We start from the raw sequence: 288,358 nt of genomic DNA, 5'->3' as shown, positions 1-288,358 counted from the left end.
ACATGTAACCCAAAAAGGAAGACTGAGTAACCATGAAAAATCTCTGCCTAGAAAAGATCTTACATAACTAAAAAATAAGATCTTATGATGGGAAATGCTGGACAATCTTAATTATATGTGAAGCTAACAACCTGCGCATAAAGATGAGACACTGTCAAGAACCGATGTGTCAAAAGAAAAAATGCTAGAATAAATGCATTACATTAAAGAGCTGTAAATCACAAGTCTCTGATGGCCCAAGTTAAAAAATTCTGAAGGCACCTAAGAAAGAAATTTTGAAGGAAAATACATATTCTCTCAATAAAATTAGTTACCTGGAAGATAGCAAACATCAAGTCTCACATTTTCAGAAACACTAGGGTCACTCATCCCAGGAAATACAAATCAATACATCTTACTCTGATAAAGAAGTTTTGTAATGAAAATTTAAAACAATAATTACAGCACCACTGATTGAGATATGCTAAAGTCTAAGAAGAAAATTTTCAACACAGGAAAATCATGTTTCATTGGTCTATTGGACTTATTTGGATAAAAAGGCAATGGAGAATTGGTTGCTACAGGCTATTGGATTCCTACAGAACTTTTGACAAAGTCTTTCTTAAGATGGAATTGCATAAATTAAGTAGCCAGAGGCAAAGCAACATCATAAACTAGAGCGAGGCTGCAAATAATGTGAGGAATAAATGGCCAATTTCATTATGGTGAAACACCATTAGTGAGATATAATAAAGCTTAGTACCAGGGGATCATATTATTTAACATAGTCATCAGTGATCTTGAAATGGGAACAAGCAGTATAGCAGCAAAATGAGCCGATGAGGTCCCTTTATTTAGCCAAGGCTGTGTAAGACTGTGGGGGCTGATCTGGGTGCCTGGGCTACTCAAACCTCCAGTGGGGCCACCACCACCACCAGGCCAGAACACAGGGCTATGAACCTCGCTTAAAGCTGTATTTGCTTACACTGCTTTCACAAGCCTGCAGCTGCTGTGTTGCATCTTTCCAACTTTAATTTGAAGTACAGCTGGTCTTCAAACAAATGCTCCCTTAAAAATCACTGATATTACATATGAAGCACAATCTTCCCTCCGGGGAAGCCATCAAGCACAACCCATGCTGCACTCACTCTGGACCATGAGGATCAGCACTTGTACCAACACTGGTCTTTTCGCAGAAAGCTTTCCTTCAAACTCTATAAAACTTCCACTACATTTTTAAATAGCATAGCATCATGTATATTTATAGCATTATAAAAATTAAAATAGTCTTTTTACTACCAACAGTCCACTCTAATCAAGGGTCAAGCTAACCAGGTCCTCTGTTCTGGCACATTTGGATTGGAGACTCCTTAAACTCCCTGTAGGGGCAGCCAGACTGAAGCCAGCTGCTCTGGAGGGTGGCTGCTTTAGTGTCTCATGTGTCTCTGCCTTTGAACTCTCTGCTTAAAGTTGCTGAGGACAAGACACCTCTAATCCCAGCAGGTGGGCATGCATCCATAGATCACAGCTCCCATTCTCTTGGGCCTGAACCCACTTTTTGCTGTGGCACAAACAAATCTCCCAGATTGTGCATATAGTAGGTAATAAACATGCCTTGTTCTCCCAGGTATGCATCACTGCTGAGTGTGGGGAGCCGATGAAGAGACGTTGTTCGTGGCCTCAGAAATGTTTCTCTGTTGGGATTTTCCTCTCTTCTCCAGTAGATAGGAATTGCAACCCCCAGGAGCTTTCAAAAGCTCTCCACCCACAGCAGCTCCCCAAGGCGCTGCAAAGGAGGATGTAGGGAAGGAGTGGAGGAGGAAGAAGAGGCAACATAAACTCATCAGGAAGCAGAGCCAGAAATGGGAAGTGTTTCTAAGCCCTCACCTGCAATGCAATATTCAAAATGGTCAGGCTGGTTTGGAGGCTGCAGTTCTGTGATAAGGTTTGGAGGGTGCTCTGGAAAGAGCTGGACAATCCCCAACTTGGTCTCTCTCCAGTATGACGTCAATATGCTCTATGGCTATTCATCTCTGGGCAGTGCCAGCCACTGGGACACACACTGCCCACACTCTTGGATGGGGCTGTGTGTTTCAGAGGTGCACCTTTCTCCTCTCTGGGCGGTCATTTTCTCTTTTGCACAGTGTCCTAAGGTGCTCAAGTGGAGATCATGAGGATCTTGGTGATCTGTCTGCTCATTAATCATTAACTGTACAACACAATGTGAGAAGGCATTCACATCCTTTCCCCCTCTCTAACTCTCTTCCTTGCCATCTTTCCACCAGTCTTTCCTCCTGTCTGTACAATCCGATGTTTGAGCTCAGATTCCCATATGGAAATTCACATTTTCCATGTTTGACTTCCACAAGGGCCCTCCCCCAGTACAACCTTTTTAAGAAGTGAACATCAAATCAAGATTTTTTCCTTTTCTCAGACAGTAGAAAAAAATAAATATTTACTGTTCCTCCAGCTATTTATAAAGGCAGGCAGACATTCCCCTGCCAGTGAGGGCATGATGTAGTGAAAACCATACTTCAGGGCTCCTAAATAAAAGCAGCTCTGCAGAGCAGCCAGCTGAGCTGAGCTCCAGCACCACTCCTCTGCCCCCACTTTCCCTTCTCACCCCTTTCTCCAAGTCCCCAGCTGCAAAGCAGAAAGGCAGCAAACCTTCAAAGATCAAACACTGGTGCTGGCTTGCTGGCGTGGGAGAGTTTGGTGTCTCACTTGCAATGAGGGGTTGTTTTCCCTAGTGCCCAAAGCAGCATGACAGGCTGTTTCGAGGATGACACCTCAGAAGTAAGATGGATATTTGGGGTCTGAGTTGGATGACAGCTGTCTACTAGATTGAAAAGAAATCTAAGAGGATGGTCATTTGCACCTGGCAGCAGGGGATCAGCCCCCTGATTAATATCTTCGCATGCAGGCTGGAAAGAAAGCCCTCCCCTTCTGTCCCCATATTTGACTGCCTCGGAGACTGGGGGAAGCATTTTCTGAAGCTCCTCTGGCAGAAGAGCATCCCTTGCAGCAAGGAAAAAATGCAGGGCAGCTCTGAGGCATGGTACACTCTGGTCTCCCTGGAGCGATGTGCAGAAGGTACCAGCCTGAATGTGCACAGTTTAAATAAATTCAGATGCCTGAGAGACAGTACAAAGAAAATAATGAAGCTTCTGTATTTGTGCCATGAGTTTCGTGCAAGAGAGTCTATATCTGGGATCACATGTTCCCATGACTCAGTACCTGCTGTAAACAGTTCAGGTTCAGGGGAGGAGAAAGAGGCCATCTTTCCCCAGGCACAACTGAAGATTTTGCTAGCTAGACTCCAGTGTAATTTGCAGACCAGGGGAGGTGGCAAGGACTGCTGCAGCTTTCCATGCCAACCCAGCATGGATGGATGTGGGTCATGCAGGTGGCAGAGCACATCAGGATATCTGCAGTCCTCTTACAGCCAAGGCTAGGAAGAGCATCTGCTCTCTCCTGCACTTAGATCCAGAATGGAATTGTGCCTGGCCATTGACACATGCCTGGGGGTCATTTGGTTCTGTGCATAAACCATTCCTGGGGAAAGGGAGGCATTTCAAACATGCCTTCTTCCCCCAGACGGGTTTAAATGAATGCTTCTGGTGACACAAGCAACTGAAACTGTTAGAAACTGAGGGCATTTCCCACCAATCTTTTTTCTAATTTGCATTGAAAAAAACAAGGACTAAGAATCATTTGGGGATATTTTTTGGATCTGATTTTCTGAGAGAAGTTCATAAGATTGTGGGGAAACCCAACAGCTACTGCAAAACTCCTCCGATGCTCTAATGGGGCAAATTCTGGGGCTTCACATGTGGTCAGGTAAAGATCACAAGCAGCAATTGTTTGACTTGACAGTGTCATGAGTCCCAACTAGCAACCTCACGTATCTTTGTAAAGCAGTGGTGCAGCTTTTCTTTTAGGGGTCAGGCTATCACCTCATCCTGCTCTAAGTAATACCCCAGGGGAACAAGTTCCAAGATAGGCTCTGTCAACCTGTCTTCCCTTCAGCTAAGCCATCAGAGACGGTCAGCCTCACAGCATTGCCACATACAACAGTTTTAGCTGGGCAAAATGCACTGAGTGGGAAGCTGGGAGAAGGGTTATGCTTTTTTACACCATTTTGTCAGCAGTTTTCTCTATTAGACTTTTTCTTCAATAGGAATTGTTTCAATTTAGACCCTTAGGGATAGTCTGTGCATAATTTTTCATACTGACTTACCTATATTAGCTTCAAAGCCAATGTAATTAAAGTAGTATTCCCTCCTCCTCCACAGTCACACTTTAACTGGTATAAAGGGACTTATAACGGTACCGCTTACATGAAAATTAACTGCATTACTTCTTCCTTCTCTGCACACCTGTATTACATCTGGACAGCTGCAACATCAGCAGGGGATGGATGGGGGATGAAATACCGAAACCCTTCTGACAAAGTTAAATGGGTCTAAGTGTAGACAGGTAATACTAACAAGGCAGACCATCCTGCACTCTGGTCTTACACTTAGTGGGACGGTCTGAGAATCAGCATCTATGGGTTTGAGGAAAAGGAATCTAGAAAGGTTTGATTTAGGGCACTGTGTCAAGAAAGCCCTGAAAGAAATTTGAAGTTTCAGCTTCTCGTCTCACACCAGCATTAGGATCTCCACTCCTGATGGCAGAGAACAATGTGGTGGTTTCAACTATTGCCTCTAACTATCTCCTTCTACACACAGCCCTGTCAGTTCTCACAAATCCTTGTTTGGGTGCTGAAGTTCGCAGCCATCATTCCACCCTCCCTGCTCTGCCTTTCCCTTGCCCCAAACTCCAGGTCTCCTACTGAAGGAACTAGCTGCACCCCACATCAAGCAAGCACCTGTAAGTCACCGGAGTCATCTTCCTTGCACAGACGCCAAACAAAGTGCAACATCATTTCACATTTGTCACTTCCCAGGCTCCTTCCAAGTCTCCCTGATTTGTGATTTCTATTTCAGGAGCTCTGCAAAGGACCTCCACTGATTAATCCTCCCTCTACAAACTAAAAGTAGCTGTAATCCCAGGGCATGGGGGAGGGACCCTTAAACTTCCCCAGTGGAAAGAGGCAGTATTAATTCTGGCATGGGAACAGCACTTAGCCTGCCTGCAGAATGACTTAATTTGTTTCTTAATGGACGTGATGGTTTGCTGATAAAAGCCCTAAAGTGTCTTTAAAAAAAAAAAAAATTAAGAAAGTGATTGTTCATTCTTTACCCATTGGAGATTTCATTTGTAATATTTATGCTCCAGCCTGGAAAGCAGAAACAGTTATGCTCTGGATGGGAAGTTAACACATGTGAAGGCTCAGGTACTTTGTTAACTTCAAAAGGGAAGGGAGGAGCCTACCAATGGAAGAAATGAGGAGAGCAGCTCACTGTAGGAATTACTGTCCAGCCAGAGCTTCAGGGCAGGGTGGGAGGGATGCCTAGAGATCCAGGGAGATTTTTTACCTACTAACTTGTGTGTTATAGGAAGAAGAGATGGGAGATTAAACCCTGCATCTAAATTTCCCTAAACTGGGTAGTAAGGAAAGTCAGCCCCACCATGAGTCAGGTAAAAACTGGCACCAAACACCGCTCCCTGGGCGAAGGTGTTACCAGCCGCTTGGCTCTTCCTTCTGATGCAGCCTTCAGGTGCTGATATTTCCTTATAATTGCTGATATCTCAGGGAAATGGAGGAGGAGGTGGTCCTAGAGATGGGAATAAGGAAGAGCCTTTTAGGTGATATATGACATTAGTATATCAACCAAATATTCAGAAACTGAAAATCAGATCACTGCCCAGCTCTGGATCCTAGCCCAGCACTTTGTATTGGCCATTTCTGCAGGCTGAATTTATGCTGCTGACCACTGCCAAGGAGTCTAGCTCTGAGCTAGACAAACCATTTGTCTAATCTAACATGACAGTTCCTGTGCTCCGTAATGCATGATGGCTATTACATTTCTAGGGACCCCAGGCTTCCATCTTAGGTCCAATATCCAGGTTTTGGTAGCCAGCCTCAAGCACTGGGGCTCCTGCTTGCACTCCTTGCCACATTTGCCTGGAGTTGCTGGGCAAGTGCCAGCCCCAGCACTGCCATTTCTGCACACCTCTATGGCAGGCAAAGTCTTTCTGGCATCCCCTATGTGCTGGGGATGGTCCTGCAGCAGTGTCGCTCATGTTTCCTGGCAAGGTTAGTGGGTCACCCCTTCCCACCTCCCCTGGTCTGGGATCCCTTGTTCAGTTATTCTCACACTGGACTTCTTGGAGATGCATGGCTGACAGGACACCATCTCCTCTTATGCCTGAAAGCCTCTTCTAATAGGATCAGGAAGGAGGGGAAAGGAACATCTCCTCAGAGGTTCATCCCTCTCTCTGGGGCGGGGACAGCAGACTGGGTCGGAAATGGAAAGCTTGGAAGTCAGAGTCCCCCCACAGCAGAGAGCTTCCTCCCTGTCCAGGAGATGAGGATGGAGCAGCAGAGCTTCCAGGGGCCGGGACTAAAGTAGATAAGAAACCAATGTAAAACATTTGAGCTCACGGAGAAAACTTGATGATCCAGGAGTATCAGGAGGATGAGGGAAGATCTTGCAGACAACAGAGCTATAAAGGACAATAAAGAAAAAGAACGTGACTAGCTACTAAAAATAAAGCTTCTTGAGTTGTACTGTATTAGCCCACTGACTTCAGCAGGAGAAAAATACACTAAGTAATGTACAGAGCAACTAGGTACAGAAATCCTGGGCCAAAGCTGAAAGGGGGGGAAAGTGCACACGAGTCTCTGTTTTAGTGTTGCCCTGTCATGAGCTCTCAGCAAGGTTCAAATACAGGTGAAAGCTGCATATCATCCTGCCCTGGTAAGCAGAAAGGGCACCCTTGTGTCTGCAGAGCGGAAAGGATAAGCACGAGAGAGATACAGGGACTTGGCACCAGGCATTGGGCAAATCCAGGTTGAAATCAGTGCAGGAAGCCCAGTGCTCTCTTGGGCTTCCCCTCCTCTCGCCTAGCAGGTCAATATGTTGTTACTTGCTCATACAGGAGAAAACAGGGAAATCCCATTCCTAAATGCATTGTTCTCTGGCACTGAGCATCCAGCCCAAATCCTGATCTCACTCTTACAGGCATCAAGGCAGCATTAACATAATCTGAGAAACTTCAGACTTAGAGTGGTGTCACCATGATCAGAATCAGGCCTTCAGTCATTCCTGGCATGACACTCTGTTTCCCTCCCCCTCTTCCTCCCTTTATTTTCTGCGGTCTATAAGATAATTTGCTAAAAATATGACAATGTGCTGTTTATTCTGGCAGCCTCTTCAAGACCTTCCTCTGCTGTCACCTCTTCCCCAGCCCACTCTGTGGGAATTTCACAAATCACTGCAGGTTACACTCACCTATTGTGGGGACATGCATCACCTAAATACCCTCTTCACAAACTGCCTTTCACCTCAAGTACAATAAGAAAAGATGATTCTGCTGGCTGGTCCGCTTCTTGCCTCACAAAGGATGTGTGAGGAAAACTCCAGACGCAGCAGTATATTGATCTAAATTAAACACACACACAGCCTAATTGAACTGACAGGAAACTGGTGTTTAAAGGCAGAAAATTAAAGCTGTTAATATAATAATGAACAGTTGTGCTTACTGTCTGTGCCTCTGACATTTCATATTGTCATCTCACCAGCTAATCACTGCCTCTCCCCCTTTTGTGGGAGTTAATATGTTTTCATCCATTCACCCAACAAGGTAGCTCTCTAATTGTTTGACAGTTACTAATATATCCTACCTGCTAATGAGCCACCGAGCTGGAGCCATGCAGGTGGTGGAATAATAACCGCCCACCGCTCAGCAATAACCCTGGTCAGGCCAGGCATGGTGCACTACATGCCCGCTTGCCACTCACTTCAGCCTCTTGGATGAGGGCACCCCCCCCCCAGTAGCCCCACTCACCCCCTCGGTGGTGATGGGGGGACAACAGGAGTGATTCTGTCCAAGCAGTGATGCTACGCTGCTGCAGGAGGAGGGGAGGGCCGTGGCCACTGCATTTAGCTGGGGAGGTCCCTTCCCAGCTCAGGGCTGGGATGTCAGACCCTGGCCATGGATGTGGACCCCAGCCCAAACTGCTGCACTGTCCGTGCTTTGCAGGGCACCTGGAAGGTCTGCCCATGCAGCTATTCCCAGGACAAGCCCTGGAGGTTTTGGAGGCACTGAGCTAGACCTTGGTCCTGGCTTTTACAGTAATTCGGCTCCTCTAATGTCCAGCCAAGAGCTGTGAAGACTTCAGCCTGCAGCCAGTCAGGCTTCTGGGCTGGGCCATTTCAAACAGTCTCTGCAAGTTTCCTGGCCAGCTGCCACCTGCCTGCTCACCCAAAATCAGGGGCATGAGCACTGTGGCTTGGTGGCTTTTTCTGCTTGGGGAACTGCACTCACTGGTAAGCAAACAGATGGGGAGCCTGAGGGGAGGACAGGAGAACAGGCTTGCTTGTGAGTCAGCGGCAGGACTGGGGTATGGACCCTTGCCCCAGCCCCCAGTGCTGCCAGTTTCCATTTCTGACAGTAGAAGAGGGAGAAGGGGAATGAGGCTTGTCCGCCTTTAAAGACAACCCATGAGCTGATTTCCTCCACTGATTTTCCAATAAACTTGACTACATCGCTTGAGTGGATTCTTGACAGCCTCAGCATAACAGGAAGGGCACCGCTCTCCCCTATGGTAGCTCCCACAAGGGCTGCACAAGCTCAAAACCTGTAGAATAAATGTTACATTACCCAGGCCAAATCCTGCTTTGCGGTGCCCATCAGTCATGTCCTGGGTGATGCGTAACTAGCTACCTTGTTAATGGTAGAGCGATGAGCTTGGAGTTGCCAAAGTGATTGCATCTATGGCTATTCATCATCATGACTGGGAGATACCTTCTTCCGCTTGTACAGCTGGTGTGTGCAGAGTCCCCTGTCCAGCTGGGAAAGAGGAAATCCAGAGGAAGGAAAGGAAGGGAGGAAGGAAGGAAGGAAGGAAGGGAGGAAGGAAGGAAGGAAGGAAGGAAGGAAGGAAGGAAGGAAGGAAGGAAGGAAGGAAAAGCCACCATTCTCTGGATCTGTCACCATGGGCTCTGGAGACTGTCACACTTGGGCCTCCAACTTGAAACATGGGGATGAGCAGGACCTTGAACTAGTGCTGTAGTCAAATCCTTACCGAGACTTCCAGAGAACAATGAAAAAAACTCTGCAACATAAATTTATAAAAGCATGTGTCCCTGGGGGAAACTTCCTCCACCACCCATCTCATAGAAACTGGCTTCTGCCATGAAACATGGGGATTGATAGTTCATCTTATAAAATTAAGAGTATTTCCACTATCCATATTCATGCCTAATTTTTTATTTTGGTCCCATTCTGTTTTTTGGACACATTAATTTCTGACAGCAAGGAGTTCCACAGACCTGGAACTATGTATTAGACAAAAATAATTTTCTAGCTTTTTATGTGCAGCTTTTCAATGTAATGACTCATCTCTGAGAAAGAAAGTGATCAGGAGCATCCAGTATACCTTCTCTAACCCATCTATTGTTTTACTCGTGTCTACCATGTCCCTTGTTACTTGAATAGTTTAAATTATCTCTCCCTGCTCCTTGCCCATGATGGCACCCACATCTTTAGGAAACAGATTATTGGCTTTGTTTGGGTTAGCAATTTCCCATCCTGTGCACCTCTGTCCACCTGTCACATTCTCTATTGCTCTCTCTCTGTTTATGGGTTGCATGAATTGCCCTCCCGTCCCTGAGTCAGCCCCATGTACAGCGCTGAGAGCAGCGCTGGGTGGAGATGGATGGAGACCTCTTCCCCTGCAGTTTGCCTGAGACCCTCCACTGAGGAGCTGCAGGAAATCAGTGTCCAAGCCCAGACTTCCCATTACCAGAGACAAGAAGAACAAAATAAAACTCCATCTTCCCAAGAGGGGAACAGTACTCATGGGTGACATTCAGGCTCCTGCAGGGAGCAACGAGGTCGTCAGATAGCCCCCACTGCTGTGCAGCTTTCCTGGGTTTGCTTCAGTGCTTGGGTTGATAAAATCCAGAGGACAGGCTGCAAAGGCCACTGAACAAGTAGGGAGAGCAGAAATCCCGTTTCAGAGGGAGAGAGAGGACAGCAAGACAAAGTGAAGGGGACCTGTCCTGTGGAGCAGAGCTGACTCCACAGCCTGCCACCACCACACCACAGAGCATCAGTGCACTAGTCCCTGGGCATCACTGCCAGTGAGGGGGATGTTCGGTGGACGCGCTTCACTTCTGGGCAGCCACGGCCACTGGCACCACATGTTGCATGGTAGTCAGCAGGGATGGGAAGTGGGGCTGGGGGTGATCAGAAAAGCCAAGATGTGATGAGTTGTGGCAGTGAATCAGCTCTTTCCCTGGCCTGTCCTATCCCTGCCCATGTGGAACAGTCAGCAGACATTGGGCGCAAATCACAGCTACTGCACCTGCCTTTCCCATCGAGACTGAGCCCACTAACATCCCCCTACACATGGATCCCATCCTCTGACAGGTAGGTAGCATCCAGGCTTGCCCTGCAATTCGCCACTCAGAGGTCTCTTTTGGGGCACTTTGCTCCTTACCTGGTCCACAGCACAACTAAGAGGAATGCAGGGAAGGATGTAATTTCCCATTGCCCAGGCAATAAAAGTATCTTTTCTGAGTTTTATAGACACCTGCTGACAGGCTTTAAAAATAGGGGACACAATTTCCATTTTCATGGTGTTCCCTTATATAATATAAAGGAGCTTTAAATTGGAGTGATCTATATTCATCTCATGGTTTCTTTCCACTGCCAAAGTGCTGCAAAATCTGTTGTAGTGTAAATGAGAATCAGGTCCAAAATGTTCCTCTACAGCATAGAACAGCACTGGCCCCTCCAAGGCTTTGAGCAAGGTACCTGGGAAGGGGGAGAGAAGGAGAAATCCCATGGTCGAAGAGGGAGGGAAGTAGGAGGGCAGGGAGGGAAACATGACCTTCAGAGGCACATTTGAGAAATAACCCTCTACCAGCTCATGGCTGTGGATAGCTCTCAGGGATGTGAATGCTCAAAGAGGTCATGCATGGGTGAATTAATGTGAGCCTAGGCTTGTGAGAGAAATAGGCACCATGCAGGTAGCACCTTCAGTGACACTGTATGGATGTATAAATCTATATGTATATACACATGGATATTCCTGAGTTTTGGCAAATCTTTTCAAATTTGTTTTGAGTATCACCAAAATCCAGTGGATTACTGATAATTTAGAGTTATCCTTTCTGTACAAGATAACCGGTTTCATACACAATGTAAGCAAATATGTTAAGCAATTTCTTGGTTCACCCATCTGTAGCTGCCAGTCACACTAGGATTTATGTATTAACTGCGTTGGATCAAATGTCGGCTCAAATGTTGGATAATTTGGGCATGGAGGCCAACTGAAAAGAGAACATGCTGGAAGATGAACAGGACTGTGAGCAACGGTATAGTTTTACTTTTTTAACCCCTCACAAATGCCACAGGCAGCAAGGCTGATCACCTCCCCTGTTAAAACTGGGAAGATGACTGTAGTTTTGGTGTATACCCAGCTTACATGGAGGTAGCCACCGCCACAGGCAGCACTCTCCTCTGATCTCCTCTGCTACGCCTATGGGTGCAAAGTGATAGTTGCAACTCCTGGGCTTGGAGGAGGAGGTAGTGCAGCTCCAAGAGTCAGAGAACAGCAACTGCTCAGCAACAGGCTTCCCTAAGAACTGTCAGTCTCCACAAAAAACATCTTTTTCTGTCAGGGTGTCTATACAGCCTCTCCTCTCGCTGCTGATAGATGGACCAGCACAGCTAGGAGGCATTTTGGTTTTATGACCAAGGTCCACAAAGGCTCCCAAGTTGTTCTATGCATTTACCCTCCAAAGAAATCAGTATGAAGAGAGGAGGGTAGCAGTGCCCCGTCCCTTGGACCCACACTGAGCTCCAGAGAAACTTTCTAGCTTGAAGAAATTGTGCCGAATGAAACCCCAGGACCTGCACCAGGCCAGTGGCTGAATGCTGGCATGTCCCAAGGGCCCCCCCAGAGGTGCTTTGAGGACTGGAGGAGGGACAACCCCTCTGACCCTTGTGCCTTTAGTCTGGTTGTGGTACCTCCTGCTCATCTAGTTCCCTGTGGGACTCAAACTGCTGGGAAAACCAGTAGGTGAGCAAAGGGGAAATCAGCTTTCACCTGATTGCCTCTCCCTTGGAGCATCATGAAAAAGTCAGGTACAGGTTGCTGGGATGTTGAAAGAGAAAGGAGGGAAGAAGGGAGTTTCCCAACCCAGTAAGGGTGGAAGGACATGAAGTTTGCAGGAGGCAGCCTGCAGCCAAAAAGGAAGCTTTGTCTGAAGTCTCTGTTGCATTAGAGATGTGCAAAGTGCAAACACACTGGCCAGTGCTTTGCACTAATGTCCTCTCAGCACGGAGTTACTGTCATTGGGTGACACAGCATTTGGGGTGAAAGACAGGATCACGTGAATGTCAGTGGTGTGGGTAACAGACCAGGAGACCCCATTAACTCTCTCCCATTAATTTCTGCTTCAAAAGAAATTGACAGTTGTCTTCAGGCTCCCCCTACAGAAAGCACCTTCCTGGTGTCCAACTGGTGGTCTCCTCCTGCAAACATTCATTGCTCCTCACCATCACACAATTCTCTTCAAAGAGGGAGGTTGGACACAGTTTAGCAGCTATTTGAGCCCTGTACATTTTTCTGCCAGAAGATGTGAAAACACCTAAATGAAGTGAGTGGGTTGGAATTGGTCCAGGACACTGGTACTCTTTGTCTTAGGGAAAAAATCTGTGGCATTTGCCAGGGATTAAAGATATCACTAGCTGTACAGTTCCTCCAGGTCTTGCTAACTATTTTGTTGAGCATGGATTCAAAGGGAAGAGAGTGGCTGTTCCCTGCAAACACAGACACACCAAAATACCAGTGCCATTTCCTGCAGCAGCTAAGTTTCCCATAGTTGAGTACCGATGAAGATTGGTGCTGCTTACTTTGTAGGACAGGCCAGAAGCAGAGCCCCGAGTGACGCCACGTGCTTGTCTTCTTCCTATAATTTTCTCTTGCTGAGACTGGTCACATCTCACTCCAGCCACCTTGGCCAACATATCCTGAGCAGAGACACTGCAGTTGACAGCTGAAGCAGACCTGACAAAAAAAATATCACAGCACTTCACTTTTGCAGAGCAAGACCTGCCCACAGCAAGCCAAGGGATGAACAGGAGTCAAGAGTAACTGACTTTTCCTGAGCTCCCAGGCAAGGAGCTGCTGATGCCAGGCTGTGCTTCCCAGAAGACGTCTCTGGTTGGGATCGTTCTTCCAAGGCTCGCTTTGTTTTTGCCATTTCCTAGCTCATATTTGACTAGTTAAAAGTTTTATCAGCCAGGGCCATAAATTACCATGACAGCTTCTAGGGAAACTTGGCCCTTTCGTCTCCTGCTCATTTCCTCTCTGTCCTCACCATTGATCAAACCTGAGGAGTTTTAGACTTTTCAAAAGCAGAAACAAAGAGAATTCCAACCCTGTCTAATTGAGACGTGGGTAAAGTTAAAAAGCAGCCGCCACGCATGTATTTGCCTCAATTAAATTGTCTCCTTGATATTCTGATAATTCCTTTTTCTTGTTTCCTTATTTATTTTTTTTTTATAGCAGCTTTATGATTAATGGCTGCTGTGATGTGCTGACATTTCAGCTTTTCACATATCCCACACTCCTGTTAAATGGTGGGGGCTCGAGCTCCTATTTGCAAGGAGCAAGAGGACTGCAAGTTGTACTACTAATCAATGGGGTAATTCAGCAGGGGTGCAGAGGCAGAGCTCAGTGCTTGGCTCCTGGCAAACACAATACCCCCCAGGAACCTCGAAAATGCTTGTATCCAATGCACTCTGCACCTGAGAGCAAAGTGGCTCAGCTGAGTAGAGGGCTCAAGGCAGCAGTATCACTGCACTGCTTGAAGGTCATTAATTTGTGTCCGATGAGGAAGAAAAAAAGCAGTGAAAGCCAATGCTTTTCCAATGTGTGGATTGAGGGCTCTAACAGGCCCCAAAGAGCTGATGCTGGAGAGCAGGAGTTGTGTTTCAACCCATTAAGCCCTGGCCTGACTTCCAATGTCAAAAAGGAGAAGGATGGTGGTGCTGAGAGCACAGTTTCCTTGCACAGGAGTTTGGAGGCCATACAGTAAACTTTGAACTGGAGGGAGTGTGAAGGATATCAGGCTTTGCTGGGGGCTGCCTCTGTAATAACAAGTTTCAGACATTGTAACAGTCTCTGACCCTAAGGGGACTTCAGCATAGCAAACCTGGGTACAGGAATCAGTCACTGTGCTGAAAAGTGAAGGGCAGCTGCTCCTGGAGGGAAACAGTCCCAGCGGTGTAAGACAGCACCGTATGCTAGGAAGGTGGACTGATCCTTCCACTTAAAGGAAGCATCGAGAGTCCAAAAGCAATGAACTCAGGTAATGTTTAAACATGCCCCTAAGAGTACATCCTAAGTTGCATGAGCACTGCGATTGCTTGCCAAAAAGCCTCAAATTTCCATAGGCAGGTTTCTTGGTCAGGCCTCTGCTATGTCAGTCATTCTGCAGCTGGGGAGATTGGATAAGGTCGTAGCCCAAGATGGGCGACGAGCTCTGTGCATGAGCAGGGGAAAGCACAGCTAAGGGATGGGCTATCAGGATTCTCCCTTTCTGCCCCTGGTGCAGCATATCTGAGCAGGGGTGCCAGCCCAGCGTTTAGCGTCTGAAGAAGCATCAAAGCACTGAACACCCTTTCACCTGAACAGGAGCAGAATCGACTCCCTTGCCATTGAAGAGCTAGTTGCACAGTATGGCGTGTTCAGCAACAAACAAAAAGACACAGGTTAAAAATAACCCTTCCAGAGAAGAGCTGGAGATGCTAACCTCGATCTTCTTATCAATGCCCAGCACAGCCCTACAATCAGTGGTATCAGGACAACTGAGGGTGCTGCAAAATGTGTACAAGAGCAGGAATTTCTTAAGTCAGCTTTGTGAGCAAAGGTAACTTATGATGCAATTAAACCCTGCCAGCAAGCACAGCAGTAGCAGGTCTCTGTTGTCTCTGGATTTCTGTTCCTCCCTAGATGGGTGTAGTTATGGTAAAAGTAATCCAGGCAATCCAAGCTACACCACGTAAAATAACAGCAGTGAAAACAACAGTTGAAAGCTTTGTCTCCTGTGGCCATACTGTGCTTGTAGATGATGGTCCCAGTCCTAGGAACAGGAAAGGCTTCTCTAGGAGATCAGGACACCTACAATCACTGTGTTGCCTAACTGGTGTGGAGATGGAAGAAGTCGTGCTTACTCTTTGGGAAGACTCATAGAGCAGCAGCCTTCAGAGAAAGCAGCAGTGCTGGTAATTAGCTATTGCAGAGAGCACTCTGGTTTGGCACCACAACAGTAATGATTCCACACTGACTGGGACGGGAGCAAAGAGCAGCAAAACAAAGAGGAGAAACCCCCACTCTGTTCCACATTGCCACCTCTCTTTCCGAAGCACCAGCAGAAACATACAAGAAGACATGAAAGAGCCCCTTCTTGGGCAAGTGGTGTCCAAACCCCCTGTCTTTCCTGCTGCCCTGCCAAACCCAACTCCAAGATGTACTGAACAAATAGTCTCCAACATAACTAAAACACGGGATTAGCAGCAAGTGTTCTCCCTGAACTAGAGGAGCTCCCAAAACAGGGTTTGGGAGGCCTGAAAGGTCCAACAGAAAAGGATTTAAGGAGGCCTTGACAGGGGGCTTAGGGCCATGAGCCTCAGAAGGGGAAACACCAGCGGGACACACTGGCACAGCTCACCTTGGCTGGGGAGTTTCTGGTGTGGGTACGTGTCTGCCAGGAGACACCCAGCTCTAACTAACCTGCTGGGGTAGGAGGATGGACCAGCAGATCTTGTGAGGTCCTTTTTACTCCCATTTTCTGCAGCTGCTATGAAAAGGGCCTCTTTGTAAATAAAATAAATCATTGTCTTAATTTTTCCACAACCAGAAAACAGGCTTAAGCAGAGCAAATAGATTTAGATATGAAACCCAAGGGACAGGCAGCTCCACTGGAGGCCATAGCTTTATTCAGTAACCCCAGCCACATCCTCCCTCCCTCGCTGAATAATTCAGAGCTTCATTTTCTTATCTGCTCTAATCTGGGTTTGTACAAACCAGCCCTGCTGTTAAGTAACATGAGCGAGATAAAGAACAACAAGGCATCTTCATGCAGGCGGACCCTCAGCAGGCAACATATACCTCCTCTTTGTGCTGCCATTCTCTGCGAGAGAGGAACTGGCATCTTTCCTCCCCTCTGGCACATTCAATTCCCTCTATTTTCTCTCCATGCTTCTTTCTCCACAAGGATTCTGTATGTACCTAGGCTGGCCTCTACCTCGAGTGGGGAAAGCCAAGCAGCACTCGGGGTGGGTGGAAGGAAAAAAAAAAAAAAGGCCCCAAGCTCTGTAATAGACTTTTCATGGCATTTACTAAATCTTTTAGAAGTTTTCCTTCTTTCTGCACTAAATATCAGTTGCTTAAGATAATCTGCAAACCTGTAGAACAGCCATTAGGAGCTCCCTGGTGACTAGGTTAATTCACAGTAAATTACAGTCACTGCCAAGGAGATTGCAGGGAGGTTAGGAGGAGATTGGAAGCGGCAGGCAGCAAAGCACTGTAGCATTTACAAAAAAAAGGAAATAGAACAATAATCAAAACTCTCCCTTGTAATGAATGAGGAGGCCAGGCATTGAATGCACGTTGGAATATGGTCATTTCCAAACTCTGACAGATGCTGGTAAATACTGGGATCAGCACTGGGAAGTTTTCTGAGTGACAGGCCAGAAGTAGCCAGTGTTACCATACCCAGGAAATGTGAGGAACAGCCACAGAGACACTACACTTTTCCCAACTCTTTTTTAATGTGGTAGAACCCAGGAGTGCCACGCAAGAACCAAAAACTTGGCTGCACCAGGCACTGTACACATGGGAGGTTGTTCTTCAGGCAGACAACAACCTTTTCCACCTTCCCTTCCACTTCCCTTTCTCCTCACCATCCTTCCATCCTGTCCCATTTTGCTGTTAATGTGGTGGCACTGACCTTGTCACCAGCCCCATCATTGGTGGTGTTGTGAGCACCTGGGCTCTTTAATAGCGCAAATGTTTGCTAGTGCACGGGTGCACCACAGCTCAGAGGCAGGCACTCTAGGTGCATGATCCTGGTCCTGGTGATGACCAAATAGTTTTAAGCATAAAATGTGGGACAAGTTCCCTGTGCAAGTCACATCTCACAGAGCAAACTTTACCTCCTTTCTTCTGGCTCAGTTCAGAGCCCACATCCCCCCCATCTGTTTGGCCACTCCAATGTTGAGAATAACTACATTTCCATAATCACACTTGAGAGAGGAAAAAGGGGAAAATGCCACAATCCAGGCAATCCCCAAATTACTGAACAGTAATTTGAGTCGCATGCAGTGTCTAAGCTCTGTGACAAAATTGTGCCTGGAGACCTTTTTGGAGAATGCCAGAGAGTAGTCTCCACTGTAGGACTGTCCCTAACTAACAGGGGACTGTGGCTGCTCCACTGCAAACCTTCACAGGCTCCCAGAACAACTGTGTGCATCAAAAAACTGCCAGGATTTTTTCACCACAGCTGCCAGACACAAAAGACTCCCTCAACACACTTGTACAGTGTCTGCATCGCTTCAAGAGACCAGTGCAGTGAGGACCAACCTGGCCCATAGCGGCAGTGTAGCCAAAAAGAGGACACGTGGCCAGTGTCACCATCCCACTGCGGCTTCTCTCCAGCCTCCCACCCAAGATCTGTTTCCCTTCTCTTGATATTTCCAAGGTCTCTTGCTCCAGCCACTGCTCTGGCTGCCAGCCAATATTCAGATCCCTCTGATACTGTGACTGTGGCTTCTTAGCGTACAAAAGCCCAGTATTCAACAGAGTCTCAGTAAGTTGGTAGTAGATCATCCTCCAAAGTGCTGGGGTTTCCTGCACAATTCAGCTCAATTCATTTTTGCACCTTTCTCTAAAATGGGCAACAGGCAGCAAGGTATAGAGGCCCCTGGAAATTCAGATATCATCTCATCCTCCCCTCCCTCCTTCCCTCCTTCCTCCCCTCCCTTCCTCCCTCCCTTCTTCCCTCCCTTCTTTTCTTCCTCCCTCCCTCCCTCCCCAGCAGCCTCTGGGCTGCTGGTTCTTTTCATATGAACTTTAATTTCTGCTGTTAGTAAAATTTAATTGTACAAAAAAAATAATTTCTGCCTTTTTGTTTTCTTCCTGAAAATATACATATTAACCTATCGGAAAGGCTTCCTTTCTTCTGCCAACAGGTATCAACAGTCAATCAGAATCTGTCAACATAGTAATTTTATCTTCTCCAACTCGGGTAGCTATGCAGTCGTCATGGGAACCAAAATAGTAACTATGGAATAGCTGCCTTAGTAACAACAACAACAACAAAATGTGTTGGTATAAAATTGCATTTGTAGTAAATTTCACTTAACACTTTAGAAATTAAACAGTTGTCGTGTGAATCCTGGAATTTGTAAATCCAAGGGCCCTCTCCAGGGAAACAGTGGCTTTTAAAGTTCCCCAAGATCTAATCTCGTTGCTGGCCCCTCATGCTACAAGTTGAAAGAGGAGGAACAGAGGGAAACACATCTTTATTTTGATATGGGCATCTGTGTAACATGAGATTAAGGATGCAGCAGCTTTATCCTGCTTGAAGAGGCAACCTGCATTCCTTATGTATAGAGCTAAATTTGTGATGTTGGGGAGAACTACTAACTACAGAGATTTTAAAGGCAGCTTGCTTTGGTCCGTGTGAAGATCCAAAAGAACATGACCATGGGCAAGCAGCAGGAAGGGAAACATCGAAATTGCTGTACAGGAACAGACCTGTGGTGCAGTACTCTGGGGCATATCCACATTTCAAAGGAAAATACGTATTCTCAAAATGCTTTTGGTCATATATGCACAGATACTCAGCTTTGCAGAATAGTGGGTCATTCCCTTAATCCATTTGATGCTCACACTATATTCCCAAAAGCAAGAGAACAGAAAGGCAGGGTATGTCTAAGAAGAGCACTTGCTCTTCTCTTTCTTTTCAGAGGACAGGTTTAATACATTTGGTGCTTTTATCCCCTCCAGACCTCTAGTTTCTGTCCTGTAACACCTTCAGAAATGGAAAAAGTCAATCCTAGCTTCACTTTGTACGTGACCTCTAAAGATTGTGCCAGATATCCTTGCATTGCATAGACAAACATGACTCTCTCAACAGCAAAGATGAATAGCTAATTTCCAGGACAGCTTTTTAAATTCTCTGTCAAGGAGGTGACCTACTCAGCTGAGCATCAACACTACCCACAGCAGCAGGTTCAAATCCCAGCACTGTCTTCTCTGCCCTGGATCTGCTTATGGAAGATAAATCGTGTTCTCTACCACTGAAGTCAACAAGACTGTGGACAGTTGAGAAGGGGGTTATAAAAGTCCCCCAAAGAGTAATGAAGTTCCTTATTTGTTCCTTAGTTGTTGCTAAGTAATGTTTAGTCTTAGGGCTCCTTTTGAAATGACAGCACTATTTATTGCCATTTGGCAACACTACCAAATATATAGAAAACACATCTGGTACTAGAAAGGTTGAGCCACAGGAGGCTGGAGAAGATGTGGGCAAGTATCACTAGCTGCTTACACTGATCTTATACTTTTCCTGCAAGGTCCAATTTTTGGCTCCTGACAGAGAAAAGATGCTGTGCTAAATGGATCTTTGACAGGCACATTTTGGGTATTTTAATACTCTTCCATAAACACATGCCCAGTTAGTTATTGGCCTATATCCAAGGAACAGTTTTATTTAATCAGTGCTGTATTAAAATTGTGAAACCATTCTGATAAAAAGGGGCTTGATAGGTGGTTAATGTTTGTCTTTCTAAAATAAGAGGTAGTTTAAAAATGTGTGTAATTGCTGTGTCACAGGATTATAATCCATTCACTTTAGCACCAAGACACCCTTTCTTGGGAACAAGGCCATTGAGACTGTCAATTTGCAACAAAGGCCAGTGACCCAGTATTCAACATCCTGCTCCAGCAGATGATGTCCCCAAGTAAAACACAATCACTTAGAATGGTATAAGTGATGTACACAATTTAAGTGACCTTTTATCCAGATGAGTTTGTCCTAGTGACTAGTTACTTAGAGAGAGCACACTCAGAGGAGAGCAATGGTCAGAAAGGTCAAGAAAGCTTTGCACTCTTCCACGGTCTGAAATCTTTTCGTAAGCCAGAGAAGTGAGGATGCCTGTGATGCTCCAGAGAAGTCAATAGGAAAATTCTGCTGGAGTGATAACAAAACCTGTGTCATTTAAAGTGAATTTAGACATAAGGTTTAATGTCATTATCTTAAAAGGGCATCTCTCTGCATTCTTCCCAGCACTGTGATAGTACAGTGGAGAATGGCGAGAAAAGGTGTTTCTCAAGAGGAGATGTAAGTGCTTGGAGAGTTTGGAGGATTAACCTTTCAGTTTTAGAGACCAGGGCTTGAACATAGACTTTGGCATTAGAGAAGTGGCTATGAGTAAGTGAGGGCTGCAACACTATCAGCATGGACAGAGCTGACAAGGTTACAAAACAGTTTGTGAGATTAGACACGAGCCACAGCAGAATCAGTGACAGAAGTAAAAAAACAATTAGGAATTCTGCAGCTTTGAAGACAGGAACCAGGACATTGGCTAGAGAATAAGGTTAGTTTGCTCAGAGGTGTTCCTGTGCTAATAAACAGGGGCCAGGGGTTGGGGCAGGGCCCGGGGGTGGTGTGTGTCCTGGTTTCAGCTGGGATAGAGTTAATTGTCTTCCCAGTAGCTGGTACAGTGCTATGTTTTCAAGTTAGGTATGAAAAGAATGTTGGTAACACTGATGTTTTCAGTTGTTGCTAAGTAATGTTTAGTCTAAAGTCAAGGATTTTTCAGCTTCTTGTGCCCAGCCGGCGAGAAAGCTGGAGGGGCACAAGAAGTTGGGACAGGACACAGCCAGGACAGCTGACTCAAAGTGGCCAACAGGGTATTCCATACCATGGGACATCATGCCCAGTATACAAACTGGGGGCAGTGGGGGAGGGGCGGTCACCGCTCGGGGACTAACTGGGTGTCGATTGGCGGGTGGTGAGCAATTACACTGTGCATAATTTGTATATTCCAATTCTTTTATTATTACTATTGTCATTTTATTAGTGTTATGATTATCATTATTAGTTTCTTCTTTTCTGTCCTATTCAACCATTCTTATCTCAACCCACGAGTTTTACTTCTTTTCCCAATTTTCTCCCCCATCCCACTGGGTGGGGAGGAAGTGAGTGAGTGGCTGCGTGGTGCTTAAGTTGCTGGCTGGGGTTAAACCACGACAGGGGGCTGTACAGCTGATCCAGAAAGCACAACTGCAGGTGGGAGAAGGACTGGCCTTGGAGGCATTCGCAGGTCTAGGGTATCCCCATGCAAAAGGTTGTAGTTATTATTTCCTTACTCCACACTTTTACCAGTCTCTCTCTATCACTTGCCCCTTCTCCCTTTCATCTTGACATGTGCAACCACTTTTCCAAGCAAAGATGGGAGCAAAGCGAGAAACCTTTGCAGCTGTACCACTCAGGAGAGCTGAGCACTAAGCAGGGTGTTTGCATGAAGCTGTAAAGGACTAAACTACTTCAGCGACTCTTTGCCAAACTTCTTGTGTTTTCCTGTGTCTATGAACCACACCCCTTCAGCACCTGAAAGATGATTGCTACTTTTCTGATTTCTAAAACATACAAGAGAATTAAGACTCCTTTCTGCATCGGGGAGTTATGGGTTGATCCCAGTGTTAATGGTGCCTGGCTACTGCCTATAATGTTCTCCTGTAATCCTCAGAAGGTTTCCATATCCCACATATACTATAATTAAAATGTTTCACAGACTTAACCCCAAGAACAAAGAAACAGGAATATTCCATAAATCCACTAAAATCTACTGGGATAAGGAAGGCTTCAGGAAGGGCAAAAGCAGAAAATAAAGCTATTTCAGAAGACAAATGGGGCATATCATAGCATGCGTATGAGAACCAGTTTGTCACTGTCCCTCACTGCCACCTCTGGCTCAGGAGGTCCCATAGCTGCAGACCACAGGCAGCCGAGGAGAGTGCACCAAGGAAGCACCATCGCCTAATGGCTTATTTCTGGTGCTCTCCTCTAGGCAACAGCTGCTGCCAGATTCTGGATCCTGAGCAAAGAGGCTCTTGGGTCTCACCCAGAGCAGCTGTTTGGATGGTCGCATCCTGCGTTCCTGGAAGGCAGCTCTGACTTCTGTGGCAGGTACACCCGCCCCAGCAGGAAACAAAACTTCTCCGGGCAGGGAGAAGAGGAAAAAAAAACCCAAACCCTAGAGGCCGCAGGTTGAAAATTGAACTGACCAATCGAGATGTGCCAGGTACACTGATGTGTTGGCCTTTTGGCCAATGGGGATTAGAATAACCACAGATCAGATTTGACAAGGGTATAAACAGGGCCCCATTGGAGGACATTTTGAGTCAGTCCTCCTCAGAGCAGCAGGTCTGCAGTCGGGGATTCTCCCCTTGGGTCAGGACGCTGCCCTAGGTAACTCCTTGAGATTGAGAGCCCTCATCTTTTAGGTTAGTGATATGCACATTTTGAGTCATCATTTTTAAATCTTAAGAATTCTTAAGTCGGCTGTGTAGTACTAATTCCCCTTACACCATTGAACCTGTGGTTCACAAATGTTATGGGACTTCTAACTAACTTTTTACTGAAGAATAAATCTGATTTTTAACATCTGTTGGATTTGATTGTGTGAGCCTCTGTAACAACTACATGAGCTGGAAAGGGAAGATCTCAGTCCAGGATGAAACACTATGAACAGTTCACAGCGGCTGTGCTGTAAAAGCCTGTGTTTACCTTTGAAACGTCCAAGAAAACATTGCTGAAATCAGGTCTGCAACTGCTGACCTATTTCCGCAGTTACAGAGCACATGATTTTTGAGGAAAAAGTGACCAATTGATGCCAATCTTCCCTTATCTCAAGATAAGGAGCTAAACGGGGAAGGCACCTCCTGCATGGCTATGAGCAATACTCCTTGCAATGCAGTAGCACTCAGGTGAGGGAGGGGGGAGTGAAGCCCTGTCTCAGCCACACACACATCCCAGCAAAGGCAAAGACCTCAGCTCCACTTGCATGAGAAGGTGTCTGAATGCCACAGCAAGAGGAAACCCAGGCCTGAAATGGTCTTGCTGCCCAGCTTCATGCAGCACCATACTTATCATTTGATGCAATTATGTCATTAACTAATTTGCAAATTTGCATAGAACCATTAATTTAATCTTTAAATAAATAGCATGGATTTAGCGCTGGTAAAAGCACTCCAGATTAACTGCTTGGTGAATGAAGCCCTCCACTTATCTGTGAGACAGCAGCAGGACAAGCTTTATCTAGACGCTGACCTGCCAGCACACTGCAACCTTGATTTGACAGATAAGTGCACAGCTTTATCTGAGGAGTTCAAGGAAGGAGCTCAGCTCCCTGGCTCAGGCACCGCGTAATCTCTCTTGGGACAATTAGTGCACATCAGAGCAGAAAGTTTTCATAGAGGGCAGCTGGCATTGAGACTCACCACAGTTGCTGCGCTTGAATCTCAGCATCCTTGGAATTGAAGTGACTATTGAGTTGTCATGGGGAGCCAGAAATGGCCCCTCTACAAAATGAATGCTATGCAGTTGTGAGCAGCCACAGCTGAATAACACTTTCAGACATTCTCCTGCTGTCTTATTGTCCTATGCCACCCACCTCACTTAAGCTATTTATACTGTGCTCTACACAACATGCTCACATCTTCTTAGAGACAGGGAAGACAGACAAGGCATCTGATGGTTGCATTATGACAGCTCAACCAATTGGATTATCTTGACTGCTTGGAAGCTGCCCCCACAACCACTGCTCTCTTGCAGAGAGAGGCGGCAGTTAGGTTGAGAAGGAGCAGAAGATCCTTACGTATATGCTTGGTGGTGGATGGAGCTGGATTCCCTCATCTACCTGTCATGGCTGGGCAGACTGACAGCTAGCAGACCTTCTCCCTTTGGCTGGAAAAACCACAGGGCCTACACCACTACAGGAGGAGGAGGAGGAGGAGGAGAACGATTCAGGCTCTTGCTCTGCTGCCTTTGCGAAATCCCAGGACTGCAACATAACCATGACAACTACCACTCTGCAATCAGGGGAGTGAATACTAAAAGACAGTTGTGGCCAGCCATGAGGAACAGGCAGACAAAAATCAGAGGTAGAAAATTAACAGGAAGGGGGTGACTTCGCAGTGTGTGATGTGAAAATAGACCCTGCTGCCTTGTGCCACTGTCAGGGAGGCACGCTCAGTGGCTGGGCACACCTGGACCAGACGGTTGGCTCTCGGCTGCTCTTGTTATTCTCTGCAACCCTTCAGCATGACTCTTGACAGAAAAATTACCAAATGTAATGCACTTGTGACTTAGTTGATTTGCACCTGTATCTAATTTCAGACTTGCTAGAATAACAGAGCAGTTCCGTAATCAAAACAGGAGAAAAAAAAAAAAAAAGCCAGATCTGCCAGTCACTGGCTGCTGCAGGGGAAATTGCCCCCAGTTCACACAGGGACTCTGTGTAAGAGCTTTTCACAAAGGTCACAGCAGGATGCAGAGGTTTCCCTGAGAAGGGACAAAGTGAGACCCTGCATGTGGGACTCGAACGAGCCCATGGCAGTTCAGAGCAGCAGCTGGCAGCACTATGCTCCTCCCTGCTTTCCCAGGCAGGAATTGCTTCAGTCTCATAAATGCATCTGCATTTTCATTTTGGGAGATTGTTCCTAGCAGTTTACAATTGCCTACTCATGGCTAATGGCCATAACTTTCTGGATGCCAGAGGGTGCCACGCTTCATCATCAGAGAAAGCACTAATGAGACAAAGTCCCTCTGGCCCATGGTTGTGGCTCATTAGGGTACTAGTCACAATGCCTCAGTTTCCCCTCCAGGTTCAGGGGAGCCACAGTAGTTAGAGTTCATGTGTCATTTTTAATCCTCTCCCTCAGTCTTTGCAAGAGTCTAGCTCTTCCAGGATATTCAAGTCCCAAAACAAGAGATTTAAGAAAGTTAAAAACACTGCTTTTGGCAGGTCTCCCAGGACCTTTACCCACCCTGGTGCTGGGGCACTCAGCCAGGCCTGCTCAGCACCTGGCCACCATGCCGTGTGGCCTACTGGCCCACAGACCTTGTCTGGGCTGTCCGTGGGACCTCAGGCTGGCCTCAGCCAGGGCCAGCGGCCGCCTCTCCTTCATTGCCTGGTGCAGAGCTGTGATGGCAAATACGTTCCTTCTGAGTGAAATCAACAGGGAAGAGCTTTGATTTTCTCCTTGGCCAACTTCTCTGTCCAGCCCTCCCCAAAGAGGTCCTATCTTCCTGCCTCGCTTTCTGCTGTCCCCTCCCTGCATGGATCCCATTGCAGCATCTCCAGATATCCCTTGCATCCTGATATCCCTTAACCTAGGTGCAACTCTACCCTATCACATGAACCACTGTTACACTAAACCCTTTCAACCCATACCCAACCTTCTTCCTACACCTTCCTTTGATGGTGTCTGCCGTTCCTGTAGCACAATCACCCAGCTCCTTCCCCGGCAAGAGTGGTGACTGACCCCAGCCATCTCCTCCCTGCAGGGAGCTGGAGGCAGTACAGACACATGTACAGCACAGAGCAGCCTGCACTTTTCCCCTTTGAAAGACCATCAGCCTCCGACAGCTGTATAGAGAAAGCAAATCAGGACATAAAACATTTTGAGATCTTCAGATGAAAGGGGTTAGTAAAAGTCATTAACATCAATTTCTTTGGCTGAGACACATGTTAAGCACAGGACTGGGAATATGGAAGTCTGATGTTTTAACCTTGGCTTTCTCACTGACTCCACATCTCTAACCCTGGTTATGCATTTTAATACCCTTGACTCAATTTCTTGTCTACAAGGACGCTCATCCTAACTGCCCTGCCTTGCCAGGCTGCTGTGGTTCTTTAATTAGGCACAGCCTGTGGATCACTGTAAATGTAAAGAGCAATATGTAAGCATTATCTATTTATAATAGCCTCAAAACTCAGAGTCCTACAATAGCGGGTGTACCACAGTAATGTGCTCACTGAGGAAATGGGTCCTTCCACCTCACAACTTTACTTCTCTCCTCATGGAAGCACTCCATTGGGCAGCCTGTGCAGGGGATATCTACTCATTACAGCAGAAGCTGAAGGCTGAACCAAGAGGAAGGAATTTCAGATGCTGTCTCGGGATGTCCTCACACCACAAAGGCATTTATCATGCTGTTATCCAAAAGGTCTTCTCTGCAGTAGAATACAATCCCAGGAGGCTGTTGTTCACTCACCAAAGGAGAACGGTGTGAAGCACAACCATTGATCCATGCTGATCATCCCATCACTGCTGAAATTTCCTCCCAGTGATGTCCTGCAGCCAAAGAACTTGGAGAAAAATCTGGGTGAAGGGTATGCACTTCTGTCTTCAAAGTGACAGTTGAAGCCACTGTTCTTGGCCTGCCACAGGAGTTCAAAGGCCTGGAGCAGAGCATGCCAGGATTCACACCAGAACCACAAGAGAGGAAGACTACAGCGAGCGAGGCAACCTCAGGGCACTGAGTGGTGTCGAGGACTTTCTTCGTATCACAACTGGCTCCAGCAAGCCCTCTTCTTTGGTCAGCTGAAGAACTGTCTCACATTCACAGTACCTGTGCAGAAATTCTTTCTTTTTGTCATTTCTATGCCAAATAGCTTTTATGTGATACACTTTTCATATGCTTAGAAAAAACAACTAGCACGGGGAGCCTGGAGTCCTCTCAAGCCACTGTGACTCAAGAGTAGGTAATTACCTACAGCCCTCCTCCTGTGAGACAAGCACCTACCTGTTGGCATTCATCAGTCCTAGCAGAGAGGCCAAGGCTCGAATACACCAGGGAAAAAGAACATCTAGTCCCTAAAGCTGGTGCCTCTAGGGCAAGGCTGAAGGCATATTAGCAATACAGTGTGGGAGAGCTTTAGTTTATCTCAGGATCCAGAGCTATCAATCCAGTGCTGCAGTGGGGAGATGCAAAATCTTTAATTAACTTTTGCACGCTTGCTTCCAGCACTGGTGGAGGTGGGTGGATGTGATTGTCGCTCAAGGGAGGATTCTCCCCTCCCCCTGCTTTTGAATTTCCAGGCAATTAGTGCTCTGTATAGAGCAACATAAATAGAGCTCCTCAGACCTGGTGGGTTTTAGTTTGGTTTCGTTTTGTTTGGGGTGGGTTTGCCCTCCTACCTGTTCTATCAAATACCAAGCAATTTATGGACCACTTTACATGTGTTTGCACACCCTGTTTGCACCTTAACTGACAACCTACGTGCCTTGTTAATTAAAATTTTATTGGCTTTTCCATAAGTGATATACCTACTGTAAGTGAGCACAGTTCAGTACAGATAACATGTGGTTTGTTTAGCTATCTTGCAGGAGATTATTTCTGTTATCATTGTAAGTTGATTATTGTAATTATTGAAAGAGAGAGGGCTCAGAGAGAGAGACCATGCAGAAGGAAAAGGGGGGGGAATTAAAAGATAATAATAAAAGATAATAACAGTCTCCTTTGTTCTTTTTTTCTTTCTCTTGACAACCTACTGTACATGCTAAATTCCAGTTTAATGTTAGAGTCAATCCCTCCTGTTGCTAACACAGCCCCATCAATAACACAAGGTCTTTAAACCCTAGATGCCTGCAATTAACTTCAGTACCAAAGCAAGCTAGGAATTGTCTCTCTTGTTAGTACTACCAGCCCTGTAGGTATCTCAGACTGCTTGTTTTCACCTCTTTATTCTGAATTCACTTGACATTTTTAACCCTCTTTAAAAAGTGTACGGCTTAAACATACAAAAAATTAAAGATAAGCATTATGTATGTGGGAGATGTGTGTGTGCATGCATAAAAAGACTGGGGGAGAGAGATTATACACTGCACCGACAACCATGCTGTTCTGCCATCACTTTGAGGCCAATGTGTGGGACAGGAAGGTGGAAACCCCTGAAGACCAGTCCCAATGTTGTTGGTGAAACACTGTGCTACCTTGCTCTGGTCAGGAGAGACATATGTTCCAGGGGCAGTGAACATTCCCCACTCGTGTGAAGTACAAAGCAGTCTGCAGACGCTGGGCATTTCTGCAAGGAAAGCGCTAACGGTCCCAGGTGAGGAGATTCTTTTCCACACTTCAGAGAGACACTGACCAATGCTTACAACAACTGGAGGAGGATATCAGAGAGCCACCTCTTCCCCATCTCACCTTTTGCTGCAGTGGGAAATGGCAAGACTCTCGTTTAATTCAGATGGTGCTGATAAGGTGACTTTTTTAGATACTTTGATCCAGGCTATTAAGGCTTTCAAGGACTGAGACTTTGAACTTAACTACATATTCTCTTAAAACTTGAGAGGAGTGGATGGCGCAAGCAGCTTGAGCTCCTGAAATGTTCTGGGCTGCAGCAATGTCTCCCACACCCTGCTGACTTTGTGCTCAATTGGGTTAGCAAAAAAAGGAAAAGCATAGGTCCTCGTGGGACAGCACCACATCCAGGCATTAGCAGTAGGGGTGTATGTTCATGTCTCTACTAACTGGGTATGTCCCACCGAACCATTCCCACCAGATTGCAATCTCCTTCCTCAGCAGAGGCCGGCAGGGTTTCATGGTTAACAGTCAAACGCTGCAGAGAGATATAGCGGGAAATCTGTCCTCTAGCCATCAAAAGCAGAAGTGCCACAAAAGCAGTTTCATCTAATGTCCTGGCCTGACTCCAGCCAGAGCCCCTGTGTCATTCCAGGAATACTGCGAGTGGCAAACCTCACTCGGGTTAGGGGGTCAGTGCTGAAGCTATCCAGCTATCAGCTATTCAGATGCTTCTCAGAAAATCCTCCCAGCAGACCAAGCCCTGCAAAACTGACCTGAAAAATAAAAACCAAGAAATCAATGCTGTGCTCTTTACAGTTTCTTTGTGGTAAATAAATACTGCATTACCTACATGGTGCTCACATTAAAGGATTTTCTTCACTATGGGTAGTTACTCACTTCAGCGTATTTGGCATTGGCTTCCCCTCTTTGCCAGAGGACCTGATCTGTGATGTTGCATGAAACTTCAAAATGAAGTGCAGCTCTCCGTTCCTTCACACGGAAAAGGAGGCTAACAAGCTGCATACCCTTGCCCACCTCTCCCAGGGAGGGAGAGCTACAGCCCATGTTATTGCTTTATAATGACATGACTATTTATGGTTGCAAAAGTTCTTGCCAGGGTTCTTCTAGTGAGGAGCAGAAAGGCAGGAGTTAAGACTTTGAAGGTCAAAACAAAATGGACAAACTGAGAGAATATTTTTTCCACTGAGGGAGGAGACAGGGAGAATAAGCCCCTTGAGATCATCTGTGAACATAAAAAAGCAGTAGGGATCAAACCAGATTATTTTGATTTGAGGGGAGATCAGACTGTTAATATATTAAAGAATAACCAATTTTACCATGCCTTCATTATATAGCAGTGCCCATCCTGACCTGCATGCAGGAAGCAAAGGAATAAAAGAAACCAGAAGGAAAATATTTTAAAATTAACCCAGCTTTCTCAAACCACCTCAAATAAGCAAACAAACAAATAAAAAAGCCTGAACCGTCACTCACTTCTTGGATGCAAGCTCATGTCAACTTTTATTTTTCAGAATTGATTTGCTTGTTTGTGTTGCTTGCCATTTTTATTTTTTTGTCCCTGAAAATATTGTAAAAAAACAACTAATAGGGGTACAAAATAGTAAGTTTTATGTACACTGCAGAAACTTGTATATGATGCAGTTTGTTAAGGTCTCTGCCATTCCCTCAGCAGTGTGTCAGGTTTGTCTAACAACTGGCCCTTGAGTTACAGTTTTACGGTGCCGATTTATAGCGTTATAAGTTTAATATAGTGCTGCATTGTAAAAGGGCTTTTTTTTTGCCCTTAATTAATATTTTAGACCCTAGGAAAACACCACAAGGGCAGATGGCAGGAGCAGGGGTATAATTTACAGCGTGCCTGGAGCACAGCCTGGCAAATCGGTTCCTAGTGGTGGGCCGGAAGAGCCCCAGGGCTGGGCTGGGCTGGGCTGGGCTGGGCTGGGCTGGGCTCGGCTCGGCTCGGCTCGGCTCGGCTCGGCTCGGCTCGGCTCGGCTCGGCTCGGCGGCGTGCGGGGCTGCCCGGGGCGGCGCTGCCCCCTGCCGGCCCGGCTCGGCGCCGCTCCTGCAGCAGCGGCCGCGGGCACCGCCTGCAGCGCCCTGCGCCCGCTGCGGGCCTCGTCCCCGCTGCGGGCCTCGTCCCCGCGGCGGCCCTCCCGGGGCAGCCGCCGGCGTCCCCGCGGCCGGGAATTGCCTGCCGAAACGCCCGGGACCCGCGGCGAGTACACGTGAGGTGGGGGCTGGACGGCCGGGGGGAGATGTTAACAACATCCATCTCCCCCGCACACCTTCGGGGTACTGAGTGAGCATCGTTAAAAAATAATAAAGATTTCAGAAAAAGGTAGCACTCTCTCACTAGTTAAACAAAGTAACCAACCACACCCAAGAATATGGCAACCAGAAAATAATAAAAAATGAACAGACACAAGCCCTTAATTCCCTTTCATTGCTAATGTTAGCGTCAAACTGCAGATAAGTGGGGCAAAAGTCAAAACGTGCAAGCCCTCATGCACTGGAAGTAAAACAACAGCTGTAGGCTTGTGAGTTCTTTCCCGCACTTGTCTGATCCTGCTGCAGCTGGGATCCTGCCACCCTCCTGGGCCACCTCTTCCAGGCCTTCACCTCCCTGGAGCTCACCCCCAGCCTGACAGGTCTCCTCCAAGACACTTGGGAACGTCTGGGCAACTCCAGGAAAAGGGGCAGCATTGCTGCTACTTTTTAAGCCTTTTAATTTGCCATTCTCCAGTGAGTCTTTTTCCCCGCCAACTAGTGGGATCTAACAACATTGCCTGCAAATACAACGGAGGTGCTGTGGCAGAAGTGAGCTGCAAAGTGAAGATACTTCAGGGATGGAGGGAAGAAGAGATGCTTTGGTTTTCGCTGCAGCCCCTCTTCCATGGAGACCCCTCTACTCCAAACAGCTGCTTGCCATCAGCTGTGCCCATCACTGGAGTCAGCTCCTGCTTTATTCCCTGCTCCTCTCTGTCACTCTTCTCTCCTTCCCTAGAACACCAATTTGTCTGATTGTTTGCAATTAACTGTTGATTATAGTGCACAAAAGTCCAAAGAGGATAATTAAAAACAGTTCAGCCAGCAGCAGTGAAAAGAGCCTGCTGCCGCAGAAGAGAGAATGATGCACAGCAAGCACGTCCCTGCTTACGGCGGACTGACGTGAGCTGGTGAGGACCAGCGAGGCTGGTGTGTGCCGGTAGGCTGCGGGCAGGGCAGGGCAGAGGCTTCTGGTGATCTTGGAGAACTCGGACAGAGCACTGCAGCTTGCTGCCCCGGCTCCCAGGGGCCCTCACACTGCAACGAGCACCCAGTATACCCTGAAAGAGGGCTCATTCCCCATCCCATTAACTAACAGGACCAGGAGCCCTGCAAGTACAATGTGCAGCCAGGTCCACGGCAGCAGCTGCGAAGCCTTGAGCAATTTCCTCAGTAACTTTGCTGAGTGGGTTGAAGAAACCCAGCTTTCTGCCTTCTCTAGCAGCATCTCTTTTTAGACGAATTGTCAGTGGAAAACCTTTCAAGAAACCACCTCGCTGTGAAATACGCTTTTGTTGCTTGAAATAAAGGACACGGGCAAATGCTGGAGCTGATAATACAAAGTGCCCACTCAGTCCTGTGTCAACACAGATCATTTTTACACACAGTAATAGACAACATGGAGTGTTGAGGAGAAGCCTGAGCAGAAGCAAAGTACACATGATAAATTTAAACCTTGGAGGACAAAATGCTGGAAGCAGAGTTTTACTGAGGTAGAGGGGTTTTGCCTCCCCAGTTATACAAAAAAGAATTTCAGGTCAATTAGAACGAAAAGTCTGTCCAGTTGTATGTGCTAAGCTGGCTCTAAACAGAGCTCAGAGCCTCTCTCAGATGCCACCTGTGAACAGTAACAGCCTGTGACTGTGCAAAGGGAAGGAGACTGAATGAGAGAAGAGGGGCTTGCAGGGAGGGCTGCTGTTTGTGTCTAATAGCCTGTCAGAAATGAAGAAAATGGCTTTTCCACTTCAAAAATGAACCATGGATCCAGAAGGGGCAACTGAACTTGCTCCACCATGGGTGAAATCAAGTCTTGGTAGATGGTCAGCTGAGGCAACACAGCTGTTCCTGCTGAAAGGAAGGGACCTTCCTCTTCCCCCCCTTATCTTTCTTTACCTCTCCCCTTCTCCTGGCCCTGTGGGCCTATCTTTTCCCTTAAGCCAATTCTTTTTGCTCACCAAATCCTCCAGTTAACTACATGAATCACTAGCGTGGCAGGATATCACCCTATTTTCTGGGGTGGTTTTCAGCTATATTAGTTAAAGCCACTCAGGGTATGACACACGCAAGGTAAGAAGAGGACAGATGCAGCTGGAAGAAATAATAAATCTTTCTTCAAAGGGAAATAGCAGGATGCCAAAGCCTGGTGAAATGGTTCAATATTTTCTAAGAAACAGACCTTGAGTAAATCCCAACCTTGACCTGAATGTGGGTGACCGTCTTGTACCCCAGATACAACTAGCAATGCAGAAATGGGTAAAAATTAAGAGTAAAAAGAATAATTGAACTGCTTTGATTTTCAAAGAGACGTTCAGGGCAGCCCAACTGTGAATATAATGAGCATCTTTTGTTTCCTCTGTAGGAGATCTGTAGGGATACAGTTCCTATAAAGATATGGGCTCAACCACTGATAAGACATGATTACAGGAACTGTGCCATGCTGCTACAACAAAGCATACTTCGAGATATAATATTTTCTCTGAAAAAGGTGAAGCTAATTGCAAATTCTCTTGGTTTCACTGAAATCTGCTTCTTGGCTTCATTTCATGAAGCCTGAGCCAAGGAAATGTGAACAGCTGGGATACCAGAGGCAGAGCAGAAAGGAGCAGGAATTCTGTGCAGGAGAAAATGCAAAAATCCAAACTGGAAGAGGCTTAATACATCAGGGATGAACTCTGCTTTGACTTTTTTTTTTAATAATATCCCACAGCCTGAAGCCACGATGCTAGATGGTATAAGAAAATAGCTCTCCTCTGAAGCCTGATGTTTCAAAAGAATCAAGGCTTAAAATCCCATTAGATGTTTGTTTAAGGACTAACACATTTAGCAGCTGTAAAACCTAACTGTAATGTCTTGCTGTTTGTCCACTAAATCACATTACACTTGAGCAGTGGGATGTATACTCTGCTTTGCTGTCCTGCCTGTCCCCAAAACTAAGGTTTTCTTGCTGAATGCGCTGCTAGCATTGTACAGTTCTTGTTCTAGACCTTGTATTTAGAGCTGGTCAAGAGGGATGTAAGAAACATATCTGAAAGACCCAACCTCCTGCCAGGCAGCTCAGGAGCAAAAAAGGCAAGACTTGAGCTAAGGTAAAAAAATAAACAGTTTTTCTTTTCTAAGAATTCAAGAAGCAAAGGGTAACTCCTGAAATACAGAGCTGTGGGACACCCATGGATTCCTGCGACGCAGCACCTTCCCTGCAGCTTACTGCTGTCTGCACCATGGGATGATGGACAGGTCTGAGGAATGAGGGTTCCTCTCATGGCAGGCACTGTCCTGAAACAAAGCAGGCTGCCCAGGTTTCATTTATAATTTCAGCAGGAGCTTTGCTCTCTTGAACCCAGTCTGCTTTGGTCCACGGATCCTTTCCAGGGAAGACTAATGCACGTTTCACCGATGCTCAGCTACTCACTGAATCTGTGCTTGGGCAGACTGGTAAGTCCTGACGTCTTGGCATTCAGGCTGCTAAAATGCAACACCTTGAAGCCTCAAATCTTCAGGTCAAGCTTCTCGTTTATCCCAGTCACTGACAGGCTTTCATCCCATTCAGAAAAGCTCCTCTCAGTGCTTAGAAAGTCATCCTTGCAGCCCAGTCTAGCTTCCCTGCTGAGCCTCATAGCCCATTGACAATTTTATAGCTCTCTCCCCTGCTGTGTATGTGCCAGACCCAGAACTGACAGTCCTGAGTACTCAAATCAACAAATGGTGCCCCAAAGTCATGAGTTTTGTCCAAAAGTTGTAAGCTCAAATAGATTACTTAGGGACAATTTCAATTTCCCTTAGTCTGTATTTCCCTATGAGTAGCTGGCTGGAGATTTGGGTTTTTTAGAAAGAAGGAAAGAACAAAGGCATTAATTTCTTGTAATCACCTAGCTCCAGGAGACAGACCTGCAAGATATCAGAGATCCAGTAAAATCCTGAGCTGGCAACACCCCAGCCCTGGGGCCTCTAAAGAACTGCTGGGTGAAACCAGGCTTCATAGCTCATCAGCATGAAGCAAATATAAACTTTATTGTGTAATCATTGTTGCTGGAAGAATTATCTATTCTTTATCTCTGTAAGAGTGCAAGAGATTAAGTTTGGAAGCCTATTAGCCACCACTGAAATGCCATTGTTATCATTCACTGTTAATCATCACGCCTGGCTCTAACGCACTTAATGAGAGCAGCTGACACTTGGGCTCTAAATGAAAGCCAGCCAAGTGGGAGAGAGGAGGTGAATGCCCAGGCCTGTTGTATGGGTCTGGCATCTTCCGCTCATGGCAACTTTTGAGTCAAATAAAGACCTGAGCAGCAGGGTGGGAACTCCTGGCAGATTCTTCCAGATCCCTAACTGATTACAGCTGGTCTTGGCACTACATTTGAATGGCATGGGGAAGTTAGCAGAAAGGCTCCCTGTCATGAAACATCCAACACAGGACTAACAGACAGGTTGAGGAAGCCAGCCCTTGGTCAGGGAAAATGCTTCTTGGGGTCTTTTTGGAAACTCCTGCCTGCCAGCTGTTAATGGATGGGGCTGAACTGCAGTCTGAATGTTAATGAGCCTATTATGAACAGCACTTTATCTTGTGACAAAGGTAGATTTAATGGAGTTGAAAGGTTTCCCAGAGTAAATTTCAAAATGTCCTAATAATGCAATGAAGACTCCATTAGTGTATTTATTAATTACAACGCAGCCACATTTCAGCAAGGCTGTTTCAGCAACCTGGGATGTGAATGTCCCAGGAGAGGAACCTCATACAAACGTGTCCTGCAACTTGAAGATGAGAACATGCGGGTCCATGTCACAGCCCAAAGGATCTCCTTGCGGTTCTGGGCCTTGCGGGTGGACCGATATAGCAAAATATCTTCACCAGATTTAGCTCGAAACATTTCATTGGAGCAGAGCAAACCAGAGCATGGAAAAGTCCGCTCTACCCTGCATAGACATGTGGCATCCAGGCCAGAAGAGACCACTAAACAGTGCAGTCTGACCTTGTAGAAGCCCTTAACATGATGTTCCTTATCCCATCTTGCACCTTTACTTCCACTCTGCTTTATTTTGCGATAATTCTAGCCCTGATGTCTGTCAGGAGCTCCGGGTGCTTATCATCCAAATACTTTAAAACACCTCCTCAGCTGATCTGTCACTGATACAGTTCTGGAGTGGGATGAGGCGCCGTCTCATGTAGGTTTGTAGGTTAGGGCCATATCTCACAGCTCCCTAGGCGTACCCCATAGCTTTTCTGGGCTATTTTGATGAGGCCTTTGCCTCTACCATGAATCCTCCAGCAAAAGTGACGGTCATGTCAGCTTCTACAGTGCCTGCTTTTTCAAGCTACTGTGACACATACCAATTCTTATTCTTTGCATGCGTGGGCTCAGATCGTTTAAAGTTCAGGTCAATCTTAAGGCTAAGATGAATCCCTTTGTCTCAGGACTGATGCTGTCCTTTTGACCCCGCTGGTCAGAGGCCTCTTCTATCTTAGATGCTCTTGCCAGGTTTCCATGAAGATTGTCCGGAGGAGATAGGGACCATGATCGTTGTTTTACAGCACTGTCAGATAGAGGATATCTTTCTTTGTCTTTCAGCTTATGGTTTGGGTTAATAGTTAAGTGTGAATGACTGCAGGCTTTCTGTGGGTTTGCCAGAGTCAAGCTTTTGAACTCTTTCCTCTCCTAGGAACTAGCACACTCAGAGGTGAGGAAAGCAAGGTGTGCAATTAACATAAAATTCTGGCACAATATCATGATTCACAGTATCACCTGGGTTTTCCTTTCTGTGCTCATCACCTCTGTCTCTTATTGAATGCCCTCTGTGCACAGAATACATATGTTGTCAAGTTGTATTCCACATCTCATTCAGTAACCATACACCTGTATAAAAAAACTGCAAAAACAACAGCTCACAACTTTTCACTGACAAGGAAAATGTGATCTTTCCTACCTCCACCAAAACCTCCAGTTGAAGAACTTGCTGTGAAAGTAGCTGCACAGATCTATAGGAGATGCTCTCCTTCATGACAATTGGCTCATTAGTCGTTTTAAAGTAAGGGTTGAAAAGTCTATTTCAGTTGGAAAAGGGGACTAAATAGTGTCCTTCAACCCCATTTCACTCCAAGCTCTCAGCTGCACTGTAATTACCTTTACTATCTGCAGCAATCGAAGAACATCTTCAGTCAAAATCAGAAATAATACTTCTATAGTACTTTCTATCCAAGACTGCTAATATCCCTGAATTATTTATCATATCATCCTACTGCCTATTTGTGGTGGTGCATTTCTTTCCCCCTCTCCAGGCTGATTTATGAACTCGGGAAGGCTCGCTAGGCTTTAGCATAAGTGTAATGAGTCGGGCAGTTAAGCGACCCTTGACTGTGCCAGGAACTCTTACACAACTAAGACAGGGAGATATGCTGTGCATCTCAAGGACTCCTGCTGCCTGGTGAAGGCGGGAGGACGGGAGCAGAGATAGCCGGTTCTCTTAACAACCTGCAACCAGTTCTTCCTCATAACAACCTTGAGACATTACAGTCCTCCCCTGACAATCTTGGAGCATCCCGTACCTATGTTTTGAGTTATTCTCCAACAGTCTCAGAATTTTCCAGCACAGCTGGGATTCTAGCAATTTGTTAATGACGAAAGCAAATCATCTCCTGAACCTATAAACAGCGGTACTGAGACCCTTTGAGCATTCCTGGACTGCAGCAGGCTGTGACCAGGATTTCCCTCTGAGTGGGATGCCTCTCAGAGCTCACAAACTTTCCTGTTTGTGAAATCGGAGGTCTGTTGCCAAAAGCTGACACAATCTGGGCTGATTCTCTTCGCTCCTTGAGGCTCGACCCTTTGCCCATTGAGACAAATGCTGAAGCATTCGACGTGAATATTTTCACTGATCTCGAGGGGAATTTTTAACAGGTATACCTCTTTTTCTCTCTCTTATACTCTCTTTTATTCTCTTACATGTATTTCTCTTGGTGTCTTTATGTATGCATGTGTGCTAATCTGAATAGTCTATAGTAAGTAAGTTATAGCAAGTATATTATAAGTTAAGTATGTTATAGCAAGTATATAATAAGATAATTTAAGTTAATACTTTCAAATTTATAATTAAATTACTGTCGTGATTTTTACTCAGCTGTGAATGAATTTTAGGCTGCTGTTATACTCATAACCCCTTTAGATATAAACTGTTGACCAAGTCTGGGACTAGGAGTCGATCCAGCCACACCTAGACTCCGACAGGAGTTTAGAAAGCAAGGGGGTCTTCTCTGAACTTCGTGACTGAATGGGAGGGTCTCCCTTACCCTTTCCCACATTTCCTTTTACGCTATTATGTTTTTGATCCCTATATACATACATTTAGTTTGATTCTGATTAATTTTCCTGTGTGCATTTTATCCATGTACTACGTAATAGAGTGGATATTGCCAATGAATTCCGTGAAGTCGCACTTTTATGCAAATTTCTATTAAATCATTTTTCTATTGCTAATACAATTGGAGGTGATTCTTTAAGCGATCTGAACCTCTCTCATTTTTAAATTCCCCCCGTGACACTATTGCCTTCCTTTTGCTGTTGAAAGAGCCAATGCAAGGCGCTGTGAAGCAGATGATTGTCTCCACTGACAATGAACAGTGGTGGGACAGACAGACACCATCTCGCTGGCCCTGACTCACTTTCTGTTCCTACACACTTATGCTGTCCCATTTGAAGACACCATGAAAGAGAGCCCTGTTTTGTGGCAAGCCTGTCTCATTAAGTAATTCCAGATCTCATCGGAGGTCTAGCAAGTATTAATGCTGTATCTAGAAGAAAAATGGCTGCATTTTGGTCTTCTAACAGGAATAAAGGTAGGGTCATTCCGTCCTTTCTTTACAGCAAAGAAGAAATTGCTCTGAACATGGAAGGGGCCCCAGTCAGATAATCTGGACGACCCCCTGACTCACATGCCATCATGCAGTCCCATAACCATAAACTTCAACATCATTACAGAAGAGTATCATTAGAGAAAGAGGTCCTGGTTAACAGAGGTATCCACACACCTCTGCAGAACAAAAGGACTATGTCAGATCTAGGAAATTTCTGTTTTACACACTGTTCCAGGGGTAAATTGCAGGAGTCTTGGCAGATATTATGAGGGAAACCATCAGCCTCCTGATATTTGTCATAAGTGACCAGAGAAGCACATAAAACCACAAATAAAGCCATTTGTATTGCTAGATCAGTCCTGAACATGGTGTTTTTTCTAGAAAATACAAATAATAGCAATTAATTTGTCAGCCCATGTTTAGGCCCCAGCCTGTTCCACAGCAAAAGATTGAGGAAAGCTCGTTGAAATAATTATTCTCAACTTATGCAATCATTCTTTTTATTTCTGAAGGCTAATGGAGTGAAAACATGCTTTCCAGACCTTTGCTAATGAGAGAGTCAGAAATAATGATCAGGCACCCTTATGTTCCTCTCATAATGAGGAAAGCAACACAAAATGATAGGGATGCGAGTCCTCAACAATCATTTGTTCTTTATTTAAAAGGCAAATGGAGCATTCAGACAAGTTCTTTAGGTTAATGGAGCCACAAATAAGGTTTTGGGGCAAGGATTTTTCACAGATAATGCAACACAGGTAATACCTTCTCTGGAGGACAGAAATATTTACAGACATTGAGATTTCACTGACATGGAGAGGCAACCTAAAAGCCAACACTGTGAGGGTGAGCCAAATCCGGCCTTTATTTCTCATCCCCCCTAAGTCTGCACACACAGTCCCCTGGGGTGCAGAGGCACCAGGTGCCCAGCCTGGGTTTCAGGTGCTGGAGCGGTGCAGGAAGGTCACAGGCAATGTAAGCCCCAAACCAGCTTCAGAGAAGGAGCCACAGCGAATTTGGAAATTACTCCTCACATGCCTGTCACCCCAACCTCACATCCCCCTGCCATGCACTTTCCTGCCCCTACTCCATACCCTTGCCTGAAGCACAGATGCTGGCACTAACCCAGCCCACACAAGAGCCCCAGCAAGATGAAATGACCCAGTGACTCCTGCTCCACTGCTGTTTGCTGGGGGTTGTGAGTTTGGACAGACCAAGCCCAGGAAGCCCCTCAGAGGAGCCCCAAGCAGCAGCTCAGGCAGTTTTACCCCAAGGCCAGGAGAAGACAGGGGGAGTCATCCACAAGATGTTCAGCTTCAGAGGGAAGGGGCAGAGTGTGGGAAGTCCCTCAGGCTCTTTGCTGATGGTCAGGTGAGATTTGTTTGACATCTGCTACAAAAAACTGGAAGGGGAAGTGAGAGCCTGCAAAGACTTCTGCCCTGCAAGGTCCTTCTTGCTAAAGGAGACTTGTACCTGTTGCTTTCTCACAGGCTGGTGAAGGCAGTGGCAGAGCAGAGCCCCCATAACCTTGGGACGGCAGTTCACGTCCAGGTCTCCAGAGGGATCTATTTTTTCACCACATCACCACTTGAAGCAGGTTCATGTTTCCCTCCTGGTTCTTGTCATACTCATCAGTTCTCCTGCAAATAGACCTGACACAACAACTGTAGGCTGAGGACTTTTAGAGAGAGGGACCTTAACTCCTTGGCCGCTAGCACCACGTAAACTAATTTTACACCACTGCTTTCAGTTCTATTGCAGCAAGAGGACAGCCAGGCTTAGGCACAATCTCTGCCATACAGTCCTGAGTCACTGCTCTCTCTGTAGAAACACAGGAGGGAACACAAAGCTCCTCCTTCACTCTTAGCAAAGCCTACCCCACAAAGGGAGGATCCTTTTAGTCCTTCTCAGGCTGCTGGTTCAGATGGTTAAAAAAAAATCCAAATGCAGGTATACCAATATTGCTGATTACTCAGAAATAGGAGGCAGTACATAATCCACTAAATAAGTTCTGAAAGATGCATAATTAGTACAATTAACAGTCTCCGATTCCTTTCTATATCAGACCATCACAGGGGAAAAAAATTTTCTAACAACCACTGTGATATTTATAACTCATTATGTATCATGAAGCAGTCTCCTGGAAAGACAGAGATAATAGTTCACAGATATGTTTGGTTTTTATCAAAGTCTGCTCAGCATTTATACAATAGAAAAATAAATTTAAACCCATTGATCTGTCAGGGTTAATGACAAGAGAAACAAATTTGAGAAATTGGTTCAATTTTCAAGTCCCTATTTTAATAAAGCTAACTGTTTTCCTAGGTTGTGATCTCATCAACTCTCACAAGCTTAGTGGCAAGAGCTTTGTCAACATGTTCAGTGGGAGCCCATGACCGTATAGAGATGCACCTTGAAGTGATGGAGGAAAGTTGCCTGGTCCTGCAAGCCAGGACTTGAGCCTAGCACCCTGGTTGACATTTGCCTGGTGTAGTCATCTGTGAAAAGAGACGTACTTTTCACACAACGTACTCAAAATCTGTGACCATAAAAGATTCCACAAAACTTTGTGGGTTTACATTAGGGTAAGTGATGTTTGGTTTTGAGGGGCAAAAAAGCTACTAAAATAGAGCCTCTATCTATCAATGGATCCATCTTCATATGTGCAACTTCTCCCTTAAGTTTTTTGACTTTCACTTCAGATCCTGGATGAAATCAAGATATTCCTAATATTTAACTGGAAATAAATTCCCTTTCTATTGTCTTTACATTGTTCCATAGAGGTATGAGTCTTTAATGCTGTAGAGTTAGCACAAGCTGGAGCAATTCTGCTACTATGACTTTCTCTCCTTACTCTGACCAAGACAGTATGAGATGCTAATCGCCCTTCAAACCTCGCAGCATGGACACTGACTCTTGAGAGTCTACTAATGAAGACCCAGCTGCAGTAAGCTGGGCTCGTGGTTTGGACAGATGGTACAAGGATGCCCAAATAATGAACTGGGAAGGGCAGTTGTCCAAGAAAGTACTTCAAGTAACTTTAAATGCACATTTGACTAGGTGTAATTTATCAGCCAATGCATGAATCTTTAGTCACAAGCATAGCACCAAGCTCAGGGAAGATATAAGCTGCTTTAATCAGCTTGCCCCTGGGCAGGGAAAGCACACAAGGAGAAGGTATCATCAGTAGCAGAGTGACACATGCTGAGCGTAGAGTAGGTCTCAACAGTCACCTACACCCCCACTGAGTCACTCATTGCTGGTACAACACGGTCACCCTCACCTGTAAGAGACTAACGCTAACATACGCAACCAGCTAAAAACAGCCTGTGCTGGCAAAAAAACATTGGCAAAACAGTCAGTGATAAGATCCTTATGTAACAGATATTTCAAGAGAAAAAAAAAAAAAAGAAAAAAAGAAAAAAATCCTGTGTTAGGGCTGCCATGCATAAAAGTTGACCGGATCAGAAGAGTCCCTTGTTCCTGCAATCCAGGTGAATGACTTGGCATTTGGCAACGTTAAAAAGCATTTTATTGAAATGGGCACTGCAGACTGCACCATCCTATTTCTCTGTGTAACCACTCTGTCCCGAGCATTATTGGCTACTCCTTCAGTTTGTGTGTCATCCTCAGATTTTATCAGCAGCAATTTTATATTTATTTCCAGATCACCGATGGAGAAATTGAAATAACACCAGACACAGACTATTTTATAAAAACCTCACTCCCATCAGTCAGCATTCCCTGCCTTTTTTGACTCAAGTCAAAATATTGCGCTGGGCCATGTTGAACACATTGCAAAAGCATATTACCTTTCTGCAGTCACTGTTAACAACTGAATTTGTAATCACATACAAAATGAAAGTAGTTCTGTTTAGCAGGCTCTACCTCCTTGAAAGCTATGTTGCCCAATACTAATTATATTTCTATTTAGCAATTGAATCTCATATTTCCTATGCACTATTTTGCCAGATATTGTCTTAGGTTGGTCAGTTTATAATTATCTTAACCACTCCTTACCCCTCTGAAGTACAGGCAAAACTTAAGACCCTTGCAGTCATCTGTAATATTGTCAGCACTCCCGGGTTCATTAAAACCAGATGTTTCCTAAGCCAACCCTCTCACGACTCTTAGGTATAAGTTATCCTAAGAGATCATGTTTAGCAGACTCTTCAGTTATTTCTTCTTGGAAGTAATCACCCTTATGTAAGCCTGTACGCTGCAACTTTTAAAATACAGAGTGGAAATCATGACATAATGCCTTTGACTCCCTGGCCTCATTATAATATCTTTCATTATCTCTGCCTGATAATGCTAGCATTCCTACTGTTCTCAAACCTACAGAAAGTCCTTGTTGCCTGTCCCTCCTCTCACTAAACCAGAGGGTTTACGTGGTGTGTTTAGCTGTCCCCTGCTCCAGCGACCCTTTTTTGCTGTCCTTTTTCCCCTCTCCAACACTGAAGGGGTGTCGTGGACAAGGAACAGCAAGCAAGTCCTGGAGGAGGATCAGGAAGGATTCCCAAGAACTGCCTAGGGATTCAGAGGCTTTCTGCAACTCACATACAGGTTAATAGGGCCAAAAGCCCTGCCTGCAATTAGGGGAAAATGCACGAGGAGAAAAATTTGCTCCCATCCTCAGGGTCTTCATGCTGTTGTACAGGGCTTCTCTCTATCCAAAAAAGGTCAGGAAAGGAAGGTAATAGTTGGCACAGAGTCCATAAGAAAGACAGGGGCAGAAGTCACTGCTCTAAACTATTAATTTTGTGTCTTTTTCCCATTCCACTCCATCTTTTTTCCAAATTACCTGCCCCATCTTGTCTTCACTGCCACATGCACAACTGAACTAAAAGCTTTGCACCCAGAATAAATATCTACTGCAAGGAGAAGCTTGTTATAGTAATAACACATTCACCGCACACACACTGCATTCTAATAACTATGGTTGTGTAGAGAAATCCTCTTAAATCAAAGAAATACCGCAACGAATAATGAGAATGTTCAACAAAACTCCCTGAAGCAAACAGGGAAATAGAAAGATTGTTTGACCTTTTAATACTGTAAATACATCTGCAGTGCCCAAGGAATGGCTGCATCCCACAGCCTCCTGAACAAATACCTGATGCCTCTAATAACACTGTTTTCCTGCATGTCTCTGTAACAGCTGCATGGCTCCTCTTAGCAGCAGGACAAGACAGTTGGACCAGCATTTCACAGGTGTGAAATTATATGGACCAGCATTTCTCAGGTGTTATGGGATTTGGTTTTTTTTTTCTTCCAGGAACTGTGTCCACTGAGTAGGCGAGGTCATCAAATGCAGCATCCATTTCTTCTCGACAGAGTTAGGCAGTAGCAGAATACAGGGGATCCCTGTGTGCAGCCAACCAAGGGCTACTTTATTAGTCATGACAGCCTGAAGAACCAGCTGCAATGAAACACATGTCCCACTGGACAAGCCACACTTCACCGGAAGAAGTAGGATGAACAGCCTGATCTTAGATGTTTCATAGCCATGAGGAAGCTGTGAGGGTCAGAGGGGGATTTTGATGAGTGTGTGAGGCAATGGCATCCACGCCTCCTCAGTATCTCCCTTGGCTGAGCAGGGAAGCAGCTTCCATAGGTTTTAGGTTCAGCCGATGCAGAATTGGTTGCAGGAAGAAGGCTTCTCATTGTCTGAGATTGGGGGTGAGCCTATACACTCCCCAAAGCACTTTCTATGAGCTTCCAAATGGCAGTGATGAGCACAAAGCATAAACTTGTCTGCTTCACACAACTGTGCACTGGGCAAAGACCATCAAGTTAATTCTACTCTAGTTATCTCCCAAACTGGAAGGAGAATAGCTGTGAAGCTGCTTTGCTCTACAGCAGGGCTAATTTGCTGGGCACTGAAAGGTCTACTGGATCTCTGGAAGCAGAGCTGTTATCTGCACAGAGCCACACTGTGCCATGAAGACTCACCAGCTTGTTAAGAGGTACCAAGGCACAGCCCTGGGTCAGGTTTCCAAAACAGTTCAGTTCCCACTGTGTTAAGTCTGTGAAACTCTAGTCCCAGGCATGAGTACTGATCTGTTTGGAAAATCAAGCCCTAAGCTCTTGAAATCTGCCCTTTCTCATGCTTTTCCAGTTTCTACTGATCTCCTCATTTAAAAGCCTGGTAGTGCTGAGGGGTGGTGTGATCAGCATGGTAATAGAAACAGGTTTTTGGAGTCTATAGAGCTACCTCTGGTTGGAATGTTTTAGTCATTCTTCCTTGAAAGTAGCATTAATAATAGGAAGAAAATAGTAGCAGGGTGTTTAAAATGATACCCAGAGAAAGCAGAACTCTTTCACTAATCTCTCACAATTCTCTGGCCATGTCAAAGGAAAGCCATGACTTACTCAGACTGCCAAAATGCTATTGAGCAAACATTACAAAAAAGAGAAGCTATAGAAATTAAGACAGCATAGGGGAGGGGGATAAAATATTATTTGGATGGAACTTCAACAAAGAGAAAAGAAATGAAGAATCAAATGGCCTATTTTCACCCTGGCAAACGCCATATGCCTCAAGGCTCCACCCTGGATCCCGCACTTTAATTTGCTTGTGTTTATGAATGATCTAGAAAGGGATGGAACTGAAATAGCAAAAATGCACCAGCCACAAATTTTTGGGTGGGTCAGTAGTAGGAACAATTACGATGACATTCAGGAAGACTTTAGGCAACCAGATGACTGGCCCAAATAATCAAATTCCAGTGCTGAAACACCAAAGGCATATAACATTGGAAAGGAGAAGAAAATTGCTTGCACAGGAATCTAAATGGAGGTGAGCAATTTTTTCTTTACTGAGAAAAAAAAGTTTTCTTTACACCCATCCCATGATCTGTTCCCCCAAACTGCTGAGGCCCCTCATTGCTGCACAGTGCATCACCCCTGTCCCACCAGGGGAGAGGCTGTGCCCCACAGCAGGGCAACATCTCCCCTGCCTGCCTCCCTCTGTCCCCCTGGCTCACGGCATGGGGCTCTGCCAGTTCATGCAGGCAGGTCCTCCTCTGCCTTCTCTTGCCCACCACACACAAATACACACATGGGTCCCTCATGTGCCCCTTGGCCTTTGTCTCAGTGAGAAGCAGCAAGCAGGAGAGCAGAGAAGGACAGAGGATGCAACAGGAAAGAGAAAAAGGCTGCAATGTTATAAGGAGGAGAAGAAAGGACAGAGACAGAGCAGGAATAGTCAAGAGATGGGGCTAGGGAGAGGATGCTGCGCTGCAGGTGGTGCAAAGGTATAATGCAGGTGACACAATGAAGTACTCCAAATCATCAGTGTACATATATTCACGTAGATTCCATATGCGCACAAATGATAGCAGAGAGCCAAAATTAATTAGAAATTAAGCACTCAAAAATGTTTGAGCAATTCTACGTAAGCACTACAGACCCAGCTGAAATCCCACACGTAACATCTCTTCATACTCTAAAAACTTCCTCAGAGATACTGCACAAGTTAAATGGGGTTATGAGATGCCACAGGGAGGAAAAACAATTCAAAAATTCCTGTTAAAGCAAGATATTAAGAAGACATCCTAGGGAAAGAGCAGAAGACAAGGCTAATAGCTAGGGTTAGGGTTAAAAATGACAACAATAAAAGAGCTACAGATGGAGCGGGGAGAAAAAGGGATGCCAAAGGAACAGGGAGGCTGCAAATGCATTCTGCACTGACAGGTCTTCCACCTCCAGGATCCTGAGGGTCTTGGGTAAGGGTGTGCTGACAAAAAGAGCAAGTGAAAGGGTTAGGGTTAGTGCTGGGAGAGAGACAAAAACTCCAGCTCCGGTTGGAGTAGGGCAGGAAAGGGGCTGCCAAGGGACAGATTGTCTGCAAAAATAGCTCTCATATGAGAGCTTGCTCATCCTAGCCATGACCAGGAAAGCTGGGACAAAAGTCAGCCAAGGTCAGCAATCTGGACTAAGGTGTGGATTAGGGTTTGTGTTGGGAGAGGTGCAAAGCCTATCTCTCCACTTTTGAGTGGGGCTGGAACAGGTTGCCAAATCGATGGTTAAGCTGCTGAAAGAATTCATCCCCTGAGACCTTTTGTACAATTATGTGATGAAGAAATGTGTAATCTTTAGAGTATACTCACTTTATCCTTACTTATTACTTCATAATGTCAGGAAAAGAGACATGCAGTGAAAAAAAAAATCACAAGGAAATCACCACAGATAAAAAGAAATATTGAATACTTTTTGCAAACACCTATTTAAGCCTATGTACTCATTGCTACAGTAGACCAAGGACACAGAATGATTCAAAATGAAAATGTATTTGTCTGTGGATAACATTAGTTTCCAGAGTCATGGGAGTTAATGATAACAACAATTTTTAGAGTATATTAAATGCCATTCTTCAAGGCTTAATCTAACCTCTAACTATTTAGGGATCAGGACGAGATCTAATGGAGCTTGAGAACAAGGTTGAAAGGATTGATTATCCTGCATCTGCCTGCTGTGAGGTTCCTACATGTTCCTCTGAAGCATGTATTGCTGGCCAGGGTCAGAGGCAGGATGCTGGACGGGAAGGCACCCTGGATTATTTTGTTTGTACTCCCTCTGCTCTGCCTTGGCTGCAAGCTATGCAAGGTTTTAGATCTATAATCCACAGCTCTCCTTGAGGGACACGGAGGGCCTCTGAAATGCTAAACAATCAAGGGAAAGAAGCTTACCTGAAGTCATGAGTAAATGCAGCAGTCAAACCTCTGGCATAGATTTTGGCTTCTTTCTCTTCTAAATGGCTCAAGGTTTGTGTGCCTTTGTTTTCAGCTCTGTATCTGAAAGATAAAGGAATTAGCAGGATTTCTTTAATCTTTGTGTTCTCCCAGATAAGTGTATTAGAGCAATATTGCAGGTTATGGAAATATTTATTTTGAATTAAAATTAAAGCTGCACCATGCTGTGTGTTATTGTATCTTAGTGTAGGGCACAGCTGAGCCGTGCAGTCTCCTATACCTGACTGCAGAAACATCATTCCTTTTGCCCAGTCCCAGATAAATGAAATAACGATGCTCTCTTTTCAGCACAACCCAGTTTATACCTGCTCTGACACAGAACACATGGGGTCCACAAAGTCTCCTTAAATATGTATTTTATTTTCAAAATTTCATAGGGAAATTGATTTTAGCTTTCAAGCAGCAAAGAACTAGAAGTGTAACCTAAGGCATTATGGAGTCAGTGTGCCCAGTTATTGACAGAGGAGACCAATAATTGTATTTCTGTGTAAACTTATTTTAGTGAATATAAGAATACCTCAGCTAGCTTTACCTGAGTTCTCTCCAGCCAGTTTCCTCTAATTTAACCAGAGGGAAAGTTGCTGCTACTGTCTAAGATAAAGAAGAAAATAGAAAAAGTGATAGACAATTAACAGGCAGACATACTTCCTCACTATGAGCAGAGTTGTTGCTGGTGTCTACAAAATTTCCTTCCCACCTCCAAAGGAAATACAGTTTTCAGAAAAGATCAAGCCCAGAACACACTGTAAACCCCACAGGCAAAGATTTGTGAACAAAGTGAATTCTTGGGTGCAGTGCTCCTCTACCCAGACAGAGATATAGGGGAAGATGGGAAGCATGGTATGAACCCTTCCCATCTCAGCAGCTATCAGCCTCTCTGATTGCTCCTCATGGCGGTGTGAAGCCCTCCCTGAACACAGCTGCCCATCAAGCAGCATAACTCCAGCACCAGCTGAATTACTTTCTTACCCACATCCTAGCAACCCTATCATAGCCTTCAGCAAATCTCCTGCACTCTTAGTCCTGGCCCAGTCAACGCTCAGGGAAATGCAGTTTCATTAACCCTTTCTCACAAGGACTGCATTCAAGTACACCATCCAGAGAAGGACTAATGCTGGCTCAGGTCCTGTTGCCTCAGTTTCTCCTGTCAGTCTTTTTTTTCCCCTTCTGCCTTCAGTAAGCTCTTTAGATTCAAGCACTAACCTCAGGCCAATTTTTTATTTCAGAGCTGGATTACTGCCTTAACTCCCTCTCCCCATTTTTCTACCACTTATCTCAATGCTCTCTGACTGTGAGGATGTAACACAGCAACAAAGGACCAGGAAAAAACCAAGGGATTAAAGTATAAATGGATCTAAATACTTAATAGCTGGAAGGAAGAAAAGTCTGACCTACATTAACAGGAGGCAAAATAGTAACAATAGGCTTCAGCTGGTTGTGTACCTAATTATTTATTTATTTATTTTTAAGACATCAGGTAGCAAGAAAACATGCTTGAAAAGGTTTCATTCAAATGTGGATTCAGACATGATTTGGAAGTTTTCTACACTTTGGAAATAATCAGACAGCATTTGAGGGAAAAAAATAGAATTCACCTTTATGAGGACTGGCACTCCAGACAAGAGACAGTTGAGAGTTGCAGATTAAACCCTTCTGTGTGTAAATTACCGAGAATTCTCTTTAATTTCACCATGAGGATCTTTGTTGCCAGTTCTTGAAACTTATGCACATGCCTTTCAAACAGCAGCTTGAAGCTCCAGGCCCTGAAGTCAAGAGATGATATGAGAGTCTCATCTTCCACCACAAATAAAATTGAGGCCTGCCTTATGATCATTAAGATAATGTTGAATGTCAACAAGGTTCAGATATAAAGAAAAAAACCCAACCTCTTCTATCTCTTTTTGACTTAGGAATTTTAAAGGTGTATTGGTTTTGTTGGCAAGGTTTTGGTAGCGGGGGGGGTTACAGGGGTGGCTTCTGTAAGAAGTTGCTGGAAGCTTCCCCTGTGTTCGAGAGAGAGAGAGCCAATACCAGCCGGCTCTAAGACGGACCCGCCGCTGGCCAAGGCCAAGCCAATCAGCGATAGTGGTAACGCCTCTGTGATAACATTTTTAAGAAGGAAAAAAGTTGGGACAGGCAGATTCGGCAGCCGGAGAGAGGAGTGAGAACATGTAAGAGAAACAACTCTGCGGACACCAAGGTCAGTGAAGAAGGAGGGGGAGGAGATGCTCCAGGCGCCGGAGCAGAGATTCCCCTGCGGCCCGTGGTGAAGACCATGGTGAGGCAGGCTGTCCCCCTGCAGTCCATGGAGGTCCACGGTGGAGCAGATATCCACCTGTAGCCCGTGGAGGACCCCACGCCGGAGCAGGTGGGTTTCCCGAAGGAGGCTGTGACCCCGTGGGAACCCTGCGCTGGAGCAGGTTCCTGGCAGGACCTGCGGATCTGTGGAGAGAGGAGCCCACGGAGCAGGTTTTCTGGCAGGACTTGTGACCCCGTGGGGGACGCACGCTGGAGCAGTGTGCTCCTGAAGGACTGCACACCGTGGAAAGGACCCATGCTGGAGCAGTTCGTGAAGAACTGCAGCCCGTGGGAAGGGCCCACGTTGGAGAAGTTCGTGGAGGACTGTCTCCCGTGGGTGGGACCCCACGTTGGAGCAGGGAAGAGTGTGATGAGTCCTCCCCCTGAGGAGGATGAAGCGGCAGAAAACAACGTGTGATGAACTGACCGTAAACCCCATCCCCGTTCCCCCTGTGCCGCTGGGGGGGTTGGTAGAGAAGCCGGGAGTGAAGTTGTGCCCGGGAAGAAGGGAGGGGTGGAGGGAAGGTGTTCTGAGATTCGGGTTTTTTTCTCATTACCCTACTCTGGTTGATTTGTAATAAAGTGAGTTAATTTCCCCAAGTTGAGTCTGTTTTGCCCGTGACGGTAAGTGATGAGTGATATCTCTCCTGTCCTTATCTCGACCCACAAGCTCTTTGTTATATTTTCTCTCCCCTGTCCAGCTGAGGAGGGGGAGTGATAGAACGGCTTTGGTGGGCACCTGGCAATCAGCCAGGGTCAACCCATCACAAAAGGCAAATTCATAAGGACGGTGTACCAACTTGTCTTCTGAACTGCTGGAAGGAGCAGTGCAGAAGACATGGGGCTGTTGTAAGTATGCAGATCCCTCAAGGCTGTTGGTTACATCCTTTATTTCTCACTTCAGCTGCTACTGGGAGAAAAGACAGAAGATGCAAATGGCCAGTGCAAACAGCTAGGCTTGTGCCATCTGCTGCCTTGTGGGAAGTCTGGGAAGAAGGCTTGCTCTGCTGAGAATTCTTGGCCTGCCCAAAACAGGGTGTGTCTTTGGGGTCCCCGAGCCTGAAGCAGTGAGCAGCTGAGAGTGATGCTTCAACCTATACCTTATCTGCTGCCCTCCTTTGAAACACTACAGCTTGGCTCATTGACTGTACTCTTGTCTCAGTAGCCTCTTGAGCTCTGAGCCGGATTGGGTTTCCTTTAACAAATCAGGCTCCTAGCCCCCATTTTAACATTAATTGATTGGAGATGCTTTTAACTGTTCCTTCTGGGTGTATTAATTTTTTACAGATTGAATTTGGTTTGATGAGGCAGGAAACCTGAAACTATTCCTGGCATCTCCTGCATACTCAGAATAACCACTCTAATGCATTCAGAGAAGCATGCAGCAGCAGGGTGGTAACAGACCGGAGCTGGGGAGGGGGAAGTCAGAAGAAGGGGGGTAGGGCGAACCTAGGTAGTCACCTATCCACTTGCAAAAGACATCAGTAAGTGATTGCTTACCTGTGTCATCTTTTATATTAAACGTTTTTCCCAGCAATGCAAGTGTTTCGATCAGGCTGGGGCTGCTGACATTAACAGATATTAAATATACTCAGGAGAAATATGATCAAATGTTTGAAGTGTCTAGTAAATGTGCCGTTAGCCACCCTCCCAGGGAGGCTTAGTGCAAGCTATTGTGTTTTGTTGAGCGAGAGAAAGGTTGGAATATTAGACAAGGAATCCAAAGGCAATTTTATCAGCAGTGTTATGCAGCTCTGGAACACATTGCTAAAGGATTGGAAGCTTTTCTATTACAGCCATCAAATTACTTGCTATTCTTAAACATTGAAATGCCATTTTGCATTTTAAAGCCTCCATGTTGGCACCTGTAAAGGATTGCTATGCTCAGCAACAACACCTCCTTATTCTGACACTGTGGCAAGGCTCTGGGCAGGGCCGGGCTTTGACGCCTTATTAGACCAGACAAAGGTTTCTTCCTTTCTGCTCACCCAGACAGGAGTGGGAGACAGACTTGGCCAAGCTCCTCTCTCACATAACCCTGCTCAGCTCAGCATGTTTAACCCATAGATGAGGTTGACTGATTCCATTCCTAGCAAGATCAAATAGGCCTTATGCATCTCAGAGAGTGTTTGTTTCTTCCTCCAACAAGAATTGCTGTCTTTTTACCTCCAGAGATGTAGTACCAGCAAACCCCATCATTACAGCTCAACTACTCTGCTCCTGGAGCAGAGGAAATAACAGATGGGAAGACAATTGGCAGAGGAAGAAGGGGGTTGGTCACACTGGAAGTTATGTGAAAAAACATCAGGAAAGAAGAATGGAAGAAGATCCTCCCTGAAAGCGTATCTCCACACAGTGGCTATTTCTCCTCTGTTTTTCAGCTTCTGGTTTCATGAGAAGGAGCTTGAGACTGCTCCTGCCTCTTGGCACATCAGGGATACCATGCCTGAGCCTGTGAGCCCTCTGTTAGGCTGCGCAATGTAAACATTCCCTCGCAGAGGTTTCCTCATCCTGAAAACAGCCTCTTAATCCTGCAGGACTCTTCCACAGGGTTATAAAAAAGAAACCAACTAAAAGTAAAAGGCCACTTTCTTTGGCAAAAGGCCAGGTCCCCCCTAGCGAAAAATGATTGTAGATTACAGAAGATATCCCATTTATTACTAATAAATAAGTTACATAGAATAGTGACATACATAGTGTTTTTCTATCCTGGAAAGCATCCTCATTCCTTTAAAACTTCCCAATATATCCAAATAATCCAAATACAGCTATGTCTGAACTAGATACAGCCCCTCAAAATACTCCTCTCCAGCCAAAAGGTCAATGAAGGACCAGCTTTTTTTTATTAAAAAAATCAAATCTCATGTTTCTGGTGTACATCCACACCTTACCTGAGGTAATCAGTCCCAGGAGCAGCCTGAAGCCCAGGGCACTCTGGAGATCCAGGGCTTCATATCCAAAGCATCCTTGCAGGTAATTTGAATTCAGCCTGAATTCAGTCCTGCCCACCTTTCCAACAGGCAATGTTAGTGCCCTGCTAGGAAGGACTTGGACCGTCTCATCTGTCCAGTCAATTATGGGATGTTGCTACAGGGCAAACAAGATATATGAGGACAGCAGGGCCATGCATTGTAGACTGAGGTCTCCAGGTACACTCACCTTTTATGACCTGTACAGTACCGTGTTCCCTTTCTCCCTCCTTCCTATAACCCTGGGCTGAACAGCTGGATTAGCCCCGAAGTACCCCAAGGCAGGGATTCAACAGGCTAGACAGTCGGTGTGGTTGGATTAATTCAAGGCTTTGAGACTAGTCATTAATAAGTCCTGATGGTCAAAAAGTAATTGGCCAATGCACTGTGGATTTTAACCCACTGTTGAAGCACTGGGTACCAGCAGGTGCTGGCTTCACTGAACCAGTGGTCTCATTTAGCAAAGCAAGCCCTAGGCCCTCTTGTTTGCTAGAGTAGCATGCTTATTTTAAATTCAAACCTGCTGTCTTTTTCTACTCTTCTTTTTCTATTGCTAAAAGTGGTTTTATGACAGATCTTGATGGATATGAATTGTCTGCCATATGTTGTTTCCTTTCCTCACTGTTATCTCCATATGTCAAATGTACTTGGATCTGATGATCTCCATACAAATGATAACAAAACAAACAGACAAGGAGAGGCCAGACTGCAGGGGAAACAGAATCCCAGTCAGAGAACTGAAATACCAGCAGGCAGCCTTTCTGCTGGAGACTGTATGGTTTACATGCTGTCACTCAAAACCAGTGACTAGCTACTCCTTCCAGGCACTCTCACACATTAGTTGCTCTCTGACTGCTAAGAAAGGATGTGGTCTAGGGGAAATTGCCTGGGGATCCACCACCCTGTTTAGGATATACAGAGTCTAGTGAGAGACCTTATGAGTAAGGGTTGTTTTGCCTCCGGCATGACCAGTGCCAAGCTTCTTATAACTTGTTTTTTCCTGGTAAATTGGGTAAATAATCAGAAGTGCCTCAAGTGACTTAAATTTACCAGACGTTTGCTCTCCTAAGTCCCTTAGACACTTATGAAAATTGGATCCCTTCTCTCTTACAGTCATTGCCTTTCTCTTTCATTTTCTCCTTATCACATTGCCATTTTTTTAATGTGTCTTTGAGGCTTCCCGTGTTCTCCAAGAGATCCAACAGCAAGGAGTATTTAGAAAACAGAGGATCATAAATACCTGATAATCCAAGATAGTGTAAGGTGGATGTTGTTCCTAATTACTTTTTCCCTATTGGTCCCAGTTTTGATTTTCCAAATCAGTTAGGGGAATTCCTGCTCATCCTTCAGGCTGCTTTCCCCTGCAGTGAGCATCTCTGAACCTGGGAGCGCTTGGCCTGGCCAAAGTCTCCTTTTCATGTCTGTTGCAAAGAGGATAGGCTATTCCCAGGGAGGCTGGTGACAGTGAGGACAGGTGAAGCCCTACTCCACAGCATTCTCATCTCTGTGGTGGGAGCTTTCTCTGAGGCAACACAGATTCAGAGTCACATTGTGCACCCCCTGTGACCATATTGCATCACTGCAAAGGAATCATCTTTCCAGTGAGAAGTATATCTGCAGCCCTGTCCCCTAACTTTCTGCACAAGAGCAAGGCACAGTGCTTTTCTTCCTCGCTGAATCCACCAGGAGTTATGTTCTTCCTTACAGGCCAAGGTAAATCTGTGCAATTTCTGAGAAAGGACCCACCAGCAAGGTAAAAGTTAAAAATCACATTTTAGGTGTGATAGTTTCTGACTTCCTCAAGTTCTACTTCTCTGAATCCTTCTTCTCTTTCTTCCCCTCACAGTTATTGCCCTGCTGAGCTGCTCAAGAAGGGAAGCGAAGTGTTGGAATAGAGATCTTTGCAAGGTTAAAAAAGACACCTTTCACTTTAACAAATTACGGTCTCCATCTGTTTAGCATCCCTTTCATGTCTGTAACAGATACAGGCAGAATTGATTACCTTTACTTCAGGCCTACTAATTAAAGCCCTCCCCTGATGTAATGGTACCACTAAAATTTCCACTTGGGTCATCTGTGTTTTTCTGTGGATCCTATCTTTTCTTCAGGACAGAGAAGATATTTAAGGGGCTACATTTTTTAAGGGAGACCAGACACAGAACAAATTAAAGGAGCTGATGAGTCAAAACAATCAACATGAAGGAGTTCTAAGATCTAGAATAATTCAGGTTGGAAGGGATTTTAGGAGTCCATCCAATCCAAGTGCAAGCTTAAAGTCAGCTTCAAAAGTAGATCAGGTTGCTGAGGACCGTGTCCAGAAGTTTTGAAAATCTCCAAGGATGGTGATGTTACAGCCTCTCTGGAGACTTGTTCCAGTGCTTGATTGCTCAACTTGCAGGCTAATACAGCAACCTAATAAAGGGCTTTACGGCTGGTATCTGTCTTGAGCTATCCTTTCAAGGCAAAACATGGAAAGCAGGGCTGGGTGTGGCCAGTATTTGCTTGGGGCTCAGCATCTACCCAAGAAAACTCTAAGGCCCACAAGAGGAGCTGGTGAATTGGTGTTTCAAGCCTTTGCTCAAGCACAAAACACATCAACAATGCTAGGTCCTAGGGAAGCGTAAGTCATCCTGTACAGCCATTTGGTGAGCAGTGCAGAGAGAAAAATGTCTTTAACACAATTAGCCTTGAAGAGCCACTGTTGTGAGTCCAGCACTTCCCAGAGCATCCCTCATCAGGGGACTGGCTACACTGCACTTCAATACCAAGAGGATTTAGGGAATCCTTTATTACCATCATCCTACCAATGTTTTTATTAGTCTTATAGTGTTACACACACTTGCTTTGCTAGATAACATGGCTGCAGCAGATTTCCAACCATCTCCCCCATTATCTTTTCAGGGCCTTACCAAGTGGCCCAGGTCCACAGTACAGCCAAGGGGGCAGCCAGCTTGGGAACAGAGGCAGAAATGAGCAGCAGTGAGCAAGCCAGGTCAGAGGACAACAGACCAGGTTACACCAGCTTCAGTGACAAAGTCAATGCATTAAAACTATGGCCTAAGTGCTGAGCCACTGCTGGAAGAGATCTCACTGGCATGAGTGCTGATGCTTATGTGAGCAGTCAGGCACAGGAAAGGGACTGAACCCTTCAAGAAACACCTCTTTCTAGAAGGCAGGTTACCACCTGCTAGTTTTAGTGTAGTTAACAGAGGTCAGAGGTTGCCCATAAATCCCAGGAAAGTCCCTCACTTCATAAACCTTGCCACCATTTTGCTGGCTCTTGTGACAATGGTGGTCCCTCGGACCTTTCCCATTGAAGGAAAGGAGAGAGGGACAGACTGCAGCAGACCTTTGAATGCCTGGGGAAAGCTGAGATGTTTCTAAGAAGTTGCAATGCAAGTATAGTTTATTTGTCAAATTAGTAATGCCTGAGATAACAAAAAGCTTGCTGCTTCTCTAATGAAATAAATTTTTAGCTGTTGGCTCAGGATAATACCATAGCAGACTGGTTGGGTTGCCTCTGTTCTACATGATGGTTGTTACTAAATGTGTATTTAGAATATTTAAAAAAATGAATGTGATTAATTCTCTTGAGCTAGCTGAAACAATGAGTTGATCCAGACAGAGTGAACAGACGTTACAACATGCTTGCACACACTGGAGTTTTTCTTTGTTTGAGTAATTCTATCGCCAACCAAGCCTAAGATTTCAGTATTTAGCAGTAAAGTTCACACTTGCTAAAATTCAAATCTTCTAGGTCACTTGCTTATTAGCCACAAAAGTGCTCTGCTTGGAAGTGCAATATAAATAAATAAAAGATAATGTATGTAATTCAATTTCAATTCAAGAAAAATGAACCTGAAGAGTTATTCTTAAAGTCATTCAGCTTTCCAGGACCCTGGTCTTCTGACTGTGCTTTAACAACTGCTGTTAAAGAAACAAACAGTTTAGTGAGAGGCACTGGGATATGGGAAGGGTTGAGGACCAGGAAGGTCCAGGAAGAACTATGACCATCCCAGCATTGGCACTGAAAGAAAGCAACAATTTCAGACCCTCCTTCACCACAGCTCCAGTTACCAGAAATCTGTCTGTAAGGATTTCCGTAGTAAATAACTCCTAGTTTTGTCTCTTGTACATCTCTGACCATGAAGTACCAGTGTTATTGCCCTTGGGGAACACTTAATGTCTCCATCTATTTTAATTTTGTATCATTTTGCACTGGTTCTTTAGAAATGCAATTGGATGCACTTCTTTGTTTCAGTCAATACCACCTAGACAGCCTGAAGTTGGTACACAAACTCCTTAAAGATAATAATGCTCTGAGATGAAAAGAAAATATTTGACTGCTTCATACACTTGAATAGGAAGGAATTGAAAGGACCACTACCAACATCAGACAAGCTCACCATTTAATTTTATATTTCAAGAGTCTGATATTATGTTGTCAAACTCTTGCAGTTCAGTTCAGTACAGTTTTTACCAACATACAGAGCACTTCACAGCTGCTAGTGCAATTGTTTCTATTTAGATGGTGCCCTTTAATCAACATAAGATCTAGCGTTGCAAACAGCATATAGAACTCATAGAAAGCCTTGCCAAATCAGTACTCGTGAAACTTCACAAGCTCTAAAAAACAGGCCTATCCGTGACTGGAAAATAATAGAAATCATAAAGCTTCCCCAATTAGTGCATTCAGTTTTGGTGCCATCTAAAGACTGAAGAATGTAAGTCTCCATGTTTAAAATTAATTCTACAAGACAGAGAGGAATCACCATAGTGCACAAGTTGAGCCAGGAAAGGTGAGAAAGGAGGAACTGGAACAGCAAAATTACTATGGCACTAATGACTATGGCTAATGACAAGATGTTGCAAGAGCTAATCATCCAGAGTGAGTAAGTGAGTGAGTGAGAGTGTGTGTGTATGTGAGTGCATGGGGCTAGAATCAAAAGGGTGAACTGCTAAACCTCAGTGGAGTTGCGCAAATTATTTAATATAAATAACTTGTTGAATTAAGTTTATCTTATAGTCTATTTACTCTTTACGCAGTCTGTGTTCACTGATTTGAGATTTTTTCTAAAATGAATTAATCATTTGAAATTGTAACTGGAAACGTGTTAATTAATTCAAATGATCTACAGTTCATTCACAAGCTGTGTGTTGCAAAAATTCAGTACCTGAAATTGCACTGGCTTTGTCTAGATTTCTAGATGAGTTAATATACTTTTCTATTCCTAACTGCTGTTCTTTATTAATTGCTAATACTGGTTTTCAAAGGCAGATTCTATTACAAATTCAAAATTCACTGTCTGAAAAAAAATCACACACCAGCTAAAATTCCCAGTAAACTGTAAGCAAGGAAATTCTTCCTTTTTACAAAATTTCTGTGTGCACATGTGCTCCTTGGAACTCTGGCTTCCAGCTCCCCCTGGGAGAACATGGCAGGGACAATGACAACCAAGTCCCATAATGAAGGAGGGCTTGCAAACGTCACAGCAAAGGGCTAGAGAAATCAAAATGAAGGATACACTTGTGGGGAGCGCAGCAGTTTGAGCTTACATCTCTTAACATGGGAGACGTTTTGTATAGATGTTTTGAATAAGCTGAAGAGACATCCTAAGTAAGGACAATCCCAGCAAAGTCATTTGAAACCACAATATTGCTGGCAAGTCAATTAAAGGAATCCCTTAAACCATTTATTTTGCTCTAGTGTTAATGACTGGAGGTATCTTGAGTTTAGATGGTACATTTCTTTGTACAAGAGAAGGATGGTCAGACCCCATCCTGCTAATGCAGTAAATCTCTAAATGCCACAATATTTGGTATAATGACAACAATGCAGATATTGCAGCAAGCAGCCGCAGCTCTGCTGATGTTGAATTTTGTTAAGTGACATCTTAAGGAGGACAAAATAACTTCCTGTGCATATTTGAAGATCATATATAGCAGAGTTGAAAAAGGCCAGTGTTAATGGTACCTAAATATAACAACATGTCTGTATTGTGCTAGGCTGAGTATGTCGGTGAATCCAGCTGCGACACAGTGAGGACTCCTGCATGCCATAAGTTTTAACTACATTACAGGTGAGTTCCCTGATTCAGCTGCTCAGATGGGCTGTAGAAATAAAGAACTAAAATCCTACAGAGGATATCTAATGTGAGGTATCATGAAAAAAAGAGCTTGTAACAATGGGATCTGCCAAGCCAACAGACAGAATTGCATAAGAAGGTGTAGGAACCACATTTTTGAGACACAGACATTCAGTTTGACAGCTGCTCTGCACAGAGGCAGCTAGAGGGATGCTGAGTTGGTCTTTTGTACATACAGCTAGCCAGTGCTGGAAAAAAAAGAAACTTCTGTTTTCCTGAGGGTAAAACAATCTACCATTTCAAATTCCCTTTCTATGGCAACATTTGTGACTCCCAGAGAATAGGGCAGCATGTTCCCTGCTCCTCTTAGTGCCCTTCCTCAGACAACCCTTCCCATGCTGGGCACCTTTTTTTGGTACTTATTGCTCCCTTGTCAGTGATAAACCTACATCTATCACTGCTGCTGTAGGTTATGGCATCAGGTTGGACTCCCAAACTCGTGGAGGCAGGACTGACAACAGGCAAAAATTTAAATTAATTGAGATTTCCGTCCTCATTTGGAGACAACTCAGGGAACACATAAACCTTGTCATATCTGAAGGACAGCTTAATACTACACTCCTAAATGAGACATGACTGAGTCTTAATCCCGCTGAGTGAAATTTTACTAGTTTGTATTAATAGTTTATTATTATTTCTGATTGTTCCCCCACTCCAAATCCTTTGTGCATCATTTACATGGGATTTTTAAACAGCAAAGCAAAATCCATTTGGAGAGACATTTTCCCATTTTAATAACATTTTCACACACATCGGCTAAGTCAGTCACTAGAGGTTGCAAGCTCAGCCTCCCTTTTCTGCAGTGATCAAAATTAAATGCCAGCTGATCTCCAGGGAGGCTACAGACTGAGCCAAGCACAGCAAGCTCCTGTGGTAGATACTGATGGTCTCAGTGAATCCCATCACTACTTATTCATGTGTTTAGCAGTAATTCAACACCATGTTTTTACACAAATCACAGGATCCCAGCCCAGCAATTTTTGCTGAGGGAGTTTCTCTATCCCCTGAGATTGGTCTTCAAGCCGCCTCACTCCAGCCTCTCCATTTCTCAGTGCCCAGGCAGAACCTGTCTCCACACTGGAATGAGTGAAGAAGTGGCCCTGAAGTTAACACAGGAGCTTAGGGCTAAAGATGGGGGCTCTTTCAGGTCAGGAACCTAAGAAGCAGATGTCAAATTCAGACTTTGCTCTTGTGTGGACAAACTCAATTATAAAGCTTCTGTTTTTCAAGAAGGAGCAGAATACAACTCCCTTTATTTCTCCTTCCTGCAGAACAGGTGTCTGTCTGTCTCTGCTGTGAGGAGCTGAAAGGAGAACTGCAAACACCAGTGTGCAACCTCCCTAATACTCATGTCCAGCACTGCCTGGGGTAACCACAGCTGGCCAGGGTTCATCCAAAAAAAGCACTGGGAACTCTTAGCACCAGCCATGGCTTTTTACAGGTAAGGTCCTTCTTCCTAAATGCCATGATCACATAGATCACACTCATTTTCCTAAGGATAATAGCCCACAACACCAAACAATTCAAGAACCTGTGCTATCAAGACCTCCAGATCTGGACTGGCAGACAGTATATACACATCCCTCTGAGGATACCAGTGGGAGATAACCTTACTTGCAGAAGTAGGAAATACACTCACTTCAGGGGTTCTTCCACAACTACTGCCTCCTCTCATCCCCCAAGAATATCTCTCTTCTTAATAACCTGAGCCCCAGTCCCTACACTGCTATAACAAAGAGCACTCGTTTTGAAAGTAATCCTTAAGGGAGGGTACACTGCTGTCAGCACTGCTACCACCCAGAACATTTTGCATGACTATAAATCATTTGGAAGAAAAACCCACAAATGTGCAGGACCACTGTGTAATAAAAAAACCTTTCATTCTATTTGTGGTATGAAATGGATCAGAGGTAGCAGGTGTTTTAATTGTGAGTGCACACAGAATCCTTTGCCATCCATTCTGTACTGCAGTTATAGGTGATCATAGGACACCTGAAAATTATTGAGGGTACAAACTTGCAATTTTATAATACCTATACGGGCTCAGATTTTGAAAAATTAAATTTTATTTGCAGGTTGCAAGTGAACAAGACCATAGGAAGTTGTGTTTTATACCTAGCAGCTTTCTAAATTTATACCAGTTTTGTAGGGTGAGGATTGTGCTCAGTCTCAGTGGTCTTGTTTTCAGACAAGAGGCAAAAGAACTAAGGAAATGTGCTACCATGTTTTAGCATTTGCTAGTAACATTCTGTGATTGGGACTATTGTAGCATCTGAGCTAGTCTTGCTTTGCACCTTGCACAGGCATTCATGCCTGAACAAGGAACATACCAAAATGCTACTCTTTGGATTTGGCAGTGTGTTATAAACTTTTGGCATAAGCACACATTTCAGTGTAAAGTGCAAGGCAACAAAGAATCCAATCCCATTCACTTCACAAAGCAAAGAGAAAAAAAAAAAGTATTTTGCACTTACCTAATGACAAAATCTGCCAGGTCTGAAGAGTCTTTTTTTTTAATGTTCCTATCAGCCTTTGCTTTTAAAACAGGAAGAATGGTAGCTGAGGGCAACTAATAGCTTACAGGGTCAATCTCAGCATTAGGGTTTGAATGAAGAGATGAAAGAGGTCTAAAGGGAATGAAATCCCTGGACACAGAACTATGATCCTTTTGGGAATCGTTCCCATGGGGCCACTTAGCAACAGGCCACCATCCAAGCACAACACCCCTGAGAGCAGAAGAAAAACTTTCTTCTTTGTATTTTGCCCTCTCTGTTGAAAATACTGTTTTCAGCTTATTCCCTGGGGAGTCAGTGCCTCATCAGGAAGAAATAAAGCTGGCCAGTCTGAGCATGATTGTGTCTCATGCTCTGCAAAGGCACACATTTCTCTTATCCCCAGGAAGAAAATTGCCTCATTTTATATTCACAATCAAATGTACTGAAATTATAAGCAGTGGAATAATTATGTTCAACATGACACACTAGATCTGACCTTAATAAGACAGCCTGGTGGCCTTAACTGTTATGGGACCGGCTCCTCCCACCGGCTCCAGACCTGGGGATCATTTCCACATTCTCCCCCCAGTAAAAATAAGTTATGTGCTTCTTGCATCATGTCCATGTGCTCCGTGTGACCCTTGGGGCTAAAGCAATAACTCATTGAGTTCTGCTGCATCTGAGTGCTGACTTGGCCAGTGCCACTAACATAGAAACAAAGAAAGTAAACATTTACTTAGAGAGAGGAATAGGCACAGCCATGGAGTTATTTTTAACCTTTAATTGTTTGATATAGAATTTTAGCGATTCTACAAGAAACTGTGGTATCTCTGACACAATGAATTTGCCCTGAGTGTTGATGGCTCCAATGGAGTAATGACATACCTCTTTGACAAAGGTATTTGGTATCAAAATCTGTCACACACCAAAATCTGCCAGCTTCTTCACTTCTGACTTCCAGGTCACATTCGTATTCCAGTGTCACCCCACCCCCATCTCTGCCAATGCTGCTCAGTCATGACCTATACCCCCTGCTATTATAATCACCGAGCACCCCACGCAATGCAGACAACACATTTTTCTGATGGGATAAGTATAACACAAAGCCATCACACAAGTTGGAACTGTTTGCCTTTGCTCTGAAACCTCCCTGCACTTAGAGGACGGAAAAACTGCAGGATGGGAGGGAGGGGGAGCAACAGACCTGTCCAGGACATATCCTTGGGAGCCTGCAGATGTGGTTTTTAATCCCTCTTTTCCTTGGGGATCAGTTACTCAAAAGCACGTAAGAGATTAAAATCAACATCCCACCCTTCTGCTGAGTAACAGCAGCAGCTGGAGAGAAATGTGTGGATATAACTGAGATCTAACAACTATGTGCAAATTCTACTCTCCAGAGAGGTGCAAACATGAAAGTTTGGTTGAGAGTTTGCCCCCCCTCATCCCCCGGCAGAGGAAGCATTAAGGTTTCTGCAACTAAATATCAAAAACCAGGTTATTACAGTGCTTTCTTCCGGAACTTGGGCAACCATTACTTATTACCAGTTCAGCTTTCTATATAATCTCAGATTTCTTCAAACCAAAGACATGAGACATACCTTAGACCCCCTGCATTGCTATTCTCTAGGTGTAAAAGAGGCACTCTAGTATTTCCTTCACAGGGATGCTGGAAGGGTAACACTGCAAATGCTTGGAAGGTGTTCAGAAGCTGCGGGTGTAGATGTTGTACACTATGAGAACATGCAAAAAGAACTGAGTTGAGTCTTTATCGAGAAATTGCATGTGTAGGGGTTAGACCAGGAGACTTGGAGAAAGGATATCTGTGTTATTTTCCCAAGTCTGTCCTTGGTCTTCTAGGTGACGCTGGAAAAAGCACTTTTCTTCACAGTACAACCATTTCCCCAGCCATACTATGGGAACAGTACTACTGACCTTACAGCTCAGGAGACTGGGAAAGCTGAATTCACTCACGTGCAGAATGCTTCATGATTTGCATCACAGATTGTGGATGAGAATTAACAGTGTCATTGTCCTGGTGCGACCTCAATGCAACTGATTTTGAGCCTCTCATATTCCAGTGCTAAAGCAAGGAAAGCAAAAGTAATTTTTGCTTTAACCAGCCTTGAGCAAAGCCTGCCTGCACTTTCTGATACACACCTTGGAAAATGATGACATGGCATGTTGTAGCCCATGCATCAAGGACAACCACACAACATGCCTCTGCAATTGTGACAAGCTATAGCACCTCTTGCATGAAGCCCCATCCCTGTTCAATGAGCTCTGCAAAACAAGCCATAAGCAAAAAAAAGGCTGTAAGAGAACCCAAAAACTCCATTGTACCTTTGCCCTCTAGAGCTTCCCTGGCTCACCTGACAGAAGTCCCTCAGTGCCTATGATCTGCCTCAGAGAGCCTGGCAGGACAGCAGACACTTCATGGCAGTTTGTCACTCAGCGTTGCAGGTCAGGGACTTGTGTTCCCTCCCCTGCAGAAAGCCTCTGGCAGGAATTTTGCAAGCTTTAGTGTATCCTTTGTCTGAGGAAGATCCATAATCTGAAGTCGGAGAGGGTCTCCTACACGGCAGGAACTTGTCAGTGCCCTGCTGCTTCCCAGTGACAGGGGTTTTGCTCTTTGTCTTATTTTGCATGGCCTCAGCATTTATGGTCTGTAGCCTTCTATACACCCTGCTCTTTGCAGTGCCACCATGGAAATGTCTGTATAAATGTGAATTTCAATAGCCATTATACTCCCAGCAGCAGCAATCCGTGTTTGGAACCTCAGAGCCTGTTAATCTGTAGTAGTCATAAGGCTACTTATCTCCTGCTCTTTTCAAATATCTTGGCAGTGGATACAAAAGGGAAATGGCAGGAGCTATTCTTCTCCAGAGTCTGAGAGGGGTTTTTTTCTTTTTCTTTTTTTTTTTTTTTATTTTATGCTCTACTGTTGCTACATTACCAAATGTCACATTCAAAACTGATGGCAAAATTTGCAAGAGAGATAAGAGATGAAAATCTCCCAAGTTCCTGCTAATGTAAGACTTTTGGCCCAGGAAAGCAGCTAGTTGCAGGGTGATGTTGCAAGTGCCCAGAGTGCTTAGCTGTCTGTTAGCTAATTAAAGAACCATGATCTGAAAGCTTTGAAAGATTTAGTTCGGATCTTCCTTGGGGTCATTTTTAGCTCTCCTACCTATTTGCTGATGAATCTTCAGCTCCAGCCTACAGGTGTTGAGCTACAAAAGGATGTTTGGAGAGGGGTGGTTGTATGCCATGGACATAGGCATTGTTAAAAGACAGAGATGTGGCTCCAGAGAGACTTCTAGTGAGATAAGGAGTGCTAAAAATGTGCAAAGGAAATAAATTATGAAAGAAAATTATCATTTGGATTGGATCTGGGCTGCTGCCTCTAGGGCTTTTACAGTGAAAATTTGGGATGCTGATTCATTTAAACTCTACTACTGCTGACATCCAAAGCTGAAGCTGTTTCAGCAGCCAAAATCTGGACAAGAGCTCTCCCTGAGAGCCAGCCCTCATCCCTTTGCCCAGCCCTAGGAGATCTCACCATGTGGCCAAGTTTGACTAAAATAAGGCCACAAAAAGAGCATTAAGGCACAAGCTCCATGATTAACCAGCTAGGTAAATAGGACACACTATGTTTAAAGAGGGACTGAAGAAAATTCTCTGCTGTGGGATGAAGTGTCCCAGATGAGACCAGAGGTCTGCCAGATGCTAGCTAGGGAAATCCAGCTGTGGGGCCGTGTTTACAAAAAGGGAGATGCTGGACTTACACATCCAGGCACTCCTGAGCAGAGCTGGGTCCTGCAAATGGAGAATGATTGTGCCAGCTAAGGCAGGACACAGAGTACTGCAGACGTGAGGGAATGAAGACGATGCTGAAGGTGCTTAGCAAAGAGCCCTAAAAGGTGAGGGTGATCTAGTTCTTGTGAAGAGATGGTAACAATACAACTTTATTTTCTACATACAGCAATCAAGATACTTAACAGTTCTTTCAGTTCAGTTTTAATAATTTCGTAAGCAAGAGGCCCTCAGTCAAGACACAAAAGGCCAAGAATGAAATCTTCATATTTATTGTCCATCTGCTTTTCTGGCTTATTTATCACAAGGTGTTGGTGAAAACAGCTGGCTCACTGACCACAGTGGAAAAAGGTTCAGGAGCACATGCCAAGAACACCAGTACAAACAGGGACATTTGCAACTTTCTGCTTGAAGCTACAAGAATGTTTCAGTACTGGCAGATCACCTTCAAACTTTTTCTGCTCCTCCACCTTAGAAATAAAACCTTAGGTCTTTCTCTACCCACATGTTTTTTTCTAATTGTCATGAAGGTAAATGGATATCCCATCACCACCAGCTAAGGAGATCAACAACCCATACAGATAGGACTGGAAATCTCCTGAATCTAGAGGCTTGGAAGAGGTGATTTACTGAGGCAGAGGAAAAGAAGGGGCCAAGGACAGACATTTTGTAGTGCAACAGCAGGCAGCCTTCCTACACTGCCTAACATAAATAAAGCAATGCTCCTGTTTTCTCTTGCTGTCACACCTTTACACATCCCTGAAAAACTTTCTCATCCTGGAACTTCTGCTGGAAGGTTCAGTCTTAGAAATAAATCCTAGATTAGCAAAATGGGAAGCTTTTCAAATGCTGACTGCCAGAGGTTGGGGAGGTGAACCAGGCAAGGCATAAGCGTCCTGTTCTTACATTTATACTGAAGCATCCACCACTGCCATTCTCAGACAGACTGCTGGGCTGAATGGACTTTTGATCTGATGCAGTGTGGCTGTTTCCTTGGTTCCTCTTTATAGAAGTCGTCAATAAGTAAATTTATATTTTAAGAGTTAATAGCAGCTAATGATAACCTTAGCTTTTAAGGAGACCAAGCTTGTGAGCCTCTCCTAATCAGAGGAAGTTCAAGGCACATTGTTGCTTCCAACTAATCCAGCCTGCAAACATAAACAAAAACTCTGTCTTTCATAAGCAGGGTTCCACATAAACCAATATATTCATAGAGCTTCATTGATCTTTATTTTGTTAAAACCATCCTTCACTGCTGCCAATTCTACCAATGGCAGCAACAGTGGCAGGGCTAGGACAGAGATCTGCCCGTCATGCCTCTGTCACGTTATCACATCATTTGGGCCCTCACAAACTAATTTTAGGTGATATTGCAGTGTAAACGTCGGCAGCCAGGGCTGTACTGTTGCAAAACAGTCATGGTCTCTGCTGAGTCAGGCTGGCATTTTACACTAAAGATAAGGAAAAAGGGGATAGCACAGGATTTTCTCCTTTCCTGCTGTCCAGGGTCCAAGAAAATTCAGTAAAGGACAATCCTGAGCTCCTTGGAAAGTACTTTTAATTCCTATTGAATTTCTGCAGGCAAAGCCATATATAACAATAATCAAGACAAGACAAACTAAAAGCAAAGAGCATGGCCTAGCAATTTAAGATAAACCATGCTCCTTTTGCTATTGATCACCTCGACTCTGTGTTTTGTTCCTAGTCAAATCTGATCAAAACATTGGAGAGAGAAACAGCTTGAGGATTTCTGAGAAAATAGGCCAAATGCTGTATCCCTGAGAAAAAATCTATCTGAAAATCCATGGACCAGGAGCAAAAACTGAAGTTGAATTAAAATCTGGCTTTCTTCCCCCCTCACTTACCCCTCTTCCACTCCCCCACTGAGCTAACAAGCTTCTACCATCATCTACTTGTGGAAAGGCAAAGGCTTCAGGCACCCTCCTTTTTGTGTGCCAGCATAATTGTAATTACATGAGCAACCACCAGTATTGTAAAGGAGTCTTGTATTTTCTTCAGTGAGTCTGCCTATTTGTCCAACCTGAAAGGAACGTACTTTCGGTGTCTTTCCTTGTGCATCCGCATGCACAGCCCACTGCAACTTGGCTGTTATTTGCTTTTCCTGCCTCACAGGGATAGATACTCAGGAGGAAGAAAGTAAATGAGAGAGTGTCCAAGGTGCCTCACAACACAATTTGGTTTGCCTTCTAAATTATTGCTGCCAGAAGCTAATGAGCCTTTCTCCCCAGGCTTTCTCTCACAAGGACAGAAAACTCACTTTGTTTAACAAGATTTTCCACATGCTTGTTGTTGTGGGTACAGGCTATGCAAGCCAGAAGTGAGAAATATTTTCTTGGTTTGAGGCAGCCACACAAAAGCAAGAGAAGCTTTTACAGAAATCAGGAGATGCAATGAATGAGCTCAGATTTGCATTCGAACTTAACCTCAAATCCTCAAAGGCAGAGAAATTTGAGGTGATCTTTTCAGCATGTTTTCCTGATGTCTTCTGGAGGTTCAAATGCATGAATACAATTTTGTGGTGTATATATGGGTGTGCATGTATCTGCTGATTATTTATGTGAACTCTGAGATATGTGTTTTTATGTATATTCAGGGCTTGCTCCGATGCACTTGGCAATACCAGTAAACCTATTTTCCGGTCTTTACCTAAGCAAAGTAATAATCCAGTTGTACTTACAGCACTTTGCAGCCAGGACACTTGAGGCACTGCAGAACAACTATAGAAGCATTTCAGAACACAATACAAACACAGTATTAAAATAATCTTATAATTCAAACGAAACAGGCTGAGTTCCTGAGAGGCTGAGCAATGGAGATGTCAGAAAGGAATAAATATGTGGTTACAATGGTTTTGTTTCAAAGTACACTGTAAGAAAATGTGGTTTAGATGGATTTAGCGGGGAAGTGATGGTGGGCTGAGTTCCTAGTGCTGGAGCTCTTTCTGACAAAGACTCACTGTAAAAGCTGAGCTGTGTCTGGCGCTGACACACAGTCAAGTTAAGCTTGAAGGAAGCAAGCCCGGCGTATTGCAAGGCTCCACACTGTAAAGGGGTTTCAACCAGCAGTATCAGTGTGACAGTCACTCTGCCCCAGAGGAGGCAGCTGTCGCACTGAACGCAGAGCATGTGAAATTTAATCAGTGCTGTTTTCACCTACTAGTGGGGATTGAGGGAGTGACCTGCTAACCGATGTGGGAGCCATGCGAAGGGATGGGGAATGACACCTGTGACCCCAGAGGTGAGTGTTGCTCCAACAAACAGCAAAACCTGTGTTTTCTACCTGTGGCCCATCCCAGGTACAAAACAGACACACCCACCCTCCTCTTTTATTACACTTGGCCCTTACCTTCCCATAGATTTATCCAGAGAAACACAGGTCAGCCCACTGTGAGCACCAGCTCCCCAGCTTGCTTGCTCAGCCATTGAAGGGTCCCCAGTGAATGCTGTCAGAGCCATTGTTATTCCTCCCGTGCAATATCTCTGAGCACAGCATAGAGATATAAAGCCAGCAGGATCCTTGCAGACAAGAGCCTCGTGATTTGTTGAGAGCCTTCTCCAAGGCTAGCGCTACATAAAGGGAGCTGCATCTGGTGATAAGCATCTAGCTCCAAGGCTACTGAAAGCTAAATAAACCAATGTTTTTTTGTCGTGCAGCAAGCAAAGCTCTAAGCTGAATGCTGCCCGGTGCCTTCCCCATGTAAATCGGGGAGTTCCTGCTCAGATGCCAAATGTTAGAGTTGCCTTTGTGTGCCTGACATTGATTTCAATGGGAAGCAATTGCTGGAGCTTGGTTCTCACTGAAGAAAATGAAAGACCTTAAGCAAAGGGGTGCCTGGGGGAGCCGTTTGGTGTAGCAAGAGGAAGGCTGAACACTGCCCTCTGCCTTTTCAGCTCTATGCAATAGGCATTTTTCACTCCCAAACAGACTCCCATAGTACTCCAGGAAAAATGCCAGGAAGCTCTCAAGAAGGAGCTTGAGGTCAGGGCTAAGCTCTGTTAGTGGTGTGAACAGTGAACTAGAAATACTGGTGGGAGGGAAGAGTACTAGAGAGGGAAAAGGTGGTAACCAGGAAAGCACCAACACTGCACTGGAACAGAGTCATTCAGTATCGGCTTGCTCAGGGAGGTACCAGGAGGCCATGGATTGTGTTGGCTGTCCTGCAGGAGTCCCAGTGCCATCGCAGCAAAAGATCCCACAGCAACCTGTCTGACTGTCTTGACAACTGTGTGTCAGAGTCCCACAGTGTGTGAGACCTGATGTAGTGTAAAAATAAACCTAATACTTTAATATAATCCCACTGACACAAACACGATCATGAATTTCATATGCCAATTCAATCATGAATGTGACATCCATATTTTGCCTCTAATTTAAAGAACATCAGATGATCCTGGTCCAAACTTTAATTTAATATAGCCAGGTAGGGAAAGAGCCTTCAGTGTATAAACAAAATTACTTGTTTGCTTTATCAGAATAGCATAGAATACAAATTAGTTACCAATATTTGTACAGTGCTTAGACAATGACTGAGTGCTTGGGCTCTTGGAGTATCCTCTCAAGAAAAGGAGACAAAAGACACTGTTCTACCATCTTTGTGTTCCCTCCAGCAGCTGTCCCTGTGTGATGGGGAGGAAGTGGGTCTGGCTGGCAGGGGTCATACTGGAATTTCTTCTATTCCACAGCTACCCTACCCCCAAATGTCTAATTGTTACATGAAAATGCAGGGTGCTGTCTATCAGGTACAGTGCTCAGAATCTGTACTCCCAATGAAGTCATCAGTGGCTGAGAAAATGAGAGCTTAAGGTAGTATTGAATCAAGAACCAGAATAGCTTAAAATTTATAGCATCAGAGTCATTACTGATCTTCTCCAGTCTGTGCCTTAGCTGGAGAAGTTCCTGTGGCAATAAAAACAGCATCCCTGCAAGACTCAGGCAGAGCCTGAGACTCCAAGCTGACACACCCGAGTCTCAATTTATTAGGCAGGACCATGCAAGAACAGCTACAGCAGCCCTGCCATTTCAAGGTTAAATGTTTGAAATGATCTAATATATCAAAGAAGGTGAAACATCAGGATATACTGGGCCGATTGATATCATTAACTCCCAAAGGAGGACTGAATTCCACCTGTCCAGAATCCCTTAAGTGCTGTCTTTCTCTCCAAAGACCTCCCATTATGCTGCCTCATGTATTATTAGTGACATTAAACTTATATCTATGGCATCTCTCCCTGTCACAGTCCCTACACATCACACACTGACATTGTCCTTTCCTCCTAGCTTTCATAAGGAATGACATTTTTGACATCACCCTATGAGCAAGAGGTAAAGAAGCAGCAAAGCAGCAAGCTATTCCAGGATGAAAACGCACAGATCCACCTGGTTAGTGATCTGAGAGTTTTGCAGGCAGGTGATGTGTCCTGTAGGTTTCTTCTTCAGATGGAAGGAAAAAAGATACAGGGAAGACAAGAGTCTCTCACAGTCCAGGGCACCTGGTGAGCAAGCAACTGAAAGTTCAGAAACTTCCAAAGTTTGTTTCATTCTTTTAGGGCACACTTATATTGTTGAGTATTTGAATTAAACAACCTCCTGGGGCTTCCTTGCTCATTTTGAGAAACTCTTTCTTATGTGAAACCCTTCCCTTGGGCATTTGGGAATGAGGAAGTGTAGAAAATGTGCAGCCTGGGAGAAAAGCCTGGAAAGGCCAGCTATTCTAGGAAGAGGTTTGAAGATGCTGAAAGAGACCGCTTATGTCTCACTGAGGACAATTCTGCCTTCCTTTTCTTTTATTCGCCTTTTTCCCCTCCATTATTCCTGAAAAGAACTTGAGGATAATAATCAGCAGTAACACAAATAGCAGAAGATGGCAGACAACTAGAAACTAATAAAGGAGATGCTTTTCTGGGACTGGTCTGGAGTCCATAACAGTGTTGGAAGTCACTGCAGAACCTGACTGCCACATTGCTCCAATCTCTTCAGTGTCAGTTTCTCGCTTTATTTTTCCTTGGTGTCAGCACTATGTCTATACGGTGTTATACGTAAGGAACAAACAAAGCATTTAGTGCTGCCCAGTTTTCTGAGGTTGTAGCTCAGTTTTGACTCAGTCTTTCCTCAAGCTCCTTCTGGAGAAAGAGTTGAATCGTGATTAAATAAGGAGCATGTACATAGGAAACGGATAAACAGAGTATGAAATGTTTCTCCTGTTATTTTGTTCATTCTTCAGCCATTACCCTCCATTTATGTATGAACAGGTGAAAGGATGAGTACAAATATGTTCCAGGCTAGACAAAGTAAAATTGATGGAGACTACAGATGCCAGAGCAAATGAGATCTCTGAGGGCTCAGAAAGAAACTCGCTGACATATCCACTCAATATTCACTGAAATGAGCCCAGGGAACTTTGCTCAATTAAAGCCTGCCTGCGGGGGAAAGCAGATCCAAGATGAACTCAGAAGAAGAGGTTTTCTGGACCCGTGAGATCTAGGTCAAGAGAGACATAATTGGCCAAGGGATGCAGTACATTATAATGATATCTTCCAGAACCGGTGTTTTGGAGCACTCTGGCTTAATGATGCTCATCTCTCACAGTTATACCAGTGATATACCACAGATATACCAGTGTTAACGCCTCTATAGCTAGCTTAGTAGCATAGCTATACCTATAAATGCAGACTCCCACAGACAAAGGGGACTTTTGACCCTACTAGTCAGTGAATAACAATTAGGACAGATTCTGGTCCTAGTGACAGTAAATGTGGAATAAATCCACTGAATTCGTTGAAACTTTGGCAGATTTACAGTAGCATAGACTGTTTTCACATATTCAGTTGTGGTACTGCAGACTTGCATTGATATAATCATATATCTTGTATCCACTTCATTTGGAGAGAGGAAACTACAGACAACTAGAGTCAGCATTACTCATCACCTCCCCAGACTCCCCGTAAAAGCTCCAGAACAGGCATGACTTTACCAGCGAAGGTTAAGCAAACCTGCACTCTCATTCTGAACAATGTGTCCCTGCATGGTACTGAGTCATATCGAGGCACTCAATTGCAAAAACATGTTATATTTCTGTAGTACCTTTCATCCCAAAGGAGCCAGCGAGGTTTTGGTGGAATGCGTTGACTCTCCTCTGCTGCATAGGAGCTTATTAATTAAAGATATTTTCAAAATCGCCACTTGCAGCTTTGTTCTGCTTGCCACTGCTGTGAAGCTCTTTTCTGGAGCCTACACAGCTCAGTCTGAAGCTCTGGGCAACATCACCCTCTGACCACCCAGCAAACACCTCCAACCGAAGCTGTGAATAAATGTGAAAGGCTGTCAGAGAAGAGCCACACTTTGCAGGTGAAAATCAGACAAATCTCACTGCTTGTGCTATACTGTGAGGCATAAGGTGGGTTGTGAATCTCAAAACAATGGATAAATGGCCTGACCTATCAAATATGAAATTGGAAGAAGCATACAGAGACCCAGCCTAAGACAGAATCTAGGTCAGATGGAGGTCAGGCAAAAGCCATGCATTTTCGTCATGTTGCATTCTCAGATTACACTGTGAATATCTAACATGGAGAGGAAAATCTTCCATGTAGGAACTGACTCTCCTCTGCCCCCACTTTTGGTAATAGCTCTCATGACACTGAAGGCAGAATATCATTTAAGTGAATTTGATAACTAACTCTGGAAATAAGGGAATTAGAGCAATTAGTAAATCTTTTCACCTCAGAACCTAGACAAACAGGATCAAATTGCTATCTGGTGTAACCTAATTGAATTCCATGGATTTACAACCACAGACAAATTTTAGCCAATAAAGAGAAGAATATAAATGTTTTATTCTGACATTTGTGGCATCATAAAGTTAATGTAGCTTTGCAATGAAGGGAAGATTTCTGATCACATTTGTCTAATTTAAGTCTCATTTATAGTGGAAAGTAATTAAATACATTCCATGAAATTGGAGAAAGCAGAAGAGAATGCTGAAAAACATCACTTCATTTGTGGGACAGAGATGTACTTTGTTCTTTCCTGCTGTTTATCTTTTGCTCTGCAAGCAGGAGTTCCCATTTATGTTCAGCTATCAGCTGCCAACCTAGACCCCACTGGAAGATGCATGTAATTTCCAGAAGGATCTTAATAAACACCAGCAGTGGAGAGACATTTCACACTTGGTAGTTCAGCTGTCAGAGCAAGGGAGAACTTCACATTATTTCCATGACCATTCTGCAAGTATTTGTGGAAGGAGGGTGACACCAAGAAGATAATACTTAGGGAAGACACAAGTTAGGGAGGACTCAACTGGTTTCATTAGGGGAGAGCACAGTTCAGCAAGCTCAGGGGTGACACTTATCTTATCATTGAATTGCTACACCGAGTTCATCAGGCCAGTTGAAGAAAATGGAAATAACACTTCCCTGCAATGAATAGCACAGTGCTACTAACGGCATCCCATGGCTCTGGGGTGCTACTGCCAAACCTCTCCTAACCACATCGTGGTGGGCAGAGCATCTGCTGGGGGAGATAGGACCCAGACAAGTGCTTGCATTGCACAGAGAAGTTAAGAGGGCATCTTTCAGCCTCCATAGGATCCTGCCTCTGTAGCACTGTCAGAGTGATAGTCGTCCTCTGTTTCTCTAAGAAGCTCGGAAGTTGCTGAAGATGCTCCAGCTGAAGAACAAGGCCATAAGGTTCATACATGAACCAAGTGGGGAAATGTGGTAGCACTCACCCAAGCTCTGCCCACACCCATTTGGACTGTGCTCCCACCACCATGTTTATCTGGCAATGTTCCTCTCTCCCCATTTTCCCATCTCTCCATCACCTTCCTCCACTTCTTGGATAAAAGGGAGAACGGGATGATAGTGAATTGGGAAAACAGGATTCCTGACTCGCAGGCAGCAGAAACTGAGGTAAGTACGGGCGTCTTGCAGTCCCTTCCCAGCAGAGAGGCAAAGGAGCAAGGAAAGGCATGCATACAGAGTCTCGGGAAAGGTGTGCGTATAAGCAGTGTATCTAAGGAAAGACGTGACTGAGAGGCTTTTTCTCCTGAAGCCATCTGGCAGAAGCTCCTGGCAGCTTTCCCCTTGGCATAGCACTCATTCAGCAGCTTTCCGCGCAGCGTGGCACTGCAACCTGCTCTGGGTCAGGCATGGCAGCAAGGCAGCTGCCTTCACTTGGGATTGTATACTGCAGCCCTAGGCAGCTGCTCTGAATTTTGGTTCTGGTGCTGGGGAGTAGACATGACAGAAGGGAGAGGAGCAGGGCACTGGCCCAGCTTGGGTCCTCTCCTGGAGTGGGTTTATTCCTGGCATGTGTTCCTTGCATTTGGGTTGGTTTGCACATGGAGCCCAGTGGTGCTGAGCAGAGTGTCAGTTTAGCTAAGAGTTTTGCCCTGGTTTTAGCTAAATTGAAGAAGTGGGTCCTCTCTGACAAGGATTTGCCTTTATTTATGAAGGACTTGATTTTGAGAATGGGAGAAAGGAGTCCACTTTGATGACCTGCAGTCACATAGTTTTGGTTTAGGAAGTAGGGTTGCTGGGATCTTTTTTTCACACCTTATTCTTTGCTCACAACCCTTGCCACAAACTCCAAGCACACCATGTCCACACATCCAGCTTTCTCCTTAGTGCCCCCGCAGCACTGCAAGGCTGTAGCAGTTCTTGCAAAATAGGAGTTCTGTAATTCTGGACACGTATCCTGGAAGGTTTCTTCCTTCTCTGCTTGTGGCCACAGATGTCACTCATCATTACACTGCAAGTTCACTTCTCCCAGCTACTACCAGCTGGTAACTAACTAGTATGCGGTCACACACACACATGGAAAAATGTAGCTCTTCTCACTCCAACAACACTTCGACAGCAAGGTTGTTGTGACTTTTTTCTGTTCTAAGAAAACAATCCGCCCATCAGCTTCCCCAGCTCATGAAACTTTTTCCTGGGCACTTCTATAAGATGTGCTCCATCTTAACAAGAGTTAATGTGGAATGCATATGAGGTATATATTTGGAAGGCTGACAAAGGTATGACAAAGCTGGAGGCTACTGAGCAATAGCTGCTCCTGTGAAATGTGAACCTACTGTATTTTTTGCCCCACAGCTAAACCTAGCCCTGAGCCTCACTGGCTGGTAGAAAAGAGAAATGCAGGGTCTTTGAACATGTTAAGGTCAGCACACTGCAACAAATCATGGCTCAAAGGTGAGGGTGGTTTTGCATTCCTTCTTTAAACCCAGGTGCTAACCATGCTGAAATGCAACTTTATTACACAGCCTGGCAAGATTTCAGTGATTTTATTGAAAGGGCATTTTGTTATGTTTATTAGATTTGTCAAAAAGGCATTTTATGCTGTTTGTGAGATAGCATATAAATTTATGAAACTTTAACATTTTTGTCAAAAATAGCCTTTACTGAAAATCAAATAATGCAAGTAGTAAAACCTCCCATCAGACAAATCCAGGCAAAATTTTCTGTCAAGCAAGGCACAGACTCATCCATGGAACAATCTGTGAAATAGTGTCAATGAAACCTGTGCCGTAAAGCAGTGGAATAGCTGCTGGGTGCACTCAGAAAAGCTGCAATTCTCCCAGGTGGGTACAGATGTGGCAATTCTGTCTGATGTCCTTGCCTGACTACAACTGTGGGAGTTGCAGGGCATCTGCTGGTTTTGTTGCCCTAGCTTTTGCAGCAGGAAGGAAAGAGCTTCTGGCTTGTCTTTTGGCAAGTGTACTGCTGTCCATAATAAGCACTTGTCCCTCTGGGCTCCACAGCAGAACTGGCTGTGATTGACACACTGCGCAGAAACGAGCCAGAAGCACATCCTCCACCAGCTCTCTGCTTCTGTATCCACTCCAGAAGCCCCTTCTGCAAGTTTTTCTCTTTGTTGCTGCTGTTGCTTTTCATTTTCTGCTGTTCATTTCTGTCTTCCCCTCCTCTTTCAAATAAAAAACTGCTTTGTATTTCTGCTCAGAGCTCCCTTCTGCTCCTCATTTTTTTCCTTTGTTCATCCTCTACAATACCGTCAAGATGATGTGAAACACTTGATCTCTTCCCTTTTCTTTCTTACTTAGGAGGTCAGTCTGGCACTCTGCAATTGATACTCTCCCCCTTCTTGGAGACTGCAATGGGGCAGCAAGACAGGCTGAGGAACTGATTAAGTCATTACTGTGTCAGCTGGGATCTCTGTAGCAGGCATGACAACATTTCCAAAATGATGATTTTGGAATGCCATTCCCAAGTCTCTTCTGCAGGAAGGGGAAGTCTTAGTGACAACAAAATGCTTCCCACACTGCTTCTCCTTTACAAAGGAGCCCTATAAAAGTTGGTAAGGTGACAGGGATGAGAGGCCTTGGGAGGTTAGGCAGGAGAAATCCACCTAGTAAAGAGCTGGAAGAAGAGTAGGGATCGGGAGGGAATGCAGTCAGCCCTGCCTGTGTGTTGAGGCAGGCTGTCCTTATGCTGGAGTTCACCCTGGCATGAGTAAGGCCCTGAAGGGCAGAGAAGGGAGCTATTTGAAATGCAGAGGGCAGGCAAGGGAGATGTCACTTCATGTGGCAGAACAGTCCTCTCACACAGGTGCAACATCGCTTCACCAACAACCTTTCTGGACCTGCTTTGTCTTGCAGTCTTGGTGGGAAGCTGCAGCACTGCCTTTGCTTGCTCTTCTCCTTTATTTCACTAGGGGACATATTCAAAGCACAATGCCAAGCAGGTTCCTGCAATAACCTTACAAGACCTAAGCTCTGATGATGCCAAGAGTGTGACTGTGACCAGCCAAGGGGTATTTAATCTCCTTCCATTTGCACACATCTTGTCTTGGGAAATGTACCTCATAAAATGCCATGGGAGCTGAAAGCTGATAGTGTTCATCAAATAGCAAAGTGCCTTGTTTATTGTACAAACTCTCCCTAGCTGAAGTATCAGTCAACTTGGATGCCTCTCTTAAGCATTTATTTGTCTGCAAGTGCTGCACTGTCATTAGTTTGATCGGGGTGGAAGAATGTGCTGTAGTGATTGGCCTGGATAGTATGAAAATGCAAAAGGCTGGAAGAATGGGGATGGTGAGTAAGAGATGGTGTGAAATTACTATGCAAATCTTAGGGGAAAAATCACCACCAAACAAAACTTCCCTGGTATGGATGCTGCCTTCAGCAAGCATAGCATCAAAATAGGAGTTAAAAGCCAAACAGATTGGAGAAACTGCTTAACTCTTGTTGGCCTAAAGTAACATCAACTGCAGGGCTTGCAGAACATATTTGTGTGCCTTCCCTCATCCCTTTCTCTATAACCCCAAGATGCACCTGAACATAAAATCTACTACCACCATCTTGAGAACGCACTTACTGCAGTGGTACAGCAAGTTTATGCTGTGTTTAGGGAGCATCTTTGTCTGGGTCTGCCCTGGCTTTTTGCACAGGGAAAAGATCCTGCATTTACAGGAATTTTCCATCCTCATAGCCCTGGCTAAGTTAGGACAAGTGTCCTCTTTGCCATCAGCACAGGCCACAGCCTGCACACCACCTTCTGCACCAACTTTCAGATCCAAAGCCTTGGAGAAGAAATAGGTACATGGAACATTGCCAGAGACCTGGTTTACAGCCTTGGGTTTCCTTCCCCCATTTTTGCCAGAGATTCATTCCTTCCTTGTTGCAATGAGTTATATCCTAAGTAGATCCTTCTCCACTTATTCATTTCAGTATTTACTCCTATACCTCCAGGTCACTCCAGGCAAGTCTGAACAGCTTGCTTTCCCTGGGCCTATGATGACCTACGACTCCTGGATGACCTCTCATGTATGCTGTGCAAGGAGGTTGCAAGACATGAGATAGTATGTGAGATTTTGAGAGTATATATTCACAGGCTAATTTTGGGTACACACACCATTAGCTGAATCCCATTAGCTTGACCCTTGATCCAGTGAGAACCTACAGATAAGCAGATGAATCAACCCTGGCATGAAGTAACATCATATGGGACATCAGCAAGAGGCCAGGCAGAAAAGTTCAAAGTATAGAGATGTCCACACAAAACTTAATACACTGTAGCTCCTCCAAAGATTTTCGCATAAGCCGTTTTTTAAATTAATCCAGTCTATGAAAAGTGAACATTGACTTGCTGTAGTTCACTGTGTGAATTCAAAGTGTTTCAGGTTTGTAAGAAGAGGGTAGTACAAAAGCACAAATAGAATAAGCTGGCCATTAGGTAGTGTTTGTCATGTGGCTGTGAATAACTGAGTAAAGCACATGAGCAGCACATATGAGAGAGCCACAAAAGAAAGGAGGATCAGAAGGAATGTTAGAACTTCTTTCTTTTAAGAATTTATTTAACCCACTGACCGTTTGCTTGTTTAATTCAAAATAAAAGATTACTGAAAGGCCTCCCTGGTTCTTGGATGACGTATTGAGGATACCTTAACTCAGCACTTCGGGCTGGTACCCTTTGGACCGAATGTGGTCTTGGCATAATCCCAGCACCTTCCACCAAGATGCACCCCATTACCACAGTGCTGATTTTGCCCTCTATTGCTGAGGCCACAAAACTGCACTTGGCAGTTATGAAAGGAATGTATGAAATAGAAATGAAACAGAAAGAAAGGTATGACTGAAGTGTCATTAATTTTACTCCAGTCTGAATGAACTTGGAAAGCTTTCTAGGCAAGATTTTGAAGTGAGGGAATATTAAGCTACCAATTTTTTAAATCTATCAGCACTGACCTTGATTTAATATTTTCCATATCACTTCAAACACCAGGACTCATAGTCAATCTGACAGGACTTTCAGAGGAGGCTGTCTGAGCACTTCAAGGTCACAAAGGTCTTGGAAACCAGATGTCCTTAATATCTGAATGTTATTAACAGTTCAGAAGAGTTTCTTGTCCACTGGCAAGCTCACTGTGTCTGTGGTAACCTGATATCAATTCCCTTACCAAAGAGAATTTGCTTCAGACATAGAGGTGGTTATTGCCATAACTGATGAAGACCTGAGATCCACCAATATTTGGAGCAATGTTTACTGTGGGAAAAACTCTACTGCACTGTACTTTAGGGCCTTTAGAAACAAATGAACAGGGGTGGAGAAAAAGAAAGGCTCTGAGGGGGTCGATCAGCCCTCCCCAGAGCAGCCTGCATGCCTTGTGATGGGACGGGAGCGAGTATCTGTCGACTCAGTCCCATTCTCCCCTTCCTTCCACCTGTGCTTCCCCAGATACTTTTGCATTCTTTCACTGACTCTGTTGAATCCTCTGCCTGTATACCATGAAGCCCTTGATGCTCCTGTAAAATATGCGGAACGAGTATGTGAGAGACTGGATGGGCTCCTAACTACTCCCTGGACCGGCAGCTCGAAGCAGGGCAGCTTGTAGCTGAACAGATGGCAGCGTTCAAAATACTGGGGCTTCCCAGAGCCAGGGGCTTGAGTCCCAGCGGGGCCAATTCAGCTAGCTATTCCCAGTTGCTTAACTGCAGTCCACATATCTTCCTGTCTCTAACGCTCTAGATAAGACCTTCACATCCTGAGGCTATGCCTGGTTAGTATGCCTGCAATATGTTCTGTAGCACTCTTGGTGAAAGCTGGGTTTTCCCCAGTGGTTTTGGGTAATGTCTGCACCAGGAATGATCCAAATATCTAACTGGCAGGAATCCTAGTCCTTCTGGGGAGTAAATTTCCTGGGGAGGTATTCAATAGATAAGATATTCTGACACATATATATCAATATTTATTATTTCTAGGGCCAAATCTGGAGTCTCTTACTGAATAATTGGAAGAGCCCACACATATTTTGACAGTGCTAAGTAAGCACTTTGGGCCTCGACTCTAACTTATAATGTGCTTTGGGATTAAAGGTGTCCTATAAATGTAAGATTATTATTAACAACAATATCAATGCAAGTCCCAAAACAGTGAGCTAGGAACAGATACTGGGTATTCTGCATGTTTGTTAAACCAAACATAACCACTACAGGAGACCAAGTTATTCTTGCCTTTTTTTAGAATGAAGCAGAAAACCAGTATGAACAAATATAATTAAAAAGACCCTCTGGATTAAATACACCCCTGATTGCTCTTGCAAGCCAGATATCAAATTTTGTGCTGTTTTCTAGAGGTTGATTTTTACTCTACAGTCTTCATCTGATTCTACAGTCAGCCTTACTTCAAGCTTACTACATTTGTAACAGGATACAAACACAGCACCATTAATTTAATTTTATTTACATTTCGGAGTTATTCAGCTGGAATAAATTGAACACAATTTGATTGAAACTGTCCTGCAGGACTGACTTTAAGCACATTCAACAAGAGTGCTTTACAAATAATGGCAGCATTTAGTACACAAAAGACATCCTCTTGGACTGGAGGATTTGCAGGAGTCATTAGCAGATGAGGGAAAAGCAGCATTGCCAAGAACAGAGCTTAACTGAACACTTCTGCTCTGGAGCCCACTTTTCACTGCATGCCATCTTCGGAAGAGACCTCGGCTGCAGAGCAAGATGATCTTCCACATATAGCTCCTACAGAAAGCATTTGCTAACTTGGGTGTTTCACTAGCACAAAAGTATCAGGACTCAGGTAAACTACTCAAGTGAACCTTGATAGAAAAGGAATGAGGAATATCAATGTTTTGCAGTGGCCCTTAGAAATCCTAGTCAGTGTTGGAGAAGCTGTTGTAAAGACACTTTGCAGAACCAAAAGACCATCCCTACCTTCCAGATGTGAGTATCTAAAAGGCAGTGGATGTATCTGGGCAGATGGCAGTGGATAGGATGAATGGATGATGGGGAGTGGCCGCAAGTCGAACCGCAGAGGAAAACGACCCGCCTGGATGAATGGGGAGCTTTTGCTAGGACTCAAGAAAAAAAGGAGAGTTTATCATCTCTGGAGGAAAGGGCAGGCAACTTGGGAGGAGTACAGGGATCTTGTTAGAGCATACAGAGGGAAAATTAGAAAGGCAAAAGCTCAGTTAGAACTAAATCTGGCCACTATCGTAAGGGACAACAAAAAATGTTTTTACAAATATGTTAACAGTAAAAAGAATCCCAAGGAGAATCTTTCCTTTAATGGATACAGAAGGGAATGCAGCAACCAGTGATGAGGAAAAGGCTGAGGTACTTAATGCCTTCTTTGCCTCAGTCTTTAATAGAGAGACCAGTCATCCTCAGGGTACTCCACCCCTTGAGCTGGAAGGTAAGGATGAAGAGCATAACATACCCCCCTTAATCCAGGAGGAATTAGTTAGGGACCTACTACGCCATCTGGACACTCAGAAATCTATGGGACCTGATGGGATCCATCCAAGAGTACTGAGGGAACTGGCAGAGGTCCTTGCCAAGCCACTCTCCATCATCTATCAGCAATCCTGGTCAACAGGGGAGGTCCCAGAGGACTGGAGGCTTGACAATGTGACTCCCATTTATAAGAAGGGTCAGAGGGAGGATCCGGGGAACTACGGGCCTGTCAGCCTGACCTTGGTACCGGGGAAGATTATGGAACGGTTTGTCTTGAGAGCACTCACATGGCAAGTCCAGGATAAGAAGGGGATCAGGCCCAGTCAGCATGGGTTTACGAAAGGCAGGTCCTGCTTGACCAACCTGATCTCCTTCTATAACCAGGCGACCCGCCTAGTGGATGAGGGAAAGGCTGTGGATGTTATTTTCCTTGACTTCAGCAAGGCCTTTGACACTGTCTCTCACGGCATACTCCTTGAGAAGCTGGTGTCTCATGGCTTGGATAAGTGCACTCTTCGCTGGGTGAAAAACTGGCTGGATGGCCAAGCCCAGAGGGTTGTGGTGAATGGGGTGAAATCCAGTTGGCGGCGGGTCACAAGTGGTGTTCCCCAGGGCTCGGTGTTGGGCCCCGTTCTGTTTAATATCTTTATCAATGATTTGGATGAGGGGATTGAGTGCACCCTCAGCAAGTTTGCAGACGACACCAAGTTGGGAGGCAGGGTCGATCTGCTTGGGGTAGGGAGGCTCTACAGAGAGATCTGGACAGGCTGGATCGATGGGCTGAGGCCAATCGTATGAAGTTCAACAAGGCCGAGTGCCGGGTCCTGCACTTCGGTCACGGCAACCCCATGCAGCGCTACAGGCTTGGGGAAGAGTGGCTGAAAAGCTGCCCGGCAGAGAAAGACGTGGGGGTGCTGGTTGACAGCCGGCTGAATATGAGCCAGCAGTGTGCCCAGGTGGCCAAGAAGGCCAACAGCATCCTGGCCTGTATCAGAAATAGTGTGGCCAGCAGGAACAGGGAGGTGATTGTTCCCCTGTACTCAGCACTGGTGAGGCCGCACCTCGAGTACTGTGTTCAGTTTTGGGCCCCTCACTACAGGAAAGACATGGAGTTGCTGGAGCGTGTCCAGAGGAGGGCAACCAAGTTGGTGAGGGGCCTGGAGCACAAGTCATATGAGGAGCGACTGAGGGAACTGGGGCTGTTCAGTCTAGAAAAAAGGAGGCTGAGGGGAGACCTTATCGCTCTCTACAACTACCTGAAAGGGGGTTGTAGTGAGGTGGGTGTTGGTCTCTTCTGTCAGGTGGCTGGAGCTAGGACAAGAGGAAATGGCCTCAAGTTGAGGCAAGGGAGATTTAGGTTCGGTATTAGGAAAAGTTTTTTTACTGAGAGGGTTGTCAAACATTGGAATGGGCTGCCCAGGGAAGTGGTTGAGTCACCATCCCTGGAGGTATTCAAAAAGCGAGTGGACAGGGTACTTCAGGACATGGTTTAGTGGGCATGGTTAATGGTTGGACTCGATGATCTTGAAGGTCTTTTCCAACCTAAATGATTCTATGATTCTATGATTCTATTCTAAACCACTGCCAAGCTCTTCATAGGCAGCATAGTAAAGGAGGGTTTTCAACAGATTTGGAAAGATAATGAGGGTCTTTCACTGCTCTTTACCGATTCCTCCCATAAAAGCAAGGAAAAAAAGCACAGAAGTGTTTCTATAAAAATGTTAACAAGTGAGAAATAGAGACTGACAGAATGATGAGAAGGGAAATGACATTGTCATAGCAAAGGAGAGCTCTTTGGCAGGGTGGGAAGGGCCTTGACAGGAAAGATAAATAGCTTGTGTTTGATGGAGTAAAGAAGAGGAATGCAGTAGAGAGGAGCAAAGAATGTGTAAAATCCTCAAACTGATGGATTAGGAGGATGATCTTTACAGCAGTGTTTTGCAGGGATGTGCACAGACTGAAATTACACTTGGCAAGACCGAAGAGAAGGGTGTTTCAGTAATCAAAATGCAAGACAATTGAATTTTAGCCAGGTTAGATAAGGCTTTCTGATGCTTTTAAATGGGAAGGCTAGGCTACTACCAGCATCTTTCCTATCTTGCCTGGAAGCGAAAGGAAGAGTTTTGAAGCATTTTTTTCGTTCTGAAAATGATTGTTTCATTTTTACCTGAATGCATTTTATTCCAACCTCTGACAGCCTGCAGCATCCATGAGACAATCCCATTCACATGTGTGGGAGAACGACATGCTCCCAAAAGCTGTAGGTTGTGGGGTCTTCAGTGTCCTGCCATCTCTCTAACTGATCTTGTGTAAGCCCTGAAGGAGAGTTTGCAAGTGTCACTATTAGGAAAGGTAAGTGAGATTTGTTAGTGCCGATTTGGTGGTGCCTAATAGGTGGGCACTCCAGGTCAACCCCCTTACGGAGTTAGCAGAAGAAAAAAAGGGATTCTGTTTCAGACCGCTGAGATTTTTATGATCTGTCACAGTGAGATGTCTGATTATGAAGAAATGGAATTGCTGTGCCATACCAAACACATGGACCATATAGTTTCATAATCCCGCTGTGATAGTGCCTGGTGAAACGCTTCAGATTAAGTACAGGGAACCTAGCAGAAGACAAGTAGGGAATGACTTGCCAACAGGGGAAGTTTCTTTTTAATTCTTATCAGTTAGCAACTAGCCTAGGCCCTGAAGCAAGAGGGTTTATATCCTTTCATAACAAAAGAAAATATGTATTTTATTTAACAAGAACATCCCCAATTATATTATCCATATAAATGTCTAATCCTTTTTTTAAATCCTACTAATCTCTTAGGCTTAATGTTATCTTATGGGAATGAGCTAATTAGGCATTGTATAAAATATATTTCTTTTTAACAGTTTTGTATTAGCTGCTTTTTATTTCCATTGAATGTCCCCTTGTCCTTGTATTCTGGGAGGGTGAATAGGAACATCTATTTTTCCTCCTTTCTACCACCCACATATTCCACATCCCAGTCAGGGACCTCCTCCCTGACATACAACTTTCAGTGTTTCCAGACCTTCCCCATTTGAACACCATATACACGTCATCTTGCAATTGCTGCCACTTGTATCCGAGAGCCTCATTCAGTATTCTTACCAAAACAGGAAACCAGAGCAGGGCAGGAAGATTGTGCCATTGACTTAATCAAGGACATTACTATGACTGCAGACTGGTTTGCCCCATACTCTAGGTAGGTGGACATTATTTGCATATTTGATCACCTCGTTATGCCTTGACAGAGAGAATCTGCTGGGCTCTTCCTTGCAGCACCCTAGTTCCCTTCGCAAGGTGTTACAGCTCAAGCAAAACCCAGCGAGGTGCCTGGGTGCTCTCCATCACCCCTTCTGGGGGCACTGCCCTGTGCCTGCCAGCATGGGAACAGGCCCACTGCCACTGCCTGCTCCAATGAGCCCATGCCATTGCTCCATCTCCTCTAGATGTGAGGATACTCTGTGGCAGTGTCAGATCCACCTCGTACACCTCACTTTTGCCTCCCTTTTCTAAACAGTTAAATGGTGGCCATAGCAGGGATTAAGGAGGTGTCTCGCTGCCAATCTTTATCGACTTAAAAACTGATTGCTTATTCCCATGTCTTGTTTCCAGCCCTTTTGCAGGTGTTTGATAGCTCCTCCTCACACCTTTTACCCACCTTGCCTTTTTAACAGTATCTTGGTAGGGGGTTTTGATATGCGTTTTTAGATGACCAAATAAAATTTGACAATTTGTTCACATCCTACATAACCCTGCAGTGGTACTGGAGTCATGATAGTAAAGCTTAGCTCTTGCTAGAATATAAAGAGCCTGTATGGAGCAGAATATAGAAATTGTGAAGGATTTCTGTATTCTGGATTCAGTACAGCGATTCTTCTGGCTCTCATCCAAGCTTCTCCACATTGATTTTTTTTTTCAGAGCTTATACAGGAAGCCAAACAACCTTTCCATTGCACCCAGAAGTAAACTGATCACAAGCCAAAGATGAGGCCTCTCTCTGCAGCTATCAAAACCATTACAGCAGCATTTGTTGAGTGTGCCTTTATTTTTCTGGTTTTAATCTGCAGTGTGCTGACAGCCCCAGAAAGATCCTTTTTAATGGACTTTAATAGCAATGCAGCGCTAAACTTACATAGCACCTGCCACACCAAGGCATCTCAATAGACTTCCCAAATAATAGTGTTTAAAGCTTCTGCTTTCATGAGCCAAAAGCAAGGCTCAAGAGAGCAAAATTAAGTTTGGGGTTTAAAATATTGACAAGCTTGACATTATTAATTTCAAGAGGTGAATTCATCACTGCTGGAATGGATTGCGGGGGAGAAACCAGGGGAGGATCAGCAGAGACAGCATTGATCAGCTTACAACCACATACCTGGATGGGAACCCAGGAACAAAAACCTTTGTTCAACATGCAACAATTGCATGTTTACAGCTGCTTAAGCCACTGTAATTAAATAAGTCATCCAGAAAAGCAACAGGAAGTCTGAAGTCAGGCTTGCTGCATGTAATTTTGAGCTTTCATGCAGCACCTTCTATACAACAGTCTCAAAGCATTCTACAACTATTAACGGGTTACGCCTCCCTGATAGCAAAAGCATTATAGCTATTGCAAACCAAGACACATGAAGATCAAATGATCTGTGCAAATGAATTCGTAGCAGTGCTTATAGAAGAAACCCAGGAGCTCTGGTTCTCTGATTCCTCATCTACTCCTTAGACAATGAAGCTTTCTGAAACTCCAAGAGGCCAATGTGTCACATGCATGACTTCTCTTTCACTTTGGTCCTAATCCTAAGAATGGTTATATATGTGCTAGTAAGGCTACTATAACATTAATAATTGTAGCCTTTAACGGGTGTAAAGCAGGTCTCATTTACTTTCATCAATAGGATTTCATGCTTTTAAAGCCAAGGAAGCAGGAGAAGAACCAAACCTTGTGTTTCCTGAGCTGTCCAGTCTTTCAGAAATAAATGAAACAAGTTGGAAACATCTTGCAGACCACCTGAAACAAGAATGCAAGTTGATGCTGAAATGTTTACAACATTTATGAACACACAGTTTAACAGATCCTGGGAAGAGATTTTACCTCTTTTCAATGGAATAGGAAACCTATTTCTTAGCTATCCACATGAGCTAATGAAAGCTGCTTCTGAACTCTGGCTGCAAAGTTCAAGACAGGTCACACTTTCCAGTAGGAAATAGGACACATGCTTTCTGAACATTACAACCAATATATACTTTTCGGTTCCATATCTTTAAAAGCTAAATGCATCTTCAAATGATTACAGCTATCTTCTTATTCTCAAGTTACTTACCACATGTCTAATAAATCTGTGAGCACCAATCAGTGCATCAAGCTACAAGTTCCCATTTGAAACTCCTAAAATATTTCTTATATAATGTCAATAAATGATTTTGATTCAGACAGCATAAGTAACCGCAGCTTATAGATATTATGCAGAACTGAACCTGGAAATAAGGCATTTTTATTTCTCTGCTGTAAAATTGCCCTCCTTGATTTTCAAACCATTCTCAGACATTTTGCTGCCAGGCAAAAGGTGACATGTAAAATAAGCTGTTGGAAGGAAAGAGTATGACTGAGGAAAAAGTATGCACAAAAAAGGCAAAAAGAGCTCTTCTCTGAAAAAGGAAGTTTATAACCAAACTCAAGCAGTGGGAAAAAAATGGTCTGGGGATTCAAACTGTTCTTATCATCCTATATATGAACTCCACCCTTCCCCCAGGTCATTCTCTCCCTCTGCCTGCTAAGAAGCCTATTTACAATCCTTTTTTTGAGTGACTTTTGAAGGTGTGAGGAGGGACATAGCTCTGACTGTTCTCTGTCTGGCTAGGAACCAATCAGTGCCCTGCACCTAATCCACAAATTTGCAGCATGACTTCTTTTCACCTACGGACAGAGCATCTGACTCTGGAAACCAAAATTCTGAACCGGTGCCTTTGGGCTCTCCTACAGTTGTTTGGTGTCAGGAGAATCCAGCTGGGTAAATCAGATAACAGATATCAAAGGCCCAGTTCTGTCACTTTAAGAAAATATAGGACCACTGACAGTGCTATCCAGTGAAGAAGGTATTTCTTTGGGTTAAACAGACCCAAAATATGAAGTATTAGTGCTAGTTCCTTCCAGCATTCAGACGGGAAAATGATGGAGAGATGTGTTATTCTAAATGCCTAAGCACCACAGAGGCACAGCATAAAACATGAGGCATGCTGCATGGCAGAGCTCCCCTTGGCTCGTGCATCAGCTTGCACAAGCCAGGAAACAGGCAGTAAAAAAAGCTGCATGCTATCTTTTCTGTCATCACATCCAAAGCTGGGGCAAATAGTCATCAGGAAGAAGCTGATGCTGGTACTTGGTAAAGGAGGAAATCAGTCTAGGATGGGTCATGGACAGCCAAAAGGATCAGACAGCAGAAGGGACAAAGAAAACTCATAGGTATTTTATAGGACTGACTTGTCTAATCGGCTGGCCCTTCCTGAGAGATGCTGCCACCCAGGCAGGGGGTTTGGTGAGGGACTGAGAAGCAGCTTTAGCACCTTGCAGCTTGAGGGAGGAGAATGGATGCTCACAGATTCTCTGGAGAAGAGCTGAGCTTTTAGTTAGGTTTTATCCAGGGTTGGCAAAGCATGGGATGGCAAGAGAGGGGAGAGGGAGTTCAGTAAGTGGGTAGTTTAGCATGGGTTTTTTAGTGGCTTTACACATGTAGAGGATTTTATGTGTTTCATTCAGGAGCCCAGTACTGGTGGGCACTGTCAAAACATAAACCACCAAGGCAGTTCTGCCTTGATAAAGTTACCATCCATGAACAGGGAGCGCAGAACAGATCAATATATAATGTGGGAGTCATCGGCAAACCACGTGCTTAACCAATGTCTAACAGCCTGTCTCCAGAAATAGACTACATGATACAAACATGGGTGTAAGAGATTCTGCAGTAAACAATTACTGATTAAGCTATAGCTCACTACTGATAGTTTCTCTCATCCATTTTTGTACCACCTCACCTATGGCTGTAGTCTTCATGCATTTTACTTGAAACTTTATTTTCATCCTCCCGAAAAAAAGCTAATCATAGACCTCTTGCAGGGGTATAAATTAGAGCCTAGGTTTGAGTGTAAGCTGAACCCAGATTGGACACAGCTGAAACCTAGAGAGCAGAGTTTAATTTTAGTAGTCCTTCAATGCCACCACATCTCCTAAGTCTGTATTTTCCAGCCTCTCTATTGCCCCTCCTTTTCCTCCAGCTTACTAGAAGCCACCTGCTTGCTTCTAGCAAAGCTGAAACCCAAAATATCACAAAAGGCTCCATTTCTTCACCACTCAGCTCTCTTCAACAGCCTGAAAAGATACTACCTGAATGGACTGCTCGCTGGACTGAGTACTCAGCCCTGGGTGCTCACTGGTGAGAGGAGGGGAAAGAGCACGGTTTGGGGAGACACACTGATACTTTCATGAAAACAGCTGTGGGAGGCTGGCAAATGAAAGGCTCAGGCAGATGGATGTCCTGCATCAGGGCAGGTTAAATACAATTAGACCATCTCACTATCTGTGTTACATGGCAAAGTACTGCAACAGCAAGAGCAGCCACGAGCTTGTCCCACAGCAAGGTAGCTGACAAGGCACACAGTCAAGTGTTGATAGGGGGTCAAAGAGAAGAGACAACAGAGTCCTTGTGAGAGACCTTGGCAACAGGAGGACCAAAAAAACAGGAACAGATCTTGGGACAGATTGTGTGATTAAGTGGAGCTGGAGATAATGGTATTTTAAAGATCTCCTGGGGAGTGGGCTCAGAATAGATGCAGCAGCAGGGCTGGATCTGTAGCTATGTAGATAGCTATCACTGCATTTGTTAGCATAGAGAAGGAAATGGAGAACCATGGTCTACATGGGTAAATTTATTTTTAGCAGGTCAGTGCGCTGTTAGACAGATGTGCCAATACTAGTGGTGTAACATTGTCCTGCACAGGCTGTTATAAGTCTTAGGACTATACTAAATGAAACTGTTGACAGGAATACTAGTCTCCAGAGGTTATTTGTTCACAGCTTGCTGTTTGAGGATAATGTAGGAAGCTGGAGAAGACATAATTTTTTAACCATCTTCTGGTATCTCAGTTCAGCACCACCTGGATGTTCACCCCAGTTATTCCTTATTCCTGACTGGATGCTTCCCTTTATTTTACAGAGGACAGACTTGCTGCAAGCTGTGATATTCATAAGCAGGATAAATGACCAACAGCTGCCAGATCAGTCAACAGGTGCTGAAATCTCCCCTCTGAAAAAGTAGATGGTTTTCTATCAAAAGCCCAAGAAAAGTTATCCACTCTCTTGTTTAGGGGTCTACAGGAAAATGTCATCCTTGCAGGGTTTCCCTAGGCTGGAGAAGCAGTAGAACAGCCATGGCAATGGGTCCTACATCTGATTGCCTTAACATGTCAAGCTACTCCACTTGGCTTTTTTTCCTAGATTTGCTTAATGACACTATTTGAAACCATGACAATAGCATAGGTGTGGGTGCTGCTGGTAACCAGGCTACTAATATCTTTTGAACAGGCTAAGCAATTAAATGTAGGCATGCCTAGTAAGCAGAAATGCTAACTTGTGGCCATGCCGTGCTGTAGGACTTAAAATAGGATTTTCTTTCTTTCTCTACACAAAAAGTAACATGGCCTTTCATTGTTTTGATAGGACTTGCCACCTCAGCCTGGCTAAGGCAGCCATTCTGACCTTTCAGCAAAAGATTTGTGACGCAGGAAGACGGATGCAAATGAACTCAGAGGGAATGAGGTGCAAGGAAAGTCCAGGGGCTTTGTACCAGGAGGGTGAGAGGGACAGGGAGAGAGGAGACGGGAGCAGGGAGAGTGAGGACAGGGAGGTACACAGTACATAGGGTATGAATAAAGGGAACAGGACAAACAGCAGGAGCTTGAGTGGCTCATCATTTATATGGCCATCAAGTGAAAACCCCAGCTACAGGACTTGTGACAGTACCACCTCCCACTGTAGCAACGAAACACATCCTGTGAAGTGCCTAAGAGTGGGTGATGCTGGTGGTGAATTCCGCTCAAACAGGCAAAAGTCCCTATTCACTGCCCTGTCACACTCTGTCACCAGAGACCAGGCATCCTGCAGCCCCAATGAAACACCACTTGGTGTCATGAGCCCTTTCACCAGATGCACTTTTCTGCTTAATTCTTGGCTACACATACTGCTTACTTGTAGCTGTAAAGATTTTCAGTACCACACTTGTTATTCTGAAACTTTGTTATGCCTACATAAATTGGTTAGATTGGACAGTACATCTGTACATATACGCTGGAGAAAGAAGCAAAAATAGGGAAGTTGTATCCAAAGATTGTAATGAAACATCAAACTCTTTTATAAGTATAAAAAGAAGGGTAATGTCTTCCTCTGCCCTTGACAGCTGGATGCAGCATCACATCTCCCCATCACAGCATCCCAGAGGCCACCCTGAGATGTCGATCATGAGGACACAGGTCACCTTTTTGATACTGCGGTCCAGCCACAGCACGGATGAGTGCCTTTGCTGGCTGCCCATGCATGCGTGCAAACTAGCAAGGCTTTGAACCCCTTGCTGGAGAACTCTCCTGATCTTCTCACAGATGTTGTGCAGGTGCACTGTGCTGCAGTAAATATGAGCTGCATCCAGTAGGCTTTGCAGGCAGCGTGGCCATGCCTTCAGTGCACCAGATGTGTGCACTAGCAACAGCTCAGCATGTATAAACCGCCTGCTCCTAGGTGCTTTGATTTCAGCATTTAACTTCTTGAACTTCAGCAGTGCAGTCTGCTTTTCTTTAACTTCTTGAACTACAGCAGTGCAGTCTGCTTTTCTTTAAAAAGGGATACTCAGCTTGTGGTATATGCAGTGCAGGCTCCCTTGCTTGGTTGCTGTAGCCCTTTTTCCCAGTGCAGCCAAGGGCCAGGTGAGAGAGCAGCTCTCTCCCTCTCTGCAATAAATCAGCATGGCCAGAAAGTGCTGGGGTATAAGTGAGAGGGTCCCAGTGTGCGGCCTTCCCTCAGGGCCCAAAGTAGAGAGGTGATGTGCCCACCCCAGAAATGCAGGGAGGCACCGCTGAGAACGAGTAATGGCTATCTACACCTACTCCCAGTCATGCTGTCTGGAGGACTTGCGTTCACAGACGTGAATGAGCTCACATTAAGGAGACCCTCCTACTAATTGCAGGTAACAACAGTACTTCACTAATAAGCACAGTCAGTTCGCATCTCACAGCTATTGTCTATAAATTGCCTTTGAAAGCTGGTAGAAATTCCTGGATAGGGTTTTTCAAGCTTTTGTTTGAAACCAGGAAAACAGAAAGCTTTCTTCCCTGGAGAAGTGATTAGAAATTGGCCTACACTGACATGGTCTTAATCCGCCCTTGACTATGAATAACAGAATAGGAAAAGCAGTTTGTCCTGCATACAGTTTTGAGGTGTTAAAGAGAAACTGTCATATCACTTCAGAAATAGATGCTATTACAGACAAAGCCACTGTGCCAGCTTTTCCCTTCGTCTCCTTAAACCTCTCCTGTCCCTGTTAACCACTGCTGGGGGAGTTAATAAAGCAATGAGTAAACTCAGCAGGCAACACAAGTGACAGCCCCAGCAACGCTGACCAGCTTTGGGAGGCTAATTGCGACAGTAAGGGCTTGAAGATCCCTGCTCAGAATTCTCTCAGTTTTTGTAATGCTTCCCAAGAGCTTGCTGATACCTTCCCTTTTCCCATCCTCCTGTTACTCTTTTCTCCATTGCTATGGTTTCCGCCTGCAGTATTTCACTGAACTATTTTCAGCTTGTTAACCATTGACCTGTCCCCATGTTCCACCTCCTCCTGTCTCCTCCTGTCAGTAGCCTTCAAGATATAACCTGTAACCTGTCACTCTGTTGAAAAGTTGTCTGTAAAATGTAATAATCCTCCTGAAACCCATTTGCAAACCTAAATAGTGACTCATCCTCTCTCTCCTACATGGGATAGGGGTGGTTAGACATACATGATCATCCAGCATTTCATCCCTGTGCCAGCACTCAGCTCTAAACCTGAGTGTGGGTATTCGCACTGGTCTTCTGGCCAGACTCTTACTCCACTCACATTCTTACTTTGTCCTACGAATCCACACATTTGTAGCCCATACAGGCCAGACTCACTGCTGAAGTCAAAGATGGGTTTGGGAAGCTAGAAGAGTGAGTGCACCTTCAGAAAGTGAAGTTAAGAAGCTGCAATGAGTCTGTTTCCATCTCCCCTCCCTGCTTCATGAACTTTACATTCCCACCCATACACAAACACTTACAGCCACTTTCCCTCCCACCTGCTCATAAGAACTTCTCCCTCTTGCAGCAGCTGACTGTGACTCCGGGACCATCTATGTACTTGGTGTGTGTGTTACTGCTATGCAATCTGAGATGGAGAGTCCAAAAGACTTCGAGGCAAGGTTTGGCATCCCTGCTGCTGTGGGGAGGAAAAGGAGGGCAGCTCCTTGTGCTGTGGGGAGATACCATCCCTCCAGCAGTGGCCCTGCACTGTACAGTCCATTCCTCTTTCTGCATGGCTGGTAGCATCAACACAGCTGTGCAGGAACGAAACACGGACCAGCAGCTGGAGTCTGATGGCTGCTCCTGTAGAGGACTGTGGTCATGCAGCTCAGGCGCTGCAGCTTCTCTCTCATCCAGTCTGCTTTCCACTTCCTGTCTTGTCTACAACTACAGTGTTGTTACACAATCCAACTTCTTTCTCTTGCAACTGAGCCAAGGTTTCTCCCCATGACTGGTATCTTGTCCAGAAGTTTCTCCCTAACCACTGCTTCACTTCCACATTCCCAGTCCTAACTCACCCAGGTCCCTGGAAACCATTGGTTGAGTATCCTGGCTTCAGCGGCAGTCTGTTAAGGTGAAATGCTTTCCAGCTTGACAGAGGGAGATACAGAGATCCCCTGCTGTGTTTCTAAGGAAAACTCAAAACCTCAGCATTCTCCTTACTCACTTTCAAAGAGCACCATCTCCTCACCCTCTGGCATGTACCCCAGCTCCTCCAAACTGGAGTTGCAGCCCTCCCCTTGGGGTGAAATACTCCTTCAGATCTCAGCATTTCCAGCCCGGGAAGAGGAGAGCAGAGCATGCCGCAGTGGATGTGTTACTGCAGGAGGCAGGATGGGACTCTCCAGCAGCCCCTCACCAACTCACCTCCTCTTCCTCCCTCTTCAGCCTCTGTCCAAGGCTGGTAGCTGCTGCCCTGGCCTGGGAAGGACCAAGCTGCTCAGAGGCCACTGCCTCCTCCAACCTTTCCTGCTTGTATTCTGCCATCACCTTGATGCAACAGGCAGAGTAGGAAACACTGGGGCTCTCTGGCAAGCTGCAGGTGTGACTCCTGGCCTGGGGTCAGAAGGCACAGATTTAACGAGGTGGGGCAGAAGGTTTGAGGACCACCGCAAGCACTGGTCAGCCCAGCAGATGCTCCTGTGTGGCACGTCAGTTGTGGCTGACTGCACAGCATCCTGCCCACCAGCCTGCAAGCGCACCCAGAGTCTGCCCAGCCATTTGCAGCCAACAGCTGAGGAAATGCTTCTCAGCGAAGCTGATCTGAAAGGTAAGGGGACTGAGCACAAATGCAGCATCTCAATCATACAGCATAAATGAAAGCCGTCAGCATGCACACAGCAGGGGAAACGGTGCCATGGGTACAACTGTTAACACTTTAAACTTGTTTTATAACAGCATCAGACAAATTTGAAACAGCTGCTCTGTATGCTCTTCATTTCCAGTGGCAATGTCTTTTTTTTTTTACTTGCTGTAAAAGAAATTGGTGATGATGATGCTGTTTACAAAATTACCCAAGCTGTACTTATGACTTCTAACTTCTGATCTTGCTGTGATCACGTGGATACCATGAACAGCAAGATCAGGGTTTGCTCTGCTAACGTTGGTGCCACAGCCCTGAAAAAGCTAAATGTTGGATACATAATGGAGGGGAGCAGGCAGGGTCAGCAAGGGAGAACTAACTGTTGGCTCCCATTTCACATTCTTTAAGACCTTTTGTCATTGAACTACCAAACACTTTCTCATGCCACCGAGCAATTAAGCCTCCCTGACACTGGAGCATTTATGAGGGAATTACTGCTCCTCTCAGCCATGCTCAGAAGCACCAGGTCAGAAGTCAGAGAACTGATAAATCTATTGAGGTGCCCGGAAATATGTTCAGCTGCCGAGTCCCTGGTCTGACATCTTCAGAGCAGTGGAGGAAAAAGCAGAAATAGCTTATATTCAGATTGCCAGGGACAGGCACCTTCCAGTCTAATGAAGGCTGGACTGTTTTATATTTATACAAGATGAGAGTTTTATTATGCTTGTTTATCTGAGCTGCAGTATGACCCGGAAGACCCAGGTGTAGACAAGGTCCCTTTGCGCTGGGCATTATGAAAATGCTGAAGAGAAGCCAGGTAAAGAAAACAGAGGAAATAATATATAAATATCACTGAACTTCTACCTTTCCATTTAACCATATTCTTTCGGCCTAAACTTCTTTTTCAAATGGAAGGACATGTATAGGGCTTTATTTTTATCCATTTAATTTATAAACCAAGTAGTTGCAGCAAAGATGATTTGGGACACTGATGTTAAATGAACCTGGACCCTGGGGCAGAGGAGGCAGGTCTTGGGGGTTGCTAAAGGAGCACCCAAGGCACGAGCTCTGCAAGAGGGCACAGACTCTGTATCGGTTGCTATACTGGGAGTTGAGCGACATGAATGCCATTACTAGATCTGCAGGTGCCTTCTTGTGTGACCCTGGGCAGCTTGTTTCACTTTCCAAGACTGCTTTCCTCCTGGCAAAATTGCTGTAACAATGCTTACCTTTTTTCAAAAAAAGTGCTGGAGATCATTTGCTAAAAGAGCTTTCAAAGGCTAAGAATGGTCTTTGCTGACTCTGCTATCCAGCATCAGGAAATGCCTAGCAAAATGTGATCATCATTACACATTCATAAGTCTCATGGTTTATAATAATAATAAAAGTCTCAGCTTATATAGAACATCTGCAGGTTTATTTTTCTGTGAGTGATTTCAATATCAGTCACTGTCACATCTGTGTGGGGTCACTACCCACTTTTGTTTTCTAGGCAACCTCTCTCCTTTTATTAAATCATCCCAGTTTTCATTTTTTTTTAAGTATTTTATCTGGCATTTTTAGACTAGCCTAGAATGTTTGTTTAATTGCATTCAATTTTTTTTGCATTTGTGCTTTTCTCAGAGTGCCCTGGATTACATAAGGGGCGGGAAGGGGAAGTAATACATGTGTGACATAAATAAAAGTATTATTAATAATAATTGCTTCTGGGTTAAGTCATATCCATGCAAACTGCAACTGGCTAAGAGTTTTCTCTTGTCACCTTGGACCCTCCAGCCAGCCATTAATTGCAAAGAAATGGCACTCTCTTAGTCACAGTAATAATAACAGCAATTCTTCGTTTCTAAAAATGCCATCCAATGAAGATTCATTTACCAGACTAACCATGAGATTATTATTGTTTCCATTTCAGAAAACGAAACTGAGGTACAGAGAGACTTAAAATATCCAGAAGAATGTCAAAGTTCTGACTCCAAATTCTGTGCTGTAACTATTTAAACTTACCCTTTAGTTTTCAAACTTATGTTTTAAACAGACACAGCTATGAAAACCTTCTAATCTATGTGACTCATAAGTTGATAATTCATGGCTGGTTAATTTTTTTTTTTATTTATTGCTTTGTCAACACAACCAGTGTTGAGAGCCAAGATGAACTCAGCTTGCCTTCTTTAATCTGGAGACTTCTTTCAAGCAGCAAAGAAAACTGGAGTCGGATTCACTAAGGCCCAAGCCAGAGGCTAAGGTGCGGGCACTTCTCTCTTCACACTGCTTGCATGACACCTAACTTAAGCTAAATGAATAAGCAAATCTTGAAGCGTTCAGCTGGATCACACCCTGCTATGCCAGGTGCATAAAAAAACCAAGATATGCTTTTCAAATGTAGAAAATGAGATGAGCTATGCATTGAAGAGCAAGCATTTGAAAGCCTGGCAGCCTTGGTCCCAATTCAGCCAGTCTTTGGCATGGTTCAGTCGCCTTTTCTGGGGTCACATCTGTGTTGCTGACTTGCTGCAGGTTAACGTCTTCATGGTCTGTGGCCTACGCCCTGGGCTCTAGGGAATCATTGTAATTGTTCACCTTTATCGTTACCTATGACTATAGCTGAGACATGTCCTCTCCACTGCCCTTTCCCACATGTTCATTTTATTTTTCAGTCTCAATACAGGGTTTAATGAGAATGATATTCCAAAAGAAAAGATTTCACTAAGAATATCTGCCTACTGGAGAGGAATAAAAAGTGGTGATTATTCCAATCAGTTCAAGAGTCTCTCTAACAGATTGGCACCACGTGAGTCACTTCTATCATTTTATGGTAATTTAGATCTCAAGATGAGAAGGAAGATGTACAATACTTGTGACATTCTCCACCTGCTCCACTTTACGGTTGTGCACATGTATCTCAATTGGGCAATCATGTTTATACTAAAATAAACAACCCCCAAATGTTCTGATTATATACAGGTACAACCTTTCCTACTATCTCTGAAAAAAAAGGGAGCACTTGAGAAACAATAGTATTTAATTGTTGCTTCTAAATCTGGTGGAGTTTTGCCTCCTGATCCTGTGAGGTCTGTTACCTCACCTAATGCTGCAATGAGAATGAGAATGAGCCAGAAGTCCCTCAGTGAGAGGCAAAAATCAGACTTCACCTTAAGAACATTTTCCAAATACATCCTAAGCATTTCTCCCCTTAGAGACATCTCTTTTACATCTTTTACTAAACTCCATGTGTCCTGCTAGCAAATACCTTCCATTTTTGTTTATAATTTTAAATAAGAATGTATGATTATGATCTCTCCCCAAATGCAATCATTCCCTGGCCAAACAGTAAACATTAGGTTTTACAAGTATCTCAGTGTCTGCAGGTTGTATTTTGGTTGCTCTTCTCTGCATTCTCTCTGATTTGTCCACAAAAAGATGCCTGGAGAAGAGCTGTAGGGCCGCTAGAGTCTCATTAAGGATTACCACCTTCCCCATCTCTTTCATGCATTCGGGTACGCAGAACTAAAATTACATCAGCTGTTTCTGTTGTCATGTAGTTAAACTGTTGCTCACTAGTCCTCTTTTGCTATCACTGTTCTTCAAGTTACTTTCCTATCACTAAGGAGGGTTTTCCTCCCGCCTAATGTGCATTTACAATGCATATTTGCTTCCCAAGGTTGAAACATGCTTTGCTGTGTCTGGACCATATGATGACTTTCTGTGTATGAATATTCCCAGCCCTATCCAACTAATATGCTGCATATCCCTGCATATGCTTCCTAAGTGCTGTTTATCCATTTGTCTCCAGATGCTTATACATTAGTTGAGAAAGCACCCAGGGCTTGGACTCTTTGGATGAAAAAAAGCTAAAGAAAAGTCAGTTAGCACTGAAACTCTTCAGGGAGTCAGAGGCCGGGCTCAATGGGAGATCTGTTGCAGGAAGAGCCCACACACTGAATGCAGGTTGCGATGCCCTGTTCATGACTGTGTTCATTTTAGATCAGCTGAACCACTTTTCTCCCTGCCAGTCTCTGAAGAAGCATGGCACACCAGTACTTCCCCTTGCTGCCACATTGCACCACAACCCCCCCCCCCCCCGCCCCGGTAGTTGCAAATGGATGGATGGATATGAATAGAAGAAACATGACACAAATCAAAACATTAAAGGGTTTAGAAAAGCGGGTATAGATTAAAATCAACACACTAAATTTTCAGGAAACAATGCTGAATGGATACATCAGTAATTTAAATTTTGTGTTGTTTAAACAAAGTAGGAAATACCACAATTATACAAAACCAGTGTTGCAAAAGTTGTACTTAAAAAAAACCCCAAACAAATATATTATTATAAACATATGGCATGACAGAATCAAAGCACATATGCTCCCTCTGCTCCTCCGTCCCATAGTATTCAACTGTACTATAACCCTGAAGTTCCTTCCCCCCCCCCCCCCCCCCCCCCCCCCCCCCGATTATTCCTCCTTAGGGCATTAGTAGTAGGCAGAGTTGTTCAGGTGTCTTCATCATTGTCATGCATAATATGCATTTGCTTCGTGTAACATCATCCCTGTACTCATGTTTTTCTTGTGTTTAACTTTGGAGCAAATTACCACATCACTGTAGGGTTTTTAAAAATCTGAATTGCTCAGAAAACTAGAATTTTGACATTATTCCAACATAACTTTACAAAATCAAGAAAGATTTATTTGAAACGACACAAGTACTGAGCAGAGAGAATGCTTCTGACAACATTTGTAATACTTGAAAGCTAACTCAACATGAGTTCCATGAACTCACTTTAATAGCAAACGAGGACATACAAACTATCAAATCATCTTTAAAAAGCCCGTATGTACTCCTTATCAAAGGGGAATTTACAGCCTCTGGTAGTAGCACAGGTAGCCAGCACGGAAGAGACAATTTTAATTTTCAGTTGACTTACTGGCTTAAAGGGCTGAGTTAATGAGGCCAGGGCTATTTTGTTCAAGTACTCACTTCTCTTGGTGCACTCAGCAGTGCTGCATCAGCAGCTAGGCTCCTCAGAAAGCTGTGCCAAGAGGAAGCTATCATGCTTCAGTGGGCAGGTTGATATGCGGCCACAGACACTTTAAATAGGGCTGGCAGTTGGACCAGTTAACATGTCAATGAAAGCTCTCACCACACATCCCGTCTCCATCCTACATTGGTCTCACACTCAATAACGTTACTGCATTCAAAGTCGCAGCTAAGGAAGAACAGCGACTGGTTGAGCTACTGAAGCACTAATGGCCCACTTGATGCATCAACAGGGAGTCAGGTAGCCCCAGACTCAACCGTTAGATAAAACAACCATTATTAGTAAACTCTGTCACAAACCAGTCTCTTCAACCGAGTCTGTTTATATGATTTCAATTAAATTCCAACTTTTTATTAAAGAGTTTTATGCATGTGTAGATGCATTTCATTACTACTTTTTTCTCTGTCATGAATTAATTTGATATAAAATTCTTTAAGAAGGTTAATATTCAAGTCAAAAGGTCATTGGCAAAATTAATTAGTTGTTCACAAAGACCTATATACTCTGGGCTTCGTTACGGATGTTTATTATTTTTAGTGTTAAATAACCTTGGTTTTAAGTGCAATGCACAAATCAAAGCATACGATGGGTAAGAGCACCTCAGGAATATATCAAAATTCCACCTTCATTATTGGCACACCAGTATTTTTCCACATAGCGTTTTTCACTCAGATCAAAAAGCAATTTCTAGCAGGGGGTTAGCAATATTTCCACTCCACATACAAACCCAAGGTTCAGCAAGTGCAAGACTGTAACTTGCTCGAGGCCGTTTGCTAAAACCATACCAGAAGTACAATCCCCATTACTCAGTCCTCAAGTCCAGATGCTGGAAACTCCCCTCTCCCTTCCTGTCCGTCAAAGGCTGGCAGCCAGTAATCGCCTGTGCACCGTGCCAGCTGTACACTTCCCTGCTTGCCATACCTTACCTCTTGCAGCTCCCTTTCTCTGGGGCCAAAACACGAGGGTCAAGGTGGCACTGCCTTCTCCTGGCCTCAGCCAGCCGTCAGCTTAGCGTCCCCAGCCAGCGAGTGTTGTTTATTCACAGGCAAAGAAACCCCCACGTACGTTAGACACCTAACCGCTTTTATTTCGTATTGAGGGAAACCGAGGACGAACACCTACAGAATAAGCAGGAAGGAGATGACGGAGCGTCGCCCTCAGGGCCCTCCCAAGCCTCCTTCCCAGCCGGCAGCAGAGAGGCCTAGAACGGAAGCAAACGGAGCCCACGGGGGACGAGGCCCCGTCCGTCCCGCCCCGCGCCGGGGTCCCCCAGGGGCAGCCGCCCGCCAGGGAGAGACCCCGAGTGCGCACAGGCCGCCCACCCCCCCACACACCGGGCTGGCAACAACCAGCCGCTCTCGGCGAGGCAGCTCCGAGCGAGAGCCTGGGCCTAGGCCCCAGCCACGGCCGCTCGGACAGGTCCTGGCTCGGGAGGATGCGGGGGGCGGGGGTGCGGGCCTACCCGCCCCCCCCCCCGGCCCCAGGCAGCACGGGGGAGGCCCCCGGGGACCTGCTCGCCACCGACCAACTTCCGCGTCGAAGGCCCTCCGCGCATGCGCGGCCAACACCGGCACCCCTACCCTACCGGTCTGCCCCGGCTGTACCACTACGTGCCTAACGTGTGGGTAGAAGCAAAAGAGGACGGCGGCTCCAGGTAGCTCTGCCGGCCTTATCCCCCAGTAAGCCTCCTCACAGAGAAGTTCGTTCCCTGCTCGAGTCTATGGGCGCCTTTCAAACTAGCTTCTCTCCTAGTTCCCGCCCCCGATCTAACCCAACTTCCCCCCAGAATGGGCTATGGTATATGCCACTCCCAGCTGATCTGGTGGCTTGGCGAAACCATCCTGCTCAGGACAGGGGGAGGCAAGGCGCCGGAGGAGGGGGGAGACACACACATTGTTGAGTCAGGGACCGAGCGGCGGGGGAGGGCGGGCGCGCCCCGCTGCGACAGCGGGGTGGTCACAGAAACCGTCGGGCGGGAGGGGACCGCGGCAGAGAGCTCCGCGTCCCCGCTCCTCTGCGGCCCCGGTCGGTAGGGCGCGGCCGCCCCCCCTCCCCTCTCCTCCCCTCCCCCCTCCTCCTCAGTGGTCGCGCCCGGCTCCAGCTGACCGGCCTGGAATCCCGGCTGGGTGCCCCGCGCCCCCCCGCTCGCTGCTGCCGCCGCCCCGCGCACCGGCCCCAACATGGGAGACGCCGGCAGCGAGCGCAGCAAGGCGCCCAGCCTGCCACCGCGCTGCCCCTGCGGCTTCTGGGGGTAAGCGAGGCCCGAGGGCGAGGAGGGGGCTGGGCTGGAGCCGGGCTGGAGCCGGCCCGGCCTGGCCCGCCGCGGGGGGAGCGGCGAGGCGAAGGGCGAGGCGGCGGGGGGCCGCGGCCGGGCGGGGGCAGGGCCCGGGCCTGGCCTGGCCTGGCCTGGCCTGGCGGGCGGGCCGGCCGGCTGGCTGGGGCGCCGGGCCAGGTCGTAGCCCTGGGCTCGGGCCTGTCACGGGAGCCGAGCCCGCAGCTCGCCCCGGGGCGGGGACGGCTGCTGGCCCTTGCCGGGCGGGCCGCAGGGGGTGCCCGCTGGGGGAGAGGGGTGTCCCCCTGCCTCCCGGCGTGTGGCGGAGTATGCCGCGTCCCGGGGGGCTCGGGCGGGGGTGGCGGCGGCTCCTGGCTTGGAGGCAGCGGGTGACCCGGGGGCGAGGGGAAGGTGGCTGCCTTGCCCCCGGGCGCGGAGAGGGGCGGCCTGTCCGCGAGCGGCGGCCCCGCGGCCTTCCCGGCATCTCGGCGGGGGGAGGCCCGCTCGCTTCCCCAGGCACACAGGTTTGTGGAGCGGCTGCCCCTCCTTCGGGGCTGCGGGGGGGGGGGGCAGGCGGCTGCGGGCTGCGCTCCGGGGCCTGCCTTTAGCTCCTCATAGGCGCAGATGAGGAATGCGGGCCCTTGGCTGCCCGGCTGGGTGTCCTGGAGTGCGGTGCCTGACACATGCCTGCCCCGCGCCCGGGAACGGGGAGCTCTCGCTGCTGTTCGTGCAGGGCAGCGTCGCCAATGAAGGAAAAAGGCTAAGGACAAAAATATACGACTTTCTCCACCTTATGAAGGCGGGGAGGTTCATAATAGATAAGGTCCAGGTTAGCTGTTAGCTGATCCCCTTTTAGAAAGGAGGAAGTAGGGTCATTCCTGTTTGCCAAAGGTGGAAAAAAAAAGTAGGGCTGTTCCTTGCTAAACTCCTGTCACTTCTAGGGTCATGTCTGTTGAAGATGTTTCTGTTACTGAATTTATTTTATTTATTTTTTTTTTAAATCAGATGTATCATGGCAGATGGTATACTGGCAGGTGCACATGATCATAAACTGTCTTTAATGTATGTCACAGAAACATTAGTCCCTAATGTTCTTATTTGTGGAAAGTTCAGAGAATATGTGACTAAATAGACTTTTGAGGGCCCACCTGAGATTTATGCTTGTCTGTGATTGTACCTTCTTGGGATTTATGTCATACGATTTAAGGTACTCCGGGGAAGTGGAGGCTGGGAGAAAAGAGATGCATAAGAGTGATTTAGTGATGTCACTGTACATTTGGTTGGTTTATTGGAGCGGCAGGATTTTAAATGAAATCCCATTTCTGAGTTATGACAGAAGCCTGAACTGCAACAAATGCCATGGCCCTGTTGGGAGTGCTCTTGCAAGACAGACTATAAATATACAGTAAATTATTTTGTTTATTTTTGTTTTGTTAGGCTCCCATATTTGGCCCTCATGTTTTGTGTAATGTAGTGGAAGGCAAGTTGCTGTTATCTCTAATGTAGGGTACTGACTTCTGTAACATGATACTGATGCGAAAGGAGAGTTGCAGAAAGTTGAAAGTGAACTTCTTTGGGCTAAACTTCTTGGCTAGTTCAGCGTGTTGTGATAATGAGAAGAGAATCTGGTGCTTCGTGTTCAAGGATCTGCTTAATGGTGATAGGAGGCTCTCAAGAAAACCTATTGCCTTTAAAATTGCTTTTTTTTTTTTTTTTTTAAACATAAGTTTCCCTTGCACAAGCAGCTATCCAAACGGTATTTTTTTGCCTTTTTTTTTTTTTTTTGCCTTAGGGTATCATCCATGCAGTAGTGTTTCTTGTAAGATATTTTTGAAAGACAGCACTGTGGAAAAAAGCTTACTTTCTCCACTAGTACAGTGAATAAATTAATATGTTTTTTGGTTTCTTTTAAGTGTCTGCCAGGTACATTTCAATACACAGTGGCAAACTACATATCTATTTTTTCATGTAAAAAACCCAAACAAAACCCAACAAAACCCAAAACTATGCTGTCAGCTTCCAGAGTTTGACGGTTTGTTTTACTTCTCAGTCCTGAGGAAAATTAAGTGTCTTCCTGTCCCTGTGTACCTAGGTCTTGCTAGTGCTTGAAAAGATTGGCTGGTAAATCTGCATAGACATGCCCTTCTAGTGAAGTTGCATTGGCAGGAGTACTTAAGGGGTTACAGTTTTATACCAGCTTTCTGAAGAAAGTAAATCATGATAGCAAAGAGACTTATATGCATCTGAAGTTGGAATTCTGCTGCTCTAGATGACAGGTAGGGTTATTACCAGCAACATGTCTTAAGACAGAGTCATATCTGTGACTTTCACGTCACTTTTATATGTCTATCAAGTCACATTTTGGAATAAAAGAACTGTATTTTCTGTTTATCTGCAGGACATTTAAGGCTATGAAAAGTTCTGAAACTTGTAATTTAATGTAGTAGTTTCCGTGAAATTTGTAAATAAAGTAATATAGAGGAATAATGTTGCTTTATGTTTCCTGGTCCCCATTGGTCCAATGGTTGAGAATCGTTTCACAGTCGTTCTTGAGTGAGCCTGAACCATGTAGGTAGCAGAACAACTCGGTGTCTGTGGGTCAGAAAATAAGGTCTAGATTTTGCCAAGTATAAAAGATGGTGGTTTTTTTTTTTTTTTTTTTTTGATTGATTGATTTTATGTAATGCTTAGCCAGGACTGTTTGCTGCAAGATGCACACTTTCTCCAGTAATCCACAAAGATAGGAAACATTGCGGAAAATACTGAAAGAACCATTAAAATTGAAGTAAGCTGTGGGTTTCTGGGCTAAAACTTGCCTACTGGTGAACAGTGATAGAAGTAGCTCCTGAGATGCATGTTGATAGTGGTGGCATGCAAAGAGATTACAGGAGAAGACTGGTATGTACTATTGCATTAAAGTTGGAGGCGTGGTTCTTTTAAAATGCTTGGGTTTGTATTAGAAATTCAGATCCTGTAGGTTTCAAGAATCTCTAGTGACTGGAAAACTACTAAACTCTTGATGTTTCAAGATCTAAGAGACTGAAAAATGAACAGCTGAAAGAAGAGACTTCAGTGACACTGTTCAGAACTTCTGAAACATCTGCTTAAGGTCAATGGCTCACGTTTGCGTACCTTTTGTTGAAGATGATGGAATCCATCCTTAAATCTTCTGCAGACTTGCCCTTCTTTTTGGAACGTCCAGTCTGTCATTTCTGCTCAAGTAAAGTTCAAATGGAGCACTGAGATGATCTTTATATTTTACAAAATCATTTCAGTTACCCAGATAATCTCAACTGGGAAACATCTCATCTGTATTCATGTTATGTGTGAATTTCTCATAAAACTTACTGTCTGGAAATATTTTGCTCCCCTTTCTTCCTATTTTTAGATCTGAAACTTCAGTCAGTTGCAACTATCTTGCTTTTTATTGGAATAGTCTTAGTGTACAAAGATCAGAAGGGGTGCAGTATGCAGGTTATTTTAGGTTGCTTCATCTAGAGTTTATGTTGTGCTTAACTTCTCATTCTTATGATCTGGAAAAATTCTTTCTTCTTTTCTTGATTAGCAGACCATGTAATGTTGGTTTTTTTTCCTAAGACTAGTGGATTTCAGTAACCTGTTTCACTTTATGGTATATATAAAATCTTCAGCTCTAAGTTACTAAATACATGAAGATACTACTATATGTATATATTCCAGTTAATACATTTTGCTTATTAGAGATGAGGCATGATCCTTTAATGAACTACATGTTGGCAGTTCCCCATTGGCTTTTACAGGACTCCACGAACGTTTCACTTGTGTATAGCTCATCAAAGGGCTGGGGCTTTTACTGTTAAATGGTTATATGCATAGGTGAAACTTGTAAGCTAAAATACTCCTTGGCTGCTAGAAGCATGTACTGTGAAAGAGTATGTCAGAGAGGGTAATACTTTTACAATTCTATTTGTACTGCGGTGACTACTGCTTATTTTTCTTATAGTCCAGACTGATGCCGTACAACTGCATTCAGTGCCTTAGAACCAGAAAAGAAGGAAGTATGTTAATAGACGTAAAACAAATGAATTCCATTCTTGAAATGGTGGCAGCCAGCAGGAAGTTGATTGAAAACACAGTATGATTAGTTTTGTCTCATCTTATTTCTGGCAACTATAAGGTACTGTAGTCAGCTAAACCTGATGGCAGTATTGTTTGAGAACATGCCAGCAGGGGTTTTGCAGAATGTTACTATTTGTTCTGCCTTTCTCTGACACTGCATGCATCATACGTGTGATGAGACATTGTGCCCCAAGCATTCTGTGCAGGCCCAATCCAGAGTTTATTTCTGAGTCTGGATTTTCCAGTCACTTATGTATCATCAGGTCCTTGCCATGCCAATCTGGCTCTTTTCTCAATTTTGTTTACTAATATTAAACATTTGATCAAATGGCGAATCATTTAATATAAGCATGATTAGTTTGTGACTGTGTATCACCAAAGCTTGCTTTTAACTTCTAAACAAATAATGACTATATATATATATATACACATGCCATTAAGAAGCCTCTTCTCTGGTTAGTCTTTTCCTTCCTTTTTTTGGTGATTACAGCTGTTCATTCCATATGAACTCTCAGTGACTGTCCTTTTAATAAATACTTTCTAATCTCATAGGCTGTGTAGGTCATCGTGAATGCATAATGCCTTCATAAACCTAATTTTGCTTTAACCACTGTTGAAACTTCACATAGATGTTCCTAAATGAGGCTTGAGTAAACTGTTGAAATATGTACCTTTCCCTCTGAGAATTAGTTTTCACTGGTCTTGTATCATGCAGTTCCTTAGGGAGGCTTTCACTTACTCTGGTAAGCTTTGGATCAGATGCTAGAATAAGCAATGAATCTGTCAGTTTATCCAAAACAACGTATGCACTACCAAACAAGTTATTGTTTGTTAGACCTCAGTATTAACTGGGGACTTTGAGTGAATAGTGAGCGGTGAGGATCGAATAAGGTGCTTTGGGATAGCTGTGTGTGGGTAGTGCTGTCTGAGGGGCGGGGTTTCTCTGCAGTTATTGATGATCAGAAATGTCAGTTGTTCTCTCTAAAGTGATAAATTGATCTAAATCAATAAATTAATAACACTTATGTTTTAGGAAGGCTAATTCTTACTACCTTGTATAAGACCTACACCATTTTTTTGTAAGATAAAAGCTTGTTTGCTTTTATTTATTACAAATGTTTATAGGCCATCTATCACAGGAAACTAGTTCGTTGGGCTAAAGTAATTAATTTGCCTGCTGTGGACCTTGTACTCTGTTTTGGTGTTAGGTTAAGACTAAAGATACTTGAATATTGTATTTTTTTATGTTACACATGCATGAACTTATTTAATACTCCATCAAATCTTTGGGTAGAAGAACTTAATGATAGTTTAACTACAAACTGCTTCAACTGCTGTAACACATCTACCGGTGTGTTGCACAAACAGAAGTGTCAAATTATTTAACTGACAGAAACGGAGGGTCTCATCAAGAATTGATTTATTTACAAGTTTTCCTAGGAACTGCTACAGATGATGATAGCAGGCACTGGAGAGACACTGAAATTCTTTGCTTGGATCTTAATTTTAGAAGATATTGAGAATTATGAGATGTAGAGAAGGTTCTATCTGAGGAGAGGGTGGTGGTGGGGAATTGAACTTTGTCATGTTCCCTGCCTGAATAAGAATATGCAGAATAAAGAGTGATAAATTGTGAGATTCTTGTGATTTCCCTCAGTCATAATACAACTAGAAGAGCACCTCAACTAAAGTCAGAAGATAGAAATTTTTTTCACTTTTTTGAACAGTGAGTAATCCCCTCCTGCGAACGCAGTTGCAAGGTACCACATATTGGATCAGGGCTAAGTTTTCTGTTTGCTGCAGAAGCTTACCTTTAGGAATGGGGGTTATTGGCACTCAAAGTAAAAGCAGATGAACTGGATTTAATACTTTAATAAGCTCTTTTCTAGGAATGTGAAAACAATGCTTTCTTTTACAGTGCTTAATAGAATAGACAAAACAGAAAGGAGATTTTGTTATTTAACGAAAAACAGCTGTTCTGGATCAGAACAAAGATGCATCCAGCCCTGTTTCTGATTTGGGTGATAAGTGATGCCCAGGGAATAAGCATAAGGACAGAGCAAGCATGCAGTGATGCTTATTTTGGTATACCTCCTTTGCTTCTGGCAGTCTGACATAAGGTTGTCCTCTCTTTTATAGATTTATGGCTTAGTAGGTCTTACCTATTTTTTTATGAATTTACATAATGTCTTGGTGAATCCATGTGTACTCTTGACCCTCACAACATCCTGCAGCAAGTAGTTCCATAATTTAACCATTTGCTTTATGGAAAAAAAAAAAAAAAGTAATTGATTTTGTTTCCTTTAATCTTGCTGTGTGATAATTCTAAAGAGAGAATAAATTCAAACAGCTGGTGTATGAGGGTGTTTTGTTTAAGAAGATCCAAAAATAGGCCTGCTTGATTAAAAATGTCTGTTCACTTCTTCAGTGAAGCCAGAATTTCTGAAAAGAAAACCAAAACTTGCTTAAACCATGAATTTATTCAAAATCTTTATATAAAATGTTTTAGAAATATTCTAATTGTAGATGGATGCTGTGCTAATTACAGACAGACGTATCCAGCACCTTTTAATCTAACTGTAACTTCCTCATCAGTCAGAATGAAATTCAGTGTCATAGCTGCTGCTCCTACAAGTGGAACGAACAAGAAAGTAGTAGATTGTGTGCTGTTTTTTGAAGCTTGGAGGAGTTAAAAGTTACTGTGTCTAGGTCACCTCCCAGGTTTCTTTATATCTTCCTGTCAGTCAGTACCTTCTTCATGTCTTTTGTAAACTGTGATTAGTCGAAGGTATTGTGATTTGGGCATTGCTAATGATTATTCCACAGTTAGTGCTACGAAATACCTGTCTTAATGCTAATTAGTAAAATGTTCAATGTTGTATGGTAGCATAGATATGTTGTGTTTTGTATATTGCTTCATTTTATTGAATGTGCTTTGGGTTCTCAAAAGTTTCTAATGGTAAGTCCAGTCTGTTAGAGGGTTATAATATAGGTATCAGTTTTAAGGAAATACTACTGCTGTTTTTAGTTGCATAAATTTTAGCCACTTCAACATCAAACTTCCACAAAAGTGGTAATGTTGTTGCTGCATGTTAGGCTTGGAGAGCTGTTGAAGTCTTGAAATAACGGAAGCATCGTGACCCGGTATTTCCTTTAAGGTGTTGAAATCAGTGACTCAAAGCATTAACTTGAGAGAATGATCCTTGATGGATATATTAACTGGAGTTGTTTAGTTTTGACTTGAATATTTTCACTAACATGCTATGCCAATTATTACTGGATTTTTATTTTAAATTAGAAGTTTGTGCATATAAATAGACATAAGCTTCTTTAGAGGCAGTGAATGATGAATGTGATATATTTTCTCAGCAAAATATTGCTTATATTCTTTGAAATTTAAAATGTCACTGTGCTCCTGTATCTCCTCAAATATGCAACCTTGACTGACTAACTTTCTATCTTACAGTGTTATCAGAAATGTCTTGTGAATGTTTTTGGACAGTATTTGATCTTGATTATGTTGAAGTCCTTATTTGGATTTCAGAGATAAACTTCATATTCAGCTTAGGCTGGTAAATTACATTGATCTGTTCTCCCCTTTTTTTTTTTTTCTTCTTTTGCTCAAATGGCAGAAATCCTTCCTGTCTATTTAGTATAAGCAGGGCTCACTAGCATGGAGTCCCTTTTCTGGTTTTGGAAGAAGAATTAAAAATCAGGCAATAGCTGCAGCATGAATTGACTCCTCTAGATGTCAGATTTGTGATGGAACTTAGGTCAGAGTAGTTGCAGATATTAGAAAGGCATCTTCTCAGGACACTGAGAAGGCCACATAAGAAAACAGCGTTGAGGACACTATATGCAGCGAATGCAAAATGATTCTAAAATTATAAAAACCACTTTCTGAAAATGAAACATTTGTGTGGATGGTGCCGATCAATGGTTTCAGACTGTGGAGATGACGTTAACATACAGCAGAAGCAGGTTGGTGGTTTTAGGTTCTGCAAAAATGCCCAACCATTATCCTTTAATTTAAGATTTTGATGTAACACTGTTGGTTTTTTTTTTTTTTTAATAATGGGGATGGATCTTTTATTTGAATTGGTGAGAATTTTATATGCTTAAGGAGTGTGGGGTTTAAACTTTTCTTTTAAAAACTTTTTTTTTTAATACATTTTTTGAAATCTCGTGGCTTGGAAGTCAAACAGTGTATTGTAATACATAGGTCCATTCACTCTAAATTATTCTTTACCTGTACTCAGGAAAATGTATTAATTGAAGAGTTATAGTATTCCATGAGCTGGAGAAGGAAGATGTTTGCAGTTCCGTGTTCAATTTCTCTGTTAATAGCATCTGGGTGGTAGCATTGTGGTAAGTGCAGTACTTGCCTGTACAGAGAAGCTGAATTAGGAAATTGTTGATGGATTTTTACATTTAATCTGTCCTCTGGGGTCTTCCCTGCAGCAAGGAGTGTTGCCCTACATTATTTATGAAAGAACTGTAGGTATCCTATTCAATTCCTGCTGTTTAATTTGGCCAGCATGTGCATGCTCTGAACTTGAACAATGTAGGTCAATGGGAGGAAGATAAATTTCAGTTTCTAAATGTTGTAGTATTTTTATTAGTGGTTTAAGGGAATTTATTTTTAAAATTACTTTAATTGACATTATGTCCTTTAATAAATGTACTTTGGCTAGTGTTGGATTTCCAGTGTTTATTTGGTGTAAATTAAATAGACTAACTGGAAGTAATGAAAAATTTTGAATGGAGATAAAAACTGGTTTTCCTAAAATAATTTTAATAAGCAGTCAGACAAACTGGGAGAAAAATAGGTGGTTTGATGATTACTGTCTTTAGTTTCTAGCTCTTTAGTCCATGTAGTATCTGATGCTGGGTGAGTTGTTTAATTTGAGGGCCTGTTTTAGTAATGTATATATTCAACTTCTGCTTGTTTGAATGTAGAAGTTCTATTTAATTCCTAAGCAGCTAAGGAAGGGGGAGAAGAAAGGAGCACCATAGACTGGAAGCAGTGTTTTAAAAAAAAGGCAGGCTGGTTCCATGATAACCTCCAAATTGTGCACTTAGAAGAGCAGAGTCCAAAGTCACGTCCTCATTGACTTAATTGCTAAAACACAACCAGCCTTCACAATATGACTGCTACTGAGATCAGCCCTGTCACCATAACTGCAGCATTTTGATCTCTAATTATATGTTGTTAGTGGTGCCTCAGAGGAAGTTGCATATATAAAGTAGGCAAAATGCTGACATTTAGCAAGAGTTCCTCAGTATTGGAAATTGTATTGTCCTTCTAACTGTTGATGAGATGCTATTTTGGTCCAGGATAATGTCAATATTAAGGAATCTAGTGTTTTGATAAATCAGTTAACTGTCTTTTGAAACTTTTCTTTAACAAGTAGCCAATATTACTCAATGAACTGCATTTTTAGCTGCAGAAAGGTGAATCTTAGGTCAGGTGTTGCTGACACCAGTTTGCAAGAAGAGGCATTGGTGTCGGATGCAGTAATGCTTGTTCATTGTTTAATGTCCTAGCATTACCTTTTTTCAGTAATCTCCTTCAGAGAACTATTGGACAATAACGGTTTCTAAAATTGTCTGTGTTGTTAAATGCTTGCTTATTCATGCAGATAGGTTTCAAGTGTTCCCCTGAATTGTTAATACGTTAATCAGTTTAAAATCTAATAATTCCTATTTTTAGAATCAACTTTTGACTGTGTACTTCTTTGAAGGAGTGAAAGCATTTTTAACTTGCTATGTTTCCATAACAGAGGTTCTTTCCAATTTTCATTTGCAAGCATGTTAGTCTAATTATTCAGATTTTAATAGGAAAAAAAATTGATATGGAAAGCATCATGATTTAATTTTTTAAAATGCTCAGAATTTTAGAAGATTTAAAACACAGTGGTTCTTTGAAGCCACTGAAATCTTGTTTTTTCATTTTTACATAGATGTCTGGATGAACCATCAGCTGTGCTATGACTGATAAAGGGCTTTTAGGATTAATCCATATATACTCAGTAACTTCCCTAGGTGTTAACTCATTTTTGAGCTTTCAAAAGAAAGCAATTAACAATAGCATTTGAACACTTCAAATATCTTTTTTTCTTGGTGTTGGAGCTTTGTGATTAATACTTCATGGCAAAGTAATTGAAATTAAACTTACCTTGGAAATAATTAACTTAAGATGGAGCAAATTGACCCCTCATTTTATTTAAAAAAAGTGGACTAACTCTGCTGCTTGTAACTCGTGTTGTCAAATACATGGAGTGTTCGTGATACTTCTAACATGCCTGTTTTAGAGTATATTTCTTTTCCAGAATTAGTTAGATGTTAGAATGTCACTATACATTCTTCTCATTTTGTCTGTAGTTTAGCATTGGTTTTATTTTGGACACTGGGCACGTTCCTGTTTTAACTTTCCCTTGGGTACTGTGATTCCAAATATACAGACATTGTGCTCTAATGCTAATTTTTTTTTTTTTTTTTTTTAATACAACTTACATTTATTACAAGAGTTCAGAGACTATAAACCCATAAAGATAAGGGTAGTAGAGTGTTCCTTTTTTTTTAATAGAAGTCCCCTTCTTGGCATTTAAGTCTGGAAAGGATTTATTACTATTTCTGCTGCTGATGTACTGTGTGACAGTCGGTCCATGCTTTTCCCTTTCCATGTTTTCCTTCATTAGTGATTCACATATCACTTTTAATTTAATTCCACAGTGCTTTAGGAGTCTTGAATGAGAGACTTGGTAGCAAGGAGTATTTACAGCTTCTCCAGCTCTGTCCTTTAGAGAGAGGTGTTTGTTTTAAATCAGAACTTGCTCTAGGACAATATTGACCCATTGACATGTTGTTTCCAATGTTGTTCATGTAGAAGGAAGTGTTTGTGGTGGGTGGAGGAAGTATTTTTCAATCAGAAGAGTTGCTATGCAATTAGAAGAACAAGAACCACCTGCATTACACATCTGCAAATCTCAGGTGGTTTTGCAGTACTCTCTTGATGAAGATAGGACCCCATTATTATCCATTATTCTGTGATGCAGTCTCTCCGTTGATTATTAATGTTCTCGTGTGACTAATTCAGGAAAGACCAGAAATCTTTCTGGTGAATAATTAACACTTCCTGTCCTGCTCAAGTGGCTTGTAAAGACGGATTCAAAAGGTAAAAGAAAAACACAGTGATGTGTATCATTATGTAGTAAAATAAACTGATGCATTATATCATTCTTTCAAAGTAAACTAAAATACTGGAAATTCCATCACTTATTGGCATAATGAGAACTCTAGCATTACAGGTTAGAATTCATGTGCCTCAGCTGTCATGTCTTCTGAAGTGCATCTGAAATTCAGATACTGAAATTACTGGTTGCTTTTGAAACTGCTGTAATTGGAAACCCAAACTAAATGGAACTAGACCAGGGCTTTGCAAAACTTAAGCCTGCAGCTTCCAGAGGTTGCTATAATATTTGGTTTCTTTTTTTTGTGTGTGCATTGATTTTTTTTTTTTTTTTTTCTTCAGGTTCCCAGCACACTGCTAGATGCCATTGAGATGGAAAGTGATTTAGCTGCTTTCTTATTAACATTATCTCTGTCCTTATTATTTCAGTTTGCTGATTTAGTAGTGGGTTTCTGACTACCGTTAGCAACATGTTTGTTGCAAACTTGAATACAGAAGTGCTTTTAAGTAGTCTTTATGTTGAAATTTTGTGGGGATTTTTATTTTTTTTTTTACATATATATACACACACAAAACTTCAATTTCTTTGCAACTTTGATGCAGAATTATAAAAACTGAAATGGCTTCTTCTGTGGCACTTGCGGATGGATTGTGTAGCTAATGACACTAGCACAGAAGAATGCTCATATGTGTTTTTCAATTTTCAGGATGAAAACAGCTGTAAAAGAAATGTTTTCTGTTTGAACATGACTGACTAACTATTCTAATAGTATTTTTCTTGGTATGAATGTTATAAAAATAAAATTCGAGATAATCTTGATTTTTTTTTTTTAAATTATTTTTGAGGAATACTTAAGGCCACTCAACCAATGAATACTTTATGCAATTTATGGTCCAAATGGATTTGTACTCTTTCTAAGGTTATGCAGGACAAATTCTGAAGGTGGGTGTTACATTTTTAGTAGCACAACTGAGTACCTAGTTTGGAAAAAGTAGACCAGCTTTTGGAGGCACAGGCTTTTCTTCAGTAAATGGGGAAGCTGGTCTACTTCTTCTAAGTATATACCTAGATAGTACCTCTGTGCCCAAAATCAGTCTTGCCTATATCCTTAGGTCATCGTGGCTGCAACAAACTACTACTAGGACATGAAAGACAGGTGTCTTCTACCAGCTAGCTGGACAGACAGCCTGAGTTAATGTTTCTGTATGTTTGTTTTCAGCTGTTTACTTGTAGATATTGTTTAGAAACCACTGTTTGTGCTAAAATCATGTGGCACAATATGCAGCAAACACTGAATGTGGTGTTATCCTTACTACAAAAGATATAAGCTGCTAGTTCAATTTGTACCATCTAAAGATAGCTACGGATGTGTTTAATTTACTTTGATTCTAGTTGAATTAGTTGAGTGTAAACATTTTCTTTGAAAGGGTATAGGTAGCATTTTACCTTCCCGTAACAGAACAAAAACATCTATGTAAATGGACTTGAGAAGAATGATGCTTAGAGCGCTAAAAATCCAAAATTTTCATCTGCCAGTCTACTGTTTGCAGGGGGTAAATTAAGTAAAAGTGTTGAGAAGTAAAGGAGCAAGAAAACAATGTACCTGAATTTCATAATTTACATATTTGCTATTCATTAGTTTCATAGTTGGAGACACCTTTTTTTTTTTTTTTATTAATATATTTTGTTACCTGCCACTTAATTTCCCAGACTGCTGTGGTGCTTTGGTGAAAGTGGAGAGTGAGAGAAGATTGTGTGGTCCCCTTTCAGAAGGGGCCTTCCATGAGTAAAGAATGCAGCTGAAGAAGGTGCAGAGATGTATGATTAAAAGCTTAAAGTCAAGCAGAATCACGGAAACATTAATTTTTCTTTCTTTTATTTTGTTTTTCTTGGAGACTAGAGGTGACTGAAGAGTTATGGGCTGATACTGCTGCTTGCTTGCTTGATTTTTAAAACTCCTTTTAACTCCTGCTTCTGTTTAGGATTCAACATTAATTTGACATAGTTAATGAAGCAGTAGAGTTGCAGTTTGCAGCTGCAGCCTGTCACAGTGGCTAGGTAGTTAAAACTTGTTTGTTCTCGTTGTATACTGAGAAGGTTACACATAGCTTGGATGAGAGTTCAGGATGAGGTAATATTATGGGGCTCATTTTTATTACCTACTGTTAATGATCACTCTGTGCTTGGTTACTGTGCCTTTGCCTAAGATTACCTTCAGAAATGCATAAAGAGCTGATCTAACGAAAGAGCCTTTGCTGTTTGCTGTGCATGCATGCAAATGAAATGTTTAACTTGGCCCTGATTTCCCACTGTCTGAATTAAATCTGTCCCTTCAGTCTTGATTAGTAGAGGAAAGTAAGTTGAGGGTTGTTTCCACCCTTGCTCTGTATTATTTCAAAATAGGAAAATGATGATGATAACATAATGGTTTCTGAGTGCTGATACCCTTATTTTTGTTCCTGTAAATAAATCTAGGCTGTCTACTTTAAACACTTACAAAATAGTGAAAGCTACCCTGTGAAAATGACAACTGTGAAGATTACAGTTTGCGTTTGCATTAATCTGGATCACTGAAGATGGAAAAGCCAAAATACCAGTCTGTGTAAAGGTTTCCTTCTCCTGTCACAGGATGAAGGATGTGGGACGAAGGATTTTTTTTTTTTTTCTCTAAATGTTTAAAACCCTTGAACTTTAAAGCAAAATGTGCATGCTGAATTCTTTCCACCCTGGTAATTGAAATGCAATTGCCTGAGACCTGGGAAGTGTGCTGTGTGAAGTAGGAGAAAGGCACAATGCATTAAGTAGGGGGTCTGGTCCCAACTTTACATCTGACTCCCTTTCTGAAGAGTGCTATTCTGTGCCCTGGGATCTACCGAACAGCACATGCAGCAGCTCATATCTTGTGGCTAGATGACCAGTACTAACTTAGTGGAGAAAAGTGAGCTACCTGTACAGTTGGTCCGCACTGCCCTCTGCAGTAGTTGCAGTCTTACTTAGGGGTCTTTCACTTGAAGAGCAGTGGAATAAGAGTTCCTGACAGTGAGCTTTCAAGGCACAACATGAGAAAGGCCGTCACAAACTTCTGCACTCGGGAATTAATTTCGACTGTGACAAAACTTTGAAGGAGGTGGGAAGGGGAAGGGTGAAGCACATTCACGTTTTGTTTATTCCTTTAGTTTCCTTCCTACCTTTTCTTCTAAGTCCTCACATGTAGAAAAGAAAAAAGAGGTATTTTTATTTTTGTCAGGGAATAAAACTTAACAGTTTTGGGTGACCTTGTTCTCTCGGTCCTCCAGCTGTTAAATTTTAGATCTGCTGTACTTGCATAAATAAAGGCTTTAGTTATAAATTTATAAGGAAAACGTCAAGCGGCTAGGCACAAAATTTGATCTATCTTGTTAATTATGTAGACATTGCAAACTTCTCCACATACTGCTTAAAACTCTTACTCTTTTTAGAAGAAAACTCACTGCTTATGTGCAATTGTATTACGACAAAGCAAGGTACACATTATAGAACGGTAAATACCAGTACTTTCTACAATTTTAGTTTAGATGTTGAAGGAGTAGGTAGCATATTGGGGGGGTAATGTTTAAGATGTTTGAGAGATCCTGATAATTTATTTACTTAAAACAGGCTGCTAATGGACTTTATGTAGTTCAGCAGAGTAAGCTAGTGCTTATCTTGGATTAATTGTATGAATTAACAGAAATTGCATGTTTAAAATGCAAGTGGACTGATGTAGGTCAAGCTAGTTAAATTTGGGAGCTTAGATTTGTGGGTCACTGATTAACTCAACAGATTGGTTATGTCAAAGTTGTTTCCAAACAAGACTTATTGCTGTTGATAGCATGTTTGATTATTAAGCTAAATGCTTAACTAACCCCCCTGTGATTTAGCATGCATAGTGCTTACTTAGTTGCATTTCTCATTAGTTAGATGCTGAGAGGAGATGAGATTAGCAGGCTTTATTTATGTTTTTGGCAGATTATTGTATAAGGCTTTCTTCTTAGCACTGCTAAGATTATAAAATTAATAGGAAGCCTTCTACTTGTTTCTTTGAGCTTTACATGATTTGTTATTATTTGTAAGTGCTAGCCATGTATACCTTGCTTTGCAGAGCTGCCACAGAGGGGCTGAAATACAAGATGAATACATTTTTCATTAAAACTTCGATTTTACTAAACCTAAATTTGGAACAGCAATCATATGAAAATATTTATTTGTACTTTAGAGACACAAAGAGCCCCCTAAACTGGACAAATAATTTATCAAGTTGGCATTATGCGAAATTGTCAACTGTTAATCAATCAGTATTCTGCACTAGTATAGTTCAAAATCCTAAAATGGAATTGCTTCCCAAAGTAATTGGGTAAAAGAAGTGTGATACAACACAGACCAGGAAATACCTGAGGCTAGTAGAGGTACAAATGAGTTCAGCTACAAAAGTGTAGTTATAAAGTTGGGAAAAATGCATAGAAAATTGAAAACCAAGTTATTTGTTATCTTACTGCAAGCATAAAGGGAGATTTATACATGGAAGGTGTGTATGGGGAATGCTAAATGCTCTCCACTGGGTATGTCGCTTGTTACTTACAGGAGCAAAATTTGAACGGTGACTGTATGAGAGCAGAGGGTAGGATTGCTCATACACTGTACAACCCATGGGTAGTCATTTGAACTAAATTCCAGAGGAAGCGCAGAACAGCTTTTTGTTGCAGTGGATGGGTACTATCAAACTCCAGCTTTGGGGGACAAACAGTAAGAAAGGACTCAAATTTCATTTAACCTCTCATCTGTCATTAAGAGGAGTGAGGATGCTACTGGAATATGTAAGGCTGAAAGATTTGTGAGAAAAATAGCTAAAACTTGTTTCTCCGCCTTGGAGCATGAAAATGAAAAAAATTAAGTTACATCGATAGAGATCATGAATCCAATGGACATTTTCAGCCTAAAGAGTATACAATCTCAGCTTGCTGGGTTTCTCTCACTGGGATTGTTTAGCCTTTTTCTACACTTCCAAATATTGAAAAGCTTAAGACTGAAATAAACCCACCTGATTTCTGATCATGTAACGTAGGATCTAATGTATTTTTTTCCCTTGTGAAAGTTGAGTTTTGATTTATTTACTGGGAGGGCCTAGTTAGAGAAGCCCTGAAAGTAATATGATTGGGTTAAAACCAAAAAGAATTCTTTATCTTTCATGGGTAACAAGGCAAACATAGTTCCTGTAACCAAGTGTCCTTCACTGAAAGTCCAAATATAATAAATTATTTCAAAGCATTTAAATGACTTGTGTGTCAAATCCCATTGACACTTAGGTGCCTTTGAAAATGTTACATTACCATCCGTACTTACGTAATGTCATCAGGCAGTGATTGTAGGCTTGTAGGACTGAATCCAAAGCCAAAACCATGGTGAATATCTTAGTGGGGCAATTTAGTTCAGTAGCAGAGTCAGCATTTATTTGATAGGCTTGTGCATGACTTCACTTAAGTGCATTTAAAATGTAGTTGTGTAGTCCTTTTCTTCTATAAAGTATGCATATGTTTAATATTGCAGCAGTTTTTAACAACTTCAAAATTAGTTGCATGTTGGAAAAAATAATATAGTTTTACATTCTAATGTTTTCCCCAACTGGCAGGATAACAGAGCAAAACCTGTTGTGTATTTATCTGTAGTTCACATTCAGTCTTGCAGAAAAATTTGAGAGCATTCAAATGAAACCGTGCCATAAACCAAGATAACTGTAGTTCTGTCCAGAGTTTGCACATGTGAAAATGAGTCATAAATGCATGATGACTTATTAGTATTTTAAATGTCAATATGAAATATTTTTGTATGGCCATGGACAGAAATGTAATTATTTTCATCATACATGTGCAATAATTATTTAATGTCATAAGGCAGTATTTTTTTGACTTCTTACTGGTTACTCTATCGTGTGTTTAATTAGAAATACTCTTGTGTATTTAAAACCATATATATTTTCCCCATTAGTAAGACGCATCACTCACCAGTAATTTATTATCGTTTCTGCTCACAAACTGTTCTGGGAGAAATATGTTCTCAGCGTTATGTTCACATGCTATTTATGACTATTTCTTTGACAGACTCTGTAGCAGGATACCTAATTTTTGTGTCATTTGACCTATTTCCAAACAGTTTTGAGTCGGAAATTACTTCAGGTATTTGTTGTGCTTCAAAAAATTATAGTAATTTTTCTCTGTAAAAGATGCAGGTTTGTTGTATGTTTATAGCCCACAAAATGGTCTACAAGTTTGAGGGGAAAAATTTGGAAATCCTAAATTTACGAGGTCTGTTCTCCTGTTGCATGTTAACTCCTGTAAAAGTTTCTTGGCAACCTCATTGTGCAATGGAAACTTTCTCCTATCCTTAACCCCTTTCCTTGTGCCTTAGAATGCATACTGTAACAGTGTGTTGGGAGCCCTATTAGCAACAGGATTTTTCCTGAATAGAGTACTCAAGTAAATTGCCTGAAGTAGGGAACAAGGCAGGATTACTGAACACATTGGCCAGGGTGGGGGGAACAATTTAGATGTTGTAATGGAAAAAAAGGTGTTAAAAATACAACTTATGTTCAGGTGTCCTGAATCAGCAGGTTCTCAAATTCACATACTTTCCTGTTAAATTCAGAGAAGAAGTGGCAGAGCAAAGAGGGAAGGGCAATAGCTGTCATTAATATGGATGTTTAACATTCAATGGTATGAACTTGTAAGTAGCTTGGAATATAGTCTTTGCCATAATAGATGGTTGATATATGCAGCAAAAGAAGCCCATTTCGTTTCAGTGAGATGTGGATGCCTGCACTGGGTAAGAAATAGTCCCCGAGGCCAGACAAGCTGTAAGCTCTAGCATTCTAGGGTGTGATGTTTGATACAGTACAGTTTCAAAAGCCTCAGTAACTTGGAAGATGAGTCAGTAACAAAAAAATGCATTATTCCATCCACACAAATTTTGCTTTCCTAATTAAATGCAATGTCGATAGACTGTAAAGCTGTCATATAACATAGCTTTTATGGAGAAGGCTAATGTTTTTAGAGGTGTTCTGCTTTCCCCTAACCAACCTTTGAATTATTTGAGACCCTTCTATAAAATCATACAGCTTTTTTTCATATTATATACTGTAAATGCCAGAAATATGGCTACAATCACTGACCTTCAGCTGTATAATGGTAAGATAAAAAATTTTGAAAACTTTGGGCCTGAGATATAAAGGGCATTGCTTTGTACATCAGGGAAACTTCACTCAAGAGTGAAGTCCAGAATATTCATCTGGTTAGTCCAATTCATAAGCTTTTTTTTTTAAAAAAAAAAAACCACCAAACAAAACCAAAACATGTAGTACTTCTGTTCCAACTAAAAGTGATGATTCAAAATAAGATGCTCACCTTTAAGGAACAAAAAGCAGTACAAGGAAAGACAGATACGACAGTCTGTCCCATTGGCAGCTGAGAGGAAAGAGGCAGTTTGTTCAAAAATTCTTCTTTTTTACCTTTGGACCATTCTGTCGCTATTACTGAGGAGGCTTCTGGACCTTCTTGTGTGCTCTGTGATGAAATGTTCATGGTGTATTACAGAAACACACCCTGCCCACATTGTGTGACTGGTTTTAGCATAGGTCTTATAAAGGAAAAATGAAAGCTACTGCAGTGTAGCTACAGTTCTCTTGCACAGTACAAAAATGAATATAACTTTTGTTCCTCTGAAACTGCTAACACAGTGATGGTTGTATTGGTGTAGCTGATGAGTAAATGATGTGAATTAGTTAAATGCAAGCTAGAATTGTATTTGTGTCTTGAAGCTTTGGGAAAGTGTTCGTCACTGATTTGCAACTAGTAAGAAAATTCAGTTTTAAAAGCAAAAATAGTGTGAGATTGTTGGGGAGATGGGAGGATTTGGGTTTTTTCCTTCTTTTTTTCCCAGAATGAGTATTTTAACAGGAAAGAACTTGTTTTATAATGTTAAAGCATTTCATTTCAAATGTGAGGTTTTAAAGAGCCATGTGGTTCTTAAGTATGTTTAGAAAGCTGTCCAGAAAAAAATGACTGTCAAGCAGGATATCTTTATATTATTTTGTACTCTTTGGTTACTAAAACCAAGAGCTGACTGCATGACAGTTGCAGTTTGTTATGTCTCATGTACCATTTCTAGTCAGTTTAGGGTTTCCAGACAGCATGTTTCAGAAGCCATAAATTGATGATAATGGCAGTATCCTTATATATAATATTTATTAATATTTTAATGTATATACAAATATAATACTTATTAATATTTATATATATATCACTTGTATTAAAGCCATAGGCCTTAGTATTTTCTTATTAACTCACATGTTTAATTTGTATAGTTGACTTTAGCAAAGAAGTCATGTTATCTTTTTTTAAACTTTAGGATATAGAGAAACAAAATTTGGTCATTTCTTGTGTGAAGCAAAAATATGAAGAGTTCTACCAGCATTTAGAAATTCTGATAATTCTAGTTCTCAGATGACCCACAATTTAAATTTTGATTAAAGCTTAATTCTGAGGTCTGAAGCTTCAGCCAGTTGAAAAGCCTGAGATCTTCACTTATGTATTTAAAAAGGGACTGTTAAAAGAAAGTCTCTCTTGCTTTTTTTTCCTGTTGTTGTTTTAACCTTTATAGAGACACTTAAAGGCTTTGAAATTTGTTTTATCAATAGAGCTGTTGGGACTGTCAAACCATTTCTTTGCTTCTGTTGAATTAATAAAGTCTCAAGAGCAGAAGTGGGAGCTGTTGCAAACCTTTACTGAGTGAGCAGGAAGTGAGTTGAAATATACAGTATTGTTCACTTTAGCATTGCTCAAGCATTTTATTCATGTTTGGTTCCCTGGCTGTGCTTTTTTTTTTTTTTTTTTGTGATAATACATCCCAACGTGTTTATTGTCCCACCTTCTGAATTGCTAGTTCTTATGCTGAAAAGAAAAACAGGAAATAGACCAGAACTCTTGTAATGTAGTGTAAAAAAGAAGCAAATACATTTTGTGTGGATTACTCATACTTTATTTGTTTTGTGGAGAAATATCCTGGATTATTTTGCATACATGATACTGAATCTTGTAATAAGATAAGTTACAGGATTGAGCCTGTTTGTCTTAATACAGTATTCAACATTTCCACTTCTGTGAATAACATACAAGACCACCACATCAATAAATGTATTTGGCTGCCATGTGCTACTGATAGGCTCTTAATAGTACAGGCCAATTTTTGTAAGTGATATTTGTTCCCTATAGATTTATTTGCAGACATTGCAGGCTGTGTTATCATATAGTAGTGCCCACTACAGATGGCATTCACTGCAGCCTTGCAATACAAATGTAAGCAGGCTGTGATTTAACTTGGATTTTGTAGAGTTGAGGGATGATCTTCTGAGCTTGGTGCAAGTCATACTGTGACTCATTCGTTGGTGCTGAAGTGTGGTAACCTGTTTCTGTAATACATTTCCTTTATGCAGTAAATTCCCATTAGTGTTGCTAGTAGTTCAGCTGATTCAGTGTTTACAACAGCAGGAACACTTGTGTGCTCATAGTTTGAGTTATAAAATGTTTCACAGATGTTAAAGTACCTAGAGAATTATAAACGTTCAGTGCAAACTGGCAGAGATGTAACACAGCAGAAAGGCAGTAGGCTAACTTCTGCCCTGTATGGGTACTTTTTTGTGATGCATCGTCATCTTAGGGGTCATGGGTACAACCCATTAGGTGGTTATATGTATGGTGTATTTGAAAGTATATAGGGTCATCAGAGTTTTGAATAAACAGTGAATTTAATTTTCTGACTTTGGCTATGTGTGAAGGCCAAGGGGAAGTGAGCACCACCTAATATGAGATGAGCAGTCTCTCCCCAACTTCCTTTGCCATTTTTGTATTGCCATGTCTGGTTTTTGGTTTTTTTGTCGTTTTTGTTTGTTTGTTTTGTTTTTGTTTTTTAAGAGTTCTGCAGACTTTCTAAGCCAAGAGCTAAACTGAGATTTGGAGTCCAGGCTACTTTCTCTGAGAAGATCAGTTAGACACTGGAACAATTTGCCAGTGCTTCATAGGATGTGCTCAAGAAAAGACAGGTGGAATATTTACTATTAAATAACCTCCTGTATTAGTGGAGAACACAGTGGGACACAGCTGGCCTTTCTTAGAAACTCTTTCAGTTTAACCCATACCTAGCTCATACCAGAAACTTCTCTCAGGAGACTAAGTGATTTTAAGAATGCTTAAGATTTATTTTTAAAAGATATTTTTAAAGTTGGCTATAGTTGCATACATATCACACTACCTGCATTACATCTTTTGCTCTCAATCACCCTAATATCTTTAAGACAATAAAGATTTGAGTTCTGATTGGAGAATATTGTTGTTGTAGATCTGACTGCCTTTTCAGCTGATAAGTAAATAAGCAATAGGGTTTTATGTTCATGCCTCTGGTTCTAATGTAACAAATTCTGGGGGTCTCCAGGTTCTACCAGGTGGTAGGTGGAAGTACGCCTGTGGGTAAGTGAATTGAGTATGTTTGTAGTAGATTTGGAGCAGTACTGATTGACAGCATAAGGAATTATGTATGGTGTTTTGTTCCTTGTAAGGGATAATAGTAGCAGCACAGAAACTTTTGCAGTCCTGAGTGTGAGTTAAAATTATTTTCAAATAGCGAGTCCTTTAAGCCTTTGAGATAAGTGCTAAAATGTCAGATCTTCAGTCTTGTCGTTTTTTTAGTGTCCACACTTTATAACTTTGATTTCCTATGCTCTGTTTAGAACACCTAAAACTTAAACACAAAAGTGTGTATCCTGATGTTAAGTCATGACCTAATAAATGCTTTAGTTTGTATGATCTCCTATGTTAGTAAATAATTTGAGAGCTATGCTATCTGGCATGGTAGCAGACAGAGAATTCTTTTGATCACTTATTTTTCAGTTCTTTATACTTCAGTTGGTAGAATGGAGTTTGCCTTGCCTCAATTTACATCTTCTACCTATGCAGGCAGGTTATGTAGGTGAGGGTACTTTTTTTGAACAGTTTAATGTGTCAGAGTAGTTATATTTTAAGTTTAGTAAGGGAATCAAGTTTAGACTGAGGACAAAATCCTTCCAATAGTTGTGATGAGGGTGTTAAAAGCAAAATCAGAGTATTTGCCTATAATGGCCTGTGTTTCATTTTGACTTTTAAGATTTTTTTTTGGTGGTTTTTTTTTTTTGTTTTTTAACCCCCCCCCCCGTGTCATTATTTTAGTAATTGTCCAAAAACCGATGGACTGGGTTAGGTGTTATTTGCTAATGTTTTTATTCTGTATCTAGTTCAGTATTTTGCCTTGTTTATCTTGTTCTCTGATAATGAGAAGATTTGGGAGTGTGGGAGTAATGAGGGAAGAACACTGGAGAAGAACTTCCCTGATTCTTTTTCTTTTTTTTTTTATTTTTTATTACTATGCAAAAGATGGGCTGTATGGGGAAAGATATCTGAAAGGTATCTGTGGATCTGTTCTTTTCCCCTGGTCCTTTTTGCTGTTCCCTGAGTACAGATGCTCATACTATAATGTAAGGGATTAATTTTCAGGCGTGCTGCAGTTGAACATGCAGAAGAGAGAACAGTTCTTGATCACAGTCAGAAACAAAACAATTGAGGCCTCTGACAAGATCACTAGCACTTTGGATGTTTTAACTAAGAATGTTTTATTGGGATAGCTAGATATATTAACTACCCAATCTTGAATATTTGGGAATGAACTGCTGTTGTTTCCCTTTTGAATTTTGAGAAATATAGTTTTTTATGTATATTTTGAAGAGCTATAGAGAGATGAAAGATGGAAAAAATAAGATAAACTCAGAATAATCTAGTGTAAAAATGCCAGTGCAGCTCCATAAGGAACAAACTCTTGTCTGTTAGATCCAATTCAGCACTGGTGCTGTTGGTCTGGGTTGGTTTTTGTGTACCATGCTCATTCTATTTCAATGCGTATGGAAGATACCTCATGCTGTTGACTTCTTGTTCAATGTGGTGACTGTGGTAGGGACCATATAGCTGCGAAAGAGAAGGAAAAGATTTTATTTGCCTATATAAAAGAAGAAAAGCATCTGTAAAGTTATTAACAACATTTATATATTATGACTCAAAATACTTTTGTTTAATTGTATCCTTTTGTTTTGATTGTTTCATTATTTACATAAAGTTAAATATGCAGACATACATACACTCAACTTTCCTATTACAGAAAGTTATTCTTCTATCAGGTATTTATTTTCAAGAGTTTGTTTTCTCTGTGAAAGAAATTTATAAACATAGACTTGTAATACGCCAGTCTTATTCAGTGAATCAGGTGCATGTTATCTTGGATTAACATGTGATAAAAGAAAATGCCAAAGACCAGGATATTGTCTACTAAAAGAATGCATAGGATGCTCTTCATCCTGTTTTTGAAGGAGCTTTACTACTCCTTAGTTGTTCTATATTTGAACTAAATCGTATTGTTACAGTTACAGAAAGACAAGTAGCTAGACCTATGATCTAACTGTAGTTAATGAGAAGATTGAAGGTAATAATTTAGTATTTGCTGTTATATCAGTGATGGGCAGGTTTTAAATCTGTATTTTCCAAGTAACTTTTTCCCCCCCTGGAATTGGGAGTGGAGTATTTAAGGTGCTTTTTCTTCGTGAAAAAACTTGAGTACTACTGCTTCTATTGTATTTGCTCTTGGAGATCAGGCAGTTGCATTCAGAATGCTTAAAAAAGCAAGACATTGACTCTATGGAGCATTACATTATTTTAAAGGTGTTTCCTGTTTTACACCACAAATTCTGGACACTATGGCTGAAGTGATTTGGGCTCAGGGTGTTTATTACAGTGATCCTATATTTTAATGTGTAGTTCTTTAGCCTAGTTAAATGTATTTGAAGCTTTTTTCTGTTCAAAGTAAAATTGAGAAGAGTTTTGAAATAGCATAGCTGGATAAAGTGCAAAGTTGAGGTAGCTGTTGCTCCTGGGCACGAGAGTCATAGGATTTGAGGGAAGCAGCACATTTACTTGCAGTCCAGTTGCTGAATTCTACTACCACATCATTGAGTCATTAACTTTCCAGCAACCATTACTTGGAAAAAGAATGGACTTGACCAGCATGCCCGAGGTCAAGCTGAGGTCTCAGAAATCATGTTGGAAATGCAGGGGGAAGCTGAGGTTTTCAGTCATTAAAATACCCTTTGTATGCTTAATGTTTTAATCATGGCTTTAAAAAAAAAAAGACAAAGCAACCAATGTTCCCCACCCCCTAAAAAAATCCAAAACAAACAAATAACCCCAGCAAAACAACCCTAAAGAATAATATCCTTTAGGTGTCATGAAGAATATGTTGACTGTATGGATCACAAGTGGTAGGGGAGGCGGTGATTCTTCTCAGGTGTAGCAGGAAGAGAAACAAGCATAATGATGTACTGCATGCTGTCTTGTGTAAAGGATTAAAAACTTAAATGGTTTGCAATGTTCCATCTGCTGCACAGACTTTCTAGCACTTCTATTTCATTCTGTATTTCTTGATCTAACTGTGCAGATTCTGCTCCCCACCCCCTTCCCCCACCGCTTTGGGATTTGGCTTTTAATGGGATGTTTTGGGACAGTTTATAGAGCATATGTCATTCATAACAAGTGAAGGGTCTGAGGGCTGAAGGCAGTTTTCATGGCCAGCATCCACTGTGTCTTAGAAGCTCCTGAGAAGGCAACTTTATGCTTCTCTGAAAAGAAGATGCTGGTTTTATATAAACTATCAATGGAGCTGTAGATAACAACTTATATGTCATCTTTTACTGAACTAATAGTGCTTAGTGTATGACTTCTTTATATATCTTCACTTGTGTTTATGCCTTGGGAGTACATTTATGGAAAAAAAAAATCCCACCTTCTTCTATGTTCAGATTAATATCTTGCTTTGTATAAGTTTTTCTGTTTGTCATTGTCAGCCTAGCTCTTACTTATAGTGTTTTCCTTTTTTTTTTTTTTTTTTTTTGAGGGCTTATTGGCTTTTTTTAAATGGTGTTGCCAAACATTTATGTTTGTATTGGTTTGTTGCTTGGACTCTTTGTTGTTGTAAATTTTACCTGATTTATTTAGTTTTTTTCAGACACTTCAGAAGTTGAATGTGTAACACAGAAGCATCTTGAAGGAATTGTTTGTAAGCAGTTTTATGCTGGTTAGAAATGCTGCATTCCTTGGAATTATGCTTAACTTTGGCTTTGTGGTAGAAAACCTGGAAGTTAATGTGAGAGAAGATCTCTTCTCAAGTTTAAATACCCAAAGTGGTGTTCTGGGCCAAGACTTTCTGTGAGGTGTTAGTGCAAATAGTACTTTATAACATTTCTGCACTATAGCAAGCGAGTGACACTGTTTCTTTACTCTGGGCTGTGTTTTGAGGCTAGGGGTCTCTGTTCATTACCTGAGAGATGCAAAATCTGGTACAGTCTTCTACCTGAGAGCTATTAGGAAGCTGATCGAAATTTCTGGATGACTAAGATAAGCATTCAAATCTGCTTGTGTTACCAGCAAGATAGTTCTGGGTAGTTGAAATACAACTGGCCTTAGTGGTTTTTGTGCTGGTTATGATGAGTTATCAGTAGTTTATTTCACTTTTAAAAATGACTTTTAATGTATTTTCTTTCTATATTTCTTTCTCTCTTTTATTTTTCTTTTATTGTACCAGCAGGGCAGAATTGTTTTCTGCCAGTATAGGTGGATCTGCCTTTAGGAATGTTTGGTTTAAATAGTTAACTGGCAGATTGCTCTTAGTGTAGGCATATCCTTGATACGATTCATTTCAAATTCCTGAAGGAAGAACTGAAGTACTCTTACCCTCTAGAACGGTATCATGAGATGTGGCTACAATTTCCCACCCGAGAACTGAAAATGACTGTGTGTAGTCAGGTGTAGAGGCAGCACTGACTGAAGTAAGACCATGTTGCTTCCTGACTGTATAATTGAGTACAAGGCTAGCTAGGATGGAAGAAAGTGAATTTCCTGCAGTGAACTTCCAGCTAAGCTTTTGAAGACTTTACTGAAACCTGTTTTAAATGGGGAGGAGGAAAAATGCCTGCTAACTTACGTACTGGCAGCTTCTTTTAGTTGTGTGTTTATGAACAGTGTAATAAGATAGGATTGCAGGCTCATTGTCAAAATTCTTCAACTGCTTTTCAGGAAGTGCTACAATTCTACTGTAGCGTGCAGTACCGGAAGGGTTTGATAAGAAGGAGTGCAAAGAACTGTAAAAATGAGATTGTCACTCATTTGCTGTTGCATTGCTGCTTTTTGGGGTGGCTTAAAGAGCTCTAGGCAAGTGAGGTATCCTGCTGGACGACCTGCTCGTTACTGCATAGGACGTAGCTCCTTACCAGTCCTGGAACAGCAATGCTTTCTTGCTTTGTCCAAGGGATAATCTTTCCTCTTCTTTCTGGCTGCTTTATTCTGAACCTAGCTTCCTATGCTTTAACTCACAGAAATGACCAGTCAAAATAATTCTTGGGGTTCTGACTCTGTCACGTCTTTTGCATATAGTGCACCTTCAGCTGCTTTCTCTCTCCGTATTTGGGATGGTCAACATCTTAAACTCCTTTTTGCTTGTGTAATGTTTGACTTGTTAGACATTAAAAGTAGATCTCTGTAACAAAGGAGTTTGTCTTATAATTTTGATAATATGTTAGCTTTTGAGAGAACATCTATGGCACAGCCCTTAAACCAGACTTTGTTAGTGTGTTTTGTTAATACTGTGCAACAGCATTTTTTAACTGGTTTACATAAGTTGTCCCTGTAAGTGTTATTTAACATGCATACAACAGACAAGGTCTTTGAAATACTTTGCAAGGCTTTTTTTTTTTTTTTTTTTTTCCCTGTCATTCAAAAGTTCTAACTGTTCTAAGCCATTTTAATGCCAGGCATTTTAAAGTATTTTTTTTTTTTGCCACAGAAAAATAACTTTGATTAAAAAAAAAATGCTTCTCTATGCTTTTGCATAGAGAAGAAACACGCTGGGCTTAAATTGAGCAAAAATTAAAAGTTTTCCTATTTTGTAAGCTAAATCTAGTTGTTCAGATCAGGAAGTGTTTCAGGAAGGTTTCCTGGGGAGCGTTGATATATAATTAGCCATGCCTTTAAGTTGGGGACAAAATGGATACTTTCTTGAGGTTTCTTCCAGCTTCTTTTTCTAAGATTGTTTCACTATTTACTATTTATTACTGATCCTGTGGTAAAGGAATAACCCAAATGGAATAGGTTTTTGAGTGCTGCTTATGCAAGGAGTAGTGGAGTGTCTGATCTGAAGAAAAAGATAAAGTTGATATGATTTCATATTGTAAATCTGAAGAAGATGATTGTGTTGTCATAGGGCAATGTTAGTTATTACCTGCAATGCACGTAAATAATGATGTCCTTGAGGAATTGGTGGAAGGTGGGTAGATCAGAACTTTCAAATTTTATTCCTGCTTTACTAAAGGCCTCTTGGACTCTGTTAATATTTAGTATTTCAACCTTTTTACCTTTAAATAGTAGGCTACACATCTTTGTGAAAAAGATTTTGAAGACTTGCAGAGGAATGTTTGGTATAGGATTTTGCTGCTGAGATTTTTTTTTTTTAAAGAAAGTGTAGAGACATGTATTCGTGGGAATATGAAGCATTTAGCTTTGACTGGAGGGCAGCAAGTTTGTAAGCTCAGCTAGAAACCCAACTGAATCAGATCTAAGTCCTTACAACCTCTCTTACCTAGTTTAGATGCATTGGCTTCTTTGCAGTTTATTGTATGAATTGTTGCAGAAGGCTTTAAATTGAAACTCTTTTGTGTCAGATCCCATGATATGTTTTGTAAGAGTGAGGAGCTACTTTGTTGCTGTGTATTTTCCCCTGTTACTCTTGTGTATTTGTACTCTTCTCTGGCCTCATTGTCAAAAAAGCGCTTCAGTGTCTTTGTATATTTAAAAGACAAAAAGTGCTTCAGCCATAGAGTTTTAAAAGAATGCTTTAGTATAGCCATTGAAAAATAAAAATCGGGATACAGCTACTTCATTGGGATGCATCAGCATCTGTAAATGCTTCTATAGGTACATCAGTGGTAAAAGCTTCTATATTGAGTATCTATATTGTCAAATGCTAAAAAGACTTCTATAGGTACATTGGTGTTAAAAGGAAGACTAGGAAAAATGTGGGCCTTCTCTGGAAGGAAATGGGACACCTGGTTGCCTGGGGTATGGAGAAGGCAGAGGTACTTAATGACTTTTCTGCCTCAGTCTTCACCGGCAAGTGCTCCAGCCACACTGCCTAAGTCGCAGAAGGCAAAGACAGGGACTGGTAGAATGAATAACCGCCCACTGTAGGAGATCAGGTTCAAGACCATCTAAGGAACCTGAAGGTGCATGTCTGTGGGACCTGATGAGATGCATCTGTGGGTCCTGATGGAACTGGTGGATGAAATGGCTAAGCCACTATCCATATTTGAGAAGTTGTGGCAGTTGGGTGAAGTTCCCACTGACTGGAAAATGGAAAACAAACCCCCCATTTTTAAAAAAGGAATACCCAGGGAACTATAGGCCAGTCAGTCTCACCTCTGTGCCCAGAGTGGATCCACCTGGAAACTATGCTAGGGCACATGGAAAGTGAGGAGGTGATCAGTCACAGCCAATGTGGCTTCGCTAAGGGCAAATTGTGCCTGACAAACTTGGTGGCCTTTTACGATGGGGTTACAGCATTGGTGGATAAGGGAAGAGCAACGGACATCATCTACCTGGACTTGTGCAAAGTGCTTGACACTGTCCCGCGTGACATCCTTCTCTCTAAATTGGAGAGGCATGGATCTGATGGATTGACCACTTGGTGGTTCAGGAATTGGCTGGATGGTCACACTCAAAGAGTTGCGGTCAGCAGCTCAATGTCTGAGTGCAGACCAGTGATGAGTGGCCGTTCCTCGGGGGTCGATATTGGGACCGGCACTGTTTAACATCTTTGTCAGCCACATGGACAGTGGGGTTGAGTGCACCCTCAGCAAGATTGCCAACAACACCAAGCTGAGTGGTGTGGTTGACACACTGGAGGGAAGGGATGCCATCCAAAGGTGGGCCTCTGTGAACCTCATGAAGTTCAAGACCAAGTGCAAGGTCCTGCGCATGGGTCAGGGCAGTCTCAAGCAAAAATACAGGCTGGGCAGAGAATGGATTGAGAGCACCCCTGAGGAGAAGGACTTGGGGTATTAGTGGATGAAAAATTGAATATGACCCGACAATGTGCACTCGCAGCCCAGAAAGCCAATCGCATTCTGGGCTGCATCAAAAGAAGAGTGGCTAGCAGGCTGGGGGAGGTGATTCTCCCCCTCTACTCTGCTCTCATGAGACCCCACCTGGAGTACTGTGGTCAGCTCCGGGACCCCCAACATAAGAAAGACATAGACCTGCTTCAGCAGGTCCAGAGGAGGGCCATGAAGATGATCAGGGGGCTGGAGCACCTCCCTTATGAGGATAGTCTGAGAGAGCTGAGGTTGTTTAGCCTGGAGAAGAGAAGACTCTGGGGAGACCTTAAAGGGGGCCTACAGGAAAGATGGGGAGGGACTCTTTATCAGGGAGTTTAGTGATAGGACGAGGAGTAATGGCTTTAAACTGAAAGAGGGTAGATTTAGATTAGGTATTAGGAAAAAATTCTTTACTGTGAGGGTGGTGAGACACTGCAACAGGTTGCCCAGAGAGGTTGTGAGTGCCCCATCTGTGGAAGTCTTCAAGGCCGGGCTGGATGGGGCTTTGAGCAACCTGGTCTAGTGGAAGGTGTCCCTGCCCATGGTAGGGGGTTGGAACTAGATGATCCTTAAGGTTCCTTCCAACCTAAACTACTCTATGTTTCTATCATCTTTTTGAGTGTGGAAAGCTGTCAGAAGGGCATTGCACTATTACACTGTGCTGTGCATGAAGTTTGCCCTCCATTTAATTTCAAATTGAGGTCAGGATGATGAGGTCCTTACAAACATGTGACTCAATGAAGCATCATTTTCAGCAGCTTAACAAAAATCTTGAAATGATAAGGAACACTTAAATTGTTCCTGGTGAAAATGAGGAGTCCAAAACTAGAATACTCATATTTTTCAAGGGAAAAAACTTGTAGTAGTAATAATAAAATCTTACTATAACACTTTTCTAATTGAACTAGAATTCTTACCACCGAGCGTATGGGTATAGAACAGCTGATGAAGTAGGGGACGCTGACTGCATTTGTGGGATATTTGATTCCAAATTTTGGTTTGCTTAAAAACCCGTTTCTGAGTACATGTGAATGTTTCTGGTTGCCAAGTTCTCTACAGGTCCACCTGCATTTCACATGCTCCACTTCTGCTCTTTTATACGAAAAGAATTTGGCATACATCATTCTTGAAGAATAACTGAGCTGCCTCAGTCTGAAAATATGAATAATTGTTTAAATGGTCCAAAAAACATTGCCTGTATCGCCTTGGCAAGATCATAAATTAAGGAGGAACAATAAATATCAAATACGCAGCATATATGAAATCAATGAGGTGACTTTTGATTTAGAAAAGTAAAATGTCTTTTTTTCAGAAGCTGGTGTTCAGGATATACAGGACTTTCAAAGGACGATTGAGAGTCTTATTAACAGTCTAATTAACCTCCTTTCTGTACAAGGTGAAGTGTTGTGCTCTAAGCGAATGATAAAAAGTGTGAGGGAAATACAGAATTGGATCAATTTATTTTAATGATAAATATCCTTCTAGTCTGGTTGGATGAAAGTAAACATATGTGGGCTATGGTTTTGCTTTTGCTGTGTGCCAGGATTCAGCTCTGAGTGAATTCTTCAGCAGAGTTATAAACCTTTGAAAATTGCTTTATAATGGAAATGGTGACAGACCATTAACTACAGTAGTATAAATGCATTGAGTTAACATGTATAGTTGTCCTAAGTTGCCAAATACATGAAACAGTATGTGCTGAATGTATAGGGAAGAGGCTTCTTTTAGTTTTAACTAATTGATTACATGATTCATATTACGTTAATGTTTCTCAAACATACGGCCCCTGACAATATTGGACAGGTATCATTCAGGGGCTAAGATAGATTTGTACTGTAGTGACACTGCGATCCCACTCTAATTGCTATGCTGGAAGGGGACCAAGAAGCATTTAACATGATGCATTTAATCACCAATGCAGTTATAGTGCCACTGAAGCAGATACATTTTGCTACTGCCAAGTCATAGGAACTTCTGAATCATAAAGAATCATTACTAGATAGGCTGGAAAACATTGTTCCCAATAAAAATGCAGAATCTGGGATTTTGCAGTCACACTTAATTAGTATCTGTGGCTTAAGTATCTTTAGAATTAAATATCTAATGAATGCATGCTATATGAAAGCATTTTTTCTCCAAACTCCTTATTCTTCCATCCTCAAAAGACAACTGAACAAAAATTATTTTGAAGAACGACCATCATTCTGGTGGTGTTTTTCAAGCATTGAGAATATACACCTATACTAGAATATTTACTTATTTTTACTCTGGTGCAGCTGCATGATTCTTGCTATTGGTGAGCTTCTACATTAATAATACTAGGTCACTATTACCTTAAAAACTGTAGGAGGCATCCTAATATAGATGAAACTGAGCATTTTGTATTGCCCTTTGACACTTGTGTGGAGTTAAGCTAGTATTAGTTTTTAGTATTTCTGGTTTGCTTTTTTTTTCCTTTCCTCTTAAAGATGGGATGGGGAAGCTAGGAAGTGCCTGAGAGTGCTGGAAAATGTAGGATTTTGTTACAAAACCTTCAGTATTTATTAGGTGTGCCTATCTAAGTATCTTGGCAGAAAATTGTTTTTGTTAGGGAGACTGAGTATCCTGAGATCAGACAAATTTCTGTATACTTTTTAACTCGCTTCGAATACACAGAATTTCCACATGTAATTTGTTCTGGAACCTTCACATTGAGATTGTCTTTTTCTGGCTATTGTGATCAACTACTGTACATTTAAGAGTCTTGTCTTTGAGATTTATAGCTAGAATTTCAGCTTCATTCTCTAGATGTGGTTTCATATTGATAAAATCATTTACTGGGAGAGGGAGAAGGAAAAACAAACTTCCAGTGAAGACAGAGTAGAATGTGCATGGATGGTACCTCACAATGGTATCCTGCCAAATGGCAAGGAAGAAAAGGAATAATTAGTAGTATAGGGCATAAATTTGAGTAAATAACTTTCAGTGCTTTTAGTGGAGTAGATCTTTCATAAGAATGTACTGGAAGTACTGTATGAAAATGGAATCAGGGAAGCAATCTCTTCAGTTTTATTAATTAGTTACATATCAATACATAGGATTTGAAGTATTTTATTTTTGATATTTAATGGCTTTTGCTGGCTCTCGTTTTGCATTATGCACCTTTAACCAGAGATGCAGATGTTGATCTTGTTGAGGTTAGGACCTTATGGTGGTCTGCTGTGCATCTATGTGAAGGCTCAAATAGTTTATTTTGCTATGGAGACTTGTAGGCACAACAGTGCAAGTAAGGGATAATGGTTTGAATAGCTTCAAATGTGTTGTTTATTTTTATCTTTACATGTGATTTATTTATTGCTTAAAGTATAACTATGTTATAACTTCCAGGATTTCCCATTTCTGTAAATCTCTTCCCCTTTCAAAGTTCCTGTGTCATTGCTATTACTTTCATGGCTGTGTTGTTAAGGGAGCGTTTTTTTACTTTGGCAGTGGAAACACTTTTAATACCTACACTTGTTTCAGACCCAGCCCTGTGGAACTGTTGCATGCAATCATTCTGTAGCCTCTGCGGTTTTCCAGCTGGCTTAAAGTATCCTCTGCCTCTAACTTGCTCTGCCACTTGACCTTCGAAGCCTGCTTCACCCTGTGGTTTCCAATCTACATAATAATGTCGTGTCACCCTTTAGTTAAATTGTTTCTTTCTGACAGATGGAAGTACCTTCAAATAGGATTTAACTTTATAGTCTGCCTCGCAGATAATACCATTCTATTTGTCTTGATTTATCCATAAATATGAATGTCTTCCTGAATACCAGCTTAAATTCTGTACAAGCGGAGATTGTAAATTATCGGTATAAAACTGTCTTTCTAGGGATATTGTACAGATAAAATGTGTACTGTAGTAATTCTGGATTAGGTGCTGGTAAGCATGAAGATGACTTTTATGAGGGAAATCTGGGAATTACCTTAATATGTCTCGTTAAAAACTGTGGTGATTTGATATCTGATTCAGAAGCACGTGAAATATCCCCAAACTAACCATGACAGAAGGGTGTAGAAATGTTGGGTGTCAGGCTAAAGACTTGAAGTCTAAAACATGCAATTCTCATTGCCAGGACTGACTTTGAGTTCTAGCTTCACTGTGCCTTATTCACCTTTACAGTCATGATTTTACCGTATGTTCCTAGAAATACGAAATGTATTGCTTTCCTATAGAAGTCACCTGCTCTAAGTAGAGTTTGCTACTGTGACCATCTCTTTCTTATGAAGTGGAAACAGAGGGCTGTATCATGACCAGGACTGTTCGATATGTTAGAGCTTTGAGTGTTTCAAATAAAATTACCTCTAGAAATAACAGATATTACAGATGTTTAATATATTTGAAAAGGCTATCACGAGCAATGAAATTTTATATTTTGGTGTTCTGCCTGGCAGTATGAGCTTCTGGTGAATGCTGAAGTCGCTAGGAGATCATTAATGTAAAACAGCGATGTGGTTAACAAGACTTACCTCACGGAGAAAGTGGCAATATGCAGGTTTGCTCAATTCTAAGAGTCTGGTGAGAGAGCCCTTGCCTGCTGTAAAGAGGAAATTCTATCAATGAGAGGAGGGATTTGCAGTGTAACAAAGAGCTGTCAAACATATATTTTATTTGACAGACATTGACATGACTCTCAGATAATACCTAGTAAGTTTGACGTATGTAAACTGCTTAATGCATTTTCTTTGTAAAGCTTTTGCTCTAATTAAATATTGCACTTTCAAAAAGGGGCTGATTGTTGATCAACACTGTTACTCTGTCTCTAATAAAAAATGCCATTTTCTTAGTTCTAGTAATGTTGATGGATCTGCAGTGACATAAGTGACTGTGTAAAAGAAACTAAGACAGAAAAAAACCCGACTCAAAGTTCAGAATCTCATCTTATGTAGCAGCCTCAGACTGACTTGGATGCCTTGAAAAAGCATATAAAAGGATCAGAGAGAAAGTGATCCTTGAAACTGTAACAGTGAACTGAAGTTATTTAGCTCACAAGGTCACTTGTCCAATAGCACTGTCCTTTCAGAAAATCTGGGGGGGGGGGTTGTGTTATGAGTAAATGGCAGCCTTTTTCCTTTTTTCACATAACTGTATGTTGTGTGTGTGTATTTTCCATTGTGGGTGTGCTGATAAGTAAATATTATATGAGCCTTTGGATTGATATTTAACAGCTGAGATGGTTGATTATACCACTGAAAACATTTGTCATTGCCCGTTCCAATGTCATCAATATGAACCATCTGAACTCTGCCTTTCTTTTTCTTTGCTGCCCCTGGGGTTTAATGGCTTTGCAGAGAAGCTCCTGCCTGGCATATTGAGCTGCTCCAGAAGGTCTAACCCATAAGCAGTGAGTACTGAACTGCAGCACACTAATGCTGTAGGTGTTGACTCACCATGCTGTTTTTAATTGCAGTTCTTTTGAAGGTAGATAATCTGTGCAGACTGTCAACATAGATATTGAATCTTTGGGTATATACCAATTTGATGATGTATTTGTATGGCTACAAAATGCTGTTCTGCTTTTCTTTTCCGGGGAATTAACTTTTCTCCTGTGCACATACTGTTTGCATTTAAAACTAGCTTTCATGTGTCTGTGGCTCTTGCTATAGCTGGCAAACGCTTATGTCTCATATCTGCAGTGAACTGTGTTCTAGAATTCTTGAGCCTGATGTAAACCAGCTTTCAAATGTGCATGAATTGAAAAGCATCTGTAATGTTTTGATATGACTAATACTAAGATATGATTGACCAAGTCTGGATTTACTTTGTTACTGGAAAGGGGGGGAATTCTGTAATTCTGACAAGTATGTTCATTTGTGATCTAATTGCTTTGAAAAAATTGTTACAATTTTTGTTTCAAGATAATAAGCAGTTTTGATTTTTATAATTTATGTATTGTAAGATGCAGATTTCATCTCAATTCCATCCATGTTTGGCTGGAAATAGAAAATAACTGTTTTGGTAGTCTCAATTTTTTTTTGTGTATGCCTATTTCTAAAGATAAAGATGCAATTAATTTGGCTAAGTGATATCTTTCAGCTAGAGGCTGCCCTGAGGAGGCATAAAGGTCTTGTGGGCATGAACAGTTTTGGTACAACCTTGCCTGTCAACATATACCTTCAGACCTGCTCAGGATGCTGTTAATGCTTATACATAATGGCGGAGCTGATTCCGGAACGCTGAACAAATCAAATATTGGGCAGTGTGCACAGAAACTGGGTTGCTCTTACCTAAAGACATTTCAACATATAGAGAGCATTTGAGAATATTCTCCAGCTTGCTTTGTAAAGGAGATGTTGTCATGTTAGATGACAACCTTTCGTAAACTGGGAGAAATTTGTTCTCCCATAGCGTATTGCTTTGGGTAGTTTCATGGTAGCCGGAGAGAGGTCTATAGCCTTAATTTATTTTTTTTTTTTTTTGGTGAGCCTACTGACTTTCTTTATGAGGGTGAATGCTTGTAGCATAATTGCACAAACACTTTGGAGGCATCTGGGAGGCTTAAGATACTGCTGTTGTTCTCCAGCTGTTTTTCTCTCAGCTGAAGGTTGCTGCCCTCAAAGTTGAGCCATACTAATGGATCATATGAACTGTCCTAGTCCATGTCAGTGCAAAGTCAGCCAGGTTATTTTAGATTACTGCTGGATGCAGCTGAGGGTAGTAATGAATAGCTTGAGGTAATAACTTCTTAAACCATTCCAGCTAGACTTCCAAGAGCACGTCTGTCTGTGTCCTTATAAGTGCAATACTTTAATCTCTCTATTGCTGTACTGTATTCAGGATTTGTCAGGACTGCAGACCTGTTGCCAAGGGGAGTCTAATATTCAAGTGGAATGTATTTGCTCTTCCTGTCCATCATTATTATCATATTGCAATAGAAAGATTCAAATGATGAGTGTGTAACATATACATTTAATGGTAGAGTAAGCTTATTTTCATATATGAGGTAAATGTGCGGAAGTCATGTTTTGGAAGCTCTTTAGATCAGAAAGAGATTGCCGTATGAAGTCTCTTCCCCCTGTCCCTGTTCCTAGTTCAGCCACGTCTAGCCACTTATCTCTGACTCCTAGCCATTTAAGTTCTTACCCTCTCTGTACCCTTGTTTCATACCCCCCGCCCCCCAATTCCCTGTATTGATTAGAATTATAATGAATTTTTTAGCTCTTTTTTTTTTTTTTTTTTTTTATTTTTTTTTTTGCCTCAGGTCCAGCAAGACTATGAATCTCTGTTCCAAATGCTTTGCTGGTAAGTGCAGTAAAAGGTTTTGTGTTTTTGTTAGATTATCAAAACCACATTGTTGGCATCTCCTTTAGGATTTGTGCATGGGTTTATCTTTCTTCAGTGTGTATATGTAATCCGGTTTTCCTTACTTTGGTCCTTCATTTATTTGCTAATCAAGAACCTCTTGTGTAAATGTACCAATCAAACCTTGCTCCTGAAGTTTATGGAATTCTGGTACACCCCTGAACCACAGAGCTCTGCTGTCAGCACAGCTCCTATACGAATGATGTGGCTTTCAAAATGCCTAAGTCTGAATTGTAATTTGGAATTTTATAGGATTTATTTTGTAATAACCTCTGAAATATGGTATGGATAAAAAATTAAAAGGAAGAGTTGGTATGGAACACCACTTGTTGCATTTCTTTTTAACTTGCAGCCCTTGAATGTTAAATCATCACTAGCTCATCAGGCTAATTCTAATTGCTACGTATTATTTTCTTATTGCAAGGTCATTGCTACAGTGTAAGATGTTAGGAATTGCTATTGACCTTTTCATGTTAGCATCTTTTAGGTTTGCCTTTCTGAATTTTTTTGTTATTATTTAGTATTGTAAACTTATTTTTAATTGCAATTAAAGTGCTGTCATAGTTCATGGTTTTTAATTTCTCTTGGGGGAACAGATACAATATTTAAAAGTTCAGAACTTTTTTTTAAACTTCAAAGCTTTTTCTGAGGTTTTTTTTACAAGAAATGAATTTTGACTTGTAGATTTCAGATCTTGGGTTCATCATCACTTCATTAAACATTAAAGGTCGTCAAAGGCTGTTTAGCAAAATGATGCATGTATTTCTCTGGCTGTTTACAAAGCCATGGATCACTGGAAAGCGTATACTGAAGAAAGTGCAAGTCCTTTCCTGTACTCTTTCCCTACTGACCACAGTCAGAAGCAAGCTACTAGGTCTTTGATTTGACTCAATACAACTGTTATGTTCATATTAGCACTGTAAATAACTTCTGTTTGTGTACCTCAGAAATGTGGAATTTCTGATTCTGAGATACCAAAATGGCCCATCCCTCATATTCTGAGTTTAACAGAGTACCCAAAACTTAATAGCCAGCAGACCAGGCATTAAGCAAAGGCATCTTTTATTTTGGTTTTACTGTTAGGTTTTTTGTTGTTGTTTTGTTTGTTTTCAACAAGAAGAAAAATTCTTGGCTTCTATTCTCTAATTCTCCTGAAATGCCATTACCTCTGATCAAGTTCATTTTTTCTGTTGTAAAAATGCAAGATAGTATCTAAATATCTTTGTGATTTTGGGGGGGAAGTGAAGACTACTTTTTTAAAATTTTCAAGACTTTCCTTACAGCCTGTTTATTTTAATGAAATAAGACTTTTGAAGAGTTTGGGTAACTTAAAGCTACTGCTAGTTGGAACAAAACCAGGTTTTATGGAAAAAGGCAAATTTAATCTCTTTTTAAGTCTTGACTATGGTTCCTTCAACATGTAGCATGGAAATAACTAGTTCTGTTTGAGTAGTAACTCAAAACCTCTCAATATCATCATTCCAACATAACAGACTTTTTTTTTTTTATTTCTTTTTGTGTGATGTCACTGAAATACTTTTAGCATATTTTTTATACTGGGTTTCCAGCCACAGTATTGAAATAGAAAGATGTATACTCCTGTTTCTGTAAATTTAACCACCACAGATAGGAAGATTTTAGGCAAGTAAGCTGTTGAAATATGTTTTTTACCATTCCGGGCATTCCAAAGGTATGATATGGAAAAAGTTCCTATTGTTTCTCTTTTAATATGGCGAGTTATTAATTCAAATGGATTGAAGCAGATTTGTATACGAGGGAAAATTGGGAATTATTATTTCTCTTGACCATCATTTCCTTTCTCTTTTATTTTAGAAAAAAGAAATCCGCACAACGAAAAAGGTTAGTAACTTTGTTAAATGCCTGGGTTTTTTTTCAGAGGGAAGGGATAGAATCCAGTCTTCCTATTTTATTAAAAATTAATTTCAGACACACACAGCAGCAAAGCCCCTTAGATTTGTGTAAGCATTACCTTTTTATATAGATCAGGGGAGAAGGGCAACAAGTCAGCAAGAGATGAAAACATTGTTGGGTTTACATTGCAATATGAGTTACTACGTGGAACCTTCCTATCCTTACTGTTTTTTTCAGACTTTCTGAACTATGTACAAGTATGTAAGTACATGATCCTGAGTTCTTCTTTTCTTCTGCGCTTCCTCTCTTCCCCATCCCCTGGGAAAAATGGTCATAGTTTGATGTCTGTGATATTAACAAGCACAGAAATGGAGCAAAGGGCAATGGTCAGGGGCTGTCAGTTTGCGTTCTTATTTGACCAAATGCTTGTGATTTCTAAATTTCTTATCAAGATAAATTCACTGAATTTTCACTCCCATTTGTCCAAAGATGAAACAAACAGCAAAACCAACCAGGTTATGTTGCAGGGAGACTGGAATTCCTTGTTTTGGCTATTTTTGTACATTTTCTTATATTAAACATGGAAATACTTTTCACAGGTTATTGTAAAGATTTAAGTTGTTCAGCTTTCTATGGCAAGAGTGAGCTGGATACTGCACAGCTAAATGCAGCCCTTTGCCTAGAATTGCCCAATGTTTTGACCTAGATCTAGAAGGTTTACTAAGCTCTTTTGTACAACCACAAATCTGCTGTTCATTTGCCGCAGACTAGTTCTTGGCTTGCACATAAAGGTTTATAAATACTGAAGAGGAGCTTGAAGTTAGCTATCCTTTTCAGCCCTCTGCCTTCTCTTCACCCCATCTGCCTGTTCCAAGAAGGAATACCTGACTTGTTTTATTTAAGCCCTGTAGAAGCAGCAGACTCTGAAATGTTCAAGAGCCTCTCCGAAATAATTTCAAGTTAATTGTACTTCTGCAAAGTTCTTTACCACATTCTGTCTCCAATTCAGTGCTGACCACGTGCTGTCAATGCCTCAGAGTCTCCAGATACAGTGCAAGTATAATACTACATATTAAATTGCTTCAAATAAATTTGCTCTTCAGATGGTTAAGGCATAGTTGCTTCAGACTTCTTGTACATCCAGAATACAAATGCAATAAAGAGTGGGGGTTTTTAAAATCAGAATATAGGCTGATAAGTGAAAAAAATGCAAATTATGTCCAGAGTATCTCCCTTAGTGACACCACATCTTTTGCTAATACTGCAACCTCTCTTCTTTCAGTGTGGTAAACTGCTAAGCCTGAATGATTAAAATACAGGACAGTGATGAGTGAAGTTTTTCAAAAGTACTCTTTATTAATCTATCTTTGCTTCCATTAGGTTTATAACAGTTTTAATATCGACTTCAGATAGGGACATTGAGTACTTTGTAAAATTGGCTTTTCAAAAGTAGGCTATTTCAGGAAGGAATTCTACACACATTCATGAAAATAACACCTGGTACCTCAAGAACTCAATTTTAATTGGAACCTCTGGGAACAGTCACAGCACAAACTATTACAGAGTAAGAACAAATATTTAAATACAGAAAATGGTAAAACTAGACTTTCTACTTAAATCACACCAAAAAATGCACTCTACCTTTAATCCATTGGATTGTGAGTCTAGAAAGTTTAATTTGTGTTGTGGTGCTATCAGCATTGGAAAGAGGGGTGCAGGAAGTAGATTTCAGCTTGTTCAGTAGTGTGTGAAGCTGAAGGTAAGTGCAGCACTGGATGGTTTGGTGGAGAGATACACTTGGAAAACTGGAAGAAGATAAAATGATGATTAGGGTATTCATGGATTTGTGAATCAATTTCATAGCCCTTCTGTCTGAAGGTGTAATTGGAACTTCTGGAGGTGGGTGTCCATCTCTTAATCCAGCTATGCAATATTCATGTTCTATGAAGCGCTAGATCAGCATCACCTAATTTGAGAAAATACTTCAACCAAATAGTCCAAGAATTCTCTGGGTTTTAGGGGCCTCGACTCTTAGTTCAGTTTTATTTTTAGTTTGAAATCAAACACATTTTTTTACATACTGGTATCTTGATGAGTAAAAACTATAGATTTTTAATCTCCATCTATCAGGTAGGATATCAGTATTGCTGGAACCACATATATGTTTTAAATACATATACTTAACTCTGTGTGAGATTATGAAATTTTGTAACTTCAATAGTATCTTTTATTCTTCTGAATTTGAAAGATCTGACTGGGGGGAGTGAGGGGGGGAGGACAGACGCTAATCTTCTATAGGCCATCTGATTCTAGAAGCATCAGATTATTCCCTATTCTTTCTATTTCCTGAACTCACTCAGATGTCTGACTGTAGAGTTATTTCATGGTTCTGTGCATCTTAACCCTACTGCTGATCTTTATCTTGTCATGCCTGTTTTCGGAGCTTACAAAATTGGGGGTTTTGTGTGACTCAGAGTCACTTGAATAACACAATTTCCTCTTCTCTCAGTCTTTGTAAATCCTGGGAGCTATTTAGAGTGCTGCCTTGTCTGGCAGTAATAACACCTACTGTAAGCATGAGCTGGCAAAAATTGGTGTTCCTGCCTAAATAGATTTTGCTGTTAATCAACTGCTAACTTGATCCTCAGTCAAGCTTTCAGCTTGCTTACTGGAAACCTTTTCAACAGGTGCATCTTGCATGTTGCTAGTTCAAATTCTGTCATCTTTGCTGTATCGTGTTGTATGATAAATTATGCTTCATTCAGCCCTTCTCTTCTTCATAAAGTTTTCATTCCTAAATGAATGATTAAAAGTCTGTTAGGTTTGCATTTTCCATATTCTTGTAATTTCTGATGTGAATCCACCTGTTTTAGTACTTGGCTAGAAAAGCAGAAGGCGTTTTCAGACATTTGAAACCAACACTAAGTACTAGTTTTCGTTATCTGTACACAGAATGTTTCTCTTTCAGTATGGTATTTCCTTTGTTGGCTCCTAATGGAAACCGGTGCCTCAATTTGTTGCTTCATGAGGCTAAAATTTGTTGCTGTATTCACATCTGTCTGTATTTTGAAGTACATGGACTGCTTACTACAAAAAACAGCGCTCACTGCCTAGCCCTTGAAAGTAGTCAAACTTCATCTTAAACTTTTATTACACAGTCAGGCTTGCAGCTAAATAATTCTGTGGAAAATTGTATAGCTGGTTATAGTGGCAACAAAGATATTTCTAATTCTAGAGCATCTACTAATAAAGAATGATAACATTTCAGATATAAACTTAAATATTGTTTGGCATACATTTAATTTCTTTTACTCTATGCCCAAAGAATTTTTAAAAGGAGAAGTCTGGTGGGGAAAAGATGTCTTAGCATAATTAGTAAACTTGAAAAGGTGAGATGTATGCTAAGCTTGAGAAAGACAATCACCATGAAATGGAATTAAGAAAAAAAAATTGGATAAATTACTTTAGTTGGGCTTCACTTATTTATAAGCTTGATTTGCACTGCTGACCCCAAAGACATTTACTCTATTAGTGTGCATTATTCTGTGGCTTTAAAAAAATGTAAAGATCTGAGTAATAGCTCTGTTTGGGTTGTTAGAACAGGGCAATATTTTGTGAAAGGATTTGGAAAGGATTTATATGTTTTTAGTTTACTGCTTTTCCCCTAACTTGTCTTAAAGTTTTGGAGGGGAAATACAAATTAATAGAAAAGGAGTTTATTCAAGTATAGTTGTATTATCTAAGCTTAGGATTAATTGGTTTACTTCTGTCAAAAATAGTACCATCAACCAAATTATCCAGCATATTTATGCTATGCGTTTCTAGTACTCAGTATATACAGGAGAATTGGAAATATGAGAAAGGAGGATACCTCAAGCTTTCTAGACTTGCTGGAGTTTTAAGAGTTAAATGGAGATTACATTTTGAGTGAAGTTAGTATAATGTTACTTGAGAGGTCCACTTTTTTCTCTGTCTATGCTATCAAGGCATGGAAGTTGTGGAGTACAGGGCTCCTATGTTGCTTTGTGGCAATACTGACAGGATTTTGCTATGCGTTATATAGAAAGGCGTTAAAGATGCTGCATGGAAGACACAACCCTCATCTGCCTGGGACCTGCTTGTGTGAAGGCATTGTGTATGCAGCAGTGCAACGTAGGTTGTCAATAGGGCCAATGGCTCAGCTGCTGGTTCAATTTGCTCAATTATTTTCTCCTTTTTCCTCCTCCTTCATCTTCCCCCATATAAAATACTGGGAAGGGGCAAGCACTGATGGAAGACAGAACCATGAAGTATTTCTACTTCTGTGCAATCATTAGTGGAAGAAAGAGAATTTCTTTCACAGCTGGCACTCAGATGTTGTGTATTGAGGTAGGACAGTTTTTTTTCTTTTTCTCTTTTCTTCTTTCTGGCTACTACTAACTTAAAGTGAGTAGGGCTTTTTCCAGTCACATTTGAAAGTATCTTTTCATCACAGTTTAGGAAAATCAAATGCCTTTTAATTAAGAACTTTAAAATTTTACCATCAATCAATCCTACCAGCAAACTACCCTGTAGGATATTAGTGGCTGTATCATTGGATCGCATCTTGCTAAGTTTGCAGTCTAGTAGTCTGGGTTTCATTTGTTAAAAATATAAATTGCACTCAAACAAAAATATAACCTCTTCTCAGTACTGGCTAGCTGAAAAGACTGCCAAATAGTCTTAATTTAATTTTTTCCTCTGTCTTGACAAGACATCACTGTTGTTTTCCATGTGTTTTCTTTTTCGTATCTCAGGGGATTGCCAGTCCCATTGTACAGATTGATCTACAAGCAAAGAAAAGAGCTCAGCCCTTTTTTTTCCTCAGACTTGCATTTTTAGTTTTTCGTAGCTCTGTTTTCTAGTATGTTTTCTTCTTTATGGTAAAGCCAATTTCTTTGTTTTGTTAATATTTTGTTCACCTTCTAACTTGTAACCTTTCCAAATGACTCGTTGAAACACCAGCTGTAATTTAGTCTCTTGTGTATAGATTCTCTGATGATGTAAAAAAAAATGTTTAGAAATATGACTTAATTGCCATGATGTTTGCACATTGCCAGCATGAAAGCAGAGTTACCTATTTAGAATGTGCAACCCACAGGTTTAATTTATTAAACTTTCCTGTAATTCCATTCTCCTATAAATGTGTGCATAAGATAGGAGAGGGAATGTTTTTCTTTTTTTCCCATTTAGCAATTTGCTTGAGTTATAGAAAAGTCTGTGCTCTGTTTTGTGTATTTGCTCGTTTGGAAACCTTTATAGAGACACTAGTGATTTGTTCCTTAGCCTCCCTGTGGAGTTTGTTCCATATTACAATCTAATTCCATGTCCGTGTCGTGCACTCCTGAGCTGTTAATTTGTACATTTCAATGCAGTTTGTTTCATGGTGTTTTTGTAATCCAAACTGAATGTAATGAGCTATGTGCTTTGGGGACCCAGCCTTGCCTTGCCAATTAGAACAAGTGGTTACTGAGAGAGAGAGCATGTTTTAAATAAAACATGGCACCTCTGCGTGGGACCACCAGCCTTCGGGGAATAAAAGAGGATATTTAACTCTTTCTCTCTGAGAAGAGTGGTCAGTATCAGTTTAGAAACATTCATTTCATTCCTTTGAGAAGTATGATGCAGATTCATGTTTCATCTTGCAAATAAAATTTAGTTCGTCGTTGGAGATGTGTTATGCAGTACTGCCTGTGGAGCATTTAGGAATGCACAAGGATATCTGTCAAGTTGACTACGTGTTTTCTAGGATTCTAATCGCTGATGCCACATGAAAATTGTACGGGACTAACAGCTAACCTTTCTCTTTCCCCTTGTACTGCTACCCAAGAAGCTGAGGTAGGACAGGAAGAGTGCCAGGTGGTAAAAGAGCTCGTTTCAAAATGTATTTTAGAAGGGAAGGAATCTAGAAGCAACACCTACTAAATAAGAGTACTAAGTTTATGTGCTAGGGGACCATGAGGAAGGGCTCATTGTTGTTCTACTGTTTCAAGGTAACTGGGAAAGGGTACCTCTATGACCATCAATATTTGTGATTTTTGCAGAAATTATCCAGCATTCTACTGGTCTTTACACTAACTGAACTCCTTGGTGAATTCAAGCAAGACACAACAACGATTTTAGAAGTTAACTCTACTTTGCCATTCTTTCTTGTATTCCAGCCCCAACGTTTCCTTTCCTCCCTCTTCACTCTAACTTGCATGTTCTACATGCTTGTGCATCTTCAATGGGAAGAAGTTACTGTCCAGCAACAACCTTCAGCTAAGGACACTGAGAAGGAATTTAGGTGAACAGTCATGGCGATTGACAACATTTCAACAGCCCTTGCATACACAAGCAAGGCAAGACCAAGAAAAATCTCCCTTGTGCAAACTTCTTAGCTCAGCAGATAGGTGTAAGGGAAGTATAACTCTTTGCTAAGGTGGTTTAAGCTGTTAGGTAAGCAGGTGTACAGGAAAAACATGGTCTGGATAATAGAACAAAATGTTAACTGATGACTTTTCAATTGTTTATCCATTTTATATGAAAGGAATGTGACCTAGCAGCTAGACAGCTAGCTAGGAACTTGAGACCTGATTTCCTTCTCACAGTCAACGAGTATTTCTTTGTGATACTAGACAAGTCACTTTTTTTTTGTCTTCCACTCTTGTTCCTCATTAGTTACTGAGAGATGATAGTATTTTCCTGCTTCACTGGAATGTTTGTGAAGATAAAATATATATGATGTTCAGTACAGTAACAGTGGTCATCTAAGGAGCTGAGATAAATCTAGAGCGCTATCTTGGGAAACAAAAGGTTATTTTGAGGAACAATATCTGTATTTTCCTCTTCCAAATCAGCTTGAAGTAAGCATGCCATTAGCACATATTAGATTAAAATACAAATTGGATGTCTTTAAAGTCAGTCAGGGCCCTCAGGCTGAGTAAATTGCCCAAACTCTGGGATAGAAGCTTGATTCTTTGGTTGTATGTAATGCAGATTCACCCACCACCCTCACCGCCCCACCTTACCCCCTAACTCTAGCATAGTGTTAGTGATAGTGCAGGAAACTAGTGTAACAATTAGTGTCAGATCTTATGGAAGAGGAAGGCAATTTTATTTCACAAAACCTGTAATTAAGTTGATTGTGTCTATTTATGCTTTCACACCCATATACTCACAAGCCCCAAGATGCATGTCCAAGTAGTCTGGCCAAGATCACCTGTGTGTGACATGGAGAGCAAGGAGTTCTGTCTTTTGAGCCCTTACTATCACGAGAAGCTGATTTTGGACTTGCGTTTTACACGCTTGAGGAATGGATGCTGTGAGGGACCTTTTCCTTATTTATAATGTCTTAGCCCTCATAGGTCTTGGGCAAAATTCTGGAATTTCAGTTCTCTTCTTTCCCTTATGTGGTTATTCTACCATTGCAGTTCTTTTCTTCATCTTCTTGACGCTTTCTCTTTAGTCCAGCTTGTTTCTCATCTTAATTTGAATGAAATCACATTGCACTGTTGCAATTAATGCATACCACTTCTTTTAACCCTTTTAATGCTGTTTCTTGTGGAGCCTGCAAACATTCCAGTCATTGTTAACTCATACCAGTCTTCATGTATCTATTACAAATCTTGTATGTTCTCACAAAGTTAGTCACCAGAGGGCAAACTGCTCATGCAGATTTAGTCAATACAATTCTAACTTTGCACTTTTTAAAAAACAAACAAACAAAAAAACCAACAAAGCCACAACATTGTCTATAAATGAGTTTACATGTAGTATTAATTAGATGGAAACTGAAAAGTATAATGACTCTTCTTTGGAGATATAGAAGTATTTTACGTTGAATGAGGGGGGAATTTTTAAAAGTTAACATTCAAACTGTTGGACTAATTTGCAAACTTTGGGGAAAAACCCCAGCCCTTTAGATAAAATTTTTTCTTGTGATCACATGAAAATATCATCTAACTATTAGTGAGGGAGAGTAATAGTAGGTTAAAATAGTTTCCAGAAGGAATCTGGCTTTAACCTTAATTGTGAGTAGATGAATCTCCATAATGGGGGTGGGGAAAAAAAATAATCTTATGCTGGATATCTCTAAGCCTGCAGGACTGTACATAAGGCCTTTCTTGAAAAGATACCCGAAATAACTGCATCTCTAGTAACTGAACAGGTAAGATTTTGTTCCTTTCCTTTGCAGAAAGCATAGACTGTTGACTGAATCTGGCACTAAAGATTTAGGAAATGACAAGGCAGGTTATGGTGCCATAATAATTAATCCAATCTGTGTCTATGCATTATAACTGTCTTTTAATCATGCTGAAAGGATCAAAGAGTACAAGAAAGCGTAAGATTACTGGCTTAATCTTCTGGTTAAAAACACAGGTCATTAAATACTATCTAGGTAAGCTCTGTTTGCTGAAAATGTCTCCTTTAAGCAGATACTCTGTCCTGATGTGAAGACACTGGGGGTTCTGTATGCACCACGGGCGCTAGTATTTCTCATGAATAACCTCCCTCACTATTAGGTAAGAAATAAGGTACACATTTTTAATTGCAGCACTATAGGGATGTTTCCACAGAATTGTACTCTCATTTATTGTACTGAATAGGAAGCAGTGTAAGACATTCTGTCATGCCCTATATCTTCTTACTACAACATTTGCACATTGACCTGAATGGAGAATAATTATTTTCTTTATAGAAATTCTTTAGAGAACTAATTAGCCCCCTGCTGCTTCAAGAAAATAAGTAATTTACCATCTTGACATTTCTGTGAGTCGAGGTGGTGATGTTCTTCGTTCCTCACTATACATAGATAAGAATCTAAAGCACAAATGTCAAACATTCGCAGCTAGTGGATATCTACTTTGACAAGCCTTGGGACTGTAGCCCTTTCTTAATCTCCCTCCCCTAAAGCATATAATTTTATGATGCTTTAAACATTGAAAGTACAGATCTCCCTACCTTTATGGAACTGCAAGAGCATTGAATGCTTCTGCTAGTGGGGTCCCAAGAATATCTATTTGAACATCCTGAAAATAAATATGTGTAGGAGGAATTTACAGAAGTAATGCAGGAATTCTGCGGCAAAGGCAATGGGTAGAATTTACTTCTTTCTGATTTCTCTTCAGAATTTTCCTGGGGGTTAAAACGAAGTCAAGAGTCTAGGAGAAAGCTTTGCTTTCTATAAAATACTGATTTCATGTTTTGAACTTCTTTCATTCTATCCAGTAAGCAAGTTAAGGGTCCTCTAAAAGAGAAGTTCTGTGGTTGTTCGCATGCACTATAAAAAGAATTTAAAATTAAAGAGATCAGATCACAAGTGCACAAAAATCATTAGTTCAGACACTTCCTGATTTCAGACTGCTTGACGTTTCAAGCTTAATGTAGGATTTTGCCATCCTGTAATGCTATCCCCCATCCTTCTGGTATAAATAAATTCAGTTATGTGGGACTGTGACTCTTACTGGGTCAAAGCATTTGGAAACCATGAGCCAGGAGTGTTGATTCTGAGCTGCTGGGCTACAGTCAGGTCACAAGTTGGACCCAAATGCTCTGTCTCACTTGTTCAGCTTCAGCACTTCTGATCACGAGCAGTCTAGTGGTAGTCTTCTATAGAGTCCACCTTCTGAGATTGTAAAAGTAGCTCTAGTAATGGTCTTCAAAGCATAATGCAAGATTTTTCTCTCTCTTTTGCATTAAGACTTGTCATGGGCCAAATTTGGAGGGAGGCCTTGGTTTGTATATTTTTAACTGCTAATGTTACCCACAGCATAGCTGTTTCTTACTTGGGTAAGTGAACACATAAATTTCAAGTTGAACAAGGTTAATGAACTTAGTGTATAAGGAGGAAACCTTGGAGCTTTCTAAACTTTGTTTTGTGTTTATGTACATTTATATACATTAGCAGTTCAGCAAAACTGGTAGCAGTTTTATTTGATCTCAGTTCCTAAATAACAGGAGCTTTTATATTTTAGGATTGGGACATTTCTGCCTAGCTCTGTGGGAAAGGTCCCATGTAAATGGAGAGCAAGTTATGAACAGCCAATAAATGTATTGGGGGGCTGTAAGCATTAGAAATCACCAAAAGTAAACTTGTGCATCTCAAATACTTTGGGATTGCTCAAAGTGGACTTGGTATTTACTTGCTTCCAGTTAAATTCTCTTTATCTGGGGTGAAAGTTGTTTGCAGTGAGCTAAATCAGCAAAAAAAGATGCATTTCTTCATTGGTAATTGTATAAGTTACAGGCTTTGCTCTCTTAACCAAAGATGGTGGATTTTTGCCTCCTGTCTTTTTTTTTGCTTAAGAGCAGGAAAAAAACCCCTCCAACACTTTAGATGGTGTCTGTGGAGGTAAATACTAGAGTCTGGCTCATTTCTAGGCTGATAATGAAATAAGTTGTGCTATCTACCATTGTGCTTTAGTGATGTTTAGTACAGTACAGTGTTAGTGCTTTTAATAGACAGGCTTTTGTTCACCTCTGTTGACATGTCCTGCCCTGCAATATGTGAAGAAACAGAAAGCTGATCCCAGTGTAGGTGAGTGCACTCTTTCACGATGACATTTTCTGTGCTTCAGCAAAGTCTGTGCATCACTTCAAGTCCTCAACGGAACTGCTGTCTGCTGAAGAGCTTTGAGCAGCAATTTAAAAGCTAGATTTTGGCAATGCTGGCTTTTTTTTGTTGTTGTTGTTTTTGTTTTTAAATGAGACTCACTGGTATCTAGAGAAAACTGTGATAGATGTAAGTAATCCTAGAAATGCAGAAGCCTATGATGGGTGTTGACATCTACCCAGTAGACAAAGGTAAGTTCATGTTTAGAAATACCTCAAATATTAGTCTTTATTTTGCACCATTTCTGTTGGTCTCTGTAATTATTATTTTAAAAGAGTTAAAATTATTGCATAACTGGAAACTTTTAAATTTTTTTGTCACTTGTTTTGATAATCACTACATGGAAATCATAGCTGATGCATGACTGCTGCTAGTCAGAGGTAATTGGATGGGTTCCAATATGAATAACTTTTTTTTTTTTTTTTTTTTAATTGGGCTCTTGGTTCTATGAACAACTGAACTGAAAAAAAGAGTGTCTCTGAAGCCAAAATCAAGATGGCTGGCAATATTCTCCAAATCAATATATCTGGTAGCTGTGGATAGCAGTAGGTCTCCAGTGCATTTCAGTCCCTTTTTTTTTTTCTTTTTTTTTTTTTTTTTTCCTCCTCTCCCCTTTCAAAGAAGGGGTCTTGGTATGCCTCAGTTGGGGGAAAACATATAGGAATATTCATCAAACAGGTTTAGAAATGCAGAGTGCTGGAAACCTTTGTAACAGAACCTGTTTTTCTTGGTGGTAACCAAAAGAGCTTTACTGATGTAAAGGTCAGGTTTCATGTATTTGTTCCCACTTGAGCTCTTTTTGACAGAATGAAAGCTATTTTGCTCTTGATTTATAAGATATTTACTGTGAGTTACTACTGCATAAACATCTGACATTGTGAGCAGCTCTGTGTTCTGCTGACCATGCCCTAGTAGATGGTGAAAGGAATTTTAAGATATTTATTGGGGCCTTTTCTGTATGTACTGTAGCAAAGGACAAAATGTCCATTTACAGGAGAGTAGAAGTAATTGTTTTGTTTTTAACTTGAAACCATTTTCTCTTCCACACAGCAAGCTGCAATAAGTAACTCCCTGTAGAGAGAGAATGAATAGTCAGTTGTGACTCTTTCAATACACACACCTGAGCCTGAGAAATTAAATCGTGCCTTAACCTACAGGGAAGGAAAACTTATAGCTCACTTACTTTTGGCTTCTGAAGATGTCAGTAGGACTTTTGAGTGTATCTCATTTCAGAAGACTTCAGAAAATAATCAAAGTAATAAACCTTGTATACTATTATGGCAGCTTGTTCTATATTTAAGCATACCAAGGTATTCAAATGAGAGTCTAGCTGCTTTAAAAAAAAAAAAAAGTTAAGCAGATAATCTTATTGGTGTGATGACACATAATTTATATAAATGCAAGTTGAAGATGATTTCTGTGAAGAACAAGAACAGTTTGTAACCCTTTTTGTACTCTAGTAAAATTGACCAGAAATCATTTCATGGGTTTTATAAAGGTTTAGTTAGGAAAACTTTGAAACCATTCTAGAGGTTTCAAAATTTGAAACAGATTTTTAATATATTTACCCATATAAATATGTGTGAGGGTGGCATTTCAAGCTTGTGTTATCAGGTAGAAATCTTGCATCTTCTTAGACTATGCTTGAGTAATGCCAGATTAAATGCTCTTGTCTGCATAGGTTTTTAAATATTATTCTTCAGTGTGTAGAAAAATACTGAAGTTCTTTATCAGTTTCTTTTCCCTACGGTGTTGTTCCATGACAGTCAGGAATAAAATAAAGATCTCTTAATCTGGACCACATTTTTTGTGTGTCTACATCTTTAGTGGGGAAATAAGCTAAAATGCTGGTATGTACACATGTACATACACGTTCTGTATTTTTATAAGTATATACGTTCTCTCTAGATATATGCTCTATATTTTATGTAAATGCTCTGAAGTGTCTTTTTACTCCAAATTGTATGTTAAATATTTCCCATTATGAAGTTATTTCACTTTTTAGAATTTTATGCTAACTTGTCACATTCCTAATAAAAATAATCCTTCAGATATTGAAAGATCTCAGTGATGTGCCTTCTTCTGGAACTGCAGAGAAAATATTTTATTAATTTTGGTTTCTTTTAATTATTTTAATGATTAAAATGAAATTGTGAAACAGTGAGAATGAAAATTAGCTTCCTGGCCTCTGCTTTAATCTGTAAACAGGGCTGTTGGGAAGGAATATCATGCAGGATGTGACAGTCTGAAGCAGTCATTTTTACTAACAGAAGTAGTTCCTCTAAATAAATATAAAGCTTGTCTTAAACTTAAAAAAAAAAATCCAAAGCATTTGGGGTAACTTCTTATTTAACCAAGTAATCAATTTTAAATTCCTGTATCTGTAAACTTTCTATTAAATTCCAGTTTGCATTCAGATGTATTCCTAAACTATGAATAGACAAATAAGCTAGCAAGCAAGAAATGTCCAACAAAACTGGACAAATACTAAGTTTAATTATTTTGTAAATGTGTGTAGATATCCTTTAGGTTTTTTAGTTAACAAAAAGAAGTGCTAACTTAATGTAAAACTGTCTTTTATTGTAAGTTAGTATGTTTAAATGTGAACAGTGACTGAGAATCAGTCTTTAAACTCCGATCACCAATTTATAAAACATTTTGGTTTAAATCAGTCTTTTGTGAAACAGGATTAGAATAACATTTACTAAATTTAAAATCTGACAATTCTTTCACGAGCTGCCAGGTTAGAACCAATTTCTTCCATTTCTCCTTTCCTAGAGAAATTCTAAGGAATTCAGGACCTGAAAATTGAAGAAAAGCATAAACTAGTGTGAGATTGTATTATTGAGCAGGTGAAGAAATCCTGTGTTCTGTTGTGCATTCTCCACCAGGTCTGAGGCTGAGTAGCTATAGAACCTATGTAAACATCTAACTGCAAGGGTTGAGAAGTTTTCTGTTTTCTACCCAACCTTCTTCTTTGGTTCCCCATTCTCTGTAGGCTAAGGGTTGGGTGGGGGGAGAAGTTACAGTGGCATGGCATTTACTGTGTCCAAAACATTATCCTTTCTTTTCCTGCCTTGTATTAGAAAACTCTTCCTTCCCTTTTACCTTCTGTCTTATATTGCATACAGCAGAAGACTGTACTCTAGTAAGGATGTGGGCACTTGTACAAAACACTAATTCATGCGTAACTGGGTTAGTGAAGGGAAAGTTTCCTGAGTTTAGACTGTACTGCAGATGCCAGTTGGTGGGTGGTTGAGTGAAACTAGTAGTAAATTACTGTTTGGCCTGTGCTGTTCTGGCTCTCTAGTTAAAACTTTCTTTGCTAAAACCTTTCCATGGTACTATTTAGGATAATTTATTAAATAGAGGCTTAATATGGAGTTGAATTTTGTGGTTAACTGCAACTCATGCTCTCCCCTGAGCAAAGGGCAGAAAAAGTAGGAGGCTTCCTGCCTGTTTTCTCAGTTCTACTGCTGATTAGGGAAACTGAGACTGTGAAAGTTGGCTTTTTTTCTGCTATATAAGTTTGTGCAGCAACATATTAACAATCTTTCAGTTGTGCCCTGGTCTATTAGCAGGAATATACAGTGGTTCAAGAATGAATTTGCTGAAAATTTTATGCCTCCATGACCTATTGTAGAACATTATGCTGCTGCAGTGTTACTAAGTCATTTTTCATCTCCTTTTAAGTTAACGTTGACATTCTATTACTGGATTTGTTCTTGTTGTCAGATTGGAACATAAAGGAAAAAATCTTATTGCTGGAATATTAAAATTAATTGTTTGATAAGCAGTACCTTCCTTGAAGTAGAATTCTCCTAGAAAGATTATAATGTAAGATCAATCTGCTTTAAATTTGCTTTCATGTATGAAAAAGTGCTTTTGGAGCATTTAGGGCATCAGGAGAATGCAGGAGGTAAGGATGAGTTGAAATCACAGTGAGAAGGGGCAAACTGCAGAAGAGATACCCATGTTCTTCCATGCTGGTATTGCAACGGATAGTAACTCTTCACAGGTCTGCCTTTAAGCATTATAATGCCTTTTCAATAAGTACCTTGTGACACTGTTTGCTATTTGGTGATGTGAATTTCATGTGATGTACAGAGAGGTGGGAAAGCTGTTTGGAAATGAAATGTCAGTCCTGGTGGTTGGTGGTTTGGTGTTTTTTGGTTTTTGTTTTTGTTTCTGTTTCCTTTGAAAAGAGCCTTTTTGCAAAACTGGATGCAGGTTTGGACTAGGCAGGTTTGGAGCTGGCATTTTACAAATGCTTTCACTGTAGATTTTTACTCTGATTCAACCTGGGTCAACCCTAACTAGAAGTTACTGATAAGGAATTTCAGTTTGCTTGTGGAAGACAAATTGGCTTTATAATCCAGTTTCTATTTAATCCTTTATCAAAATTTCAGAATACTTCAGATGAAGCATTTGCTTTTAACTTTAGGGAAGAGGTAGATCCATAGAGATAGAGCTAGAGTGCTCAGCATAACCAGTAAGAGGTTGGGGTTGGGGAAGTGGAAGGAAATTCTTTGTTTTGCTTTTAAGATAATTTCATCACCCTACTTGGAGACTTACAGTCCTTCAGACAAAGCTTAGGCATAAATGTAGGTGAGCTGGTATTTGGCATAAGTGGTGGAGCACAGACTTCTGCCAAGAGGGATGACGTGTGCAAGGAAAACACTCATCACTTTCACAAAAAAAAGGTGAATGGCAAATAATTCACTAATTAACAGCCCTAGACAGAAGCACTCAATTTTCTGAGAGAGTTTTTAAATTGCTCATTTTAGAACCTCTTATATTTATTAGGCAAGTGATGATTTGCTTTTACTGTTTTGTATTTATTTTGTTTTTCTCCTGGTGGGATGGCCAGCAACATGTGATAGCTGAGGAGGAAGACAATTGTCTTCAGTTTGTTCTGTGGACAATTGTGTTTTTCCAGGAGTTTTTCTAGTGTCTTGCTTTCTTGTAGAGTGGCAGCAGAATCACGTAAGGCATATGTTTAACACATTTGGTTGAAGTTAATGTCTTCAAATTATGTTCATCACTCAGATATAAAAATAAAACCAGTGTAAAGTAAATTTCAGTATTTTTGTGCCTGAAACATTTTAAATTGGTGCGAACTGCTGCTTAAACTAGAGTCATACACTGGCCGGAGAGGTGGGTTGAGATATGAAAGTTAGGGTTAGAGTTAGCTTCTTTCTTCTGATCCATGTTGCTGAAATTTAGATCACGAAAGGGATAGTTGGAAACCTTTCTGCCAAAAGTCTGAGTTGCGTGTCTCATCTGGTGGGACTGTCTCTTGCTGTAATGGCATTTATGAAGAAGAAAGCTTTGGTTTGTCAGAAGCCATAAACTAATGAAGTAAAACCAGTTTGATCACCTAGTCCATCTGCAGACAGCACAAGATTTCTGATCTACTTTTGGTGTGTGTTGTGGGCTACAGAAATTGCTTTGAGGATAAAAGGCAAATAAGTTAATGGAATTGCTTCATCTTTACAAAGAGCAAAGGAAAAATGCGCATTTCCCTGATGTCTACCAAATGAGGTACCAAGAGGAGTTGAAATACTTAAAATCTAAGTATTGCTCTGCAGGAAAATAGCCTTTTTTCCTCTATTTTCATGTCAAACACCATGGTATTTTTGCACTTGAGGTAGATTTGGTCCTAGAGGCTTTTAGAGGGTTTGTAAAAGAAAAACATTAGGTTTATGCATATGTTACCTTACCAAAAAAAGTACAAGACATGAGTGTGAGCTTTCTAGGGTTAAAATAAGCGAGGGTAACACTGATTTTTACTTATTTATTTATTTTTAAAATCTTCCTCCTTCCTTTTGAGAAGTGTGACCTTCACGGGATGTTGCGTATAGCTTGGCTCCCAATAGACTTAAAGAATCGGAGGCACATACCTTGCTTCAGAGCTGCCTTTTTTCAAGTATTCTTACAGTGCTGTCAGTCTTAACTTAGCTTTTTCTGACTTGGCTTCATAGGGTACAGCTCCTGCCTTAGGCAGACCATACTCGTGTTTGGTCCCAACTCAGAATGGATCATTATTATTTTTATTTTTAAGATTTGTATGAAATTTCAAATTGTTCAGTTTGATTTATAGAAATACATAGAAGAAAAGGGGGTTCTGTTTGAAGAAAAAACTTCATTAAATGAGGAACCGAGTTTTGGATCCCTGTGTTCCAGGTGGCAATGGTTTGTGCTGCTAGGTCTACAGGTGTCTGCTGGAAACAGTTCCCTTATACTAGGCAGTTCTTTGTCATGTCCCTGTGCCCCCACTTTTTTTTTTTGTTGTTTTCTGGTTTGATTCAGAAGGTGAGTGATAGATACGTATCCGTCAGTGTGGTAATACCTAGCAGAATGCAGGACAAGAAGGTTAAAGGAGAGCATCTGTATCTCTGATAGCTTTCCAAGAAGCAGTTTTAATCCCTAGGGTGTGATACATTGCCTGTCTTGTATGATAAGTGGTTAAGTGTTCCTTACAAATCAGGCGTCCTGTGGTAACCTCTTTAAATTCTTGAAATCAAACCCACAGTGTTCAAGAATTGTAAAACCAGTATTATGAAGCTTCTCTAAGAAGCAGATGTGCATTAAAATGTTAAGCGGCGTGCTCCTAGTATTTTTCACTGAGGAAAAAATAAGAGAAACATTAATAGTTTTTATACTTTGTTAATGTGGCAAGTCATTTGTGATAATGCTTCCCCTTCCCCCCGTCGTCGTCTTCTGTGTAAGTATATATGGTAAATGTGAGCTGCATTTTTGAAGGCGTTTTCTCCATCTGTGCTGTCTGATGTTTAAATTGATTGGGCCTTTTCTTATAACTCTCATAATGAGGTTTCAAAACTGTTTTATTTTCTGATCAAGGCTTTCAGATATGTTCGTGCTTGAAATGTACTGGGCTATAAGTAGAGTAAATATTTTTCCTATAAGTATGCTTGCTACTTTTCCAAAGGAACTGAAAATTAATCTTAACTCTAACCTAGCAATATTGTATGTGTGTGATATTGGACTCTTCCATGATTAAAAATTTAGGGTAAGGTTAAGTTACTAGGTACTGAGAGACAAATTGTGAAAGGTGCAGTAGCTAACTGGAAGAGAATCTGTAGAGAAACTACGCTCACTTTTGAAAATTTTTAATATTTAATTTTTCTTTTTGTTCAGTAGCTTGTATCAGGCTCCCTGGTGCAGTTGGGGGAATCACAGCTGTAGCTTCTTTTCTGCCAGTAACCAGTGAAGTGGATATGCAGAGCTCCAACTGTAGGGCAGAAGAGATGAGAAAATTGTGTAAAATAAAGAGAAAAGTTTGAGAATTCATATTGAATCTTAGGATTCAGTCTAAACATCTTAATAAAAAATCTGAGTTGCTGTTTATTTACAGTATGCCAGTATGTCACACCACTCCTGTCAAATTTCTTGAAAGCACTAAACAGTAGTGCTTCACTCACTTATGTAGGGTTGGCAGCTGGTTTGGAAAATCACACTATTCTTTTGGAACCCATCAAAGCTATTCAGTAATTAGTAAATTTAAAAATAATTGAGTCTGCATGAGTTGGTGGTAATATGTGATAGCACTGGTGGGTGATGAAAACTTATTAGCAAGCCTGAAAAAATTCTTTACTCCCTAGTGCTCTAGTCACCATAATAAATCTTCTAGATACTCTTCAGTAAAAACAACAATAAAAACTGGATGCTAATTTCAGTTTCATGTTACAATGACAACGGTGGTTATGGAATTTTGTTGTGTGGATTTTCTACTACTTAGGCAATTGGCTTTGTAATTTCTTTGTGCTTCAGTCAAAAATAGAGCTGTGTACTGTACAAATAAAAGTGATGATTCACAGTTTAAGCTCAAGTGTGATAGCAAGGACATTGGCAGTGCAATGGGGAGGCAGAGGCTGCTGGTAGGAAGAAGACGTAGACAGGGTTCTTGTAGTGGGAGAAGTCCTGTATTTCTTGAAATTCTTCATTCCATGTCAGTGGCAAAAACTTCCATGCATAATAAAATTATGAATGTTGCATTTTGAGTTGAATTTTTAAAGATTTTTATATTTTATTTTTTTTAAATTAGTATATTTGAATAACTAATGGATCGAAGCTACATTTGCATTTTTAGTGGAAAATATTCATATAAGAAATTTTTGCCTAGCTCTTGTCTGCTGTGGAACGTAAATAACTGAATTATGTTTCGGGGTTCAGAGGCACAGAGTAAATTTCTTTAACATTGAAAGGGAGAGAGGGGACAGGTGCTTCATCAGAGCTCAGTCTGTGAAGTCACCTTGCTTGCAGACTGTTGTTTTCATTGGCATAGTTCAGTGACCATTGATCTTATCTTAGATTGTGATCCTGAACAAGTAGCATGAAGAAGGGAAACACAGAACTGAATAGACTGCATGGAAAAAGGAGAAGATTTCTTTTTGAAAGGATGACTTCTGTTTCTTCCTCTCAAAGTGGAGCTCATGTGGGCTTTTAAGGGGAGTTTCCTGCATGGTGCAGGAGAGCAAGATGAATTTTGATCACAAATGTATGCTTGGTTTGAAATACCACCTTACAAAGAACTGCCTCTTTATAAATGGAGCTAGCATTTTCTCTCTTCCTTTTTAATTTCTGCTGTCATACAGAGGAACAACTTATGAAAAATGTGAGTGCAGGTTAAAGCAAGGCATAGAACTTGTTGCAGACTCTGTAGCGGATGTAGGGTTTTTACTCATGAAGTAAAAACTGTAATGTTTTGAGCAAAAGCAGTCAGCTAATGCTCCTGAAGTGTATAAACACGTACACATCAGGCTTTTTTTTATTTTTCTTGATCAGATGGCCCCATATATAGCATATTTTGGATTCATTAAAGTAAGCTGCTTTAAAAAGAAATGTTCCTTCATTTGCTTTTAAACAGTAGCTCCTTTAGTAGGTGTTCAAAATTTCTTGCATTCACGACAGCAAGGAATTGTCAGAGAAATTGAAGTGCAGGACTCGGTATAGGTGGCATTGGGGAAGGGTGCTCTGCCTCAGGCTGTAAAAGGCATGCTTGTCCTGTGAACCCACTTAGTTTGTAATAGCTTCTGAAAACACTGAAGGCAGCAAACCATTGTAACTGTTGCCCTCTTTTTTTTTTTTTTCTTTTTCTTTTTTTTCTTCTTCTTCTTAGGGCATAACGTATTGTGTTTTAACTCTGAGAGCAACTTCTTTCCAAAGACGCTTCATTTGGTATGATTTGATGAAATAGATTTCTTTCTGGTTTTCAAATGTTATTAGACTGTTGTGGTTGACTTAGGAGAGATAAGGAAGAGTGTGTGCATGTGTGTACCCACATTTATTTATATTTGTTTCCCTCACAATTGTATAGACATGTTTCTCAGACCCTTCCCCTGCTCTGTTTTGGCTATGTTTCCGTAGAAATAAGTGACAATTATCCCAATTTCAATAGAAAAAGGAAATATTCCTCATTTCAAGTTTCATTCCTTGATTGAAGATACTCTCCTTTCTAGGAGTGAGTACTGGAACATTTCCTTCTTGTTACCGATCATTGTGCTTTGCAATAATAAGAAAAATGTTTTATCAGTAAAATACCTTTTCATCTGATTTCTAATTTATTTCTAACAGCATATATGAAACACTCAACAGAATAACAGAATATGTTTATAGTTCAACTCCTACTGGAATTCTGGATGGACTTTTACAAGAGGACATTCTGTACTTTATGTACTTTTATTCTGTGTCATGTGTAAATACGTATTTTATTTTTTTCCCATGGCAAAAGGCTCATCAAACATGCTTGTATGTCATGTAGCTGTTGAAAAAGGGATGGGAAAACGTGTTGAGCGTGGCCTGAAATGTGTCCTCTATTACATCAACAGTTCTAAGTAGAAAATACCTCTCTTGCTGCTAGTGAAATAAGAATTATCAGCTACATTGGATGTGACAGTGAACAAATGGGAGAGTGAGAGGTGAAAACAGAAAAGGGAGGGTGACAGCATCATAATGCTGGAGACATTTGTAAAAGAATATTAGGTCTATTGATGCACTGTCCTGTGTCAGGGCCATAGTGGAAGCTATTGAGTCTTGCACAGATTCCTTTAATCAGATTTTCCTCAATTTAGGAAGCTTCTTAGTAAAAATTTAGTTTGTTAACCTGACACAGACCTTTCCCTTTGCCTCTGTTGAATTGGTGTTGAATTGATTGAATTTGTATCAGATGCTTTATTCAGAGTTTTAGTTCCAAGTTCTTGGAAATAGAGATTTATTTCAGTTGCTTTAGGCAAATCAAACTAAAAATTTCTGCAGTGAGTTCTGTTTGGTGCTGTCTCTAGCATGTGTTTATTCTGCTGTGTGTGAATGTATGTCCTAGCTGCTAACAGGTTTTCACTTCTGGAAGGTACAACTCAAATGTGGAATGTACAATTCGGATGTGGTATGTAGAAAATGTACCTTACAAAATTGTTTAGTGAAAGAGTAAAGAGAAGAAAAAAACAATTCCTATTTGCATAAGAACCTCAACATACTATATTGTCAGACTTTCATTCTCCTTTATGAAAACCTCCTATCTGCAGACATAAATAGTATAGTTCAAAGCAGTTTTCCCACTGAAGATGATAATATTATAATTAAAACTGTACATTTTACTCTTTGGTTTTGAGCAGCAGATTAAAAGATAAATTTACACTACTTTTACAGTATTTAAATCTATTACATAGTACTTAAATATTCTCATATACACAGTATCCATTTGTTTTTTGCATCTTCCTTTTACTCTGCTGTGAATTTCTCATTTAAATAATCTATCATATTTTCTTCAGTTCATATATGGCACTTGTCTTTGCTATACAGATTGCACAGTCCAAAAATTTTAACAGGTAATAATTGCTAAAAAAAGCTAAGAATTACTAAAACTGTATGGTTATAAAGTTTTGTTCCAAAAGTGAAATTTTCATTAGCTGAAAGGTGAGAATAGTGGCAGAGAAGATGGCGTCAGTCATTGTCGCCACAGAGGCAGTAAATCCCAAAGCCAGGCAGTAGCTCCAAAGAGAATAATGGAGTTGAGTCTTGCTCTTAACTGTGCTAAACAAAATAAATGTGTGGTTAATATTAAGTATATCTGTAAAAAATTTTCTATGTGAAGAGAAGAAAACAAATGCTTTTGCCCTTTTTGAAGACCAGAGATTCTTATACATACATTTTCTTTAATTTATCAGTTGCCATATCCTAGTATTGAATGTAGACTATGGGATAGAATACCTTTTGTCATGAAGTGTAAACGTGCAAATAATTTGCTTTGGTGAAAGCCTTGAAATCTTACATTTATACTCCATATACTTCTAGTGCTTGTCAATATTGTGAGACAAAAATGAGAGTTAGTTTTGAGTGTAATGGATGTGAAACAAAAAAATACATAAAGTTCTGTTTTAAAAGGAGAGTGTAAACACAAGAAGAACAAGTTAAAATTCATGAGAGAAATTAATATTACATGGTGTCTTTGAGAAAAATCCAGAGACATTCTTTAAAATGAACTCTCTGTCAATACTAAAGTATTTGGATTTTTTTTTTTTTTTGGTACTGTTGTCTTTTATTATGGAATACTGTAAGAATTACAAATACTCTTGCCTGAAGTGTTTAAAGTACATCTATCTGTATTTAAACATCTACAGAATAATGCTTCCAAGCTGCTGGCAGCCCTTCATGTTAACGTTCTACCCAGCAACAGCACAGGTGCTCTCTTAATTCTCTGTGGCATTGCATGATCTAGAGGATATTGTGTTCCAGCATAGCTACTTGTCTGCCTCAAGCAAGTGTTTTCATAGTGTCCTGGACTGCTAATTGTGTTGGCTCAAATGTGGCATTTTCTAATGAATTTACCTCCTTGTTATGGGGTTTTGTTTCGTATATAGTTCTCCTTATTGTAATGCCTGAAATTAAGCAATGTGATTAACATCTGTTATGGGTGTTTCCTTCTTTCTTTCCCCAAGGTAAATCCTGTAAGGTTGTTATTAAATATGTTATTTCGTTCTCTGCTCTGTATTTATGTTAGTGAAAGCCAGCTCACCAAAGTAAACCTTGACTTTAGAGAAAACACTAATAATATTTGCAGTGGGTTTAGTTTCTGTAGGAATTCGTTATGCAGACTTGAATTGACTGTGGGGAAGAGTCTGTGCTATTATACAGGTGAGCTTCACCCTTGCTTTAGGCAGTTTGTGGTGTGTCAGTTCACTGCATTGTTCTCTTCAGATGCCTTCTAGTACCATGTTGGCAGATAACTGGGTTTCATGAAGATAAAATCTGAGATCTCACCTGAATTTCCTCTCTGAGAAGCCAGTATAGAGGTATGGACAGGTTTCACGTGCTACTCGCAGTTTGATGACAACTGCTATATTCAGCACTAGTTGTAGTTCCCCGAGGGTTTGGGCTATATCAGCATTGCTGTAGAGCATCCAGGGTATGACAAAGCTGAATGTGGTTGAGGCCAGATCATCATTATCGGATGGTGTGCAGCTTCCCCTACTGCAGCCATTTCTTAGAGATCATATTTACATGTAGGTGTTGGTATATAGATCATTGTCTCCTGTAAGTTGACAATAAGAGATCATCTGTCATTTTCATGGATGCTGTTGATTTGATGTTCCACATGCTGTCCAAATCTTTTGTTTGTTTCTGTTCTCAAACAGTAGCATCAGGAATACAGTCTTAGTACTGGCAGATAGCTTTATCAGCAATTAATGAGAATTGCTTTACACAGAGAATGATTCTTCATCGTTGGTCAGACTGTTGCATATTTCACGATCACAGAAGGTTTGAGGTTGCAAGGGACGTCTGGAGCTCATCCAATCCAACGCCTCCTGCTCAAGCAGGGCCACCTAGAGCTGGTTGCCCAGGACCATGTCCAGATGGCTTTTGAGTATCTCCAAGGATGGAGACTTTGCAACCTGCCTGGGCAACTTGTGCCAGTGCTCAGTCACTGTCACAGTGAAAGTGTTTCCTGATATTCAGATGGAGGCTCCTGTGTTTCAGTTTGTGCCCATTGCCCATATTTGAAGGAATGTGGTTGTCCGGGAAGGAGCAGGATGTGCAAGCAGTCTAAATAAGTATCCTTGCTATTCCAAAATAAACATTTGTGAAGAAGGAGGAAAAATGTAGTTAGAATCATTCTGGTTGCTTCAAGGAATATTTAATGCTTCCCTTGGGCTGTTTTGTGTTGAAGCCATTATGTGGAAAGAACAGTGTTTTCAAAGTTCTGTTTGCTTTGACATGGTCATATATCTAAATGCATAATGGTATACCAGCCAAATATATCCCTGAGTCTTTCTATGCTGCATAGCAGTATTCCTTTTCACCTAACTTTCTGTGTCTTAGAGCTCAGTCAGGCAAAAGTGTAGTTCCTGGTTGATGACAAGTTTGTCATTTCTTGAGAGTTTAGGTGTTAAAGGTCACACCATAGGAAGCACAGGAGAATTTGTCTTCATACCTCCCAAAATGCAGTCATTTGAAGCAGAAGTAGTTTAACTTGAGGTTTTAATAACAAAGAACAGGTTTTCATCCTCTATACTATTTACAGGGATCTGAATACATTAAATCAAATAGTTAGGCTAGCTGTAATGATGGATTTCAGAAGTCGTCTTAATTTACATACAATTATTGTGATATACATAATTAAGAAGCTGTAGCTTGCCATAAGGCAAGCAATTACTTTGGGTAAAATCAGTATTTGATCAAGCTCTCAGTATTTTAATTTTTGCAGGCAGAGGGTTAAAAACAGTGGCCCAGTATTGTGTATTGTCATTTCCAGAAGCTATTGAAGCATGTTCTTATGAACAGGCAAAAGCTGTGTAAATTGCATACAACAGGCACAGATAGCAGCAGTGTAAAACAGTACTTCAGCCTTTTTCTCTCCTTGTGCTGACCAGGATTTTCAGTTCCTGGGTTCACAGGACTGTTTTATAGTACCTTAATCTGTCACTGTGCTTTTTTCTAGTACCCATTAACTCCATGGTGTTTGTCATAAAGAAACAATAAGGTAGATGACTGACACTCTCCAGCTCACCTACTAAAGATGTAACTAAAATTTGACACTAGAACAGCTAATATTTTAGGTTTGTATTTGAATGGCTTTGAGCAGGAATTGTATCATGCACTAGAGAAAGGTCAAGTTAATACTCTGCATTGTGGGTACTAAGTAATTTATATAGTGTTTCCAGTAGAAAAGCTGTTTAATGGACCTGCAGGTAATGTTTAATAACTGAGAATGTAAGTTAAATTGACCATCTGTTACATGTCTCAGCACTTGCTGCAGTGGCATGTGAGGTGGTAGAGAAATTTCACACTTATTTTGTTTCAGATTGTTCTAATTGTTTCTTTTTCACACAAAGCATGAAAAGGCTCTTGCAATTAAGAGAATGCCCTCTCTAAATTAAATGTAAACCCCGAGACTTAATCAAACTAATTTCCAAAGTACATTCTCTCCTTTTCAGTGATACACCTTGAAGAGACAGTATGTAACTTTATAACTGAGTTGAAACAGGACTTCATTGCAAATAATGTGTCTGAGGTGCCTACTGAGTTGCCTCTGTGTTATTCCTTGACTGATTTGCATTGGTTGGCAGATTGCAGTTTGTCCTGGATTGTTTTACTTTAAATAGTTGCATAATAACTTGCACAGTTTTTCAAAATCCTGGTTATTTGCCTTTAAATGTGATTTTTGGACCTGTGTTTGAGGTCACAAGGCTAACTAGAGATTCTCAGGAAGAAATCAACAGGAAATGGAATTCAGAAGAATTTTGTCCATATACAAAATATGGTGATGGAAGTGTCTATTTCAGAGACACTAAATAATTAGGAAGTGGTACCATCCCTTGGTAACTCTTGTATTCCTTGATGGACAGCAGAAAGGTTGCACCATATGCTAATAGAATAAGTAGCACTTCCTCATTATGAGAAGCTGCAGCATCTCAGTGTCAGCTAATTTGAAAAATGTCCAGAATGAAATCATGCACCATACATGAGAACCCTCTTGAGAAGGTGATTGCTAACTGTAATACAAGAACACTTTTTAAAAATCAAAGTTACTTCAGGAATTACAAAGTGCCCTCAAGCTGACATGTATTGGAGGGGAAATCAACATTTTAGCTACAAAGTCTCTTTGGAAGTGTTATAATCAAAATAGTGTTCATTGCTTCAGTGTACCTAGAATTAAATGGAAACCTGTCCATATATATATGCTGTGAGCATAGTTTATCTTATCCAGCGTTGAACCTGAGCTATTAATGGTTCAAACACATGCAAGTGAACTGTATAAGGGATTGGTATGTACAGAAGCTAGCCTTAGCATAAATGTGAATTGAATTTTCAGTAATGGTTCTTTTTTTTTTTTTAACCATCTATGTGGTTTTAAGTGCTTTGTAACTGAGAAAATAATGTTTTATTAGGAAGTAAGCATGCATTTTCTGTTTTTCTGTATCAAGGAATTAGGAGGGGGGGAAAACAGCAAAAAAAACAAAGCCCACATTCTTGGTTGAAGTATTAAATAATTCTTATGAACTGTTTTAATCTAGTGTTAAGCTGGTCAGATAATGAGTAAACTGGCTGTATGATATAGCAAACTATATATGCTGTATGATATAGCAAACAAATTGATTTGCTCCAAATCAATTAAATGTCATCAGTATTTGGTTCAGAAACACTGAAATTGCAAGAAGGAAATATTTTTAAAGCATGTTCCTGGTTTTGGGTGAGCAAAAGAAAGGTACCTTTCATTTAAGGATGTCAATTACTACATGTGTTTATATAAACGTAATTTTATTGCTGTTGCCCCTTCCCTGACACCCACCATGACAGCCTATCCACATGATGAATGGCGGAAGTCGTAATCTTTTGCTACCTTGATATGTAGCTTTAAAAATATTAATTTCTGGCTACAGTGCATTATGTACTGGAAGGTACTTCAAGCAGTGCAGCGTAGCTGTGCCACTAAATAGCCAGTGATCATGGGTAGTGTGAAGTGTTAGCCTTGTCTGTTTCTAATGGAAAGCTGACAAGGCAGTGGCCATTTTCCAGAGAAGCTGATGATTGTATTAGGCATAATAAAATCACCTTCTTCCTGAAGGAGGAATAGGAAGTGTTTCTGCTGGTTCAAAGCATGTGCCAAGTTCTGCAAGTGGGGAAGCCCATATTACATATCTTAAGCTGAACCCTGATGGTCTATTTGTTCAGTTACCTGTTTTGTCTTCTGACTGAGCAGAATTACAGTACAAAAGCATCTTGAATTTACTGGACTTAAAAGTATTCAAAGAATGGAAATATTTATCAAGAAGCTCAGATAACATCTGTCAATCCTTTATTTTTAATTCTCTTTTTGTGGAAAGTGATAGGAGCAAATTCGCAGGTGTGCCTGCTTTTTTTTTTTTTTTTCTTCCCCTTATAGAAGACATTTAAGAGCTTAAAGGGCTGCCTTTTAGGTGTTTCTGTAAGAATGAAGCATTGCTTATACTGCTTGATTTATGAGAGCAAAGATTATCAACCCCTTAAAGTAAATTGCTATTGATTGTTTCACACTTGTTATCAAAAGTTCCCTTTACTGTACATTTAACGTCACACTAACAGAAATGAGTGGGAAAGTAGCTGGATCTGTGCCTTCCAAAACAATGAGCTGTCATTGGCATGACAGTTCTTACTGTTTATTTGAATGTATTTTATATAATGCCATAGGGCAAGTATTTGCTAATGTCCAGTGTGCAAATGACGGAAGCAGTGTCCTATATAATCACTCTTGCACACACTAGTATTTGTTATAGATAATATTTCAAAATCCATCTCTGTGGAGTGGTATCCTTTCCAAAACACAGCCATATATCTGTTGAGAACCGTGTTTGTCTCCCAGCTCACCAAATGGAACTCAAACACACTGCAATTTGTAGTAAGAGGTGAAGCAATGTAACATTTTCAAAACTCTATTTTACATCTGTTGGTTTTGCAGCAAACTGCCAAAGCAGATTTCTATGCTTTGAGACTTCTGTTGTGGTTCTGTAAACTCTTAGTTCCATTTAGGAAACCCTGGCTTTCTCATCTGTCACCATGCTTCCTACTTCTAATGTGATAAATATTTGGACGGTTAACAAAAGCTGGTAAGCCCCACTGCTTTCCTTACTTGAATTTTTAATTTTGCATTATGTAGTTTATAACTTGAGTGACAGCCAGCAGTGGACTTTTTTCTAGTATGCTAATGAATATCCATGTTCAAGAGATTATCCTGTTGTTTTCATTACTAGCTGCTAATTTCTTCCTTCTTATATGTCTTCTCATGGTTTAGACAGTATGGGAGTTTTTTGAGAGCAGGAATGACTTCCAATTAAGGACCTGAGACGTGTATCTTGGGATCTGCTGTAATCTACACAGTGTTACATCTCTTAATTCCCACTACTCTGCCATAATTGTTTAAAAATGCTTTTTGTTGATCATATCTGTTAGACTTTGCAGTGATGGCTGGGACACATGGTTTGATTCTTTGCATTCTGACTTCCATCATGTAACATAGTCAGGATTGTGTGTTGAGCTCGGATAAAAAAATAGTTGTAATAACAGAAGTACTGTACCATACACAGTGAGAACATGCTTGAGTATCGCAGGTTGACAATCAAATGAGGACTGCAGCTGTGGTTTATAACTCATGTGGACATGGAAAAAACAGAGGGAGGTCATTCTCACTGTTCTGGATACAAGGAAAATAAAAAAACAAATGTTTACTACAGTGCTCCTAAATCTAAAGAAATATGTTTTGTCCAGATTCAGAATAGTTCAATAATTGTGACTTTATTTGTAGAGCAATGGGTAATACTTTCTAAAGCAACCAAAACAATAGGGTACTTTTGAGAAATATAACCCAAGTCATTAGCCTTGTACATGAAATAGTTCTGAAGTTTCACTTACACTAGTTTGAGTATATTAGTTTTCAATATGATAAATTAGATAGAGGGCAAATAGTAGAGACTTCTGTTGTGGGTTTTGTGGACAAGCAAGTAGGAGTAGTGGAAAAATAAGCTGGTTTTCCTGCTTGGCATTTATTTAGTTAGGCTGTCTTTCTATTATAGGGCTACTTCAGATGGTATTTGAAGTTGGTTATTAGTGTGCCCAGCCAGCCATGTATTCAGTGCTTTTAAAATACAGTCTGAAAGCTTGATCTGCTGAGTTCCTGTTTTTGAAAGCACTTTACTGCCTCTCTGCACTTTATGCATACAGGGATTCAAGATAAATTCTGAAATGTGTATTTATTCTTAAAGCTTTTTCTATTGTCTCTTGACAATGCAGAAGCAATAGGAGGAAAACAAAATTCCACATCTTTGTAGCAATTGCCCAACCTGAAAGGAAGAACAGATGATCACATAACCTCTCAGAACCTGTGGAGCTCACTGCTCAGATTTCTCCTAGTGTTGTTCTTTGAGTTGGACAGACAACAGGATACAGGTTTCTCAGCAGTCAGCAAAGTTGACACTATGATGTGTTCAATTTTGTATCTCAAAGATAAATCCATCCTCTAGAGAAATAATGTTATGTTTCAGGTTACTACTTTTCCTGTAAATCACTTTTTAGAAGGCCTATACTGTCTACTGATTTAATAGCTGCTTTAATCTAGTATCTTTCCACTCTAAACTCAATTTCTCTGATTTTGTTTTAATTTTGGACATCATCTTATATGTCATGCAGAATTAGACATATGATGGTATGGATTGCTTTGTTAGACTTTGCTTTCCCATTCTTACCTGCCAAACAGTAACTGTGCCTCAAAGAAGTGCTTAAGCTATCGAGTTGTTCAGTCTGCTCTTCAGATTGCTCAGCCTTGTTTTTATTTTGTCTATATTTGGACCAATCTTGCTCCCCCTCTCAGTAGCTGGTTCCAGGCTCAGCGTTGGGAAGTTTCATCTGAAGCTGTACATGGTTAAGCTTTCTATGTTTAGATGATTGAAGTCAAGCTAGCTCTAATTTAGCTAAAAATTTAATTTAAAAACTTTCTAAGACTTCCACTAGCAATATGAACTGGTATAGGTAAACCAAATTAGAAAGCTTCACTTGCTTTCCCTCTGCTGGTATGGCTGTTTTGGCCACACAGCAGACTGAGCTGGGGGAAAAATAACCCACCAAAATACAAACACCTGGATGAGTTCTGTATTTCAGTATATTTTACCACCTCACAAATAATTTTGAGGCCACAAGGGAGGAGACAATTACACATGGGTCAGAATGGACGGGTAGTGGAAATTAATAAGCTAATTACAGACTAAGGCTATATTGTCAAATTGTCCAAAAGTCAATTTAGGAATAACTAGAGATGTCTTGATTTTGTCATCTCTGCATCCTAGAAAAAAGGAATCAATGCTAATGACATGTTCTAACATGTTTTGGACAGGGCAATGCTTAGCAGTGCCTTCCAACCAAAGTAATACAGTAGTGAAAGCTTAGAAGATAAAAATAAATTTACGAATTCCCTTCATTATTGCTGAGAGGAATTCAGGAATATCGTGGAAATGACTACATTGAGTCAGATTGCGTTCAGAACCTTGTCTGGAGTGGGAAGTATCCAGGACTTTTGCTAAGAAAAGGAGCAAAAAAATTATCTAGAGCACAAAATGCACCACCATCTAATAACTGATAGCAAAGGGAGACTTATTTTTGACCCTTGTTGGCAACTGATTTCCCTCTGGAGCAGGAGGCTTTCATTTATAATTTATTCTTTTAGATAGAAGCATTGTCAATGTTACCTCTTTCAAATCTTTCTAAAATGCTGGCTCCCATGATACCTCTGGCAAAGACATGCATGGTTACAAAGAAAGGAATTTTGTACTTTAGCTAAAAAATGGAAGAAGGGATGTATGTGGAAGATGTGTGGCTGACTTTAGAATGTTTGTTACAAATACTTAACTGTGTCAGAGACACAGGCTTATGGTTTGTAGAGTTACTTCTAAATGAAAAGTACATTGAAAGTCTTATTTGCGACTATCATATCAAAATATAAAGGTGTTCTAAAGTTTTGCTACTAGGAAGTTGATTGAGCTGCATGGAGGGAAGGGGGAAAGGTGAAGGGTGTTGACATACTATCTCCGAGTATAGCACTGTTCATGGATATTAAAATACGTATGCCTCTACAGGAAGAGGGTGTAATTTAAGAAACTTTACCATAAAGCTACTGAAGCAAAGATAACTAAGTTACTGGATTTTGCAAACAGCTTTAGACATTCAGAACATGACTGCTCTGAAAATTGTGTCATTGCTTACTCTACAGATATATGAAACTAAAGCCAGGATTTCAAGTATGTTTCTTCTGTGACTGATTCAGTTTCAAGAACTCCCTGTTGTTCGTTCCCTCCTCAGTGTTGCCCCCCCAAGTTCTGTTGTGTAACTGGACTGGGAACTATGTGATGCTGACCAGATTAAAAAAAATTTAACAACAAAAATGTGCTTGTTCTGGTTTGTGAGGTTCTTTGGGAGGAGAGGGGGTGTTGTATTTTTTCCAAATTCAGATCAGTTTTCTGGTGTGGTTCATCACACTGTAATATTGGCACAGCTGAAAGTGCAGTGTAGGATGGTTGGCTGAGGAACATGCAGGGAGAGCTGCTTAAATTGCCACAGCTGTTAGAAGAAATGTTTTCTGAACTGTGGCACATTTCTGCCTTCAAGATGAGATTTTTAAATGATGCAGTCATCTTGTTTTGGATACATTTTGGTTGGAAAGTGCTTAGGGTATTTTTGCATTGGACAGTTTCAGACTTCTGGCTCATGTAGATAATTGGGTGGGATAAGTTTAGGGTGTGTTTGTTTGTTTTTGGTTTTTTTTTTTTTCCCTCCAGTTTGAGGAATAAAGTCATCCTCAACTAGAGATTAGGTGAACTGTATTTGAAAAAATTACTTTTTAAAAGTGAGGGGAGGTTTATTTTTGCTAAGGGTAGAAACTTTTTTTTGTTATTGCAGCATGTAAAAGATTTTTTTTTTTCTTGATGTTACATAAGAAGGGAGGATGGCAAAGCTTACCATTAGCTGCATAATTTTAAAACTTAAGGGAACGCTGGCTATTTATACTATTATAATTGGGGGTTTATAGACTTTTTTTTCCTAGCTCTCGGTATACAGGTAGTTCAAAGAGATGGTCTGGAGGAAGAGAGTGAGTAGTGGATTTACAGGTCACTTCAGGATTGTGTGTTCTGTGTTGGGAAATGTCAGATCCCCAAAACCAGACAGACTGACATTTTCTTTATTTTAATTATTACAGACAATTCATGGATGTGAAATTTCATTACTCTGCAATAAGAAGCATGCTTTAAGTGCCACAAAGTTGCTTAATAATACTAATTAACAGGATGATTACCCTTTATACTAGATCATAAAACAGTGTAGTTTGATAATTTATCTTAGTCACCACAAAGACGGAATCCCACAGATATGTTATAGAAGACTTTGAACTTGTGATTTTGTTACAATATTTGAAGTACACTATAATATTCCAAATATACTTTCTGCAGTCTTGCCTATGCGTGTTCTCTTTTGTTTGCACTGTACCTTGTATGGTAGAACAGCAGCCCTGTCCTGTTTGGGCTGCTGGTTATTACTGCAGCATGAATAGATAAAGAATTGTTTTTTTCTTATTTGAGCATGTAGTAAGGTTTTGTGGTGTGTTGGGTTTTTTGTTTGTTTTGTTGTATTGTGGTTGTGTTTTGTTTGGGTTTTTTTAATTGTTGTAGGTAGGTTTTTCTCTTTGTTTCCCAATGCCAGTAGTTGGCGTAAGTCAATATACTCGTTTGCTTTTCTGTCAGTAATTGCAATAGGTCTGACAGTGGTTGAGGTTTGCATTTTGAAATGGTCATAATGTGAGAGACTATAATTTCTATTACAGCCACGTTCTGAAGTGTCTGAAGAAAACATGATATGGTGGCAGTGTTATTAACATGAAAATCTCCTTTTAATTCAAGCAAGTCTGTGACATGCTTTATCCAGGGAGCTTACAGATCTGTACAAAAGCATTTGCTTTGCAAGCAGAGGCAGCGGTTTGTGCACTGAAGCAACAAGGCTAAATAAAATGACTTGTGAAATTAAAGACTGCCATCTCCTTGAAGAAATGCATCTTCTCATTTTCCCTCTCCCAACCTTTACGCAGTCTTACATTGTCCAGATTGCTGTGGGTCTCTTTGTTAAATGAGCTTTGTATCTCAGTTAATTTTCTGTCAGTATCACTTTAGGCTGAGGACTGTGGGTGTTTGTGTATCCATTAAGTACACTGCCAGGACATGTCCACCACTGCCACCTCTCCCATTAAATGGCTGTCAGCAGGTTTACAGAGCTGCTTTCTTGCTTTGCATTAATTGCTGCAACTCACTAGATGCAGTGAAAAGCACCTGTAAAGAGAGAACACAGAGTTTGCCTTGAAATTTCTAAAGGTAAATAGAAGTGCCATGAGCAGTTAAGTCAGATTTTGTATATAGTCATATCAATATGATTAGCAGGAAAGAAGTGTCACTTCTTTTTAAATTTTCTTTTTTTCAGCTAACCTTTCTCCTTGAGCTCCCACCCCCATAAGGAAAATACTGCAAATCTAAACAAGTACATGTCAGCAGATTCTTGGATGAGACTGTCTCATTGAAGTTGTGTATAATCCCATGCTGAGATTTACAATAGGTTCTGAAATGAAAATCTGTTAGATCAAATGTTATCCTAGCTGAGATAAGCAGTGTGGGGAAGATTAAGGATTTGTCCATGAAAGTCAGTATATAGTAGGGTTATTGGTATAAGGCTTTCCAAGAGACGTAGTAAAATGGAGGAGTACTGGGTTAATTTGATGGGCTGCAGCTAGTTCACTGCGTATTAATGTAGTGTATTTTTGCAGAATAGGAAATTCTGATTGTAATTCTTAAGACAAAGAATCTTTTTGGGGGTAAAAATTTCTTTGTACTACTTGAAGCAGTAAAAGCAATAATAATTAAATAGAGTAGAGAGGGAGTAGTTTTGTACATCCAGACTTTTATTAAAATATTACTTTGGAAATCTACTGGTGAACATGCATAGAAGGCCAACGCAAGCCATGGGAAAACTTAAGTGTATTGACTGGAGGTGTGAGGTTGAATCTGAAGATTTGGTATCTCTGAGAAATTTCTGTGAGGCTTTAGTATACTTAGCCTTATGCTCAGTGACTTCAGACTTTTAATTCATTTTCATTTGAGTAACTTTCCTGACCATCCTTTGTAGGTGAATTCTGAGAGCAAATTATTGTGATGATGAGTTTGCAAGCTAATTTGACATGACCAGCATGTCGAAAAAGTGGAAAGAAACTTAGTTGAAGTGAATTGTGCAACATCACCCAGAAAGCCAGTGTTTGAAAGCAGAATAGCTTTTAAGTGCTTTGATACAAATATGTATCCTCTATGCTGGATAGTGCAGTCTTCTAAAAATGACTGCAATAAAAGTTCTTCTATTCATTCAGCTTTCTCTGTCTTCATACACTCTGCAGGACCATGAATTTTTCACCCAGTGATGTTCTCTTCAGAATCTCTGTTCTTTATACTCCTTGCTGAGTATTATTGAATTGGTCTTTTGAGGCTTGTTCAATGTTGCTTTTCAAGCAGTCAGCTAAGGGTACTATTGAATGATCAGATACTTCCCTCTCCTGCCAAACCTGCTGGGGGTAAGCTTTCTACTTCCACTGGTCACAGTGTATTGGTGAAATAAGCAATTTTTAATTATGATTAAGATCTTCAATGCCTTCTCTCATAGTAATTTGTGTGTTCTGTGTTTCATCCCTATGCAGTATTTCTACCCAACATGTCTAGGCTGCATACAAATACAGACATATAAACGTAATCCTGGTGTAGGAATAAAATCAGCTTTGTCCCCAGGCATGTTCTATTCTTAATAGTTTCTAGGCATCTTGAAGATATCAGTATAAAACCATGTTCATAATCTGACTTAAATATTTTGAGTTCCTTTCTGCTCATTAGTAATCATTGCATTGTTGCTCATAAAAAGTTTTGATGAAAATTCACACAGTTGCCCTCACTGTGTTGTAAGATGCATTTAATTTCCGGAGTCATTGTCACTTTCGTAGAGGAAAAGAAAAAAACACTCCTACCTTTTACACATATAATTGCTTCTAAAAAAATCTGGTGTCTCCTTTTTCCATCTATTCCTCCTATTCTAGTGGGACTTGCTCTCTTAACAGAAAATAAATACTGTCTCTTGGGTTTTCTGTAGTTTTTCATAATTATTCTTGGTGCTTTTACCCATTAAATATGGCTGGTGATTGGTTTCTAGCCTCTGAAGAAGCTCCTAGTTTAATGGGTGAAACATGGTAGGTAATGAAGAAAAATGTTTTGCTGCATGCACTGATTTAGAGAAATGAATCTTATGAATGTTATGTACTCAGATTTTGATAACAGCAAAAGAGGTCCACTCAAGTTTCTAAATTTTGTTGGACATCTTAAAAATTCTCTTGTGCTCTACTCCCATATGATTTAAAAAAACCAAACACACACCAAAAAAACCCTTTAAAAAATGCTAACATCCAACTTTCCCATTTTCTGCTTCAAATTTTCCTGTAAACTGATACTGTATCAACTTTCATGGTTTATATTGCCTCTCAAAATCTTTGGGGTACCTACTACTCCATCTTGTCCAGCATTACTTAGAGCTAAATCAGCTCTAAGGCACATTTGTATGACGTTTTATTTTATACAGGCTTCTTTACCATGTGTCACTGTATCCTTTGAGCATTTTCCAGCAGTGCTGAAAAAGAATGCTATTTTCATGCTGGCAATTCCCTTGTCCTTTTGCCTGGGGTAAAATCACGTGCGGGTAATGTAAGTGGCTTTTGTTTGAAAGATTTTGGGAAAGGGATGGGACTGAGCAGGTGAAAGGGTATATGTGTACGTTGCATGTTAGCAGGGATAAAAACCATACTTTGTGTATGTAGCGGAATGAAGTAAGCTGATAGTGGTTCATTGTTCCTGAGGGAGTTCATTGCAGATTTTGGTGAACATTTTGTCTTCTCCATTTCGCCTATCTCATTTTTACTATAAAAAAGTATTCTGTTACTCCAGGGATCTGTCAGCTGCAATGTTAGTGCTGTCTCTAGTGGAACACCTTTAGAGCTCTGCATTTTTCAATATGATCCCAACAGTTTTGGAAGCTATATGAAGAATAAAGATCAGGTTAATCCCACAACACCCTCTGGTTTTTGAGCGAATGTGTCTATATGTATCCACAACTGTGTTTCAGTGTATGCATAGAAAATGTACACACAGTCAAAACCAGGACTGTTTTCTACTGAGATGGGAAAAAGCCTTCTAGCCAGTAGATGACAACACCCATAGTAACTGTTTTTTCCCATTGATGAAGTCCCTTGGAGGTGAGAGCAGAGCTCTTTTAAGTGCAATCAAATTGTCCATTAGGAAAAGAAAAGTCAATATTTTCAAAAGTGACTTTTAGATTTCTTTACATTAAAGATGGTAGGACACAGGTTTGCTAGGGCTGCTAGGTTTGTAGTCATTTAGGGTCTCTTTTTTATTTTTTTTTTTTAATTTTTTTTTTTACTTTTAATATGGAGATATATAGATAGATATATAGATATGTGCACTCACTAATTAAGGTATTATCTAGGCACCTAAGTCTATAAAGTGATGTTGAACTCAGTGTAATAGAAGAAAGAAATGCAAATAGGAAAAGAAGAATCCAAAGATGTGGGATTAGTTTGGATTTTCCCACAAATGGCTTTACTACACTGAACAAAATTATTTAATTTTTCTACTTATGTCTCATTTGTAAAATGTGTATCGTGAGGAATCGGTGCCACTTAAATATCTGAGATAGAAATTCAGGTCAGAGTACCATGTAAACAAAAATAAAGTGGTCCTTGCACTAAACAGTATACCATCTCAACAAGCAATAAAAATAGGTTTAATATTTTCCTGTATTTCAAACCTGCACTCCTGGCCCTGAATATATATCAACTGAAGGTTGATATATATTCAGCTATGTGGAGAGATTACATCATATGTTCAGAAAGTCATTGGGGCTTGAGGAAAATTTTGAACTCCGGAAGCTTTAAGCAGGAGGGGTTAAGACTTTAACACTTATATAGCAATAGCAAACCATCAAATTACAAATATGTTAATCAAAGATCTTTGAGACTTTAGCACTGGGAAGCAAGATACTTCACAGGTACAAGGACTTGTTCCATAGTTGAAAGGTACTAATTCAAGTTAAACCTGTCTTTGTTTAAATGCTTGTAACTGAAATTTGATGAATGTTTAACTGATGTCTGACACAGATCCATGTATTTACTGATTGTAACTTGGAAATTGATGGTCAGATCTTAAAGCAAAGTATTGACTCCAAATGTCAGACATGTTCAGTAACTTGTCAGTTCTGAGGATTTTATCAGTCTAATCACCATACTTGCATGTCTTCCAAATTGCTTTTCTTCCCCTTTCCTCCTTTTTCATCAGACCATAACTCACCAAGTGCTGTGAACTTGTTATGGCTATGTTAAATGTAAATGTCAGAAGATGTTCTGGATAGTTAAGTTGCTCTCAAATTCCAAAAATCTGCAAGTAAACAGTGTAAGTCATGAAACCATGAGTGGCAACCAAGAACTTACTTTGTTCTTTTGAGTCTGGTGCAGTGAAGAGAGGAAAAAAAAACCCTCACTTTGGAAGCATGTTTTTCCTCAACATCTTACAGTGTCATTGCAGAGTTCTTTGCCACGCGATATCTCCTAAAGCATGTTTTTTGTATAAACACTTTCAAAGCACATTTTTAAAAATCTTTATAATTAATTATATAAAATATCAATGAACTTACAAAAGATTAAAATCCCAGTGGAATCCTGTAGCTAACTCAATTTATGCAATATTGGCTGGAGCCACAGAAAATCAAAATAAAGTTTTGAAGAAAAAACATTCTTCACAGCTGGCTGCCTTTGTAGGTGTAAAACATTAATATTTATACAAAAGACTGCTCTTCTCACTGGAGACTATACAACCAATATGGATACTGGAGGGGAAAGGTTCGTAATCAGTAAAAGTCAGATGTCATGAAGTCAGCAAAAACAATTCAAGCAGTAGAAGTTTCTGAAGCCAAATGTGAGTAGCCACTCTTTTGCACTTCTTCATTGCTCTGGCTTCTTTTCGCATGTCTGAGAAAATTCAAGTTTTGCATTTGAGTATGGACTTGGATTTTAAAAAGGGCAGAGTAGCATCTCTTGTAATTCTAGCTCATGTGTTTACTCGGAATATGGTTTGACAGTATACTGTGTGTCACAGTCTCTGATAACTGTCCGTCATGGTACTGGATTAAAATTACTTGATTTTTTTGTTTGTTTGTTTTTGTAATTTTTTTGTCTTGTCTTTTAATACATGTTGATTAGAAGAAGCAATGTTATGCTGCCTAGAGAAGCCAGTAATTGTTACCTTCTTGCTCAGTAAAGCCCTAATTAAGGTGAATGAGCATGGAAAATGGATACTGAAATACAGTAGATAAAGGTAATACTGTGTCACAAGAGAAAAGCTTTCTTCATTGTGATCAAATTCTGGCATATTTAAAATTGTGAGAGGATTAAATGGGTGAATTAAATAGTTTTGCTCTCATGCACCATTTACATTTGAAAAGGAGGACTATGGTAAAGTTTAGACAAGGAGATGTGTCCCAGCCTGCTCAAAGTCTCTGCAGGGACAACAGAGATGAGAATGGACCTACTGGATTTCCTCACAAAAATTGCGCTTGTTAGATCATTTTTAGGAGAGCAGCAGAAATGCACAAACATAATTAAATTTAAGATAGACTTATTGATACGTTTTGCTGTAAAACAAACTAACCAAACTAAATGGCTTCTTTGAATAGTTAAGTGAGTGCATGGTGTGTATATATATATATACTTCTCTAATAATTTTGAATCTTAATTAACCTAGGACTATTTAGTGCTTTCTTAAAGATGACAAATGATTATTTTTTTAAAATAAAAGCAGTGTATGAATTGCATGCCGTTGTTGCAGTGTCTCATTCTGAGGCCCATCCTGATTTTTATTTTCTGATAAAATTACTTTCAGGTGCATGATACCTAAGGAGCATCTTTTCTCTCTTGGTATAGCTAATTGCTCTCTATTTATTCTCTTTTCTCTCATTATATTTAGTTGTTGAATGGAATTTTAAATAAATATAATATTTAGGTTGCACTTACAGTTTTAGTTGGAAAAAATACTTGACGTTTTTATCATATGGCTGCTTTTCCATTTGCATCTACAGATTTCTAGTAGATGAATAATTGAATTATGGAGTAATCTGGTGGGTTTTTTAAAGAAACTGCATGAGGTATTTGTACATACTTTGGACATTTTCAAGAAATAGCAACTGTTCTTAAGTGGATACGTATATATTCTAGTTATTCTAGAATCCAATATTACTTTTCTGTTGTGACTTTTAGTTCTTCAGCTTAGATAGCATTTCTAAAAATCTGTTGTTTGCAGCTGAATACAGAATAGATGTTGTCTTTTGCTAAACAAGGCATGTAACCTGTGTTTAAAAATTTCAGAAATTCCCGGTTGTGGACTTCCTACTTCTGACTCCTTCTGGAAAACTGAGCAAGTGTAGGTCCCGAGGAACTTCTAGGCATCAATGATAGGTCCATGACATAACCCGCCATAGACAATTCTTCTTCTCTTATTGTGAAAAATTGTGATGTAAAAGTAACTTGTAACTTTGTCAGTAAGACAAAAATCTGTAAAGTAGTTGTAGCTTGGCAGTTTTGCATCAGTTTCATTTGAACTTCAATTAGACAGTCATTTTTTATTAACGTAGAGAGCTGTGCTTCCAACTTCTATTTTTAAAAGCAGATGTTTTTGAAGATATTTTAGTACTAATCAGGCATCCAGGTGGAAAGCTACAGCTTTCTGTTCTTCACCACATGAGATTTGATTAAAGCCATTCAGTCTGCTGTCATTGAACAGGTAATGAAGATAATAGAAACTCTACTTTCTCAGCATCAGAATAGCAGGCTAAGATTTGTTTCCTTAAAGAAACTATGAAAATTAGTTCAGAATAGCAGAGGTATAGCTTCATACCTTTACTGAACTTCCAGATCTTCCTAAACATGATACTGTCAGCATGCTCTGCTTTTGACAGGATTCAGGTGCATTGGGACTGCTTTGCATTTGCCTAGCGTTAGTGTGTTTTGCTAACACAGCATGTTAAGAATAAAGTTGCTCTTACTTCTAGCCTTGTTTTTTTTCCTTGTGCTTGATAGCAGAAGTGAGAGAATGACTAAAGAAAAAGAAAGTATAATTATGCTCAAGTGAGAAAACAATACAGATATGACCAACAAAAGTCTTAACTTCCTTTTGGTAGAATATCTTTTAAGATATCATTTGCTTGGGGTTATTATCAAAAAGGAGGAAAAAAAAGAGTTGCTGGAAGAGTCCATCAGTGTAAGATCTGATACTGGCTCCCTAAAAATAAGTGGTGAAAAGAAGACATCTATTGGTAAGATAAAATACCTTTTACAGCGCTGAAAGGAATCTGGCAGGCAGGTAATGCAGAAAATCATAAACATGAGTCCTGAATGTAGAAGCTGGTGACACATCATTCATGGACATGTAGAACTACCACTCTCCACTGACCAGTGCGTGTCTCAGTCTTCAGCATGAATTAAACAGAAAGCTTGAGAATCTAGCATTGCAATGAATTTGACAGACAAACCTGTTCCTAGCAGTTTTTGTGACTGTAATGTTTTTTAAAAAATCATTACTTGTCTGCTACTTAATTTTGATGTGAAAACTAGTCTGAAAAATCTTAAGATTAGTGCCGTGTCTTCAACATGAAGGACTACCGCAGATTTTTAGACGGATGCAGTTATTCTCACGGCATTGCAGATCGATATCATTGTGCAGTTTTCTTGTAAAGCAAGTTTGATGGGAAATACAGACCGTGTGAATCACCTTCAAACTGATGAGAGAACACAAGTTTCATATTTCTAAAACTACATTTTTGAGGGAGTATGGAGAAGGGAAGAGATTTCAGGTTTGATGAGCAAGAATAAGAGAAAGAAGCTCTAGAACCAGGAAGTGGTAATTTTTCCATACATTGTGATGAGCTACTTCAGGGTCTTCTGGAAAAGGAGAGAAGAATTCAGGGACTGAAAAGCTCTTGATGTCAGCTGTGGCATTACTTTATTTGAATTTATGCTAGTCGCTTTGCTGTTTGCAAAATAGCAGGCTACTTAGGTATTGTATAAAGTTTATGAAGATGTTAAGTGCTGTTTCTTTCAGAAGGACTGGGTGAGCTCTTTTTCAGAAATAATTTTACAAAACAGGTTTTGTTTGTCTAGAAGGATCAGTATGATTAAGCAAGATATAAATGGCAAACCTTACAATTTGCAAGCAAAATGGCTAATATCAGAATCTTCATATTAATTGATTTGTGGCATTGAGTTCTTCCCAGTATACTCCTAACTATATTCTTTCTTTGCTGATTTCTGTTCTGCTTTCCTCAGCTCCATTCTCTTTACAGTGTCACTTGCTCTCTTCGAACTGTTTCCTGTGCACAAGTGAGCAATTCCTAAATAATTCCTGAAATTGAATAAAAGAATGTCTTTACAGGGCCAGCTAAAGCTAAGACTAGCAAGAACCATGTCACCAATAGAGGCCAAGGGTGCGAGACTTTAAGAAAACAGGGCAAACCGTTCTCAAAACTTCTAAAAATACTCACCAAAAAAACCCTTCCTAAATTTGAAATGAATCTAGGCTTCCTGACTTTGTCATACATCTCCAGCATGAAATTGGGCAAGTGGCTTAATTTTCTTCATACACAGCTTTTCCCTATCTCTAAAGGCAGTTGGATACCCTTACAAAATGGCTATGAAAATGTAGCTAACAGCATTGAAAGCGTATTTGCAAATACTGAAAAGATCACTCAACAATAAACACAAAATTTACCTTCAGACATATAACATGGGACATTTTTCACTCTAAATGGTGTACGGTTCAATATAAAGCAGCTTGAAGTAATCCCTCTGATCGTACTACAGAAGCTTGGATTTTATCTGTCACCTCTGCTACCATGGTTTCTTTCGGGGCACTGATTTATTTGTCTGTTTTTTCAAAAATTATTTTCTGCAAATTTAAATCTACTATTTCAAGCAGCATCACAACCAGAACTCGGCTTGGTGGTAATTTAATAAAGCACAATTCGACTCAGGACAGACTAGGCAAAGCAGAAGTAGCACAGCTGTTAGTGTAAATGTCTGTAAAATATAAAAATGAATTTTCTTGCTAAAATTAAACATGAGGCATTGAAAACTTGTAATTGAAAGTTGAGCTTCTGTAACCTCACTGTTTATCCCAGATGCAGCTGACATGTTCTAATATAGCCTGGGGAACTTGGAAATGAAGGAATAACCCGGAAGCCAGACCAGTGTTACAGTCAAGATTGAATTATGTTCTCAACTGGGAACTGGAGGAGATTGTAGATTGAAGTTCCAGAGTGTGTTGCAGAGGTCAGAAATTAATTAGCAAGGGGAGTATGTTGATGGAATTGAATGCATGGGTTTCATATCAGAGTGTTTGTAGTGCTAATGTGGTTTTAGTCATTGCTCATTTTGGCAGGAAGAGGATAGGGCATAACCGGGAACGTTCTTGGGTCTTTGTAAAATCAAGTGCAGGAGACTTACCAAAGACTTGCCTTTATGAAACAAGATTTAAGATTAAAATTTTCAATCTTAACTGGATTTGAGTTCCTGGGGAATATCAGTGCAGTTAACATGCAAGTCTACAAATTAATTTCTTAGTTAAAATCTTGGAGAAAACATGCATCAACTTGGAATTTAGTTCTAGGACAAAAAAACCCGCAAACATTAGGCTGTGGATTGATGTAATCATCTGAAATACCTTCATTTTACTCCTGTTTTCAGTTGAGCTGCCACTATTATTTGCCAGGAATCTTAATGTATTAATGTTTACAGAAACATTGGATAAGTAAGTGAAAGAGAAATGTTCCTTAAAGTTGACTTATAGAATATCTAGTACAGCCCATTTTTTGTTTAAACAAACACATAAAACATTGTGTGTGTGTGCGCGCGCGTGTGGAAATAGTGTTTCTAGAGATCATCCAAGCCTGCAGCATGAATAAAAGTAATGGTTCTAGTGTTCCTTTCCCATATAGAAAAAAAAGTCCTTTTTCTTCCATTTTGGCCTGCACTAAATCTATTTCTTTTGTTGAAGTTCATTTTGTATATAGGCATAAAAACTGTCACTCTGGTCCTACTATATGATTATGAAAATAAAATCCATCCTTCAGAAGAACAACTTCTGAAGTTGTTTGCCTCAGATATTTTAATATACAGACAATTAGGCAGCATGAATATGTTACCTTAAAGCATTTTAGGTGAGGAAGAACAGTGGAAAGTCAGCCACAGAGTATTACCTATTAGATTTACTGTTGCTGTTTCCAAGTAAAACCCATTTAATAGGGAATACTTTACTCCTTTTTTTTTTTTTTTATTAGATATATTTCTGCTTCTCCAGCAAGATCAGATTTAACATTGGAGAGTGTCTTGATAAAAGCTACCATCTAAAGTTCGTATATTGAAGAACTTTCAGACTTTAGTTAGAAATAGCCAATGCAATGAATGACAGGTTTCTTCTTCTGAAGATTGGAGTTGGTGTACCCTGTATTTGAAGTGATACACACAGGAAAACCTGATGCTCTCTTTTTCATCTGTGTTTCTATTTGCTGTTGTTTCAAGTCTTGCAGGTATTGGCTGTTCAGCTCTGTAGTGTAGGAAGCATATAACTCTCCTCTTTCAAACACAAGGGGGTTTTTTGTATTCCTTACATGTGCAGAATAGGTAGAATCATTGCAAAGCAAGATGGCTGGGTTGTGGGATATTTTTTGTTTTTTTTCATGCATAACTGCATTGCCCACTGTAGTCTACAGAGGCAAGTAAGTATTTCAATTTATATTGAAGTAGTTTTTCTCTTCATGTTGGCATTCTGAATCTTTTTCCAGAGGTGTCTGCCTCTGTCCACTCACACTTGTGCACAAATCAAATGCCTGCAGTTAGACATTGTTGGCACCACTCCTTTGTCTTTTAGGAAACTGTACTACTGGTTATTCCCACAAATTCATATGGCAGAATTTACTAAAGATGAAATTACATCAGTCATGCTTCTGCAGTTCTCTTTCTTTTTCTCCTATTTAATTTATATATCTTTCAAGTTTGGTGATTTGCTGAACCGATTCATGCAAGATAGGAGGGTGCTGCCACTTCACTGTTTTTTTGGGAGGTTGGTTTTTTGTTTATTTTTTTTTTTCCCTCCCCACTGAAGAAAGTAGTAGTAGTTTTGGATTTGGAAAAAATACTGTAATGGTCCCCGGTCATATGGAAGATGAGCATTTCTATTGTCTTTGTGTTATGGGTTGGAAAGAGAGGATAAAGGGCAGGGCTTCTGTTGATTGTTTGAGGTGGAAATGATGGATTAGTTACCAAGTTGCTTTTGTTAAAGTAGAAAATCAAATTTGCTGTAGCAGAAATTAGTCTAAAGTGGATACACATAACAAGAGACTCTTCAAAGTGTCTTTACAGAAAGAAGGAAGCTTGTTCCCTAGTGGTGATGATTAAATAGAATTGAAATCAATGTGCAGGGATGGAAGTTTTTGGGAAATGCAATATAATAGAACACCTCCCTCTGGTGGTACACATTACAGAGTTTAATCTGCTGTATAAAGACACTGAACTGGAAACTTCAGGGTGGGGTATGCCTCCCAGACTGCTCTGAAGAACTAGTAGAACTTTTTTTTAAAGATAATTGATTGGCATATAGACTTTCCTGCCACTCTAGCTCTTTGAGTATGATGGGGAAGGGTTGGGCTGCTTGACCCAGTTTATTCCGAGTTTGTCAGTTAATTACATTTTTCTGCTACCCTCCCCTCTTGCTGCTGGGATTGGTTGCATTTTGCCATTTTTGCTGGGCCATAAGGATAGGCTCTATGGATGTTTGTGCTTTAAGCAGGTAATCAGATCAGCATGCGTGAAACAGCTAACAGCTTCTAGCGATCATTTGGTTCTTTCTGAAAATTTATTCATCCTTTAGTTTATTCATATTTAGCCGTTTGATCTGAATTTTATGTGCAAGTCCTCAGTTAGTTTCCAAAGTAATGCTTGTAGTTACTTGTACTTGAAACACAATTAGCCACCTTAACTGGAGAAAGGTTGTTGTTAACTCTTTATCTTGTAGTTTATTAATGCCAAGAAACAGATGATTTCTAAGATTTTCTCTATAAGCTTTTTGGGGGTGGGTTCAGTCTATCAGTCTATAGAACGTGAGCCCCTGAAGAGGCTATGTAATTGTTATTTTTAGCTCTGTTTAGGCATAACAAAGAATGCTTGAAAGGATGCTTTCAAACATTTCTTGAAAGCATATTTTAGTTCCTTGCTTTTCATGGTCATTGCACTTCAGAAAGTGTAACAAACTAGCTGAATCTGTGAAAATAACATTTTTCATCCTTGTTTTCCTTTCTGTTTAGTAAGCATTTTAGGATAACTTTTCCTGTTGTTCTTTCAGAGCATAATGAAAACTGCTATTCTTCCCTGCCACCTGCCCTCCTGCCGCAGGCTGAACACTCAAAAGAGTTTTTGCTTTTTTTGTAAGTCATTAATAGAAGAACCTGCGAAACCTTGTAAATCTTCTCTAAGGCTCTAGATGAAAAGCGAAAAAGCTGGGGCCTTTCCATGAGTCAGAGTCCTAATTCCATGGCTGTGACACTGTTAAACTCATAGAAACAGAACTTGTAACATAGAGGACTGACCACAGAATGTATTTTCATGGCAGGACCCTGATGTTACCAGCATTTAATTAATGTATTGTTCAAGGTCGACACATCACTGCTTTGATTTAGAGTTTTATGCTTTGCTAGTGAAGACTCCCATTTAAGGGATCTACTATGCCCAATAACAACCATTTCCAACTCGGGCCTCTGGAAACAGCACTGGTGAAAGGCTAATTTTCACATCTCCAGTAACTTGCAAATGGTAGCACAAGTCAGATTATATCAAATCACAAATCATGGGTATGAGAAGCAAAAGGGTCATTTTCTTCTCAAGCTTTGTTTATTGCACTTTCCCTTTATTTCCATATTAAGACATAGACAAGAGTGTGTGTTTTAGCCAGTTTCAGCAGTGATCCTCCAGCACTGACAGTTGGAAGGATCACTTCATCACAAGAGATGCTTTAAGTTCACATTTATTTGCTATATAAAAATAGTGAATTGAGGAGGAATGTATTTATCTGTCTTTTCCACTGGGGGGACAGGTATGCATCATTCTGAGGAGAGTAGTTTTTCCATTCCTTTTCCTTATCTACACTTCTTTTAATGTAAAGAAACCAGAGAAGCATCTAAATATTGAAATAGTCAGCATTTCTAAAAAAAAAACCAAAAAAAACACCATAAGCTTTAGATATGAGCTCACTAGATGACTTATTTTTGCAGCCATTATGCACTGGTTTCAAATTTCGAGATGTGCTCCAGCTATTTTCTTTGGGATTTGTTGGCTAATAATGAAAATGTGTGTTGTCATTGACTTGAATTCAACATTTCTACTATCTTCTTCTAGAAGACAATTTTAATAAATAGGAATAAAAAATAAATTGTTTTTATTAACTCAAAACTTCAGCATGTTTTGTTGCACGTAGAGAGGCCTAAGTGATGTTTATTTTATGTAGGCAGTTCTTTGATATCTGTGCATATTCATATTTTTGCTCCTAAAAGACTGGTGAAGAAATATATATATTTCAAGTCTGCTGAAAATAAAAAAGGGGTGCTTAACTTGGGGTTGGGTTTGTGAGCCATAGTGTTCCATAGTCAGAATTTAATGTAATGCAGTGGTTTGCAGTAACTGCGTCTAGTGAGAGTTTGCTGTGTTTGACCTTTTGGATTCATAGATCTAGATCAACTTTCCTTTTCTTGGTCCTTGAACTTCTACAGTTTTTTGTCAGTAGGTTGAACACTGCTCTTGTGCATTTCTGTGTGATTACAGAATAGGATGGAGGGGATGGTAAGTGGGAGACTACAGCTACTCCCTTAAGCTCCTGGACTCCTTTGGGAAGTTAGTAAAATGTGGAGCTTGAAGCTAAGGCACAGAGATGTCAGATGAGTTCCCAGTGAGCTTTTTCACTTGTGTGTTTGAAACATGACCTGTTTTTTTTTTTTTTTATATTACTGTAGATTATTGCAGTCAGAAATTGCTCATATAAACTCCAACCATGGCAAAGTTTTCGCCCCAACAACTGAGGACTGTCAGACTTGGAGTTTCCTCTCCACGCTTTTCTCTAGCTACTGCATATGAAAGGCAGATATTTATTACAAGAAGCAGCATCAGATTCCAGTAAGGCTGAGAACAATGGGAAGAAGCTCACCCCTTATACTTCACCTCGCCATTCATTGCTTTGGTGGTAAAACCTGAATAGCAATAAAATACTTTCCCAGGCACACGTTTCGAAGGGTTGGGTTGGCTGTGGGGAAGTGAGGCCAGGAAATAAGAGTGCCTGCTCTCCCTTCTCTTCTAGAACAGTCTTTAGCTTTGCCTCTGCGCTGTTAAAAGGAGATTGGGGAAGGGAGTCTGATAAATGAGTAATTCTGAGGGATGTTTTGAGAGTTTTGGTAATGGTAGTTATTAAGGTGCCTTAACGGGAGATGAGGGAGAGGGAACTGATGAGGGGTTTGTGGGTTAGTAGTAGAAAGGTTTAATTTACTGTAAAGGCCTTTTATCCCTTGTGAAAATCCTGATGATTTATAGTATAGCCAAATATTTGGGAATGCTTGAACTATAAATGTGACTATTATTGACAGGAAATGAGGCAAATATTCACTTTAATTGGAACCACATAAATTAGACTGGAGGAATTAATTAAAAAATAATAGACAAGCATTTTGAAATTGTAGGGTTCTCTCTAGGTATTGGAAAGGGCATGATAAGGTGACTTAAAAGATAGCTCCAGTACAAGAAAAGCTAATTGAAACATTTCTTTTATTAAAAAAATATTAGTTCCTACGTGCCTGGTGAATGAAGTGTCCAGAATAAATATGAATGGTAATTAAATTCTATTTCTATCAGTTAACATTCCCATTTTCAAGGTCTCTCATTTATTACAAAAGCACCTCGAGAAGTTCACTTCATTAGTTTACTTCATATGACTCACTACTATTGCAAAGTGCTTGGTTTTATGGGTTTATGGATCAGAGTCTTCTAATCAAAATGAATGTTTGTCCCCCTTTAGGAGCATAAATTTTGATGTATCATCACTGTGAATTTAATTTGAAATGGGACATTTCTTATTAATTTTTTTACTTTCATAAAGGGGTGCTAGTACTAAAAGAATTCTAGAGAAAAAGATACAGACGTTTAGGGTAGTGGTAGAGTTGTGGTTTCTATAGGTTGTGTGCTGGTCTTATTCAATTATAAACTTACAGTTTTGAGTATTTTCTAGAATTTTGTCTTGTCTGTTTTTAAATGCTCATGTTACACATTTTCCAAGTCTTCTTTTAGAATAAATTCTGTAGATCACAGCTGCTTAGATGTTTTCCCCAGGTACTTTTTTTTTAAACTCTCCTATATTTAATTGTTATATCTCCACTGTTGTATTACCCTCAGATCATGTTAAATGAGTGTTCCTCTTAAATGCCAAATGGATCCTTCAAGTCGCTGCAGCCAGTTAGATTTACAGACTAATTCCATAACCTTATATCAGTTTACTTTTCCTGGCTGTTGGGTACTGGAGTTTCTTTTTTTTGTTTCTTGCTAGAGTTGATCAAATTATTGTCATTGCAATTCTTTGCAGTGGCAGCATGTAAGAGTCCATGGCAAGCTGCCACTTGGTTGGTGTTTTACTAGTGGCCCATTTTGGTAGGTGTTCTTCCTAACGAATTCCTACTCTACATATCATTGAAAAATAAAATATTTCTTGCAGTCATGATCAAGGTGTGGTCACTTTGCTTTCCACGCTTTTTGTTTAAAGTTCATGCTTTCCCCTTGGACTGGATTATTACCAATATCCTTTGCTACAGATTCAAGAATCCATACTGTCTCAAATTAGTTGGGTAATTGTCCTGGTTTCAGCTGGGATAGAGTTAATTGTCTTCCTAGTAGCTGGTACAGTGCTATGTTTTTGAGTTAGGTATGAGAAGAATGTTGGTAACACTGATGTTTTCAGTTGTTGCTAAGTAGTGTTTAGTCTAAAGTCAAGGATTTTTCAGCTTCTTGTGCCCAGCCAGCGAGAAAGCTGGAGGGGCACAAGAAGTTGGCACAGGACGGAGCCAGAGCAGCTGACCCAAACTGGCCAAAGGGGTATTCCATACCATGGGACGCCACATCTAGTGTATAAACTGGGGGGGGGGGGGGGGGGGGGGGGAATCGCTGCTTGGGGACTAACTGGGTGTCGATCGGTGGGTGGTGAGCAACTGCACTGCGCATCATTTGTACATTCCAATCCTTTTATTATTTCTGCTGTCATTTTATTAGTGTTATCATTATCATTATTAGTTTCTTCTTTTCTGTCCTATTCAACCATTCTTATCTCAACCCATGAGTTTTACTTCTTTTCCTGATTTTCTCCCCCATCCTGCTGGGTGGGGGGGGAGTGAGTGAGTGGCTGCGTGGTGCTTAGTTGCTGGCTGGGGTTAAACCACAACAGTAATAAATTGTCTTAATTTCCTAGTTCCACTGTCAGATGCAGGTGCTATAGCTAGCCCCCCATTGATTTTAGGTTTTGCAATGTAATAGTACCTTTATATAGTACTTTGTCACCATGCATGCTCTGTAATGAATTAAAATACGAATGCTAACTGTGGACCTTAGGGACTCTGTAACAGGAAATTTAAAGGGCATTGTTAAAATAGTAGTTTATTCTTCATAGCTTCAGTACTTTGGATCCTGTGATGACAGGCAATAATATTTATTCTTCTTTATGTTGGTGAGTTTTATGGAATAATGAAATTTTAGTTGAAATGATGTAAGCATGCTACTTTAAGTAACAATAGGAATTGTGACACAAGGGTTTTTAAAATTTTATTTACAGGGGGTTTCAGTGACCTTGTTCCTGGTCAGTACTGAAGTAGCTACAGTGAAGAAATTGTTATCAGGTGGAACAAGGAGTGTTTGGTCTGTGTGGAAGTCACTCTCAGAGGATACTTTTGTAGATGATAATGAAATTCCTTTTTCATCAATTCAGGATTTTGCAACTACTTTGGAGATGGTGGGATCACATGCTGTAAAAATGGCAATTTTTTTCCATGGCAGTCATGTAAGGTGTTGTAAGCCTGGTTAATACAGTTACTGTAGATTCTTCTACTCACTTTTATACAGAACTGCATTTCTCTTCCTTAAAATGATATCTGGATATATATTTATTAATGTCCTGGATCTTAAGCTGAAGGTCATCTGTAATAATGTTATGCTTGTTGTCTTGCTAGCCTTTGTTTTTTAGTTAATCATGAATTTTCTTGCTAAATAACAGGCAAAATCTGGTAGTCAAATCTGGAGTTTCCTGTGTAGCTTTGGGGGACATTCATTTTATAGAGCCAGGAGAAAGAAGGCCTATTATGGAATGTCACCTTTAAGCAAGGAGTGTCTTTTTTTGAGACAAAAATACTTCAAATGTCATCAGACTTTCTGGAAAAAAAAAAACCCAAACAAACCCCCAAAAAACAACCCAAAACAAAAAAACCCACAAACAAACAAACAAACAAACAAACAAACAAAACCAACAAAAAACCCAACCCCAAACCAAAATAAAAACCCCTAAACCAACCAAAAAACTTGATCATGTTAAACTTCCCAGTAATTTTAAAAATACGGCAGTCTTACTATATAACTTGATCCTAATTCCTGAATAATAAATACATGTAATTACAGCTATGTTCTCACTGTCTGTTTACCACCCTTGCAGATCCATCTTTTTTATTTTTTGTTTGTTTTGCCCTTTTCCTAGTATTTTTTCTACTCATTTGAAAAGAATGAAGTGTATATGTAAAGTTCAGTATATGAAACATGCAAATTGCAATATTATTTGAAACTCTTATTAATAACGTGTTGCCATTTTAAAAAGTACAGCAGTCATGAAGGATAACTAAGCATAAAGAACTCATTTCAGTTTTTCTTCCTGAAGAAAACCTGAAAAAAATGAAAAAGTTGTATTTATGATTAAAAACCCTAAGAGCTGAATGGCTTTCCTGTATCACATTTGCTCACAATTCTACATGAAGTTCAGTTGTATAGAAAATCATCTTTCTAATATTTTTGCTGGTTTGTAAATTTTCCCTGTACTTTGGGCCTAACTGTGAAAATGATGAGCTCTGCTAATAGCTCATACAAGAATATACTGCGATATTTATTTCGTACTCTCCAGTCTAATTTTCAATTTATCCACCTATTGTTGCTATTGTGGATGTATTAAGAAATACCTTTTTATATATGTGTATATGTTATATATTGTTTATATATTTATAAATAAAATTTTGCACAGTACTTACCTCTGATTCTGTTTTATGACTTTGGTGGTTGTCTTCTAATCCAAACTCTTGTACAAATTCTACGGTGCATTCCCCTAAGGGCGGGATATCTGTGTTAATTGCGCAAGTGGGCTAGTGCATCTTTCTGTCTGTGTGTTACTTAAAAAAAAAAAAACAAAAAAAAACCACAAACCAAAAAACAAACAACTTCTTCTCTTCCCAAGTAGAGTTTTATTGCCAGTCCATTACTGGAGCTTTAGATTGCATTGAGATATTTACTTAAAGGAAAGGTTTTATCCATTTCACACTGATTTATTATGCAAAAGGTAGTTATATATGAATGACACTTGAAATGCCTTCAGTAAGCTATGAACCAGAAAAGTCCAGTGAAGACTTCTCAGTAAATAAGTAAATAAAATCTTTAGGACTTGCCGTACTATTCCATGGCCATATATGAACAGTTTTTCCAGGCATGTGAAGAAAAAAAAAAAGAAATTATGCAACAATTTAAAGTAAACATTTCACTGTAGCAGTTTCAATGTCATAATATTTGTGTTACTTCCCATAGAGTACTTTTGAAATGCAATTTCTTTTAAGCGTGGAACTGTTTTCTGATTAGTCTAGAGTAAGGTAACAGTCTATTGTGTACCTTGGGATACTAATGGACTAGTAGACATTTGATGTGACACACATTAATTTATGCTTTGTAAAAGAACAAGATGCTCTGCTAATAAAAATTGTGCAGACTGCACATGTAATGCAGTGTAAGAAGCAAACGCTCTCCAAATAACTTTTTTCTAGTTCACACTGCTAAGTTATGGGAGCTGTAGGACTGAAGAATAAAGAAGCAGTGTAATATTGCCTATCAACAAAAATAATTACTTTAAAGACTCTAATTTTCTGCTCTTAGGATGCTGTTTACTCTGACGCTTCTTGCAACATCCATAGTTTATTTGAGTGAACCCATTTCTTATTAATGAAAACATCAGTTATAGACCAGGGAGTAGGAAGTGTTTGTAACCTTGACCCTTAAAATAAACCAAAAGGAGAGCAGACCCTTTGGGAGTTTCATAAATATTATGATTTCTTATACCATAGCATGAGTGCAAATGAGAAAAAGCCCTGGCTTAGTATTAAGTCATTTCATGTAATATTTTGACATGCCTGTCTTTTTCAGAATAAAATGCTTTATGACACGCTGATATTGCTTGTATTTGCCTTTACCTCATTTCAACTGATTGTAATCACAGAAGTTACTTACCAGAAGCTGAAAGTTACAGACCCCTTACAGTTAAGCAAAAGCTGAGGACTCAATATTTCCTTAGGTATTTTGTTGGATGTTGGTGGCTAAGGTAAACTAAATACTGGAATTGGGACTGTCTGATTTTTTTGTGTCACAGAATTGAGAGTATTTTAGGTGGTGGAAGAAGCTGCATGTTCTAAATATTTGTTAGTTTAATCTTGAGATAATGGGTGAAATGAACATATTGGGAAGACGGGCTTTTTCTGGTTGCTCACCCTAACCTGGTAACAGTAACTGGACAAATGTATGAGGGAGTTTTAGTACGGTGCAGAAGATGTGATTTCGTGTGGCAGCTCTGGTTTTATGGGTTAGAATCAGAACCTGTAAAGGTAATGGCTTTCATTATCAATGCTATTTTATGAATACAAATGGACAAAAGATTGTCTTACAGAAGAGCTTGTCTTCTGATGTCTGGAAACAAATCTGGTTTCTTGCCTTTCTTTTAGTCTAAACTATTTGAATTCATTGTGTATATATAGAATATGAAATGTTTGTATCATGTCTATATATGCACATGGTCATTGTGTTGTTTACAAATAAATCCTAAGTAACAAAACAAAAATAACACTCTTACTATTAACATCTAGAGCCCTGCCTGAGATTTTCTGCTCTTGCTCAGCTAGTTGAGATGCTGGGTGCAACCTTTAAACTCAACAAAGCAAAAGGATTTTGCAACTAGAAGACCAACAGAGATACTGCTTAGTACTAGCAGCTTCTCCACCATGTAGTAATAGTTTATTGGATGTACTTCATTCATTTTATTGATAGATCTTTCCTTCTGTTATTTCCCCATGCAGGAAATGGCTAATTTTCAAATCTTTCTTTGGTTCTGGCTCCATCTTGTAACTAACACCAGGATATCATGCACTTTAAAAAAAAAACAAAACAACTACCGTAACCACCAAAAAAACCCCAAACCTGAAGGCAGGGGAGAAAAGGAGACAATGTTGAGAAGGAGAAGAAAAAGAAAACATATTTTTTGACAAAGGAGAAAGCTTGTTTCTGCTAAACCTGTGTACCGGTTGAAGTTTCTGCAAAAAGTTACATTTCATTAACTAGGAAAGGGGAATGTGAATTTGATGGATTTTTTTTTTTTTTTTTTGTCAGTCATTGTGCATTTTGCTAGCACAATGCACAGATTTTGCTAGCATAGTGAAAGTGTCAGTAAAAATGAATGAAAAAAATAATTTAAAAGTAAGTGTTTTGCATGCATCTCCAGTTAAAGAGAAACTTCTGGAAATTATGATTAATGTCTTGCCAGCTCTTGGTCTGTTTTTTCCTTGTTGAGACTGTTAGGAGAGGTCATTGTTCAATCAACAGAATTACATTCTGATTTGAATCAGAATAAAGCCTCCCCTTCAAAACTTGCCAGGGTCTTGCATGTATTGTGGTTTTTTGTTTTGTTCTATTTGTTAAGTGGTTAAGGCTTAACTGGATTTATTAAGACACAGCTCTCCTGTAACTGTTACCAGCTTTTATTGTGCCTGGGGGGAGATCAAGATGATCTGCAAGTTATTTGTGTTGACAAGAGTCCTGGTTAACAGAAGACAAATGCCATCCACTAATACACAGAAGAAATATAATACGGCTCATCCAGTATGTCATTAGATATGTATTTGTACCAGGTAAATACTGGACCACAAATCATAAAGCAATATTTCAGAAATCTGTTGATAATTTTAGTCAAACTTATTATATAAACTATGTTAACAAATAGGTCCTGTATTGCTGTTGACACCACATTACTAATGCAACTCTTAATAATTGGCTGTAGTGTAAGTAGTACAACTTCAGTTACAGTTAGTATGTCTCAGGCACTTGAGATTAGCAGTCTCAATACTTTCCTCAAGTACTCTCATCTGCAGTGAAAAAGTGGTTAAAAACGGGGGATGGGAGATATTCTTAGGTTCCACACAACTGAGCAGGCTGAGACTTTTTTTGAAAGTTAATTGATTTGCAGGCTGAGTAAAATTTAGTTCTGAACACGAGGTCCTGGATTCATGAAGGCAAAGAGCATTTAAGTGCCATGGTGGATTTTACTGCTGTGTGACAGCTCTGAACTGTTTCACTAGTAAGCTTGTTGGGAAATGCTGTCACTGAATGACCATTTTTGACAGCCTTTTATGCTCTCCTTGAGGTTGGAGAATTTATCAATAGGTTGCAAAAGTGAATAGTTTTTCAGGGAAAAAAAAAAAAAAACCCAAACAAAAACCACCTTAGTCAATGTGCTCTTAAACTTGCAGCTTTGGGAGACAGAGTGTAGCGCTTGTACTTAACCATACTATCATTAAAGGACTGTAACTTTTATTATATAGACCATTTTGTAAAAATGTGTTATGTTTCTCTATAAATGCCTTTTGTGGATGACACTGAGCTAGTGCAGCCTGAGTAAAGTATTTGGAGCTATCTAGACCCCCCCCCCCCCCCCCCCCAAAAAAAAAACAAAAACAAAAACCAAAACCCACTGCCTGAGAATTTTTAACTTGCTGAATTGTAATATATTTCGTAGTATCTGTAGCTGTTCTGTAACTCTACACTTTCTCTTTTAATGCATTTTATAGATTGCTCACGGTATATAATATTGAGCGTAACCATTATTTTTGCTCTGCTCCTTGAAGATGGAGTTGCTCCCACTTCTGACACATGCACACAACACAGCTTTACTTTTGTGTACTGCCTTGGATGCAATCTCATGTAAAATGCTTACATCTTTGTAGCCATCTTGTATTTGCAGGCAACATGTGAGATTTTCCTTTATTTTCTGTACTGGTTATTTATAGACTGGTGGTTCCCAAAACGTCTCCAGCTGTGAGCTCCCCTTCTGTCAAGACTGTGGCTTCAGTTGAGGCGTGAAGAGTTGGGTACCTTCTGGGGTGGTGGCTCAAGTTCTAACTGCTGCAGCTGTCTGGTTGTGGCTTGTGCAGAATCCAAGTGCTTGAAGCTTTCTTGATTGCACAAACACACTAATAATATCCAGGAGCCGAACTTGGGTGAAACTTCATTGATAACTAGTGAGGCCTGAGTAAGACATCACCCTGGGTCCAGTAACTCATCCCTGACAAAAAGCATCCCACCAGTTTTTCAGAGCTGTGTTGTGAAGGTGGATGATTTCCTGTCTGCCACCTCCTTCCTCCTGCTCCCTGGCTTTGAGCTTGTTCCTCTCCAAGCTGGACTTCTGGCTGACTCTTCCACAGCAGAAGTTACAGCTTAATTTCTCTGGCAAATCACTTAAATCCTATATCAGCATTTAGGGACTGTTTGACTGTAGTGCTTCCCAGTCCCAGTGACTCATGTTGGCAACCTGTGTTTCTAACACATCATCTGCACACATTTGTGGACTGCACTGTTTTCCTCTGTGTCATGACATAATAATGAGCAACCAAATACTGATTTATGTATGTGTTTGCATAATAAATAAATTCTGCCTTTGTATGTCGTTTAAAAAAAAAAAAAGTATTTAGGAATACCAAGAGGTGATGCACTTCATCTTCAACTGTCTCTTTAAAAGGAAGAGGAGCCTTTGCACTGTGAGAATAACTGGATGTTAAGCAAACCAAAATCCACTTGGCTGGGAGGGGTGTTTCTGGGGGGCATCCAGTGGCAGAGCTGTGCCAGACTGAAATCTGGTAGTGTAGCTGGTAGGAACTCAGACTAATGCTGTAATCAATTGGGTACCAAGACTGTGGGTTTGGGAAAAAGCCCTCAAGTGAGGATTTGCACTTAAAAAGGAAAAGAGTATTTCCCTTCAAACCTGAATCTGCTTTGGAGGCAAGGTCAGCCTGAGGATGGCATCTATCAAAGACACAACATTTGGACTATGGGGGCAGTTTGGAGACGTAGTGTGACTTGGCAACTTGCTGACAAAAAAGGAAAACTTTGAAGCCAAATCATTTGTACATAGCTCTAATGTATTGCAGTGATTTACTTCCCATATCTAACTCTATGGTCATAGATCAATGAGAAACTTCTAATACCAGTGTTGGAGTAAGTGAAGGAGAGAGGAAGGAGGAAACATGCACACACATCAAAAAAGTGATGCAAAGGCAATTCCTCACCAGCTCCCCCATGCTAACCTGGAACCCTAGCTGTCTACACTAGGTTCCCCAAAACTGTTGTTGGTGGGATTTTATGTAACAGCAGTGAGAAGTATTGTTTTTAGAGAAGTTTATCATTTCCGTATACTTGCATTATATGCCTTAGTCCTTCCCTCATCCGATGTTTGCTCCTTTATGCTTTTGTACATGCTTTGTTTGAACTATTTTTAAAATGATGCCATGTGCTGTATACTGATATATGCAGTGGTAAGCTTTGGATGCTCTTGAATGGCTGGGGAAACAAGAACTTTGTGTAGTTCTGAAAACGTTTGTTGTTCTTCAACAACAAATAACTTTTAAGATATTTTAAACGTAAAGGAAAAACTTGAAGTCTGCTCTGTGTTGTATGACATATACAAATGATCAGAAGGATGATACCTCTGGCAGTGTTTTGGGGTTATTTTTGTTATGCTAAGTGTTTATTGTTTAAAATTGGATAATTAGATTGAGCAAGTGGGATGACGTATGAAATCTTGGTTTTAACAGATTTCCAGAAGAAGCAGCCAGACGATGACTCTACTCCCAGCACAAGCAACAGCCAGTCAGATTTGCTCTCTGGAGAAACGAACAGTGACAACAGCAATACCTCTCTAACCATGCAGGCCGCTAACTCCAACCAGCAACTTTTGACAGAACTGAATGTAACTTCACCGAGCAAAGAGGAATGTAAGTGCACGAGTCCTAAGTGACAGCAAAGGAGGCATAAACATTTTGCTTCATTCTTGGGCTTATGTTTCACTGACTTCCTTTGGAAGTAAATGGCCTGTCTTCTGGGGCAAAGGGAAAGGTTAGAAGTTATTCACAAAATAGACATTGATGGCATTAACCAAAGAGCAAATTAAAAGGGGTCACAGGGGTTTCTAACTAACTTTACAGCTGTTTGAACTACAGTATACAATTTAATTAGGATTTTGAGGCACTCATTTTGAGAAACTCCTTCTCACATTACTGGTAAATTAATATTTATATTCAAGAATAAACACCAATATCTTGTGAAATTTGACTTTAAAACCTTTTGGTTTTTAATTATTGCAGTTGCACATAGCACTGACTAATGAATGCTTGTCTAGACTGCTGCTAGGTTACTTGCATAAAACTTAAGTTTCATGTGGTAATCCATCTCTTCTTTTATGACCCATCGTTCTTATTTATTGAACTCTGTCAGGCAAAATTTCTCCCAGAAGGTAAGCTAAAATGTTAAAGATTAGCAAACACAGTGAGATAAAGTTGTCTTTCAAATTATTCTAAATTCATACTGTGTCTAATATATTGAGTTTTAAAATCTGCATTCTACAGCTTAAGGTCAAATATGTAACTTGTAGTTTCATTTTCCTCCAACTGTAGCTTTATTTTAGAAGGTGCTCTATGGAGAGAATCCTTCTTGAGCTGAGTTTACTTTACATTGTGGGTGGTAAATAGATGTACACATTGCAAGAAAAACATGCTTATTTTTTAGTGGGAAATCTGCGAGAGCTACTCTGGTTCTTCAGCATTGAGGCAACTGCTGGAAATAATAATGCTGACAAAGCACTAAGACTAAAAAAATCTTTGATATGCTACACTTGTTTTCAGTTGTGTTAACTATTTGTATAGGATGGTTTTGCTGAGTTGCTGAAGTATTTATTCTGTTTACAGGTATGTAGACTGCATATACTTTTTACTTACGTAGATTGGCTGTGGACAGAGCACAAAATGTTATTTTGGGATTGTGGTAGTTTATTAGACTAACAAAAATAAAATTTTTAAATTGAGTTATTGTTTTCTATCTGAGAATATTGTCAGAAATACAGTAGGTTTCAAATGTGAATGTTCTGATACCAGTTCTTGTAATAAGACTACACTTGCCGTGTAACTCTTGTCTCTCCTTCGCATACACAGTTGCTGCTGACCACCCATCGTCCCTCCCTTCTGTCCAACGCCTCTTCAGGGGAAACCTCTAGTCTGCTGTAAAAACAAGGCCTTAAAACAACCTTCCTAGAGAATTTAACAAAACATTATGCTTCAGCAACACATTTGGGCATTCATAGGGCAGGGGCCTTCAGCACCTCTGCTGGCTTATTAGCCAGGATCTGCTATTTGGTGTTATGGGGTGCTTCTCCAGTGCTTACTGGGTCAGGTTTTCTGAAAATTTGTTCAGTTAGGAATTAAATTGTGTTACAACAAAGTGTTTCTTTTGTGGCCGAGAAGGACTTGGGAGTAAGTGGGAAGGTGATTACAGGGATGGGAAGGAGGGAAGGAAATTAAATGGTGTCCTTCATCCTGAATTGCTGCAAGCTTGTGAACATACACTGAAGGTGATGGATATTAGGCAGCACAGCCTGCAGAGCATTTGAAAATATTACCTATTAAAAAAAATCCTTCATGGCTTCCTGCTGGGGTGATTTTAAGTGAAATACAGTGGAGAGATTTATTTACAGCTTGAGCTCTCTCTGTCTTCTCTCACATCCCCACTAGTTCTTTAATGAAGCTCAGTATCATTTATCAGAAATAATTATACACAGATGGAGCTTCTCTGATGGATAATGGCCTCAGCGTGGAAGATTCTTTCCCGTAATGAAGAATGCCCAAACTTTAAATGTCTTTTAATTTGAGAGTGTCTTTTTCTGTGCAATATTTATTTATTTTGCAGCAAGTTCTATAAAGCATGCACTGCTCTCATTACAGTTGTGTTCTTCAGAGATTGATACTTTGCAGTGTCATAAGATGATGTACAGCTATGTGCTGTTCCGAACAGAACTGTGGTAATTCACCAGAAACCAAGGTATAGGATCATTATGGTAATCCCTATCAAAGTGTGGAAAGATTGGAGTACTCGGGAAGGATTCTCATGGTGCATTCCACTCCCCTCTCTTCCCTTTTAAGCTTTTGAGGATAGTCTCACATCAAGGCATTCTCCATAGTACTTGATTCCATAGGGTGAACAGACCAGACAGAATTGCAGCAAGTCATTTACGCAATTAACAAATTCCATTCATGTTACGACAACTGAAGAGAACCATAGAAATCTTATGTGGTAAGATTCATATTATGTGTCAGAGAAAGTGACGGAGGGGTTTGTACTTGTTTTTAAGTAGCCATTTCCTTTTTTAACACAGAATGAATGATGTAAGAGAAAAGTTCCCTGGAGTGGATTTTGCAGGAGTTCAGTTTGACAATATGCAAGTATTTCTGCCTCTTGTTACTGTTTTGATTTTCTGTGAGAGTTGCATTTGCATTCCTGAGTGTCTCATATACACAACCAGGTTGTAGTGACTTTCCATCTTCTGCCACCCTCAGTTCTGAACAATCACCTACCCCAGTGGCTGCTTTGCTGATTAATATCTCTCCCCCTCGTAGATGAAAAGTAGTTCTCAGCCTTACAGTTACAATCAACAAAAATGTGTTAGATTTATGCCCAGAGACAGTGATGCAAGCTTCAGGACTTTTTTTTTTTCTTTCCTTCACATGTGTTTTGTTTTTCTGAAGTATTACTTATCACCAATTTCAAAAAAACACTGTTGTAATTTGGGGGGGGGACACGACTTTCTAAGAATTTTTTTTTTTTTTTCTTTTTTTTCCCCACATCTGCTTCCTGAGTTGCCTTTTTCTATCCAGAACCTTCAGGTCTTATCAGTTGCAGTAAGTTTTCTGAAATAAACTTCTGCAGACAAGGAGTAGATTGATATTGGTATAACTTTACAAAGTGTAAGTTTGCATGGATTTTAATGATCTGTTTCTTAACAGAAGGTTAAATCAGTCTAACTTATGTTCTGCTGTTTTATGTGCAGATAAGTTTCTCTGTTCCAAGTTCTTGTATAGTTTTCATCTATTCTCATTTTTCCCTTCCATCTCCTACCTTCATTTAGGAGGTCCTAATGGTAGTTATTTCAGTGTCAGTCACCATATGAGCCAGTTGCTTTGTCAAAGGTTTCCTTTATTGGGTGGGCAGGGTTTTTGTTTATTTTTAACAGACAGGAAAAAAAAGAGATTTGACAACCGCCCTTGCTTCTCTCTCTCCCTACCTCCAGCCACCAGCACTCTTTAAAAAAAAAATTAGCTTATTAAGGAAGGTTCTATGTATTTTGGTAAAGAAAAGGTCACATTGCACATGAAATACTTTTGCTTAGTTCCAGGCCTTCATTGCTTTCTTTGGGGCTGTCACATTATTTTTCTGTCACTGTATGAGTACACCTAAAGCTGATGCTGTGCAGGTTTAAAACTAACTGTGGTGTTATGTGACAGGAGAAATGTCAATGTGAACAACTGTGACTCTGGCAGCTGGATCAGATTTGATATTTCACTAGTTCTTAGCTTCAGTTAACATGATTTTATTTTAATTATGTGCTTAACTCTTTCTGGCCTCCTTGAATTAGCAAGAACCATCATTGAAAAAGGACAAAAAGAATAGCTGATGTTTCTAGAACAGTTAAATGCTCTACATTTCTACACTGAAGACTTTATAAGAAGATACACAAAGATGTGAGATATTGCTGTAAATGTCAAAAAATATACTGGAGAGTTCAGCTGAGAAAGGTGGTTACGATCACTGACCACACCTTACCTCTGTGTGTGCTGAATTTTAGATGCCTAAATATGAATTTTCAGGACTGAATGTCTGTAAATTTTGGCTAGTTATTGTATACCCTCCAGAATTTGAACTCTTGCATGTCAAGCTAAGTGTTTACAACATCATTAGTTTATCTCAAACACTTAAATTTGCAAGACAAGTTTGAAAAATGCTTTAAAACATTGTTTGTTTTATTAAGCATTTGCATGTGCTGCAAGCACTGAAATACCCCCAATTATGAAGTTATTTTGGTGAAGTTACTTTATGTACATTAAGTGTACTACATCTGAGACAGAGATGCACCAGGATTCTGAAAAAGATCTCTGGCAGAAAGGTGAGAGATTGTTTTTTCTACTGCACCTATTGGATGTTTATACTCCAAATTTCATGGCTTGTTGAAGCATGACTGTGTAAAAAGCCACACAGGCTATAATACTAGAAAAGTAATGATATTTTTTCTATCTTTGGAATAAAAAAAAAAAAATCTTATGTCAGTTTTTTCAACATAACCTTATGAAAAATGGATAAACAAGTGCATCCTTTCTTTTCTTTCTTTCTTTTTTGTTGAGTGGCCTTCTCTCTGACACTATGCAAAAGGTTTCTACCAATTTATAACGACGTCACAGTTTTTTGCATTTTGCCTGAGTTTATCAGCAGAGATGACAGCTTTCCTATTATGCTCTGAAAATACTTCATATTTTGAAGTATTATTGCGATATCTTTAATTGCATTTTGTGCCTTTTATTTAAGGACAGTGATGTTTAAAATGACAATTGCTCTTGGGTGCTATCCATTGTATACTTTTCTAAATGCCCTGGCTTTGAGAATTCAGCTGCTCACTGCAGTGGGAGTCAGTTTTGTACATCCTGCCTTTTTTTTGTAATTCTGGCTATGGGGAAATTTGTTTTCTGGCTCATCTCTGATTGAAAGTTATGTGCATGCCCACTTCTATAAAGTATTAAATGTATAAACAGTCCAAGCTAGCTGCCTGTTTTTTTCTTGCTTGTCACAGATGGTTATAGAAAATAATTTGCTTTGTTGCTAACCTGATTTATTCTGATACCGATTTGTACATTTTTCTCTAATCCAAAAGAATGCAGTAACTGTTAAAATTATGCTGAGTACAAAACTAGCCTACCTGACCCACATCATTTAATATTGCAATTAAACTTGTACCCAAACATAACTGAGAAAGCTGCAGCTAGGTGATGATGAATAATTCTAATTTTCCTTATTAACTCCCAAGATTGTCATGTGTTCTTTCTTCTTGTGCTCAATTTTGTGTGTCTTGAATCAGAGCAAGAGGGGACACACCTCTAATGTAGAATATGTACCTGGCTGGTTTTTGATATTAGTCATCTTTGGATTGCTGTGCCACAGAATAAGAACTAGGTATTTTCTCAGGTTTTTTTCTTTTATCAAGTTAGGTAATAGTAAAAGGTGTTTTACATCTTAAGAGATTTTTTTTTTTTTTTTTTTTATCCTTGTCTTCATAAAATGGTATGTACAAATAGCCTTTTGGTACTTTTTTAAATGTTAAAATTAACAGTAATTCACTCTTTCATTTGAATTATCATCAAGCCTGGATTTTCCTGAATATTCATCACAAAATAATTTTTTTTTTTTTTTTTTTTTTTTTTTTTTTTTTTTTTTTTTTTAGGATTGATGCACTTTTTCTCTGGGAGTTTGCAAGAATGCTTTAACATACAAAACCATATTGAGTTGTGGGCTGAGTTGTCTTTTGAGAAATGCCACTAGTATTAGGTGCCAGTACAGCACATATAGGCAGTTAAAAATTTGAACAAAATAGTGTCTAGTAGAAGTGTTACCTTCATCGTCTTTTCATGGCGTGAGTATCTTTCTGTAAATTTCAATCTAATCCCTACAGTCCCAGTTTCATTTAAAGAACGTTTCTGGTTCTTCTAACATCTTAAGCAAAGATCTGGTACATAGATTTATGAAACGAACATTTCTTTCCATATCTGTAGCAAGATAATTTTGAAACAATGAAGACCAGTGGAATAGTACCACTGTTAATTGTTCCCTCTGATTTATAGTTGCTTCACACTGCAGAGTAGACAGTGTATCCTAGGGTCCCATTTATTAAAATGAAAGGACCCCATGGAATGTGAAACAGAAACACAGTCACATGAGAAAAATGTGGGTTAGAGCTGCACAGCTATCAAGGTTACATAAAAATTATTTATAATAATATAATTTAACTGCTGGTTTCAAAAGCACATTTTTACACTTCAACTTACACTATAAAGTAGGAAAGTATCATGCCTATTTTACAAATGAGGAAATTGAGGAAAAGCAGGTAATGGAGTGAGACAATATCAGGGAAAAAAGTGGAATCTGAATCCTGTCTCTGTTTACTTTTTTACAGTTGTTAAATTTATCAGCTGTTCAGTACCAGCAAAGCAGTCCAGGTTTCCCTTCCTTCTCCAAAAGCTGCATGTAGATGAAAATCCACAAAAGTAAATAATGGCAGATTTGTAAAACTAGATTTTAAAAAGTGTGTGTTTGTATATGATATAATTGTCTTACCAGTTTAGTAATGACATCACTTAAATTATCATGCAGCGTACCCATTCTGCAGCAAATAAGCAGTTCTTAAGTGCTGTAAAGTTCTTTTGCTTTTTTTCCTTAAAGAGAGTGTTTTCTGTCTGTGCAGACTGAATTTAGAGATTTATGTTCCCCTTTGTTTATGTATTGGTGTTTATAATCAATGACTGTTTTTAAACTCTGTTGTGTAGATTGATTAGATTATGTCTCTACCAATTCTGGAAATGCACAATTAGATTACTGGTTTGGACAGGTTTCCAAAGGTGGGTTCCTTCCTGTATTGCAAATAGCCATGAAATTCTCCCTGTCCTGGCTACAGCAGTGCTGTCGAAGTAAGAAAAAGCTGAATTTCCTACCTTCTTCCAGCCCATTGCATGCAGGGAGTTGTGTGCTTTTTCTGGGAAGGAACCATCACAGTACTGAAAGCTAAAAGTAGTGTTCGGGCATGCTTATGTCACTGTGATCAAGTGTTACTGAGCTTCAGGCTCCTTCACTTATTTTTCGTGTTTGTTCATTATCTGTCTTGAAGTTTTTGTGTTATCTGTAATTGTTTCAGTGTATTATTATAATCTTAGACTTTTTACTCTTGTACAAGCTTGGTTTTGCTCCATTCTGCATCTCTTCCTCTGCTCAGTAAGTGCTTCCAAGTGCTGTTCAAATACACCTGACACACGTACTCTGGGTTCAAACTTAGCACTTCCTTGAACAGCAAGAAGAGGGGGGTTACCCTAGTATTTCACTTTTTCCTGCACAGGAAGTTCTGACTGAGTGGAGCCACTTCACTTTACAAAGACTTCAGGAAAGGGAGACAAGAAGTTACCTTGACTCAGGGTACGTCCTGCAGGACGGGTGGTACTTGGCAATTGTTACCATCTTTCAGGAAGGGAGGTGGACAATGCAGAAAGGCATTCTACAGGTCAGTTTAAACATACGGAAATTACAACAGTAAACAATAACAATATTAACATATATATAGAAATATAAGTAATACATAAAATTTGACTACTTCAGAGTTAGCAGAGAAACTGATTTTGAACCTGTTTTTCCAAATTGATATATTTAGAGTACAGTTAACAGTAAGTTACAGAAAGCTAGGGGTATCAGAAGCCAAAACCATAGCAGCTACATTAACAAGACCTTTTTTTTTAATATATGATAATGTTCAAATTAAAGGATCTTGTTTTGTCCTTTATTAATTCTATGTTGGAATTTGCAAAGTTGGTGATTCTCACAATTCTCCTAATTTCTTCAGTAGCTTTTAGTATTTTTGCATTTTTAATCATCTTCTCTTGGGAATACATTATTGCTGGGCAGTGGCTGCTTTTGTTTGGAAGAGGAATTGCAAATGCCAGAAACCATACACTGAAAAAAATAGGAGCAGAAGCTATTCTTTAATCAGTTAATTGGATATAGAGTAGAAATATACTTTTATTCTTCTATCTTAATCTCTTGTTTGTGCTGAGAAAAAATAGCAGTCTACAGCCCTGTGGGTTATGTCAGAAGCTAGACTTGAGTGGCCTTTCACTGTGCACTGAAGTGTTTTATGTACCACAGTTAAATTCCCTTGAAACACTTATTTTTTGGGGAATGAAGGTGCAGATATATCCTGAATCATGCTAAGTTATAAGCCTACCTTTGTGTACAGCCAAGAAGGACTGGTGTTCTGCTGTTATCTGACTTCCCTTTTCTTTCATGCAGAATTTTTATCAAAGCTGTGGGAAATACACTGCCCTGTTTCAAATAATACAAAGATGCCTGTATTAGCCATTATGTATACCAAAAGATTCAACATAATGACTTCCACGTAGAATTGCACAGTCAAGCTCATACTACCTAGTATTGAATTATGCATGACATTTTTAATGGTGGAACAAAAACAGTAGCAGAAGGAAGTGCTGCAAAAGACATGCCACTTTCGCTGGTTATTAGGCACTGGTGTACATGCATGCAAATCCCAAGATATTCTTTGTTGAAACTCTGGTGCTGTGCTATACAAATCAAAGCTATATGAAAGTAATACCTAATGAGGGAAGATTAAATAAAAGAAAAACCCTGACACAGGGAAGTGCAGAATACATACCAACTTATTGTACTTTAGAGAGTGAGAAATAAAGATATTTAGTAGGATGCTGAAAATATCAACTAGTGTAAATATTTACTGTACAATAATTGCAAGGATTAGTTTTATTTGATAGTCCACAGTGATGATGCCTGTCAATGTCTATTGAGTGAAAACTGGGAGAATGTAACTAAAATTATTTAGAGAAGAGCTGCTGCATCTTAAGAGGCAGCTGTGGTCTAAAAATATTTGAAAAGATAAGAACATTGCCAAAGCCACAGTGTTGCTTTCCAGATATGCAAAGACTGAAAAAAAAAATGAAGGAAGGAAGTAAGTATTTTTCAGGGCATGAAGACTTATGTTAAAGGTTATTCTGTCATAAGGTCTGTTGTATTGTCAGCATGGTACTATATCACCAGCAGTCCAGTGCAAACTTGATTATGGGTATTTTGATAGCCAAACTCTACTAGATCTAACTTAATTTCAGGCTCTCTAGCACCATCCAATTTGTAATATCCGATTATCAAAGCTATGATGTGTTATTACCACTGGTAGTGCTACTGTCAATTTGTCTTTGGTTCACTATATGGGGTTTATTTTAATTTATTTATTTATTTTCACTGCAAGTTGCTGAGTACACTCAATTGGTTGCTATTTTAACAAGAACTCTGGAGAACTCTTCAACGATGATGCATGTTAAGAAAAAAGCCAGAAAGCAACTTACTACCAAGCAGATACCAGACATATGGGCAAGAGTACAGAGTTCAACAAAAAAAACCTTAAACATGGAAAGAGTTTGTTAGCATATGCTTGTGCCACGCTTTGAAAACATAATGAGAACAAGATAAGAGGCAAAGTCATTATCTCACGGGAGACAGTGACAAGGTTTCTGTTGACATCAGGGAACTGATCACTTTGTCCCTTGTGTTACTTTTGGGTTAGTTAGATACATTTCTAGCTTTGTTCTGACATAAACAGTAACTTTGTCAATGCTGGAAAAATTGCAATTACAGTGTGTATTTTCCTAAACCCCCTCTTGAAATAGTTATAAAGTATAACATAAATTGTCTTTTTGTCCCAACTTCTCATCTATTTTTTCAGCGCAAGACATATTCGGATTTGACTGGGAAAGAAATACTGAGAATAGTAGACTGCTTCCATAGGTGCTTTCCAAACACAAGGGCTACTCAGCATTTTATATTCCTAACTATAATCTTGATGTTATTATAAATGTTAAATATAGGTGGTATTTTGAGACATGTTATCTTCTCTGTTTCCAGGTGGGCCATGCACAGGTACAGCTCATGCCTCATTAACCACACCAACCAAAAGATCTTGCGACTCAGGTATGTGTTTGTGGGGATCGAGGAGTTAGGTTTTGCATGATATGTAGCTGTATGGCTATAGTTTAATAGTCAAGGGAAGGAACTATATCTGGTGAATGCCAAACAAAAATAAATACTGTTGCTTTGCTGTCAGAAATGTATGTATAAAAGGATTTGTATGGCAGATAGTTCATCTCAGAGTCCTGTTAAACATAATTCCATAAATGTACTATGTTTTCAGTTAATCTTTGTAAACATAAGACATACAGGAGTAATCGGTGTGATTTAAGTCTAATGATTGTGATAGTGTTCTGGAAATCCCCCCTTTAAATGCAAAGTATTGAGTAGAAAACTGTTTGGAGTATATTGACTTTACTTTCCCTGATGGAAGATGCAGTATAGACAGCTGACGTTTGCATTGAGACTAAAGTTTACCTGCTTTGGGTCCTTTCAATGGCTTTATTTTTACATAGAGGGTATAGATGGATAATCTCTCACAGAGCTAGTGTTAGTAGTGACATGTTAGGTCATTGCCAGGCTGAAGTTGCTGCTTCTGCAGCAGATCTGTCACGAAGAATCGCGTGAGCACTCATTCAGGCAGCCAAGTTAAGCATTGGCTCAGACCTTTTTCAGACTTTGATTTTGCGTGGATTAAGGAGAGCTCACACGATCCTTTCCACCAGCACCACTGTGGAAGCCATAACCTCCTGTGGAGTGGCAGTGGCAGGCATCTAGGTAGTGGTAACGTTCTAGCAGTCTGTGTTCCTGAAATAATTTCTGCCTATATTTGCATTTATGTACCAATTGAGCTGTATTGAGTGTGCAGAAAGGAAGAGTATTCCTGTTTGATTAAAGGCTCTTGCTCTTTCAGGTGTTCAAGGTAAATTTCCTCTGAAGTTATTCTTTCAAAAAGTGTTTCAAGTTACTGTATGTTTAGCTAAACTGTAGTTATTCCATATATGCATGTTGTTAGCTTGCAGCGAATGTGTGGGCTTGGTCAGCAGTGAAGGAAGGTTAAAGAGAAGCTACATTACTTTGCACTTGGTGCAGGTGCAGACCTCTCAAGTAATGCATGATAATCTGTGACAATGCTGTGAGTATTGTTTGCCAAAGAACTCTCTAAGTTTGGCACTGGAAGATACTGGATCCAACTCCTCCAGAATAGGAAGATTGTGGATTTTCTTTTCTACGTAGCCATGGAGGTATACCTAAACAAGATGGAATGTTTGCCACTGTATCCCTTGCAAACTAATCTGCTGTGCTCGTGGTATTACTAAATTATATTTTCTTTATACGTTAGCTGTTTTAATGTTTAACTCTGGTTTTCATTGCAGGGTAATTTAAAAGCTTTCTGTGATGCTATAGATACTGAAAACTGAGAGTACTATGTGAATATTTTAAAAAAAAGTGCTTGTGATTAGCAAAAAGGCAAGTCCACTATTTGGAGTGTCAAATGGCAACAGTAAAAGCTTCTTAGAATAAAGAAGATGAAGCTACTAGACTTGTTGAAAAACATCCGTTAAATGCTTGGCTAACTTTGCTCAGTAGTTCTCTTATTTTCGGTTTATGCTAATGTTTGGTCCCTACATGCTTGTATGTTAATCATTTGGTGTGTTTAGCAAGAAAATAAGGAGATCTTAATTTGATGCCACAAGTTTCATCTTCAGTCATTAAACCTAATGATTTTATATTACCTCCATTTCCCCCAATGTTTTTTTACATTATTTGCTCAGTGATCTGCATATTTTGTTCGTAGTCCCTTACACTAATAAACCTGTTACCAGGGGTTACAGTTTTCTTCCCCAGAGCTTGAATTTTCAGCAAACTTTCGTTTTTAAAATAAATTACCATGTTTTCAAAGTATGCTTTTGGGAATCCAGATAAATATGGGGATAGACAAGAAAACATTGGCTGCAAAATATTACCCAGAAATGGTGTGCCATCTTCAGGCAGAAGCAGCAGACTATGTAGGTGAATATTTCACACTACATTTACTTCAGCTTAGTGTCCCTTCCTAGGCAGCTATTTAAGCGATACAAGCAATATTTGTCAATACTACACATTGTGTATAAGACTCTTTTCTGTAAGTATTCTACATTTCTTCTGCTTGCAGGAGCTTTGAAGGAAGAATGTTTTGGTGGAATTCATCTGTAATTTTTTTCCCCCTTCAAGCATAGTTTTTTCCCTAAAGTCTGCCATATAGCAGCATTTGAGACAGAAAATTAGAAATTTGACCTACTTATCTTGTATGCAGGTTCCCATCAGGAGGATATTAAGAAAGACATAAACCTTTCATATTTTATTAGCACTAATGTAACCATTGAAGAAAGATCAAAACAATAAATCTGTCAAAACGCAGGAAAAGTTCTTTTACCAAAAAAAAGAGTTTTTACCTCATGTACTTGTCAACTTGCATGCTGAAGGAGCTGTTCAGATAAAAAATTGTATTATGACACCAAATAGTAGGTTTTTCTTCCTCCTGTTCACCAGAATCATCGCTGTGGTAAAAAGTATTTCTATTCCAAAGTGTGCCCATAGGACAAGAATTATAATGAAAAGAATGAATAAAGCCTTGCAATCATTCGTTTGGATGATGCCTCAAAGGTTTTTGAGAGCCAGCAGTCTGAAGATTTTGTAGGAAAATAGGTAGGACTGTGTGGCCTAGTGTATAGCTTCTTATGTATTGTGATTTGTTTCTTAATGGTTAGGTAATGTTACAATTGATGGCAGATGATACTGTGAGGCTTACTCTAATCAGTAGGGCATCCAGATCCGATTTATATTGGGTCCCCATGTTGTGAAAGTGCAGTACTAAGTGGCATATTACTCTTCTTTTTCTGCTGTACAACTTCAATGATGATTTAATATGCAATTCTAAACAGTTAGATTTAAAAACATTTTCATGCAGCTTAAAGAAACCTGGAAAAAAACGGTGGGACTGTGTGACTGCACTCAGTTAATTTTTAATTGTTTGGTAGAGAAGGTAGTAGAAACAGGCAGATAAAATGCAGTAATGATACAATCAAGTCATACATTATATCCATAAAGTCAGTGAGTTTTTAAGTACTTTATTTCTCAGTAGCAGTTCATGAGAAACGTGCATCTTTAATATTTGTATAGTTACATGTGCAGATAGCTCACATTTTATGAGGATATCTGTCTTAGATGGTACTATTTATATTCTATGAGATTACAGTATCTGTCTCATTGCTCTATGCTTTCTCTAGTTTAAAATTTGAGTCTAGAAGATGGAAATAACTCTTCCACTGCTCAAGCAAATCAATTAAGCAGGTACATGGTCCTTTTTGAAGTTTCGGGTTTATTGATATTCTTATATTATAGATGTGTGCTTGATTGTAGCAGTGCCAGAAATCTAAATGCTTTGAGACTGAACCTGTACAATCAAGAGGACAGCCTTTTAGGAGTTATAGAAAGGGCAGGTTGTGGAAATAGAAGCATACAAATTTTCAGCCAGAGCCAAAACCAAGATATCATTACTTTTGCATGATTTTTTTATCAATCTCCGTGTTGAGTAAGGACAAAAAGACCTGGTACACCACTAATTTTTTTTTTTAATTGCTCTTAAGTGTTAAGGTCCTGAGCAAAAAATATACAAAATATTATTGAAGGGGGTTTATAACATTAAAACAACTTTGAGGTATGTTTTTCATTGGTGTTCCAAGGGACTTTTAAGGTGTTCTTTAGTGTTAGACTTCTGGAGGCCATTGTGTTAGAAATCCAACCTTCTTGGAGCTCTCACCAACAGGAAAGTGATGATAGAACAGCCTTCAAGCAGCATAATAAATCACCCAGTCCTGGCAATAATATTGCCCATTAGGGATGCTCCCCCCCCCCCCACCAGTTTCCAGCTGTACTAATAGAACAGCGCATCAAGCAAGGCTGTAAATAAAAGTTATAACCTAATAGCTGTTTGCTGAAGTGGAACGGACAGGAGCTGAGGCATGGAGGCCTTATTACTGCTCATCAGCAATTATAAACAGGATAAAGTGTCTGGGACTTGCACTGATGCAGCAAGAGCTAATAGAGTCTGGGAGATGACACCATACCATGATCAGATGATATATGTTGATGGGTTTTTACTATCTCATTTTATTGCCTATTTCTGTGATGTGTCGTATTATCTGTTCTGTGCTTCCATATCTATCTGGATGGACAGATTGGTTTCCTCTCCTGCTCAAAGGAGCTTTAGCACCTATACTCAAGCTTGCTTTTTTGCACAAGCTTGCTTTTTTGCACGTATACTTTGCATTAGTTGCCAGTACTGGTTATCTAAGAGCCTTCTCAAAGTGTGATGATTATTGTAGATTAATATCCTCCTAATGGTGAGGATCATAATAGTTGTATGTGTAAACAAATCTAAGGACTTGCTGCAATTGTAGGATTTATTTTCACTATCACCTTGTTCAACTTTACAAAATCACCCTCATTCATTAAAAATAGTGGATATGGTCACCTGAACTATCTTTTCCACTAAATGTATCCCATGCATTTTAGACTAAATGTGTTATGACCAGTGTTGTTGGAGAATCTAAAGAGATGGGTTTGGGGTCAATATATCAAAAAGTTTGTTAAAAGTCAGCTATAGCTGTGATGATCCTTGCCTCTGAGTTACAAAAACTTCAGCTGTTCCTGGGAAGGTTTTTAAGAGCTTGTTAGCACACATTAATTGGTAATATTCACAAAAAAGTCTTTCTTGATCTTTTATCTATGACAGTCTAGCACATTTCTGTGCTAGACATCTAAATCATTTCTTTACTAAACCATAGTGAAAGAAAATGCCTTGAAATTTAGCCTGTACTTGCTTTAATCTAAAAAGAAGTTTTGCAAGAATCTTCATAGTTCATACATTAATCACTCGTGCTGTTTACTTCTGAAGAGAATTTTCTTCTGAGTAGTGGAAAAAATACAACATTCAGAAATGAAAAGGTGTGCAGCAGCATGACAGCATGTGAGAACAGTGACTCCTATCCTTGTCTATTCAGTACAGCCAGGATAAAATAAATAGATTATTTTTCTATCATCTTATGATATTTGGACAGGAATACCTACATCTGCCTGTGAGATGAATGGAAACTCATCCTTTTCGTAGTCAGTATTTCTTTGAAATTAACTTTCGCAGTTACTGGTTCCCAGGTGTTTCTTTCCTTTGCATTGTTCATAAAGTGAGGAAGCTAGATAGTTGAAGTGGCCAAAGGGACAAAAAATGTAATGTGACTGGAGGCCCTATTTCACATGCTATATAGATGAATTAGAAATTCTTACAGACAGTGTTTTGAAGGTGTTTATAAAATGTGCGAGTAATTCCTACTTAGGAATAACTCCTTTTTCTCATCAACCTGTTGAAGTCATTCATGAAAGCATTGCTGGCCTTAAGAAATAAAACAAAATTACTGTTATGGAATAGGATAAATAGATGAATATGCTCATTTACAGGTTTATTAATGTTTCCCATTTTAGAATATTGTGTTCCCCCAAACTGTACTAAGATTAATTCTCTGAAGAGCATGTAAGGCAGTCGTATATGACCTCCGTGTTACTAATGCATCCTTTCTAAAGACAACAGGAAGACCTCAATAACAGAGGATTGCTGCTTTCCCATTGTGTGGTATATCAGTGTAGCTTTGCAGTTAGCTACCTTGTGCAGAAAGTGGGATTCAGTGTATGCTAGTGTGAGTGGCAGAAATGCGTACCAATTGAATTAGATTTTGGTTATACAGGGGTGGATAGGTTATGAGAAACAAGCTTTTCCTCCCTTGTGAGGAGCAAAAAAAACAGCCAGTACAATAGAATTAAAAAATAATAATCAAAATATATATGTGGATGGTGAATAAGGGTCTCTTGGCCTGTATAACCTCCCAGCAGGTACTGAGACAAACACCACTGTGTACCCCGTAATACTCCCAACTCTGACATCTGACCATGTTGTCAGTTCATTCAGAGTCTAAGTTTTCAAGTCCAGCATCCTAATAGATAATGTTTTCCAGGTACTTAAAACTGTTACTTCTACTACCTTTATTTATCCTCTTAAATCACCCAAATTCATCTTTTATCCTTTGTGCTGTTCGGATGTGCCCTTGAACCTTCCTTTTTCATTCTTACTTCACCAAACAACCTGTTTAAGACTTTTTTTGATTACTTGTAATTCCATTCCTCAGCTTTCGCTTGTCTTTATCTCTTTTTGCTGCTCTTGATTCAAATTTTTCATCTGTTTTCATTTCCATATCGTGAATCCCATTATGAAAAAGACCACATTCAAAGTAGAACAACTTTGAGGAAAAAGTGCTTAAGTCAAGAGGACAGGATGATCTTTTGAGAGGAGTTCACATTGAATTGTAAGCCAGTAGGAATTATTTCAAAAGTCAAATTAAAGGTAATACCAGATGACAGGAGAATAGTAAACACTGTCTCTGGATTAGCTATGTTAGAAAGAGTATAGCCGGCAGATTGAGGGAAAAGATTTTTTTTTTGCCTCTAGTTGGCACTGCAACAGGTACCCACAGAGGCTGTGAAATCTTAGTCCTTGAAAATTTTTGAACATGGACTGGACCAGGCCCTGAGCAACCTGATCCAGCTTTGATGTTTACTCTCATCAAGCAGGAGGCTGGACTAGGTGACCCCCAGAAATCCCTTCCAACCTAATTTTTTCAGTGATGCTAACAGAAAACAAATATGATCTGAGGGATTAAAGGTATTTAGTCTAACCTCAATAGCATTCATAGCACCTAATGAGAGCTGAGGCAGGTAGGCTCTAGAAGTACAGGTGAGCATTTAGTGCCTCAAGCATTGCAGAGAAGAGCCAGGAGAGAGACTTTTGGAAAGGTAGGAGAGTTAGGATGGTCAATGCAAAGCAAAGAGCTGGGAGAACAGTCCTTGCAGTAGGGTTCTCAGTGGCCATGAGCAGGATAAGCAAAGTGAGCTTTGGTAAAAAAGATACTCTCCTGTCCTGAAAAAATGTATGCTGCTGCCCTTATTGCTTTCTCACCACTTTTTCTCTATGGTCTGATAGGTGGTTTTCAGTCTAGTTGGTGAAATTCTTGCCAAATGCAAAATTGCATGTTTTTAAGATTATTATCTTTCAAAATTCAGATATGACCACATCTTTGTATTAAAGTCTTAGGGAATTATGATTTGCCCTTGAATTTGTTGAAACAGAAGAGTAAATATTTTATTCTTTATATATATTTTGATTAAAATGAAACAACTTTACGTTGAATATTTTTTTAGTGGTTTCATGCCTTGTTTAGTTTTCAGAACTATCAGAATCTCTGTGATGAGTTAACTGACTTTTGACAGTAGGTACATAGTTATTATTAGAGAATATACATCTATTAAGCTTACTTGGCATTACACTCCCAACAGCTCTGAATTCCTTGTTTAATTACCAGCACCCACCCACACACTGCTAGAAAGCTATTCCCAAATAACAAAATTGCAGCTCATAGTTTTAAACAAACTTCATTTCCATTAATTTGAAGGGCAAAGAAATCAGGCTTACGTGTCTTGCATTTCCCATCTACAACCCCGTCCTAAAACTTAATAAAAATAGATATTGGAACAGGATTGGGAGAGCTTAAGAGTTTGCTTTAATTTCGATTGGGCTTGCCCAATAGCAAGACAATATGGAGAATGTTGGAAAGAATAGCTGAGATCATTAACTTCAAAATCTGTGAGGAACTCTGCCCTCGTCAGCCTGAAGAATTGAACTGATTTTACCTCAGTGTGTTGCAGTCAGCACCTTGATCTGATCTGTACATATCAGACAACTTTCCTACTGATATGCTTTAGCAAATGAGACATAGCTTTTTATTGTTTTAAGTTTGTTGTTTTATTGCACTGGAGGTTTTTTTTTGTTTTTGTTTTTTAAACAAGTTCAGCATTAAATAACTGGTCTGAAATACATTTAAAAACATATAGCCACTTATAGTTGGGGTTTGGTTTTTTTTGGTTTTTTTTTTTTTTTACTATCTTAAATTAAAACACATGTAACATGCAGGGAGCTAATCTATGATCCTCTTACTGCTCTACTTTCTGATGCAAGGGGAGTGCCCCAAAGGTTTCATCTGACTTGGTGAAGGCCTCTATTCTGACTAATGATTTCAGTGAGCATCAGACAGCTTTTAAGTACAAGTTTTCACTGTTTTCCATTTAGATATTAATTTTCATAAGGTCCTTAAAACTACATGGAAGTAATTTTAGAGTCTTTTGGAAGTATGCTTAAGTCTGTTGAGTATACACAGGGGAAAGTGTATCTTCCTATGAAGTGAGGGTTTTATAAAATATTTGTATGTTCACTGAATGGTCATGCAAACAAGTTATCTCTTTTTCCTATTCCTGTTCCAAATTATTTTCCATAACATAAATTTCAGGGAATAACTAATGAGACCAACATCTTGGGGCAAAAGAGAGTTGAAAAAGAGCTGGATGTAAGATACAAGACAGTGCATGTACTGTTGCATCCTCTGAGTTTCATTGATCTGTTCTACCTCTCCCTTTGTGTAGATCTGGTCTTTGGTTCAGGTTAGTGTAGATGCTTCCAAAATACCTCCTTTCAAAACAGTAAGAACTGCCTAGTAAACCAGTCTGACTTCTGATGTATTGTAGACAGCAATTGGGTATACAGAAATTGTCTTCTACGCCAGGGCTGGTTGTTTTTTTCCCTGCAAAAATTGCTAGAAAAAGTAACACAATCAAAATATAAACTGATTTTAAGCTTTATTTAAAATAACTGAATCAAACCCAAGTGTATTTTGAAGATAGATTAGCTGTACATTTCAGAACCTACTCATACTGCGTTCAGTAAAATTTTTATCAAAATAGAAGAGCTCTTAGGTTATTTCCTTAACATTAATCAGTTACAGTCCTTGGAATTATAGTCTCTCATTGCAAGATTTCTGTTGCTAATGGCATCACTGAGGTTCTGCAGTTAATGACAAATAATTTTTTTGAAAGATTTTTGAAAATATATATATTTTTTCACTGCTAGCAGGCAGGAGTTCTTTACAATTCCTCTTCTGAATCTGTGTCTTAGCCTTGGAAAACCCTCATTACACCAATGGGGGAAGGGTGTACTAAGAAAAACTCAAGTGTATGAATGAAAAATAACAGAACAAGTAGTTTCTATATAGAACTGGTTTTAGGCTATTAATTTGAAGAATTACCTTCCTGAATACTGTATACCATCTGATTGATGAGGACATAACTGGAATATACTACTAGGATTTTGAAGCAGAGCAGCACCACTTATTTATTCACTCTTGAGCCGACTAGCATATATGCAATATTTATAGCATTATCTATTCTTGTTAATCTAATATTAGAGAATTTCACAAAGCATAAGAGGGCTTTCGTTAAAGTCAGCAAAACCAAAACTATGATATTGCTGAATGCTTTTGAATTCCCATTTTATCAGAACCAGTGTAAGTTTATTTGTATGTGTTTGCACATACATATTCATATATGTAAATATACGTATTTTAATACTAGTAAGCAGTCTTCAGGTGCTGTGGAGTGACCAGAATGTTCATGATTTGCCTTCATAACTTTTTCATCATGTGTATTCCCATGTTACAGCTTTTTTCTTCCTTCTTGTGTTTCAGTTCTTCCATTTAGCTATCTGTATTTGTGCATTATTCCTTCACTTGATAATCCTGTTCTGATTGTTCAGGCCACTTACGATATCATTTGTTCTCCAACTTTAACTGTCACCAGAATCTGCCTTTGTCCCTCTTCCAACCCTAACCCTATGCTGCTAAAATACGTAATTTAATAATGAGAAAATAAATTCAAATTGACACCTGTAAAATATTTTTTTTTTTAAATTAGTGGTTTTAGTGTTGTGGTCTTTTTTCTCTTCTAGCCTTTTCCAGGTTCTTTCTTTATAATAGTCTGAATATATGAAGGGCTTGAGATACTGTTTGTCAGCTATTAAAAAAAAAACAAAAAAGAAAAACACCACCCAAACCAGCTTCCCTTAACATCCTTAGAATAGAATCAAACTTCTATACTGCATAAATTGCCCCCAGTAATCAAGACGATGGGAATTCAGTCTCATGCCTGCACACACTAGCAGTCGCTATCTGTGTATGATTTTACTGTCAGCAGCTGTTTTGAAACCCATTCTTCAGCTGTTTACCCTTGTAGCAAGAGATGGACAGCAAGCACCAGGCCAAGTGCTCAGCAGGACTGTCCAGCCTGTTGTCTCTTCACAAACTCATCTGTTGTAGGCTCTGGAGGTTTACAGGCTTGGCCCATTGGTGTAATTCGGGAAAGGAACCCCATTCACCTAGTTTTCTAAATAAACAAGGCCCTTCTTTCAGCCAGCAGCAATAGGGGTGGCCATTGCTTTAGGAAATGTTTCAACTAATTGAAGTGCCCGAAGTTAATCCATCAAAGGAACTGTACAGTACAGGTGCCTGAATGCATTTAAATATGTACTTGTTTGAATCAATTGGGTATATAAGTAAAAATGTTTGAGAAATAAATGAACATTTCCATTAACTAAAGACATGCTGACATCAGAGAGTAAAGAGGGGAGTAATGCAAGAATTTAACTATAAAACAGATGTAGTATAGGAGCCTAAATATGAGATGAAAACTAATTAGCTTTTCACTTAATTTAGAAGTTATGAACTTTATTGACAAGAAAGGATAATAGACATTTTCGCACTTTTTCTAATTATAACTTAGCTAAAATGCATGCAGTAGCCTATGTAGTTCACTTTGTCGTACAATTTTCAACATGCATTTAATTCATCTGGGTTACTAGCACTAGATTAGTCTCTTCTGTTTCATTAGAGATGGTAGTTAATAGCCTCATTAAGTTACACTGCAGTACAGTATACTTCCTTTTTGACAGGTGATAGTACTGACGATACAGGTTTAGAGGAAAACAAAAAAAATGTGAGAGGTAGGAAGGAATTGGTATATAAATTTATTTTTTTTTATTTTCCCATCCATGAATGTTAGAATTACAGAATGGCTGAGGGTGGAAGGGGCCTCTGGAGATAGTCTGGTCCAACCTCTTTGCACAAGAGCAGGGTCACCTAGAGCAGGCTGGGGGCCATGCTGTCAGGTTTTGAGCACCTCCGAGGATGGAGCCTCCACATCCCCCCTGGGCAATCTGTGCCAGTGTTGGGTCTCCCCTACAGTAAAAAAAGTGTTTTCTTATGTGTAAGTGGAATGTCACTAGAATTATATGGTTATGTATGGTTATGCTCCCACGTTTTCCTGTTTTCCTGAAATCATATGCCAGCAGTAATATATGCATTAATACTCATTCACACACACACACACACACACACACACACACACACACACACACACACATGAAATTTTAACTAGAGTGTGCTACATTTTGAAGTTTGGTGATAAGAAACACAAATCCGGTTGACACATGTAAACCACTGGGGTTGGGCGGCAGCTGCCTGGTTTCCTAAGGAAATAAGGCCCCATAGTTTGTCCCGCAATAACATCTGAATGTCTTGGATTATTTTAATCAAATTTCACAAAGGTATTAAGGTCTTGAACACTAATCTGACATGCAGGTTTTATGAAAACAGGCAGCTTAATACTTGGAGAGGGTACATGTGTGACACAAGGCAACACAGTGTCCCTCTCTGAAGTAACCTGTAGCTGTGGCTGGCGGCCCCTCCGCTTCAGCCCACATTGCTTTCGGGAGGGTGACTGGTGGCCAGGTGACCCGCCTTGTGCTTCCAAAGAGGTGTGTGCTTAGGTTTCTGACACAGCTTTGAGATGCAGTCATGATTGCGTGAGAGGACAAGATGTTCGTCTTGATGTAAATATCAGAGTTTCAATATAACTGTTTCCACAGCATTATACAGCAAGAGGGAGGAACTGAGGTGGTCACAGTTGTCAAACTTGGCTCATAAGATGTTAATCTTGAATTTCTGTCGCTTAATTAATAGCCAACAAGCAAATGGGTTTTGGAACAACTATGTTAATTTTAGGTTCATTTGAAGTAGAGATGATTTTAAATGATGATTCTGGTAAATGTGATAAGAAAGATTTGTAAAGAGGCAGTTTCATCTAGATTAAGTTTCTAATGCATGGTCAACATGCCAGGGAATTAATCCCTCATCTAAAAATGGAATAATGAAGGGGAAAAAAAAAAACACCCTAGAAACTGGCAACAAGATATTGCTCAAACTGTAGTTAATTCCTGTTATGTAGTTATTGTCAGTGACTGTGCAAGTTTCTTCATGGGCAGAGGTTTTAACAGCTCAAGCTCCTTTTACAATAGTTTCAGAGGAGATGGCAGTGATGTTTGAGGGTTCATTTAATTATTCGCTCTTACTGGTGTTTGCACAGGCAGCTGAGATCATAAATGTCAGTCTGTCAGTGTGATGGGTTCTTTATGAAAAGAAAAAAAAACCTGAGTGCCTCAAAAGCTGTCATCAAACCAGAGATTAAACAGATCATCTCATTCTTGAAGCAAGCAGCAGCAGAGGAGGGCTCCTCTTCCTCTTAATACTCTCTCATCCCTTCCTTCCTTCCTTCTTCCTTCCCTGTTACCTTTTCTCATCCCACATCTCTGCTGGGCTTAGAGCTTCACACCCTCTCCCCAAAATGCCATTAAAGAGCCATCATGATTGTTAGTGAAGCCATGTGCATACAGCCTGCAAACTCCTCCATGGCAGGAGAGTCAGAGAGTAGGATTCAGCTCTGACAGTCATAACACCATTTATTTGGAAAATTTTGAGGGGAGAACATGAGTAATGAAGACAAGAACAGTGACAGTGAGGAACAAATGTGAGTTTCTGTCCAAGGCATAGTAGAATTTTTAAGAACAGTACTCTGCTTGTTTTTCCCAGACAAGCTTCCAGTTTCAGTCTTGCTCAGCTGAGTTACTTCGTTTTCTCATTTCAAATGGGAGTTTGATATTTGAGTCACCACAATTAGAAGAATCTCCATTATCAGATACAGATTACAAGAATCCTTATTTCTTAAGTCTGAATTTAAGTTGTGATGGGAGAGTTTCAATGGCAGTTACTCTGCTGAGCAGTTTCTTTGTAAAATTTTGGGGATGTCTCATCTATTGTTTTTCTTCATTTTTACACAAAAGTTTTATGATTTTTAACATCTGCAGGTAAAAGGAAAGCATTCTTTTCTTTTTTTTTTCCTCAGACTGGGTATTTGTTGGTTTAGGTGTAATGCTAAAATGCAAGTTGCATGTGGAAAATGTTTCTTAAAAGCAAAGCAAGAAGTAATTCTTGTTGCACAAACCATCCTTCTAAAGAAAGTCACTGTTGGTCACTGGCTGAAAGAATCCTCTTCTCTGTAACCATTTTTGATTAATAGTTCACACTGAGAATTTACTCTTGAGTCTAGTTACAGCACTTCACCCTGTTCCTAGGGGTTTTTTTCTGCAATCCAGGTACTAAAGCTATGCGTGACAATTTCCTTTTGCTATGAGATCTCTGAAGTTTAATGTTGCAATATTCCAGGTGCTGAAAGATTTGTGTCCTGTATTGCTTGTGTCAGTATCGTGGAAGGCAACATGGTCTGGAAGAAATGCATGCAGGACTGAATCCAAAAGTTCTGATTTCTGATCTGTGCTTTCTCCTCGCTCTTTGTACTTGCCCATGAGAAGATGTAAGCATGTGTACTATTGGTCCATTTTGTAATGAGTATTAGCTTGGGCTTGTGCGTTCAAGGTGCTGTGCAATCAGTGATCAGATAGCTGGTACTGTCCTTGAGCGTCAGGCCAAGTTTACCTCAGTGTTAACGCTGTTTAATTTATGGCAAAAAGATATGCATTGTAAAAGATGAGATACCTAAATTTTCATTTCTATCATCTTAACCAACTTATGTTAATATTCAGTTAGTTATTACCAGTTAACAGGAAATGTATAATTAAATATTTTAGTTACAGGACTACTAGCCTGACTCGGGGTAGCTATTTTTCTTATTGGCTTCATTAACTGATTAGGCACTGGTTGACTCATAAACATGAATCCTTTATTTGGACTTTATTATAAGCAGACCACTATGGTTTCCATTGGCTTAATTCAGAATGCCAAATTTGCTTCTGAGAACTACCAGAATGGCTTATGCTTCCAGAAGCAAAGATGTGTGGGAGGTAGCTATTTCAAAATAGCCATGTATCTGTTTCTCTGAGTAGTGATTAACTACAAATCATGTAGTTCCCTATCTTTGGCAATAAGGTGGGCTGGAACAGGTTTTTACTGAGTCAGCCAAGTTACAGACATAAGCTGCCTGTTGAAGGGTGCACCCTACTACGTTGAAGGCTAGCCTACTCTTCTAGGCACTCTGAAAACAAGTGTCTGTATGACAGGACTGTTGCCTTGGAGTATGAGTCGGGATCTCTGTTCAGAGAGTCAGGCAGTCTGTTCAGAGGATCTTTCTCTTGGATCATCTTCTGCAGAGATTTAATTTAAGACAGGACTAGTTGTTCCATAACTGTATTAATGCATTACGCACTCCTTTCTTTTCCTTGTCAAGACTCCTGCACAGCCAAGCATGCAGAGGTGGAATACATTACGTACTGAATATTAGTTTAGGCCTAATAGATGTATTTTGTAAGGTGTAAGTTGTAATTTATGACATTGATCAAAAAGAAGGCTATATTGAGGCACACATCAGATAAAATTATTGCAGCTCAATAAAAACTTATCACCTGTATACTGTGCAGAAAGCAGTTCACTTTTGTATGAAATGAGATGCAGAGACTTTGTACTTATTGTAAAGCCAGGCACATTTTCAGCATATCTTAAGAGCAGTATGACAGAAATAAAGTAGACCCAAGTGAGGCAAGTTGTGTATTTGTAATGGCTGTAATATTGGAGTCCAACAACGGGAGAAACACTGAGACGAGGCCTGAAACACAGGTAAGAAGAGGGTGTTAGTTTATATGGCATGTGAGGAACCAGGGAAAGTTAATAGAGCATACCTGTCAGGAAAGGCTAACAGGTATTCCTAGTCTGACTTCATTAGATATTTGCTCAAGGAAAGTCATGATGTTGATAAGCAGTGGATCAGATAAGATATTGAAATAACAAGGATAAGGACAGTGTTTTAGCCATGGCAGGCAGTTATCTTTTCCTGGCTAATCCAGGACAGTTAACACAAAGTAGACATGTTTTCCATAAGCACAGGACACCATGCAATGGAAACTTAAAATAAAGGTAAAGCCATGTTCAATAGGCTATCATCCTCCCAAAAGGATATAGTTCTCTTGTCATTTTTTGGATTAATGTCCTTTCAAAATGGATTTAACTGAACTAATGCTTTGTTTTTGTCTTGATCACCATCTTGCACTAGAATGCTGACTGACTGCAGTAATGGCTTTCAGCAGTTAGTTTCCTTGCAACACTACTACAGGCAATTTAATTTTTAATACAGTTTGGATTAAATTTATTTGCAGCTTCTATTAAAAAGAAATACAGAACCGATTCCACTATGCACAGGTCTGGGAAGGGAAAACGTCTTTTCCAGCCTGACCTGACTCAGATTGCAGAGTGGCAGATCTGCTGAAATCCACTACCTCTGACATGCCACAAAAATAAGGCTTGGGCATCCCACGTTCCAGTCAGTAATGTGTATTTCATGTGTTACTCCAAAGCCCTGGTCACTATACACTCCATTGTAAAAAAAACAACAAAAAGGCACTACACTACCTGAAGTAACACTGTCCCGAACTCTAACTTCTTAAGGCTTTCCACACACTATTTTCTTTGAAGCTGAGATTTATAAAGTTATTAATGCAAATAGTTTTCTGACTAAATTCTTTAAAAATGGCTAAGCACTTTGAATTTATAGCATGCATATACAGGTTAGGCTTATTCTGTTTTGGTTTGTATTGTTGGTGTATACTAATTTAGATTTAAATTGTTATCCATGTAGAAAGAGAGGGAAGCTTGGTATGGTGCTTTCATGTACCGCCTTCAGTTGTAAGAGATATAATTTACATGCTGTGCCTTAAAAATCTCCCTCCTGCCCAGGGAGGAGATAGCTCGAATGTGTGTTCAGTTGTTCTTTGTCAGCAGCCTACTTCAGTTAGTTTGTGCAGGGAGAATGAAGAAGGTGCACAGGAGAAACTAAATGAGATGACAGATGAAGCCTGCAATTGTTTAGGATGGTGTGTGCTCTACATGTATATCTATATGACCCAGCCATGGCTGGAAGGAAGCTAATCAGTTCATTTTATATTCAGTATTGCCAGCAGGAGGCGTTCTTATAGGGAACAAAGATAATTTGTCCTTTACTTGATGCTCATTTTGATTGTTAAGAAAATGTGTATATGCAATAGAATGGGAAGTATCATGCTGCTTGGTGGTGACCCCATCTGAAAGCAATATACCTTTAATCTGCCCAAAGGGATGCCTCAGCAACGAAGTTCTAATATTTTTCCTAAAAAACTTGTTGTGAATACAACAGATTCACAGTCGGAGAGTGAGGCTTCTCCTGTGAAGCGGCCACGGCTACTGGATGGCAGTAACGACAGGCCTGAAGAAACCAGTCGATCCAAACAGAAGAGTAGACGCCGATGCTTCCAGTGCCAAACAAAACTGGAGCTAGTACAGCAGGAACTGGGATCATGTCGCTGTGGTGAGTACTGTTTGTCAGTAGGGTCTGGCTTTCTAATGCAGCTGTGCTCAGATCCGTAACACAGGTGGAAATACAGAGAACACTTGCATTTTTTAATCTTTCAAAGATACTTTAAACAGAAGCTATAGCTTTGACTGGTAGCAAAAAGTTATAATTAGTTCCTGTCTAATTTCCCCTTTAAAACTTCGGCCTTGATGTACTGCCTTGTCTCAAGAGATCTCAAATGTTAATGAATTTAGCTTCAGAAGTCCCTGTAAGGCAGGATAGCATCATATCCACTTGACAGGAGAAGAATCACAAAGAACATCAGTAAATATGCAAAGATGACAAGTTTTTTACAGAGCTTAAGGGAACATAGGTCACCATCTACGTTACGCATTTTATAATTACATTATTATTAAAAAGTTAAAACAAAAAAACCCTCTAACTGAAAATGTTTTCATTCTCACAGTTAGCTGTTGGGGGTTAAAACTTGTTGTTCACCATACACTTAAAATCATCCAACCTGGCTTTTCTGAATTTGATGACACTGTTCAGCTAATTGAATTGAGGATGATAATCTCATGCAGACAGCTAATTTGGGGTTTCATATTACATGCAAATAATCTTTCTGAAATAATAACTAATGTGACTAGATTCCAGAGGAGATGCTCTCTCCTTCATGGAACTATGGTGTTCATAACTGGTTTAAATGTGCTCGTCAGACCCAGTGATAATGAACATGGTAGTTTTACCTGCTAATTATTTTTTCATATAATCATATATTGAAAGCTTACACTTGTGCTCTCTGACCATGCTTGTATTGATACATTTGGAGAAGTTTGTTTAGTTACTTCATTGTGGCTCAGCAGGGGGATAATTTCCAAAGGATTTGCATAGACAATAGGTGCAATTCATATTGCACCTGTGAAATGTAGAATATTGTATTAAAATGTTTCCTGGATGAAGGCATATCCTTCTGAGCAGCAGTGGGGAGAGAAAGGATTGGCTAAGCTAGTTACAAAGGCCCAGTTAATGAATTCTATATTGAATACCAAATATCAAGGGAAGAGAGGCGATAGAAAGCCACAAAGATTCCATGTTACCCTTTTTTCCTTTCTTCAGCGTCTATCTGTCTTCAGCCTTTAGAGATCACTGTTGTGTTGTGCTCTTTTGGACATGAGACAGGCTTTGTTTCAGATATTGGAGCACTGCCATAGAGCTAACATACGTTATCTGTGAAGCCACCAAACGTGAAATCAAAAGCTGTAATGTTGAAATTCTTGTTACAGAAATCATGTGTCTGGATACTTTCAGTAAGATTTATATCAAACTGAACAAATGCAGTGCTATCAATGACACGGTTTGTTATGGCTCTTTCTGCTCAACATGGTAGAGGCAGGAGTTCCTGCTCTTGGTGTGCTGCTGTCACATATCAAATGACTGAGGCTGCTCACAGGTACCTGACTGAAATAGAAGAATCTTCCCTAATATTGGGAGCATGAGAGTTTTACAAGTTTAGGGAGAATTGGAGAAAAGATGACTTAATGATTATGTGATATCATTAATCTTTCCTGCATTCTGCAAAATTGGAGCTATGTTAGGGCAATGAACTCAAAAGCAACTTCTTAAAAGTCCTTCTGTTGATTAGTAATGTTTTTAAAATTATAAAATAAGACCTGCCTTTTTTTTTTTTCCTTAAACTGGATGACAAATATATCTAGTTGGTTCCTCTCAAGTTTTCTTGACGTAGTTCCATAATTCAACATTGTCACAATATAAGCGTTACATTAATTATTCTTTAAATTGTTTCTACTGGATATATCCGGCTTTATGGAAATACTTCTGTTAAACTTCATAAAATGTGTTAATAAAAGCGTGAATATGAAACAAAAAATTCTGAGTTCCTCAGCAATAAGTGAGGAAATGAAAATTTGCATTCCTACATTACATATTACATCCTGTATAGTTTAAAGGATGTATAGTAAACTTTTCTATTCCACATGTTTAATGAGAGCAGTGGGAGGCAGGAGTCTACTTCCATGTTTACAACACGGCTGAAAAGACTGGAGATCTTTGGTTTATCTGTGCAGCTATAATACTTCATTAATACTGTATTCAGTACATGTTATCTATAATGAAATGCTGTCGTTATGTGAAAGTAGGCATACCCTGCACTACTTACTTTTGATAGTAGTATTAATAAGAAGCAAACAAAACCCTACCACTGAGCAACACGGGTCATCTCAGCTTCACATCACCTGAACTGCTTTACCAATACTCATCAGCATGTAGCTTTTGTCACTTTCAAAGAAGCTGCCTTAGAAACCATTCTCCCTAACTTTGCTCTACTATCTGTAAAATTAGGTTGCTTTAGGTCATGAATGACAAGCCAGATCAAAAACCCTGGGGAGTGAGTGATGGGAAATGGAACAGAATGAATATGTTAAAAATCTCATTCATTTAAAATGTTTTCTAAATCCATATGTGATCAGGTTATCCTTTTTGTCATAATGTGAAGCACAGGTAATGATGCATGTTTAACTGGAAGTGTTGGAAATATAATCAACTGGTGTAAAGTAAGCATGTATATTCTTTAAAAGTAATGGTCAAGGTAGAACATTGTTTGATCTGGACTTTGGACCACTGCTATTAAACTCATTGGCATCTTAATCCGTAACTGAAGCAATGGGAAAAAAACGTGGGGAAAAAACTCAACTTTAAACATTAAAGAAATTCTGATGGTCAGAATCGATAAAAAGGCAGACACGATATTTAGAAGGACAAATGCATATGTTTGTGTGGATGCAAGGAAAAAGGGTTAGCCACATAAATACTACGTTGTTCTAAAGCTGTGTTTAACACTGCTGTTAAAATCCAAATTAACTCTTTAAGACTCCACAGAACAGCAATTTTACTGTTTGCTGTTACACATCATCTTGTATTAATGTTAAAAGCATTGGAAATCATCTCCTTTTTTGCTGATGTGTCCTGGCGACTCTTCCAGTGAGATTTTTAGTGAGACATAGTGGAAAGAAAAATCTATACATACTGGACAATGTTTTAATATAGACATACCTGCAGATATTAATCCAGCATAACTGGGACTTGTCCAATGGGACGCAACTTTTTTAAAAAGGGACAGAGAAAGTGGGCTGCTGCTTTACACCTAGGTAAGGCTTTATACCAAATTCTGAGATCTTTGGGAAACTGCTGTATTGGCTCTACCGTCTCCTCTAAGACCTGCCCAGAGAAAGGTGATGCTGCTGAGCTCGTTCCCTTGACACTACATGGAATTTTAGTCGGATTTGACAGTGCTGCAGGGCTTTGCCCTGAAGAAAAACAATTCACTACTGAGAAGGGAGTTCCAGTAAGGGTTCTTCAAATTCAAACACAACATTTTTCAGCTGTAGGAAGATTTGTTTATTTTCACACACACATACTCTCAAGATCTTTTTTCATTCTGTTTCTGCTCTGTACAAGTTATTAACTGCTGACAAGAAATTCGCATCTCATAAATAATGCTTAAGAGCCATTGCTATATAAATTGAATGTGTTATGAATTGTGATGGGCCTTTTTGTAGTGTTCTGTGCCTGGAGCAGGAAGAACAGAGGATGTCATTTTCATTAATTTCTAATGAGGTGCCAATTAAAGGCAAGGAAGGAACTCAGAAGGGAAGAGTCACAGAGCTCCCCTGAATCCTGTACCCTGGGGCTGTCAAACGAGCGTGCTACCAAGCCTCCTCTGAAAGTTCCAGTAAATTACAAACTCATCCAGAGCACACAGACAAATTCGGCTTCCCTTTGATCTTCAGAAGAGCAATTTGTAAGACGAGTTCTGAGCCTTTTCACAGAGTGAACTGGGGGAAGTGATAGGAATTGTTAATTGCTGATGCACTTTGCAAGCTTCAGTGAGAAAGAGAAGTTTTAAAATGCATTCTCATTTTGTGCCTCTCTGACTGGATAACCTTTAAATCAACACTACTAGAACAAAACCAGCTTCCTGTGAAACATTTCTAGATGACAGTTACACTAGGCATGTTTTCCAGACAGCAATGTTCTCTAGATTTGGGCCTTTAATAGTTTAGAGTCTTATGTTGGATAGCGATTGTATTGAAATAATGTATTTATTTAATATTAGATTTAGTAAGCAGTTAAATCATCAGGAATTACAGGAATCGTTTTCTTCAAGTTACATTCTATTGTAGCATTTCTGATGGAAGTGTAAGCAGTCTGAATCAATCGCCAATGATCCTTGATCTGAAAATTAAGTTGTCAGTTCAGTGATGTGATAAGCAAGTGGTTATCACAAACTTGCTTTAAAACTAGGGGCAGCAAATTTGTGAGTGAAAGGAGCTATATAACACAGAGTTCTGGAAATGTATTTTAGAAAAAGGCAGTTTGATTATTTGCAAATTACACTACAAATATATGGGTCTTGTCTTAATTACTTGACTAGAGATATATCACTACTAAATAGAGTTGTGTATGTTTTTAAAAGATACTGAGCTGTAAACTTCTAAGCCATAGAAATTATTTGCACAGAAAGCTTAGCTTAATTTTATGGCAGAGGCTTAGTATTTTACAGCAAAAAGTAGTTCTAGTGTCACTTGCTGCATAAAGCCAACACGCAGAAGTCTGCGGTGGTCTTTAGTATTGTTGGAATTGTGCAAGACGTACGAGGATATTCTAGATGATCAGTAAAGGAATTTCACCTCTGTCATGTTAGATCCAGTCCTAGTCACCAATTAAAGAAGAATTAGTACAGTGTACTAGCTCTTCAGCAGCTTTTGTGTAGAATGGTTTGCTATTTGTAGGCCACATCCTAGTCGACACGTCTGCAGCTCAGGCTCCACCTATCCAGAACTCTGGGGAGTTAATAGGGTGGCCAAGATATTGAGCCCTGGAAAGTAAGCTTGTCTTTAGATTCCAGCTGCAGTGCCTTAGAGAGATGTTGCTGATTTGTTTGTGTAGTTCTCAGATAGGAATCTCAAATTCTTTGTGTTCTTTGGCCAGAGTAGATGCTTAACAGGATGGGAAGATGCTGAAACCTTCTAGCTTGATCAGACTGTATTGAAAAATAACTGCTCAGTTGTGGTGCAATCTGATCAAACACTTGTTAGCAGTATTTCTTGCCTGTGTGGACAGAAAAGATTTTCTTGGAGTTTTACTGGTCTAGATTGTGTTGTAACAAGTTATAATTTCCCAGAACGTGGACGGACTTGAATGATTATGTATTCAGTGCTGCTCTTGATGGAGACTGCACTAACTACTAACTTCAGGCATGGGTGAAGGCAAAATGCGTTGTTTTGCAATTTTTATTTGTGGGATGTTGGCAAGAATTGGTGTTTGTCTGTTTCTTGATTTGAAGGGATGCACATTCACAAGTGGCCTCTATGGCATTACGACTTTGAGTCAGGAGATGATAACTTTGCTGGTTAGCCAGTGTGCAGCCTTGCTGTGCTGAGCGCGTGGAATGAGGGCATAGCACCTTGTTGGAGCACACCACAGACTGCTCCTTTATAAGGGCATAACTTCCCTTCCTAATTAGTTAGGAACTTTATGTGGATATAACTTTATAGATCACTGTCCACTGCTCATTCTGGTAGAGATCTAACTACTAAAGCGTGTCTCTAGAAAGAGGACACAGATTTTAGTCTTTGCAGTATACAGTGCGCTGGGTGTCTCAGAGATGGTGCTGAATGTGACTTTAATGCAGACTGGATGAATGCCATGCTAAATTTTTATTAGAAGTTAGTGAAATGCCTCATCAAGATGTGATCAAAATGGGTAAGATTGTCTTGATAAAATGGTTTCTAGTTCTAACAAGTTTCACAGCAAGCTGCTTGCTACAGTTTAGCAACATGGAAAATCAACATGTCTGAATAGTTGATAGTTCAATTTGTACCTGACAACTTTGTGGCTTGTTTCTCGTAAGGTTAATGCATAAAAACACTTAAGATTCTGCATTCTTTGCTTAGATTAGAGGAGGGGACAGGAAGAACAGAAAATAAAGAAAAGAGGCCATAGTAGTACAAGATGTAAAAGTTGCATAGCACAGTTGGCTTGGATGGCAAATTCATTCATAAAGGAAAATGAAAGAAAGGTAAAGGAGAAGCTGAACTGTGAAAGAGTATAAAATACAGAGGTAAAGCAACAAACTATTTCAGTAATCTTAGTATTACTTGCCTAGAGGGGAAAAAACATGTAAATGAATGTTTAACTACATTGAAAACAAACAGAAAAAATAGGGGCAACGGGACAGGCAATTATAAATGCCTATTAAGTAGATGAAAGGAATCACTGACAGACGCAGAGGTACTCTGATTATTAAAATAAGAGAAAAAACTTAGTTAAGACGGCTCATCAAAAAAACGTTTGTCCAAAAAATGCATGTGAAGTCTTCAGATTAATTTCTATACAGGTATCAGTGCATCACCTTCCTTTGTTTGTGAACAGTGATCATGAGGGAAGTTATTCATGGGAAAAAAATTACAAATTTGAGAAGGCATTTGAAAAAAAAGTAGCTCAAAGGAAAGCTGACCTTAAGGTGATGAGGGAATAAACCCATGGGGTACACGTTTATCTTGCACTAGAACAACATTAAAAACAAACTGGCATTATATCTCTTACAAAATATCCTACATCCTAAACCAACTCCTGACTTAAGTCTGGTGCATTCTAAAGATAATTCGGTGCTTGCCAAATTATACATATATATATATATGTAAAAAAATATTAACAATGGAAAGGACTTTAAAACATTAATGAGTAAAATGCAGATTAAAGGACGTCCAACCATCATGAGGAAGCATTATAAACAAGTTGTGAAAATCTGTAATCTTGGCAGGGACATGAACAAAACTTTTAAAAAATATTTGGCAAACTTGCCTTCTAAACAGTTTCAGAAACTTGTCTCATATTGTGTACATATATGCATGAATATATATACACACACACACATAAGCATAGTTAATAAGTACAAAAAAGAGAGTTCTGGTATGTGGCTATGCTTATTTTTCCACATCCCTGTTTTTAATTTAGTTCTATATAAATCTGTAATAACCTGGTAGAATTTTTTTCTTGGGATTATTTAAAAGTGTCTGTTGCTTTATTTCTGTTTTGGTCATCTGCTAATTAGAGGGGTAAGAGGAAGAAGAGAACAGACTGATATCAAGCACTGAGCATTTCTGTCAGCCATCACAAACAAAATGTGTCCACACAGAGGAGACTGTACCTTTTTTACAGATACTGTGGCAGCAAGTCTCACTGTGATTAAATAATAAAAAAGGTGGAAAAAAACAGCTGCAGATTCTTAACTTGTATAACAGAGCTGCTTGTTCATAAACACAGGAGATGAGGCACTTGTTTAGATTGTGCAAGAATAAATTTGGAATGATTTGATTTACTCAGTTAATTTAGAAATTATCTTCAAAAGGACAGGAAGAAAGAAAGAAACTTGAATAGATAAGCAAAAAAAAAAAAAAAAGCTCTGACAATTTTCTCATTTTGTACAAAAGTAGTCCAACATGTATTGAAACTAATGTTTCTCTTAAAACTCGGTAAAATATTAAATCATGGTTCCATTTCCATGGAACCTTTTTCTGTGGAGAAGAATTTCTAATGGCACTGGTAAATTCACTTTCTAGATAGATAAGTTTTATCTGGTACAAACCAAAATGGCTTAAGAACATGATTATGTATTGCTATAACATGTACTTCCATTGATTAAAAGTAAATACATGCACTGCTTCTGGAGATTGAGTCAACCAGTTCAATAAGAAGCGTTAAAGGAAAAATAAATCTTATTAGTAACTGGGTAACATAATATAATTCTGGCAAGTCTTCCTGCCAGGCCTTAAGATGTACCATATTCAGATGTCTTCCGTTGACTGTTGTCCTAAGATAGTTGCTCCCAGCACAGTACTTTTGCCTCAGCCATTCCAGTAATGCCATCTTAGCTTACATTACTGCAAGTATTTAAAAAAAAAAAAAAAAGAAAGAAAGAAAAACTATTGAAGTTTGAAATCAAACTCAGAGGGATTTTTTTGTTTTGTTTCATTTTACAAAGATGTTATCCTAAGACTGCAATGTAATTGATAGGGAATAGGAGCTGTTAACTAATGTTGGTCTCTGAGTAATACATATTCTGAAAATACTGGAAATTAAACAGTTAAAAGCAGTTGACTAATTGGTGTATCATGGGTTCCAAGTATAGGACCCCAAAAAATACTTTAATGTCTAGGCTTTAGAGAAGCTGTCCACAGCTTTAAAGGTGTATATGGAGTTCATGTTCTCCTTATAATTGGGAATCATGAAATACAGTTTGAAAAGGCTCTGGTATATTCCCCCAGCTTGTTCAACTAATGTGGGTTTCTTACAGCTTGTGCTGATTTTGATTTCTTCCACCACGCAACAGGGAACTCTCTTGATTTAGTAACCTATACTGAGTCTGTTAGTTACCTTTCTATAGTCCCAATCAATACATGTAATTGAAATGGGTCAGTCAGTCTCTTAAGTCCTCGAGTTCTCCTTAAATAAAACAAATTAGCACGTTCCTTTTGAAAACAAACAAAAAAAAAGAGGTTTTATTTTGACACTACTGATGTGGTAAGTCCTTCAGTATGTAACCTTCAGGTGGTTTTTGCATGGAAACTACAGTATGAGTCAAAAATAAGCATTTTGTTGGTGTGCCACATTAGGTCTCTTCTTCCATACATACCTGTACTGTGGTTACAGAAGAAAGAAGCATATACATAAAGTAAAAGATTATGCCATTTTTAATTGTCTTGTATGCACAAGAGATACATGGCCAAGTGAACCTGAACAGAAAACTCTAGCTGAGACTACCTTATTTCTAATTCCATCTCTTTCAGTACCTTTATGGAAGTAATTTGCTCAGTCTTTGATTCATTTTTTTTCTTATCAGAAGAATGAAGATAATAGCCACCTACCTGCAGATGTTAAAGGAAACATTTTTGAAGGTTGAAGTGCTCTACCTTTTCTAATCAAAATTCTTTCTTTACCATGTTCTTATTTATCCACAATCTCACAGGCACACGTTATAACTTCATCAGGACTGTGCACTTAGAAAGCTTCTGCTGGTTGGCAGCGGGCTGCAGCAGTCCGTTCTCAAAAGGAAAGATGCTGCCTAGAAAGTGTCCGCCTCAAAGTGAATCAAACATATTTGTCCATATGTTAACAAATAGCTACGCACATAAGTACTGACTTTACTAATGTGCTTGATATTTGAAGTAAACACAGAAGGCCCAAAAATATGCTATAATCATCTGACAAATCCTGAAGGAATGCTACCAGCTAGTTCAACTGACCACAAAGTAAGGCTTAGGTAGGGAGGAAAGATGCCCAGTGAATTTTGTTGGTGAAAATCTAAATTCTTCATAGGAAGAAGTGGGGAGAAAACATCACAGCAATTGCTGCATCAGAGCTGGGAGGAGAAGAAGGATATTGAAAGGAATTGTCAAAATTTGCCTTGAAAAGTTGGGATTCTTTTCAGGAACTAGAGGGGTTTTTCCCTTACAAACTAACTAAATAAAATATTACCTAAAGGAAAATACTACCTGTGGTCTTAAATTCCGTATCTAAGTTATAAGAAAGTGTTAGAGCTAGGTACTGGGACTTGAGACTACCTGGTTCTCTGCTAGAGTTCTCCACTAGGTTGCTGTGGGCCTTCTAAAGAAATGGCATAAAGATCAGTGTGCATCAGTTCTCACAAAAGTAAAAAGAATACTACTAGTCTGTGTCAGGGGCTTTTGATATTAAGTATTTCTAGCCTTGGAGGAAAGTTTCAAGAGCTGAAAAACTGTATTTATGGATATTCTAATCACTAAGGTATAGTATTTTCTTCAGTAGGTTTTTAAAAGTAATACATTTATTTAACTTTATCTTTGTATGTATTGAAATGAAAATGTTTACCTACTGAGGTGTTCACAGTAAATACTTCTGAGTTGCTGAAAATTGCTCAGATGCATGCATAAGTGGTGTACAGGGGGTTCTGCCTTATTCAGAACAGGCAGGAGCAGGGAATGTTGTATAACATTGGGTGTTGTTCGCACCCAAAAAAAGGGGGAAGGGTGGAAGTGTACATCGCTCAAAGCATTTGTTTTCCTTTATGGTATAAATAGAGCTTCTTGAATGGAGCTCTATTTCCCTTTGGTTAGAAGAATTACTTGACGTAGATTGCAAGAGGCTACAGGAATAGAATAGAAGACTTCCATGGGGCAGCATGTGTAATCTAAGAGACCCTGGACATAGGTGTAAATAGGGGATAAAGACATAAAATAAATTTCGTTTAGGTTTCAAAGAAATAGAGCTGCTTCTCTACAGTGATTTGGCCAGCAAGCCTAGCTGTTGTCAGACTGTGGGTCAATATGGTGCAACCTCTAGAAAGCTATTTAAACCCAAGGCATAAATAATATAATTCAGGAAATATACTGAAAGTCAAACCTGGAATCATATTTAGCATGTGATGATTTGAAGTCAAATCAATACATGCAGGATCCAGGAGAACAGAATTAATACAACACATACAGTACGTTAGTATAGACCCTTTCATTTTTCATTCCAGTTCTTTATTAGTAGCCTTATCTTTCCTGCATTTTCATTGGGCTAAACAAAATGATACACATACATTATTGAATCAATCAATATTGTGTTCTGTTTTAATTAAATTACTGGATACACTTTGGCTTTTAATTAAATCCTCAGCTTCTGGGAGAAGTGTATTAGCTCAGGTGGGCTGGGTATAGAGGGAATTTTAGAAGTATTAATACTCATCTAGCTCTTTTGAAAATGTCAAACACTTTGCACAAGGCACTGCACTGATGCTAGGATAGCTGTCATCCACCTGCCCTTCCTCAGGAGACTTTTTCTAAGACTTCGTACTACTCTCAAATCTAAATGTTTTGGGTAGGAAACAAATACTTCTTTATATGCTGGTATAGCCTATGGAAAATCTAATTTTATAAGAGTACTACTATTTGCAATAGTGTTACGTATTATTATGTTTTACCTCTACTTTATTAGGTGTCTGCTCTTGGACACTAGGATGCCTTTTTGGCATAATTCTCCTTTTTTACTGCATATCCTCTTCTTTGGATTCATTCTCTCACATCCTACAGGGTATAACCTTGTGAAACTAGGAATGATATGGGAGGTGCAGTGTTGTTTCAGTGTGTTCTCGCCCCTGCAAACATGAATGTTCCCTTTACAAGTGTAGCGGTGATATTAATTCCTCCTGAATATATCATTGCAAGATCACATGATTATTCAAAAAAGCAAACTCTCTTCACTTACCTAAAGTCTAAACTTAATTTTGAACCTAGCTTTTCCTCTCCCTCAAGTTACTTGTACATTGGTGTTCACTGTCTGGCAGTGCTGTTGATGCTGCAAGTTGTTTGGAGTAAAATGGTTTATTTGCGAATTCTTTTGTTAAATTAAACTTCAACCATTTTTTTGCCTTTGTGTTTCATGTGTGGTCATACCCCAGTTCTATAGACATTTCACAACAGTGGTAATCCACCATTTGTGCAGGCTGGTAAGTCAACTTGTAGTGTTACAACTACTGCTTGTGCCTGACTGCTGTGGATTGCAACCTAGACAAAAAATTGAGGACAGTGTGTAATGCTGGAAGGGGAGCCTACAGATGAAATGTGTAGGTCAGTGACTTCTGAGGTATAAAGCAGTTTAGAAGCAAGTATTGATTGCATGCTGTATCTGTGGGAATAATCATGTACCTAAGTTGCTCCGTTAGACTGTCTCCGATAGATGTTGGCCTTAACTCATGAATCCGTAGTGGGGTGAAGAAGTTGTGATGTAGAAGTAGTTACTCTTATGTGCATGTGTTCTGTAGAGCAAGAAAAAAATATTTGATCCAAAATAAAAGATTTAATCACTCTTATTTTGTGGTACATGGCAGAACTGAGATACGATCCTGACCGAGACCTGCAGTATTTAGTAAGACCTGACTCACAGCAAACTTCTTTTAATTGCAGGTATGCTGTATTTATCACTTTGATTCATTGAGGATTCTTTGAAATTCAGAAATAATTTCCTGAAAACCTCAGTTCTGTTCCTGAAGATGCTCCCTGCTTCTTTCAAGTTGGTATCCACTAGAGCAAAAGCAGGACTTGAATCTAGCAGAGTGCCATATCTTAATTTTTCCCACTCCAAATACCGCCTTCAAAGAAACAGGAGGAAACTGTTTCTTCTGAGTCATTCTTAGTTTCAAAGTCAAGGAGTAGAATAGTGTTTTATGTAGAACCTCCTTAAGAATTGTTGATTGAAGAAACACCCTAAAAAATCAGCACGTGCTCTGTCCTCAAGTGATATAAATTCTCTGTTCAAAATTTGTGTCACATTTAATGTAGGGAAAAACAGTTTGACAGCTTTCTGCGCAAGTAGTAAGATAAATAGGAAAGTTAATTTGAAATTAGCACAAATTGGGATAAAACATAGTTTGTTTGCAGAGTCTCCACAGTGCAAAACCACATCTCTTGTGTGCTCCTTAAAGCAGCTTTCCAGGCTTACGATCTTCAAGAAAATAGACAGAAGACACTTGGAAACACAGATTATACGTGACTGAACTTGGAAATACAAAGTCTTTGCCTTGCAGTCTAAAGAATTCTTGCAGAATCTTTAACCATACCTGTCCAGTGGCTGCTACAGGATTAAGATGGTGTCATCTTTCTTTTGCATACAGTATCTTCCATTCATTTTGTGGACAGTTTTTTTCACTAATAGCTTTTTTGTCTGTAATGCATGCTCATACATATTGCTTGACCCTCTTCGTGGTAGATAGCAAAATAGAGCAAGAAAGGAAAAAAAAAAAAATAATAATCTTTGTTCCCTTTTCTCCTAAGCATAAACCCAGTAGTAGAAATACAAAATGAATCTGCAGCATCCTGTAAGCATCCTGAGTCCCAGACATAAATTTTTATGTAGCATCACAGATATCACAGAGCTGTGTGCTTCTAGCATGAAACCTGAGATTATGACTAACTTAAAAGCAGGATGGAAGTCCCAAGTGCACGTCCAGTCCCAGGGACAGATTGGCAGATTAAAAGAAACATTCTAAGGTGTCTTATACCACCTCTTTTCTTTTCCTCTTTTTGATTCAGTTATTGATCATTTTGGTAGTCATAAGTATAGATGGTCTATATAAAGAAGAAAATATTGAAAGGCAAGTTGCAGTGACCATAGCAAATGATTAGAAAAATAAGTTGTTAAGATATGTACACTTTTTGCTGCTGTGTGTTTCTTGAATCTTGCAGCTGTGCTTTTTGTGAAGAAACATGGAATTGAAATGCCTTGAGAGGGCAAATTTTAAGATAATTAATATTTAGAGACTTCTAACTGTGAGCACTTAAGAGGTTAACATTCCCCATCCACTCTTCTTGGAGTTGAAATGGTAGAAATGACTGCCTCAAGCTATATTTTGTGGAGTTTTAATAAATACATCTATTTGGTTAAAAAGCTTTACCATAATGTGGCTTACTCCCCTTTCCCCTTGTGAAGGAATGACAAGATTCCTAGCCAAGTTGTTCTGAACTACTTAGCACTTAATCAATGTCCATGACATCTTGCAAAACTGGGAAAGGGAAACAGGAGAATAATTTAGCTCACTTACTTCCAAAAGCTTGTTGATTAGCTTGTTGGGGTTTGGTTTGGTTTTACGGAACATGTCAGTAAAACTGAATGTTCCTTGAGTTGTGTAATGAAAGCTGACAATGCCAATGCAGAGCATTCCCCACAGAAGAGAGATAAGAGATAATTAGAGTATATGAAAGAATGGAGCTGTCTAGAAGAAGAATAATACAAGGTACCATCAGACTAGAATATTTTTATACTGTAAAATAGCAGTGCATATAAGCCGCTCTGAAAGTTTTGCTGGGCTGGATGATAGCACACTTTTATGCCCTTCCATTGCTGGATGTTCTTCTTAAGAAGAACAATCTCCAAAATACTAGGGGAGCAAGCTGGATTATACTGAAATCCAGAGAGCGAGTGTTTTCTGAGGTACTCGATGTACAAGCCTTTAAGATCTTGGTTGGTATCTTGGTAGCTATTTGTTCTACTCTTACATTCATTTCTTACCTATTTCATGTCTTGAAAAAAAAAAATTTCCCTCCTGCCCTTTATTAAATAGCTTTATAGTTAGCATCATTTACAACACATTAAGTCATCTTTCCAGTTGGAAGGGATGGGGGAGATGTGTAAACATTGTTTTGGGGATTACTAGACACTTTTGGTGAATGATGTCCAATTATTCTGAACAGTGCTGCAGCAGCATGTATCACTGCATGACCTAATCTTCTCTGCTGGTTAATTTGCCTGGTTTTGCAGTGTTGTATGATATGCTGTAGATACGTTCACCTCTTAAAGATATGTTAAAATCTGTTCTTGCACAGAAAGCTGCATATAGACTCACACATACCTTGTTAGATAATACACCTTTGGTAGAGAATTTTTGCAGCACCTTCATCTCTTAAGGTTAAAAGGTATTTTTAAGTTCTGTTTGAACCTTTGTTGATTAGTATTTCAAATTAGCAAGAAAGGTAAAATTCCTTGTAAAGCACATGAAGAAGCCAAAGTACACAGGACAGAATTCTGCACAGAAATAAGTCTATGCCATTATTCAGACTACTTTTGAATAGGCTTCTTATAGGGGATCTATACAAACACAAGTTGTTTATTAAATAAAATTTGGAAGTGGCATAAGCTGCAAATCCTAACAGTTTTGAACTTCTGCCTTTTGACTTGGGAATGAAAATGATAAATAGCAGTACTAGTGGGCAGGTAAGATGATTTTAAGGTGTCAGAAGCTCTGGTTTTGTATGGCAATATTGACTTCACTTTCTTTCACCTACCAATGGGAGCTGCTTTGAATGAATCAGAAGGGGTCACTGTAGTATAGAAGGCTAAACTTTCAGAGCAGTTACTGCATGCAGTGAAAACATAAATGTCTACCTTGAACAATTAAGATGATTGATGGTACTTGGTAATGAAGGGCTTCCATCTTTTCATGTCGGCAATGATATTTGAACGGCTTAGCTTTTAGAAACACAAAAATGTACCTCTACATAAGCGAAATTCAGTTTTCTTCAGTAGATGGAACTGCTGTATTAATCATATGACACATTCACTGTATGGCAAAGTCCAAATATGCTCTCTATTCTTAAAAAACAGAAGTATGAATATACTGAATATCAGGGTAATTGTGGCAGCATGCAACTACTTTTTACTTGAACATGCAAGATGTTTCAAACAGGGACACTTTTAAATGTTTTTAAGACACTTTGAAAATGTGTAAGCTGTATAAATATTTAATAAGCTTGTTTGGCACTTCCACCACTTTTTTCAAAACATGCTTACAAACAAATCTGTCTTCTTTTAGCAGCTTTCTGAATGTCTCATCAATGAGATCAGGACCAGAATCTCAGGGTGGGAGAAAAGGAAGCTTCCTTTCTATTGCAATGCTATTCACATAACAGGGATCATTATATTTATTGTATATTTTACGTTACAGTGTGGTGTTCTGCAGCAGTACATTAGAAGAGTCTGGGACTCCATGCCTGGCCAAGGACATCTATTAGAGTAGTCCCAACAGTGTGCTGTACTTCTACATTGGTAGTTTGCAGTAATCCAATTATCGGGCATTTGTGCCGTGTTCCAGAAAGTCTGACCACTTTCTGTTAACAAAGAGAAAAGAAGAAATTTTACAAAAATCAGGGACCCTCCAAAATTACAATTTGGCTTTTGTGTTGTGGATTATTATGCCATTTAGTTTAATTGTTTCTGATGCTTCACATATCATTTTATTGGTATTTTAGCAGCTTACTGTTTTCAGAATTTGAAGACAGAAAGTTAAGAATTAAATGTAGGTTTTAGTTGAAATACTTGCTTATTGTCATTCCATACTCCCATCTAGCCAGTGCTCTTGAATGTAACAATGAGGAAAATGCTGTGTGTGGGTGATTATGAAAAATGACTGCAAACTGTAGGTCTGTGGTATTCTCTGGTCTTGAATGTGGAAGATTTGTTTTCTGTCCTCTCCAATTGCCTTTTCCCAGCAGATTCCTCAGGAATGATGAAAGCAACTTCGCAGTTGCTTGTGTGCGATCTCAGACTTCCTTTGAATGATTTTCTTTTTTCTTTTTTCTTTTTTTTTTTTTTTAATGTTCTACACAAAAGACTTGTCTGTATGGGTTCAAGTAAGGCAGAGATGGTACACTGCTTTATGGCTTTAGCCATTTATGCTCTGGTGATGAAATGAAAGTGAATTTTTGGTGATATATTGTGAAGTAGTTTCTGGGGTGCTTAGAGGAGCTCAAAGGTTTTGAGGCACTATATAATGTTTTTCCAAGATGTTTGCATGAGAGGCCTGAGGAGTAGGTGATTCATAGTTTACTTCTAACATCAGAAAACAATTGCAATGCTGTGAGATGTATTATTACATTTACTAGACTGAAATCTTCTATGCTTGGAGTGGAAGTCTGGCATATTTTTGGTTGATGACTAGGGTGAACTAACTTTAGTTGGCAGATGGATTCCCTTTTCTAATGCTCTTTCCCCTAGCAGAAAGTTATTTATTTTGTCTTTTTGTTAGTGTGCTAAAAGAAGCATTTCTGCAGTAAAATCCTTTAGGGGAGACAACCTGTATTTGATATCTTCCCATAATGAACTTAACAGTAAATACACTGCAACAGTTCATTTATCTAACTTGCTTTATAACCATAAAAGCAGAGTTCTCAGGAGAAGAGGTTTCACCTCTAAATATGGATTGGTTTTACAGATCATACATTGGCCTTCTGCCCCAGTGCACGTAAGTTCATAACGGAACTGCTGTAGAAACTGATGGTCTTGGTATGACATGAGGCACTTGTGTACACACAGACCACAGAAAGTCCACTCTGATTTCCAGACCAGTGAAGAGGCAGGGAGTGATTATAGCAGTAATAACTTAATTGAATATATACACTCTGAACTAATGAAAAAATGTTCAGAACTACTGTTACTCAACTAGTTACTATATAACAGTATTCAAGTCCTTTAAATTTTTAAATAAAACCCACAAAAATACAAGTTCCAATCTTTAAAGTGACTTAGGCATTTGGAGCAATGGGACTAAAGATCAAAAGTCTCTTCTGGAAATGAGGGTTCCAGAAGATCACCGTTACTAATTCAACAAGAATAAACCCCCTCCATAAGAACAGCCAATATATGCAAAAATATTTTAGTAACATTCAAAATATGCTTGGGTATTATTTCTTTAGGTATTATCAGTTCTAATTAGCCATACATATTTAAATAGATATATGAATAACAGGTTTAGATCATTTAGTTGCTGAAATTAGAAATACTTTTCCCATAATGTGGGAAAATTAAAATCACCTGCCATTCTTTGTGGACAGTTGTTGAAATTCTGTTCAAGAATGCATAAGGAAATACGTGACAAACAGAAGAAATAAATAATGTTTCATGCATACAGTACAAAATTTCCTACATGAAAACAGGTGCTCTAAAAAGAACTAAAAGGTGTTCAAAAAACAAATAAAGATATGGCAAAGCACAGTTTAGATTGTATCGGGGGGGTGGCAAAGTACAAAGGAACATCATGAAGTTATACTGGTCTACAAAAAGCAGGAGGCTTTGTAGAAAGTAAGGAGATGTGGCAATTGAAAGGTCATGTTCAAAAGTGATAAATCATGTTGTATATGTAGTTTCTTATTAGATTTATAGAATTGTCAAAAGGGTCTTGGTGAAGCTGTGTAGAAGATTGTATACGTGTTCAAGGTCTCTTTTAGATAACATTAAATAGCATTCCTACATATGCTTGTTAACCATGTGGAGAGGATCTGTAAAACCGTCAGGATTTAAAACTAGTTTTTACCTACAAGGAACTGAAATGACATCAGCCCAATCTGTATCTGCAGGGATTCTTGCATCTGCTTCTTACACATCCATTACAGATAAGATGATGAACTTGATTTTTGAGCTCATCTAGTCAGGTATTTAATGTATTCTTGTGCCTGCAGTGGACGTTGGTTCCGTAAGTTGAAGTCTTATTTCAAGAAATAAGGGAAGCCTTCAGTCCCTGCTTTCTGTAGGAGAATTGAGTGAAATGCCTGTTCACTGTTTGAACTATAGTCCCAAGGATGTTTTCATTTTAACAATCAGACCTTGAATTTTTGGTACCTCAAGAAAGATATTTGTCACATTTGAGTGTGGTATGACCCAGACTGAGATTGAAGTGGAGGCAATGATCACAAGGGGCGAGATACATATCAATTCAATCTGCATCTTTCCATCCATATTTCTGAATCGCATATACCAATACAGAAAACTTGTCTTTTTTGCTTTGTTCCTAGAACTGGGTTTCAAAGCTGACCACATATAATAGACATGTCTTTTCATAGCTGGTGCTATTGAAACAAAGAACAAAGATAAATCAATTTTTCTTCACTTTTTTTTTTTTTAAAATAATTCCATGTGTGATACTTTTTCCCTTTCTGTTTTCTTAACAATCACGCTAACATAAAGATAGCCTGTTGTTCTCTCCTACAATTGATGTTTTATAGTCCAGGAGCTTGAAATACTTTACACACATATTTTTTTTTTTTTTTGTGTGTGTGTGTATATGCACAAACACACACTCTCTCAATCATTCACTCATTTTTATCCTTTTCCATCTCTCGGATATCATTTGTGGTTTTAATATCTTTTGAGCATTCAAGGAGCAGCAGTAATCTAAAGCATTCAGTGAGAGGCAGAGTGATGCTCTTTGCACCATCAGGCAGAAAAGATACTGTAGCACGGGCAGTATCATACTTCATTTCATATAAAGTGGACTACATGAACCCTATAACTGTCTGACTCTCTTCCCTACTGTATCATCTTAATACTACTTATCACTATGTCACATTCATTTTAGAGGTAGGAAATTGGAAGCAATTTCTTTACTCTTATAAAGTATTAGGGACAAATAAGAAAAAAGCTGGTTTTCTTTGTAGACTAGAAAGAGGTGGCTAATGAGGATGCTCTCCTCACCTGTAGGAAAAAGTATTGACATGTTTCTACATGTGTTTCTGAATCATGTGCTCCCTGGAAAACTGAGTAACATTGACTAGCTTTAAACAAAGAGACAATAAGCTACATCTTTTCAGCTACAAAGCAAGATGTTGTGGCATGACATGTCCCTATGTCAAATGCCTGTTCACCCCCCGTGGTTAGTGTCAGAACAGTTCATGAAGAGAAGCTTCTGAAAACTGGAACAGTAGTGGAGCAGTGAACTCTGCTGCAGTCGCTGCCAACTTGGGGTGCTGGCAGTAAGGAGGAAGTAAGGTGCTTAGATTTAACAGTTCTGACTTGAATTAGCTTGGGAGCTAAACCTGAAGTACTATAGGCATAAATTTCAGAAATTACAACCAACTCTACATATAGTAGAAAAGATTTCAGTGAAGGTGATCAGACTTTTCTTTTGAAACATTAGCTTTGTTACTATCTAGGCATACCTAGTTTAGACGATCTATAAGATGAGAGGATGGCAAAAAAAACTAACCCAAATTTAATATGACTTGAGCTTTGATACTGTGTTGATAAATACTCAAGAAAATGCAGTAAATAATCAGAGATTTATTTACCCTGTAAGGGAAGATAAGTAAAAACTTAAAGCTGGCATTTATTTTTGAGAACTGAGTAATCCCCCAGTAGGTGATCCTTGACTTCTGATTCAGGTAAGATTCTGCCACTTTAACCAAGTCCCTAACTGTATTTTTTTTCTCCCTTTCCATGGTAGGTTATGTGTTCTGTATGTTACATCGCCTCCCTGAACAACATGACTGCACATTTGACCACATGGGACGTGGGCGTGAGGAAGCCATTATGAAAATGGTGAAACTGGATCGGAAAGTAGGGAGATCTTGCCAACGCATTGGCGAAGGATGTTCCTGAGTGCAAGACTGCAACCAAATGCTGTTCTCTTAGTTCACTAATGTTAGCCTTATTTAGGACAAAGTCAGCCAGACACCTTGTACTAGGCAAGTTTCAGACTACAGCCAATCAGTTTCCTTTCTTTAGCCAACCGTCCTGGTACTGTAGTTTAGGGGTTGATGGTGGTTGAAGTTGATTTCTGGCTGGTTACTAAGGTGCCTGCTAGCCACAGTATAAAAATAAAACATGAAGAAATATTATTTTTGAGCATGGCTAGTGGATTTAAACAAGAAAAATCCAAAGGCTTCTGTTATTGCTGGAGTCACTCTAAAAGCCTTATGCTGGAAACATTCCAGCTGCAGAGTTAAAACAATTAGTTGTACAGAAGCTGGTGTAAAAGTTTGCTATGCACGTGGCTTTCAGACAAACTGTTTAATGTGCAGCCTTTCACCTCTTCACTGCTAGTGAATCCTGAGGAGGTGAAATACTACTAAGAGCAGCAACTGCAGCTGCTTAAGCCCAGAAGACCTGACTGGTCACTCGTGCCTTCATCGCGTGTGGCTTTTGAATTAGGCAGTGTCACCAGCATCAGGGATTCTGTTGGGGTAGGAACATCTTTCTGGTTCTTCCCAGGAAGCCAAAAAGAAAGGGGGACAGAGATTCTTATGAAAAATTTTTATATCTATCTTACTATAAAGAACCTATCAGGGTTTGGTTTTGTTTTGTTTTTTTCTTTCTTCTCAGTTAAATTATGATCTCACTTTAAAGACAACTCCATCCCAGAGCAGTAAGTGGTGCATACTTTTTACATGGCATCCACAGAGATTCTGTGAGTTGTGTGAACAGATTCCACCTACCTTGAGCAGTGCAGCCATTCCCACCGGCCAAAACCTGATTGGCTCTTGTTTGCCTTTTGCTAAGTGCAGGTATCTGATAATTGATCAAATAAGGCTAATTCACAGCACAGTAGCCATGGCTGGATTCTACAGACTGACTTTCTGTAGCTAGACTTATATATTGGGGGGAAAAAAAAGGACATTTTGTAGCAAACGGAATTTGGTAACAGTATTGGGGAACCAACTGGTAAAACACCCTTTATCAGATTGAGTTTGTGTTCCTCACTTCCAGAGTGTCAATGAGATAATCAAATGGGCTATGTCAGCCCTCTTTCTATGCAGCTGAACGCTCTCATGAAAATCTCTGCCCGCATCTATTGCAAAGCAAGTATAGCAAGTGAATGTGAAAAGCATTACATGGAGTAGAATGTTTCAGATGTGTTTAGACCTATGGTTCTGTATTATGGTATGTCATGTTGAGCTGAGCGGAATTGCACCAGTCTTGTCAGTTTGGAAACAAAAAAGCAAACTTAATAATCGGCATGTCTCCTGCTGCACACAGGGTTTACGCAGGTAAACAGGATTCGTACCAATGTGGCCCAGCTTAATCCTGAGTGAATTTAGCTTCTCAGTCTATTAGTAAGGTATTAACAATCAGGTAAATTTGTAAGAAAACCTGAGGGAGGGAAAGATTTTTGTCTTGTCTTCAAATACTGGGCAGATATAAAACATCAGAGGGGGGAAGTAACGTGTCACTTGAAAAACCTCAACGTTTTGGGAGTAAGTTTGTATGAGTCATCCTCCATTCTACTTGTTACAGGTAACTAATTCCTTATAGGCCAAATTATATTGCTACTTTGGTGGCCAGTTAGGAGCATTTAACAAGGAGACAACTAATTTAAAAAAAAGAGAAGAATATATATGTCTCTTCACACACACACTCAGCATCTGACTGTATTAGCATTAATTAACCATGAAGCAAATCAGAAGTGTCCCATCATTATAAAATGTAAGCTATACAAAAGGCAAGCTGTTTTTTTTATTATTGTTATTGTTCAAGAACATGAAACCAGCAGCAAAATCTTCTGTAATGTGCTGCATTTTCAGGAACTGGTCCTGGTGAGAGGGACTGTCCAAGGGTATTATTTACATTTGCCATGAGGAGTTTAAAAAAACATGGATTTTGGCGGCTGCTGTGATACACACTTTCTTTTCCTACAAAATCCTACCATAGCATTTGATGGGCATTCTGATTGATACACAAGACTTTTCTGCATTAATACTGAAGATGCTATTTTGTTCCTCAATATTCTCTTTAATCTTGTTACAAGTGCACAGATGGTTTCAAGGTGGCTCTTGAGAGAACACTACTTAAAGTTCATGTGAATTATGGACAATGTTCACTTTAAACAAGAAGTTGGGGAGGGGATTGTTCCTTTGCAGTATCTGTTCTGTGAAGTTTGTTAAACGTAAAGAAAGCTTAAGTTCTTGTATCTTAAAAGAAGATCTTATTTAACCCTTTTGTGTTCTAGATTTACTTACACATGTAGCCTAGAGCTCAGTTTTAGTTTAACATTGTGAAAATATTAAAAGAATCTTGTAACTTTATTCTTTTTCCTCCTGCTAAAAAAAATTAAACCAATCAGATTAAAGTTCGAATTCCTTTCTGCCTATTCCAACAGGTCTTGCTATTTTGCACCATTTCTGTTGTAAGTTCATGTAAGAAATATCAGTGGGGAATATAACAACATTAGGCCAGTAACTTCAAGCTGAATTTACAATTGGTGGAAGGTGGACAATATTTTCTGCCAGTTTGGAAGGGGAGGATAATATTTCTGCTGGGTTCAAGTTTAGTGATTTATTTTGTAAGCAAATCTGGCTAAATCTACTGTTGCCTGAGTATTGGTCAATTTAATTTTGAGGGTAGATACAGTAATCAAATGAACAAGTTGTTCATACTCTTAAGAAGTCAAATGCATACTGTGCACTATATCATTGGCATCAAAGTTTTAAAATGTCTTAAATGTTGTTTCATGCATTTTGACAACTCTGCACCTAGAGTAGCTATATTCCAAATCATAGTGGGCTGTATTCATAATGAACAAGTAGAGGAATAACTATTGTTTCTTAATCATTTAGATACTAGAAATACAAGGCTAATTAAAAAACAATAGAATGCATTAGAGGGAGAGAGAATATCAAGGTGATTATTTAAAAACAATTTTGAAAATTGTTTGGAATTCAAAGTGTGCCTGATTCATGGGACACCTACACCCATTTTGTCCTCAAATTAATATGGTACTTTCAATTATAAAACTGTGTGCAATTCGTGAACAAGATGGCTATGTTATATAGTAAAAGGTAAGTTATGTAAAGCAGCTCTGCCTTTTTATCAAGTTGCAAACCTATAGCTGGGTACAAGCCAAGGCTTTGAGGAAAACTAAGAATTGCATATGAATGTTGCTATGCCAGAGCCTGTACTTAATTGCACTGGTTTCTGTTTTGAAGCAGTTTAGTGTCTTGAATGAGAAGCAATGTTAACTGTAAAATGAGGTACCTGGGAATGTGAACTCTTCAGTAGTGCACAGACAACACCCTGGGAAGAGACCTGGTGCAATTTTAGCAGTCCAAAAGTAATATTAACCACTTTCATTTACTCCATGGAAGGTGATATATACATTCAAAACTTGAATTTTGCATTACTTTCTTCTTTTGGACAAGTTATAATCCCCTGGCCCCTTGAACACAATGTTCTGTTTATATTTAACCTCATTGTGGTGTTCAGTTCATTCTACAATCATAGCAGTTCCTTCTGTGACTATGCTCCAACTTAGGTATAAGTTTCTAAGGGATGAAAGCACTTTTTTTTTTTTTTTTTTTTTTTTTTTAAAAATCTTACCATGACTATTTCAATACAAAGACTTGCTAGGGAAGAAAACTGTTAATAATGGTGTCATAAAAATATAAGTTTTATAATAGATTCCAAGAAATGCATCAGTGGGATAACTGACAGCACCTGTACTCACAGTTGATGTGTACACAGTTAAGTGCCCAGACAAATGAATTAACATTCTCTTTGTTGTAGTGTAGTTACTGAAATTGTCAGTCATCAGTCAGTGGAACAGCAAAGAGATGGTCTAATCAAAGTAATCCCTTAATGTCACAATGAGATTGTAGCCAATTCATGCTGGAAATAATTTTGTATGCTTCTGGGAACATTTATACCTAGAAAACAAATAGAAATAAACATTTAAGACAACACTACTTAAAATAACTGTATTTCTTGGCACCAGCTGTTTATTTCATCACTCAAATACCTGATTAGAATTCTGCACACAGAACAAAAATAACAGAAGCAGTAGTAAGCTGTAGTTCAATGCAGAAGCTGATGTGGCAGGAGCTGCTGTATAAGGATACAGTTCTTGTGTAACCAGTTCATAATCTTATTCTTAGCTGAGACTGTGTCTGTACATACTTTGCTGTACAAAGGACCACACTGGAAAAACAGTGCATAAGATTAGACTGTTCAAAAGTATTCACAATGCATATTTTACATGGTGAACTTGTGCAATAGGGGGCTTTATATCTCACTGTCAGCAGCTTTTCCAGGAGAACAAACCTTAACAGTGCTGGAAAGAGCCACTCTTAAATAACAGTTCTCAAAGACATCAGTAGGAAGGACATTTTTCCTTGTCTTCCTAGTCTTCATTCATTTTTCCTTTTTGTTGAGGTGGTCAGTGTGTACAGCTGGGCATTTGAAAGTAGTTCTGCTTGAATGTTGCTGCTCTTGGCTTTTCAGTACTCACCACAGGAAAAAAAGCATCAACTTTGTTCTTGCAAGCCCCTGCACGTTAGTTCAAACAGGTTAAAATATGGACATTGGTCTATAGAAGTGATAACCTCCTTGTGTATTTTATTACAGTGATAGGCTATTTCTTCAATTAACTGAAACTTAATGCAGACATGATTTACTTGTTCTGGATGTTAGGCTATGGGTTTCTTGAACTTCAGTTCTGTGATATTGTTCACATACACCTTCCCATGAACTCTGCACGCCTCATCTTCCAATCTGAAGTTGAGTCAGGAGGAAAGAAGGCATGAAGGCAGGAGGCAGGATGCAAATTGACATGCACTTACTGATCACATCCACCTTCCTCTTCAAGTAAAGAGGCGAATTATTACTTGCCAAACAGCACCAACTTCTTTGACTTGGTAATACAGAAAACTGTTTTGCTTTATCTTTGTGAATATACTTGCGTAGAGTTTGTCTGAGTCAATTCTGCAACATATGTTATATGCAAAGAAATGAAACAGGACTGTCATAATTAGAAAAAAATTTGATTGATTATTTAGTAATAACTACATATTTTGCTACAGGACCTTCCTATTTTGCAATATGCTGCTATTTTCTTTGGAAGAAAAACAAGCAGAACTTTATAAGACTAACTGTAAACCAATTCAAATTCAATACATGCATCTGAAGCATTAGGAAAAGATTACTGAAATTATATATAGCTTTTAAAGATGATGACTGCATCCTCTAACAAAAGGGTTTTGTTCTTCAGATAGTAGCAAGTCTTGATAGCAATCATTTAACCATAAGCAGAATCTTCCTTTCTGCTAGGTTTGTGCAAAGCTAATAACATGCAGTAGGATGCTGTGAGTTAATAACTTGTAGCACAGTGCAGTGACTGTGTAAGTAATGAGAATAAAATTATAGAGACCTACTTCTGTCTGTCACCTCTCCCTTCACACAAAAGGACAGAATATGGTACCTACTATTTCCTCATTGCTTAGTCCCTTTTCTTTTTTTCTGAGTTGCAAAAGACACTTTCCTTCCCCTACCAAGCATGCTCAGGAAGGACAGAAAACCATGCTCTAACCAGAGTTCTAAACACTTCAGGGTTTGGGGTTTTTTTAAATAAATAAATAAAATAGTTGAAGTCAGTCATCTGCTGTATCAGAGATGCAACAGCAGGAACTCTCTTTAGGCACACTTGAAAATGTTGGTGATTTTTAGTCCTCTTAAATTGTTCAGGGTCTCCTTGAAGCAAAGTAGCAATCCTTAATGCCATGCCTTTTTTGTATCTTTTGAAAGGAAGGCCTGCATGATCAGCGCTTCTGCATTACGAAAGCTAAATGAAAGGTTCATGGTTAACTCCTGAAATGCTTAGTCTCACCTCTCTACTTTTCAAAGGAGCAAATAAATGCAAGACTCTTAGAGGAGGGAAAAGAGAATCTGAGCCCTCTACTAGATAAGCTAAATTCAGAGTTCATTCTAGCAAGAGTTTGTCTCTGTTTTGTTGGTTTGTTTTTTTTTTTCCTCCTTTCTTCTTCTGCAGTGTTTAAAGTAGACTACATTTGCTTTAGATTCCTGAAAGCTTTAGCTAGACCAGTTTCTGGAGATGTCTTTTAACATACTACATTTCGCAGCAGCATAAGGAAGATGATGAGCTCCAAGAATAACTTTAAATTTAAGGTAACCACTGTTGGCTAGCACAACTGTTCTTGTCTATGCTGGAGTTTTAAAGTGATGTCTAGCTAAAAATGTTTTAACTGATCCACCTGTATCAACTTTGCATGAATACTGCTGCTTTGGATAGTCTGTCACATGCCCAGCAGCCAGACGTGTTGTTACATTTACTCTGTCTGCATGCAGACTTTCCCTGTCATTACCCCCATGTTTGTATAGATTAAAATCCTAATCAGGTCAGCAGCAGTTACTTACAAATTCTGTAGCTCTCTTCAAGTCACACTGCACACACCCATTGTTTTTTCTTTCTTTTTTTGACTATTTTGTCTCAGGTCTTGTCAAAAATAATAGCTCCAAACAGATCTTTCCATACATGGACACATACAGACACACACAAATCTCCTGGGACATCAAATAGCTGAAGCAGAATTACACTGCTGGGCTAAAAACAGCTTTCACTTTCTGCACACCCACATACATATAATCAGTCCTTGTCTGGCTTGGCTTCTTGGCAAGCATATTGTAGCATGTCCCAATAACTCAATTTGCCTGTTTAATAGTAGCTGTAGTTTAATCATTATCAACAACTATAGACTTAGTCCTGGAAGCACCATTATGCTCATTTGCAATTCCATTAAAAATACTCCCCCTGCCAACAGCTGAGAAGTTTAAGTGAATGCTAACAATCAGGTTACTGGTACTTTTCAATAGTGCGTCTCATGCTATTCCTAGGGGCATGGAACTCTGTGAAGGAGTAGGTGAAGGGTGCATATGTGTGTAGGTGTAGGATCAGCTAGGTGCTGCTGACCATATTCCATCTGCTACCTTAATAGCAATACTTTGCCTCTGAGGCAGCAACTCCTGCTGAATTAGTGGGAGCAGGGAAATATGTGCTATTTGAAACTTCTTGTCAGATACCTCTGTCAGCCTCTGTTATAGCACCCATGCAGGCCTTCATTTCTCTACTCCCTAGCTTCTCTGCTGTAATTTCTGTAGGCTTTCTTCATTATCCCTTTTGCAAATTCTCCCTCATCAACTATGACCCCCCAGTTGTCGAGTTCAAAGACAGAGGCTATGTGAAGGCAACATAACAGTAGAGATGATCACATCTAAAGGTATTGAGGCTTGTATTGCCAGTAGCTGTTTCCATCTGTAATGAAAATGTTAAGTGTGAAATGACTGCTGCTGTTTAGTATATGAAATTCTTAGAACTGTCTTAATATACTGTAGCAAATAACATTAAGGCCAAGTCGTACTTCCAGTTTAAAGCCCTTCTTCATTGCTCTTAACTTTCCTCTGTGGACTGTCTCAATACAAGGAACCTTAAGGCTAGTTTGATACTGCAGCCACTAGAGATACACAAGTAGTATTTAATAGTTCCTCTACAGGTACCAAACACCCATCCAGACCAGGAATAAAAAATGTTGTCTTTGTTCTGCCTTTAATTATTTGTTTCTATTGTTAACCCAATGTTGTTATTCTGTGAATAAAATAGAAAGCTATCACTCATTTGCCAAGTAATGCTAAATGTTTATCAATCACACTGATTGATTGATTTAAAATTAGCAGCATGTGGTTGATACTATGGGCTTGTTTGGTTTCTTTACATCAAGCTTCATGAAGACAATTCTCAACTGTCACAACTACTGAAACAGGCAGATTTCATTGACATAGAAACCATGGGTCAACTAGACCCAAGTCAAACTTCTTACGTAATAAGTCAGAACCAGTTCCTTGCCTTTGCTGTTCTCAGTCTGGATAATAAAGGTAAAGCCAGTTATGCTGCCTCAGCTGCATGCATGTGCAAGTTGTTCACTGGCTCAGCAGCTGCAGTGATGCTCTGCACCATTATCCCCAAGCCCTGAAAGATCTCAGGATTCACAGAACCTGTCATCCACAAGTCCCTGAAGTCAATCAAGTTGTATATTGTACCTGCTCTTTCTAACCACTTTTGTTGTGTGAAACAATAAAATTGTTTATAAAGAGATATACTGTATTAAACAAGACTGCTGATCTGTGATTGATTGAATTGTGCTTTCTGGAGTAGCTTTCTTTTATCAGCCTTTGGCTGATGATAGCAGAAAGGTAGGGGAGGAAATTCAACAACCTATGGAACTTAAATTGCTTCACAGGAACTGAAACAAGTGTTAAGCCCTATGCAGTTTGCATACATCCAGCAAGGCAGAAAGAATAATGCAGGCTTTAACCATGTGTTTCACACTGGCCCTGATACAGTCACTTAACATCAACACAGATCAGTTTCCTTAGCCAACATTCAGCACCTTTCTAGAGTAAAGGCAAGGAGGATCAATTATTGTGAGAGCAGTCTGAAGATAAAACATCAGAGCTAAATATCTACTGTAAGGATTACACAGTTTTGTGTAAAATGTACCAAAATAGAATTATAATACCAAAATGTGTTTCAAATGCAACACTACATTTCTTCTGATTTTTCAGAAAGCACCATGGTAGCTAGGATTGGGGCATTAACAGCAGAAAGAACAAAAGGCAATAGGCTTCCCATACCATATAATTCTTCATGGTAAGACAGTCTGACCCTTGCTGTTCTTACTCTTTATGGATTTCTTGGTGTAATTTTCTGTTTGAGAGAGCTTAACTGTGAACTACAGTTTGTGGATACTGTGTAATTCTATTACTAGATAGCTGCTACTCCAAAGATATGAGAAGAATGAAAGCATTAAGTCTTAGAATGGCTAATTTTTATCCTTTATTTTAGAGCATATGGCTAAGGGGCTGATCCCCTAAATATAGAAAAACAGAGAAAACTAAAGTAGTAAATTCTTCCAAGGAACCTGTGTAAGCTTCCTGCACAGAATTCATCAGCATGTTAATTCAGAGCTGCCAGGTAAATAGTCTTGCATTAAAAAACCCCAATGATAAAGTGACTTGCTCACTTCAGCCAGAAGCACATTCTTCATGCCATGCTTCTATTGCATACAAATTATTCAATCTGCTATCCATGACTACTGGGGCCCTATCTGTGCCAGCATAACCAAGACAAATAAAAGTGTTGCACGCCAATTATTAACAACAGTCAATGAAGGTGGCTGAACTTCAAAGGTTTGCAACAGATTAAGGGTTTACATTATGCCGTTCTAACCAGTCTTTTATATTACCTCTCTGCTGGTATGTAGGCCTTATGGAGAAAGCATAACAATGTCTATATTGGTGAGGCACCAAGCAAACTAAAACTTAGTCAAACACGACCACCCCACCCCATCCTCCCCCCCCCCCCCCCAAATAAAAAAAAAAAAAAAAAAAAAATCTTTCCTTCTCAAGGATACGGAACCTGGTCACATTCCTCAAGTTGCAACAGGCATAGGGTGCTCACAGGATAGTCTCACACACAGAGCATTATTTTATCAGAGACGACGGACTGTGCAACCTTCGCCTGCAGGCAGTTCAGCAATTTGTTGATGTAATTTGGCAAGAATAGAGAAGTAATACTGGGCTCTAAAGTATCCACTTATCCTGAATTTATTTGAATGTGGTAGCCAGCTCTGATACAGAGTTACAGTCCAAACCCACCCAAGTGCAAGAATCAAGCTCGATTTGTGTATTTGTCCATACTGACTATGCCAAACCAGTAAAAGAAATGTCATCCCCAGTGTGATTGGCATACAAGTTCCTCATCACTCCAAAGTCACAGGCAGTATCAAGAAGTTCAGAGTCACCGGGCCAGGCTGAGACCCGTGCGCCAACCTCTCTGCAGAGAAAAGAATACAAACCCCTGCTACTGTGGGGAGAAGTCACTGTGAGATTTCCTGGACCATCTTTGGTAGACAGGCAGGAGAAAAGAGTAGTGACGTGTAAGAGAATGGCAATACAGTCTTTGTGCAGTGCTGGAGCTAGTGAGGCATCTCCTGTGTTAGCTTCATGCTCTGCCCCTCCATCACTTGGCCATCATCTGCCTGTACTCCACAGACCCTCTCCTCCAGCAGCAGGAAAGGACTTATGACCTCCTCTGCAATAGCATCCACCCACTTTCTCTCATCAAACAAGTGGCAGATCAACACCATGGCAAATGCTAGATCAAAAGCTCTAGAAAAGAAAGGAAAAGAGTAGAACTCCCCATGCCACCTTGGACTGCTGAAGTCTTTCCTCTCCCCATCCCCCAAGTCTTGTTCCAGGTCCTGAACAGTTGACAAGCAAAGACCAGTGAAGGGATACACATGCTCCACACAAGCCTCCTTCCTACATCCCACCAACTCTAGTCCAAAGTTGCAGTGGTGGCTTGGTATTTGATGGTACTGAGAGGCTTGGTGGGGGTGGAGGGGGATGCAAGACTTGGGTGGAATGTCCTCCTGGCATGCAACAAGAGAAATTGCTTTGCTGGTTTTTAGGATTAGCACTAACCAGCCTCTCTTAGAAGCCAGGCTGACAGCAGAATCTAGCAGTTCATTTAGGGAACTGAGTGCCCATTTTATCATCTTGGACACAGAGCTTCCTGCAGAAGTTAGTTTTAGTTACTGACCCAACCTGTGGGTGCAACAGGAACAGAAACACTAGGTATCTGCCACAGTTTCATTCTCTGTTTGCTCAAGATGAGCCCTCCATCAGTGACTGCACAATGCCAAGATACAACATATCTGACTCTGTGCTGAACTAATGCTTTGGCTCAGTATTTGATTTTCACAAGAAATTAAAAACAAATAGACATGGAAGATTACTGAAAGGACAGGTCACTATACTAGACTGACTTCTTCTTACAAGCCATTTAAGTTTCCTAAGGTTAGCTGGAGTACTATTCTTCTCTTTCTCACACTAAGAGGGTCTTTGATTTTGCTTGCGATGTTGCAAATGTAGCTGTTCCCTTCAGGAGGTATTTGCCCTTTGGGACAAGCATCAAAGCATGCAATCATATTTGTAAAGCACTGAAATACTTGTAAAAAACTGTTACATACAGACTATGAAGAGGCTGTCTGTCAGTATTAATTTCAGAATAACATAAAGAACCTTTTATACCAGGAAAAAAGCTGCTGGTGTGTAGGAGAAAATGTCACACTTATTTATTTTACTAAGTATAAATAAAGCCAGTATGTGGCTCCTGAAGGAGAATGTGAACAAAGTAAACCCAGAAGCTGAAGGTCAGGGTTTAAAGGACTTCCCTTTCATTTAAGTTTTAGCAGCCTTGAAAGTAGAAGTTCTCCCCCATCTCACATGGCTACCTCTTCCAGAGATCAGGTCTTTGGTAGCACTCCAATTTCACATCTATATTTATCTAATGATCAATGGACAAAATTCATTGAACTGCAGCACTTAGCAGCTGAGAAGTAAAGCTTAAAAGTAAGAGATGCATCATAACTATGAAGACTTCTGGTATCTGGCTGAAATGAAACTTGTTCCTAGATAAACTAGCAACTCCTTCAGTTTGACCATCAAGATCCCTTCCCCTGCCACTGGTATTTAAAGAAAACCTCTCTGGGAATGATGCAGCATCAGAAAAATTGCACAAGACTTCTGTAAATTTCTGGGCTAATAGTGAAAACCAGAAAAACCCAACAAATACTAAGTGCCATGAAAATGAGTTTGCTAGCATCTTGTTGGGCAGTGAAGACTACGCACAATGTCACTCTTCAAAAAAAGTTTTAATGTGATATTGCTAATAACAATTCTGTAGACAGAAATCAAATGCACAGCATTATGCAACTGTGTTACAACGCTTCAGTATAAGGAATTTTACTTAAGTGCTGTGGGAAATAAAGGGAGCAAAAGAGAAACACTTATTTATAGCAACAAGAGGATCTGATGCCAGCAGAGAGGTAGCCATCCTAAGGGCACAACAAACAACTGTGTAGGTGCAGTTGCACTGACCATCCTTCCACTCCACGCAGATGCAAAAGTAGTTCTGTACTTCACTGGAGCATCGCTTGGTGTGTATTTCCTGGCTTGCAAAGGCATTGATCAAGCTAGCTTGCAAACCTGGCCAACAGTGTTAGGGCTGTACTTGTCTACAGTAAGTCTGGATGAATCCTTGCCACCAATCTAAATCTGTGGGTCTTGGACAAGTCCAGTGCTGAGATCTGACTACAAATTTGCTAATCATACAGTGCTCAACACCTCAGTATCAACACAGTACCACCATGCAACAAGGACAGCAGCAGCAACACTGATCAGACTTCAGTAAAAACTTGTATTATTTCTTATATTTGGCAGAATTGCTATGTTGGCAGCTATACTGTGCCCAACCTTGCCCTATTGAGCCTCATGGCCCACTCTCTGATCTCAGTATAGCTGATGCTTTGGCACAAAGACCGTTCCTGTTGGAAACTGGGCAAGGTCTCTTCTGCTCTAAGATCACGAGGCCACACTAGCCTGCAGCTCCTGAGCTCTGTCATCACCTTTCCTTTTAACCCTGGACAACCACGATGCTGCACAAAACAAACCCGTTTATTTAGCCAAATGACATTAGCTCTGCCTATTACATTGATGCAGCCAAACTGACATTTTTATTGATCCAGGTAGCCTGTTCTATGTACCCTATTAATTATTTTCCATTTGTCCAATTAACATAAAAGGAGAGAAGAAAAATAGGCTGTGACAGGACCCTAAATCAGTGAGAGTATTCATGTGGAACTACTCCCTACCTTTCCTTTCAAATGAGCGCAAAGTACACCAAGAAGCTTCCAATCTCCAAACTAGAATATGTTCTAGTTTATTAGGCTCTAGAATAAGCCCTCCCTTCAAATAGACAAAAAACCTGAGATGTGCTTGGTAAGGAGTCAACAGAAGAGTTTCAAAGCAAATGCTCCCTTCCTCATCACTCTGTCTTTGTGGAAACAGTGAGGGACTCTGTCTCTTCTGCTGGAGTTTCCTTACCCTTGTTGCTGCTCTTCTTTCCCTCCAAAAGGTTTTCCAAACTGAGAAGGATGGCTATTTTTTTCTGAGAGAAGGTGCAAGTACTTCCACAGTATTTCACCTGAGTGCAGCAGCTACAAGATAATCAGGCAGCTCTTCCTCACTGCTACTCTGCTACAACACACACCACTTGAAACAAACTGAACAAACCAAGCAGCTATACTCTTTGCTGCATAAGCCCTCCATCTGGTACCATTTGCATCTACTAAAAAACAAAAAACAAGAACTGTCCTAGCACAGCTCAACTTATGTCCCCAAAGTCTGCATTACTATGGTACACGCAAGATAATGAATTCCCTGCAGCCAAGGGTAACTAAAAAGTAATTTAGCATGAACAGAAGACCTGGGAACAATGAGCTAGCTAAATGTAATTCAGAGTGTTAAACCTTGATTTTTGTTGTCAGATTTGATGCACAACTTAAAAATAAGCCATGAAGAGCTGCAAAGACAATATTCTTCTTCCCTTTACAAAGAAGAAACTAAACAGAAGGCAGCTGCCAATAAGGTAGCATTTGTTTTAGTCACATAAATAACATCTTCCATAACCTCCATTTCTTGATGTCAACAAATGACAGTAATAGAGAAACAGAGATAACTGCAGGTCTCCATAAGCCCAGAGATAACATTGGGTCTCAAGTGATGGACAGTTGAGCACTGTGTGCCAGATGGCCTTAAAACCCATGCAGTGGCTTGGCTTATTCTGAATGGCTTCTCTTTACCGTAGAGTGTAAATGGTATGCATTTACTATGCTGTATGGGATTCAGAGGGAGATGGTTTGTGTAACAGCTCTATTTTTTTGTTTTGTTTTTAAATGAGATGTGTGAACCTGTAATCCAAATGTTTTTTAAAAGCTCTCTCTTTTTACAGCTTCTTTTCTTAGCTGCCAACATGTTTTATATCTACAAGCTTTAAGAATTTATGACTGTTTGATGCAATAGCTTCAACAGCAGTTGTGGGGTTGTTCGATGTTTATACATATATTCAATTAGTTAGCATGGGGATGGCTTTGGTTCCTAATTTGTTCCATTTCTGTCTTCTCCAATTCATTTCCACTGAGATGAGAATACCAAAACCAGAGTCAAACTGCACAAGCCAATCAGTGTCAGATGCTGAATCCAGCAGAAGAAACTGTGAGAAGTGCCTTTTGAATAGCAAAAATAGACTTTTTTGTTAATAACAGTTATGCAGCACCCCTCTATCTCTCTTGTCTCCCCACCATTCAAATAGGACATCTGAGATGGCATATTTTGGCTAGGTTCTTTTCTCTCATTTGAAATCATTTCACTGACTTTGTAAAACAGGCACCCAGCAGGTAAAACAATTACCCAGAAGGTTTCCCATTCAAAGGCGAGATAGGTTACAATGCTTAATCTTCGGACCCCACCCTCTGTCTCTCAAGCAATTCTATCCTTCTGGATGCAGGTGAGAAATCAGTGTAATTAGTACATATTTCTCAGTGGTAGCTGAACTGTCCTACCTTGTATATGACATTTTTCCTCCTTGTTCCAAGTGCATAGCAGCATCTAATCTTCAGCAGTATAAAGGGAAGATCGAGTCAATTAGTGGCAAGAAGAAAAAAAGCAGTTCCTCTTGTATATAAGAAGGGGACAGCAAGCACTGCACAGATTAGGTGGCTCATTACTTTCTTTTTCATCTTAGATTTTAAAAGGCAGCAAAAATGCTAAAATGTCATCAGAAGTATTTGCTATGAGTGTCTACAGTCATACCAAAGTCTAAATGCAGCAAAGTATTAGAAATCCCACGCGAAGCCTAGGTGTCCAAAAATTCCTGATCAGAGAACTGAAATGCTTCACACAGCATTTAGAATGCCGCAAGCATCAGAGATATGCCCTTTGGAGATGATACGAGGCATCAGTACATCTCATTATCCTTTACACTAGTAAAATCCAAATGTTCACTCCACTATTGAAATTTTACTGCTAGACCTAGCCTCATTTGCAAAGGGCCCAACCACAAAGAATGTGTTCTTACAGGAAGAAAACCCGGACTATGAAGAGCACTTTCCTTCTGCTGAGTTTCCTACACTGAAGTAAACAAAGCCCAACCTTTTTTCACACAGAAAAATCATAAAATGCATGGATTAAACATAGATTAATTACTATCCCTCTGTGCACACTGGCAACACTACACATTTTTTTGGTGTGAAAATACCCAATCATGTTCAAATGAGATTGCTGTCTCCATCCAGAATAGGACTGCAAGTGATTGAGGTACCATGGTGTACAGTGAATTACAGCTTGTCCATTGAGCAACAGTAGCCAAGGCCACATATGCCCTTAACCCATTGCAAATGCAAAGTAAAACCACTTCCACCTGGTTTAAGCTGAACCCTTGTACTAAGTTACCATTTATCACCACTGCTTCAGTAACATTTCACAAGCATTCTCCTCTTCTTGCAAACATAGTCCTTCACACACAGTACCTCAAACATTTGTTATCATATGAATGTAGAGTTAGGGAGGCAGCACTTAAGTTGTTTACATGGAAATTTGGACAGGCCATGCAGAATAACACTTTCAGTGCGTAGGGAAGTTTTCAACTGCAGCATAAACCAGATGCAATTTTCACGTCATGCATGAATGATGGCACTTCCAGAAGGACAACATCCCCTGTTATCACACCAAAGTGTTCTCTGCCCTTGAAGACAGAGGAATGCCAGCTCCTCCATCAAAACACAACACTCCTTGCAGCACAAGATTTTCCCTTAGCCTTTTCCCACCTAAGAGCTAACGAAGCTTGAACCTCCATTACCTCACAGAAGTTAGCAGAATCACAGCCTGTGGCAGTCTGCCAGCATGCCAAATAAAATACTATTCTGATCTGTGCAGTCAGAGTGTCTTTTTTCCAGCTTTGGTTGATTGCCTTTGAGCTGAATCTTCAGCTCCAGTGCATCTTCAAAGAGACCAACAGCTGCAAGGTATTGCACTGATTGCTACAACTAACTAGCACTAAAATAGCTGTGAAATCTCAATGCATCAGAATGAGACACAGATATTATAACCAAACAGGGAGATGTGAACTGGAATAGACAAACAAGACACACAAAAGGAATACAGCATTCGCTAATGTTAAAGGACAGTGACCCACAGTGTCACCCCTCTTTTCTTTCACCTGTGCAAGTCCCAGCCAGATCCAATAGCTTTCTGTAAGGTCCCTAGTCAGTATAACTAACCAACAGCCAGTGTTTCTAAATCAGCCTGACTTGTTACATTCAAGGCACGCCCCATGTTTATATTGTATCCATTATCCTTGGGTTGGAAGACATCTCCCTAGACTGCAAAGTCTCTGGGATTCTAGATTAAAGCCAGGGATAACATGGCAGAGCATGAGGAACACAGATTTCACGAGGAATTTCTCAAGCACAGACATTTTATACAATACATGCAGAGAATCACAGACCAGGATTCACAAACCCCAGCTCTCTGACACAGCAGCCATCTAAGCCCACTGACGATGCTGAGGAAGAGCACTAAAAGCTATACCTGCACAAAGATTTCAGCAGGTATGTGTTTTGCCCAACTCCTAGGCTGCAGCCACTGAGGCAGGGCTCAGCAGCAAGGTTCACCAGCAGTATGTGGAATAGCAAAGGGGCCCACACCAACAAACTTGAGCTGACAAGCTGTAACTGGCACTGTGGGAGTGCCATGGCAGCAGCCACAACTACGGTCATGGCACAAAGGAAGCCTAACATACTGTGGGAGTCCTGGGTGGTGTGGAGGATGGGACAAGCAGCGTGACACGTACCTAAGAGACACCTAGAATCCAAGAGTCTGGTTGGCAGAAGCAGTGCGAGGGCTCTGAGGCTTTTCTTGTGTTTTGTTTTTAACACAGGTGCTTATAGTCTACAGACAGTTGTACTTTCATGGTGCAGGTTTCTGCACATCTGTACTCTTCCATCAGGGATGACCTGGGTCTGTCTACACTGCTGAAAGGAGCTAGACAGTAGAGGCAATCTACTCAAAAAGCATATTGCTATCTAGACTCGGATGACGAACCAAATTCCGCTTCAGCTTTACCAAGAACAGCCAGGTGACCAGAAAGCAAATGAGAAAAATGGAGGTTGGGTCACAGGGTGAAACTAGAGAAGGAGGGATGTAGTCCAACAGAAGTTGCACACAGGAATCACAAACACTCTCCTCTTCCAGGTGTTTTCTGTGTTGAAGAGCTGGGAGCAGAGGTGCAATCTCTGCCCTTTATAAGAGCTAGGCATAAGCATGTGCACCTCACAAGTGGGAGAGGAGATCTCAGAGTAAACTGAGTAACTGCTGTAGATGCTCGTCAGACTCTGCACCTTGAGAGAGCCAATCTGGAAAGTATAACCCCAGTTAGCTCTGCAGTAGAGGAGCTGTAAAATGAGAAAAGTTCCACTTACCAGCTTAGCAAGTAAAGAACTAATGCAGAGCATAGATGGCTCAGATGCACCTTGCCCCCACCCTAACTGTCAGTGTAGGGGTGCTCTGAGCTAAGCACTCTCCCAACTATCCCAGGTGTTAACTGCCACTGAGCTAGGAGGAAATACCAGAAGCAAGTTCTTCCTTTCCCCAAAAGCAGTGCCCCACTTACTAGACTACACAAAGAATGCAAGGGTAAGCCCAAGTGACATGCCAGAAGACTTCCAAGAATCACTACACAGCCTAAACATGCCAGACATTGCTTCCTAAAATTGCTTTTGCAGTTGTTGAATCATCAGAACAGCTCTCTTCATACCTGCTGAGTTTAACTGGTTTGACTACAGGTGACCAGTCTGTATACAGTATTCTACATATGGTAGCACAGTCCTAGTAATTCCCTTTTTCTGCTGAAAATTCCTCACTAAGCATGTCTGGAAACAGGAATACAAAATTGAGATCATCACAGGGTGCAGGTATAGCAAGATCTGGCATAACACCCACTATCAATATTCAGTTCGTTGACAGCTCTGTTAGGGCAAGGGGATGGCCACTCTGTTTCCCTCTTCCTCAGCCCACTGGTTCCATTTGCATTACTACCACACATAAGGCAACAGTCTTTACTCCTTCACAGTTCAGTTACCTCAACTCTACAAATTTTTCTCATAATATTGAGGCAAACTTAATTGCTCATCAAGCCAAGTGTGCCTCAGGCATACCCTTCCTGTGCTGCCCTTTAGACATGGAGGTAGTCACACAGTAAAATCCAAAAAGCCATTGAAAAAAATTCTTCAGGTCTCATCTTCACTGCACTGCCCACAAGATACATGATGATGGTTGGTTGGACAGACCATGCTGTTCCAACACTGGTCACTTCCCAAGCTGCAATTTTTTTCCCCCCTTCTACTCTTATCCTGTGTTCCTCTGGCCTCTTGTATCTCTTTCCTATTTTTCTATAATTGTTCAAAGGTCTTTGGGACAGGGCTTAACTTTTCATTATATACACAGTAGAGTCTTGGGTCTGATTTGAGCTTTTAGATGCAATGATACAAATTAATAATAATAGCTGCAGAACAGCGGTAATATTCTCCAGTTGTGATGGGCAGGCTAGAAAGATTACTTGACGTTTAAAAAGCTCTTTGAGACTCTTGGATGAAAGTCAAGCTAGTGATGCACAGGATTTATTATTCTATTCAGCACTTCAGTATCCAAGGCTAGCAGCTATTCTAGTTGAAAAAGATTTTTACTGTATTGTAAAATGGAAACAAAATGAAATCTATACAGTGCATGGTGCTTTATATATAAGGCACAGGCAGCACAGAAACAGAATTCCATTATTGAAATGGATGTTGCTGAAGCTGTTACACACAGTAGGTAGAAGACCAGATTCAGTGACCTCTTACTCCATTTAATCAAAACTGTTAGTATGTAGTTTTCCAAAGGCCAAAGAAAATTTCTGGGGTTTGGGTTTTTGTTTTTTTTTTATCAGATATTTCATCAATTTGTAATAAACCTTTGTAATTGCTTATGATGTGAATCTCAAGCAGACTTGATCAGCAATGAAATGAAAATAAAATGGATGTATGTTCAACAAACAAAACCACAGTTCTTCTGTAGTACTCTCTGCATTTAACCTCCAGACCATAACCATTCAAAGAGGCTGCACTCCCTCTTCCCCATCACAAGTTTCTGCTCATTTCACAGCATCCCCCACTGCTCTATTTAGATACAGGTCCCTAGTAAGTTCTCCCCTCCTCCAGTTTTGCGCTTGCTGAGAGCAGAGGGTAGATGATGCTGTTTTAATGGTGCTGGTTATGTTATATGTCGTCTTGCTGTTTCTAGGAATAGACATGCTCAGACGTCAATTAACATCTAATTGTGGGAATTAATCTTGTTCCTCTGCCTCAGACACCACAGAGATCAAACCAAGCCCATTTGCAGCTCTATTTTTAATTTAGTGGAATTACAGTTTTTCCATCCAGTGAAAAATAATTAAGTGACATGCTGTCCAGAGAATATACAGTTCAGGGATCAGGATGTTTATGAAGAAATGAGACAAGCAGGAAGAGAGCATAACTGTTTGTGCAAAAGCAAAAACATCTTTGTTACTGCAACTCTTTCCTCTCTTCATGCCCTCTCACCAGTATTTCTCTTCACACCTTCCTGTCTGAGTGATCCTCACAGAGACAGTGAGGATTATGAGTGGCTTGGGAAGGAGCTGAATTTACCACCCTAGTGCACAACCCCTAATTCTCAGGGTCAGCCTGTGCACAGGGGCAAAACAAGCATGGAAAAAAGATAAAACAAGGAAGAGAAGGGAAAGGATTTAAAACCAACAACAACAATAACAACAAAAAACCAAGCAAAACATTTTTGCATCACACCCTTAAAGCAGTCACCCATCTTCTTTATTACCTGCTGAAGAAAGAAATTGCAGGCCACAGACAAGGCTTTGTACTGTATTTTGCAAGTCTTTGTACTGAATGAAGCCAAGCAGTTTTCAGCAGACAGCTCCCAATCTTAAGATAGCACCCCAATTTCCTATGTACATGAGCAAGGAAGACTTGAGCTTGGCAAGTGAAGTTAAGGTGGAAACGGGATGGATTATTCAGCAAGAAAAAAAAAAATCCTATATGGTAAAAGCAAACCTGAGACAGACACCAATCAGAAAATTATCTGAGCCTGACCCTCTAAAAGGGCTGTGGGAGATAACTCAGTCATGAGACTACACTCTGGGATTGGGTCACACCACCTTATATTAAACCTAAAGCAGCTGAAGCAAGCATTATATCCACGTACAATACAAAGGAGTGACCTATATTTCTTACTGTATGGAAAAGGACTTTGATGGCTCCTCCAGTTTTAGGAAGAACTGAACCACTCCTTCCTCATTCCTAGGTTAAATTGGCAAAGTCCTAGGTTAAATTCCAAGATCAATTGGCATGACCTTTAGCTTCACCCATTTTTACCACTTGGGTCAGTCCAATTATTCTCTTGGGTCCTCAGCACCAGTGGCTAGATCAGAGTTAACCTCACCTAAGGCCATCACCCCTCCTTCTTCTGTCATTTGCCAAATACAGCATGCCTGGTAATGAATACCACTGAACCCCTCCTTTTACTTCCTCCTGCTAAAGGAGTATGCGGAACATTCCCACTTCAATGCCTTTATAACAGCTCAAACTCCCTCCAGAAATGCAGCTTAGGAAGGAAAAGGAAAAGGTGCATGTGTGAAGCTTTCTGGCACCTTTACTGTAGGTCACTGCCTGTGCGAAGAGCCCATTTGAAATGGATGAACATCAGCCAGCCCTGCACCCATTGAAATTTCAGAATTTACCAAGAAAAAAAAAAAAAGTGGTGGAGGAGCACCACCATTCCATCTGCTCTCATAGGCTTTCAAATCCCACTTTTTTACTTCTAAAAAAAGGAATGTTTCCCAGACCTTTGGCAACCAGACCCATCTTTCCCACATTGCATTGTAGTCCTAAACGTGACAAGTGTTATTGGAGATTTGCCACATCACACCTGATTCAAGAAACTTCTGGTTCCTGTAGAAGGGGAAGATGCTCAAAAGCAAGACTCAGTTTGGTGACTTTCCTAGGAACAGGTCAAATTTACACATGCTTATATGCGAGTGAAAGGCAGAGACAGGCTGTTTGTAGCAATTTGCAGTAAGAAGGCAAGAAAGCCAAACCCATTTATTCAATGCACATCATTAGTTACTTAATTTACATTCCTACCGAGCAGCAATAAATATCCTTCTGCTGCTTCCCATTCCCCTCCCCCTCAGCCTTTCCATTAGGAGCTCAGCTGGAGGCAAGGAAGGAGTGGGAGAGGAGGGAAACAGAGAACCTAATTCCATAAACCAATTCCCAGCTTTCAAAAATACTGATACATAATTCTGCCAATACGTGTCAACCTTGACTTACAACCTCTGTGCCCCCTGCAGTCCTTACTCATTGCTGACAGTAGAACTCCACACTACTAACACCACATCTCAAGAACAATTTGACTTTCTTGCCACTTCTACTACCTTATTCCTGGAGTTTTCCCCTGTCGCTCCTAATTGCATCCCCCCAAACCACTCCTCACCAACAATCCATACCATTACAAGCCAGTACTTTTCTGAAGCAAAAGAAAGTAATGTGATAAGTGAGAGAGCTGAAAGAATCCATTCCATACTGTTTCATCCTATCCTACAGTAAACATACTTTCTTTAGGAGACTGACATTACAATAAAACAGGAACATAAGGAAAAGTGAACCCTTCCCAGCACAAAGGTCTTAATTCTGTGTCCAGGTGAAACCCCCACAAAACACATAAAGCAAAGACCATTCTAACTGGATGGCAATTACCTCATTTGCAAATTACGCAGAATTTTCTGGTGAGAAAAAGCACTTGCTATCACCTTGGAAATCTATCCTATAGCACAGAAAAAAAGAAAATACAAAATTGAAAGTCTCAGATAAAGTCAGTAACCTTAATGTAAACTGTAAGCACAGAAACAGTACTTTAAGAAGTAAGCCATGCACAAACAAAAACATTCTCACATTCAGAGATCTCCTTTCTTTCTTCACAGACCTCAAAGGCACAGGCAGTGACACCCTAATCCAGAAGCAATCAGCTTCCTTCTTCAGAGTAACAGATACACACCTGAACTCAATCGTAACAAAGTTACAGTTAAAGCGGTGCAAACATGAGAAAAGAATTCAAATTGCTAAACAGAACAGTGGTCTGGAGAAAGTGCCACAGACATTGAAGCAATGCTGAAACATGCCAGCACTTTACACAGTATTTGTAAATAACAGCCAAGATTTTACTGAGTAGGAGAAAAGGGTGTTTAGATGAAAGACTGCAGTATCCCATTTCTGACTTAAGTTGCAAAGCAAACCAAAATGTGACTTACATTCCTACCTCAGTTTTCCATTTATATAATGATGATACTAATATTCAGACACCTTTTAAAAATATTTTACTCTTTGTTTGACAAATGCAACATTAAGTTTATTCATGCTAGTCACTTCTATCATATTCATTAGCTCTACTTGAAGACATCACAGCTTTATTAGACACCAAAACCGCTTCATGAATTTCAATTACCTAGTACAAATCATTATTACTATTATTTTATTAACTCTAGTGTAATTGCCTGTTGTGCATACAATTACAAAATTAATATATGTAAATCCCACTTTAGAAGTTCTTTGTGTACCTTTTATCTGCATACCTAGCACATGTGTGTGCTTACATATTTTTTTCATTATTTTTAAAATCTCCATCCTGAAATTTTCACTGTTTTTTCACTGTGTTTCAGCTTACACATACTGGCGTGATTTAGACATTAAAATACTTTTTTTTTTTTTGTAATATTGCTTACTCCTAAAGCAGCTATTTGTGTCACTGAAGAAAAAAAAAAACCAACTTCTTACCCTTTAGATGCATGCAGAAATATTTGTATTTACAGGAAGTCCTGAAAATGAGGATTACATCATTATTTCTTTAATTTTTTTTTTAATGAAGAAAACAAAGACAGCCAGCTAGTTGGGTCTTAGGCATAATTAACATATCAAGATCCCAAATTACTAATCAACAGCTTTCACTCAGCTGTTGCCTATTGATAGCAATGGTCTGCTTTTCTAGAACACCTGAGGACTTAAAACATGCACCTGAGAGAAGGTAGTTTCTGTTTTGAGCATTACTCCAAGGATCATTATTAATTAGTAAAATAACTATGTGTTCCCTGAGGCAGGGATCAGAACCCTGGACTCCCAGGTGATTGAAGTACCTCACGTGGGAACCGAATTTCCTTTTCCCATGTATTATTTTCTGCATGATGACACAGCTTCAATAACACAGGTAACAAGTACTCTGCCTCTCTCCCAGTAAGTTACAGGCTTAGAGTAATTCTGGGAGTACAGAGATGCAACTTTGAAAGTTGTGAGGTTGCAAAGAAAACAATCTCTTACTTTCTGCACAGTTTCTCTGTCAAGGTGTTATATACCAAGGTGACACCTCCATCTCTTCTCCTACAATGACAATACTTTAAGGAAAAAATAAGAGCTCTCTTCTCTTTGTAGGCATCTCTGCTCTGTAAAGAACTCCAGGCAACATCCCAAGTGTTTCCAAAAGAAACTTGAGGGACAGAGAGGATGGATGATAAACACTTCCACTCAGAATTTCCTACTGGTTAGCTCTGTCCTGTGTTCAAAACACCGTTCTGGAATTCATTTTGATATACCTAGCTTTTCCTATACCTCATCTGAGGTGTGCAAGTGGGATTTGTTACAGGTTTCAGATTCAAATCCAGGGACAGGTGATTAAAAAAATAAAGCCTTCTAGCATTTCAAGTGCCATACTTCATTGTGCTGAATTGGGTTTGGTATCTAGCTCTTAGAAACTGATGTAATGGAGCTGTACTTACTTGCCTTCCTCAAAATTAACAAGCAACTGAAGGTAAGCACAGCAAGTGGTTTAAAAAAAATAAAAATTGGGGTGTGTGTGCAAAACTAAATTGATGCAAAGCAGAAAACACCTGTAATACTAGAATAAAAGAAGAGATTTCAGGTAAGACTATAGTAGTTTTACCTACATGAGGGTGAGCAGGTCCTGTACAGACCCACATTCTTCCCTGGATCATGGCACAAAGACATGAATATCACCTCAGGAGCCATGACACATGGCAGCCCCCAAGAATTAGATGGGAAATTATGAAACCATGATTGGAAAAGCAAGGAAAACAACAGATAAAAACTGAAAGAATCACAGGGCATCTCTTGTAAATAAACACAACGACGATGGAATTACTGTCAAATCAAATTACACAAATTACAGATTGTAAACTGTAGCTCCAAAGCAGCCTGATTGATTACTCGAAATGAGAAGCAGGAGGAGGACACCTCCAGCATACTAAGCAGCTCCTCACCCGACAGCTGCAGCTCCAGCCGCGCGGCCAGGCCCAGAGGCGAGCTGGGGATGAACCACATCGGAGGCAACTTCATTTACAGCGTGACTCTAACAGTCTGTTACGCGCTACTTTTAGGTCTTGTTTCTCCCCAGCGTGCTGCAGTCCTTGGCTATGGGTGCGATTACCCGGCGGGGAAAGCATTGACAGGGATGGCGCGTTAAGCAACGGGCATAGGCTACGGCAGCGACAGCGACCGATTGCGTTACGCCTGCCTACTACTGCCGTGGTGGAGCTGCTTAGGCTAAAAAAAAAAAAAAAAAAAAAAAAAAGAAAAAGAGAGAGAGAAAGCCGCTCGTTTAACCAAGAGCTTAAAACAAGGCAGAAAGCAGCCCCGGCACCACCTCCTCAGCCCGGCGGCCCCGCCTTACCTCAGCCGCGGGGCCGGCGGTCTCCGGCTCCCTCTGCCGGGGCCGCACCAGCGGCGGAGCCGCTGAAATCGCCGCCGCCGTCCCCGGCTCCGCAGCTGCAGCCCTCTCGGTGGGCGGCCCCTCCACCCCCCGCAGCCCCGTCACGGGCGCGGCTCCGAGCCCTTGGGGCGACCGTTACACGGCCGTTGGGGCTGCCCCGAGCAGCGGCCGCGGGCCTGTGGTTGGCCGAGGGGGAAAGAGGGGCGGTGCCGCGGGCCTTTGGGGGCCGGGGAGCTCCTCTGAGGGGACAGCGGCCTTAGGGCGTCTGCCGGGGGAGGTGGAAACCATCGGGTTGCGGCCGCTGGAGGAGGTGCGGGCCCTGGAGCCGTGGGCGGGCGGGGGGAGGTCGGTGGACGGTTTTGGAAATGCTGCGGGAGAGGGGACGGACCCCTCCTTCGGAGCCCGGAAGAGGGAGCGCTGCTCCGGGCGGGGCCGGGGCACGGCCTGAGGGAGGGTCAGCGCTGCCCGGGAGCGGGGTTCCTCCGGGTAGCACCCCTGCGGTGACAGCGGGAGACCGGGCGTTTCTGGGCAGGGACCCAGCTCTGCTGTGAAACTGCGGGAGGTCGGGACATGATCGCCTCTCCGGGGAATTCCCTTCGGTCTGCCCGGCCGTCGCCTTGTGAAGGTCTTCTCAGAGGTGCTGCTGCGTTCTCTTTCACGGTGATATCTGATCAGTCAGATACCTCTCCCTGGGACAGATAAACCGCCTTTCTTGCAAAAAGTAATCTCATTTTAAATTTGAATGGCCTCCATTTATTCTGTCTGTACAAAACACACCAGATTTGTTGCTAGAGATAAAGCTATAGCAAAGGATAATGTTTAACAATGATATCAAGGGGTTTCTCACAAAGCAATGCTCGCTATACGCTTCATGTTATTAATACCAAGGAAAGAAATAGATGGCCATTGTAGATCATCCGTCTCCAGAGGGAAAAGGACTTTTCACAGCAGTTTGTTATGTAAAATTTCATCCGGTGCCCAAGAAGTCCCAATCAGTTCTTTCAGCTATATTTCACTAAGGATCCTACAACAAAATAGTAAACCCTTAAATACATGATTGCATTAAGCTCACAATGTCAACCTTAATATGTCACTGTTGTCCATCTGGCTGGATGTGTGGAGATCGGAAAGCATTAAATAGTTTGTAGGTTGCTTTCCCTTCACTCTTTGCTTGCCCAGCAATTTGGCAGTGTTTGCTTGGGATACCCTGCAACAAATTATGTGAAAGAAGCAAAACCAAATATTGCCTCAGCTTCCATAACAGTGTGAAGCTCATACTGTAGCTCAGCTAAATCTTCCTTTGAGGTCTTGGCTCAACAAGCCGGTATTTAACTCACCTGCTTTTATTTTTTAATGAAATTGTCTTTAAAATGTATGAGGTACATCGGAGGGGTCAAGGCATACAAGGACAGAAAGTGCACTGTCAGCCAAATAAGCACCTAAATGCAATAAATAAGTAACGAGAGGAAGCAGAAGGCCCTGAAAGATGGGCCCATAAAGATGTGGGAATGCCCAAGAGAGCAGTCTTGTAGAAGAGCAAACACTACAGCTTTGCTCCCAGACAGCCACCCAGCACAGAGGACATGGAAGAGAAATCTACCACTGCACAGGCACTTCCAGGGCTAGAAATATTAATGCTTTACATGGAAGTAGTCAGACAGACGCTAATTGCAGGTCACAAGGGAAAGGAGAATCAGTTCCTACTTGCAACGATGAGCTCTGTGTGACTGTCCTAGAGGGATCAGACAGCCTGCTGTTTCAGTTCACTAAAAATCTGTGGCATTGCTTAGTAATGACTGAAGCCAATTCAGGGAAATCTGGAATTGTCCCCACTTCTTCCCCAAAATGAGAAGGGCAACGCTCACCTTTCCCTAATGCTGTGTGTCCAGTAAGTTGGAGATGCTATGCAGGATTTCTAAACCTTTACAGAATAGGCAGTAAGTAACATGCCCAGGCTGCTTGCTTGTTCGTAAGAAGAATTAAAGTGAAGATGGGGGTGGAAGGAGGGACACAGCTGTGACCTGCTACAACTGATACATACAGAAGCACATGCAGAAAAATCCCAACATCCATTTGTTTGAAAGTGACACTGTCATGAAACTGTTAAATCCCAGTTGATGCCATTATTCCCAAGTGTTTCATTGATTTGTTACATTGCCAAAAACATTATTAACTGCCCAGATCACTGTGTGCCCTTGGCTTCGCATTTCTCCATTTAAATGGGGGAGGTATTTTCAAACAGAGGAGCTGTAAATTTAAGCACTATTTGATTTTCAGAGGTGCTGAGATTTCTTAACTGCTGGTGAAATGAATTGGAGGGGTATCTGCTCAGCACTGCTGAAAATTAGGGTGGTTTTGTTCAGGTAGTGCATCAATTTGAAAATAAAAGCCTAGCTTACACACCCAGGTTGAAGATTTTGACCATGATTTTTATCAAGCATCAGTCTAAGGCCAAGTGCTAGATCCCTGTGGCACATGGAAAAAAAAAATCCTCATTTTGTTCTTCACAAATATTAAGAGCAGCAATTTTGACTCAGCTTTTCTTTCGCAGTAGCACATGGTGCTCTGGAGATTAATGGGCCTGCTCTATTATGTTAATACTTAGATGCTCATTAACAGAGTTGTCCCCTTTAGGGCGGGGCCGGGGCAGTACTGAGGATTGATAGCTAAAATTTCTAACACTGGTTGTGGAAAGCCCTTTTCTCTGTTCCTGAAGAGAGGAAAACATATAAAAGGATTTGTTTTACCATGAAAATGCAAAAGGGCCTGTGGTACTTTAATTTTTCATATGGAAAAGACAGAAACAGGTTGCAATTTAAATAATTTACTTAGAAGAAGTAACATCATCTCTTTTATCTAAAACTCATTCATTTTTCAAATACAGATGTTTCTGAGGAACAGACAGCTGCTGGCTCCTGCATAGTTTGTATTGGGTGTGGTTTTACCAGCTCTGTGGAAACCCCAGGTGATAAGCCAGCCCCTAATGTCAACTCATCCCACCACAGCAGGCTCAGGTGAACAGGAGGGTGAGGGAGAAGAAAGGCCCCATGAGTCAAGACTTCTATAGTAAAATGCACAGGTGAAACCCAATAAACTATCCCCTAAAGCAGCCTAAATCCTTACTGTGATACCCTTATGAATTTATTCTTGAACCATCTGGAATTGATACTATTATTCCTGGACTCCCATCTATCAGGATTTCTGGGATTACAGTTTCGCACTGCAGTTATTGGGTGAATAGCAAGCTTTGCTGTGCTTTAGTCATCCTGCTTTCTGGGGTTAAGTTCCATATAAGAGGAACACCTCCCAACCCTTTTCTGGCTACATAGTGCAGTATTGTTAAATCTGATAATAATGATTAGTACTATGCAGAGGGTTATGAATGCGACAATGCTAAATAGAGAACAAGAAAATAAAATGTTTGAAATGCACCAAAACCGTTCAAAATACTTCACAACAGCAGAAAAATGGGAGACTGTCTCTTGACAAGCAGTCCCATCTTTCAGAAATCTCCATCCAAACATCAATGTTGGAAGCCTTTCTTTGTCAAGAATTTGCTCTAGTTAGAGTCTGAATCAGAAAACAAAATCTCCTGCTGCTTTCAACACCTTTCCCAACAAGAAAGAGCATTACAAGCATAACAGTGAAGTGTATTTTTTAAGCCATTGCTGTCATGCTAGGAAAAGCAGCTTTGGAAACACCACCACCTCGAGCCTCCCACCATGTCGGTAACAGCATTAGCAAAGAAGCTGGCAGAAGAGGAGCGTCTTAATCTCCGCTGAGTGGTATTAGGGTGTAACCACTCACAAAGGTCTTTCTACCATGCAAGGTCTACTAATAAGGAATTAGATCAGTGTCTTTCATCACTCACTACAGAGTGGCCTTTTTAAAATAAAAGTGTAGAAAAATGATTGCTTTCAAAATTCCACATTACAAAACCATCTGACAGATGGCAGCTGACAGGGAATGTGACTGGTTTGACCTAACTTACACATCTGAGGAGCAAAGAGCATTCTGCACTTGGGATGAAAAGTTAAATCATGCTTATACTATTTGCTAATGATTAGTTTGTGAAAGCTGATCATATTACAAACTAGCTATTTTCCAACAGCTATATGACCCCATGGAACAAGCCCATATCAATCTGTTTTTAAATTGCAAACATTACAGCACCAAACAGTGATGGCTATGAGTACAGTCCCTCTGCTAAAATTTCTTCACACAAAATACTCAGTGAGTGGCTCTGGGTGTGAGATCCACTTATAGAAACTGTTATCTGTTCAGAAACAATGTTCAAACTCAGTGGGTAAATAATGTGTTGCAGATAGCTTGGGTAGATCGACAGTGGCAGGCTGGGCACACACTCGCTGTACTCCTCAGTACCCACAAAAAACACTTCTAAGGGTACATGCTGCAGATCAACGTAAAGGACAAGCAGAACATCAAGCATTTTCTTTATGGAAAAAGTGAATATGATACTTTTGTCAGCTGCTTCCAGTAGATGACATGAAGCTGTGGGCAGGAAATAGGAAGCTCTAACAGAACAAAGCTTTTCTAAAGGGCAAGTCAAGCAAGCACTCTCTAAAATTTCTAAAAGAACAAGCACGTGTTTTGCAGGCAAATCTGCTGTCCAGCTGGATCTGTTTACCACCTGCCTTATCTCAGAGGCACAGCTGAAATAATAACAGGCATTTTGATGCTGGCGAGTTGCTTAAATATGGCTCATTAAAACCCGGTGTGACTTGGGAATGTGAAGTATTTGCTGTAAGACACAGTAATGTCAGTATCGGGGACTGACCTGTAAGAATGCCCTCACTGCTGGCCATAAGCTGGCCAACAATGAGGGCTGTGTGCTTGAGGAGAGTGGAATATGACTTGGTTTCACTCTGAGGAAGGGACTTGAGAAGGATACAGGAAAAAGGAGAATATCTATAAATCCGAGAAGCTGCAGATGGACAGCCTAGTGTACATCTATATCAGTGTCACTGTCACTGATGGTGGCCAAGACAAGATTTACTCTTCCAGAGCTTTTACAAGGAGCTGAAGCTTTCAGGCAGGCTGGAGAGAGAACTGCTATGGGACTTCATAGGACATGGTGCTTTTCTAATTAAAGAAACATTATTAGTCTATTGCTTACTGTACTTTGTAACCTTGGTGATTTGAAACCTGTTTCATGCTGACCATACCTGGCTATGATCCCAGTGCACAGGACCTTGCTGTGAAGGCAGCTGGCTACCCAGGAGGGATGATTAGTGACTCCCCCGCAACACGCTCACCCAGAAAAAGAAAATAATTTCTTCATCTGACCTCTGCAGAAAACCTGAAGCCTCCAGCAGTCTTGGCAGCAAGATGAAGTAGGTACTGATCAGTAGGAATCTTGCCACTGGTATCTCTGGTCCAATCCAGTCAGTCCTCAGAGCACACTTGGCTTTTGCACCCTCCAAGGAAGACTCATACTTTTCTTCCAGCTCCTGAATCATCTTTTTGTCATCACAAACATAACAGAGTAAATGGGTATTCACTGAAGTTGGGGACTTTTAACCAGGACTTTTGTATTAAAATTCATTCTAAATCCTTATCCACAAAGGTGAAATGCTGGACTCATATTGTTTATTGCTTCACATTAAGTAAAACAATTGATTCTTCATGGAAGGGAAATACTGGCAGAGAGGTATCTATCAAAATCCTAGTCTCTAACCCACAACTGTGTTAGTATGTGGGAACCAGAAGAATATGTCAATAGAATCAATGTGCCTTTACCCTTCATTATATAGTAATAAAGAAGAATTTCTGAATCTGTATCTGACTTGCTCTTCTCCCTTTTGTCTCTCTGAAGCAGGGCAACAGAACATACACACACACTGAGTTACCCAAATCCAGTATTTAAGACAGCAAAAAACTGATTAGAATACTATGCTCTGCCAGCTCTCCAGAGATCTTATAACAGTTTGTAATTGCTAATTCAGCCTCAGAAACCCCAGTGAGATAGGCTGGAGCTATTACTATCATTTTTAAATATGAGGAAAATGAGACAGAGTGAAAGGCTATGACTAGTGGAGTATTGCTTCAGGAAGACATCTTAGAAACATGGAATTGCTGCATTAGAGCAGACTGGTTCATGAAGGCTTGGCCCCCACTCTCACCGAACTCCAGAACAGTATGCCTGCTTAGCTTAATGGTGTTGGTCGCACATTGGCAGTTGCCACCACCAGATAAATCAGAGGAAGGTATAAAATCCTAGGGCATAAACCCCCATCATTCCCAGGGCATACACTAATCACTTTTATTAAAAACACTGCGTCCCTCTTGCTTAATTGCTGCATACACCTTACGTTATTAGCTGTTGTAAAGCAGTTATTAGCTGTAAGGCAGCCAAGCTTTAACAGGCCAGAGAAGGATGCCTTCTTCCTACAGCTTGCTTTATGTCATCTTATGGCACCCTCCTGGAAGATAACTGTGAGGGTCCTTTAGATGGAGAAGCTAGAGCTCAGCTATCCAGGTTTCTAGACAAGTGCTGTAACTTTATTTTTTTAAAAAATTAGAGGCACCATCACAACCACAACATTTTAGTGAATGCAGTTCTCAGTGCTGAACCCAAAGCTATTTCTGTGAGTTAGGCATCTATCCTTGGTGCCTTCTAGATGAGGCCTTACACCTGTTGTGTCCAGTTCCTGTTGCATCACTCTGGGCATTATAATTCTGAATATTCTTTGAAAGGTAAAATGAAATCTTCCAGTGGCTTTTTGTGTTCCCAGGATTGGACAGACATTGGAAAAGGAGGCTGGCTTTGCTTTTGTTTCCTGCAACTGTAATGTTGGACTGAAGTGCCTGAAGTTGGACACCTAAAAATCTTTTGCACTAACTCATCCTGAGTCCAAAGGAGGAAAGAAACTTGTACTCTACATTCAGGCTCTGTGAAACTGGAGATTATTCATTCCTAGTCCTTTATTTGGGAAAAAACCCCCACACTTCTAACTTCAGCTTCTGTGTTTTTCCAAGAACATGTAGGACTTGTAATCCATAATATTTCAGATTGTTTGCTCTGTCTGAGAGCTACTTGTTTTAACTCATCACCCACTAAAATCTTCTTTGGGTCCTTTCTCTAGGATGTATCAAAAGGATTAAAAAATTAATTCTGGGGGGAGGGATGTTGGTGTTCAGTTTTCCTTTACCAATTAGAGAATCAGGATAGTCTATTAGTGCTGTTGTAGTGAAAATACAGCTCTCTTTCAAAGCCTTTAGTGGTTGGTTAAATATTCATTTTAATGGAATTTTCCTTTCTCCTTCATCAGCCAAGAAGGGGAATGTTTCAGATTACCACTGTCCCCCACAGTTTTCTGTGTTCTCCCAGGGAGGTGAACGTGTCTGGGAGGCAATTGAAACCTGCTTTGGTTCTCTCTAAATATTTGAGTACCCGGGATTCCCTTCAAGGGTTTTTCATTTAGCTGCCTCTCCTTCTGCTTATACATTTCAGTTGATCTAAGAAGTTCATCCTATTTTTCCACTGAAAATACTCATAGTCATGTATCTGATTTACCATGACAGTGTAGAAGACAAGCACTTTCCCATGCTCAGCTCAAGATACTTTTGCAATCCACCTTCTTCTCCAGCACCTCCGTTTTATAGTTATCCTAGTCTTGCACAGCTGTAATTTGCAGAAATTAATGCCATGGACATTATTATACAATCACCTCTCTATTTTCCGGGATTGGATTATTCAAATTTTGGTTTATCTCTAGTATGGCTGCAGAGATAGTTGGCTCTGATACACTTTATATTATAGCTTAGATGCAGTGGTGGAGAACGTGGACATACCACTTAGAGGCTTGGAAATCACGGAGCTGTTCTGTGCTGCATAGAGCCCCAACTATAAACCTTGTCAGATTTGAAGTGTCTCACTGCCAGCACCACACTGGCAGGACCAGGTGGGCTGTCAGGAATAGTGTGCAGGCACAATTTCCAGAGCCACAAGAAGTAAGACAGAGTACAGCTGTGCACAGCAGCTCTGCAGAAGCTAGATCTGAGCTAATGCCATGCAGAACCACTGCCTCCGCACCTGCAGCTCCATGCTCCTGGTTCCAGGGCTTGTTCATTCAAGCCATGATGTAGCTGCAGACCTAGATCTGGGCTAGCACTGCGCTGGATTAATGAATCCTCTCTCTGGAAGACTGGGGAATGCTAGTGTGACTGCAAGAGCCAACCTAGCTCTGATACGGCCAGATAATAAGCTTGACTGAACTCAGACCTGCACCGGACACAGATAGTGGGTATATTATATTGTGCTTTCAGGTGCACCCAGTAGTACTTGTATAGGCTTCTCATCTCACAAGTTTCCCCATTACCTTTGATAATGGAGATTTTACTATAGGATCTCTCTTCTGTCTCTTATCCGATAGTATTTATGTATATGGGAAGAAGAACAAATATGGCAGCTGAGATCTGCAAATTTGCCAAACAGTGCAACTGCAGCAGCTCAGTACACGTTTTCATTCTTAGCTGAATGCATTTTGCAAGAGATTCTAAAGATGAAATACTGCCCAGATATGACTTTATCAAACACAGCTTCATTCTTCGCTTGTTTGTTGCCTCTGATGCTTTACTTATTCACACACAGATAAGATAGACAGATTCAACCCGGAGTAGCACGTTTTACATTTCCAAGAGGCTAGGGAATGACCAGGCAGAGTGCCAAGACTGAGGATGCTACTGTAGAGGCCACCTGACACAGATCAAAATGGACTGGTTTCTCTAGCAGGGGTGCTAAATTAATTAACTGCAGTTTGTAATACATTTGATATGCTTTGGGCCTTTCATATTCAGGAAAAACAATGCTTTGGAGGGAAATAGTGAATAATTTTTTGAACTATATGATTATGACTACTATTTCTCTACTTCTAACTCTACTCCCAAGTCCTTGGCTGTCCTTTTTGCCCCATTTGTGTGCGTGATTTCCTTCAAACTAATTTAATAGAAAGCATATTTGCATGCACATTTTGTTTCACTTCAGTTTCTCCAAAACTAAGCTGCTTTGGGATTTTTGGCTTCCTGTATTTGCTAAAAAGCGAAAGCTACAGCTTCTCAGTTTTCTCTTTGTTTTGGCTGAGATACAAAATCTGGGATTCTGAGCAAATTTGCTTTTTGAGGTTCCACTTTTTGAAAGAACCAGAAAATAACTTTTTTTTTTTCCAGGGAAATTTTATTGGCTGTTTTCCTTTTTAATGCCTCTTTCATCTCTTTCTTAAGGATGGGTGCTGCCCTTTTTATTTATTCTATTTCTCCACATCTCTTTTTTTCCTCCTATTCTTCCTCACTTTCCCCCCTCTAACTTCTCATATGTTCTTTCTTTCCAGCTTCTCTCCACTGTGGAGTAGAAACTCCTGTTCTCCTCAGTCCTGCAGGGTTTTTCACTTGCCATGCTTTGCATGAAAAGCCTTCCACCTTTAGAGTAGAAAAGTATACCTTGGTGTCAGCCATAGTATTTGAATATAGCTTTGGATTTTGAGTGTTATGCTTCATTTTGACTATCTTCTGCACAGCCTCTTATTTCTGTATGTCATTCTCTGGTATTGTCCTAACTTCCTGGGCAAGCCATGAGGAGGACACAGTCATGTTTATTCAGAAGTCCCACTTGAGAAGTGAAGTCAACTTCATGGTTTGCTGAGGCTTATAGGAAGTTTTGAGGTGGTTATTAGCTGATTAATAATCACAGGAGAACGAATAATCTCCCTAGCCAAATCACTGTCCTGCCAGTAGCATGTGACAGGCTGAGAAACCCATTTGAATGCAGAGGTATGTACCCAGATTCATCAAACAGGGCATTTCAGGGGTAGGGGTTTAAAATTAAAACTATGTTTTGGAAAATAAAATTTACATCAATAAAATGTGAGCTTGTAACTTTCCATCTGCAGCCAAAGTACAGTCATACAAGATCCCCTACCTGACCACAGGGACCAGTCTGCTAGTCAGAAACACAGATTTATTTTTGAGTTTCACTCTTGAATCTATCAGATGAGGCATAGCTTTGCCACTTTTGAGCTTGTATCCTACAGAGAATTTAAACTGTCCTACAGCTATGGATCATAAATCTCTGACCTGATATTGTAGTGAGGGATACTTGTTTGCTGTTTCCCTGCTACAACCACGAGAGAGTGCTTTCTCTTGATCAGAGTACACAAAATTAATTCCTATAGATCTCAGGCTAGCTGGTGGATTAGTTAGCCTCTTTCTGTCATCAAAAGAAGAGTATAGCATGAATAGAAAGAGGCCAAGGACATGGAGAACAGTGCAATTATTTCAGGTTAATATTTTTACCAGCTGTTAATCATGCCAGCAGTTTCCTCCCACTCTGCTGGGCCTCCTCATTTCCTTTAATCATGAATTAGTGCACTTGTCAAGCAAAAAGATTCTCACAGAGTCCAAGGCTCTTCTGAATCTAGTGACTGTCAGCCCTGACAGCCTTTCAGCTAAGTTTATTGGGTATGTTTTAGCAACTCCATCCACTGTAAAACAGTTTGTCACCAAGCTGAAATACCATATTGATCCTTGCTGGTTATATTGTGGGATAGCCGCTTTCCTGACACATATCAGTGCCAAAGGGAGACTTGCACCAAATACACTCCATGAAATGATTGCCCAAAAGAGCAGTAGCAAGGCCCAGGAAGGAGGATACAAAAATGTGCAGAGCTTAGAATTTATTCATCTAAGATACCCTGTTTCATTTGTTGATTTCTCCTCCCTCTCAGCAGTTTTTTCCCTTAACATAGACATTCCTTCCCACCTGCATAAATTGTAAATCTGACGTCCCAGACTGAATTTAGTTGTGCTGTTTAGTGGAAGCACACCAGGCTAAGAGTATATACAGACTTCTGTAAATGTCTTGATTTTTTTCCTTAGTGAAGCCATAAGTCTTGTTTGGTAATCTAAATCCTGCTAAAGGGAAACTTCGACAAAACAGTAATTGAAGCACAGATGTACAATAGTGAAATATGAAAGACAGCTGTTACAAACTCTTTTGCCTCTAGGTATGAATGAAAAAAAACCCAGCACCCCAAGTTAAGTTTCTTATGTTGTCGGATAGTTGCAGCAAATCTTGAGTAAAGGCCACCCCAGGATGGAACATACTAGCTGCTTTCTCTAGATTTAAAACGGCAATGAAAACAGGATACTATGTTTTCTACTGAGAGAGACCACTGTTCTATGGTTTCCTTTTTCATGTAATAGGCATTTGGAAAAGTTCCTTTAAATCCATAATCCAGTCTCTGTTCTATAAAAATCAACTTCTTTTTCATTTGCTGGCACAGACTTAAGTGCTTTGCCACAGACCTGTCTATTGTTTTGCTACCTTACCTATTATTTTGTGTTTGAAACTAAATTTCAAGTTCCTTGAGACAGAAATTCAGAATACACTGAGGTGACTTAAAATACATATAAAAAAAGAAGAAAACATAACACGGCAGTGATTCTGAATTTCACAGGCCTTCATTAATGCACATCTCTACCAGTTTTTACTTCTCATACAAAGGATTCTGGTTTAGACTTGGAATTAAAGATTGCAGGTGGGCAAACTGTGAGCAAAGACTATAAGCATAAGGTTTTTACAATATTTTAGTTATAGGGATGTGTTAGTAGGCTGTCAGCCATATAAGTAAAGACAAATCTCTCCACCCAGCTAGCTGATCAGAAGAGTGTTTTCACCACAGACATGACTTAAGAACTGAAGTCAGTAGCTCAGGAGGCTTTTCATAGTGTTTCTGGAGTATTTAAAGGTCCCTTTGTCTTGTAAAAATACTAGCTCTTTGGGAAAGAGGTTGCCATCAAGCCATGCATGTTCCACTGTTTCTGTCTTTCTCAGACACCTAATTTTGCCATTGCTGGGACACTGATACTTCCTTCTGATTTTACACAGGGTTTTATTCCAAGCATTTTCTGTAATTCTACATTTTAGAAACTAACGTTGATTCAGCCATAGAGTTTAATGTTACACTCTTAACTCACTATGCCTATCTAACCTAGCTAGGCACAGGCAGTGCTCATTTCTATGGTACCTGAGTGCCCAGGCAGAAAATCCTACAACAGTTTTCGTCAAGAATAAATACAGTAAACCAGACGATTGTGCAGTTATGAGATCAAAAGTCTCTCTCAAATGTGCCTAGAATCCACCCTGGCTGTGCCACTCTGTTGATTGCTTTTGCCAGAGTTCATTTTTCGGGTGACACGGGACAGCAAGAAGCAGAGAGAATTTCTAAGAAAGCAATGCCTTCTTCGTCTCTGGGCAGTGACAACAGCAGCACAAACTGACCTTATCTATCACAGATGAACACTCCCCATAAATACAAACAATGCAGGAAAGCAGCTGATATTGCAACTTCTTTGGTAAAACTCTGTGATTTAGCGTGTAATACACTGGCACTTACTGTGTGACTTTAATACAGAACTGCAGGATTTACAGTGGTTCACACTGTGCAAGAACATTGCCAAACACTGTGATTTGTGCGAGGCAGAACTGGAAGAGTAGAAACTGCTGGTAAATATAATACATTGTCTTTGCTTGATTTAGCTACTTTGTTAGAACATTGATATGTATTTGCCAGTTAGCTGAGAGACTTGGGGAGCTGGATCAAAGAAAGCTGTCGTGTGTATGCATATGCATTTTTTCATACCTACCTGTGCATATATTCATCTGTACATCTGTAGCCTTATTTATCTAGAAAAGTGGATGAAGAGTTAGGCTCATACAGTAGTAGTTGTATGATCAATATCTATAATCAGTTGATTATTCTCAGAAAAAACTCTGAAGGGTTTTTTTTTTTAATTGTTTTTATTACTCTACTATTCCTATTTTTGTTATCTTAATGCTACTGTATATCTGATGCTTTAGAGGTATGAAGTACTAATAGAGTATAGGCAATAACTATAAATACTGCATATGCCACAGAGCTTAGACTATAGCTTTTCCTGATTTACAGCCTTTGGGTACCCACCATCTGCCTGATTTTGACTAACAGGAGGAGGCAGAAAGGAAGAAGAGTGGGCTTCGGGGTTGAGGGGCAGAACATGACAGTCATTTATGTATTTTCTGTTTTGAAACCACATGGAAGATAATCCGAAGGCAGTTAAGGTAATAAATTTTTCACACTAATATTGTTTGTTACCATTAATTCATCTTTGTTGATGACACACATACACTGTACCTCTCAAAGTCACAGTGACATCTTTCACAGTGTTGCTTTCCAACATCTGATGCCATTGTAATAAGATATTATATGAAACTCCTTTATTGCTATGGCTAAGAATAGAAAAATCTAGTAGATGTCTGAATGATAAACATTTAATCCAATTAACCATACTATGCTGTGCTGTGACATGTCTACTAGGAACTGGAAAAAGCAGCATCTACTTTGGTTTGTTGTTTTTTTTTTTCAGCTGTGGTCTGTATTGGTTCTTCTTCAGCACTGGAAACCATTGCACAGGAGCAGTGCACTTCTCCTGTCCTGAGAAGTCCCACCTAGTTTACATTTCTTTGGACTCTGTTTTAGGATTTGTTATTAGCGTGACTTGCTGGCTTCACTCACGCCTGTTGCTCTCTGCAAGACGAACCTTAAGCAGGCCAATGCACTTGTTCTATCCCACTAGAATCACTACATCACTACCATGGACATTCCCCCAGTATGATGCTGTAAAAAGGCCTGGTCTTTAGGGAAAGATAAGTGAGACAGCAGGACAAGTACTTTATTATGAACAATATGTTTTAAATTGCCTTTTTTTTTTTCTTTTATTAAAAATCTTCCGAGCACCCAGATTTGACTTGGCAGTATCATTAACTCCTACTTTCATGTTGCATGGGTGGAACTACATTACTGCAATAGCTCAGCAAAGATCCTTGAGCATGTAGCATGTTGTAAATTTGCTGTAATGGATCACTTTAGGGGAAGGGAAGGTCTCTTTACTGTGATTCCTCAAGTTTTGCTGTGCAAATAAGGCATAGTCAGCTGCAGGTGGTAGGAAGTCAAAGCTGCCTGCTTGCGATAGCTCCCCTCTCTGAACGGTCCTGTTCAATATATGGTGCCTTCTGTTCACTCTTTGGTGTTTCTACAGCTTTTAGTATTCAGATATTCAACTTTAAAAACCTTCCCCAATTTAACACAGAGCCCCTGATGCATCTCTAACTAGGGAGGATAACTAGATGAACCAGGCACACAACGATGTCCCACTGAGGGTAGTCTCTGTGGCAAACCTTTGAAAAGCAAAATATCAGCTCCCACTGGAATACACAAAGAAGAAGTAACCATATAGGCATAATGATGTTGTATATATCAGAGAAATCAAGAAAAATGTATCTCAAGATTAAGTCAACATATGGCAGGCATCAGCAAGACTTAGACATTCTCAGCTTGTGCTCTGTGTTTCTTACACAGGTCACAGAAAAAATGCTAATGCCAGGAAAAAAAACAATGAAAGATCAAAGTCTGCACATGAGTTAAAAGCAGCTCAACACGTGGGCACAGCAAGTAATCCATGGAGCAAAATGAGCAGCATAATACATTGCAAGCTGGCGCTTCTAACACCTGATTGCAGCCACAGGGGTACAGCCACCTCACTTCCCCCAGCCTGCAGTCTGGTCTTCTGACCACCAGTATTTGCATCATGAAGAAAAGAGTAATCAGACCTCATATTGCAGGACAATCAGTCATCCCATGAAGGGACAATTAGAATTTCTCTTTGCCCAAATCTTATATCATGCTGATCACCACGGTTTCTGAAAATGCATTTTAAACAAAAATTAAACTGTTGTTTTTTTCTCCCCCTACCCTGCATCTCTTAGGAATTGCTTCCTGACTCTCTTATCTTCTGTCCAGCACCACTCAACAGGTCATGTATGTTTTAGAGAATGCTTCCTTTCAATTGAAGCATCAGACACCAGTCCCTGACAACAGCAATATAACTGATTTGACAGAGCAACAGATGAGTGACAACACCTATGCTAGCAATAGTTTCCTCTCTTTCTGGAGGCAGTTCATACATTCACAGACTGGTCAAATTTGTTTTGTGATGCACCAGTCTGTCATTCAGTGAAAGTGAGTTAGCAATTTCCAAGGTAATTCCCCTATTTCCCTGCCAACAGCTCTGACAGGAGCCCCTGGGGAAATAACCATTAAGCAAACATCTGTGTAATTCCTATCTGTCAGCATCTCAACAGCTTCAGAAGTGGGGGCTGACATGAAGGACCTGTCAGCTTTACCAGAGCCCAAATTCTGAGGCAGCTGAGATTAGCAGAAACTCTGACTCAACAGTGATAAAGACCCAGAGATACACTGAATTGTACAAAGTAAAAAATTGCTGTTTTCCTAAATGTATTATATTCACCTTGACACAATATATGTCAATTTTTACAATAAAAATCTCCCCTGAGAACTTGCTGCAGGATTAGTATTGTCATCTGTCTTGTGTTATCTGTCTGGTGATGATACATTGTATTGTCATCTTGTCAAAATGATTAAGTGAGCTAAAAAGCTAAAATTTTAGCACTTTCATGATAAATAAAATGCATAAAGGGTTCTTTTTGTTTGTTGGCATCTGCTATGTTTTAGTAGTTTGGCTCTGAAGGAGGAGGGAAAAGGAAAAACATGGTGGGGAGAAAGACAGGTAAGGAAAACCATTAATCTTGAGAAAAACAAGGCTGTGGTCTGCCCATCAACCTTAAGATTAAAATCACTCAAAAAACAACGGGCAATTTTGTTTTCACTTAAGAGGAAAATGATAGAGCAACTTGCTACTTCACATTCTCAGAAGTAAAATCTACACAACAGCTATTATCTAATTGTTTCTACAATATTTTCAGGGGAACAGAATATGTTAGTATCTTCCCTGCCATAAAACGGACCAGCCGACACTTCCAAACTACACCTGAAATACACCTTTGCATAACACCTAGCAGAGAATATTGTCTTCAGTTAGACTGCTAGTGAAACTGATCTTATGTCACCCTTAATATTTATTAAAAACAGGGAGATATTGCAAGTGACATTTGTGATGGAGGCTGTACTGTAGTTATCTTGATACAAACTTTCAATCAGCTGAAAACATTTGATATTTTGAATTTAGATATCACACAAGCATCTCAACTGAATAAAAGTCAACCACTAAATTTGATGTAGGACTGCTACAGACAACTGTGGGGGATTCTCTATGGCATCTTATATTTATGTGCCTACTGCTATGTCTTGCCCGTGACAGCATGGTTGATTTAGCCTGCCTGCTACTGCAATCAGCAGAGAGAATTAGAGATCATATTCAATAAACATAATATAAATATCTACCAACTTCAGTGCTCAGCCTACTTCCCACTGACTACATAGTGAGCCACGATTTGGCAGCCTTGGAAAGCAGATGATCTAAACTATTTTGTCATCTCCTGATCTTAGAGACTGTTATAGACACCAACCTTACTTGTAGGTCAGTTGGTTGATGTGGCCCTGAATATTCATGTTTCAACAGCTCCTTTCTGTCTTACCTCCTTCACACAGATAAAAAAACCTTGCAACCATTACAAGAGCATCTCCTTGACTATGGATCACGATAGCCTAAAGTAAAGTGCCAGGCCTTTTCATGAGCTCCTTCATATACATAAGCCTGGCCAAAGGATCATTTTCTGAAGATGACTAATAAGCCTTCTTCCTCTTTCCTTATCCCACTGAGAGAATATCTGAAATGTGTAATAGTTAAGCTTAGAAATCATTGTGTTTAAGTTATTGGGACAGTCATTTCCCTAAAGAGCTACCACTGGGAGCTGTTCAGAGTTAATGCTTGGAAACCAAGAAAGGAAATGCCCCGGAGTATTAGTAAACTTCCAGCTTGTGTTTCTGAGGTTGCCAGTATTAACAAGCACATGAAGGGAATAACAGCATCCTCTTTGAGCAGATATTTTAATCACCCTAGTCATGTATTGGAACCCCCAAATGTTGGCCCATCGCCCAAACAGATTATGTGCAAGTGCGAGAGACAGCCGAAGTTCTTAAACACACCATCAGTCAAACCTGAATCTGGCAAATGCCAGAACATTACAGCATTTCTTGCTGTAAGTCATGGGTCCTTGTCTAGTTTGAAACAAAAAGAAAGGTCAGTTTAATGGGCAATTCAGCTCTCATAAAATATGCAGGATAATGTATGTATGCTTATACTATTGCTCCCAATTCCATAAAAATGGAAAGAATACTGGAGCTTGCTGGCTGTTCTAATCAGGGGCTAATACGAAACCATAATTGTGCCAAAACTTATCTCGGTTAGTTTTTTTAAGACTTTGAAATTACCAACCCTGTATTCAGTGTTCTCTGCCCAAATACTTCTACGGCTCTGCAGTTGGGAATGATGCTTTTGACAAGGGAGCTACCTATATTTCCTTCCATTTAAATAAACCTTTTCACCAGTCCTATATGAGAATATGGACAAAGAAAATGTTCGCGTAGTAATGACATGCTTTATTTCCCTTTCAGTAGATTGAACTTGAGACTTGGAGAACAGAACTGTCACTGGTAGAAAGTCCTCCGCGCTGGACTTACAACAGCAGAAAGAAGACGAAAGCTGCTGGGAGCAGGACAAGAAAGCAGTACTATTAAACATACAGGAAAGAGTTAACTGTATATATCAATGGGAAAGCTGTTGACTAGGAATATTTGTATACCCCTACTGTTATCTCCTGTATTTTTGCTGAAAAACACATTTCTTCTAACAGCCTCAATAGCAAAGGCAGTGCTTTTTTATCCTCCTAGTAGGTTTTAACCTAGACAATACTATGACAGCATCAAAAGCATCGGTAATTCCTTTCCTCATTCCATTCACTTCCAAGGGTAGCTGTTTCCATCTGATATTATCATTAATAACCAGAGAAATCAAAATATAACTATAATGTAAGCTTATATACTGGCAGCAAACTTCTACTGATGCTATATAGCTTAGAACATGGCTAAAAGAGCATCATGACATATATTCCATTTATATTAATAAAACCCCATTTATCTGTTTATTAATAGTAAAACTATTAACTTAGAAATATGTCTATAAAAGAAAGTGTCACCTCCATTATGTGATGCTGAAGTCTGAACAGTGCAAGTAGCAATAAAACTACACTATGTCAGCACCTTAGCCAAAATATTTTTTCACCCAGCAGTTGATAACAGAATGTGGTATGTTATATCTGAATTAAAACAACAAGGATATATATGTAGCGGCCTAGCACAGAGCACACAGCATAAAGAACACCTGTCAGAAATACATCTTTGTACCACATTCTCATTTCTTTGTCATGGTTTAACCCCAGCCAGCAACTAAGCACCACGCAGCCGCTTACTCACTCCCTGCCACCCAGTGGGATGGGGGAGAAAATCGGGAAAAAGAAGCAAACCCCACGGGTTGAGGTAAGAACAGTTTAATAGAACAGAAAAGAAGAAACTAATAATGATAATGATAACACTAATAAAATGACAACAGCAATAATGAAAGGATTGGAATGTACAAATGATGCGCAGTGCAATTGCTCACCACCCACCGACCAGCACCCAGCTAGTCCCCGAGCGGCGATTCCCCGCCCCCACTTCCCAGTTCCTATACTAGATGGGACGTCCCATGGTATGGAATACCCTGTTGGCCAGTGTGGGTCAGGTGCCCTGGCTGTGTCCTGTGCCAACTTCTTGTGCCCCTCCAGCTTTCTCGCTGGCTGGGCATGAGAAGCTGAAAAATCCTTGACATTAGTCTAAACACTACTAGCAGCAACTGAAAACATCAGTGTTATCAACATTCTTCACATACTGAACTCAAAACATAGCACCCTACCAGCTACTAGGAAGAGAGTTACCTCTATCCCAGCTGAAACTAGGACATTCTTAAAATACACATCACACATGTTCACTTCATTAGACTGTTAGAAAGCAAGACCTTTTGAGATCCTCATAGTGGTATCAGTTTAATACATTGCAATGATGGATTGATAGTAAATTGCTGTGTTAAACAGAATGGACTTGCAGAACTCACCGGGGAGCCTCAGGTGTGCCATAAGCAAATTTCTAATATTCTTACCATACCCCTCATTGATATATTCAAGTACATTTTTTTGTGCGTGATCTCTTCATACATGTTGTGCCTAATGAAACCATGAAATCAGGCTGCAAAATGGCTATTTATCAAAAATAAATACCTCTAAATAGAGCTCAGATTTGGTCTTATGCAGTCTCCAAGGCAAGGACAATTAGGAATAATTATTGCTATAATCACTTTTACTTTTATATGAATTTGAAGCAGCAATCCTGGAATCTGCAACAGCGCTTACTACCTCAGCATATAACAGTCCACATTTTCAAAGCTCACAAACTCTCTGAATCAAATTAGGGATCTCTCTTTAGCGAAGTGTGTGCATGAACACAGCTGATTTGCTTGTAGCCATTTTTGTACCTCAGGTATGCAGAAATATGTGCAAGTATGCATGACCTACAGGCAAAGAAGTCTTTATGTTAAATAAGCACAGCTGTATCTCAACCTACATTGCTGTCCTGTGCATGAGCTCCAGGCAGCAAGTCACACAATTTGAGAATAACCGAGGAACGAGGCAGCAGCTAAGGCTAGACAGGGGAGCAGACACACTGGAGAGCAGTTAGCTGTCCACGAGGATGATGAAACGCCTTGGCTATTCCATAGGTGTGCTCCCCTGGCTGGGGGGCAGGTTAATGACCTGCATGCAGCACATGCAGGCCCTGAGCAGCAGCTCCTGTCTTCCAAAGACCACACCACAAGCAGTAGTAAAGGACTATGAATGAAACTGGGGACACACAAGCAAGTCTCAGGTAAAAGCATGTGTATGACCTGACATATCTGAAAATGTAAAAGCTGTTCCACAGTGCACAGAAGAAGCATGGGTTTCCTCCTCAATAAACACACAATGGGAAAACTCAGGATGGCTTTTGTAGAGGAAATAATTACCTCACAAATACATTTGGTGCCTTGAAGAAGTCAAT

General features: G+C 40.3%; 2 protein-coding genes across 8 annotated transcripts; both read left to right on the top strand.

Annotated features, from left to right (window-relative positions):
* Positions 1 to 100,896: 100,896 nt before the first annotated feature.
* On the top strand, positions 100,897 to 251,688 carry ZFAND3 (zinc finger AN1-type containing 3). 7 transcript variants are annotated; one of them, XM_041128601.1, is made up of 9 exons: positions 100,960 to 101,063; positions 135,963 to 136,015; positions 137,873 to 137,913; positions 139,807 to 139,833; positions 140,083 to 140,106; positions 196,844 to 197,023; positions 206,811 to 206,876; positions 223,293 to 223,463; positions 243,259 to 251,688. In XM_041128601.1, exons 3-9 carry the CDS (start codon positions 137,886 to 137,888, stop codon positions 243,411 to 243,413), a joined length of 651 nt encoding a protein of 216 aa, XP_040984535.1. In that variant the 5' UTR covers positions 100,960 to 101,063; positions 135,963 to 136,015; positions 137,873 to 137,885; the 3' UTR covers positions 243,414 to 251,688. The 7 variants fall into 7 exon arrangements, with proteins under 7 accessions (XP_040984534.1, XP_029890585.1, XP_040984535.1 ...); XM_041128600.1 differs by lacking the exon at positions 135,963 to 136,015 and having other exon boundaries at positions 100,897 to 101,063; XM_030034726.2 differs by lacking the exon at positions 140,083 to 140,106.
* Positions 251,689 to 260,588: 8,900 nt separating this feature from the next.
* Positions 260,589 to 271,500, top strand: LOC121233765. The gene is made up of 4 exons (XM_041128538.1): positions 260,589 to 260,661; positions 268,044 to 268,177; positions 268,270 to 268,668; positions 271,243 to 271,500. Exons 1-4 carry the CDS (start codon positions 260,589 to 260,591, stop codon positions 271,279 to 271,281), a joined length of 645 nt encoding a protein of 214 aa, XP_040984472.1. The 3' UTR covers positions 271,282 to 271,500.
* Positions 271,501 to 288,358: the final 16,858 nt, after the last annotated feature.

The sequence above is a fragment of the Aquila chrysaetos genome, chromosome 13 (genome assembly GCF_900496995.4).
Source record: "Aquila chrysaetos chrysaetos chromosome 13, bAquChr1.4, whole genome shotgun sequence".
Lineage (NCBI taxonomy): Eukaryota > Metazoa > Chordata > Aves > Accipitriformes > Accipitridae > Aquila > Aquila chrysaetos.
This window is presented reverse-complemented; position numbering and strand designations above follow the sequence as displayed.

What these genes read in the sequence shown, in the direction of transcription:
- ZFAND3 (XM_041128600.1), top strand. Translation starts at nt 100,993, where the DNA reads ATGGGAGACGCCGGCAGCGAGCGCAGCAAGGCGCCCAGCCTGCCACCG. An exon ending in TGCCCCTGCGGCTTCTGGGG is followed by an intron (nt 101,064 to 137,872) that starts GTAAGCGAGGCC and finishes TTTTTGCCTCAG; the next exon opens with GTCCAGCAAGACTATGAATC. An exon ending in ACTGGGATCATGTCGCTGTG is followed by an intron (nt 223,464 to 243,258) that starts GTGAGTACTGTT and finishes TTTCCATGGTAG; the next exon opens with GTTATGTGTTCTGTATGTTA.
- LOC121233765 (XM_041128538.1), top strand. Translation starts at nt 260,589, where the DNA reads ATGACGAACCAAATTCCGCTTCAGCTTTACCAAGAACAGCCAGGTGAC. An exon ending in AGCAAATGAGAAAAATGGAG is followed by an intron (nt 260,662 to 268,043) that starts GTTGGGTCACAG and finishes GTTTCTCCCCAG; the next exon opens with CGTGCTGCAGTCCTTGGCTA. An exon ending in GGTTGCGGCCGCTGGAGGAG is followed by an intron (nt 268,669 to 271,242) that starts GTGCGGGCCCTG and finishes TTTCAAATACAG; the next exon opens with ATGTTTCTGAGGAACAGACA.